A 288358-nucleotide genomic window follows, 5' to 3' on the forward strand; every position below is an offset into this window, starting at 1 on the left:
CTGTAATTTGATAATATCAGGGACAAATATTTAATAAAATGCAGAAATTCTATGTGAATTGCTACACAATGTTTGCTGCACATACTTTCTACGTCATAGCCTTATATTTTCACATTAACCTTCTCCCTAGTAAGAAATAGGGTCTCAGTAGAGTTACCCTATTTGGCATTCTCTTTTGCATGTTGGGAAGAAGCCTTAAACAATTTCCAGAATCTCAGTCCTTAGATTTAGTCAGTGAGAGACATTTAATCAAATTTTGGAAAGTGGAAGAAAAATAAAAGCCAATATTCTGGGATGGCAAATGAAGACAGACAGCTTAGAATTTCAGTTGCAGCTTTCCTTGTTTTTGGAGTCCTACTGAGAAACACCTGTTGCAGGCAGACACTTGAAATCACAACTACTGTGAGCAGGCAGTTCAGAACACCTCTTGGATTCCAGGGCTTTTCATGAAAATTACTGACTTTGCTGCTGTACACATCTGGGTTTATTGGCGGTAGAAACTAGATACTCTCACTTTGGTAATATCTGAAAGCAGTTTGCTGTTCTTTTCTTTCTAATTCTTCCTCAGTTTATGTAAATCTCTAATTTCCTAGAATAAATCATTATTTATTTTAAAAGATTTTATTTTTCCTGACTAAACTCTGACTGAATAAGTTGTAGTCATTTCCTAATTGTGAAATAAAATTGACTTCCCGGGCTGAATCTCTTCTCTAATCTTCCCAGAATTTAATATAATTGACAAAATCATTCTCTTGAACCTCCCTATGTTCTCCCATTTTATTCTATGACCACTTACACTTCTGATAGCCTACCTCTCTTTCAAATAGTCTTTATCACTTACCACCATATTTCTAATAGGATCAGTGAAATATCTATTCCTATACTATTAATGTATGTTTCCTAAAAACAGCACTGTGTTTTGACTCCCTTCCTTCTATAATAAAGTATGGGATTACTAGCAATTTAGGTTAAAGTCTGTTTTCAAATGTTTCAGTTGGGTGATCTTATACACAGTTTAATAAAAAATAGGCTTTAGATACAAATATGTATAGATTCTAGCCATAAATTTTGTAGCTATATGAACTTTTAGAGAAATTACAGCATCTTTATTGAAAATACAAATTGGGAATACTACTACTTACTTCATAAGCTTGTTAAATAATTAAATAAAAAGTAGTATGTTTACATTACTTCTAAATTGTCTGGCATGTACTGTTTTTAATAAAATGAACCTCTTCTATTTAGATTTAGAAGCATTAAAATAACCTTCTCCTTATAATTTTGTGAATATTTATATTTAAATTAAGAAAGAACAAATTGTGCTTTTGTAAAATACCATTTTATAAATGTCTTTCTTTTTTATATTGAAATCTTTAAAAGTCTTCCTATGCCTATTGATTTACCATCCATAGAGAAATGTGACACACATATGTACTAGTAGCTCTGTAGCTGTAATCCTAAAGTTAAAGTTAAATAGGCATTTGCAATAGACTTTAATTAACTGTTTATAATTTCTTGTGAAACTTTCAAAGATATATCATAGAAATATCATATTTTTCACTGTAACAATTTATAAATTTAGCAAAAGTCTTTAAAAGCAGTTTTTCTCTGAATTTCAGAAATTTTAATAAACCTTTCTATTATATTTAGGGGATTTCTAAATTGGATTTGGAGCTATAAATCACATGGGGACATGTGACTCTAAGGTGCATCACTTCTGGTTTGGCCCTCAAAAACAGTTAATGCCTCCTTCATCATTCTCTTTTTTGATTTTCTCCCATCATACAATGAATGTGGATGCTTCAAGCTTAGATAATATTAAAAAATGGAGACAGCATGGATCCTAAGTGACAGGATACAGAGCCTCTACTGACCCACATTGAAAGTTCAGAAAATATGAAATAAATGTCTATTGTTTTAAGTCTCTGATAGTTTTGCATTTTGTGGCAATAAGTGCATATTTTCCTCAATATATACAATTAAAATGAGGTATAAATACATACCTATTAATACAATCCAGACCATATATTTATAAAAATATATCAAAAGTTTTCTTACTAACTTGAAGCTCTTAAGAAGCTGAAACCAGTCTGAAGCAAAAATAGTCATAATATTAACATAAACATTCAGCAGCGTTTGTTGGCCAAATACAGCATGTGCTGCTTGTGTTACATTTAGATCTAGTGTGTCTTTGTTTGTTTTAGATATAATGAAGGGGAAATTATCTCAACTGAAAGTTCTTTCAGAAATGTGGGCATACTGACATTAGGCTTTAATTGTTATAAATATTCCTGAAAAACAAAAGAAGAGGTAGAATTTTTGAAGTGGCATCCCATATAATTATAGAAGCAGTTTCAGTTTTATTTGTACTCTACTACTTTAATGAAAAAAAAACTATATAAAGTTGTTAGGTCTAGTCTAGCACACACATTATATATTAGTACTCAAATTAAAGAAAATAAAAAGACTATAGTGTGAGTAGAATCCTATGAAGTTTTACAATGTGGCCTGCATAGTGATCATATATATATATAGATAAGTATATATATATATGTATATATACATACATAAGTATATATACACATATATATACATAAGTATATATGTATATGTAAGTATATATGTATATATATGTGTATATATGTATATATATGTGTATATATATATATTTTTTTTTAACTCGAAGTTCCTAGCAGTAGTGCTACTGAAGAAAATCTGTCTGCTTAGTGGAAATCATTAGGCCAATGATTTAATTGGTCTAATTCTCTTATCAAAACAGGATTAATGTCCCCAGAGTTTCTATAACTTCATTCTTTTACTTTATTATCTGGGTGAATCCATTCTCATCTATAACTTTAGCGACTATGCTAATGACTTAAAAGCCTCTATGATAAACTAGATGTGTCTGTAAACTCTAATTTTTCCAAATGCATTCTGGATAGTTCCAGTAGATTGTACTATTCGACATAAAACTCACACTTAAACACTCAGCCAGTACGATCTATATCATCAGCATAAAGCTCTTGCCAATGGCATAAGTTATTAGCTTCCATTAGTCAGTTGGTTATGGAATAGTTTCAAAATAATTCTCACATACCACTTAGCCATTTAGCCAAGGTCTTCTGCTCTATCATCCTCTAATACAAAGACTTTAAATAAATGTTTCTAGCCTCTTAGCAGATATCAGCAAAGAGTTTATAAGCAAGGTCTAAGTTTCAAGGATGGACGCTCTCAAAAAGCATCACTTTAACAGTAATTAAAATTTTTATTTGACTACAAAAACAATTATAAGACTTTTAGCTTGGACAGAGACACAGAAATTTGTAAATTACCAATCAACCTAAGAAATACAATGCTTGTGAGTGTGGTTCTAGTAAATTTTCTTTTTAAAAAAAAAACTATGAATCAATAAACGAATGATATATAAAACACAGAATCAGTAAGAGAAAGTAGGCAGATAGTCTATGAATAAGTGGGTATACAGTAAAGCTGGTGTGTTGCCTGAGATGGAGCTAAAGAATATAAACCAAATATGTTGTCTGTTTCAAAAGTATTATTTTAAATTTATTTATTGGTGAAATACCTTTTTCAGCCTGCATCCAACAATGTGATTTTCATTAGTAAGTATATTAAACAAAATTTTATATTTCTGGTTCATTCTATCAAAACGTTATTGGGACTCTTGCTAACATTTCTTTTATCTGTAAAAACCTTATATTTACAAATCATTTTTGAAGTTTATAACATTTACATATTTATCTCAGTTCTTTGAATTTTTATAAAGATAACAATACAACATATAAGAATGCCGCATATTAAATTATAATATACTATTGTTAAATTACAAAATGCTGCTTATTTATATTCTAGCTGTACGTATTTTAGAAATCTTAATAATAAGGGTTGGGTGCAGTGGCTCATGCCTGTAATCCCAACAGTTTGGGAGGCCAAGGTAGGCAGATCACTTGAGGTCAGGAGTTCGAGACCAGCCTGGCTAACATGATGAAACCCTGTCTCTACTAAAAATTCAAAAAACAGCTGGGCGTGGTGGCACATGTCTGTAATCCCAGCTACTCGGGAAGCTGAGGAGGGAGGATCACTTGAATTCTGGGAGGTGGAGATTGCAGTGAGTCGAGATTGTGCCACTGCACTCCAGCCTGGGCAAAAAGGATAGACTTTGTCAAAAAAAAGAAAGAAAGAGAGAAAGAGAAAGAAAAGAATAGAAAAGAAAAGAAAAAAGAAAAGGAAGGAAGGAAGGAAGGCAGAAAACTTTGTCTGGAAAGGACTGTTAGTCTTTTCTCACTGTTACATCCCTAGCACCTAGAAAAGTATCTGTCATTTAGTTAAAGTGTTTAATGAACAATTTATAAATGTGTGAGAAACAAATAATTTTTTTCAATGTAAAACTTTTATCTCTTATTTTAAAGAAGAAATTGTATTAAACTTTCAAAAGAAAATATAAACTCCTATAATTGTGACAGATGATTGTGCATATAATTAGAAAATAAACAATAGTTGTCTCTTACACTGTTTTCAGTAAACCAAATAAAAAACAACACTGGTACTTATTTGAACCATCTTGTTGGATAAATCAAGTACAAAAACCATAAAGAGGAGATCATTTGAGGGCTGCACTTCACTCAGAGGGAAAGATGTTTTTTCAAGAAAATTAATATGTTTTCGTTTTATTCAGGCTGCTTTTTGGTGAAAAACACTTGCAGGAAGACTTACACAATATCCATTGCAACTACTTCTTCACTTATCTTCCTTTACCAGAACTTAGAAACAGAATACTGAAATTTTCAGTCTGCCTGCAGCTGGGTTGGCCATATGACTCCGCTGTGGCTAAATGTATGAAGGCAGTAATCAGTTGAATTCATCTATTCCCCTTCTTGCTTCTTGCAACATGAATTTAACATTAAGACACATAATGGTGGATATATATACATGCAGATAGATAGATAGATAATACACACACATATACATACATAAACACACACGTATATATACATATATATATATATATAAAATTTATGACCATGGATACAAACACCACATGCTGTGGTGCTGATAGAGCAGAAAGGTAGAAGAAGTATTATTTTGATGACTTCAGAAGCTACATCATCATTATGCCTCCTGACTTCAGACTTACTAAATAAAAATAATAATATCTATATAACAACTGTCATATTTTCCATAATTTTCAGCTTAATGGTAACCTAAATAATTGATTATCTTTTCCACACTGAACATAACGTGCATTTTTTAACATTTATTTTTATTAGAATATAATCGCAAAGTACTAAATGTGTATTATATTATAGACAATATATTTGTATCAGGAATTTATGAAATTTCTGAGTACTGTCTAACCTAACTACATGTAAGCAGTATTTGAACAAAGATATCATTCTTAGCCCTAATGATTGACTTTTTTCCTCAGTTTTCCACTTATAAAATAATATCCATGAAATAGGAAGTATTCAATAGTATGCAATACAACAAAAAGGACCCAACATTACAGTGTGAAACTTTGATAAGGTTAACAGGCAACGGTGCACTCATGAGCTTCATGAGAAACAATAATAACGTACTGCTATGTACAATACATGAGCAGATTCCCCTTACTAAGTAAATGGATGTCTTGTTTATTCCCAGACGTTTTGGGATAAAACTTAAACCTGTGATCTGGCCCCGGAGCTGACAGAAAGGCAATCCGTTTATCCTTCTTCCCTGCTCATAACCAGCAGTTGCTCCACGAATAGGGAAAATGTGCAGAAGGCTACATGCCAACCCACTGATATAAGTTAACTTAAAGGCATAAAATTGTTTTTCCGTGTGTTGAAAAAGTAGAAAAATAAATTTTTGATTAAACAAATAGTAATTTCCCCAATGGCCACAGGCTGCCAAGGCAGAAATGGAGAAAAAATTGATTTTTCTTTTGTTTCAGATTATTCTTTATATGACACAGAAAAACTAGATTCTTTAAACTGCCTACCTCACCCAAAAAATCATGCAACCACTTTAAACATATTCCTTCACAATTTTTCTGGGTTTAAAACCTGATAAGCATCCTAAGTATTGGCCCTAATAATCAGGTACTGATAGTGTAGCACGGGAATTTTCTCTAATAAGAACGAGCAAATGTTTATTGAAATGATCAAATAGTTGTTTTCTTCCACTCTGTAAATGTCATGTATTGTATTTAATGATTTATAAATATATGTTAAATTATCCTTATATTCCTGAAGTGAATCCCACTTGATAATGGCAAATAATTTTTTTGATGTACTGTTGAATTTGGTTTGTTAGTATTTTCTGAGAATATTTGCATCTATGTTCATCAGTAATATTGGACTAATTTTCATTTGTTGTAATGTTCTTGTCTGGATTTATAATCTTTCTTGAAAAATGCTAAGAGAGTGCATGTAAAGTGCTCTCACCACAAAAAAATAACTATGTCAGGTAATGCATATGTTAATAAGCTAGTTTTAGTCATTTCACAATGTATCTGAAATTCAAAACATCATGTACAGATTTATTGTACACAATAAATACACGCATTTTTATTCTGTTGATTAAAAAATGATAAAAAAGAAAATGATTATTAGACATAGGCAAATATCAAACAGGCCTTAATTTGGAAAAAAAATTCAATAGAAGGCAAATCAAAGCCCTTCTGGTTTCATACAAGATCCCCAAATTGTCATATTGCAAATAAATTTGCTTGCTGACTACCAGATAGAATTCTCTCTCTGGTGAGATTAAGAAAAAGCAAATGGATGCCTAAAATTTTCAAAATTCACTAATCTAGAAACAGATTCCTCAATAACTGCCAGATTTTTTTCCTAAATCCTAGAAAACAAATGATAGATTTTACTCTAAGGGCTATATGGTTGCTATGTCTCAAGTATAATTACACAGCTGTGGATTATATGATGGTGATGGTGATGATGATGATGATGACAATAGAAACATTACATGTCAGTGACTCAGCCTATATATTTGTCATATATAGAATTTGATTCCAATTTATTCTGAAATCAAGGCTTCTGTTGTTTATCACTACAGCATTATGCCTCCTGTCTTTTCAACTCTAGGAATCAGTTTTGAACTTTTTCATATAATAGTCAGATAGCTGTAGGTTTATCTTCTCCATCATTTTACTAAACACTAATATGTAATTTTTAATACAGAAAGAGAAAATAATTTAAAAATGAAATGTGTAATTGTAAAATATGAGTGCCTCTATGTTTAAGCAAAGTAAACAAATTTGACTTATGAAGGCCACATAGTAACCAGCTATCAAGTATAGAATCTCATACCTCGTTAAATAATTCAGACAAAATTCAAGGCAATGAAACAAAATATCTTCCTTCCCTTCCCAGCATGCCTCCTACCACCACCCTTTTCCCCAGAGAGGGAAGGAAACTTCCTGGGAAATCAGCCTGGATTTCAGGCTCCTACAATCTGTCTTGACAAAATATGTTCAGAAACAAGGTCTTCCATTATTTATAGTTTCTGAAAGAGCCTACTTTTTCCAACTTCTAAATTTCCCTGCATAAGTCTGTGCCAACATCCAGCCCTCCAAGAAAAACTTAAGAATTGTACTGTGTAACTTGAATAGTCTCTGTCTTTGACCTCTAAGTGCTACTGATTTAGAGTAATAGTTAGGAGGAGATTTGTCCCTGTGAACATAAGATTTATTTAAGAATAGCAGGCACCCAGCTCCTAATGTATCAGATAAATCTGTTTGCTGGTGAAATTTTCAGTCTTGAAAGATTCAAACAAAGAAATGTAAAAACTTCTGAGATGTTACAAGATCCAGGTCCTCTATGATCTTGCTTTTGAAGACATCTTATCAATGATGGGAGATGGGATAAGAGCATTACCTCTTTTTCTTGTGTTTTTCTTTTCTCATCACACTGATTTCTCAAACAGTCTAAATACATACAATCTCTGAGAAACTTTCAAATAATATGCATTCTTAAAAAACCCAGGAATTGGATACTTTATGGAGAATTTGAAGAATCTATAAGTCATATAAAGCTGCAAGTTGATTTGATTAACAGATGTGGAAAATCACTGTCTTATAAATTCTAAGGTTCTGATTTATACTGTCCCAAGTGTAGCCCACCACCTTCCTACCCAACCAAGGAGAGAACTCTTCTTAGATTCAAATAGTTATAACCAATTGGGAAACAATAAACTTTTCCATGGCTTCATCTTAGAAGATTTTTTACCTGAAGTTTTCCAGAAAATGGTATCAAAGAAGGGAAGCAAAAGAAAAGAGACAAAGATCATTATAACTTGTTACAAAGTGCAGGTTTTGGTTCATACAAAGTACCTCTCCCTCTGTCTCAGGCCTCTGAGCTCCTTTACAATTTATCATTCTGTTTGAACTTTTATATTCTGTTTACAAGAAGACTAATCTCAATAGCTATAACCTTGTTAGGAATATTCTCTTACTGACCATAGAATTTGGTTCTCTGGACATTTGACTCTAGAGTCAATGCCTGGAGTAAGCTGGGGCTTTACTTAGATCATCAATCTTATTCTTAATTTTCTCTTAAAGGAACAGATGCTAGTGTGTTCTGTTTTACTTTGAGAAATATGTAAAATAACTTATCGAATGGTTTCAGCCTCAAGGAGAGACATTGTCTGCCTTGAAATTTCTTGCCCCTTAGAAATAGAAACTTATTTCAAATATGTTATCCAAACTTATGTTTCAGATTTACTATCTAAGCTATTAATGCTGTTTTGAAAGATTTATCAAAAAAATAGAAAATACAGAAATAACTGAAAATATAATGTGAAAATTTTAATATTAATATAATAAATAATTATTTGGGAACTTTGCAGTAATAGAATAAGAGATAATTTTTAGGTAGCTGTTTAATTCACAAACATTTAGAAAATATGATGACAAATTTCATTCAATATAATAATGAAAAATTAAGATACATAACAAAAAATTAGAGAATGTTTAAGACTTATGACTATAATGAAACGACATAGAAGTTCAAAAGATATCTTGAATAAATGAAAATACATAAAATGTTCGTATATGAGAAGTTGCATTACAAAATGTAAATTCAACCCAGCTGGATGGATAGTATAGCAAAAATCCAAACACAATTCTAAAAATAATAAATGATTCTAACATTATCTAAATGGATAAAAAAACTCAGAGTAACTATAAATATTCCAAAAAAGAGTAATGAGAAAAAATTTTGTCTTATCAAACAGTAAGATTTACTATAATTTCATTTTAAGTTTATAAATATTGTGCTGACTCAGTAATATATAAAAATGCATTATTTATAAATATTGCATCTTAGAATATTGGAAAAATTTGGACTTGGATAGAAAATTAAAGTCATCTTTCTAGCTTCCTGAACACAAAAGTAAATTTAACTCACAAAGACCAAAAAAAAGAATACCATCACTACCAATTACAACTATAGTAAAATTAGAATCAAATGAAAATGATGGATTACAAGTGTGAAATAAATTCATCTACATCATCTGTAATAGACAGTATTTAGTTTATGAAATAATTTAAAATATTAATTAGGACAACTATATTGAAACATGACACAAAGATATAGGCAAGCAGCTTATGAAAGCATTCAAATTAGAATAAAAAAGGAATTAAAATTTTAAGTAAAATAAAAAAGAGAAAGAGATAATACATGGTGTTAATGCCAATGTGGAGAAACAATTACTTTCATAAGCCTAGTGGTACAACTAATTTAAGGGGCAATTTCATAATGGTGCTTTGCAGAAATATTTTTTATCATAGTCTTATTTTAAAAAGAAATGACAGAAAATAATTTAAATATCCTCCAACTGGATAAATACATTACAACAGAAACCATCATTATGCTGATATTCTTTAATCACTATGAATTGGTTCACAATATAGTAAGTTTACAAAGAACACTTCAAAGTATAATATAGTTAATAGTATAATCCCTTTTATATTTTTGGTAAGGAATGGGAGAGAATTAGAGATACAGAGAAAGCAATCAATTGTTTATCTACTTATCTATCTATGAATCTGGACGATACAAAGTCAAATTTTTTAAAGTATTCTGTGTGATGAGGTAACCAAAATATGTTATTGTTCTCCACTCTTTATTTCCTAAATTTTACATAATGAACACACTCTTATTACATAAATTCAATACATTTAATTCTATTTTTAAAGGAAATTATTTTATATGCATCTGTGAATGCTACAGATTTTTGTAACCCAAATGAAATTAAAGGTTGTACAACAAAACTAAAGTTTCATTTAAGGACTTTTGCCCAATGAGAAAAAAATGATAAAATTTATACATAAATATTGATCCATCTAGCTTGTTTTCAATACATTTTTTAAGTGAATGAGGGAAATGGAAAGAGATACCAGTCTTTATACCTTAAATAAATGTAAAAAACTATTTTATTTTTTGTTCCTTCTTCTCATTTTATATTCTTCTCCTTTTCTTATTTGAGAAAACATAATTGTCACATGAACATATTCTTTAATATAACGTCTTTTGTGAGATGGGAATATTAATTTATTTGTGCTCATAGAGTTCAAATATAATTTTAGGTAAATGATGTCAGGTAATCAAACTGTCTAAAATATTATAGATTACAAATTAATTTATATATTTGGTGCTTCTACCATTGCATATTGTTACTACAATTATTACTATATGATCTGGATATTTATCAGCTTAAAAACTTTATGTTAGGTAAACCTTAAAAAAATACACAAGTAGCATGTTGGGTAAGTTAGGTCTATGTTTATCTAAAGGTAACAAAATATGTCAATACAAATGACTTAAATCAGGAAAAAAGTATATTTTTTAATGTAACAAAAGAGATCTTCAGGTATACTATTCAAATCTGATCCAATCACCAGCTTAAAAACTTTATATTAGGTAAACCTTAAAAAAACACACAAGTAGCATGTTGGGTAAGTTAGGTCTATGTTTATCTAAAGGTAACAAAATATGTCAATACAAATGACTTAAACCATTTAAAAAATGTATTTTTAAATACAAATTAAAAAATATTTTTTAATGTAACAAAATAGATCTTCAGGGATACTATTCAAATCTGATCCAATAGAGTTCTTAGATACAATAAAAACCCTGGCTGTTACAATCTTTCTACACTAGGGACATTAGCACTTGGCTTTTATTCAGGGTCAAACCTGTTGCAGAACATGAAGGAAACAGAACAGTTTACACAGAGTACATTGTGAATGCTCTCCCAGGGATTGCCCAGATCAAGGATCCAACTTTCTTCATCCTTATGGTCATAGGGGTGTTACTGCATTTGCAGGCATAATACTAACATTCCAGGCAAGAAAATAGGAAAGGAGCTATTTTTTTTGTAAGGTTTCATTGGAGAGAAGAAACCTTCACCACATAATTTAATGTATGTCTCAATGTACAGAACTATGTCATCTATGAGACACAGTTAGCTACAGCTTTATAAGAAGCTTATAATAGAACTATTTTACTTCCAAACTTAATACTGAGGGAAAGCAATAGAGAGGAAGTGTGAAACGCTATTGAGTGAGCCAATGTTCATTCATCATTGTCTACACATGGATGACTGATATTCCCAAAGCACATTTTAACAATTAAATTCACTTTTGTTCTCCATAAAAATATTCTTTCCCAAAATGGCCTACATGAATTTTCATTCCTTAATGTGCCATGGTCTTTCTTTTTGTTGTTGCTACTAATTGGAATATATAAAAGAAACAAACATTACAGAATATATCTTTCTAGAGCTTACTTTTTCATTTAACAATAAAGCTTGAGAATCATTCAATTTTAGTATTAATACATTTTTACAAAACTTACAACGTTCTGTGCTTACTGCCACCACAACCATTGCTTCCAGGGCTCAAGCACATTCTTCTTAAAGCTTGAGAGCCACCTCTTTGGGGAAGCTGCCACTGACAGCTACTCCACCTCCCAGAAGCAGGACCACCACACATTTTCCCAAACCTGAGGACAGGCTCTTCTGACCTTCTGCTGGGGCATAAAATACACATTCCTCAGAGTCTAACAGCTGCCTACCCTAGGCTGTTGCTATTGGTAGCAAACCTCCACACCAGCAGCACGGATGCTACACACTCTCACATGCTCTGAAAACGGGTTCCCCCAACTGCTTCCACTATGACTGTTATTGCTGCCACTACCACTGCCACCAATGCTGGAGGCCAAAGCTCATGCTTCCCAAAGTCTGAGAACTGCCTTCCTTGTGCTGCTGCAACCAACTCCAGGGTTTCAAAGGACTTGAATGCACCCTGAGATAGGCCTTTCCTGTCCACCACTGATGACACTGTCACCACCACTCAAAATGTCACCAAGAGCCTGAAGATCACCCATTTGTCCCTCTCCTCAGCAAACCCTCACCACAGTTTCCACTAACAAACACAGCATCAGCCACTGAGTAAATCACAGACACCACTGACTCTTTACAGTTGAAACAAAAAACAATGTGAAAGCTACGCTACTGCATGTACCCAAAATCAAAGCTAAAGTACCCTACCCAAACTACTCCATAAATACACCTTCAGTAGAAGGTCTTCCCCGATGAAAGCTATTCAAAAAAAAGTGGAAGAAGCAACTGTCACCAGGTGGGAGATATGATTATATCTCCATAAAGTGTCATTTATGTGTCATTTATGACCATAAAGACACAAGAAACATGACAAACAAGAAAATTTAATACCTCATAAGGAAGACAATAATTTTCCAGCAACAGATTTCTGTTTAAAAAATTATGAAATGCCTGATAGCAAATTCAAACTTATAATATTAAGTAAGCTCAGTGAGATAGAAGAGAACACAGATGAATAATACGAAAAAAGGTAAGTAAACAATTCAGGATATAGATAAGAAACTCATCAAATAAATATATATCATAAAAAAGAACCAAGTAGAAATCTTGGATTTGCAGAATTCAATGGATGAAAACAAAAAACAACAAAAACAAAAAAACAAGAACTTCAACAATAAACTAGGTCAAGCAGAAGAAAAAACATCAGGACTTGAAAATGTTTCTTTTGAAATAATGCCATAAGAGAAAACAAAATAAGACAAATCATAATTTTTAAAAGCTTATGTGATATATGTGACACAATAAAGTGACCAAAAATCTGAATTTTGTCTCTTCCAGAAGGTAAAGAGAAGATAAATGGCTAAAAAACCTATTTAACAAAATAATAGCTAGAAATATGCCAACTATTTTGCCTAACAGGAGGTTTAGATATCCAGATACTGGAAGTCAGTTATACCAAGACACAAATCACAAAATTCTTTTCCAAGGCACATTATAGTCAACCTGTCATATGGCAAAAATAAAGAGAGAATTCTAAAAACAGCAAAAGTGTCTAGCCACATATAAGGGAAACCTTATCAGAATAACAAAACAATTCTCAGTAGAAACCTTACAGACCAGGAGAGAATGGGACGATATATTCAAAGTACTGAGAGAAAAACAAACAAACAAACAAAAACAAAGAAAACTATCAGCTAAAAATACTTTTCCCAATAAAGTTATTATCACCACTAGACCTACCCTACAAGAAGTGTTTAAGGGAGTTTTACAGCTAGAAGCAAAAGAATGCTATCTACCATGATAAAAACAAGTGAAAATATAAAACTCATTGGTAGAGCAAACACACAAATGAGGAAGAAAAAGGACTCAAATATTACCACTGCAGAAAACCACCAGAACACAATAATAAACAATAAGAGAGAGAGAAAGGAATAAAAGATATATAAAACAACCAGAAAAACAATTAACAAAATGGCAAGAATAAGTCTTCATATATCAATAATTACATTCAATGTCAATAAATTAAATTTTCTACTTAAAAGAGTTAGACTCAATGAATTAATAAAACATGATCAAAATTCTGCCTACAAGAAAATAGTTTCAACTGTAAAGACATATAGACATTTAAAAAAAGGGTAAAAAAAAAATCCCATATAAATAGAAGTCACAGTGAGCAGGAGTAGCTATGCTTATTTCAGATAAAATATATTTTAAGTCAAAAACAGTAAAAAAAGACAAAGAAGATCGTTAAATAAAGGGATTAACTCAGCAAAAGGATATGGCAATTCCAAATATATATGCTCCCAATACCACAGTGCCCAGATATATAAAGCAAATACCATTAGATCTAAAGGTAGTGATGACTCTCATAAAATAATTGTTGGGGATTTTACACCCACTCTTAGCTTTAGATAGATCATCTTGACCGAAAATCAAAAAAAGAAACCTTAGATGTAAACTGAACTTTAGACCAAATGAACCTAACAGACATTAACAGAACTTTCTATCCAGCAGCTGCAGAATACACATCATTCTCATCAGCCCATGAAAAATTCTCCAAGATAGACCATATGTAAAAACACAAAACAAATCTCAACACATTTTTAAAAATCAAAACCATATCAAATATATTCTCAGACTGCAGTGGAATAAAACTAAAAATCAAAAGCAAGAGGAGCTTTTGAAACTATACATACATATGGAAATTAAACAACATGCCCCTGAATAATATTTTGTTCAATGAAGAAATTGAGAAAAAAATAAAAATTATTTTAATAAAAATGAAAGTGGAAACAGCAAACCAAATCTATAATATACACCAAAAGCAGTTCTAAGAAGGAAACTTATAGCAACAAATGCCTACAACAAAAAAGTAGAAAGGCTTCAAGAAAGCAACTAAATGAACCTCAAGGAATTAGAAAACAAGAACAAACTAATCCCAAAATTAGTAGAAACACAGAAGAAAAAAGTGGAAATAGTGACTGAATGGAATGAAAGAGAGACTGAAAGAACAATACCAAGGATCAGTGAAACAAAAAGTTGCTTTTTCAAAAATACAAACAACATTGATAAATGACTAGCTTAACTAACCAAGAAGAAAGAGAGATAATCCAAATATATGCAATTAAAAATGAAAAAGGAGACATTACAACTGATTCCACAAAACTCCAAAATATCATCAGAGAATATAATGAACAGTAACAACCTGAAAAACCTAGAAGAAATGGAGAAATTTCAGGAAATATACAACTACTGAGATTGAATCAAGATAAATAGAAAACTTCCATGGACTAGTAATAAATAACAAGATTTAATTAATAGTAAAAGTCTTCCAGTAAACAAAAACCAAAATCAGATGGCTTCACTGCTGAATTCTACCAAACTTATACGTATATCTATAAGCTTATGTAAATGTTTATAGAAATATATGTGTTTTTATATATAAATATTTATATATATTTAGACACATATATATAAGTTTATATATCTCATATATATATATATATATGTACATGATCAGGCATGACCCAGGGAAGCAGACAGGGACAAGGGCCTAAACAAGCAAGACTGGGCACAAGGCCCCAAACTCAGCTACTTTTCTGCTTTTCCTCCTGTCAATCTGATTATATATGTATATATATGAATCTTTCAATCTTGGCTGCTCTTGAATTCTTTCCTGAGTGAAGCCAAAATCTCTCCAGAGCTGAGCCCCAACTTGGGGGTTCACCTGCATCATTTCTATACAACAATTTCTATAAAACATTTGTATACAACAATATATATTGTGAGGTATATATATATATACCTCAAACATATATATATATACGTTTATATATTGTATTTGTTTTCATACTGCTGATAAATATATATGCAAGACTTCACAATTTATAAAGAAAAAGAGGTTTAATGGACTCACAGTTCCACGTGGCTGAAGAGGCCTCATAATCATGGTGGAAGGCAAAAGGCACATCTTACATGGCAGCAGACAGAACAGAATGAGAGCTAAGTGAAAGGGGAAACCCCTTATAAAATCATCAGATCTCCTGAGATTTATTCACTACCATTAGAACAGCATGGGGGAAACCACTGCCATGATTCAATTATCTCCCACTGGTTCCCTCCCACAACACGTGGGAATTATAGGAGCTACAATTCAAGATGAAATTTGGGTGGTGACACAGCCAAGTCATATTTTATATACATATATATTTATATAGATAAGTTTTATATTTATATATAAGTATATATATTTATAGATTGACTTACTATGTAAACTTATATATATTTACTTGTAATATAATATATATTTATGTATATATTTATATATATCTATATATATACACACATACATAAAACTAACACCAATCTCAAATTATTAAAATATTGAAGAGGAGGAAATTCTCCCTAACTCATTCTATAAGGCCAGCACTGTGTTGATACCAAACCTGGAAAAGATGCAACAACAGCAACAACAATAAACTATAAGCCAATAATTCTATAAGCATAGATACAAAAATTCTCAACATAATGCTAGCTAATAGAATCCAACAATATATCCAAAAGATACTCCCCCACAATTAAGTGGAATTTCTTCCAGGGATGCAAGGATAGTTCAACATAAGCAATTGAATAAACATGACACATTGTAGCAACAGAACAAATGACAAAAACAATGTGATCATCTCAATAGATACCTGAAAAGCATTTGAAAAATTCAACATCCCTTCATGATAAAAACTCACAATAAGCTAGACATAGAAGGAACATACCTAGATATAATAAAGATCATATATGACAAACCCACAGCTAATAACATACTGAGCAGGGAAAAGCTAAAAGCCTTTAATCTAACATCTGGAACAAGATAAAGATTTCCACTTTCAAATTCCTACTCAGTGTAGTAGTGGAAGCCCTAGTTAGGACAATCAGGCAAGAGAAAAATTAAAAGGCCTACAGATTGGAAAAGAAGAAGCCAAATTTTTCCTCTTTGCAGATGACACGATGCTATATTTAGAAAAACCTAAAGACTCCACATAAACCTCTTAAATCTCATAAACAATTTAGCGGTTGCAGGATACAAAATCATCATAAAAAGATCAATAGTGTTTGAGATAGGAGATCAGCAGGACTTGTTTCCACCACACTGCTGATCAAAACAAGATGTAGCAAAGAAACCGGCCAAAACCAGTTAGGGCTAGGAATTAATGCATTTACATGAGACACTCCAACCAATGCCATGACAGTTTAGAAATGCTATGGCAGCAATCTGGAATTTACTTTATTTGGTTCCAGGAACTCCCTTCCCTGTTTCCAGAAAGTTTGTAAATAATTTGACTCCCCCACCTTTTTTTTAGCATATCATTAGGATTAGATATAAATATAGCTAGTTGGCAATCCACAGGGCTTCCTCTGGGATAGCCCAGCACCATAGGAACTACTCTCCCTATGGAATAGCCCTGTTGTGTCTAAGGAGCAGCCATATTGCTGTACACTTTTACTCAAAAAAAAAAAAAAATTGCTTTCTTTCACTGCCGGCTTGCTCTTGAATTCTTTCCTGAGTGAAGCCAAAATCTCTCCAGAGTTGGGTCCCAATTTTGGGGTTCACCTGCATCATTCCTATACAACAATAATGAACTAGCTAAAAAATAAATCAAGAATATTTACATATTTGCAAAAAAAAAAACAAAAAACATGGAGTAAATATAACCAAAGAGATGGAAGAACTTTACAAAGAAAGCTACTACTGATGAAAGAAGTTAACGAGGGCACAAACAAATGGAAAGACAGCACAAGTTCATGGACTGGAAGAATTAATATCATTTCAAAGCAATATACAGATTCAATGCAATCCCTTATCAAAATACTAATGACATTTTTTTCACAGAAATAGGAAAAACAATTAGAAAATTTGTATGGAACCAGAAAATAACCTGAATAGCCAATGCAATAAAAAAAAAAAGCTGAAGGCATCATATTATCTGACTTCAAAATATTTGACAAAGCTATAGTAATCAAAATAGGATGGTATTGGTATTGGCATAAAAACAGATACATAAACCAATGGAACAGAATAGAGAACCCAGAAATAAATCCACATTTGTATAGTCAACTGATTTTTGACATGGCACCAAGAATATACATTGAAGAATGGACTCCTTATTCAATAAATAGTAATGAAAAAACTGGATATTCACATGCAAAAGTATGATAATAGACTCTTGTCTCTCATTGTATATATATATTAAAAATCAACTCAAAGTGGATTAAATAATTAAATTTAAGACCCCAAACTATAAAACAACTAGAAAAGAATATAGGAAAGCACTCCAGGGCATTGTTCTAGGCAAAGATTGTATAGTTAAGACTTCAAAAACATAAGCAACAAAAGAAAAAATTTTCAAAAATGAATTATATTCAACTAAAAGAATCTACACAGTAAAAGGAACAATTAGCAGAGTGAAGAGAGAACCTGGTAAACAGAAGAAAACATTTGTTAGCTATTAATTTCACATGGATCTAATATCCAGAATATACAAGGAATTTAATGAAATGGCATGAAAAGAAATAATAACAAAAATTGGGAAAAGTGTCTAAATAGCCATTTATCATAAGAAGGTATAAAAATGGCCAGCAGAAGTATAAATAAATGCTCAACCCCATGAGCTATCATCTTACTCCAGTTAGAATGACTATTATTTAAAAAGACAAAAAAAATTAACATATGCTGGCAAGTCTGTGAAGAGAGAACTTTTTTACACTCCTGGTGGGAATGTAAATCAGTAGAGCCATTATGAAAAATAGTATAGATGGTTTTTCAAAAAACTAAAAATAGTACTGCCATATGTTCCAGCAATTCCACTACTGGGTCTTTATTCAAAAGAAAAAATAAGTACGTCAAAGAGATACCTGCACTTACATGTTTATTGCAGGACTATTCACAATAGCAAGGATATAGAACCAGACTAAGTGTCCTACATTGGATGACTGGATAATGAAAATGTGGGATATTTACACAATTGAATACTACTTAGCCATAAAAAATTCAAATCCTGTCACTTGCAGCAATATAGATGGAGCTGGAGGTCCTTATGTTAAATGAAGTAAGCCAAATCCGTAAAGACAAATACCACAATTTCTCAGTCATATGCAGGAGTTAAAAAATCTAATCTCATGAAAGTAAAAAGTAGGATGATAGTTACTAGAGACTAGGAAGGCTGTGGGGTGAGTTGGGGAAAGGGTGAAGAAAGATTGGTTAATACATGCAAACACACAGCTAGCTAGAAAGAATAAGTGTTAATATTTGTTAAGAGATTAGGATGAGTATAGTTAACAGTAATATATTGTGTATTTGAATATAGCTAGAATAAAGATATTCAAATCTTCCTAACACATAAAATGATACATGTTAAGATGATGGATATCTTAAATACCCTGATTGATTCATTACACATTCTATGCTTGTAACAAAATATCACATGTACCTCATAAATATGCATAAAATCAAGTATCGATAATAAAACAAACACATATGTTTACATATACACATACACACAAATTGTAATATTATGGCATTTTATATTTCATTAGAGTAGTTGATTGCAATTGCTATATTGAGAGTAAACAGCAAGAGGAAGTATGAAGAAAAATAATGACTCATGAAACACTAAAACGTTATTAATTTGTGGTTCTGGTATATACACAGAATGCAAAAAGTAATTTTTCATGACTTTAATGTTGTCGTATTTAGGGGCATGACCTTTAGGATGATATTCTTGGAAAGCATTTTTTCCTTATTTGTGAAAACCTTAAGTATGATATTTTGTACACATACAATGAAGGATGAGATCCATTGATCTATTTATCAATATCTTCATTGATTCATTGCTCAATAGAATCATTAGTTTACTCATGCGTAATAAAGAAAAATCTTGTTACTTTTGGCAGCCAGGATAAGCAAAATGAAATTAAACAAAAAATCTAACTTTCATATCAAACATTATATCGATTATAAATTTTTTATATCTTGTGGTATGGTAACTTCTTCACAGAGCTCACCCATCTCTCTTGGAAGACTCATAAATACAGCCATATTTAAGCATATGATATGCTTAATGAACAAATCTGCTAGGTAGCAACAGTTACAACTGTTGACATGAAACATTTTAGATGTAATTTCTATTCTCCTATTTACTCAACAAAGAATGTATGGTGAGCCTGTATGTATAATGTTAATAAATTTTTGTAATGAATTTGTAGTAAGTGAAGTGTGTTATTAAATATATAATCATTAGTAAAATGTAAACAATTATTGCTATCTTACAAGTTATTCATTCCTACTAAATTAAATTAGGTAAAAAATATATTCCATAGAATATCTGACTATCCAGTTATGGAAATTAGTCCTTTACACCTCTGTATTTAACTTAGGCAAGTCAGATAATATTTTTGCCATTTTTGCTGTTTCTGCTGTTTCTTAATTTACAAAAGAGTGAATAAGCCTTTCTGAGTTTTAGTATTTCCCAAGTTATCTTGTAATGTGCAGAAACACAATTGTAGCTGATTATTTTAAATACCAATCTAGTCTAGTTTCCTCTTAATTCCAATAACTTAAGAGAAAGAAAGAATTTTTTCAATAATACTACGTTTTAGCTTTACACTTAGTAATTTGACATTAAATAAATATACATAAGGTTCTTTATCTATCTATCTATCTATATGTAAATGTATTTTTTCTTAGTTATTTTATTCTTCTCAGAAAAATAAACTTTGGACTTATTCTATAGCTTTGGTTCATTCTGCTTTTGTTAGCATGTAGCCCTGGTTTAATTTCAATTCTAATCATCTCCTTCTCAGTGAAATGAGATACCTTTTATCACTGCTATGATTTTTGAGTGTTCCACCCCCCCAGATATTTGTACTTTCATATAAATGGAAAGCAGTTTTCAATATAATAATGTAAATAACACCACACACACAAAGGAACATTGATCTGTTAGTCATTCATCAAAGAGTAACTTGTCTGGCTGATGACATTTTTGTTATAAGGTCCTTAATAATTTCTAACAAACACACAGAAATAATGTATAATAAAAACTCATAAAATTATGATATACTAAGTATTCATTTATTCATTTAATATATGTATTGAACTCTTGTATATGTCAGGCACTCTGCTTGAGGATGGAGAGACACAAAGGAAAACACAAGAACCCTGCATTAAGAAAGTCACAGAAATAAAGAAGAAGGCATCGAATTCTGCCAAGCTGTATTAAAATAACAAAATAGCTATTTCATACAATTCATAAAATAATAATTAGGAGCAACTAAATCTTAATGGCTCCAAATTAGTTTATGTTAACTAAATAATTTTTTTAAATGTTAATTGGAAAATGATTCAACTGATTATGGTGTAAGTTGACATAAGCGAGGCCTGAATTGCAAAATTTTAATCAGAATATAAGGAGTATAGTTATTTGTCAAGAGAAAATTACATTAGGTATTTTTAAGAGTTAACAAAATAATGTTTAGATATTAAAAACCATCTATATCTTAGAGTTAAATTTTGCCATGATCGTCTTGCAGATTGGCAGACAGTAACAAAGTAAATATAGCACTTGATTCAGAGTATAAACTACAAGTAAAATTATTTTCTAAAATTATAGTTTTATTAGCTTCAAAGTACATGTTGAGAACATAATAAAACTGGTCTGTAACATGTTTACACAAGTTTTAAAAGTTAGAGTTTATGAGGTCAGTTGTTAAATATACCATAGCATTAAAGTACATCGTTCTTAATTAGAATGGTTATTCTCTTAAAGCCCTAGAACTTATTTTTCACTATTAAATATTTACTTATAAGTTTACAAATAAAACAGAATAAATGTATTTGGGTAGACGTTGTATTTAAATTTTCCTTTTCCAGTGATTTTCTTATTTGGATTTTCAAAACATATGATATTACCTTTATATAAGCATATCAGTAATAAATTGAACTTTCCATGTTACTTGAACACAAAGTAATAATTATAAACTTTTATATTTGATAGATGCCGATACATAAAACTGGAGTATTTAAATTTTTTCCAAAAAAAGATCAAATAATTGACCCTTAATCAAATAACTGATATTATATCTTGGTTTTCTTCTATTTAAAAAAATTCATGTGAGCACTATGCAATGTAGACATATTTTTAACTAAATAATACTTATTTTATTTACTAGTTCTTTTTAAAATATTTTAAATTTTTATTGGTTACCAAGTAGATTGGTATAATTAATTTTACAGTAACGGAGCCTCACTTAACATTATTTCAATCATGTTAAACACTGAAAAAGGAAGATTTAAATACAATGACTACCCAAATACATTTCAATCATGAGATAATGTTGATAATTTAGTATCATCTGTAATTATTTCATACAATATTTATGATTCCTTGGCTTCCTTATGATGGAAAATCAACTCAAACTGGTTTAAGGAAAAATGTGATATTATAGCCTTATGAAACAAAAAATTTCATGTTCAGTTTGGCATTTTCATTTGGGTTAAACCAGAGGCCCAAATAACACCATCAATTGAATCTCTCATACATCTCCTGCTTTATAATTCCTCTGAATGGATTCATTGTCATGTAAGTCTTTTTACCCAATAGCCCTCAGCAATTCCAAATATATATTACTTTTATAGTTACCAGTTCCAAAGGAAATAAAGATTTTCTGTCACAATGATTCCAGCCAAATTCTTTTATTAAGTCTTTTTCATTTATCTTGGGTCAAGTAATTACCCCTCAACCAACAAAAGCGAGCAAGGGCTTATAAATCTCTGAATGTCTGTGATAGCCAAGAAGGGTATTGGTATCCACTTCTGTAGCTGCGGGACAGACTCAATTGCACTCAAAACACTTGAGTCACAAATGATATTAGATTATATTTTTAGCTACATGTGGTCAATAGAGGTCAGCACTAACACAGAACTCTACGCCTGTATCAATGAATGTAGGAAATAAGAAGAAAGGAGTGGAGGCTTGGTAGTGCCATAAAGAAAAATTGGAATTACCAAAGAATGAATGACTGTAGTCAGGGCACAACATGTCCACCCAAGCAGGGATAAATATTTTGTATGACACTGATAGGGAGGGACAGGAGACAGGGAAATAACTGGGTAGAAGAGGGCGGTTCCCCGGCAAAGTCTCCTCCCTCAAGCCTGAAAACCTGTGGCCCTAAATGAGGACAGGTATTTCTGTTTTCATGCCCAAAAAGTTGCCTTTTGGCCCACCACGTCACCTATCCTGTCCCCAAATAAACCTGAGACCTGACCGGGTGCGGTGGCTCACGCCTGTAATCCCAGCACTTTGGCAGGCCGGGGCGGGCGGATTACAAGGTTAAGAGATCAAGATAATCCTGACCAACATGGTGAAACCCCGTCTCTACTAAAAATACAAAAATTAGCTGAGCGTGGTGGCGCATGCCTGTAATCCCAGCTACTCGGGAGCCTGAGGGAGGAGAATCACTTGAACCCAGAAGGCGGAGGTTGCAGTGAGCCGAGATCGCGCCACTGCACTCCAGCCTGGTGACAAAGCGCGAATCCACCTCAAAATAAATAAATAAATAAATAAATAAAATCATAAAATAAAAACTGGGACCTCAGCGGGCACACACACAAGCAGCTGAACGTTGGGACCAGCTGACCAGTGACAGTGAAACAATGCTGCAGAGAAACAGAGAAGAGGAGGGACATCTGCATGAGATGAGTTCAGCCGGGCTAGGTAGGGGAAAAGTCCAGCCGCTGGGCCGCCGGACTCCAGCGGATTACCACCTTCCCACTCCATTCCCCACTCCCAGCTCCCCATTCATTTCACTGAGAGTCACCTCCACTACAATAAAAACTTGCACTGATCCTTCCAGCCCACGTGTGATCTAACTCTTCCGGTACACTGGGCAAGGTCTAGGTTTACAGAAGGCTGTCATACTGGCCCCCTGCCTTTGCAATAAGGCAGAGGGTCTACTGAGCTGATTAACACACACGCTGTCTGCAGACAGCAGATCTGACAGTTTGGTAACACACACCCACTTGGGCTTCCGGAGTAGCAGACACCCACCCCTAGATGCTGCTGTGGGGCGAGAGCCTCAAAGCGCTCACGGCAGCCTCTGCACCTGCCTGTCTGCTGGCTCCCCGCTAGGAGTTTGAGCCACTAGGGGACCAAGTAGGTCACACCTGTTGCACATCTTGTGAGGGGAATCAAGGAACTCTCCCATTTCGACACCTAACCATATGCGTGAATTATATATGAACTAGGACTTGGCAGGAATGGAGTAATGGTGTCCCTACTTTTCTGGCTAAGTATTTCTGCCAACTCATTTTCCAGATTCAGAGTCCCTTTTCCATCCCTACACTTTTTAATTAATATGAATTTCCCTGATCATCATGTTTTGCATCTTTCTTTTTAACTTTTAATGTTTAAAGATTAAATTGCTGAAATTAAAAATAGAGTTATTACTCATTAAATGGGCACAGAAGAAACAGAGATGTGTGAGCAGACACTTAAGCTTTAATATCAGAGAGACATGAAACAGATAACCTAGAAGTAGGACCTAGCTACCAGCATGAATTGAAACACTGAGTGGTGGGGGATGGAGTGCAAATGTACTGTCTTTTGATCGACTTCCTCATGTGCCTCACGTTCATGTTTCCATGATGTTCATCATCTTTTAAATCTCATTTTATTATTAATTTGTTACCTTAAACACATTTTGAAACTGCTGTCCTCTCCCACTTTGGGCAAATAAATTTAAATGTAGCAGAGTGACTAATTCTCCTCTCACTCCACACTCTTCACCAAAACAGCTTGTCTGGAACTAAATTTTTCCCATCTTCAAAAAGTTGAATAAAAACCAAAATTGATAATTCCCAGTGTGTTTTCAGATTTGGTCTATGTACTCTCCACCATATAATAAACTGAATTAAATTCTCAAGTTCAATAAAACAAAAAAAAACACTATTAAATCACTAATTGGACTATTGATAATTATTCTGTTCAATTTATGACCTTCATGTATGCTTATATATTGAAAGTGCCATAATAACATTGCCTTATTGACAAGTTTTATGTTTAGATACAGAATAGCAATATTTTACATTAGATGTAAGCAGACACACCTTTTCTTCTCAGTGAAGAAAGGATGTGTGTGCGTTGGGAATTGATCAAATGAGGTTCTTGTTTTTGTCATTTCAATAATGCCCCTATTTCACTTTTTCCCTGGCAGCGAATAAGCATACAGAGAAAAGGTCTGTGTCTCTTTAATTTGATATGATTAATTCCCCAAAACTGAATTGTTCAAATTATTTTCTCAAAAAATCCAGCTCCTTAGTGCAATAATAAAAGGCAGGTGGGAATTTTGCCTCCTTGAAACATCAAGAACTTATCTTAAGTGTTTTATATATTGACTCACTATTTTATTCTCATCATTCATTCTGGATTCACTACTGCTAAAGGATAGCAGTGTTCCTTAGAGGAGAAAATATTGATCCAGTTTCTAGAGCAACAAAGAAACTCAAGGGAACTTGATAGAGTCCTAAGACCATGCAGGATATTAAGTCAAGCTGTAATGTATACAAGCTTTCTCTGAAACGTATTTCTTTTAATTCAATTTAATTTTATTATTATTATACTTTAAGTTTTAGGGTATATGTGCACAATGTGCAGTTTAGTTACATATGTATACATGTGCCATGCTGGTGTGCTGCCCCCATTAACTCGTCATTTAGCATTAGGTATATCTCCTAAAGCTATCCCTCCCCCCTTCCTCCACCCCACAACAGTCCCCAGAGTGTGATGTTCCCCTTCCTGTGTCCATGTGTTCTCATTGTTCAATTCCCACCTATGAGTGAGAATATGCGGTGTTTGGTTTTTTGTTCTTGCGATAGTTTACTGAGAATGATGATTTCCAATTTCATCCATGTCCCTACAAAGGACATGAACTCATCATTTTTTATGGCTGCCTAGTATTCCATGGTGTATATGTGCCACATTTTCTTAATCCAGTCTATCGTTGTTGGACATTTGGGTTGGTTCCAAGTCTTTGCTATTGTGAATAGTGCCGCAACAAACATACATGGGCATGTGTCTTTATAGCAGCATGATTTATAGTCCTTTGGGTATATACCCAGTAATGGGATGGCTGAGTCAAATGGTATTTCTAGTTCGAGATCCCTGAGGAATCGCCACACTGACTTCCACAATGGTTGAACTAGTTTACAGTCCCACCAACAGTGTAAAAGTGTTCCTATTTCTCCACATCCCCTCCAGCACCTGTTGTTTCCTGACTTTTTAATGATTGCCATTCTAACTGGTGTGAGAAATGTATTCTATAAAATAATATCCTATTTATATTCATAATCTCCTTTCAGTAAAATGAACTTAAACAATCCTAGCTTCAAGCCTATGTAAATTTCACTATGTTTCTACTAAATTATAATTTTTCCTAAAAAAAGATATATTTTACTGAAAGCATGATCATATTATCTTGAATGTGTGACTTCAAGATTAATATTAATTTTAAATATATTTAATTTTTTCCAATATTCATTTGTATACATTAAGATACAAATATATCAATAATATATAATAACACTCATATAAGAACAGCCTTGACAATGATTAATAATCATTAATAATGATTTTTAATAATCAATAATAATGCTCATTTTTGTTCCCAATGAGATAATATTTTCATATGTGTTTGTTGATGAGATTGAACATCATTCCCATGTAGCAGTCAGGTGCACTGGGTGTTCTTGCTCTCCTTTTCCTGTTCCTGTGCTGACAAAGGCTAAAGATTTTCTTGGGGTTTGGGGTGGAAATCAGATTATTATCCCTGACAAGTCAGAATTCTGCCAAGTGGACCAGGAAGCTGGGGACCTAAGGAACAGCTGATGTTGCATGTTTGGTCTGATGGAAGTATGGAGACAGAATTCCTTCTTACACATAAGACCTCAGTTTTACTTTGTTTTTGTTTCTTAAGGCATTCAACTAATTGGATTTAGTCCACCCCCATTACACACAATAATCTGCTATTCTCAAAATTTACTGATTTAAATTTTAATTTCATCTAAACACACACACACATACACACACCCCTTCTAGTGACCTCTCTACTGGTATTTGACCAAACATTTTAATATTGTGGCTTACCAAGTTGATATATAAATTAATCATATGACACCCAAGATTTTTTAAAATCATTGCTATAGCTTCTATCTTATATTTTTGTTGATCATATCAATGAAATTTAGAGAAGGAAATAAAATGAAAGTATTCACAACATTCTATAATTTTTAAAATGAAAGCTATCACTTCCTACATGTTTGACTATTCATTTGCATTGTTTTCAGTTAATTGATTCTATAAGAAAAATAGAATCCCTTGTTATTTTTAAAATATGAAGATATTTTATTATTCACATACTATTGATTAAACATTTTAGTTATTTATGAATTATAGTTTGAATGAAATTGAAGTATGGTAACATGATTGATGAGTTTGCAGAGGCACCCTTTGAATCCAATCAGTAATGAATTTTTCTTTCTCACACTGCCTGTTCAAACTCCCTCTGCAGGGGCTATTTATTTTTAGCCACTGAATTCCATAATTTTGGGGGGCAGATTCCATAATTGTGAGTTCAAGCTTAGATAATATGTCATCTTTGTTCATGTCAAAATTATAATTAATATATCAATTCAGTATAAAAATTAAAACTATAAAATAGATTATTAATAGTATGCCCTTTCTTTTCCTAGACAACATCTGTATTTCCCCAGACTGACCTGGGGACAGACAGAAGTAAGGGAAATGAAAGATATTACCTTTACAAATACGATTGTTCATACTTCCCTTTGGTTGTGACAGATGTCTAAAATATCTTTCTTTCATGTGTTCATGGACATTTTCCTGGCTAGTCTTCTGACCATACCTCTCTTGAGATGGGCAGTACATATGTGTGCTAACATACCTTATGACACATGTATAGATTTTGCATCCAGAATATTAATATTGACACCTATTCTCAAACCCAGTATGTATAAGAAACAACTCATAATCACGGTGGCTTAAATTTACAATTATTTATTATTTATTATTGCTTACAGTCTGTGGGTAGGCTGTAATTCAGCTGATATTGGTTTAATTTGACTGGGTACCTCTTCCTGAAGTTCCAGTGGGTAGGGTGGCTCTGCCTATAAGTAACATATCTACAGATTGGTGAGGGCATTTCACCATACACATTATTCCCCTGCTATTGGACTAGTGGGCTAAATGGGACAAGAAAGGAGCATAAAGGTGAGAAGAGATATGTGAGGAGGCCTCTGAAAGGTAAGATTTAGAACTGACACACTGTTGCTTCTGCCACATGCCATTGGCCAAACTCTAGAGTAAAGTTTAGCAGAAAGGCAAAAGATGGAGATTGGAATCATTCGTGCCCTAGATAAGGCCAAGACAATAGATGTGAATAAATTATGAGGGCTGAAGAATTCAGAGCAACAAGTCATTCTAAGAGAGGTACATCTCCAGGCTTTTTCTACTTAGATGACCTAGGTTTCTTGGGTAGAGTACTTTTAAAACAATCCAGATATACATCTTTCAAGTAGAATGTAGAAGATAAGTTCACACTATCACATGCTATAACAATTTAGAAATCAAAAAGCAATGTATTTTCAATATCATGGAGATCTTAAAAACACTGAAGACACTAAGAAAGAGAGAGAAGTTTTCCCTAGGTGAGGACGGATTGCAGGTTACTTTCTTCCCTGGTTGTCTTGATCAAATATGACAATAAGTAAACATTTTTAGGGTGAGAAAAACTTAGGAGAGCTGATAAGAGCTATGAGGAATGGTATAATAAATTAGAATCTGTAGGCAACTCCAACATACAGGTTATTCTCTCTGTCATCTAATTTTCATTTGATGGGTTATTGGTAAGTTCAGAGCTGTGATGAACAGTGTTTGCATGACTGGAAGCTTGGATGGGATAGAGAGAGAGAGATTGCATACTCAAGTTACTTAGTGTCAAAAGTCCTTATAGAAGAAGGAGCCTGTTATACAGACAGGATTGATTCAACACATAAACCATGTGAAATTAAAAAATAATTGAAATTGATAAAATATGTAATCCAGCCCTGATTTTGCTTTACCTGTGGTTGGATCAAAGTGATCGGCTTTTCAGTCTCAGTGGTTGACAGGAAAAGCATGCCCATCTGTGGAAAATTATATTTATATGTCTTCTTTTTTATTTTTAAAAACACAATGCCCTGCTTTTACTGACTAATATGAGACACATATGGAAACAGAAAAATGTGTTTCATATTTAAGAGAGAAAATAGTATACAAAACCACATATGCTCCAGATGTGAAATAACAAGAAGAACTGTATGTACATGTTAAAAAACAGAAAGTATGGAGAAATTTGATTTTAAAATAGATAATTTAACAAAATGACAGGCTCACTGAAAAAAGAAAAACATTGGTATTCTAGAACAAAAAAGAAACATCTAAATTAAGAATATAACAGATGGACTTACCAGCACATGGACACATCAGGAGAAATGATTTAAAAACCATAAGTTATGTCAATTAAAAAATACATAAACTGAAAAATTAGTTTAAAAAGTTAACATGAGCAGAATATGAGATACATATGGGACAATATTAAATTGATTACCATTTCTAATTCAGTCTTAACAGAAAAGTAGTAAATGGGACAGGAGAATAATCTGACCCACCAGATCTGAATAGTGATATGAATTTAAAATATCAATGCTCATTATCTCACCTGTCAGAAATATAAACAATGCTAAGCTAGATATATGGTACCTCCTCCTCAAAGAGGACAGCCACTCCAGCGCTTGGTGGCAAGATGGTTATATTGGACCAATTCCATCTGCAAAGAGAAAAAATAAATCCTAAATAGGATTAAAACATTTTTGCAAGTATAGATTTATATTTCCTGGCCACAGTCTTCACTAATATATAAAGATTTAGATAGTATTTTCTCTACTAATATGAAATCTCATGTAATATAACTTTGGACCAAATAACCAACTTTACAGCAAAGGTGGTGTCAGAGTAGACACATGACCAGTATAGGAAATGAAGATAATGTGCCATCATAAATTATTTTCACCATAAATCTTATGAAGTTTAAAGAATAATACAGTTGGGAAGATAAAATTTTAAAATTCATGCTTTTGGGGGCATGATTGAGACATCTGAAATGCATGGTTTTTTTTTAAATGGAATAATCCAAATCTCTGGTTACCTAAATTGTTAAGATTAAGTAACACATGAGAAAACTGAAGAGAAGTTAAACATATGGCTGTTAACCCAGTAGGAAATGTACTCCTTCCTGCTGGGAAGAAAGTGGGCTACCATAAACCTATATTCCTTACAAGTTTGCAAGAACTGCAGTCAGGCAGAGGAAAATAGTCATTTAGAAGCAGTGACAGTCATAACTTACAAATTTTCTCAATGTCATTATTTAATTGGAAGGCCTGTGAAGGGCAGACTTGGAGTGCATACCAGCAGACAGATTATATCTTAATACTTTACATATAACATTTCCAACACGTACCCAGATTTTATCTTTTAACAGTCAAAAATTTAGTATTAAAAAGTGTATATGTAAAATAGATATGTATCATATATATGTAATATATATGTATTATATATTATACATATGTATTATATTATAATATGCATTATGTATGTATTACATATAATACATATGTGTGTATATATACACAGTTACATGTATATATACACATACACTTGTATGTATGTATACATTAGTAGCTATAATTCATACTTCTTGTAAGTACAAGGTATAATTACAAATATGTTTTAGAACATTCCTGAGAGTCAGGATAAATTATTTTATGCTTCTTGGCACAAGAATGAGAACCAAACTCTCTTAAAGAGGGCTCAGGAAGCTACTGTTTTATATGACTGTCATTTGGTTGAATGCCCATTTTGTTACTGAAGTACAATTATTTGTTGGTGCTATCAATAATTATTTCATGGGAAAACAATGGGTCTTCTTTGCAGCTGTATATAACAAAACTATGGATCAACCATAATTTCTGCATTTTGTTGTATTTCCTAAATTAGCTTAAGGATGAGTTGTTGGAACAGTTGGATAGAAGATCCCAGATTGCTTTCTTCTAGGAGGCTATGCATTAGCTTAATACTAGGTTCTCTCATTGTCAGTTGCATCGACGGGCTAATAAAGTAAGCATTATTATCCTGGAATCAGAAGGAAATATTTGTGAGACCCATTAGTTTTTAGTGAGGAAATAGTAGACATTTGGGTAACTACTAATTCCACAATTTTACAAGTTAAAAATATTTCTTAGTTTTAGCTTGAAAGTTTTGGAGGTTGTTATTTGCATTCCTGAGGTATAATGTCAAACATATTATTTTTACTTTTTTATTTTTAATTTTTGTGAGTACATAGTAGGCACATATATTTATAGGTTACATGAGATATTTTGATACAGCCATGCAAGGTATAAAAATCATGGTAAATGGGTTATCCAGCCCCTCACACATTTATCCTTTGTGTTTCAAAAAGTTGATTATCCTCTTTTAGTAAATGTACATAAAATTAAATTAATTTTTTTACTATTACTATTGTTATCCCGTTGTGGTAGCAAATACTAGCTCTTATTTATTCTTTATAGTATTCTTTCGTACTCATTAACCAGCCCCACTTTCCCCTCACCTCCCACTACTCTTCTCAGCCTCTGTTAACCATCCTTCTAGTCTCTATCTCCATGAGTTTAATTGTTTTAATATTTAGCTCCCATATATAAGTGAGAACACATGAAGTTTTGTCTTTCTGTGCTTGACTTATTTCACTTAACATAATGACTTCCAGTTCCACATACGTTGTTGCAAATGATAGGATGTCATTCTCTTTTACGGCTGAATAGTATTACATTTTGTGTACATACCACATTTTCTTTATCTATTCATCTGTTGTTGTACAATTAGGTTGCTTCCAAATATTGGCTATTGTGAACAATGCTGCAATTAGCATTTTTTGTACTTACCATCGCCAGTGAATTTTGTACTTTCAGATGTCTTTCTGATTGACAGACTCCCTTTAGTATTTCTTGTAGGACAGGCCTGGTGTTGAGAAGATTTTCAGCTTCTGTTTTCCGGGAAAGCATTAATTTCTTCCTCATGTTTGAAGGATAATTTAGCCACATATACTATTTTTTGGTGAGTTTCTTCCTTCAGGGTTTTAAATATGTCATGCCATTCTCTTCTGTCCTGTATGTTTTCTACTGAAAATCCTACTGCCAGACATATTGGAGCTCTGTTGTAATTTTTTTTTTTTTGTCTTTTCTCTTGCTGATTTTAGGATCCTTTCTTTTTTTTCTTCTCCTGTGGGAGTTTGATGATTGAATGCCTTGAAGTAGTCTTCTTCAAGTTAAATTAGCTTGTTGTTCTATAACATTGATATTAATACCTTTCTTTAGGTTTGATATGTTCTATGTGATTATTACTTTAAATAATCTTTCTACTGCTACCTCTTTTTCTATCTCCTCTTTAAGGTCAATAACTCTTAAATTGCCCCTTTTAAGATTATTTTCAAGAACTTGCAGGTGTGCTTCATTATTGTTTATTCTTTTTTTTCTTTTGCCTTTTCTGACTATGTATTTTCAAATATCCTGTCTTCAAGCTCACTAATTCTTCCCTTTGCTTGATCAACTCTGTCATTAAAGAATTCTGATGTGTTCTTCAGTATGCCAATTTTATTTTTTTCTATTTATTTATTTATTTTTACCATTATACTTTAGGTTTTAGGGTACATGTGCACAATGTGCAGGTTAGTTACATATGTATACATGTGCCATGCTGGTGCGCTGCACCCACTAACTCGTCATCTAGCATTAGGTATATCTCCCAATGCTATCCCTCCCCCCTTCCCCCACCCCACAACAGTCCTCAGAGTGTGATGTTCCCTTTCCTGTGTCCATGTATTCCATTGTTCAATTCCCACCTATGAGTGAGAATATGTGGTGTTTGGTTTTTTGTTCTTGTGATAGTTTACTGAGAATGATGATTTCCAGTTTCATCCATGTCCCTACAAAGGACATGAACTCATCATTTTTTATGGCTACATAGTATTCCATGGTGTATATGTGCCACATTTTCTTAATCCAGTCTATCATTGTTGGACATTTGGGTTGGTTCCAAGTCTTTGCTATTGTGAATAGTGCCGCAATAAACATACGTGTGCATGTGTCTTTATAGCAGCATGATTTATAGTCCCTTGGGTATATACCCAGTAATGGGATGGCTGGGTCAAATGGAATTTCTAGTTCTAGATCCCTGAGGAATCGCCATACCGACTTCCACAAGGGTTGAACTAGTTTACAGTCCCACCAACAGTGAAAAAGTGTTCCTATTTCTCCACATCCTCTCCAGCACCTGTTGTTTCCTGATTTTTTAATGATTGCCATTCTAACTGGTGTGAGATGGTATCTCCTTGTGGTTTTGATTTGCATTTCTCTGATGGCCAGTGATGGTGAGCATTTTTTCATGTGTTTTTTGGCTGCATAAATGTCTTCTTTTGAGAAGTGTCTGTTCATGTCCTTCACCCACTTTTTGATGGGGTTGTTTGTTTTTTTCTTGTAAATTTTTTTGAGTTCATTGTAGATTCTGGATATTAGCCCTTTATCAGATGAGTAGGTTGTGAAAATTTTCTCCCATTTTGTAGGTTGCCTGTTCACTCTGATGGTAGTTTCTTTTGCTGTGCAGAAGCTCTTTAGTTTAATTAGATCCCATTTGTCAATTTTGGCTTTTGTTGCCATTGCTTTTGGTGTTTTAGACATGAAGTCCTTGCCCATGCCTATGTCCTGAATGGTAATGCCTAGGTTTTCTTCTAGGGTTTTTATGGTTTTAGGTCTAACGTTTAAGTCATTAATCCATCTTGAATTGATTTTTGTATAAGGTGTAAGGAAGGGATCCAGTTTCAGCTTTCTACATATGGCTAGCCAGTTTTCCCTGCACCATTTATTAAATAGGGAATCCTTTCCCCATTGCTTGTTTTTCTCAGGTTTGTCAAAGATCAGATAGTTGTAGATATGCGGCGTTATTTCTGAGGGCTCTGTTCTGTTCCATTGATCTATATCTTTGTTTTGGTACCAGTACCATGCTGTTTTGGTTACTGTAGCCTTGTAGTATAGTTTGAAGTCAGGTAGTGTGATGCCTCCAGCTTTGTTCTTTTGGCTTAGGATTGACTTGGCGATGCGGGCTCTTTTTTGGTTCCATATGAACTTTAAAGTAGTTTTTTCCAATTCTGTGAAGAAAGTCATTGGTAGCTTCATGGGGATGGCATTGAATCTGTAAATTACCTTGGGCAGTATGGCCATTTTCACGATACTGATTATTCCTACCCATGAGCATGGAATGTTCTTCCATTTGTTTGTATCCTCTTTTATTTCATTGAGCAGTGGTTTGTAGTTCTCCTTGAAGAGGTCCTTCACATTCCTTGTAAGTTGGATTCCTAGGTATTTTATTCTGTTTGAAGCAATTGTGAATGGGAGTTCACTCATGATTTGGCTCTCTGTTTGACCGTTATTGGTGTATAAGAATGCTTGTGATTTTTGCACATTGATTTTGTATCCTGAGACTTTGCTGAAGTTGCTTATCAGCTTAAGGAGATTTTGAGCTGAGACAATGGGGTTTTCTAGATATACAATCATGTCGTCTGCAAACAGGGACAATTTGACTTCCTCTTTTCCTAATTGAATACCCTTCATTTCCTTCTCCTGCCTGATTGCCCTGGCCAGAACTTCCAACACTATGTTGAATAGGAGTCGTGAGAGACGGCATCCCTGTCTTGTGCCTGTTTCCAAAGGGAATGCTTCCAGTTTTTGCCCATTCAGTACGATATTGGCTATGGGTTTGTCATAGATAGCTCTTATTATTTTGAGATACATCCCATCAATACCTAATTTATTGAGAGTTTTTAGCATGAAGGGTTGTTGAATTTTGTCAAAGGCCTTTTCTGTATCTATTGAGATAATCATGTGGTTTTTATCTTTGGTTCTGTTTATATGCTGAATTACATGTATTGATTTGCGTATATTGAACCAGTCTTGCATCCCAGGGATGAAGCCCACTTGATCATGGTGGATAAGCTTTTTGATGTGCTGCTGGATTCTGTTTGCCAGTATTTTATTGAGGATTTTTGCATCAATGTTCATCAAGGATATTGGTCTAAAATTCTCTTTTTTGGTTGTGTCTCTGCCCGGGTTTGGTATCAGGATGATGCTGGCCTCATAAAATGAGTTAGGGAGGATTCCCTCTTTTTCTATTGATTGGAATAGTTTCTGAAGGAATGGTACCAGTTCCTCCTTGTACCTCTGGTAGAATTCGGCTGTGAACCCATCTGGTCCTGGACTTTTTTTGGTTGGTAAGCTATTGATTATTGCCACAATTTCAGCTCCTGTTATTCGTCTATTCAGAGATTCAACTTCTTCCTGGTTTAGGCTTGGGAAAGTGTATGTGTTGAGGAATTTATCCATTTCTTCTAGATTTTCTAGTTTATTTGCGTAGAGGTGTTTGTAGTATTCTCTGATGGTAGTTTGTATTTCTGTGGGATCAGTAGTGATATCCCCTTTATCATTTTTTATTGCATCTATTTGATTCTTCTGTCTTTTTTTCTTTATTAATCTTGCTAGCGGTCTATCAGTTTTGTTGATCCTTTCAAAAAACCAGCTCCTGGATTCATTAATTTTTTGAAGGGTTTTTTGTGTCTCTATTTCTTTCATTTCTGCTCTGATTTTAGTTATTTCTTGCCTTCTGCTACCTTTCCAATGTGTTTGCTCTTGCTTTTCTAGTTCTTTGAATTGTGATGTTAGGGTGTCAATTTTGGATCTTTCCTGCTTTCTCTTGTGGGCATTTAGTGCCCTAAATTTCCCTCTACACACTGCTTTGAATGCATCCCAGAGATTCTGGTATATTTTCTCTTGTTTCTCGTTGGTTTCAAAGAACATCTTTATTTCTGCCTTCATTTCGTTATGTACCCAGTAGTCATTCAGGAGCAGGTTGTTCAGTTTCCATGTAGTTGAGCGGTTTTGAGTGAGACTCTTAATCCTGAGTTCTAGCTTGATTGCACTGTGACCTGAGAGATAGTTTGTTATAATTTCTGTTCTTTTACATTTACTAAGGAGAGCTTTACTTCCAAGTATGTGGTCAATTTTGGAATAGGTGTGGTGTGGTGCTGAAAAAAATGTATATTCTGTTGATTTGGGTTGGAGAGTTCTGTAGATGTCTATTAGGTCCGCTTGGTGCAGAGCTGAGTTCAATTCCTGGGTATCCTTGTTGACTTTCTGTCTCGTTGATCTGTCTAATGTTGACAGTGGGGTGTTAAAGTCTCTCATTATTAATGTGTGGGAGTCTAAGTCTCTTTGTAGGTCACTCAGGACTTGCTTTATGAATCTGGGTGCTCCTGTATTGGGTGCATATATATTTAGGATAGTTAGCTCTTCTTGTTGAATTGATCCCTTTACCATTATGTAATGGCCTTCTTTGTCTCTTTTGATCTTTGTTGGTTTAAAGTCTGTTTTATCAGAGACTAGGATTGCAACCCCTGCCTTTTTTTGTTTTCCATTTGCTTGGTAGATCTTCCTCCATCCTTTTATTTTGAGCCTATGTGTGTCTCTGCACGTGAGATGGGTTTCCTGAATACAGCACACTGATGGGTCTTGAGTCTTTATCCAATTTGCCAGTCTGTGTCTTTTAATTGGAGCATTTAGTCCATTTACATTTAACGTTAATATTGTTATGTGTGAATTTGATCCTGTCATTATGATTTTAGCTGGCGATTTTGTTCGTTAGTTGATGCTGTCTCTTCCTAGTCTCGATGGTCTTTACATTTTGGCATGATTTTGCAGTGGCTGGTACCGATTGTGCCTTTCCATGTTTAGCACTTCCTTCAGGAGCTCTTTTAGGGCAGGCCTGGTGGTGACAAAATGTCTCAGCATTTGCTTGTCTGTAAAGTATTTTATTTCTCCTTCACTTATGAAGCTTAGTTTGGCTGGATATGAAATTCTGGGTTGAAAATTCTTGTCTTTAAGAATGTTGAATATTGGCCCCCACTCTCTTCTGGCTTGTAGAGTTTCTGCCGAGAGATCTACTGTTAGTCTGATGGGCTTCCCTTTGAGGGTAACCCAACCTTTCTCTCTGGCTGCCCTTAACATTTTTTCCTTCATTTCAACTTTGGTGAATCTGACAACTATGTGTCTTGGAGTTGCTCTTCTTGAGGAGTATCTTTGTGGCGTTCTCTGTATTTCCTGAATCTGAATGTTGGCCTGCCTTGCTAGATTGGGGAAGTTCTCCTGGATAATATCCTGCAGAGTGTTTTCCAACTTGGTTCCATTCTCCCCGTCACTTTCAGGTACACCAATCAGACGTAGATTTTGTCTTTTCACATAGTCCCATATTTCTTGGAGGCTTTGCTCATTTCTTTTTATTCTTTTTTCTGTAAACTTCCCTTCTCGCTTCATTTCATTCATTTCATCTTCCATCGCTGATACCCTTTCTTCCATTTGATCACATCGGCTCCTGAGGCTTCTGCATTCTTCACGTAGTTCTCGAGCCTTGGTTTTCAGCTCCATCAGCTCCTTTAAGCACTTCTCTGTATTGGTTATTCTAGTTATACATTCTTCTAAATTTTTTTCAAAGTTTTCAACTTCTTTGCCTTTGGTTTGAATATCCTCCCGTAGCTCGGAGTAATTTGATCGTCTGAAGCCTCCTTCTCTCAGCTCGTCAAAGTCATTCTCCGTCCAGCTTTGTTCCGTTGCTGGTGAGGAACTGCGTTCCTTTGGAGGAGGAGAGGCACTCTGCTTTTTAGAGTTTCCAGTTTTTCTGCTCTGTTTTTTCCCCCATCTTTGTGGTTTTATCTACTTTTGGTCTTTGATGATGGTGATGTACAGATGGGTTTTTGGTGTGGATGTCCTTTCTGTTTGTTAGTTTTCCTTCTAACAGACAGGACCCTGAGCTGCAGGTCTGTTGGAATACCTGGCCGGCCGTGTGAGATGTCAGTCTGCCCCTGCTGGGGGGTGCCTCCCAGTTAGGCTGCTCGGTGGTCAGGGGTCAGGGACCCACTTGAGGAGGCAGTCTGCCTGTTCTCAGATCTCCAGCTGTGTGCTGGGAGAACCACTGCTCTCTTCAAAGCTGTCAGACAGGGACATTTAAGTCTGCAGAGGTTACTGCTTTCTTTTTGTTTGTCTGTGCCATGCCCCCAGAGGTGGAGCCTACAGAGGCAGGCAGACCTCCTTGAGCTGTGGTGGGCTCCACCCAGTTGGAGCTTCCGGGCTGCTTTGTTTACCTAAGCGAGCCTGGGCAATGGTGGGCGCCCCTCCCCAGCCTTGCTGCCACCTTGCAGTTTGATCTCAGACTGCTGTGCTAGCAATCAGCGAGACTCCGTGGGCGTAGGACCCTCTGAGCCAGGTGCGGGATATTAATCTCCTGGTGCGCCGTTTTTTAAGCCCGTCGGAAAAGCGCAGTATTTGGGTGGGAGTGACCTGATTTTCCAGGTGCCCTCTGTCACCCCTTTCTTTGACTAGGAAAGGGAACTCCCTGACCCCTTGCGCTTCCCGAGTGAGACAATGCCTCGCCCTTCTTCAGCTCGCGCACGGTGTGCGCACCCACTGACCTGCGCCCACTGTCTGGCACTCCCTAGTGAGATGAACCTGGTACCTCAGATGGAAATGCAGAAATCACTCGTCTTCTGCGTCGCTTATGCTGGGAGCTGTAGACCAGAGCTGTTCCTATTCCGCCATCTTCGCCAATTTTATTTTTTAACTCCAGAATTTCTGCTTCGTTCTTTTTAATTATTTCAATCTCCTTGTTAAATTTACCTCATAGAATTATGAATTCCTTTTCTGTGTTATCTTGAAATTCTTTGAGTTTCCTCAACACGGCTATTTTGAATTCTCTGTCTTACTGGTCACAAATCTCTGTTTCTCTAGGATTGTTCCCTAGTGCCTTATGTAGCTTGTTTGGTGAGGTTATATTTTCCTGTATGCTGTTGATACTTGTAGGTGTTTGTCCATGCCTCAGCATTTAAGAGCGAGGTAATTATTGTAGTCCACAGTCTGGGCTTATTTGTACCCATCCTTCTTGGGAAGGCTTTTCAGGTATTTGAAAGGACTTGAGTGTTGCAGTCCAAGGCATATGTGGATTAGGGGGCATCCCAAGCACAGTAACACTGTGGTTCGTGCAGTCTCATAGAGATGCTATACTGGTGGTTTTGGATAAGAGCGAGAAGAATTCTCAGGATTATCAGACAGAGACTCATTCTCTTCCCTTACTTTCTTCCAAATAAATAGAGTCTCTCTGTCTGTGCTGAGCTACCTGGAGCTGGGGATGGGTTAACAGAAACATTTTTATGCCCATCACCACTGGGACTGTGCTAGGTGAGATCTGAAGCCAGCACAGCATTGGGTCTCGCGCAAGGCCCACAGTAACCATTACCTGGCTACCACCTATGTTTTCTCAAGGCCCTGGGGTGGGGCTGTACAATCATCAGTGGTGAAGCCAGATAGGCTTGTGGCCTTCCCTTCCAGGTCATGAGTTCCGCCGGGCCCCTGGTGGATCCAGAGACACTGTCCACGAGCCAGGGGCTGGAGTACAATCCTTAGAAATCTACCTGGTGTCCTGTGAATTGGTGCTGAGCTGGCTCTCAAACCATTTAATACAATCCTTCCTACTTTTTTCTCTTCTTCCACAGGCAGAGGAGTCTCATCTCATGGCCACCACCACCACAGGCGCATCGGGAGTACTGCCAGGTGTTCACCAATGTCCACTTAATGCCCAAGGGCTCTTCGGTCAGCTTGTGGTAAAGGTTGCCAGGCCTGGGACTCACAATTCAGGATAGTAGGCTCCCCTGCGGCCCAGGTAATGTTCAGTAATGCTGTCTAAAAGCTAAGTCCCAAAATTAGTGACCTCAATAGCTTCCAAGTCCCAAAATTAGCGACCTCAATAGCTTGTTTGCTATTCTATCATCCTATAGCCAAGACAGTGTCTAAGGTGCAAGACAAAGTCCCCTTTACTTCTCCCCCTGCTTTTCTCAAGAAGATAAATTCTCTCACCTTAGCCACCACACCTGGAAATATGCTGTGTCTCACCTGCAGTTGGCACGTTTCAGAGTCTCACCTAAGGACCATGACCTACTACCTGGGTATTGCTGCTGGTTATTTGGGGTCCAAAGGCTCTTTAGTCAGCAGGTGATATGTCCTGCCAGGAGCGGGTCCTTCACTTCAAGGCAACAGTTTCCTTTCTGGTCCAATCCAGTATGTGTCTAGAAAGGTTATCCAGGAGCTAGGGCCTAGAATGGGGACCTCACAACTCTGCCCAGTACCCTATTTACTGGGGCTAAGCTGCTATCCAAGATGCAAGACACAATCTTATTTGTTTTTTTCTTCTCTTCAAGCAGAAGGATGGGATCTCTTTTGGAGCCACAAGTTCTGCAGCCAAGTGTTGGGGAAAGGGTGGCCCAAGCACTCCCTTATGTGTTCCTGCTGGTGTCTCAGTAGGCTGCATGCTCCCCTAGTCCACTGACTCTGAGCCCAGATCAACATTAGTACTCATCTAAGAGTTGAAATTCTTGTGGCCCAGACTGTGTTTCAGTTTATTCAAAGCACCAGAGCACTGCAGCCCACAGTGGAAAGGCTTGCTGAACTCAAATTCTGACCACTGGGATGGGCAATTCTCATCTGTCCAGGGTCAGTTCAAATGCTTCCTCTGTGGGCAAGCGTCGCTAAGTACAGCCTGGTTTTGCTTTACACTGTAATAGTGCAGCATGGAGTTAAATGCGAAGTCTCACAATTACTGAGCTCTTTCTCCCTCAGTGCACAGATTCTCCACACCACACAGCCCTTTCTGGGGGATGGCGGAGGAGTGGCATTAGCAATTCAAGACTGTTTTTATTACCCTTTTCAGTGCCTTTCAGTAATATGGAGTTAAAACCAAGTACTGGCCAGGCGCAGTGGCTCACGCCTGTAATCCTAGCATTTTGGGAGGCCGAGGTGGGCGGATCACCTGAGGTCAGGAGTTCATGACCAGCCTGGCCAACATGGTGAAAACCCGTCTCTACTAAAAATACAAAAAAATTAGCTGGGTGTGGTGGCAGGCACCTGTAATCCAAGCTACTCGGGAAGCTGAGGCAGGAGAATTGCTTAAACCAGGGAGGCTGAGGTTGCAGCAAGCCGAGATCACACCATTGCACTCCAGCCTGGGCAACAACAGTGAAACTCCATCTCAAAAAATAAAAATAAAAATAAAAAATAAAATAAAACCAAGTACTGTGAGTGCTCATCTATTTTTTTAAATTATTTTTATGAAGGTGTATTATTTTGTGTGTAGATAACTGTTAAATTTATTGTTCCTGAAGCGGGGACTGATCAGTGCAATCTTCTATTCTGCCACCCTGCTCCACCCTCTCAAACATATTTTTATGGAAGTTATTCACTCTGGTCAATTGCTCTGCCTGAGTTGTTCTCCAAGTTATTCTCATAACTGACCTTTTGTCATTCAAGTCTTAGTTCAGTAACAATTCGCCAGAAAGACTTTTCATCTACTCTGCAACTGATTAATAGCGATTGGACTTAGCAGAAGAAATAAAATATTAAACTTGAATAAACAGCAATAGGAATTATCCAAAATGAAATACTGAGAGGAAAAAAAGACTCAAAAAAAAAAAAAAAAAAAGAATAGCACCGGTAATCTTCAAAGGGTGACTAGAATTACCAAATAAAAGGTGAGAAATAGCTTGGTGGGTAGGAAGAAAAATATATAAATGAAAATGGTTTAATTTCTCTCACATTTAATTTAAAAACTAAATCCACAGATATAAGTTTCTCAACAAGCCTCAAGTATAACACAAAGACACATCATTATGATAGTCCCTCAAACTAGTGACAAAAAATTCTTAGATACAATAACAGTAAAAGACACTTTTTTTAGATGGAGAGTTGGAGACAAACATTACAGAAGATTTCCTGAGACCATGAAATCTTGAAAGTGAAAAGATAATTAAACAGCACCCTTAAAAATACTAAAAACAAAACAAAAAACCACTTGACAACCTGGGATTTATATCTAGAAAAATTATCTTTCATAAATAACAGTAAAATAAAGACTTTTGCAAACACACAAAAGTTGAGAGAATTCATCAACAGCAGATCTGAATGACAATAAAAAATAAGTTTTGTTAAGAAAGAAAGTGATACCTTGTACCCTCGGCTATTATTACCACAGGTCACATATCAATAAATGTTTGATAAACGATTCACTTGATTAAATAATTAATTAGGTACATAAGTTATCAAAGTATCATTCACATAATATATAAAAAAGAGAGATTTAATTCTGAATTCTAATTTAATCTGATTTGTCTCTCCAGAATAACCTAAAGCCTTTCTTAAAACTTTCTAGTTGCACTAGTTCCTGAAGACACAAGTTTAAGGACAGCTCTTTAGAGTCAGGGTCACTATTATATAGAATTTCACTGTGGATGTTGGAAATAAAAGCATTTTATTCAAATTTGTCAAAGTTCTTTATATATATATATTCTTCATATATATATTCTTCATATATATATATATAGTTTCAAGTAAAATTTCAATCTCAATCTTTCCCAAAGTAGCAGAGAATGATCATATTTACCTTTCTTAGCATAAAAAGGGCATTGATTAAATTTAAAATTTTATAAGTCTAATTATTAAGACAATATCAAGTAGCTTTTTCAGTTAAGATGGAAAAAAATCATCTTCTACAAGTATTAGTAATTCACAAATAAAAGCATTTATGATAGTAGAAACTTGTGATTTTTCTCTTGTATTATTAACAGCACATACATAAATAAAAATGCCATCAAATATAATAATAGTGAGCTTCTCTTCTCATTAGGAATTGAAAAGTCACAATAGGCATTACTCTTTCTTAATAACCAAAGCCAGCCAGATAAGATTAACAAATGGTAGTTTTCAAAACTCTCCAGGTTGTGATTTGCAATGAATACTGATTAAACTGAATTTCAGAAGAGTGACAAGAGATTATGAAGAAAGAAGATAACATGGCTGCTTTCACCTCTGGATCAGTGTCAGGTAAGAAATAAATTCCCAATTGATGCAGTTAAGAAGAAACCAACCAACTTTTAATAGTTGTCTGTGGCATGTGTATGAAATTATTGACATATCTCAGACACTGAAGATGTTTGAGCCACTCTCCAAAGCATTCTACTGAAACTTTACAAGTGCATGGGGATACCAGGTTTAAGGGTAGGGAAGGAAATAATTGCACAAAGATATTCCTTCTGAAGCATCCAAGGCCTTCTCTGGTAGCATGGTAACAGTTTTCAATGGATAGATGCAGGACAGGAGAGCGGAGAGAAATATTCTAGGTTCTCTGGGTCTTCACTATTTGTATTGTTTCTGCTTTCTAAATTTGGGGCCCGGGAAGTATAGCAGAGAGAGATTTTCTTATTGCAAAAAATTGGAGGACGAGAGTGAAAAAAAATGAGAAATCTGTAGCAACACACAAAGGTGGTATCCAGACTACACCGCAGATATAAATATCTTATTCCAAAAGCTAGCAGCTGTTTGGTAGGTCTCCACGAATCTTTAGCTCTTTACTTGTGCTCATATATCAAACTCTTCTGAACAGTCCTGATGTTACACTTAAAGCATGTACTGAAGTGAACCTAATTAAAGTTACAGCATAGCCCATACTGTGCTCAACTGAAAATTTCATTAACTCAAATTTTCATACAAGTGGCCTAAAAGAATAAATGTGTTGCTCTTTACTTAGTGTCAATATTATTTACTCCACTCTCTGGTTATTTCTCAGAGAGTATTTTGCCTGCAAGTAAGACATATGAGTGTAAGACTCATATTTTATAGAAAACAGAAAATCAAACTTAAAATGGCTCATATGTTTGCATAGTCAAATGAGAAATCTAAAATAACTAATAAAACCTTGTTAAAGGGTCTTTTCAGAGACATGAATAACATTTATGAATATATGAGAAATTTCAACAGAAAGACAATCAACTAGATCGAAAATTTAGAAATTGAAACAAAAAAATTATATAAAATTTATATTTATTTCATAAGCTAAAGAGAAGGCTAAATATAACAAGAAAAAAAAAGGATGGATTTGAAACAGATCAGACTAATAGCAATTAAATTTTGATATAAAGAGGAAAAGAAATTTGAAACAAATACAGAACTTCAAATGTTTTAGAAAAATAAACATTACAATTGGAATCCCAGGAGAGAAAAGAGAAAATGGTCTAAAAGAAGTGATGAGATAATGACTGAGAATTTTTTAAAATTATTTTGTTAAGAACACAATGACTAACTTACATTCCTACCAGCTGGGTATAAGCATTCTCTTTCCTCCACAAACTTGCCAATATCTGTTATGTTTTGACTTTTTAATAATAGCCATTCTGACTGGTATGAGATGATATCTCACTCTAGTTTTGATTTACATTTCTCTAATGATCAATGATGTTAAGGCTTTTTTCCTATATTCATTGACCACATGTATGTCTTCTTTGGGGAAGTGTCTGTTTATATCATGTACCCATCAGCCACTGTGGAAATCATTTTGGAGATTTCTCAAAGAATTTAAAACAAAACTACCATTCAACCCAGCAATTCCTTTACTAGTTACATATTCAAAGGAAAATAAATCATTCTACCAGAAAGACACATGCACTTGTATGTTCACTGCAGCTCTATTCTCAATAGCAAAGACATGAAATCAACCTAGATGTCCATCAATGGTGGACTTGATAAACAAAATATAATACACATACATCGTGGAATGTTATGCAGTCATAGAAAAGAATGAAATCACGTCCTTTGAAGCAAGATAGAGCTAGAGGCCATCATTCTAGGGGAATTTACATGAGAACAACAACAACAACAACAACAAAAAATTTCACAGGTTCTCTCACATCTTATGTAAGAGTTAAACATTGAGTACACATGCACACAAAGATGAGAGCAATAGGAACTGAGGACTACTAGAATGGGAGGGTGGGAGGAGGGTGAGGGTTAAAAAACTACTTATCAATATGATGCTCACTACCCTGGTGGCAGGATCGTGCATAAACCAAACCCCAGTGACATGCAATTTACCCATATAACAAACCTGTGCATCTATCTTCTGAATCTAAAATAAAAGTAAAATGCAAACACACACACACACACACACACACACACACACACACACGACACCAAACAGGATGAATACAAAGAAACTGAAATTAGGCACATCATTGTTGTACTGGTGAAAATCAAAGAAAAAGAGGAAAGGTTAACATCCGCTAGAAAAGATAATGATACATTGTATTTGGGGAACTGAAAAATAAAAATGGATAATTTCTAATCAGAAATAACAAAACATCTTAGAAACAATGTCAAGTCAGCTCTGATATTTGGAAGCCAGACTCACTAATATATATACTTTTATGTTGATAGGAACTGCCTAGTTCCCACAGGTATGTTGGCATTCTTACATTAAACACAAACAATCTTTCAGAACTACATTAAATAATCATCCTGTGATTATGGCAAACTGACAAAAGAGAACTACTTAGTAATTATTTCTGAACACAGATAAAAATGAAGTCCCTGTGAAAGACACAAAGATGAACAACCTGTTTGATATGGTGTGGATCTGTATCCCCATCCAAATCTCACGTTAAATTGTAACCCCCAGTGTTGCAGGTGAGGTCTGCTGAGTGGTGATTGAATCATGGAGCCAGAGCACTCATGAATGGCTTAGTACCATCCCCCTTGGTACTGTATAGTGAGTGCATTCTCATGAGATCTAGTTTTTTAAAAGTGCATAGCACTTTCTCTCTGCTCTCTTATTCTCTGACCATGTAAGATGTCCCTGCATTCCCTTTGCCTTCTGCCATAATTGAAAGTTTCCTCATGTCTTTTCAGCCATGCTTTCTGTATAGCCTGTGGAATCATGAGCCAATTGAAGCTCTTTCCTTAGTAAATTACCCAATATCAGGTATTTCTTTATAGCAATGCAAGAACAAATAAATCTTCACTCTACTGATATTTTCTTTACCAATAGCAGCTTTAGGTTACAGCTATGTTGTTACAATTTTCTCGATGAGATTTACTACTAACTAGATTACTCTCTTTACTGATAGCACCAAAACTGAACCACTTTTTCTCCTTGAATCTTTCACAAAATTATTTAGCACAAGTTCAAATTCTATAATGCCTTATTCTTTACACCTTCTAAAAGAGTCTTCATGTTTCCTCCTGGGACGCCTTTTTCATATAGTAAATATTGATTACAAGTGTGTTTTTGGATATATTTAACTGATAACTATTACATCTTGAAACCATTGAAAAGAAAATAGCCTATAAGTTAATATCCAAATAAATTGCTATTCAAATATGAAAACAAAGTAAAGGTATATGCTCTCAAAAAGGAATATAATTTGTCTCTAGAACAGCTCCAGTGCAAGATGTGCAAAAATCATTTTGTATGAAATGCAAAGAACTGAAAAGCAAAAGCATTCCTGAAGAAAAAAATAAAATCAGAATATTTATACTATATGATTTTAAGACTTACTTAAAGCTAAAGTAATTAAGACAGTGCAGTAAAGTTTAAGCATAAAAAGTGAATCACTGGAGCAGAATTGATTGTCCAGAAGTAGACTCAATTATTTGCTTTTTATTGATATTTGATCAATATAGACATCCATTCAATATGAAAAAAGACTGGAATATAGATTTAGAAAGATGATGTATGAATGGTTAGCAAACACATTAATAAGATGATGAAAATTGTCATTAGGAAAATGTAAATTAAAATGAAAATAAAGTATTTTCTTGAAAACATTAAAATAGCTAATATAGAAAAGATCAATAATATCAAATGTTTTAAATATGGAGAAAACAAAAAACAGTCATTCATTTTTGGTGTCTTGTGGGTAGCAAAAATTATACAACCAACTTGAAGAACCATTTAACAGTTTCTGACAAAGTTACATATACACCTATACTATGACCCAGCAATTCAATATCTTGCCATTTACTCAAGATAAATGAAAATATATGTATGCTACACACATACACACATTCATACACACAAACACACATATACACATGCAGAGATACAGAGAGAAAAACTAGTTTAAGAATGTTCCAAGGGAGCAAGATAGTGGCCTAGGACTCTACAGAGGTTGTCCCCTGTAACAACATCAGTTTGAACAACTATTCGCACATCAAAATACTTTTACATTAGCTGTGCAAATCAGTTGAGAGATTAAATCACCTGGATGTAACACAAAAATAAAAACAAATGCATTAAAGGGGTAGAAAGTATAGTTTTATGTTACCTATATCACCCCTAGGCAAGAAGGTGTTGACAAAGATACCCTCCTTGTGGAGGAAGGAAAGGGAAGTGAGCACAGAACTTTGCCTTGGACTTCAAAACCAGACTTGCTACAGCAAAATCCAGCACTGAGCAGGCCACTATGACCACCCCACCTCTATGCTGATGCCCACAGACTGATCCTCCTCCAGGCTTGCCCAGGTGCTAGGCTGGACCTCATAGACCTAGGCTCCAGGAATGCAAGGCAGACTCTATCTTTAGTCTGCCCCACTACAATGTCAAACTCAGTGACCCCACACCCTGATCTACACTCAAAACCAGGCCACCCCTAGTGGCACTCAGCTTCAACTTACTCCAATGCCAAGCTGCCCAAGCAGCATTGAGCTTTGGGCCTGCCTCAGCATGAGGCTGTCCTCAGCAGCTTCTGGGTTTATGTCTACCCTGCCATTAAGTCAGCCCCTGTGGCCCCAGGCTTTGGGCTGGTGGCTGGGGATACAGGCTCAATGCCTACCAGAGCAGACTCAATTATCTTGCCTTCCTCAGTGGATGCAGGCCCTAAGCTGTTCTAGCAAAGCTCTATCAGTTATTGTAGTTTTATATTATATATTGTATATCATATGAAACTCAAAACCTAGAAGCTTATTAACTCAATTAAGTATATCATATAAAACACAAAACCTGGAAGTCATTTATATTTATGTCTTATCTTCTATTTATTTTGTATGTTTATAAAAATACATTGAGTGCCCCCCCTCAAAAAAAATTGTATGAGCTAGTTGGACTTGAGTTTTCCTAAGGATTAAATAAGAAAAATACAAACAAACAAAATAATCAATAGAAAATCCTACTACCTGAAATAGACTGAGCTGTGAATAAGCATTGAATTTTATTCTGCCTGTATCCATGGGCCACTTTGTTAGTTACTATTAGTAACATAGATCTCTTCTTTTTAGGAATAATTGGAATAATTAAAGGGGCAAGAGTCATGTCATATAACCTAGTTGTTTAATTGCACTAGGGATTATTATAATTTCACTCTTCACTACTTTTTTCTAGGATATTTTTTCTAATTCTTATCTCTAGATGTAAATCATTGCCCAATCAAGCTGCTCATACTATAATTGAGTAAAAAAAAGTCTTATCTGGTTGAGCACTTGAGCACTGTTTCATGGGTGCTTTATGTTGTTGGTCCTGTCTGTTCCTACTTGCCTGCTCCTATCCATTTTTCTTCTTTGAATACCCAACGTCATATTGCTTCTTAAAATTTCATTGTAAAATCTCATTGTGCAACCCCAACTCTTTAACTTTTCATTTAATTTTTTAAATTCCTACATTGTGGAGAGCTTTGTGAAGACCTTCAGGAACAAATTAAATCTTTTAAATTTCAATTTATTTATGAGTTCCATAAAAATACATAGGAGGTTTAGCAAATGGTTAGAGAATTATTTCCCCAAGGAATAGAGAATATTGCAGGAATTCTACTCATCATTCAAAAGTTGGTGGTTTTTGAGCCCTTAACAGCCTGATTATATGCTAGAGAGCTTTATCAATTTGTTAAATATACCCAAGCACTTTGAGTAGCTCCTCTCTCCATCATCACCCTGAATGAGAAAGTAAACCTGCAATAAGGGCCAAAAGAGCCAGCCTGAATTCATTCTTTTAGAAATTTCTAAGGCTAATTAATCAACAGAAAGAGAAACAGAGTAGTTTCCACTTAAATGCAGGGAATATGTTTCCAAGACCCCCAGTAAATGTCTGAAACCACGCATAGTACCAAACTGTGTGTGTGTATGTGTGTGTGTGTGTGTGTATTTATTTATGTATAGTGTGTGTATATACATACACACATTATATCCGTATAATGTGTATATATGTATATATACATGTGTATATATATAATGTATATTATATATTTAATGCTTTTTCAATACGCACATATTTATAAAACAATTTAGTTTATAAATTAGGCACAGAAAGGGGTTGGCAACAATAACCAATAATAAAATAGAACAATTACAGCAATGTATTAGCATCACTACTTTTGCACTTTGAGACCATTATTAAATATAATAAGATGTGCTTTTTTTTTTTTTTAATTTGAACACAAGCACTGAGGTACTGCAACAGTTGACCTAATAGCTGGGATGGCTACTCAGTGACTAACAGGCAGTTAGCATAGATGCTGTGGATAGTCTGGACAAAGGGATAATTCATGTCCCAGATGGGTCAAATAAGGACAGAGAAATTGCAGATAAGGAGGAACTATTGCCTCTGCTAGGAGAATCAGACAAAAGATAATTGGCCCAGATGAAAGGCAGTCAATGTTGGGCAGCTCTATGCCAGTGTGAGAAGCTGCTTTTCCTGAAAGAAAGGAGAAAGTGGAGGAGCTGTGAGGTTATATGCCTGCATAAAATCCACAAATACTGAAGCAGCTTCAGAGCTGATGCCTTCTTATTTGTTTCCCTCTGAAAATATCCCTTCTAAAGAATTGAGTCCCCGTACTACATGTAATATGTAGCCAGAATGTAAAACACTTGTAATAGGAACAGAGCCACACTTTTATTAAAGAGATTTTCTCTTCCCCACTCTCTCACATTTCGTTTTTAATTCACTTCACTGCCTATGGGAACCAAGGGAATGAAGAGTAAAATAAAATATCCTCCATTTTTCATTTGCTTATTTTACAAAAGCCCTGGGGCCTAGCAAATGAAACCCCATGTAAGGAACTGTGAAGGAAAAACCATGGAAGCAATTAATCTTTCCCTGGGCTGGTAGGCAGACTTGTCTAAGGCAAATCACACTGTGGCTCATGGCCTAGCCCCACCTTAACCCTTAACACTAACAACGCTAACGTGGCTGGGATCAGCAATATCTGACAGTCCCAAGGCTGTTCTTTGCAACACAATTTGAGAATGAGGGAGACTTTGACTATGAACTATAACTAAGTGTAAATAGTTTGAAAGAAAAATTGAGATAATGGGTCCTCTAAAGAATAAGCTTTGGTATTAGAACTGCAAATTTATTCATACTAACCATTTATTATGTTCATTAAACTGTACGATAAAAATTATCTAACTCAGTACTGATTTTCATCACAAGCTTACCATCTATCTATGTAGCTGAATGTATGGACTTAACATGTGAGCTTTAAGTTTGTGAATTCCTTCTTGGGTTTAAAAATCCTTTCTCTGAGTTTCTCTCTCTCTTTTTTCAATTATCAGTGTTTTCTATTTCCTTATCTTCTTCTTCCATCTTTTGTTCTTTATATAGTCTGGGATTAGAGGAGGCGTATAAGACCTTATGGCAGGGGACACAACACAAAAAGATCACGAGATCCTTCCTGAGGATCCTTCCTCTCTCTTATTTTGCTTATTTTTACTGTATTTGTACTATGTCCACTTTTTATTTTTCATATTATTTATGAATATTATTTTATTTCTTTGTATTATTTATGGATATTATTTATTCTTCATATTCTTCATATTTATATTTTGTCTTCATCAGTATAGACAGAAGTATGCCTATTTTATTAAATATTACAAAGTAACTAGGATATTGTTGATATCCTTTGTTACTTTTTAATTGTATGCTTCATTTATGTCATTTTTATAATGTCCTTCCTTTATTTTTATAGTTTAATTCTTTATATTCTAATTTTTCACTGGTGCTACTTAACTCACTAATTGGCAGCTCGCATAACTTTTAGTAATAAGAGTTTAGTATGATAATTAAATAGATCCTATTTAAATCTATAAATGTCTCTTAAAAACAACTTAAATGAATACATACAATACATTTTCTTAAAATAGAAGCTCTCAAAGTATGACTTGGAAACACTGGTTGTCTCTGAGATCTTTTAAAAGGGTTATGAGTTTAAAACTATTTCAAAATAATACTTACATATTATTCACTATTTTCACTCTCCTGCTCTCATGAAGCAAGGTGGAATTTTCCAGAGGCTAGGTAATATGACATAATTGTTCTTATGACTAATCAAATTTGTGCTTGTGCAATATTGTATTTTAAAATTTTTTCTGCTTTATTTTCTAATATGGAAAATATTGAATGTTACTTCCTACATGCACAAGATCTGTAAGGTACTTCAATAATGCCTAATATTTGAACAGAGTCCCGAGAACAAAAGTTTGAGAAATTCTTCTTTAAAGCTCCAATGTAACTGATTATAGAAATTTGTTATTGATGAGTTCTAAGTATCATTTCCCATATAATGTTTTTCTTAATCCATTGCTTATTTAAATTTTTGTTTCAAAACATAATTTGAGAATATCTTTTATTATTGATGTGTAACTAGGATGATAATGTAATTTAACATACAAATAAAGGTGCTTTTAATGGTATCCTTTTATATGTCTTTCCATGGATATGGGCTATTGGACATAAAAATAGACTCTCCCGGCTTAAACCAATGTCTATGCTTATTGCATTTTTAACAAGATTGTATTGTGTTTAGAAACCTAATAGGTACAATTCTTTCATATTTTTGACTTTTGCTTTATGGTTTTGTGTGTTCCATTTAAAAAGTAACTTTCATGTATGCTTATAAAGAACATATATATTCTTTGTTATAGTCAGTGTGTATATACATATACATATGTGTATATATATATATCCTCATTAGACAAGATGAATTTGTTCTTCCCAAATATTCTACACCTGAACTATTGTTTGTTTTTGTCTGCAGAATTCTTATTTTATGGAAGAGATGTGTAAATAATAATTAAATTTAAATTTATGTGTTTGCAGCTATATTAGGCTGATGGGTCTTGGAAATTGTATTATGAATGGAATATTTCATATGTATGAATTTCTCTCACTATATCTAAACAATGCTCCTAAAATGACATCTATTTTTATATTATTGTAGATATGCCAACTATGTGTATTCTTTTTCTTTTGTCTTTCAACTTTTTTTTGTATTTTTATTTTTTCCAAGATTTCTGTACTGAATGGCGAATAGGAATATGAGATTTCTTTCTTTTCTTTCCACTGGACTATTTGAAAGCACATCAAGTTTATCATGTCACAAACCAAATACATGATCTTACCTCCCAAACCCTGCTGTTTCTTCTTTTTAATACCAAGTATAAATTTCTACTTCCTCAGAAGTCATCTGAAATTTATTTCTCTGGCACAGCACAGTTAATTTTCAGCATATAGTATTGACTTTACCTTCCAAATAGATTGAACCACTTCTTACCACTTCATTAGTACTCTAGTCCAAACTACCATTCTCTCTCTCCTGAATTATTTATTTATGTATTTATTAAGAACACTGTTATCTGAAATCTAAAAACCTACAAAGACATGCACAAATCTTGAGGCCACATATTTTATCTGTAGCAACTAACCGGATCACAAATATTTCACTACTAGCATTCCAAAGGTGCCCCCTTTTGCCCTCTCCCAGTCACTAACTACACAGAAGTTATAACTACTGTAAAGTCTATCATCATAGATTAGATATACTTGTGTGAAAAATTTATAAACTTCAAATAACCATTATTAACTAATTTGTGTCTAACTATTGTTAAACTTAAGGTTTTTGAAATTCAAATGTTGTACATGTGCAATGGTTCCTTTATTTTTATTGCTTCATAGTATTCAAATGTGTAAATAGTCCACAATTAATTGATTTATTACTATGGACAACTGGATTGTTTCTAATTTGGGCCAAATTAAGTTGCCATGAATGTTTGTAAGTATAAAGTTTGCTACATATATGCATGTATTTTTTGTTGGGTACATATCTAAGAGTGAAATTGTTAGGTCACAAGATACATATATGTTACATATAAGCAGATCATGTCAATCAATTTTTCTACTATTGCAACAAATCTCCACTTCGCAGTCAGTACATGAGAGATCTAGTTACTCCATAGTTTTCCAAATGCTTGGTATTGTGTGTGTGTGTGTTTATTTTAGACATTCTAACGGATATGTATTGCCATTCAATTATTATTTTAAATTAAAGTGCAACATCTTCCTATGTCCAGAGGCCATTTATATATCCTCTATTGTGAAGTACTTATTCTTGTTTTATTTTTCTTCCTTTTGCTGCTGGGTTGTCTGCCTATTCCCTATCAATTTCTAAGAGTTCATTTATTCTCAATATCAGTGTTATTGTTGGGTATATTTACTGAAAACATCTCATCTCATTCAGTCACTAACCTATACCTATCTTACTGTTTGATGAATAAAAGTTATTCATTTTAAAAATGTCATGCTACTCATTTTATTTATGATTAGCACACATTTTGTCATTTTCAATAAATCTTTGCTTGTTTGAAGGTTGTGAAGACACTACTCTGAATTTTTTTCTAGAATTGTGATTTTTTTTATATATAACTGCAGTCCATCCAGATTTTACTTTTGTGTATAACATGAGATGAAATCAACAATATTTTGTTTGTGTTTTTATTAAATGTATACCTATTATATGACTTTGGAAGAATTCTTGTGAGGTGACCTGTTACTAATTTTATTTAGTGCCTATCAGACTGCTATTAGCATCATTTGTTGCAGTAATTTTCTTCTTTAAGATTCTTTGTTGGCAGCAAACTTAGGGGTACAAAAGTGAAAAAAATGTGAATATTGTTTGTGATGTCAACTGAGATCTTCTTCAGGGCACCCAGAAATTCAAGTTGAAATTTTGCAGAACTATACAGATTTTGCTATATCAGAGTCAGCAGAAAAATTAAAATATAATCTTTAGTTGTTTGTGTGGCATTTAGCCATTCCAATAGGTGTATAGAGATATTGAATTATTATTTTATATTGTGTTTTTATGATGACTAATAAAATGCAATGTTTTCATGTCCAGGGACCATTTAGATATGCCCTTTTGTGAAGTTCTTGGTGTGTTCAGAGAAAATATAATTACTTAAGGCAAAAATTTAAAAAACTAGAGTTAACAAAATAATGATTATCCACATACTGAAGCTATTTATAAAGATGCTGGATCTCCATAGGAGAGTCTCTGTGTTTGAAAGAAAAAAAAAATACATGTCCACTAAAACACTTTCAGCTTTTTTAAACATACACACCATTGATAATTCCTGAACTAATGATTTGAATATGATAGATGTTAGTACACATTTGTTGAATTAAAAAGTAGCTTACTCTATAAAAGACAAGACATTGCTGCAAGCCTATTGTTGGGAACAGGCCCCCAAATCTGGCCATAAACTGGCCCCCAAACTGGCCATAAACAAAATCTCTGCAGCGCTGTGACATGCTCATAATGGCCATGACGCCCACGCTGAAGGTTGTTGGTTTACCAGAATGAGGGCAAGGAACACCTGGCCCACCCAGGGCAGAAAACCGCTTAAAGGAGTTCCTAAACCACAAACAACACCATGAGCAATCCGTGCCTTAAGGACATGTTCCTGCTGCAGATAACTAGCCAGAGCCCATCCCTTTGTTTCCCATAAGGAATACTTTTAGTTAATCTATAATCTATAGAAATAATGTTTATCACTGGCTTGCTGTCAATAAATCTGTGGGTCAAACTCTATTCAGGGCTCTCAGCTCTGAAGTCTATGAGTCCCCTGATTTCCCACTCCACAGTCTATATTTCTGTGTGTGTATCTTTAATTCCTCTAGTGCCACTGTGTTACAGTCTCCACAACAGAGCTGGTTTTGGCAATCTATATTTCACAAAGATTTACATCCAAAATTAGTTGAATCGACAATAACCTAAAGACACATTAGCTTAATAAAACATTGCACACCAGGGGAAGTAAAAATATGTCAATTATAGGTTCTGTCTACAGGAGAAGCAATTCAAAATGGAACATACTGAGACAGAACAACATTTGATTTGACTTATGCCAAAGGATCTGAAGAGTTTTTCTCTGAAGAAATGGGAAAATTTATTTCTGATGCCTGATTAATGAAAAAGTCACTATAGAGACAAAAACCCCTTAGTTTGAGAAATTTAATAAATAGATACATAAAATATGAGAAAAATGATACACACACACATATGTAGGTCTGTATATATATGTGTGTGTACATATATGTACATGTGTATATGTGTGTGTGTATATATATATAATATAACCTTCAATTTACCTTTAATTCCAAAAATATAATGAAACACATGATTGAAATTAGACCATGAAGTCAGCCACTTTCTGGGCTAGACTGACTCTGAACAATTTATTCAAGTTACAAGCATGATTTTTTAAAAATACTTTCCTTTCCCCAGTGAATTGCCTTGCCAAAAATTTGTTGATCATATATAGGTAGATCTAGGTATGGAGTCTATTATATTTGTCTACCCTCACACAAATACAAAACTTTCTTGACCTCTGTAGCTATTTGGTGAGCCTTGAAATCAGATAGTGTGCATCTTCTGTTCTTTTCTGTGTAATATATTTTCCATGTATATCCTGTTTTTTATATATTCTATTCATCCTTTAAAATAAATAATACTGGGTTTGTCAGTTTTCATTATTTTATTCTCTTTCATTGATGTTTCTTTTTACTATGTAACCCATACTTCCTCCTACTTATTTTGGATTTAATTTCTTGTTTATTTTCCAGCATCTTAAGGTCAGAACTTAGATTATGAATGTTACATAGGTTAGAACTGTATTACAGCTTGATTGGAACAGCTTTAAGCTTATCTCCAGCAGTACCTGGATACCTGGTTTAGACTGTCAAGGCTATATACTAACTAACCAACTAACTAATCAACTATGATGTGCTGGGTAAAGTTCAAAACTTTCCTGTTGATACCCAGAGTCAATTTGGTGCTGACTTTCATACGGTCTAACTGCTTTGTAAGCCTGGCTTGACTACATAGCTAGAGAGGCATAAAAGGCCCCTTTGGGAAAGTCTGATTGAACTCTCCCCAAACCAATATTCATCACAGACATTTTGGCAGTTTAATCTAGAGATTAAATACCTCGTGTTTTTATTAAATACAGTTATATACTTCTGCAAATGTTGCCACATCACATATGATCACTGGATATATAGACTCTCATTCTTCTTTTGATTTTTGTTTTCTTCATTTTAATTTTCTTCATTTTTACTGACAAACGATTTAAAAAATATTTGCATACATTTCTTGCTTTGAAAAAAAAGAGGGCTTTACCATCTAACTTTTTGTGTATTTGTATATCCTATAGATTTTCTGTCTCAAAATAATTTGTCAAATTTAAATATGCTGAAGTTTGATCCTAAAAATGTTTTAAATAATAAGTAATACTATGAATAAATTTAGTAACTTTCTTCTAAATTTTATGACAAATTGATTTTCTATCTTGTAAAATATATCAATTCCAAAGCTGAGCTGAGATTCTTTTCCCCAGCAAATTATTATATTAATAGTAAAATAAGTATGAATTAATCAGGTTTCAAATATTGATGGATTTAGTCATACTCCAAATATCAGCAGCACACAATATACCTCTGTAAGAAACCTGCACATGTACCCTCTGATTCAAAAATAAAAATTGAAAAGTAAAACAAATCCAACATATTTGAAAATATTAAAAATATTTTTATCCCAAGGTTATGGGCACTCTAAACTTTTACTAAAGTATACTTCTGTTTCTTTTGTAGATGAATGGACTAAAGAAAGTTAAAAATGACAGTCTCCACTATATTTCAGCTCCAAACCTTTTAGAGTTGCTCTTCTCTCTTTTTGAACCTCATGAACAGGTAAGACAATGAACACTCCTTCATTCTAATCTGAAAGAAGAAATAGGTGTTGTTTCCAATGTGTACTTCAAGTATAGGCCTTTGAAGTCTTTACAGGTACTCTTCTAAGGACCTGACCTCAGGATCAAAAGATTAAAGGAAAAAATAAAGCAAAGAAACTCTGTTCCCCCCATATTTTGTAGAAATGGCATTGCCTGTTTGAGGTCAAAATGTCTTATTTTTTTCTTCTTTGCTTTTGTCTTTTTTTCCATCAATTATTGTGTGTTCTATTCTGTACAGATCAACATATGAAATATTTACATGTGATTTTTTTTTGTCAGGGACATGTTTTATGCTTGGGATACAAAAGTGTATAAAACAGGATAGTCAATTTTATTCTTCAAGGGTAATGTGTTTACCATTTGGGAGGTTATATATAAATAGGGATAGTTAAACACATATTCTTGGAATAAGGCAAAACCAGGTTTGATCTAAGTTTTATCTTAGACTTATTTACTTATTAATAAAGTATCTGTGATACTTTAAGCATTTACATATTGGAGCATAATTTTTTGTCTATTTTAAGGGACAAAATAATCTTCTATTAAAAGATCATGCTAAATTTATATTATATTACATTATATTATATTATATTATATTATATAGAAAAGGTAGATACATTTTTTTTTGTCAAATGCCTGGCATATAATCAGTGGTCAGTAATTGTGTGTGTGTGTGTGTGTGTGTGTGTGTATATATAGTATATATAGTAATCATATATATTGTATAGTATATAGTATATAATTTGATTACCTTAGCAGAATAAGTACAGGTATTATATTCACTGGGAGAATAATTTAAATGAATATCAAGCCCTCTGCCTGAAAAGACCTAAGGTAGTAGGTCACAGGTTCTCTATAAGCACATGATCTAGCTTCAGCACTCAAAAAACTAGCATTGTCTTCAAGCAAATTCAAGCTATTTATGGAGAAACAGGGCAGAAGTATATGCACACATGACATGGTGCAGACTGTCTGCCATACAAAGGAAGTAATGGTGTCTTTCAAATTCATAAATGTATATTTAAGGTTGGAACTCATTCTTGATAGCACTATTTTGAGCTAATCTGTAAAGTCAAGCTTGTACCATTCCTTTCAGCTTTTTCTAAACACTTTAAATTGATTTTTTAAAGAGGGATGCATTTTAAATGCATTTTAAGACTATTATTTTTTATTGTAGTATAATTTACATACTATGAAATGTTTAAATATTAATGTAACATTTAATCAGATTTGATGACAGAATATCGAGAGAGTATCTTTCCATCACCATGCAGTGTTCCCATGGGCACTTTTCCAGTCAAGGTAGACGAGGGCCCTATGAAAAAGGAACCCTTAAAATCTCACTTCCCTTTGTTTGAGAGTTCTGGTTGCTCCACATATTCTAGAAATAGTGTTGTCAATTTTTTTTTATTTTTTCCATTATAGTGGGTATTCAGTAGTATCTCATTTTGGTTTAATTTGCTTATCTGTGATAACTCATGGGGTGAGTTCAGGTTACTGAGCTTGAGTTTATGGTTTCCACATTTCTATGAATTTTTTTATTTGTTTTATTTACCGTTGAGAGAGGCATCTTAATGTCTTCAAATACAATTTGGAGATTTGTCTCTAGTTCCCAATAGTTTTGTTAAAACCTTTTTCTATATGTGGGAACTTTGTTATAGGGTACATATACATTTGGCATTATGTTTTCTTCATTATCAAACTATTCCTTAATTGCAGAATGGTGGGCTTTTTAGCTCTGATAATACTCTTTACCTTGAACTTTATTTTGTCTGTTATTAGCAGGTCACACTAGCTTCCTGCTGCTTAGTGTTCATATTGTAATTTTCTTCCATCCTTTTATTTTCAACTTATTTGTACCTTAGAAACACATAATTAATCTTGTTTTTTTTAATTTCATTATTATTATATTTTAAGTTTTAGGGTACATGTGCACAACGTGCAGGTTTGTTACATATGTATACATGTGCCATGTTGGTGTGCTGCACTCATTATCTCCTAATATATCTACTATTATGCTATCCCACTTAGTTGGAGCCTTTGATGCATTTATTTTAATTATTGATATGTTTGGATTTTTTATAATTTATTTCTTTATCTAATTGACAAGTAAAAATTGCATATATTTATCATGTACAGCATGATGTTTTAAAATATATGTACATGGTAAAATGGCTAAATTGAGCTAATTATGAGTTACCTCATCATTAACATTTTTTGTAGTAAGAACACTTAAAATCTATTCTCTTACCATTTTTAAGATTACAACACATTCTTATTAACAATAGTCATTTTATTTATAATACATCTCTTGAAGTTTTTTCTATCTACCTAAAATTTCATTTCCTTTGATCAACATTTTTCTAAATTTTCTCACGCTCCCCTTCCCACACTAGTCTCTAGTAACCATCATTTTAGGCTCTATCTCTACAAGTTAAAGTCTACTCTCTTGATGTTTAATTTCTACACTTCTTATATACTCTTTTTCCTCAGTTCCTAATTTTGTGTCTTATTTTTGACAAGTTACTTATGTTTCATATCCTTTTATTTTTTTCATACATTTTAAACTATTATTTCTTCTTTTTTTATTGGTTTCTTTGGTATTTACAAAATAAAATTTTAACTATCATAGTCTACATCTAAAATTATCAAAATTCACAAATAATTTGAAACTTCATTATAAGGCATTTCCAATTTATGAACTTCATAACAATGAAGTGATGATCTGCTCATTCATTATGTTCTTATTTCTATAGGTTTTTCTTCTAGAAAAGCTATAAATTTGTTTGTATTCTTTATACTTTAAGCAGCTAATAGTCTCTACAGAAAATGTTGTCATTCTTTGGATTTCAGTTTACTGGGTTACCTTGTGACCTCAGTTCTCTCATAGGCTCAAAAAATCTAATTTTATAATTTATCCACCTTGATATTACTGCTAGATTGGAAGCAAAATTCTTTTGTGGCTTTTGTATAAGTGGCATATACTAAAGATCTACTTAATTCCTCCAATTTTTAAAAATTAAAAAAAAAATTTTAAATTTTTTGCACTTATATTGTGGGTGAGGCATTGTGCTGAGGAAAAAGATACAGGAGTAAGACAGAGCCCTGTCCTAAAAAAAAAAGTATATTCTCATGTGAAAGGCAAATGTGACTACAAATAACAGAAGAAGATTAGAATGGTATTGGCTCTTCTCATGATCTTCTTTGAAGATTGACTTAGTGCTTTCAGAAAAAAATTACTGGTAATTGTTTTACATATAAAACATTTATATTGTACTTGTAATAGTATGTGCTGCTTGAGAATGTATTTCAACATACATGATCTCACAAAATTTACTGCACTCTTCTCCAAAAATTGCATAATTTGCTTATTTAGTGCTTCAATGTTTTCGTACTAAGTCCCTATATAGTACCCCAGCTGATTCTCCAAAAACTTTGTGAAGTCACGTTCAAAGTAACTTGGTAGAATAATAAAAGAGAAAATTTTTTAAATAGGAGAGGGATGGATACAACTTGATATATATAGTTTTTTGAGATGGCAAAGTGGCCATTAGGTATATGTCAGTATGAGAAAAGCATGCTGTGCTTTACAATCTAAGTGCCTTAAAATTTTGGGAAAGAGGCCAACCATTCTAGGGTAGAAAAAAAACTTTAGTTGATGAGTAGAATTCTTTTCAGAGTGTCTCAGTCTTTGCCTGCATTAAAACTGTTATGGATAAAGGTAGCTTGTGTTAAGAGAAAAACTTCAGCCAAATTAAATTTACACGCGTTTTATTGAGCAAAGAACAATTTGCAAATCAGGCAACTTCCCAAGCCAGAGTAGGCTCAGACACTCCAGCGCAGTCACATGTTGGAAAAGGATTTATGGAGAGAAAAACGAAAGTGACCTACAGAAAATGAAAAGTGAGTTCCAGAAACAGCCGGATAGGTTACAGCTTGGTATTTGTCTTAATTGAACACGGTTAACATTTGGCCACATTTGACTGGCCAAAACTCAGTGATCGGCATAAGAATAGATTACAGTCTGTTTACACTTCCATTTATGCTATAGTTCATGATGTACAGAGAAACATTTAGGCCAAACTTAAAAAATGTAAGTAGGCAGCTTTAGGATAAACTTGACTTAACGACTCCCTCCTTTTTGTCATCTTGTCAATTTTGAGAGATTTTCCAAAACTTTAGTCATTGATGGCATTATCACCATTGTAAATATATTTATTTGCTCTTGAATATCATAAAATTCATAAGGAACCAAAAAAAGCTTGAATCCCCAAAACAATCCTAAGCCAAAAGAACAAAGCCTGAGGCATTATACTACCCAACTTTAAACTATACAACAAGGCCATAGCAACCAAAACAGCATGGTACTGATACAAAAATGTACACATAGACGAATGGAACAGGATAGAGACCCCAGAAATAAAGCCACATGCCTACAGTCACCTGATTTCTGACCAAAACAATATCAAACAGTATGAGGAAGGACTACCTAGTCAATAATTGTTGCTGGGATAAGTGGCTAGCAATATGTAGAAGATGAATATTGGGCTCTTTTCTTTCACCTTATACAATAATTTACTCAAGATGGATTTAACATTTAAATGTAAAACCTAAAACAATAAAAATCCCTGGGAGAAAATCAAGTAAATGCCATCCTAAACATTGGCCATGGCAAAGAATTTATGACTACGTCCACCAAATCAATTGTACAACAGAAATAGACAAATAGGACCTAATTAAATTCAAGAGCTTCTGAACAACAATGAAAAAAAACTGTTAACAGAGTGAACAGAAAACCTACAGAATGGGAGAAAATATCCATAAACTAATTATCTAACAAAGATCTAATATCCAGGATCTTTAAGAAATTTAAAGTATTCATGAAACAAAAAACAACCCTATTAAAAATAGGGAAAATAACATAAACAGAACTTTTTCAAAAAAATACATACATGTAGCCAACAAATATATTTAAAAATGCCCATCATCACTGATCATTAGAGAAATGCAAATCAAAACAATACTGAGATACCATATCACACCTGTCAGAATGACTATTAATAAAAAATCAAAAACCAACAGATGCTGGCAAAGTTGTGAAGAAACAGGAACATTTATACATTGCTAGTGTGAATGTAAATTAGTTCATCCACCATAGAAAGCAGTGCAGAAATTTCTCCAAATACTTAAAACTGCCATTTGATTCAGCAATCCCACTACTGGATATATACCCAAAGGAAAATAAATTGTTTTACCAAAAAGATACATGCACACTCATGTTCATTGCAGTGCTGTTCACAATAGCAAAGACATAGATTCAACCAAGATGCCCACAAATTGTGGAATGGGAAAGAAAATGTGGTACATAGACACTGTGAAATACTACACAGCCATAAAAAAAGAATAAAATTTTGTCCTTTATAGCAACATGAATGCAGCTGGAGGCCATTATCCCAAGCAAACTAATACAGAAACAGAGAACCAAATATCACATGATCTCACTTAAAAGTGGGAGCTAAACATTAAATACACACGGAAACCAAGATGAGAACATTAGACATTGGGGACTGCTTGAGAGGGTAGAGTGTGAGAAGCAGCTGTGTTGGAAGGCTACCTATTGGGTACTATGTTCACTACCTGGGTGACTGGATCACTGGTACACCAAGCTTCAGCAACACACAATTTATCTATGTAATAAACCTGCACCTGTACCCAAGGAAATAAAAAGTAGAAGAAAAAAAATCACATTGTATATTAAAAAAACTCTGAGAAGTGCTATAAAAGATTATTATTGTTATTATTATTATTGAGACAGAGTCTCGCTCTGTCGCCAGGCTGGAGTGCAATGGCGTGATCTCGGCTCATTGCAACCTCTGCCTCTCGGATTCAAGCGATTCTCCTGCTTCAGCCTCTTGAGTAGCTGGGATTACAGGTGTCCACCACCACGCCTGGCTAATTTTTTTGTATTTTTAGTAGAGGCAAGGTTTCACCATGTTGTCTAGGCTGGTCTCAAACTTCTGAGCTCAGGCAGTACACCTGCCTCAGCCTCCCAAAGTGCTAGGATTACAGGCGTGAGCCACTGCGCCCAGCCTATAAAAGATCATTTAATAAAAATGCCATCTTATGTACCAGAGGTGGATGGAGAAACTCCTTGAGGATACTCAGTGTTAAATGACGGCACCATTAACAACTGCTCGGACTTTAAATCACATGTATGTTACTGTAAAATGTTAACATATAATAATTTCATATTCTCTCCCTCTCTCTCTCTGTGTCTCCTTGTCTACCTTCTGCATATACACATTCACATTCAATAATACCAGAAGAGTAATTTCTAACTTTCTATACAAGTTCTGATGATTCAATTTTTAAATATAAATTAGCATTTCTGTGGCGGTACATAGCTACATTTCTTTAACTATAGAAAATAGAAATACATTCATCAATTACAAATATTTTACTATGCTTTAAATTACTGCTTTACATGCTGTCCTACAATGCTTTAAACTAAAAAATAATCGTCAGCATGATTGTTCTCATAGTTCACAAACTACAGATTCTAAAAACTATTATCCTATCTACATAATACATTATTAGTAATTCCAAGCACTCATCAATCTACTTAATATTCTCTATGACTTTTTTCTCACCTGAGCATAGCAAAATCCATTGAATTTTTCTTCTAGAATCAGCAACACTGAGCTTTTCATCCAAATATTTTGCATGAGATTGTGTATTTAAATAATTCACCACTCATATTTTGTCTTATTTCAGAGAAATTTTTAACAATTAATATAATGCTTATTTTTCTTTATAATGACTATTCTATGAGACTAAGTTTTTAAATGAATCGTGAAAACCTTCATGATAATAAAGCCATGTAAACTAAATGTAAACTAAATTAACCTAGATGATGATCATCAGAAAAAATGGACTTCTAATGGGGTAATATAATGTTGTTCCTTAAGCCCTTCCTGTTTAATTTTTATCTGAGTAATTTAGAATAATTTGTTAATTAAACTCATACATTCTTCGCTATTGTGAACACTAGGAAGCCATCTATCTATAATAATCCTTTAGTACTATTTTTCAGTGAAGACTCCAATAATCTGCTAAAGCTTTTATTCATTTACAGTTATTTAGGCTATCTAAATTGTATTTTCATCAGTCTTACACTTAAGCATTTAAATCAATATTTTTAGAAATTCAAACTATTATACATTGTAAATATTATGAGAGCGAGATTGTTTTAACACATATTTTCTTGTGCCTATCAGGATGTAGGGAAGCTCAAAAGTATGTGGACAATGCTATGGTATATTGCTTTAGGCAGTAAGGGGGATTACAAGTCCTACACATTAGAGATGAATATCAAAAAAAGATTTCTTCATGACAGTTCGGTGCACAGATATGCTAGATTACATAAGTAGATACATTTTACCTCAAAAAATCTTATCTGAATTATACAAAATTCTCTTCACATCTGAAAAAGCTATGAGATTTAGAACCAACATTCTACACATAAAAAAATCTACTATGATTTGAATGTGAATGTGTCAATAGAATTTCATGTGTTGGAATCGTTAATTCCCAGATTTATAGGTTGATTAGAGGTAGGGCTTTTGGAAGTGATATGGTTTAGATTTGTGTTCTCTCTCAAATCTCATGTCCAGTTGTAATCCTCAGCTTTAGAGGAGGGGCCTGGTGGAAGGTGATTGGATCATGGGGGCAGATTTCTCCCTTGCCGTTCTCATTGTAGTGAGTGAGTTCTCACAACAACTGGCTGTTTAAAAGTGTATGGCACTCTTCCCTTCTCTCTCTACCTCCTGCCATGGCTATTTAAGAAATGCCTGCTTTCCCTTCGACTTCTGCCATAATTGGAAGCTTCCTGAGGCCTCCGCAGCCATGTTTCCTGTACAATCTGTGAAATCGTGAGCTAATTAAACATTTTTTCTTTATAAATTATCCAGTTTCAGGCATTTATTCACAGCAGTGCAATAATGGACTAACACAGAAAAATGTACTGCATGAGCTCATATGCGGAATCTAAAAAATATGTAACTCTTAGAAGCAGAGTGGAATGGCGGTTACCAGTGGCTGAAGGAAGGGTATAGGGAGATGTTGATCAAAGGATAGAAGGTTTCAGTTACTCAAGATGATTAAGTTCTTAAATATTATATAGTGTAGTGATTATATTAAATAATAATACATTTTATACTTGAAAATTGCTAACAGAGAATAACTTTCAAATTCTCCCCACAAAAATTGATAAGTTTGTGAGGTGATAGGTGAATTACCTTGCTTTTGAACATTTCATAATCTATAAATGTATGAAAACATGTTATATACCTTAAATATATAAATTTTTTATTTTATATATATGCCTTAATAAACTGAAAAAAGAAACTAAGACTATAGTTTGAGAGCAGATTGTTAAAATAGCACTAATGAGAGCTTAACAATTAGATTCATCCCTATTTCCACATAATTTCTAGAGAAAAGGAAATACATCACAGCTGTCTTTGATGATAACATTGCTCCCTCTCAGTTCTATGGCATTAGAAACTTTGGAGCTACTTTTTGAGAAGATGAAAACTGCTCAGACTTGTCATCCTCCACACTCTGTTAACTTTATCATTTTGAGAAGTGTTAACAAAATAAGATTCATTTTGTTTATTTCCTACTTTTGGGGAAAAATCAGCATTTCTAGAAATCATCTTATTACACAATTTCCTTGTTTTCAATTATCTTATTTCAGTTTAATTTAAAAATACTGATGATTGAATATATAACAGATACCTAAGATGAAGCAAAGGATATAAGCAAACAAACACCAACAATAATACACAAAGAACACACACACACACACACAATTCACTTTAGATATAATACTTTAAGTTTTAGATATAACATTTCACAATAATTTGCATTGCTATGGAATAGGGGCAGTAAAAATATGTTATATCTTCAATGCATAATTAATGCAAAATAGTAAGAGTTATATCCCTTTCACAGACAGGTGAGCCACATAAAGTATTAAAAGGGGAGGTTCAGAGTATTTGGACTACTATCGGTAATTGAATTCTGGCTCTCAATTTCAACAACTTTCTACACTATATCTAAATTTGACTAAGACATGTATGTAAAGGCTGTATGATTAATAGTAAAATAATACAATCTGCTCCTGGGCATAAAGTTTGTGTGATAAAGGATGGCTTGTAGGATTTTTTTCGTAATTAAATTTTATGTGAATACTGGAATTCTCAAAGTAATGTTGTGCTCTTAATATCTTGAAAAGGGATTTTATCCATTTTAGAGAGACAGAGTTTATCTGCTTCAAAGGGTCATTTTTTATTTTCAGACAATATTGTTCCAAGAAATATTTGATAATGGGATTTCTCTTGATGAGTATTTAAAGATATTACTAGTGTTTTTATTTTATTTTATTTTATTTTATTTTATTATTATTATACTTTAAGTTTTAGGGTACATGTGCACAAATGTGCAGGTTAGTTACATATGTATACGTGTGCCATGCTGGTGTGCTGCACCCATTAACTCGTCATTTAGCATTAGGTATATCTCCTAAAGCTATCCCTCTCCCCTCCCCTCACCCCACAACAGTCGCCAGAGTGTGATGTTCCCCTTCCTGTGTCCATGTGTTCTCATTGTTCAATTCCCACCTATGCCATCCCCATCAAGCTACCAATGACTTTCTTCACAGAATTGGAAAAAACTACTTTAAAGTTCATATGGCACCAAAAAAGAGCCCGCATCACCAAGTCAATCCTAAGCCAAAAGAACAAAGCTGGAGGCATCAGGCTACCTGACTTCAAACTATACTACAAGGCTACAGTACTAATGTTTTTTGAAAGTTTTTTTAAACACTGGTATTTTTGTTAGAGTTATTAGACGTTTTTGTGTATTTTCTTTCATTTATCAGTTGTAGAGTAGACACAGTTGAACCTCTTAGACATTATATGTCAAAATATCCCCTTTAGAATGAAGTTCCACTACTGGTTCTTCATTTTATGTAGTTTGCTAATATATATCTTCTAAGATCTGCTCATTTAAGTGAGAGGTCATCAATTAGAAGCATGCAGTGGTGAAGCCAGGCTTGGGGGACTGTCAGAGAAGAGAAATGTCACTATCAGCTTGGTATTTATTATTTAAATTGCTTTGCCAGGGCCCCTGACAAGCTCATTCTGAATCTCCAGGTATGTGGATATAATAAAGAAGCAAAACATCATTATCTTCAATAGGCATCAGCAAACTTTTTTTTCAAAGTCCAGATAGTAAATATTTCAGGCTTGTGGTCCATATAGTCTCTTGCAATTACTCTACTCTGCTACTATAACACAAAGGTATTTGTAGTTGGCACATAAATGAATGAGCAATGTGGGTTGTGTTTCTTAAACCATGTCTTACTTATCTTTTCTATCTTCAGCTGGCAGTATCTGATACGTGATTTGTGTTTAATCAACATTTATTGGATTAAATTGGATGCAATGTAATTGCATTGAACTGGAATACAAAATGTTTCATGTAAAATAATCTACTTAAATCACTTTATTTTTCAAATATAGAAATGAAAGCCTAAATAAGTGAATTACTTGTATTCAAATACTGTGTGAAAGAAACTATTATAATTTGCAACAAAAAGGTTTTATTTCATCCTAGTATATTTGACTTATCAGAAAACTATCTCAGGATATTACTGGACAAATAATACAATTTCTTGAAAGGACTTGAACTGTTTGTTAAATGATGCTTCCTTTTTTATTTATTGACATTAGAGTTGACCCTTGAACAATCTGAAAGTTAGAGGTCCAGAAGGTTAAACAGTCAAAAATCCCATATAACTTTTGATTCCCCAAAACTTAACTATTAATAGCCTATTGTTGACTGGAAGCCTTACTGATAACATAGTAAATTAACACATATTTTGTTTGTTATATGTATTCCATACTGCATCCTTACAATAAAGTAAGCTAGAGATCAGAAAATATTATTCAGATAATCATAAGAAAGAGAAAATACATTTACTATTCATTAAGTGGAAATGAACCATCATAAATGTCATTATCTTCATTGTCTTCACATTGAATAAGCTGAGGAGGATGAAGGAGAGGAGGGCTTGGCAGGAGCAGAACAGGTGGAGGAGGTGGCACGGGAGGCAGGAGAGGCAGGTGCATTCTATGCAACTTGTATCGAAAAAAATCCACATATAAGCAGACCCAGGCAGCTCAAATTTGTGTTGTTCAAGGGTCAACTGTATATCTATATAATTCTCATTGTATGTGAGAACACCATATGCTGAGGAAAGCAGATTTGAAATTAAATGTAAAGGAATAAACCTAATTGAAAAGGCATGGTGAAGGAAATGCTAAAATTTACTATTTCAATATAAATTTTAGTAATCATTCTAAAATACACAAAAGTTGGAAAACTAAGAAATATCTGTGTATACATTTAATTAATTCATCCATTTATTTGTTGGTGTCCATTAAGCAAATCTATTTGTGTCTATTATGCTTGGTGTCATATTTCAAGCATCATGGTTATAATTGTGAGTAAAAGAGGTGCAGGCCTTTGTTGTCACAGAATTAATAGTTTACTGCTAAAAAAATACAAAGTTACTATTTGGTTGCTTGTTATGTGCTAATTTGATAAACATTTGAATGCCACCTTTTTATTTGTATTGATAACATAATGAGTTTTATAATAATATTGAACATTAAATAATTTAAAGCATAGAATAAAGAGCACGGGCATGCACACATATAAATTTGCGCTTTATAAAATGATTATTATAAGGATTTGATATATAGGGTTCCATGCCTAACATGTTGATGTTTTTAATATAAATTATTATGCATACTATTTTATTTGCTTTTAAATTTATATAATCAAGTATTTGAAGCATGAAAAATAAAATAAATAGAAAATGTTTCTATTTATTTCTCTAACTATGAATCTTTCTGTTACCTGGCTGCTTTGATAGTAGTAAACAAAATGATTTATGTTTTCATGTTTATTTTGTATAATCTCAAGATGCATATTTACCAATTTCCTTTTAGAAATTTATTGTGATGAGTCTGTGGTATCTTGTCTACTAAGAGTTTGACCCTTAATTTCACATCATCTGCAAAACATAGCTGCAGAACTTGCGTTTTTCATTAAGAAATTGGAGAAATTAAATCCTTTGTTGAAACATTTGTATAATGTTTGATATTGGTCTATAAATTTCTTGGCATGGCAACTGACACATAGTGACAGAAAAATAAATTTATTTGTACTTGTCCTTATATTATTAAAAACAGAATTTAACACATAATGATTTGCTAATTAAATGGGATCATTTATGCCCACACTCACATAGCACCCTAAGTACTGAATAAATGAAGTTTCCCTTGTTTGTTTATTCATAAAATCTCTATGTAATGTACTATGCTGCATTTGAGTCTTCTTCAGTGTTTAACAAGTTATTTCTAGCTATTTCTCTAATATTTTAATGGAAAGTTTTATATTTAGTGCACTTACCAGATAAAATGAGAGCTTTTCCCTTCAAAATAGGTCATTCCATTCCTCACCTCTCCTATTGATATTATTTCTGGTTGTGTAGTTTCTCAAACACTGTTTAATTTCTACACAGTTTTTTTGGATCAGACCAACTTCTAAAAAGGAAGCTCAGCTTCTCATAAGGAAGTTCATGACTATAGGAAAATTCAATCTACACACACAATTAGGAGTTTTAAATTCTCCAATCATGTGAGTTTTCAGAATTTGACTACCTTAATTTTGAATTAAACATTGAAAATATTTCACATAATATTTCTTGACACATAGTAGGTTTAAATCTAGTGAACTTTATTATATTCCCTGAGAGTTACACATTATTTTGACAGAGAGATATAATTTAATTATTATAATATTTTATCTTGTGTACTATATACATGATACATATTAAACAAATTTTCATTTAATCAAATATTAATTTTTTATTCATACCATATATTGTGACTTTGTGGAACATAAAAGATAAGTATGCCCCATAAAGAGTTCCATAGTTTTACAATAATGCATGGATTTCAACATACAATAAAATGGTTATAGTGAAGTAATTTTTGGCAGCTATATAGTGACTAGCTCTGTGCCATCTATCGATCTATTCTTTCAAGGATCCGTTTTTTTTGGTGGTCCCATAGAGGATGGGACTGACCTTTACCCAAATTTTGTTTGATGTTGAGATGGACACATGCCAAGATGTTATAAAAAGATGTGTTACTCACATATTGAGGCTTTTTGATAGCAGAGAAGACTCCTATGTTAGTGAAAAAATGACTTCAACAAAGGAGAAAGAGCAAGTGGCTTGTGTGTGTGTGTGTAACAGATAGTGGGCCCTCAGTCAGAGTTGCGACACACTGGTTGGGTTTGTCTTGCTTGAATGTCCTTGTTGGTTTCAAGGGAGTGAGTATCTGGCCTTTCTTAACAACTTGTCCAGATGTGAGACAAAAGGGAAATAACAGGATATAAAATTTATTGGGAGTCAAACATCCAAAATTCAGTTACATTATTTTCTACCCTTGATGTTTAAATTTGAACTTATTTAAGTAAGGCATTGAAGCACACAGCTTGAAACCAGTAAGAAAGGTTAATGTTCTGTTGAATGCCACATAATGGAGTCAATCATTTGGCATTTTGTGAAGGGGAATGTTTGTCTTGGTCACTGTAAATGATGTCTTGAACTTTGAAGGGCATAAAGAGTTTCTTGTCAATGACTTGTGTTGTGGCTTTAGAATGTGCAGAGATGTGTGTGGCTTTAATTTAATTTTTTGGCTATCTGTTAGGGCAAGAAATTACCAGAGTTCTTTACCCTAAAGGAGCAACTTGAATAAAGAATTGTTGCCATTGGCTGGACCAGAACTCAGGCTATTAGCAATGGCCCAAGAGTCTATAAAATGTGTTGATGGAGCCTATTGTTGGCCAGGGAATCCTCTAACACTAAGGCGACCGCCTGAAATTTAGCCAATATTTCTGACCCTTAATGAGAGATATCCTGGTTAGGAGATGGAAGGCAGCAGCTCTCCAATGGCTTTCATCATGCACGATGATATCATTGTCATACATACAGTATGCAGGACTCCATTTTCTGTCCACTTAGTTTATCCCGAGTTGTTCTCCAGTTGAATGACGGGCCTGAAAGAGGGGTAGACTTCTATTGTTTCATTGCATCTAGCAAGGGAAGCAATTTCTAGTTCTAGGTGCGATGAATATGCCAGAGGTCCTAGATTCTAGTCTATCATTTAAAGTACCACTTTCTCTTCCATAGCACATGAAAATCTTTCATGCTTTGGCATATTATGGGATTAAATTCAGAAAGCTTTTTTTTTTAATCTGCCTCAGTTGCTGCCTCCATGACTCAGTCATAGTGGGCAGCCAGGTATGGAAAGTCATAGTCTCAAGGCATGTAATAGCATCCATTCCCAGAAGAACCCAGCAAGCAGCTATCAGATAATGCTCTAATGGTATGTAGTGCAGGGCCAAGAAGGTCAGTTTTTGTATCAGAAGTCCATTGTTGGACCAGACATTCCAGCAGACATGAAAGGAGATCACTAAAGCCTCTACAAGAAAAAAACTCTGAGGTACAGAGGAAGTCTAACAGGAATGTCTGTTGTATTGCAATTTGGACAGATTCTGGAGTTTTCTTTTTAGTAGCAGTCTCATTTTAAAATGACTGAGTTAGAAATATTAGCATAAATAGGCTTAAATGTAATTTCTAAATGGGGACTAGGTTGTCTCCAGAAAGCAAATGACTTACATAATATTGGGCTTGTTTAAATGTTGTGAGTTCTAAGGGGGTAAATAATTATTTCTCACGTATTTCTTTCTTTCTTTTTTTTTTTTTTTGTTGGTTTTGGCCAAACTTTTTATTTAGTATTCTGTAGTTGTTTAACACACACTTAAATGGTCTTATTAGGGGAGGGGAAAGGGGAGGTTCTTGCAGATTCCCAAGGAAATGTCAGAAAGGCAAAATGGCCAGCATTATCTATTTGCTTTTTTGGGTTTACTGGGTGAATAGCACTTTCCTTACATAGGCATGGGATTTCAGGTTTTTCATACTGAGAACATTGAGATTTCAGTTGGAAGACACCCTGAAATCTTATGAGTAGCATACCCCAACCACCCTCTCTAACAGCTGGCTTGTTTGTATAGTAGAATGATTCATCTCTCCATTTTAGATGGCTAGATGTTTTGTGGAAGATCTTAGAATTGCCTCCCTCATTTACTGGGAAAAATCAGATAGGAAGTGGCCTTTAGGGATACTTTTACTTGGAAAGTTACAACACTAGTACAAGTCTTAACACATTTAACATTTGCTTGTTGAAAAGCAATGCAAAAGTCAAAATAAAATAAAACATGTTTTACTTTTTTCCTCACAAGAACATAAAAATTATGGAGGGGAACCTAACAGGGAATTTAAAAAAAGTAACACAATTTTTCCTTTTAGTAGTCCTTGGGTAGTTATGATAGAATAGTTTCCACTTTTTGTTTCTTTGAACTGGGATTTTGGTCCAAAGTTTTGTTTCTAGTATCTGCTTCTGCCTCCCCCTCTATCAGATCCGCTTCCTCCTCGGCCACCACCTCTTGGTGCTCCGCGGCTTGAACTGCTGTAGGAATCACGTGGAGGAGGGTACCCTCTTTCCATAGGAGGGGGAAACCCTCTTTCTTGTCTGCCAACCCGATCACGACCACTTGAGTAGAGATCACTTCGGCTGCTTGAGTAACTGTCTCGACTTCCACCATAGCCGTCACGTGAGCTGCTGTAATCATCATAGCGACTGCTTCCGCCGTAAGATGGTGGGGGCCCTCATGTAGGTGGAGCACTACGTGAGTTACCATAACGCTCATATGAATCTCTGTAGGAACCTCCACTTGGATGATCTGAATAGTCACAATCACGACCATATCCATCTCTATCGCTATAGCCTCTTGATGGATAGTCATCATGTGAACTGGAATGACCATAATCACGGTAAGTATAATCTCGTGGTGGTAATGCATAAGCTCTAGTACCAAGAGAACTTGGTTAATCTCTGCTTGAATAGCTGTCTTTAGTAGAATACCCATCATCTCTTGGGGACAAATAAACATCTCTACGAGAGGGCGGTGGTTTCCTTCGAGGTGGACCTCCATAACTATCTCTTCCACGTGATATAGGAGCTCTTCCTCCCGTTCCACTGCTACTGCGAACTGGTCCTGAAGGTGCAGATCTCTTAGGAAGAGGACCCCCACTTCTTGGTGGTGGCCTTCTTTTACTGGGAGTGGTCCTCTGGAAGAACTCATGTTAAAATTCATGGAATATCCACCATCATCCATATGTCCTCTCCGTGAGGGAGGTCCCCTTGTTCCTCCACTTCCTCCTCTTCCACCTCTAAGACCTCTTGGAAGGCCTCTAGTTCTTGGAGGTGGAGGCGGTCCACGTCTACCACTTTCAAATGATGGTTTGGTGGCTTGTTCCACCTTGATGGCTTTTCCATCTAATGACTTTCCATTCATGTCTCTGGCTGCATCCTTAGCATCTGGTGGGCTTTCAAAGGTGACAAAAGCAAATCCTCTTGATTTGTTGGTTTCATGGTCTTTCATCAAGAGTACTTCTACTATTCGTTCATATTTGCCAAATACTGCTTCAAGAGCTTTCTCATTTGTTTCCCTGTTAAGCCCACCAATGAAGAGCTTTCCTGGGCGATCTGCTTCAACCATTTTATTTTTGCCGGTGAGTCGGAGGGATGACAATGGGTTCAAGCACCAACGAGCTCGCTGACTGGGGCTTCCTAACAGCTCAGCACCAGTGGCGGCTGCCGGGTCCGAGGACCGAACTGCAAAGCCACTAGCACTACTGCGCAAAGAGGTCTCACATATTTCTTAAAAGTGTCAAGAAATAATTAGAACAAATAAAGCCTAGAAATGTTTATTGAGGTGGCAGGACCATTTACTTTGGGTCAATGGTTCATCAGGTTTTCTTGTTTTGTGTGTGTGTGAGGGAGAGAGAGCTCCTTTTTGAGTATTTTTATGTCCTGAAAAAGTGCATAAAATGCATCATATATTTATAAGAGTCTTCCTTCAGAAATTTCCAAATCTGTATCATCATAGTTACAGGCCTTTCCAGTGGCAAATGTTGCTTTATTGGGTTTATGAACTGAGCATAAATTAGCTCCCTGGCATGTTTAGGAGCCATGACACTCAAGGGGATTGGTGCCCCTATAAAAGATACTTGAGGGAACTTCCTTGCCCCTTTTTTGCCCTTTCACCATGTGAGGACACAGCAACAAGGTGCCATCTTGGAAGCAGAAAGCAAGACCTCACCAGAAACCAAATCTGCTGGATCCTTGATCTTAGACTTCCCAACTTCTAGAACTGTAAGCAAAAAAAAATCAGTAGTTTATTAATCACCCAGTCTAAGACATTTGTTATGGCAACCTAAATGGACTAAGGCAGCATGTAAGGCAACACAATAACAGGTTTGATATGTTACATTTATAGTCCCAATTTTTAATCATACTGCATTAAACTCTAAGTCAGCCATAACTGCAAAAGGCACACGAGTATGACATTGAATAATTCTTCAGTTCGTTCAGAAAAAAATAATTGAGATTGAAATTTATGTGAATTGACCAGGAAGTTGCATCAAAATTATCAAACCAATAAAAAATCTTAATTACTAGAGTCTTTATAGCTCAAAAAATGTTTTTTCAATTAAAAATATTTCAGAATTTCAAAGTTAATGCCAACTTTGGCATTCTGCAGCTATTATTCCTTCATTCCAAGTATTCCAATTTTTTTCTGTAGTTTTTACTGCTTAAAAGTGTGAGTTATCAAATATTTTAATTCCGCCCCCAAAATTCTGATAATTACTAAATGTTCTTCCCATTGACATAATTTATGTCTGTCTCTCTTGATTACGGGCCTCTGTGAATTCATAATTGATAGAACATGGTCAAAGTAGGTTATTTCAATTTCTCAGTATCTTCTATTTCTGATATATAGGTACAATAACTGTTGAAGCTATTAATTACAATGTAAGTAGTCTTAATCCCCTTGGAGTATCATGCTGTGGGGGAAAGTTAAGCTAGCTACATGGACAAGTCATGTGGAGAGATGCTTGTCCAGCACTCAACCATTGTGTCATGTCAGCTAAGACATGAAAGCATATGTAAGTGTCTCTATAGTTTCCCTTCCATATTCTAAGTAACAGATTCTGGCTTAAATAAATATTTACTGTTGTTTTAAGTCACCACGTGTTTTGTCTGTTATAAAACAATCAATACTGGAACCAAATTTGGTGCTTGCAATTGGTGTAGTACCGTAAAAAATTCTAAAACACTGGCTTCAGACAATTTATTTTATTTCCAGCTTTGGGCTATCATGAATAAAGTGGTGTAGGAAGTAGGATTCTAAAATGCCTCCCTGTACAATATCCCCACCCATATTTCAGGGACTGTGATTATGATGAGATATTATCCTCAAGGTTTTGTAAGACTACATAGTAAAAGGAATTCAACAGATATAATTAAAGTTACTAATCAGTTGATCTGGAGTTAACTAAAAGGAAGATTGTCTGGCTTTGCCTTATGTAGTCACATGCTCCCCCGCCTTTTTTTCTTTAAGTTCTGGGATACATGTGCTGAACTTGCAGGTTTGTTACATAGGTATACATGTGCCATGGTGGTTTGCTACACCTATCAATCAGTCATCTAGGTTTTAAGCCCCACATGCACTAGGTATTGGTTCTAATGCTCTCATTACCCTTCTCCCAACCCCCTGACAGTCCTCAGTGTGTGATATTCCCCTCCCTGTGTCCATATGTTCTCACTGTTCAACTCCCACTTATGAATGAGAACGTGCTGTGTTTGGTTTTCTGTTCTTGTATTAGTTAGCTGAGGATGATGGTTTCTAGCTTCATCCATGTCCTTGCAAAGGACATGAACTCATTCTTTTTTATGGCTGCATAGTATTCCATGGTGCATATGTGCCACATTTTCTTTATCCAGTCTATCATTGATGGGCATTCGGGTTGGTGCCAAGTCTTTGCTATTGTAAGTACTGCTGCAATAAACATATGTGCGCGTTTGCATGTGTCTTTTTTTTTTCTTTTTTTGAGATAGTCTCACTTTGTCACCCAGGCTGGGATGCAGTGGCAAGATCTCGGCTCACTGCAAGCTCCACCTCTCGGGTTCATGCCATTCTCCTTCCTCAGCCTCCCGAGTAGCTGGGATTACAGTTGCCCACCACCACGCCCAGCTAATTTTTTCTTTTAATTTTTAATAGATACGGGGTTCATCATGTTAGCCAGGTTGGTCTTGATCTCCTGACCTCGTGATCTGCCCGCCTTGGCCTTCCAAACTGCCGGGATTACAACCATGAGCCACTGTACCCGGCTGCATGTGTCTTTATAGTAGAATGATTTATAATCCTTTGGGTATATACCCAGTAGTGAGATTGTGGGGTCAAATGGTATTTCTGCTTCTAGATCATCACTGGACACTAGAGAAATGCAAATCAAAACCACAATGAGATACCATCTCATGCCAGTTAGAATGGTGATCATTAAAAAGTCTGGAAACAACAGATATTAGTGAGGATGTGGATAAATAGGAATGCTTTTACACTGTTGGTGTGAGTGTAAATTACTTCAACCATTGTGGAAGACGTGTGGCGATTCCTCGAGGCCCCTTTAAATTATAGAGTTTCCTCTATCTGATAGCAGAGGAGAAAGTCACAGAGTTTCAATGGACTGGAAGGATTTGTCACACTATTAAGGCTTGAAGATGGACAGTTTTATATGCAGAGTGAAGAACAATCTCTAGATGAAAGACTCTGAGATAATAGCCAGCAAGAAAACTGAGGAGGGTGTGCCTCTCTCTTATAACCACACAGAAATGAAGACTACCAACAACCTGAATGAAACTGGAAGTAGATTTTTTTCCTAGATATTTCACAAAGTAAACTATTATGGAATAGACTTTGATTTAAGCCTTGTGAGACACTAAGGAGAAAACATAATCAAACCTATTTGGACTTCTGACTTACCGAACTGTGAGATAATTCATGGGTGTTGTTTTAAGCTGCTCATTTTGAGATGATTTTTTTTTCACAGCAAGAGAAAACTAATATAAATTGTGTGCAAATTATTGGATATGTCTGTTTGTAAAAATATGTTTTCTTTTCTCTTGGGTAAATAACTAGGAGTAGAACGACTATATGATTAGCTAGGATTATGTTTAGCTTCATGAAACAATGCCAAAATGTCTTCCGAAGTTATTGAATCATTTTACGTTTCTACTACAAATGTGAGAATGAGTTAGAGCTCCACATTCTTGACAAAACTTTGAATTATATATATTTTTTAGCCATTCTAGCTGGTAAGCAAGTTATCTCATTCCTACTTTAGTTTGAATGTCTCTGATAACTAATAATGTTAAGAATCTTTCTATGCGTTTATTGGTTATATATTCTTTTGTAAATATATGTTCAAAATATTTTGTCCATTTTTAGTTGATTTTTTTTTCTGTATTGATTTTTTGAGTTATTTATACCATCATATATTCTGGAAAAAATGTCATGGTAAGATATGTGTGTGTGTGTATGTGTGTGTGTATGTGTGTGTATGTGTGATTCCCATCAAACATACATATGTTTGTGTATGTAAATGTGTGTGTGTTTCCCCATCAGGTAGCTTACATCTTCATTTGTTTAAATATGCTTTTGAAAATCAAAAGTTTTAATTTTTATAAAGGCTTGTTTATAATTTTTTAAATTTTTGTGCATGTTTGCTGTGTCTTCACTATAAATTTTTTCCCACTTATATTCCCTGAAGGCATTATTTGAGAAGAACTTTTAATAACCGTTTTGCAGCCATATTGTTATACCCCTTTTACTTCACATGGCTTTGAATCTACAAGGTCATATTTTGGAGGAAAGTCATGATTGAAGAACAAGATGTTAGTATTTAACATATTTAAGTAATCAGTATATTATTTCAAATAGTTATTTTCTTATTTCTAATTAAATGTAACCTTTTCAAAGTAGAAAATTATTGCTGAGATAATATTCTCTGAATCTAATTAAAGTAAACTAAAATTAGCTTGCAAAATAATCACAATTTCAAGATCGTAGTGACATACTAGTAAAAAATAAGATAATTTTATCTTATTTTTGATCAATATCCTTATTTTTATTTTAAAAAGTGTTGAATAATTAGGGTTGAGAATTGTTCAATTTCACTTTTATTCTTTTCACTGTAACTTACCTCAAACCACATTGGTTATGCAATTTATACACTCCTCCACCCAAAAAACCCTCAAACACCTCTGATTGCCAATATAAAGGGAACTAAACGTGCTCATTTGAGACTCACTTAAATGATGTTATCATTGTAGCTGCCAGGTTCAGGATCACTAGGTTATAGATTTAAACTTTGGCTACCCTCTAAAACATTTTAACTCACATTGGACTACCTGTATTCCTTGCATTGGCCATTGTGGATAGAAGAAGCCAAATGACTACGCTTCAGGCTAATTTACCCTTGCTTAAGATACATTAAATAATCTTCCATGTTTAATTTTTTAATAATTGCAGCTGTTCCTTATTTTCTTTTTAGTCTTCCCCTCTTTCTCTGCCTTCTCTAGTTTTAACGGAGCATTTTATTCATGATTTCATTTTCTCTTCTCTTTCATCATATCAATTATACATTTTAAAAATTTAGTAATTGCCCCAGATTTACTAAATTGCTTCAGTAATATACAGTTTGAATTAACCTAAGTCCACTTTCAAATAACACCATACGTGCATTCAGAACACACACATGCATTCAGAAGTAATGCAGGTAACTTATAACAGTATATTCTTGATTTTTCTTCTCACTTGTGATGACATTATTGCCATTCATTTCACTTATCCATGTGCTATAATTACTCAATATATTCTGAGTAGTATTAATTTAAAAATCTTTTATGTATTAGTTGATAATACAGGTATGTCTACTAGAGTCAATGTCCCTCAGATTTTGTTTTCTGAGGGTCTTTCTTCTCCACTTTTATAAATAATTTTGCTGGATGCAGAATTCTAAGTTGATGTTTTCTTTCTTTCAATGCTTTAAATATTTCACTCCATTCTCTTCACGCTTTCATGGTTTCTGACAATAAATCCAGTGGAATTCTCAGCCTTGGTACTCTATAGATTGGTGTTTTCCTCCCCTGTTGGCCCTATTCAAGATTTTTTCTTTAAATTTGGTTTTCTGCAGTTGAATATGATCAATCTGGTTGTGGATGTTTTCAGTTCTGTTGTGCAGCTCTCTCTAAACTTCCTGAATTTATTATTTGGTACCTCTATTAATATTTTAAAAATATTTGCCATGGTTACATCAAATATGTTGTCTGCCTATTTTTCCCTTACTTGTCATTCTGGCATTCCCATTACATGAGGATAATTAGGCTTTTAGTGTGAGTTTTCCTCTTAATATGACTAGGAGTTGTTTCACATTGGGAAATAGAACCCTTACAATGAAGTCCTAAGGGTGGGTTTCAACTCAATATGGCTGGTGTCTTTGTAATAAAAGGTTAGAACACAGACAGGCATAACAGGAAAACCATGTGAAGAAATTGGAAGATGGTCATCGAGAAGCCAAGGAGACACTCAGAAGAAAGCAGTTCTGTGGATACCTTGACACCTAGTCTCCAGACCTGTGAGAAATATATTTCTGCTTTTTTACATCCCCTGCTTGGTGATACTTTTTAATAGAAACTTTGGTAAACTAATACAGTAACTATTTTAAAATACACCCAGAATATTCTCCGTAAACTGACCGGCCTTCTATAGGAAATTATGTTACCAGAGCTGTAAAAATAAAATACAAAAATAAAAATGCAAGCAGAATTTACACGCACACACACAAACACAAACACACACACAAACTATGAAAGCTCTATAGCAAACACATTCTGGAATAATTAGAGCCTCCTCCTGAGAGAGAAGTAGGTTGACTGGCCCCCAGATGTAGATCTTCTTTCTTCATATAATCCTTGTAAGTCTCTAAAGTCCAGTGTCATTTTGATATCATCACGTGGCTTGCTGGAGTATGTTCTAAAAAGAGCAGCCAAATCGAATTTGTGTGTGTGCATGTGCTTAATCAGCCCATTTGCTTTGCTGCTGTTTGAGCATCTATAGAATGCCCCATCTTGAAAAGTTTCCCTTGTCCCTTTAATTTTTTTTTGTCCTTGACCTTTCAGCTATAAAGCATTCAAATTCATGGAGGGTTTGTTTGCTTCTTTTTGCGTTTGTTTGTTTTTCCTTCAGGGATAGAACTGTGGAAAGGCCTGGTCTCTTGTTCTCTGCATGCTAGCAGCATGGCAAGCTGGGAATTTCCTATTGCAGTAATTCGCCTCTCTTTTAAATTACCTATTTGTTGTAGACCTTTGTTGGCTGATATACACCTTTGCTGACACCATCTTAGTATCTGGAACAGACTTCTTTGAGGTGCCCTCACTATTGTGGCCAAGTAATGCTTGTGGCCACCCACTCAGGGAAAAGAAAACACAATGACAATTTTAACCTATTTTACTTGACAGTCTTGATGTAACTTATTTTATTTTATTATTTTTATTTTTTAATTTTTTTATTATTATACTTTAAGTTCTAGGGTACATATACACAACGTGCAGGTTTGTTACATATGTATACATGTGCCATGTTGGTGTGCTGCACCCATTAACTCGTCATTTACATTAGGTATATCTCCTAATGCTATCCCTTCCCCCTCCCCCAACCCGTGACAGGCCCCGGTGTGTGATGTTCCCCTTCCTGTGTCCAAGTGTTCTCATTGTTCAATTCCCACCTATGAGTGAGAACATGCGGTGTTTGGATTTTTGTCCTTGCGATAGTTTGCTGAGAATGATGGTTTCCAGCTTCATCCATGTCCCTACAAAGGACATGAACTCATCCTTTTTTATGGGTGCATAGTATTCCATGGTATGCATGTGCCACATTTTCTTTTTTTTTTTGACTTATTGATTTTAATAAGAAAGAATATCAACATTTACACAGTCAAATAAATAGTACATGCCTCTGTAAATTATGTAGCCTGAACAATTATTTTAACAATACTACCATTGCTTGAAACTCAGAGTCACTTCTTAGAATTTCTTTTCTTTTTTTTAAAATTTGTTTATTTATTTATTTATTGTTATTATACTTTAGGTTTTAGGGTACATGTGTGCAATGTGCAGGTTAGTTACATATGTATACATGTGCCATGCTGTTGTGCTGCACCCATTAACTCGTCATTTAGCATTAGGTATATCTCCTAAAGCTATCCCTCCCCCCTTCCCCCACCCCACAACAGTCCCCAGAGTGTGATATTCCCCTTCCTGTGTCCATGTGTTCTCATTGTTCAATTCCCACCTATGAGTGAGAATATGCGGTGTTTGGTTTTTTGTTCTTGCGATAGTTTACTGAGAATGATGATTTCCAATTTCATCCATGTCCCTACAAAGGACATGAACTCATCATTTTTTATGGCTGCATAGTATTCCATGGTGTATATGTGCCACATTTTCTTAATCCAGTCTATCATTGTTGGACATTTGGGTTGGTTCCAAGTCTTTGCTATTGTGAATAGTGCCACAATAAACATACGTGTGCATGTGTCTTTATAGCAGCATGATTTATAATCTTTTGGGTATATACCCAGTAATGGGATGGCTGGTTCAAATGGTATTTCTAGTTCTAGATCCCTGAGGAATCACCACACTGTCTTTCACAATGGTTGAACAACTTTACAGTCCCACTAACAGTGTAAAAGTGTTCCTATTTCTCTACATCCTCTCCAGCACCTGTTGTTTTCTGACTTTTTAATGATTGCCATTCTAACTGGTTTGAGACGGTATCTCATTGTGGTTTTGATTTGCATTTCTCTGATGGCCAGTGATGATGAGCATGTTTTCATGTGTCTTTTGGCTGCATAAATGTCTTCTTTTAAGAAGTGTCTGTTCATATCCTTCACCCACTTTTTGATGGAGTTGTTTGTTTTTTTCTTGTAAATGTGTTTTGAGTTCTTTGTAGATTCTGGATATTAGCCCTTTGTCAGATGAGTAGATTGCAAAAATTTTCTCCCATTCTGTAGGTTGCCTGTTCACTCTGATGGTAGTTTCTTTTGCTGTGCAGAAGCTCTTTAGTTTAATTAGATCCCATTTCTCAATTTTGGCTTTTGTTGCCATTGCTTTTGGTGTTTTAGACATGAAGTCCTTGCCCATGCCTATGTCCTGAATCGTACTGTCCAGGTTTTCTTCTAGGGTTTTTATGGTTTTAGGTCTAACATAAGCAGAACCAAAGACAAAAGCACACAGTTATCTCAATAGATGCAGAAAAGGCCTTTGACAAAATTCAACAGCCCTTCATGCTAAAAACTCTCAATAAATTAGGTATTGATGGGATGTATCTCAAAATAATAAGAGCTATCTATGAAAAACCCACAGCCAATATCATACTGAATGGGCAAAAACTGGAAGCATTCCCTTTGAAAACTGGCACAAGACAGGGATGCCCTCTCTCACCACTCCTATTCAACACAGTGTTGGAAGTTCTGGCCAGGGCAGTCAGGCAGGAGAAAGAAATAAAGGGCATTCAATTAGGAAAAGAAGAAGTCAAATTGTCCCTGTTTGCAGATGACATGATTGTATATTTAGAAAACCCCATCTTCTCAGCCCAAAATCTCCTTAAGCTGATAAGCAACTTCAGCAAAGTCTCAGGATACAAAATCAATGTACAAAAATCACAAGCATTCTTATACACCAATAACAGACAAACAGAGAGCCAAATCACGAGTGAACTCCCATTCACAATTGCTTCAAAGAAAATAAAATACCTAGGAATCCAACTTACAAGGGATGTGAAGGACCTCTTCAAGGAGAACTACAAACCACTGCTCAACGAAATAAAAGAGGACACAAACAAATGGAAGAACATTCCATGCTCATGGATAGGAAGAATCAATATTGTGACAATGGCCATACTGTCCAAGGTAATTTATAGATTCAATGCCATCCCTATCAAGCTACCAATGACTTTCTTCACAGAATTGGAAAAAACTACTTTAAAGTTCATATGGGACCAAAAAAGAGCCCTCATTGCCAAGTCAATCCTGAGCCAAAAGAACAAAGCTGGAGGCATCACGCTACCTGACTTCAAACTATACTACCTGACTTCAAACTATACTACCTGACTTCAAACTATACTACAAGGCTACAGTAACCAAACCAGCATGGTACTGGTACCAAAACAGAGATATAGACCAATGGAACAGAACAGAGCCCTGAGAAATAATAGCACACATCTACCACCATCTGATCTTTGACAAACCTGACAAAAACAAGCAATGGGGAAAGGATTCCCTATTTAATAAATGGTGCTGGGGAAACTGGCTAGCCATATGTAGAAAGCTAAAACTGGATCCCTTCCTTACACCTTATACAAAAATTAATTCAAGATGGATTAAAGACTTAAATGTTAGATGTAACTTATTTTAAAAGAAAAAAAGAAAAATTTTAAACAAAAGTTTGGTTAGAATTTCTTCAGGTAACTGAGGGGCACCATGATGGTAGACAAATGTAAATGCCTTAGGAAATATATCAAAAAGGGCATCATGCACAATATTGTTGACGTAATTTGAAAAATCATGAAAATATTTGCATGAGATGTGAAAGCACTAGGTGTATTCAACAACAACAACAACAACAACATCAAAATTAAGGCACATAGCCAGTCACAAAATCTCAATAAACCAATGCATTGTCTTTTTAGTCAGCTATTTATAGGCTATTTACAGCCATGCTTCCATCTACTTTGGCTTACTTTCTAGGCACAGAAATTAGTAGGGCAATGAAGGAAACCTGACGAAGAACATTGTATGTGTCTTTTTTTTTCCACAAGGAAGATGAAACTTCTGTTTTTTAAGCCTCAGCTAATGGATGGGTAGTTCATTTTATGCCTGGTTTGACTTCAGTAGATTTGTGGATAATTTATATGACTTCAATGAATGGACTGACGTTTCATATTACTTAGATCAAGGAGGTAAGACCTACATGAAATTGGATACTGACCTTGCCTTGGGTGGTTACATGCCCACACTTCTCTGTTTCTGATGAAAAAATAATAAAAATAAATCTTGGTAATCCTGTGGAAGAATTGTTTGGAGAAAACAAACAGCATTATGGTTTATCCCAGTTTAGAGTGGCAGACCTTAATTTATTGCAAATCAATGCATATAACTCTAATAGATTAGTATAGGGCCGAAAGGGTTTGAATCACTTTTTTAATATTCTATGATATGTATTGACAAAATGCTCCCCATCTATGTCAACAAATGTCTTGCGATGATGTTGCAGACTTTACTTTCCATATGGCCCAACTAGATGGGTCAATTTTTGCATGTCCCATCTAGAGATATCACTGGAAAACTACGATCTAACATTAGTCAGAGCCACTGGATATATTTAATGAATGCCCAAGGACCAAAGGTGGACTGAATAAGGTCTGGAGTCTCATTAACTGCAGTTTTAGTAACTTAGGAGATCTAACTGCAAATCTGAGTTAGCACAAGGGAAACAGAGGCTGATAACAATCATTAGGTGCTAAAACCTTGCTCATTTGACAAAGCCAGTTACCAGATGAAGAAGTTTATATTGCTACATAGCTGCTGTGTGATGACAATATTAATGGCCTCAATTTTTACCCTTCCCTGTGTAGATATTCTTTATCATTATAGATAAATTTCCAGAGTTCTGTTTTTCTGACTTTGTACTGAAGCATGTAACTCTCTTTGTACAAAGGGATAATTGTAAATATTATACTATAAGAAACTTTTTCACCTGTCCATTCGCTCTTCCTGAATTTTTCCATCTCTAAAAGAAGATGATGTCCAAACTAGGCTGATGAAAGAAGAGAAATGTGTGGTTTAATTACCTCTATTGTCCTAGACAACAACAAGTAAAATGACATTTTGGTAGGGGAATACAACAATGACTAGAAAAGTTACCCAGCCGAACGAAGATAAATTGTCTACCTGCAGCTTCATGAGCTAAACAAAAGCATATAATTTTAAGCCACTGAAATGGGAGTGGTTTCTTATGCAACATTATGTGCAGAGTATTAAATGTGTGGGTTCCCTCTCAATTGAAATATTGGTCACTGTGCATGCAGACTATCTATATCTAACTTAAAGTGTGTTACATTGGGAACTTTGGACATTATACTTCTTTCAACTACTCTACGTTTAAGTTTGCTCCTAAAAAACTTTATTTGTATCTGCAATTTTTGTGGCATTTCCCTCTACTTGAGATATAACCATACCCCTATTTGATATCATTTGATTTTGTGTGGGAGAGAGATTATAAATAATAATCAGTGACTTTATAGAAGATTAGAACAATAACAAAGAATTTTTGGGACAATAAACCATAAATTTACTTACAATCTCACCAACCCGAAAATAAATGTATTGTTATTCTGTTGTTTAATCTTTGTATTTTTATGCAGAGATAAAGATATATTAATGATAAATTTTATTAATTTTTCTTAAAACATTTATTTATTCAAGAAATCTATACTGAGGACCTACTATGTACCAGACATTGCTAGATATACTGAATTCAAATGAAACCGTCTAAACAACTGTATAACAGACTTTACTTAGATTAGATTTTTGTCTAATGTGATTTCATAGAGAGTTTTTCATTTTTAGAAACATCTTATTCATATACAATTTTCAGGTTTACATTATTTATCTATATGTGTATATATCATACTTTCTAACCAAACATTAATCGCGAATGACATATTTGTACATCATTTATATATTTAATTTCTATAAATAAAAATCTAAAACATTCCTATATCTTAAGCTATTAGTACTCACAATTTCTCAGTCAGAACTACTTCACTGCTGGTGGACCTGACCAAATTGATCATTAACAGAGTTGGGTGTAAGGGGCATGAGTTAATTCAATGGTTTAACCCAAAGCGACCAAGATTGAGTTCAAGCTGAAATACCTGAGAAGTATTCAGGGTTAATGAAGTGGACTGAAGGATGATTCTCAAGCCCAAAGAACTTCAAAGAGCAAGTCTGAACATTAGAACCCAAAGGGATCAAGATTGAGGTCCAAATAGTGGTGTTGTACTAGAGATTCCATCCAGATATTTAGGGCCTTTTTCTATTTCTGCATTGATCAGAATCAAGTCTCAGACGTGTATACCCAACAAAGAAAATCACCCATATACTAGAGTTCTCCCTTTTCTCTGTTAAAACCACTATAGAATTTAACTAGGTTGTTTTCCATTTCTATCTTGGTGACTGTTTCATTGATAAATCTTATCTAAGATTGTTATGACTTTTTATAGCATTAACAATCAAACAGGACCTCTTTAATATAATATTACTTGAACTAAAAATGTTAATGTGTACTGATTGAGTTTTCTGGCTAAGGGAAGCAAATGCAACAAAAGTCAACCCTAAAATGACGACTGGCACTAATGACTAGTTTTCCTACTCGGATGCAGAATATTTTGATTGACATTACAGTCAATTCAATCACAAAATAGCTGCCAGGTGTTTTATGTTCCTGCTCATTCATGTAACCTGTGATATTTCATTTCCCTGTGGTAATTATAGCAAACAGAGTTCTTAAGCATTTGGTTCCTTATAATCACTGAGAATATTACAATTGGATTTTTGTAATCAGTGGTTAACAAAACCTGTTACAAAACAATTTAAAACATACTTTGCTTGTTTTTGTGCATTAAGATTACCACTTCCTTTTGTGTTTTCATTTAAAAGGGATTGAAGGAAAAGCTAATGATATATTTCTCATAGTTTACCTCTATTGACATTACAAATCCTGCTGTCAGTTTGACAGTAATCCTCCTTACCATGAATGATGCAAGGAACTGTGTATAACAGTAATATATTGCAGTAAGACTTTAAACTCAAACATTAGCCTAAAATCTTTGTTTTTCTGGATGAGTAGGGAAGTTTTAAAAGATGAAAATTAATGTGCTGAGGTCTGAGGTGAAACATAAGGGGTAAGTATGGCCCATAATATTGTGAGAAAGAACAAGGTCAGCCATGTGAATTAACAAGGCAGAGATGTATGATGAGACATTAAACTTGGCAGGGAAATAGACTACCTGAAATCTGTGATGGTCAAAGGCAGCACTAGTAGAGACTGTTTTGTGACTGAAGGTCTTAGTAACTGAATTATTGAATCTAAATCAATTCTGAAAATCCCAATGTGTCATACTGTGAAATTACTTTTCTAAAGTTATTGCAAGCAAGTTTCTGCTCTGTTAAAATTTAAACTTAGCTTCCAGAAAAAGAAATCAGAAACATATATGTGTGTGTATATATATATATCTCCCAAGTTTAATTCTTTGCCTAAGACACAGCTGGAAATTATAATTCTGGTAGGTTAGGGCCCATTGATACTAAATGCAAATAGTTTATGTTATTCCAAGAAATTGCAGAATAGTAAAAGCCTATTAACTCCACTTAATTATATATCATTGACAATATTTGTAAATTAACCAATAATGAAATTATTGAGCTGAATGAAAAATAAAGTATTCAATATTTAATTAATAACTTAGAGAGAAGGAAAATAAAGTGATATATAAAAGTTAGAGAAAAAATAAATTGATTCATAAATGTGTTTCAAGAGTGGAGATACAGAAAGTGAGCTGTCATGCTTAATAGTACAAGCACCCTACATTTTTACTGGAAGATAGTACAAGCAATTAATGTCAAGCCCCTTGAATCGGCAAACTGCAACAGCTAGTAAAATTCCACTACAGTTAAATTTGAGACTCTGAGAATAAATTTCAAATTATGCACATTCAGAAATCCTAACTTATGCTTATGACACTATATTTATTATATCAATTATAATGTGTGCATAATACGCTGCACAATCAACACCGTGACAATCTCCAGTCTACTGTCTTCTCCTGTAATCATAAGCTTATACATAAAAACTTAAGAATATTATCAGTAATCCCTTCTATCATCCAAACCCAACCAGTTATATGACCTTCGGATTTGCTATCATGAGGCAAACATATTATAATCTTCTAAATGACACTTCATTGACAGCAAAGCACTCATACCTTCGAGAACTTTGGCTTCGCTGTTGCTCCATTAAAATTCAAAGCTATCTTTCAAAAAGATTACTACTTCTCTCATTTCTCGTAGAATATAAAAAGCATTTATCATTTGTGTACCTTGAATCCAAGAGAATTCTCCAGTTAATCTTTGATTCTATCTGTTCCTCCTTGCCCTCTCTCCAATGTTTCTATTGGGAAATTTTTATTGCCATTTTACTGAATTATTTGTATAGTATATATCAAGGATATTGATCAATTTTCCACCCTACATTTGCAATTTAAAAAAAATTTTCCATTTTAATTCTGCTTACAATAATTTTGGTTTCTTTAAAATATTAAGACATCATTTTAAATGTTTGTCATGTCTATTTATACATATTTTTTCATTAATTTTACGCCTTAACATCCTTCACCAAAGATTAAATATTCTCATTCTTTTACATTTTGTATATATGCAATGACATATATTTTCACTGAATTGTGGTGCCTCCTTTTATATTATTTAAAGATTGCCCCATATCAAGCACAGTTACTTAAATACAATAAATGGTTAACAAAATTCTTTCATATTGAAATAAATTGGCTTGCCATTAAAGGTAACAGGAACTGAAAAACATACAATTGTTTCTATGAATAATATGCACAAATTGCTCTTATATTAAATTTGGGTTATGTTAGCCAACATTCTTTCAGTATGACAGGTTAAATATAATAGTAAAAATTAAATAAAATACAAAAGAAAATAATTTTTCCATTTATTAAAAGCTTTAAGTATTCCACTGTATGACAATCATAATTTCTTATATTTTCTTAGAAAAAACCATTTTACTCTCTTGGTTGAAAGTGGAAATAGCTACATATTATGAATATAGAAATAAGAAATAAAAATAATCCAAAATTATATTAACTAGACTAAAAATGGGTTGTGAATCCTCATATTTGCAAACCTGCATTATCTTGGCATTTTGTTCTGTACAGCATACCATTGGTTTCCTCTGCATTCCATAGTTATTTAAATCAGAATATATGAGATTGAAAAAAAGTTTATTGAAATCGACTGATCTTACATGATGAAATAATACTTGTCAAATAGTGCAAGACATTTATATCTGTGCTGGAGAGACCACCTGACTCTCATAAGTAATATTTGGTTATTTTCAATGAGCAGAAGAAAAATAATTACCCCTTTGATGTGTATTCTAAAAAAGACTTTCTGACCATTTTTTCTGTAGGCTATAAATACATTAATACATTGGTCAGACAAATATGCAGCTGAAACTCTCAGCTATCTCAGCAAATAAAAAATTGAGATTTCACAGACATCATTTCATCTAACTTTCTAAGGGAATCAGTCCTTATGTACCCAGGGATCACCATGCAAATGATCCATAGAAATGATATTTCTAATACCTTAGAAGTCTGCTACTATAAGGCTTTTTCTCCCTTTTAGTCATCTTATTGTCACCACGTCCTAGACGTTTATATTGCCATTAAACTACCACCTCTCCATAATCAATTTCAAACATTCTATTTCCCAAATATCACCTTCTATATTTCCAGCTCACTCTCTCTAGTCTCCCAGTTCCAAAAATAGTTTAACCGTTTAGGGACATTGACCCATGGATCCGACTATCTTTCACCCAATCATATCTTCACTCAATCAATCATATGTTTACTCTTTTACTATTTTTTACCCCATCACATCTTCACTTTTCTCCTTCCTCAGTCTGAATTTCATGATCAGTCATTATCACTGCCATTCATACTATCCCAATACCCTAGTTTCTCAATCGCTTTATGTTAGGCTTTTAATACAGCCTTATTTAAATGCAACATTCTACTTATATCTTGTCTGCCTCTATGCAAGTGAAAGTGGCTGGAATGATACATTAACTCTATATATCCACAACAATGCTGACTGGTTGGTTTCACTTTAAATGTATGATTCACTAACCACAAGTGGACCCACAATACTTCATTCTATATTTCCCTTGTCTATGTACCCTCCCGGTCTCCTACTAGAATACTGCTTTATCCTCTCTACAAAGTCAAGTAAATGGAAATAGAAAAGAACTTGTCTAGGTTTTCACTACCATCTCCACCAACAACTTTCACCTAATAGTATCTACTACCTTCTCGTTCACTGCTATAGATACTCAGTGCCTTTAGATACGAACAACCCCTAATCATATGCAATTAAGCTAATATCTCCTGAAAACTCAAGAATATCGTGTAGCAATTCTCCTCTGTCTCTTTTATGTACAATTGATTTTTCCTTCTCTATTGAAATATTCCCCAAAGTATGTAATTTTACCCCATTTAAAAATATATATAATGTGTGTGTGTATATGTATATATATATATATCTGCTATATTTGTGTGTTTTTGTTGTTGTTGTTGTTTGAGACAGGATCTCAGTCTGTCACCCAGGCTGGAGGGCAATGGTGCAATCATGGCTCACTGTAGCCTCAACCTCATGGGTTCCAGCAATGCTCCCACCTCAGAAGGATACCAGTCCTCCAGGAAGACATCAGGCCCCAGGTGGATACTGGACTCAAGGTTTACACCAGGCCCCAAATTGATAACCAGCCCCAGAGGTACACCAAAGCCCTAGGTGTACAACAGGCCCATGCTGAACTCCAGAGTCATGTGGACATCAGGCTGCAGGTAGACACCATGCCTTAAATAGATACGTAGGCTTCAGGTGGATATTAGACCCAAGGTACACACCCAGTCCCCATGTGATTGTCAGGCCCAGGTGAAAACTAAGGCCTTAGGTGAACATCAGGCCTTAATGGACACCCAGGTTGATACCCAGATCCCAGGTGATCACCAGGTCCCTGGTGGACACCAGGCCTTAGGTTAACAATGGGACCCAATAGGCCATCAGTCCACAGCTGGATACCAGTCCCCAGGGACACAAGGCCCCAAGTGAAACATAGGCCCAAGGTGGACACCAGGCCCCAGGTGGACACTCAGGCCTGAGGAGGACATCCAGCCCCTGGTGAACATCAGGCACAGGTGTCCAAGCAGGCTCTGGGTGGACATAACTGTGTACAGGTATGGAATTGACCTGTGGGGAGGGTGAGCAGTCAGTAGCCCAGTAGGGTCCTTAGTAAGTCTTATGGTGGGAAGGGGCTGAGAGGACAGAACCTTTAAGACGCACCCTCACTTCCTTGATGACAGACCCACACAAAACTTAGAACTCTGGTAACCAGGTGCCCATATCCTAGAGCTAGCCCCGTAGCCAGCTCACTTGGTGGGAGATGTTGAGGAGAGTAAGATGTTCTCGACCCACATTTCAAGTGTCCTGCTTCAGGAATGGAAGGAGTGACAGCCTTTTCCAATGATGCCAATGTAGGCTTATTGCTCACCCCAGACGCCTCTGGCCATTTAGCCAAAGGCACCCCCAGGTATTACAGGGCAGCCCAGGGCAGGCCCTAACAGGCCAGGTTTTACCAGAGATCCTATCTGGGCCACATCTGCACATTGTCCCTGTCTGGCTGGAGATTCTGGAGCCCATCGAGGCACAGGCATATGATGAAGTGGCCTGCAGTCTGGAAGACTTTGTTGGGGTGTTGTTTTGGGGCTGGAATTCCTTGAAATTCAGTGAGGTTGTTTCCACGTTTGGAAATTCCAGTGGAAAGTGACTGATATTGATGACTCTTTCTCCTTTTTCAGCTCCTGCTCCATATGCAGCAATACAGGAAATTCCAGTGCCAGCTGTTGAGCCAGTGCCAGCACCAGGGGAAGAGCCCCTCCAGGGACAGCGCTGGAACTAGAGGCAGCTCCAGAGTCTTCCTGCCCCTGCCCTGGTACAGCCAAGGACCAGCCCAGGGAGGAGCTGCCTGACATCATGGAACCTGCTGTGGCCACTGGCATTAGCCCTGGAGCTGAAAGCGTGGGTGGAGCTAGAGGTGACAGAGTTGGGGTGGTCAGCGGAGCCCCAGCCAGCAGCTCCCAAGCTGCTCCCAGTCCTGGGCACAGTGGGAGCCATGGAGGCAGAGACCAGGGTGTGTAGCCTGGGCTTCTCTACCTCGCTGGAGGGAGGCTTCTCTCATTCAGCAGAGCCGCAGCCCTGTTGCTGCAGGACCTGTTCATTCTGCTGGTGCTGGGGGTGTATACATGCTGGCAGGAGGTGATTGAGAGCAGGAAAAGGAGCCCGCGAGGAGGGGTTCCAGCAGCTCCTCCTGCTCCCAGAGGCGGCCTCTTCCTCCAGGCATGGAGGTCTGCCTGCAACCGGGCATCTGGGCTGTTTGCCCCTAATCTGCTGCCGGGGACCGGCTCTTCTTAACAGGCGGGCAGGGGTTGAGGGGACCAGGGGGCGGCTCCAAAGTGTACAGGAACCAAAGCTTCCAAACTCAGCACTTGTGCCCCGGGGGTCTCTATGCTGCCACCTGCCTTAGGATTTGTTCACAGTATTAGAATTACAAGTTTATAGCCTGGCGTGGTGGCGGGAGCCTGTAGCCCCAGCTACTCGGGAGGCTGAGGCAGGAGAGTGGCTTAAACCCGGGAAGCGGAGCTTGCAGTGAGCTGAGATCGCGCCACTACACACCAGCCTGGGCGAAAGAGTGAGACTGCGTCTCAAAAAAAAAAGAATTACAAGTTTATACAATGATGTTTAAACAAAGTTTGAGTTTTTGAAACTTCATGTTTTCTTTAACTCCTTAGTGTTAGATGGTGTTTTTGAGGCTATCCTGAAAATCTCTGATAGTTGTGTCTTTTTGTTGTGGTTGTTTATGTGATTGAATTACCATCAAATCAACTGTTACTGGAAACCTTTCAGGTATGGGTTTTAGAAAACCCTGACCTACTTTTGCCAGCTTTGACTCTCCGGTTTATTGTGGAAAGAGGGATCATGTAGGCTCACTTCTCCGGCAGATCAATCACCTTTTGCCATCAAGGATTTGGCATCAGCGTTTCCTAAAACTATGTGTACAAGCTGATATGCTGGTACTTTAGCTAATCCGGGTGCAAAAAACAGAATGCCAAAAACAGGTAGCATATAAAATTTATTTCTCATAGTTCTGGAGATGGTAAAATCCAAGGTGAAATGGTCAGCAGATTCTGTGTCTGCTGAGGGGTGGCTTCCTGGTTCCTAGACAGACATGTTTTTACTGTGTCCTCACATGAGAGAAGAAACGAGGGAGCTCTTTGTGGTCCCTTTGATAGGAACACTAATCTCATTCATGAGGTCCCTAAACATTTTTAAAAAGCTTCAACTTGATCCCTCTTCTCTCTAGAGCCACAAAAACTTTTCTCTTTTTTTCTTCTTAGCAAAACTCCTTCAAATGGATTATATTTGTTACTCATGGTGTCAAATGTTTCTCCTCTTATGTTTTCTTCTGTGTATAGTGTTTCTAATGATTTACCAATAACTTCAAATTGTTAAATCCAATGACATTGTTTTGTCTCTCATATCCCTTGACCTATAAATAGTTTTTGTTAGGGCCAATTACTTTTTTCCCCTTTGACAAACCTTTGCTTCTAGGGCAAGGTCTTGCTCAATTTTCAGTGGCCTCTCTGGCTTCCTATGTATTCCTTACTTTTGAATATTATGATGTTCCAGAACTCAGCCTTCTAGCTCTTCTTTGCTTTATGGCTGTGAGTATGATAATGATCATCAAATTTATTTATCTACTTATATATATCTAGACTTATATACCCAACTGTCAATGTAACATGTCCCTTGTATATTTAATAAACATTTCAAACTTAACTATATAAAAACTAAACTCCAGATATTTTTCTCAACATGTGCTTTTCTCACAGCCTTCTCCATTGTGATATAGGTAACTTCATTTTTTCCAGTTGCTGAGGCCAATGGTCTAGAGTCAATCTTGCAACCTCCTTTGTAATATATTCATATTTGTTATGTCAGTAAATCTTGTTACTGTACATTTAGATTACATCTAGAATTTGAGCACTTTCCACTCCCAGACTGATACAAATTTGAACCAAGCTGCTATAGATTTTTGATTGTTTAATTGTTATAGCTTACTGATTGGACAACCTGTTTCTATTTTACTCCTCCGCAAGCCTACTCTTAAAGTTGCAACTGGATAAATATGTATAATTTTAATTCAGATAATACCACTTGTATAATTCAGCATCCACCTAGAAGGCATAAACTGCATCGTAATTTAAATAAAAATAGTTTAAAATAAGTAATTATTTACTGTATCAGAAAGTTAGAGTAATGAAGAATTGGCAAATAAGAAGTACAAATAATTACGTACAGGAATAACAGATATAAAGACCAGCCACTGTTCCTACATCTGAGATAAAACATTCAGTGAAGATTGTGCCCCTCTCACCCCAGAACTGGGATCCAATTGATTGGAAAGGGCGTGTCCACGTCTAACTAGATGACGGAGAGTTGCTGAGAGTGGAATGTTAAGTGAGGGTAGAAACAATGGTAAAACAGCAATATAATGTAAAATTCCTAAACAGTGCCATTGGAGATAGTGAATAAGTGTGCAGATCTCTACTGTGATACTTCATTTCTTAGAAGGACAAGGTAATGTGGAAACAACTGTTCAGTAATGTTTCATGACACCAAATTGCAGTTCTTTGTTTAACAGTGTTAACTGAGCTGGTGTTAATTTCACTAAAATGATTTATTTTATGAAACTGCTCAACTGAGTAAATATATTGTTTATTAATGTCTTGTTTTGAAGACTCTGTCTAAATCTTTCCTGCTATTTTTGTTGGTTTTCATGAGTTTGTGATTTTTTTATTTCCTGAAGAAAAATCAATAGGTAAATTGTGCTATTAGCAAAGATCCATGCAAAAGACAAAAAATACAAATAAATATGTGTGATTCAATAAAATATAAATATGTGTGTGTGTGTATACATCTGTATATAGACACATATCTGTGTGAATATATAGGTTGGTGCAAAAGTAATTGTGGTTTTTGTCATTAAAAGTAATGGAACTATGCATATACAAAAATATAGAACTATGCATACATACAAATTATGTATATGTGTATGTATAGAAATGTGTATGTGTGTATATGTATGTGTATATATATATATATATATATATGGCCTGCTTTTATAATATTGGTAATTTTAATAATACATAGCATAATAAAACTCAGTAGTCTTACTTAAATTTACAATTTAGCACAGATTTACATGGTAGCTTTTCCACTCAGTTTCTACCAATAAAAGTGCTGTGTACAACTGCATAATATAAATAAAACAAATGCACGTATTATGACATTCAAATGTAGCAATAGATTCAAAGTAGCATCATGATACGATTTATTTATATTGGGCAAAAAAGAAATATGCTACTTTCAAAGCTATTTGCAAAACAATTGTTTGTAACAAACAGTTCAATTTTAAGCACCAAATTCACTTTTTAAATTGTGAAAAAGCTCATTTATGGAAAACTACTTATTACTGAAGTTTACGACTATGAAAATAAACAACCAAAATCAAGTTTGTGTATTTTTCAGGTGATTGTCAGCATATAATATCTAATCCTTGAAATAAAAAAGTCATAACTGCATATAATATATCCTTGTATTGTATATATTAATATCTGTTTTACATAAAGGTTCTGTCAAATAGGTTGTATATATATATTTGTGTAATGTAGATTTTAAAACAATCCAAGATTTTGAGAATGGGTAAGATTCTAAATGTAAGCAATATTATCAGCCTGTAGAAAACAAAAGCCTAAAATATAATTCAAAAATAGCTAATTTATAACATTTAATTGATATCACAAACAAGAAGTGTTATTTCAAAATATGTCATAGATTGAAAATATTTTTTAAATATTTGAAGATAAAATTTAAAGAAATAATGGGGAATGAAAGACATATTATAAAATCCCGCATATAGTGGTTACTTATTTCCCCAAATTTATGGTAAGCTATGACATTTTCTTCCAATTTTGCTTATAATTTTCTGTAGTTGCTCGCAATTCTCATCTAATTGTGTTTTGATAGATTTAGACAATTCAATGTTATCTTTTAAAGAAGTAAAGTTGATACAGTTCAAATCTCAGATTTTCAATTTTCTAGCTCCTGCTTTTGGGATATCTCTTTTTCTTTCTGAAACCAATTTTTCTCAGCTCACAAAGAGAACATAGGTAGTAATATATCCTTTGCAGAGCTTTATAAAGGTAATAAAGGTAAAGGTAATAAATTCACTTGTTGCATGATAAGCAATTGTGCCTATTACTAATTTTGAAGTTAATTTCAATATGTAACATTTATATCTTTGTGTAATGCATTTTATTTGAAACATAAAATTCAAGTTTGCAATTATTCTTGCTCAGAAATCTAAAGTAGTGAAAATCATGTACTCAAAATGCATCATATTGTTATAAAAACATGAAAAAAGACTTGAATCTTGAAACATTAAGGTATATTTTCCCTTGGGTCATCAATCAGTAAGCTAATTAATAAATTCAAATTATTACCTTAACACTTACTGAAATCAGCCGCAAAGCTAAACTATTCTAGTAACTATCAGGCAATAGAATATTATAAGCTGTACCCAGGAGATGAGCTGCATAAAAGTATGCAGTGTGTGCATATTTTTTGTGATTTGTGAGAATACTTTTGTGAAATAAAATTTGTTTATATCTATATGAAGACAGTATTAACTAGATAAAACAATAAAATTTGGACATGTTATACTTTTATCTTTATAAACTCACAAACCAAACACATATAGCAATCCAATAGCTGACGCCTGTAGAATACTTAATATGAACCAAGTCCTATTTTAAATTCCTTACCTACATAAACTCACATACATTTTACCACAGACCAATGAGTTAGGTGTATTAGCATGAGTATTTTGTAAATGAGAAAATTGAGTCGATGAGAGTCTTAAGCAAATGGCCAAAGCTCACATAGCAGGTAAGCAGTACACACAGTGTCACACCAACGACGACACTTACACCCACCATCATTATCTATAACACAAGCAAAACGGTAAGTCCTGAAAGAAGTCCTATAATAAAATTTCCTCCTCATTTTCTATTACTTCCACTTCTTCTTTTTTTAAATTACTTTAATTCCTCAGGTTTTCAATTAAAGTCATGTCTAACGAGTTGACATTCAAATACTCTTATGTAACTCAATGTTAAATGAAAAAGCAGACACAATTACAATATTAAGTGATATCTTTAATGAATATATTTAAAAAGCAGTTTCATAATTCTATTAAGTTTAGTAATTATCTCTGACAATACCCTTTATTCATTGTATGTTGTACCAGGGAGCAAAACCTGATAAACAGACAAATAAAATAAGGGTCTTATGGAAAACACTTCAGTACAACTTTCCAGTGAACCTGAAAAAATCTTTTAGACTTATCATATTTCAATTTTCCCAACCACCACACTTCAAAGTCTTTTTAAATTAATATATTATTCAATATAAGTATTAGTTATAATTCTGCAGAGTGTGGCCACTGCTTCTCCCATCCTCCTTTCCCAAGGACGGTGGGGATTGCTATAGGGCTGGTAGGTAGTTTACCGTCCCTTCTATAGGCATACATTTGGCACTGACATCACAGCTTCATAACCCCCACCACCGCCAGCTTCCCCTGCCTCTTATCCTAGATCCAGTCTGTTCTTGTTCATTGAGAATCCTGTGTTCCCACTTCAGTGACACCTGAATTTTTTTTTTATTGTCTTCAAGGAGGTAAGGCCCCATTAAAGGGTGAACTTGTAATAAACTGGAATTTTAAATAAACCTCATGTACTTGTGTTTATAAAGAAAAAATATTAGTTATAATTTAAATTATATATCATTTGGTCTATCATATTTAAATTGGAGGCAACTTGCTATAACATATGGAGTGTTACTTAAATACTGGGTTAAAATATTGCCTCTTTCCATTATTAGCTGTAAAACTGGGTGAGTCACAAGCTCTCTAAATCTCAATTTCCTAAGCTGTAAAATTCAGATAATAGTAGTTCAATGTCATGAGATTATTGGATATAAAGTATAGGTAAGTGCTTTGTAATCTTTAAAATATGTAGATATTTATTATTATCTTATTGATCTAATAATGTCTTGAATTCTATGCTGGGGATTACCTAACCAGTAAGAATATCTCATAATGAAAGGTTTTATGTTATTTATGGAGTTAGCTTGTGGAGTCACCTTCAATTTCTAGTTATAGATCTCTGTTATCTAGTGCATTGTACTGTATTATATGCTTTATATAGATTGTGTGCCTTTTATTGTAATCATAAAAAATAAGAGGACTATGTTCCAGAATGAAGTATTAATAACTGCTGTTTGCAACAAACTTTTCAAAAAATTGAATTTCTTTTTCTTCGAAAGTGATCCTCTCCAAAAAGTAATTCTGAAGAACTTTATTCTTTAATTTGGAGGGAACTTGTAGGGATAATTGTAGAAAACACACTCTACCCTGCCTAAATGTTGTAACTACTTAAATATTAACTTCTGAATGAGAGTTAATATATAAAATCAAGTCAATTTATCAAAAATCAGAATTTTGCATTTGTGTGTACATAAAAGCAGGTTTTAATCATAAAGCTTCTCACAATATGTTTTTATTATCATGCTCACTACAGAGATACACATTAAATATCAACCATCAGCTACAAATATAAATTATCCAATTGCTTTGGAAGCCTTCAAGTAAATTACAATTTTGTCATTCAATATTTCTCTTTAGATTGTAATAAATGTTAATAATAATAAGGCTTAAGTAGGAAAACAAGTATCACACAGAGCTCATGTCCCTGGAGAAAATGATGGAGCATTCCTGTGCACTAGTGATAGAAATTTTATGTGTGGGGATGCTCATTTGACAAGTCTGAAGAAGAAACTATTGCCTCAATATTTATATCTCTATTTTTCCACGTCTAATTTAATGACTCATTTAACATGCTTATAATTCCTGAGATAATATTAGAAATGTGTTTCATAATTATGTCTCAGTTCTTACATGGTATTTAAATTCTAGGGCATTACATATTAGTGATCTACTGAGGTAATAACTTGAGACTTAACTCCTTATTGATTAAGATTAACTAATGCTGAAGGTTTAGGTAGCTTATTAAAGTGAAATTTTTTCATTTGGTCAAAGTGTGAAGTTGTCAGTGAATGATCTCTGTGCTGTGTAAAAATGGTCATAAAAATACCAATAAACGCTAGAGACACAGAATTGCCTCTGAATTTAAGTCCTTTTCTAGAACACATTTTTATTAGATAACTACATTTCACAATTCTCTTCAGATATCACTTATACTTTTTTAATCTGAGCTAGCATTACCTCCTTGACCCAGAAGCCCATCAAAAGGCAGTCTTGGTTGTAATGATATCATCCTCATTTCATATTTGCCTTTGGAAGGCAAGAGTCTATTAAACTTCCTCATTGCTCTAAGAAGTATCAGATTTGGCAGCGGTATTACTTATACTCTAGAAAAATACAAGGAGGTATTATTATTTGCCATCCAATATTGATACAATTTTTTAAATTATAAATGTGTTATCAATAAAATACTTTTATAAAATTACAGTTCTATTCATGAATCTCTGTTTGATCTTTCTTCAAAACATGAATTTCACACAATCCACTAGGGCCTATCTTAGAATTAAAAATGTTTACTTTAGAAGGGCTGCTTTAAAATGGTCCTCTAAAACCAGGCTTTAATATTATTCAACAATAATGAGTTTACCTAAATCTACATTGAAAATTTTAGCAGAGCCTGCTTCCATGTATTTACACATTTCTTTTTTATCAGAAAATAAAAATCTGAATTAATTAAGCTGTAATGAATGACAAAGTATTATAGTACAGAAAACCACAAAGCAGACACTGATTCCTTTGGGGGACAAGACTCAGAAAGGGATAAATTGGCCATGATATCTATTAATGGTCTCATAAAACATAGCCTGAAATGTTTTGTGTTTTTTGGAGGATTAAGGTCTTTTGGTTTATTATACTCATGGTCAAGCTTTCTCAAAAATTATTCATCTTTTGAATTGTGTTATTTCTGTTAAGAAGGGTAAATGTTGAGCGTGAAAATAAGGAGAAAAAAGGCCAATAGTATCCAGGAATCTTCTCTTTTGTCAATTATTCTACTTGCTATCTTTTCTCTCTTTCTTTCATTATGCATTACATTGCTACTTCTTTGAAATCTCTTAATCTTTTCTATACAAGTTTAATGATGTAGTTATCCTATGTCGACTAAAATTTTCCTTTGGATTTCAATACTGAAAGCCATTTTGTGTTTTTACAACTTATATCCTTCAAAAAAAAAAGAAGCAGATTTCAGCTGCCACAGAGACAGTCTGAGGGCAAGATCAAGCTGGGCATTGCTAAGGAGGAGGCTGTGCAAAGACCTTGAGATATCTCTATTTGGGTATTTCAAATAGAATATCATTTTTACCCATACATTTTTTGTTTACAATGAGTTTCATAACTACTCATCCAACCCTGGGTTATCTCTGAGAAGACAGTGCAGGATGATATCTCCTTTAGAATTGGAAAGTTGCTGTGAGAGATTTCACATACTGGGGAGGGTTACTTTCCCATTGTATCAATGTGGAAAGGACATTCAGTGGAAGGGTGGGGAGTAGAAACTTCTTTGAAAACTTAATGTTTCAGTTGAGTTACGGTCATGGTTTATAAGGACTTCCTTTATTTACAAAGAGATAGAGACATATATACATTATGAAGAACTGGCTCAAAGAATTATGAAGACTGAGACACTCCCTGCTTTATTGTTTGAAAAACTGAAGACCCAGGAAAGCTATTGGTGTTATTCTGTCACATCTGAAGGCTTGAAAACTAGGGGAGCTGATGTTGTAAATCCTACCTAGTCTAAGAGCAGAAGAAGAGGAGATAAGTTGTCCCAGTATATCAGTGAAGCAGGAAAAACAGAAGGGCAAATTTCTTCTTCCCCAACTTTTGTTCCATCCTGGCCCTTGATGAATTGGAAGGTGTCCATCCACATTCAGAAAGGCAACCTGCTTCACTGAGTTCACTGATTCAAATGCTAATCTCATCTAGAAACACCCTCACACCGAGGGTGTGACCAACACGACCAGTCATGTTGACACATAAAATTACCCATCACATGCTTTTAGTATTGTGATTGAAAATTAGAACATTTAAACGGCTGGATTTTAAGTAGGTAGGTTGATAATATGGGTAAGCAGGTGGCTACAATGTAGGTAATGGGGATAAAAGCAGAAAGAAAGATTTATGTAGCCCACAGGCCACAAATATTCAATTGAAGAATTGTTCTGAGAGAAGAAAATGTTGCAACACATATTTGTGGCTAAAATTAAAGCCTTGAAATAATGCCAAACCAAAGCATTTTTTCACTTAATTTGTATATTATCATTGCAGTTTTGAATTTTAAAAATAAGGAGAGATGTGAGGAGAAAAAGCTGTAGGGAGCAAAACCCTTGTGCAGGGCTGGTCCCTGGGTTTGTGACCTAAGCAGCCATGGTGCTCCCTTCTTAGGAGGGCTTTGTGCCTGGCTTAATGATCTGCTACCTCCATCTTGAAATTTTTAATAATATTTGAACAAAAGTACACATTTTTCATTTTGCACTGGGCCTCTAAAACTATGTAGCTGGTCCTCCACTTATGCTATGTTCATATAGTTGCATTTTTGTTAGAGCTTGGGATGACCTTGGTGAGATTGGAGGGGTCTTCACATGTAGCCTGAGATATGCCTCACTCTTACTACACAAGTATTTGTTCTTCTGCTTGAAAGTAAGTGTGTTTAACATATTATGAGCATTTTTCATAATTTTGAGCAAGGTAATTTCTTGAGGCATCATGATTTTTCCACATAAAGGGAATGAGAATTATTTGAAAAATAATTGTGCTTTATCTGAAGATTCTTCATCTAAACGTTGTTAGAAAATTATATCTGCTGGGTATTTTAAAAAATTGTGTCAATGCTTATAAATGACTGACTTGATTTAAAATTCATTAAAGAGCAATTAACCAGTTTAAATCATTAAGGGGCAACTTGTACACCAAACAATGATTAGTTGAAATTATTTATGTATAATTCATACACTAAGAAGAAATTTTATATTTGGCTACTTAAACATCCAAATTTTATTAAATCAGGGAAAATTATCTAGATAATGGGGATCAACTGTGTACATAATTTTAATGCATATATAGTTTTTAAAAGGGTGCATGCTAGTCTTTATTGATTACAAAGTTAATTTGTCTAATAGAAAATACATATTTGAAATATATCTTAAACATCTTGAGAGTCATCTTTGCTATATTATGAGATAAATATTATTTTCTTCTCTTTGCACATATTTAAAATATTATATTAGAGTACACTATGCATATAAAAATGTACAAAATATAAGTATACGTACCAACAGATTTTTCAAAAAATGAACATACACAGAAAGAAAAAATATTATTGCTAACCTAGAAAGTTCCCCTGTTGCTCCTTCCAGTCATCAATACCCAAGAAAGGCTAACCGCTATCCTGACTTATAATAATGTCATCTGTCCATTTTGAAACTTATTTAATCCAAAGCATAGAGTATACAATCTTTTGTGACTGGACTTCTTTGCTCAATATTATGCTTGTGGTATTTATCCACATTGCCGTAAATTGCAATGGTTCATCTTATTTTTATTGCTCAATAATATTTCACCTTATGATTCTAAAATTGGCTTTGCTTATCATAATGTTGTCGATGAAAAATTTAGTTTTTCCATTTGAACTAGTATTAATATTTTTGCTTGTATATACTTACTTTTCAAATTAATGAAAAAGATAATTTGAACTGCACTTTAAATGGAAAGGATTGTCTTATGGAGACATTTATCGTAAGAAGCTTATTTTCATGTAAGTTGAGTTTCTTTTACGCTATTTTCAAGACAAGAGCTATCACAGTTCCACAGTACTTTACCATTTATAAGAATGCTGTCTAGATTTCTCCTTAGAACAATGTCTATTATTACTAGAATATGGATTTTATAACTTTCCACAGTTGATATGTTCACTAGAATAAGGCAGGTCAACATTTTTACTGTTTTCCAGCACCATCACTTAATGCATTTAAATGCATTTTGATATAAATATAGTATCAAGACAAACATCCTGATGTGAAACTCTGCTCCAAATATTTTTAAACTGTTTTATTTAAGCATAAATCCTTTCTTATATAAAGTAAGACACCCAGGGTTTTGACACAGCTCTTAGTGCTTTTACAATAATTACTATTTTATAGTTATTCAGAAAAATCAATATTTCATTGAAAGTTTCAAACTGTGACTATCACATAATGAATTTAATAACATATGAAATGAAACAATGATATTGTCTCAAGTATTTTATTTTACTAATTCTTTTATAAATAGATGAGCAGGGTAGGTAAATAGCATAATAGGAAAAATTCAATTCCTTCGTCATTATTTCTCAAACCAGTATTTTATATTCTTCTTTTATTATATGCTAAAGGATCTCTTAGTAGAAATAAATCATGACAATCTTCTCCAAGGTTTCCCATACCATACTTTAATTTGTCTTCTGATGGAGACTCTCATTTATTGATTGATTGATTAGGTTATTCATTTATTATTTTACATTTATTTACAAATAATTTCTGATGTCACACTCTGTGACAGTCTCCATTCTAGGCACTAGAAATGCAGAAATTCTCTTAAGGATTTATTCATTAATATAATTAATATCTATTGAAAGTCTAAAATTAGATTAAATTAGTGATGGTTCATCTAGAGCACCAGGCGATTCATACAAAATCAGACTCTCAGTGTAGGGATTTGACTTTACTCAATGGAGCAGCCTGGTTAAAAGGGCAATGCCAGCTGGGCTATGTTTCTTTGTCTAGTTCTGAGCAGACTGCTGGGAGCAGAAATTGGATGCAAATTAGGGAAGAAAGAACAAACCAGAATTGGCTAGGCTGTTCTGAAAACTGTAAGGACAGTTGGAACTTATGATGGTATTTCACCTCTTTCAATCCTCCAACTTCAGTGCTCCAGGTGTCCTGCAGGAGAAGCTGAAGTCTTACATGATGCTAGGCCCAAAAGTCAGAGAATCTTAAGCTGAAGATCTGGTCAGAGTGGTAGGAGTTGTAGATCCTGTTGCTCTCCTTTGAGCCAGCAGAAATGGCACACAAATGACAATGACCTTCTGCTTTTCATTGACTTTCTGTGTGTAAAAAGATGGCTGCAGCTTCACTCACCCTTCCAAATGAAGACCACAACATCTCTTGTAGTCTATATGAATCTAAAATTATGTAAGAAAGGGGACACTGGGCAATTTGTTCTACCTTTGCTAGGTTGACATAATTAAACCTGCCACACAGTTATTTTATGAGCTGTGATTGCAGTGATTAACAAGGAAGATACAGTGTCAGCCCTCATGAAATTTAATATTATTGGGCACCTTTCTCAGAGAAGGAGATATTTAAAAGCTCTTAAAGATGGAAATAGCACTGAGAGTGTGGGAAAGATCTATCTGGATTTTCCTTAATGTCCTTGAGGATAGATTGCCCATAACTCACTCTTTCTCTAAGTATCAGCTCCTCAAACACTTTGGAAAAATTCTAAAATTTTTCTGAAAAGATATATTTTTATATATTCTATTTCCCCATCTATAGGAATATAGTTTCTTTATTATGATGATGTTCATCTTTTATTTTTTTACTTCATACATTTTTTATTATTCTCATATTCTGGACTATACTTTCTGGTTTTATGCCATTGTTATAAATATTATTAATAAAATTATTATCTGTGTTTTTATGGCAGTGTAGTTGGAAAGAAAAGGTAAATATCTTCTGTTAGTGGGACACAGATGTTAAATATTAAATATCTTAAATGTGTTTGTATTACTGTTACCCAATAACAGTAATCTTTGCTTAACAAAAATAAGGATTGTTAATGTTTCTGATAGTGTGGTTTTCAGGGAAGTGAATAGAATCAGTACAGAATGATTATCTTAGAATTTTGAGGTAATGTGGTATTTATGTACATTTTTATTTTAATTTACACTGGTTCTTGGCATGATGTCAAAAATTCTCATGATGTCATTATTTTTTCAAGTGATTCTGTAAAAGTGCTACCTTGAAGGAAATGCAGATTAGGGATCAAATTTTATATTTCTACATTAGTGCATTTTAATTGTCTTTGCCTCCTATAAAAGACAAGTAGTATGAGTGCATGTGTATTCATACATATATACAAATGTGAATGTTTACATATGTAGATTTACACACATATATATCATATCTTAATAATATAAAGGTTTAATAATTGAATCCACCTTTCAAAACTGATGTTTTTTCTTAAGGAGGAAAAAGTGATTTTTAGCTGAATATTCATAATTATACTGAGAAATGAATAAAGTAGAGCAATTTCCAGTGAAAGATTACACATAAGCAAACAAGATTTTTGTAACCTTGATGGAAAAAAAATATTTTTTCATTGATTTAAGTAATGTCATGTACCAGCCATATTATATTTATCTCCTCATATAGTATTTCATTTACATAAAAGAGTGGGTTTTATTATTAGTTAAAACTATACATATACATTATAAATACATTTTTGCTTGTATGGGGAATTTCAGAATAGCATCCTTAACCTATTCCATTATTTTTTCTTCTGAACATAGTACTTACCACCTTCTACCACATACTTATTGTATTTATTGTTTTTTTTACTCTCTTCCCCCAATAGAATGTAAACTCCTCAAAGGCATAAATATTTCTCTATTTTGTTCCCTGATAAAATTCAGAAAACATATCTGGTATTTAAATTTTTTTTTCACTTTTTTACTTCTCACTTTTGTTAAAATTTTACTCTAAGTTCTGGGATACATGTGCTGAACATACAGGTTTGTTACAAAATCTGTATATTGATAACTGCGTTCATTCAGTTCTGATGTTAATGCTCCCTACATTCTCAACCTAAAGCACAACTAAACATTTGCTTTATGCTGTCCTGACCAATTGTTCATAAAGAACCAAATCAGATTTTTTTCTTATTTTTTAAATTATTTTCTTAATGATAATGATAAGCTGTATTTTTATATTCCCAAAACTTTGCTACTAAACACAAATACAGAGGTAGAAGCCAAAATGGCACCCATAAGTATAAATTTCAAACTTAAACAACTTTATAAGCTTTTTAATGGTTGAAAGAAGATATGTCTTTTTCTCTTTTCTCATCAAGATAAAAAGACAGGGTTTATATAACCTAAGATATTTATTTTTCTCCTCACACAAAATGATATTCAATTCTGAATATTTAGCAAACTTTATTGAGAATTTAGTTAATACCTAGGTATACTTACGTAAAAGTTTTTCTTAGGTAATTTTGAAAATATCACACAAATTTTTATCTAACTGATATTTTAATTTTATCTAACTGAGAAAAAAGATGTCTGAATCATTTATGGGAAAATAGTCTGATTTAATTTCTAAATTTACATGGGTAAAATATTAAATGGAGATTTTATTTAAAAAGAATGCAATATCTACTTCCAAATTAAAATCGCAATAGTTTTTGAAATTCTATTAAATTTAATGAATTGAAAAAAATGAATTTGATTTTAGTTCTTTGTCTCATGGCATTGTCAAACTTGTTAAATTTCTAGCAGTGTTGTCTACTCCATGCTTTCGAACTATCTTTTAAATGTCATTACAAATTTTCTTATTCTCATGAATTTAAACATATAAAAATTCCATATTCTCACCCTTCTGTTAATATTAAAGCAAATATACATATAAATGCAATAATTCACAAACCTCCCATTGATCACATTCATACCTTCTAAATGAGAAAAGATATATAAATTTATTGCATATATACACATCAAAAATCCCAGTGATTCTGAGTACTGTAAAGTAACTAATGGAAATAAAGCCTTTAAATGGTTAGAGACATTTAGGCATTGGTGAGGAATGCAAGATTTTGCTCTAACTATGTTTTATTAATTACAAGTGGTAACTGCTGCTGAAAATTTATGACTTTGGTTTTTCTTTTTTTTTGTAAGAGTTTCTGTTTTTGCCTTTTTAATAATTAATGGAGAGAAGGTCTTTCATTTCTGAGCAAGAATAATTTTTATTCTGCCACTGCCTTGTGGGCTAACACTAAGTATTACAAATATTTAGTTAAGAAAACTAAGTATACCTAGATATATCTTTTATGCATTATTTGAGTTTATCAATTTATGTAATTAGAACATTACATTATCATGTAAGCTGCTCAGTGATTTTCTCTGAATTCTAGAAATAAATTGGGAAATGGCTATAGTTCAAATAGCAGTTTTAATGTTGAATTTATGTATTTATCTTTTTGACATAACCAAAAAGCTTAATAATTGGTAGATTTCAAGATGTCTTTATGATATAGTAGAATGTTATAGATTATGTCAACAAATTTCATGAATAATTTTACTTGCAAATCAGAAATATGTAGGGGAGAATGCCACTGGGAAACATTATTGTGGAAACTAGAGATTTAGAAAACAACACTAGTTACCTATCATTCTTTCTTAAATTTCAGTAGATAGCCAGGGGTAATTAAACAATTGAACAGATTCACAGACATAAAAGTTGAAAATCAAAATAACAAATAAAAAATGAAATTTAATAGACAGGAAAGAGAAGGGAAAATTAAACGGTAACATTTCTAATTAATGCACTCAAGTTTAAGGAGAATACTAAGCACAAAAAATAAAGGACAGATAACATCAGAAAAAAAATTGAAGTCTTAAGTTACTAAATTAAAAGGAACAAAGACATAGCTGATAAATCAATTAAGGAGTGTGTGTGTGTGTGTGTGTGTGTGTGTGTGTGTGTGTGTTGGCCAAAAGAAGAAAGAAAATATGAGAAAGTAAGACAAACAAAATTATACATTGCCAGTTAAGGAAATACAATATTCAACTATTAGTAAGTCCCACAAAGTTAGGAAAGATAAAACAGGTTAAAAATATAATCAAGTTAAGAGACATTATAAGCCAAAAGCCTCTCAAAATCGTTATATATTTACAGGCCTCATCTGGTTGTGTACCTAGTCAAATCCCCATGATATCTCAGTAGAAGACAGACGGAGGATCTTAAAACTTCAGGGAAGAAATAATTTCTTCAAAGAAGACGATATAAGGTTGACACCAGAACTCTCACGAGAAAACTGTAAACCAGAAGACAATAACTTCACAACTTATCCATAATTATTTCTAATCTAGATTTCTATACTCAGAAACTTTGTAATGCTGTCTTTAGCTAAATGAGATAAAGAACTTGTACTTCCATCAAACTATTATCTTAGGAAGTTACTCGAAGAAGTTTTCCATCAAACTGAAATAGAAAACCAAGAGAACAGAAGACATGGGCTCCAGAAAACAGTAGCTCCAATGTGAAAGATCAATACAGTTCACTATCAGGATGCAATCAGCTCATCCAGCCAAAAAATCACATAGACCATATTTAGTGCAGGAAATTCAGAAACTGCTGGAGGGGAATTTCAAGCAAAAGGAAAGGAAAGTATGTAATGAATTGGATTGGATAATATATGGAGATGTTGGAAACAATAATATATTAAAGGCTATAAATACAAGAAGATCAATTAAACAATGATAATGGAATCGTGAGGTGGAAAAGGAAAGGCTGCAATACCTGAACTTAAAAGTAGCAATTTAATATGAAGCAAAGGGAAGATTACATGGTAGTGAGCAACTAATGTAGTGTAACTAGAGAATCTATTTGACCTGGGTATCAGAAACATTTCCCTTAAGGGGCTAAAGATTATTAAGTAACTCTACAAAGTGCACATGACCCTAAAACACTAAGTAATCTGTCATTGAAAAATAAAGTATACATTTATTTTTATTCACTTTAGAGTTAACCAGTGACTAAAGCATAGGAACATTGGTTGGGGCCAAAAGGGAAAAGTGTGAATTCTGACAGCTTTAATCATAATTTTAAAAATGATTCAATAACTAATAGAAAGTAGAATATAAAAGGCTGAGTGTGATAAAGAAGGTGAGGTTAAGGGTAGTGGAAGTTATATTTCTGTTACAAAATGGGGAATTAGACATATTTTCAGACAGTCAGATTATTAAAAATACAAAGCAATCCAACAGTAAAACAGAAATTCAAATTCAGAGGAGAAAAGATAGGTGTAGTTAGCTTCAGTAATGTAAATCCTCATCTTTCATATTGAAAATTAAACAGACATGGTCTAAAGTTGGTTATTAAAATGGTGTTGTAAACCTACTGTGTAGCATTATGGAGATATTCCCATAAATAATAAAATACAAATTTGAGAAATATAATTACATTTACAAAGGTAAGAATTTGGAAATATTTGCTTTCCTTTAATAGCTATTCTGTAGTAGATAATTTACTGCTATTTGTATGCCTTATTTTGATAAGAATTATATATGAATCATATATGCATTATTTATAGCTCATATACGTATTCTACATATAGTTCACGTATAGTTTACATATATATGAGAAACATAAATGTTTATCTTATATGTGCTCTTATTAGAAGAGCATGCCAAAGAGAAAATAAGGCCCTGAACTTGAGCACGCCTTTAAAATGGAGAAAAAGGAACAAATTTCTATTTAATTAGGAAGTAGAATAGCTGCATATGGAGATTAATAATTAGAGTATAAGGAAAAAGCAAAACAAGATGTCCTGAATTTTTCATTTGTTCTGGATTCAGTGACCATTTTACACTGATTATTTGACATAGGGCACAGAATTAGAATTGGCTTGCAGTGAAATAGTTTAAAAGGCATAGTTTTGAATAGGGTAGAGATTTGAATTTAAATAATGATATGTTTTGGGGCATAATTTAAGAAGGATTTTGACAAGATTGGAATTGCAATGCAAAAATTTTTCCAATGTTTTTCGCATGAGAAATGGAGGGAATTAAGAAAAAAAAATGCGTATTTAGTGTTACTTTTAGTATTATTTATGTGACAATAATTTACGTAATTCATCTGGTTTAACTAAAAAAAGTTAATTTACAATTGGTTAGAAGTAAGTTGCAGAACTGAAATTTGAATCTATGTCTCACCGATACCTTAGGTCATGTATTTTCTTTCATACACATAACTTGGGTTTATGACCCCTTAAAAGAATGGTTATATAAACCTGCTTGCATATGTAATTTTATATCAGAAGCAGCTTTGCATTTGCGGGAGGGGAGAAGAGGAGGGGAAACATGAGAGCTCTGAGCATAGTAACTATTTACCAAAGAGGTGGGCAGGTACAACCAAGAAAATGTTACTAAAAGGTAAATAAATATGCACAAGCTATTATGACAAATTTTATGGAAAGCTGTGCTGGGAATTAGATAACATATTTTCTATGTATAATTTTTTATTAGCATGTGATATATTGTGTTTGTTTTGGATCTCTCAGGTACTATACTATGCTAATATGTAAAAGAGTAAAAATAAGATTGGCAGCTGCGGGGAGATGCGGGCAAAAGAGCATCAGTGAGAGGTAAGCAAGTCTTAAATTTATGATGTGATCAATTCAGAAAAAAATATAAAAATAACATGAGATACGGCTTTAAAATGTCTTTTTAAATAACATACTTTTTATAATCCCACCCTACATTAGACAACTGATTTGATCGCATTATTATGAAAGAAAAAGAAACACAGCAATTCAAAAGTTGTTATTAGGCTGAGCAGTTTGATGAATGATATGAAATCCAATGGGGGACAGAAAAAAAAACATGAAGTCTTATGACAAAAGCTCAGAATATCATAGTAAATAAAAATCATCCAGATTTTATTGGAATCTTCTTAAAATTTAGAGGCATCTTACATCAACATTTGCATCATATATGTTTTTCATTGAGCCAAGATGTATGCCTTTTCAGTAGCTGAACTAATTCACCAAACGTCTAGCAGAGGGTCAACCGAAAGAACGAACATATTCCTGCCTCAAACCTTTTCCATATATTGTTCCATCTTCCTAGATTAGAGCACAAGGCCTTTATAACGTTAATATGACAGACTTCTTAACATTCACGTCTAAAGCCAAATATAGCAACTCCAGCAGAGACTGTTTCTGATGGCTCCTTTTCTATCTGGTTTCTTCAAGTGAATTAAACCCTCTTGCTCTAAGATATTCATTGTTTTTATTGAATTATTTTCTTTCAAATGCACCTAGACTATGGCTAGTGATGAACCCTCTTGGGATTACTTGGAAAACAATCACTAATATCATTTTCTATGCCCTGTGGTATAGATGAGGAATGCTTTTTGATAAAGGACATGTCTTCTGCCTTTTTTCTCCCATTTAGGTGATAATCCAATTTCCATACCATTAATTTTCTTTAACATACTTATTAATGCCTGAATTCATCTTATCACTTTGTTAAGATGGTCACTTATTACCGGATCTCAGTGTAAACTCCAGAAAGAAGGAGCAAGATGTGTTTTTTATAGTGCTAACACCCCAGGGGCAATTAGTAAGCACACAGCTCAGTACACAATAATTGAATGATTCACAAATATTAATCAATATTTTCTCACTGGTTACCACAGTGACCATTTGAAAGCTCAACCTGGTGACAAGTCATTCTATTACTATGTTTCTCCAAAAGTGAGAAACAGAGTTTAGTAAATCCTCTTATACACACCGGTTTAACTATGAGAAATTGCAAAGAAGTTTCCTTTGAATATTTGCCTAAATCACAGACTGGTTGCTTCTCCAATTTCTTCCATCACATAATTTCCTTAATTACAATATTGTCACATATGTCTTCTAGCATAGCAGCTTGGAGGGGTACAATGATTGCTATCATTTGGACATTTTCTACAGCATGGGACTAATATGCCAAAGAGTTGCAATATTGCTGCTGTCATTGCTATTATAGTAGTGTTACAAGAATTCATTGCAGTTAGGGAAATAATGACAGACATAGTTCATCTTTTTTACTGTAAGAAACGGTAGGAAGACAAATTCACACAAATGTATCCAAAAGCAGTTACTTCTGTGTGTATAAGTATATATGTGTAGAAACTTTTGCCACGAGAAGTACTAAACTTTATATGGCAATGTTATTAAAATAAAATATCAACACCACTGACTAAAATTAGATCTCAATTAACAGAAAATACAAATAATACTTTGACAGTTTGGAAAGAATAAGTGGTAAAATTCAGAAATATTAAAATTACATAAGAATTTTTGTTGGGGTTTTTTTTTTCAAGAAAAGAAGAGGTGCTTTGATATGTTATTCACATTCTCAGAAGTATTAGTTTATGCCATGTATTATACATTTCAAAACTGCCACAACAGATTTTGAAAGTTAACCAAGCAAAGAAATGAAAGGTTTTGAGGTGAGGAACGTGCTGACTACCTTGATTTAACAAGGATCAATGTATACATATACTGAAACACCACACTGTACCCCATAAATATGTGGACTTATTATGTGTCAATTGTAAACAAAATAAAAACCAAAAAGAGTAGAAGCCCTTAGATGAGAGAGTGAGTTTGCATCGTGTCTATTCTTTTTACTTACAATGCAGACAAAGCACCCTTAATTTATGTATGTCCACCCTTAAAATAGACATAGTATTAGTATATTCTTCATAGTTAAATAGGATGAAATAATTGAGGCGATGAATGCAAAATTCTTATCAAAGTGTCTAGCATTCTGTAAATACTCATATAAGGTGTTTTTGACTCTTGATCTTCATCTCCAATCATTAATAGTGACCATTCTTTGGTTGGTCATTCTTTCTTGTGCCTAAATAAGGAAACTTTTTTTTTCTTTTTGCTATAAGGAACTAGCTGAAAAGTAATAATGATCTAATTATTATTGTCTGAAACCTAATTTGTAGTATAACTCAAGCAAAGTTCTGTCAGGGGAAAAAATAGAATGTCTTATTTAATTAATTAGTTTTGCACATCATGTATCTTGGCACATGAAGAATGCCAACTAGATCTGTTAATATATATGTAAATTTCACAGAGGCACACAATCTGCCAGGGTTTTATTTGGTTGTGGTGGAGATAGTTGTGATTACTGTAATGTGATTTATTTGATTAGAGAGACATGTATTTTCCTCAGAAGACTAGAAACATTTTACAAAAACTTGAATTTTCTATAAAAATTTAGTATTGTTATTATGAAATTTCATGTATCTACAAAGTATATCTCTTCCAAAGTTATGATAATTTTGATGTCCCTAGGAAATATATAGGTATAAATAAAACCTATTTTGAGTTAAATGTGAATAACCCAATTTATTTCTAAAAAATTAGATTTTGAAATCAGTTCATTCTTAAACATTAGCCAGGCATTTTAGGGAAAAAAATTAAGCGTTAACAGAGTTTATAGCCTTGTCTTGCTCTTTCTATGGGAAACATTTTCTCTACCAGGTATACTATGATTTGAAAACAGAACAAAAAATACCATGCAGATTTACTTACTGAATTTCATGTTCCATCACCTATTAAAATTTACCTTGAAACTTAAAAATAGGCTTAAATTTATTTAAAGAAAAAAATAAGACTGAGGTAGAACTTTGTACCATACTAAGTAAACCAAGTAAACTTTTCCTCAAAACAAAAATTTGATGACTCTTAAAGTAAGGCATGAATTATAATTAACAAATCACAAAGTACTATTTAATGACAGAAATTTTCTTACTATTATCATACCTACATAATAAGGCATGAATAATGCATGGCCTTTTGGAGTATGCTTCTTAACTCAGATTTAGTGAACTGATAAAAATATTCAAGTCTGATCTTAAAAGAAATGGGGAAGAGACAAAGACAGTAAAAATTAAGAAAGAGATAATTCCACTAACTTAAAATGATTTAATCAAAACTATGAAAATTTAACGCCTACTATGTATAAGACACTCTCTGAGGTGCTGGTAATAAAGATAAATAAAATATTCTCAAGGAATCTGAGATATAGAAGTCAACACACACATTTATACACATAGCTAATATCTAATGAGAGCAAATAATTAATATATGGACCTCACCAAATGGAAAAGACATAACTACAATTCTGTAAAAATTAAATAATGATTTACAAAACTCATAAGTTACAAGTATATTAAGTTTGGCAATGCATATTTACAGTGTCCAAAAATAATCCACAGTATTTCAGACATTTATCTCATCTAAAAATATTTCTTAGATTAGCTTTGAAATAAAATTGGAAGATATTTTAATTGTCATGGTTGCCTATTCTGCTGATACTGCTTAAATTAACTTATTTTCTTTCAATCACACGGAGTAGATAGAACACATTTTTTTCTAAAATTGCATTCATTTATTTCCAGGTATAATTTGGGAGAGTGAGCCCTCAGGATCCAGAGAGGAAATTGTTAATATTATTTATTATATCCTTAGGGCCATATATACACAGGGCAGAAGAGAACTAATTATGCCAAAGAAAGGTTCTTCCCTATGGACTTGACACAATAATGGAGCCTCTAATTTCTTTCAAAAAGTAACAAGCTGAAGAGGTTTAGTAGAAGCCATTTTTATTAGAAGGTTTGAAAGAATTACAGTGTTTTGGACAAGGAACACAAAGAAAATTGAAACTAAGTTTTATATATTTCAATTTAAAGTCTGCTTTAACAGGTAAAGTAGTGGAAATTTGATAATATGCAAAAATGTTTCTATATATTTGCAGAAAAAAACCTGGAGAAATTGTAATAGGATGTAAAAGTATGTATATAATTTAGAATTAACAGAAAAAAACTCAGTGCCTTAAAGAAGGAGCTGATTTCATTTACATCACGTAGGATAAACTAATAGAATTTTAATATTAATACCTTCAGTACAGTGAATTAATCTCAGGATAACCATTTAAATGTTTAGCTAGTTCATTTTAAAATAGAAGGTGTAGTATTTTACTTACTATATAGCTTAGAGATTGCACATAAAGATGAAGGATTATGATATTAAATCCAGAAACACATGTCTTTATGTTTGGGGGCAACCTAAGTGTATATGTATAAGTTGACAATGTGTGTATGACTATGACTATTTATTAACCATCACTATGAAAATGTAAAATGTAGTGAAAGTATTTTTATAACTTAACTGAACCACTATGAGTTTTTTGTTTTATTTCGTTTTTTTGAGACATGCTCTTCCTGTGTCATCCAGGCTGGAGTGCAGTGGTGCAATCACGGCTCACTGCAGCCTTGAACTCCCAGGTTCAAGTGATCCTCCCACCTTAGCCTCCTGAGTAGCTAGGACTACAGGCTTGCATCACCATGCCCCATGCCACCACACCCCATGCCACCACGGTTACCACACCTTTTGTATTTTTTGTAGAGACAGGATTTTGTTAGGCGCACCCAGGCTGATCTGGAACTCTTGGGCTGAAGCCCACATCCTCTTATAGTGCTGGGATTACAGGTGTGACCCACTGTGCCTGACCACCTCTATGAATTCTTAAATATACTATATGACTTATGCTATTTTCCTTTGTCTGTATTCACAAGTGACATTCACCTGATGATTTATATATTTTATGTATATTTTATTTTCTTTGTTCACAAAGAATATAGAAATGACAATATGTATTAAGTAGATCCTATTTCTTCATTCCATTGTGTTTGATTTTTTAGTATCATTGGTAACATTTTTTTTTTTGTCAGAACATTCTTGTCTATACAAGAGTCGATCATTTAAAGCTACTTTCATTATAATCTTCTAAAGTACTCTTAGGAAATAATCAGAAAAAAACATACAGATAAATATATGGATACGTTGAGGGAACTCAGGGATTCCAAACGGAGGGACCTGCTGAAGCCGTGACAGAATAATATAAATTGTGAAGATTTCATGGACATTTATTCATTCCCCAAATTAATACTTTTATAATTTCTTACGCCTGTCTTTACTACAATCTCTGAACATAAATTGTGAAGATTTCATGGACATTTATCAATTCCCCAATCAATACTCTTGTGATTCCCTATGCCTGTCTTTACTTTAATCTATTAATCCCATCAACTTCATAAGCTGAGGATGTATGTTGCCTCAGGACCCTGTGATGATTGTGTTAAGTGCACAAATTGTTCATAAAGCATGTGTATTTAAACAATATGAAATCTGGGCACCTTGAAAAAAGAACAGGATAACAGCGATGTTCAGGGAACAAGGGAGATAACCATTGGGCCTGACTGCCTGAGATGCCAGGCAGAACAGAGTCATATTTTTCTTCTTACAAAAGCGAACAGGAGAAATATCGCTGAATTCTTTTTCTCAGCAAGGAACAGCCCTGAGAAAGAGAATGCATTCCTAGGGGATGGTCTCTAAAATGGCCGCTCTAGGAATGCCTGTCTTATACAGTTGTAGACAAGGGATGAAATAAGCCCCAGTCTCCCATAGCGCCCCCAGGCCTATTAGGATGAGGAAATTCCTGCCTAGAAAATTTTAGTCAGACCGGTTGTCTGCTCTCAAACCCTGTCTCCTGATAAGATGTTATCAATGACAATGCGTGCCCAGTGGGACATGAAAGTGAATTAGCAATTTTAATTTCACCCTGGTCCCATGATCTCGCTCTGCCCCCATTTGCCTTGTGATATTTTATTGCCTTGTGAAGCATACAACCTCTGTGACCCACACCCTATTCATACACTCCCTCCTTTTGAAATCCATAATAAAAACTTGCTGGTTTTGCGGGTTGAGGGGCATCAAGGAACCTGCTGACATGTGATGTCTCCCCTGGACACCCAGCTTTAAAATTTCTCTCTTTTGTACTCTTTCCCTTTATTTCTCAGACCGATCAACACTTAGGGAAAATAGAAAAGAACCCACGTTGAAATATCAGGGGCTGGTTCCCCCGATATAGATATACTTTTAAAATCGAAGAGACATTATGTTTTCTTATTGTATCTCTTATTGAATGGGACTTTCCTTTCTTTCTTTCTTTCTCTCTCCCTCTCTCTGTCTCTCCTTCTTCCTTCCTTCCTAGCTTCTTTCTTTCCTTGCTTCCTTTCTTTTTTTTCTTCCTTCTTTGGATATTGCTGTGAACACAGTGTATAGACAAAGTAAAATCCTCTCTGCTCAAATCATGTGCTTATGCACATAATAGGCTAACACTATGGATATGCAATCTACCATTTGAAAATAGTTCATTCCAGACTAATCTCACTTTACTCATGATTGTTATATCTTGACATTATGTCCCCCCCAAAACTTCATATGTTGAATTGTATTCCAAAATGTCAGACTTTGACTGTCTTTGGACATAGGGCCTTTAAAGAGGTAATTAATTTAAAATGTCTTTAGAATAGACCCTAATCCAATATGATTTATTAGAAGAGGCAATTAGGATACAGACAACACAGTGGGTCAACCTATGTGAGGGCACAACTAGAAGGTGGCCATCCTCAAGCCAAGGAAAGGGGCCGCAGAAGAACTTAACTTGCCAATGCCAACACCTTGATCTTAAACTTCCAGGCTTCCGTAATTGTGAGGAAGTATTTTTATGTTGTTTAAACTACCCAATCTGTGGTATTTTGTTACGGCAGACCTAGTAAACTAAAACAACAACTTAGATGCTTGTGCATTTAAAGGTTGTAACTTTAACATGCTTTCTTTTTGTTCATTCACTCTCATGTATGTGTCTGCATTCTCTTAGGTTAACTTTTTCACATGTATGACTTTGAGTACAATCTTATTGCTGCTGATACCGACCAAACCTTAGCCTCTAATAATTTAGACTCATATAAAACTGATTAGTGGATATATAATTTATTGTTCCATGGGTTTCACAAACTCAGGATGTCCCAAATGAATTCTTCATTTTTTCTACAATTCTGTTCATGTGCTCACATACTTTCTATAGCAGTAAGTGGTGGGATATTCCAGTAAGTAGACCAAATATGGGGATCTATAATTTCTGTGGCAAGTGCATAGTCTGTTAATTACTATAATGTGATCTTGTCCAGTTGGACAAGTCTCCCAATTATAATTGTCTCCCATTATTTTATAGTTAGTCTTGAAATTTAACTTATAAATAAAAGAATTAGTTTTTCAAATTTAATATAAACAAAAAACCAATACCAAACTAAACAAGCACCAAACAAATAAAAACAATTATAATATTTATTAGGATTGCCTGGAATGTAAACATAAATATGAGTATAGTTAATATCTAAATGATACTGAGACTTCATAGCCATGAAATTTTTATATATTTTAAATTATTCAGGTGTTATTTTCTTTCAGTATAGTTTTATATTTCTCTGGATACTTTTCTTAAATTTATTATTGAATTTATGCCTATGCATTTTATATTTTTATTAAAATTATAAGTGACATCCTCTATTAAAGAATATTTTCTAAATGACTATTGCTGGTTTATATAAATGCAATTTATTTTTGCATTTAATTTATATTTAATGTAGGTATTTTGAGTTTTCTTTGTAGGAGATAATATAAACTGCCAATATTCACGCTTTTTTTATTAAACACTTTATACCCATTATCGATTTTTCATTATGTACTCCACAATATCTTTTATTACAAAGTTGTTGTTATCTTTTCTATTGTTCAGGTTTTAATGAAATTCTTAGTATTTTACTGTGATGTTTACTGAAGGCTTTTGTAAATACCCTTCATTACGTTAAGTAAGTTTTCTTCTTTGATATATTGTAACAATTTTCATTATGAAAGTATTTTAATTTTTTCAAAGCTATTTTCTGCTTCTATCAACATGACATTATACTATTACTTTTCCTTAATTATTAACATGGTGAATATATTTTATTAATTCTGTAATATCAAACTTTACATCCTTATAAGTAATGTAAAACAGGATGTTTGATTTATTGATATTAGGTTAACTGCTTTTTTTAATCTGATAATTTAAGTACTTTTAAAATCATTTGTTAAACCTCAAGAGAAATGTATCAAGATTACATTGTTCTCATAGTTATTTAAAGATTAGTAGCCCTCTTAAGTTCTCTGGAAAATTACTATACAATTCTAGTATATATTTGTGAAACTGCTTCTCATCTTACTCACATACATTGTTGTTTTGAGACTAAAATAAACATGTACTATAATAGTGTATTTTATAACTTTACATAAATAAATGAAATGCTATTGTTACATATAATTATTATTGTGTGTAATTAAGTTCTTGTGTATTTCAGTTAAAACTACTAAATTAACATTTAAAAATGAGGATAGACTTTTCTAATGATATTACTCTTTTATCATCTTTTCCATTTAAATAGGCATATATTAGAAATATTAATTTTCAGAAACTAGACAATCATGGAAAAAATTATACTCTGTGTGTATATGTATAATATTTGTATGTTCTTAGAACTGTGGACTAATTAAAGCTTTTGTAGTTATATGGATTTTCTTACTAGATGATTAATTTCTTAATGTTCTTTAAAATTTTCTTTCTCTTGTAACAAACATTATATATACATTTAAAAATATTATTATGGTGTCATGTCACGAATGATAGTAAACAGTGGAACAATCTCATTTGATATTAAAAAATTAGGTTTCTGAACCAATAATTAATTTCACAAAATTACAACAATAAATTTCATAAGTCTGTATATTCATGAACTCCAGAATAAAATATGAAACTACACAAGGAAAACATTAACTGAAAGCAAAGTAGCAAGATGTTATCAACGTTTTTTGCTCATATCTACCTCACCACATTGCCAATACAAATACAATTTTTAAAGTAAGACCTTTATAGAAATTGATCCAAATACTTTTTGCAAGTACACAGTGTATTCCTAAATAAATACAGCAGAAGCTTCTCCATTCCTTGAAATGATAAGTTAAAAGAAAAATCACCTCGGCCGGGTGCGGTGGCTCAAGCCTGTAATCCCAGACTTTGGGAGGCCGAGGCGGGCGGATCACGAAGCGTCAGGAGATCTAGACCATCCTGGCTAACACTGTGAAACTCTGTCTCTACTAAAAAATACAAAAAATTAGCCAGGTGTGGTGGCAGGTGCCTGTAGTCCCAGCTACTCGGGGGAGGCTGAGGCAGGAGAATGGTGTGAACCTTGCAGGCGGAGCTTGCAGTAAGCCGAGATGGCATCACTGCACTCCAGCCTGGGTGACAGAGCAAGACTCTGTCTCAAAAAAAGAAAAAAGAAAAAGAAAAATCACCTCATATTTTTTGTCGCCCGGGGCTAAACCGGCCTATCACAAGGTATATAACCATTTCTGACAACCCAAATTTTTAATTTTTTTCTATGTAGGAAAACACAAGAAAAATGATATTTAATAAACCTCCAACATTTTATGCTCACTATTGCACCCAAACCAAAAATGTGTAACCCAAAACCTGAAACTTAAATACAAAATAAATTTGCAATGAAAATGAAAATATAGTCTTAATTTTATTTCTAGGGCTATGACTTTAATTCAGTACATAAAGCATTTACTGAGCAATTCTACATATGGTATTTTAGGAACTAGAAATAAAAATGTGAAAAAAAATCTGTCAGATAGGTAAATAAAATGCATGGTTACACAAAAATAATAGAACTATGTACTGGACAGTAGTACTGAGAAAGACCAGGTCCATCCTGGTGAAAGATGTCTTGCAGAAGAGGTAAGGATTAAAAATTAGGGCAGCCATGTGATTTACTATTCAAATCAGGATGGCTTTTTGTTTTTTAGGGTAGATGAACATTAAAATAATTACAGTTATATTAATTTATAAACATATGTTTAAACACCAATAAATTAACTCTATTAAGCAAAATGGTGCATTTCAAAAACTGTTTCCACACAAGAAATTTGGTCATAAAATAACATATTTATACACGTTATTATATATTCATGTATATATATGTACCTTATGGATAATTAAAATAATATTAATATTGATTTTTCTGAATATTAAGAGTAACATAAGAAGGTAGTTATTCTTGGTACATATTCACACATTTGTTTTCAGCTTCTTAGACAAATTTCTTCCTAAAATCATTTTTATATTTTATACTGGCATTATCATAAAATGTGTATTTTTCATTCAATACTGGTTTATAATTTTGTTGTTTCCATAACCTCACCTCAATGTTCTTCTAAGTTGCATTGCATGATTAATTTAAATTGTTTTCATTTTCAACTTTAATTTATTCATGGACCATTATAGCTTTGAGAAAATACTTTTTGTCTCTTAGGTGTTCAGGTACTGATAAATTCAGAAAAATTTCTACTAGATGGAGGATACTCTCAATTCTAATTATTATATAGAAGTGTATAATTACTTTGGCCTAAATATTTAAATCGTTACTGAGTTTTTCATTTGTTTGATGAAACATATTGTATGAGCATTTTGTATGAACTATGAGTATGAAACATATTGTATGAGCATTTGTTTGATGAAACATATTGTAAGTTAAAACTCATCACATAAGTTGTCTTTATTTATCATTTTTTGAATGTTTACCAAAAGTAAATGCTATAAAATTACAGGTCCTTTCAATTTCATTTCATTGTTTTATAGAATATAAATTTCCAATTAAAAATAGAAACTTCATTAAAAGATTAATTCCATGTTTAGTTGTAGCTGTTTATATTAAATATTTTATGTCTTTGGAATCTCATATTTTAATGGCTTGTAGTTACCAGCTTGCTGTTATAAGGAAAAATTATGAAGACCTCATATTGGCAAACTTTGCTTTCAATAATAAAAGTTCATAAAAAGCTTTCAAGTCTGAAGTATTTTTGTGCTCTATCCATTCAATAACTTGAGGGATTTCCAGCAGATTTTTAGCAAGATCTAACCAAAATGTAAACACAATTACTTTACATTTTAAATACAGTTGCAGGTAAAGTTGCTAGATTTAGAAGGAAAAATAATGCACCCAGTTAAATTTCAGCTTCTTATAAAATGATTTTTTTTTTTTTTTACTAACAGTATGACCTGTGTAATATTCGGGTTGTAAGTAGTGTAAAAAGTATTTTTTAATCTAAAATTGAGATTTAACCATGCTTCCTATATTTTATTTGGTAACCCCAATGTAGGACACATTTGTTGATTCAAATATTAATTCTTTAAATTAGAAATCCATTCTAAGATAGAAAATATAGTGCATATTGCCACGCTAAATTATTTCTTAAAATATATTTAATACCAGCTTCATCACAGAAATTTTGTATTTTCATTTCTTCAAATTAGGAATCCAAAAAAGTAGACCTACATACCAAATCTGGCCCACCACCTGTTTTAGCGCAGCCCATGAGCTAAAAATGGTTTTTACATTTTAAAATAATTTGAAATGGAAAAAAATATTTTGTGACATTTACAAGTATATAAAGTTTAAAATCAGTGTATGCAAATACGTTTTTATTGAAATATATCCATGCTCATTCATTTATGTATTTTTGCTTTCTACAGAAAAAGTTGGCCAACTCTGCTCTAAAATATATATCTGTGTGTGTGTGGTGCACATATGCATGTGTGGATTTTGAAAACCACAGTTTCTATTTCAGATGACAGGATATCTCACCTTACTATTAAGCTATCTTGTTTCTTATTAGATTTTTATTTACCACAACGTGATTTCCTGCCAAATTTTACCAGTATATCATCACTTTAACCCAAATGTCCTTTCTTTCAAATTAAACTTTACTGAATTTGAAACAACCATAAAATTAATGTCAAACATTTTCTTTGATTTAGAAAAGCCAAAACTTCCTACCACTCTACTTAAATTGATGTTTTGAATGAAAAAGATTAATGGAATTAACAAATACTGTTTGTGAGTCATGTAATTATAGTGATATAAAAGTAGAGATATTAAATTATTTGTGAAATTCTGCTTTAAACAGAATCAAAACATGAAAGATGAGCAGCACCTCTTAGCATGTGCCTGGTAAATCAGGATATAAAATATGAGTATAATCTATTTCAAAGTCTTTTTTTTTTTTTTTTTAGACAGAGTCTTGCTCTGTTGCCCAGGCTGGAGTGTAGTGGCATGATCTTGGCTCACTGCAAGCTCCGCCTCCCAGGTTCACGCCATTCTCCTGCCTCAGCCTCCTGAGTAGCTGGGACTACAGGCGCCCGCCACCATGCCCGGATAATTTTTTTGTACTTTTGTTAGAGACGGGGTTTCACCGTGTTAGTCAGGATGGTCTCGATCTCCTGACCTCATGATCCGTTCATCTCGGCCTCCCAAAGTGCTGGAATTACAGGCGCGAGCCACCGTGTCTGGCCCAAAGTATCCTTTTTTAAAAAAGTCTTATGTCAGTGAATAATACATTATTACACCATGGGCTGCATATATTTTTGTCATTGGTACAATTATATTGTCAAATAAAAATAAATTCGGATTACATAATGTGGCACTTTATACAGAAAGAAGATTCCCATAAGAAGAACACTTCTAACTCAGGAACTGTAAGTATCTCAGAATCAAACCGGCAAAGGTTTTCCTGTAACAGGGAAGGGTAAGTAGTGAGAAAGAGGATGCTAGGAAGATGATGGTGTGTATGCAGACTGAACAACTGGCAACCTTCAGCAAGAATGTGTTCTACTCTGGTTAGTAGATTCTGGGGATGAGCTAAGATGGCACACTCCTTATTTTATTGCTTGCTCAGGCTTGGGGCAACCTGAAGTTCAAGGATCTATGAGCAGGAAAGAAGCCTACTAAAGTTTGGTCAAGATAAAGTAAACAATTGCGATCATTTGATAAACATCAAACTTGAATAAATAATTTTAAAATAAATGCTAATAGTTCATCAGTAGATTGGTAATCACCGCTTTTCATTGTGATGAGATATTTCACACCAATGGTTGATGGCAAATTTTGACATGGTTTCTGAGAAAATTATTTATTCTTCATCAATTTTCTTCAGACATGATTTCCATAAATGTTGGAAAAGAAATATTAAAACTGTCCAAATACTGATAACCTAATTATTATGTAGACATATTAAAATAATCTACTCACAAAATATGTATTTCTTTTCTTTTGTAAAAGAATTCTCAAAGATTAGCCCTTAGCCAGAAACTAAACCTGGATTCTTAGATTCTAGATCAATGATAGAAAGATGAAAATATAAGACAAACCACTTAGATAATTTTAAATATCTTATACCCATATTAACTGTAGGATGCAATATTGCTAAGGTATTAACATTTCTCCAGTTTGATCTATAGATATCAAGACACTTACAATCAAAATCTTAGCAATATTTTTACAGATATTAACAAGCAGGGTTTAACATTTATATGAAAAGTCACTAGAATAACCAAGATAATTTTCAGTTTGAAGAACAAAGTTGAAGGATTCACATAAATCAATTTTAAAATTATCATAATGATATAGTAATAAAAATAGTGTGGTATTGGCAAAAGGACAAAAATATTAATGGAAAGAAAGGAAAGTTTAATAGATACTGAGGGTTACTAGAGGGGACAAGTTGGGGAGGCAAGGGTTGAAAAACAATGTAGTGGGTATTATGCTCACTACCTGGGTGACAGGATCGATTTTACCCCAAACCTCAGCATCACACCATATACCCATATAACCAACTTGCATATGTGCTCCCTGAATCTAAAATAAAAGTTGAAAAAGAAACAACCAAAAGGAGAACTCAAAAATAGACATGAAGATATAGGCAACTGATTTTTGATAAAAGTTCAAAGTCAGTTTCATGAAGAAAGGATTGTCTTTGCAATAAATTTTGTTGGAACAATTGGATGTCCGTATGCAAAAACTATCAATCTCAACATATATCTCACAACTTGTATAAAACTTGTTTGCATAGAGTATATGTGTTTGCTGAGGTTGCCTCAACCAAATACTGTGGGTTAGATGGCTTCAACAACAGAAATTTATTTTCTTACATTTCTGGAATTCCACAATTAAAGTGTCAACAGACCTGATTTCTTCTGAGTCTCCTTCCTTTACTTGCAGATAGACCCCCTCTAGCCGCCTTCTCACATGATTGTGCCACTGTGCATGCACATCCCTGGTGTCTCTTGTGTGTCCAAATTTCTATTTCCCATATGGATGCCAGCCAGATTAGATTAGGACCCACCCTAAGGGCCTCATTTTAACCAATTAGTTGTTTAAAGTCCTTATCTCCAAATACATTCCATTCTGATGTACTGGGGATTAGGGCTTCAACATATGATTCTTGGGGGACACAGTTCATTCATAACAATACATAACATATATCTTAGATCTACATGCAGAATATACAACGTTTGTATTTCTAGAAGAAAATAAACATAACAATATACATGACATTGGCTTTAGTGATGAGTTTCTATATATGACACTAAAAGTACCACCAAGAGAGAGAGAAAAAAAAATCGGATGAATTGGAATATATTGTGAAAGAACTTCAAAGACAAGCCTCAGATGGGAAGAAAACATTTGCAAGTCCCATGGCTGATAAAAAATTTGTATCCAGAATTTATAGAGAGCTCTTAAATACATCCATAAGACATATAACAACCCAATTAATAAATGGAAAAAAAAAAGATGTGAACAGGCAGTTAGTAAAAGAAGTCATATGGATGGCAAATAAGCATGTGAAAAGATGATAAAGATTATTAGTCACTAGAGAAATGCAAATTAAAACACATGAGACACCACTATACAAATACCAAAATCATTGGGATAGAAAATATATCTGTATCTGTCAGGAGTTGGAGAAGGGTCAAGGAATTCACTGCCAGGGGCTGTACAGGTGAATTTTTACAGTGATTGAATGTTTCTGTGTAGTGCTGCGAGGGTGGTAGTGTAAGCATTTACCAAAACCCATAAATCTCTATAACACAAGTAATGAATTTAATTCTTTGCAAATTTTTTTAAAAATCTGCCAGTATTTTGGAGTATCTCAAGGTGAAATGAAGACCATAACAAATGAATCTAACTATAGTACAAATGTGGTTGAAAAGTGGTTCCCAGGAGTTAGGATAAAAGATGCTACACTCAGTAACTCTGGGAAACAGGGTTTTCATTGGATGCTCTAGGGCTAATTTATTTGTAATTATACATAAACAGAGATGTCTTTGGATAGTAACATTTTAGTAATGCGGCCTTCTTGTTTACTAATTACCTCACCTTCTTTGTCTTCATTTTGTATTACTTATCTCTTGCTGTCTATATGGTAAGATGAATCTGGTGCAAAATTTACTTGAAAAGCAAAGATATCTTCTTTTGGATGGCCAAGATCAAAGTAAAATAGAACCCAAAGGAAAACAGAAGGCAAAAGAGGCTCATTCGTCCCCAGCCCAAAATAGTTTTCAGGTTAAGTGAATATTCAGGAAATGTGGTACCAAAGCTGAAAATACAAATCATGATTTTATTTAGATAAACACATATGTTTTTTTATTTGTATATGTAAGTACAGATTATGACAATATTTAGATATGTCTTTCTACACATTTTGATAATTTACTATTACATATTTGTAAATTTAAAAATGATTGTACTTACAAATGACATATAAATACATCCTTCAGTATCCTTTTGGCATATATTTATATTGAATCATAATCTACTGGTTTATGAGGATTTAGAGTTTTTAATCATGTTGAGAGATGACAGAGAGGGAATGTCAAGTTAAATCATGAGGTAGTTTTTGACTTCCTAATTTTGCCATGGACTTGCATTCATTTAGCCCTCAGCTTTCAGTAATAGTCCCAAACAAAGACTCTAGTTCTATTGCAATTTTGTCACCAAGATAGATTTCTTGAAAATATTTCAACCAGAAAGAACAGTAATACTCCTTTTAGATGTGGCTTCTATTTCTGTGACAGCTGAAATCAATATTTTGGGTAAATTTTGCTTCCGTTGTATTTGCTTCATGGTGATACAATGTCAGATAATTAAAATTGACTAGGAAAGTAAGATAGTTACTTATAAGTTCGATCAAAAAATAAAACTGCTCCAAAAATCACATTATGGCAGTATTTAGGGCATATAGACTCAGCTCACTACAGCAAGTTATAAAGAATATAGCAGCAATCCCTAACTTGTAGGTTGATGATTGTATTAGAATTCCTCCAGGCAGAGAAAAAAATAAGTGCTTTTGAAAGAACGATGCACAATTTGTCATGAACTGATACAGAAAAGGGACTTTGGAGAGTAAATGACTACACATTTAATTGGATTTTGTGATAGTACATAGGTAGCTTACAATAAACCATCAATACATGTAACCTGGCATGAAAGTAACTTAAGGAAGTATTAATAGCAGCATTAAAGGGGAAGGCAGAATACATGAAAAATCGATGAATCAAAGGCAAATCAGAATTAAGGCCGGGGAAAGCAATTCCACTCTGTATCAGTAGGGCATAAGAAAAAAAAAAAAAAGATTATTCAGGAGATTCACAGAAAAAGCAAACAAAACAGATATCACGGAGCAGCTGAGGACTAGAGAACAAGTACTGAAATTTATTTCATTCAATTTAACGGGATAAATTTTGTTTTATATTATATGTTTGCTTTTATAAAAATAGAATTGAAACAAAAAGTGGGTATGTTACAAAAAATCCTTACAAGTGTTTAAAAAAGTGGTTAGCCAGTAACCAATAGTTTGATGATTTTTTACCTTTAATAAGGAAAATTCCAGAGAAAATAAGGTAAAAATCACTAAAATTAATGTATAATGCATACAGTTCTGACTTATAAAGTGCTTAAAAGCCTTAAAAACATCTACAATTTTACAATCTTTAAAAACGTTTTCCTTCAAATAACTCTTTAGAGTACCAGACCATTGAAGAAGTGAATATTTTCCAAACATGAAAGTCTTTTCTGTACCAATCAAATTTCAACAATATTAAATTATTGAGCATAATTTATTTAAAAAGTTACAGGTAAAAATGAAGTCACTCTCAGTTCATGCTATGATTGATACAAAAAAGAAAAATAGCTTAAAATGTGTATTCATTTTCTTAAAAGACTGAAATACATAGAAGGATATATTTAAAAGAAATAGGCATCAGGAACCAAACTAAACTCTATGATAGATAATATTTAGTAAGACATCACTCTGTTACAAGCATTGCGACAATAATTTTATATATAATATCATGTTTAAACCACAATAATATTATTAGAGATATAAAATTATTGCTGAAAATACATACCTAAGGAGATCAAACAACAGAACTGTGGAGTAATTGTTCCAGTCCTGGAGTTTCTAAATGCAATGCTTGGACACAAACTTAACTCATCTGTTTCTATAGTCTGTTCTTAGCTAATATAATCTATTCCCATTTTTAATACACAATGTTTTTTGAAATCTTGTATTCTATACATATGTAGAAATACACAAATTATACATATATGATATATATCTATTTCTATCAAAATGCTCATAATATTCACTAAAAATAGTTTTGAAGTAGGTAAAAGTGACTTTAATAGATTAATTTATCCTAAATTAAGTATATCTTATAACAAAAATCATTGTAACATCTGAAAATAATATTGACTTATGCATGTATAATCAAATAAAAATGCTGAGAATAAACATAAATATCTTCCTTCTATTGTTTAAAATGTCCTTGCTGAAATATTAGAATTTTGACATGAACTCCCAAGGAAAGGCAGAGCTAAGATTCACATTATTTAATGTTCAACTCGATGCATAAAGTCAAGGAATGCACTCTCGGACATAGCTCCAAGTTCTCATTAAAAAGAAAGAGGGGGCGGGTTGCTCTTAATATTGTACTTGATATAAGATGATGTGAATTTACTAATTAAATGCTTACAAAAAGTTAAATCTCAATAGTTTCATTTTTTTGGTGGCATTGTGACTATTTCATGAAAGATCTTCTTCCTTTATTAGATAGAAAGATTTAGAGTCATATCACATTTTGTTGTCATTAAAATTAAAGTTACCTCAAGAGCTGATTTATAAAATATAACAAATTTGCTAAGCTCTGGAGGTTTATCTATTGCTTTAAGAAGCCTACTGGATTCCTTCTATTCCAAGAACATCTTTTGACTGTTGAACACAGAAAACAAAAATGCAACATCTTTTCATGGAGATTTTACTTGTAGCAAATGTTTTATAGAATATTTTAAAACAGTAGTAACTTTAAAAATAAATCTAGAAGTTTACTGAGGAAGAAAAGGTGTTTCTTCTTCATGATACCATACTTAAGTTCTAGGAATCATGTCAAAATCTGGGTAGTTGACATTCAAAAAGAAAGATGGCAAATCTAAAGCAATGTTAAAGGGAAATGTCTTTGGTGTCAGAGAGCTTTGATACAGTTTTGTTGTGGCAGTTTGGGAGCAGACTAAATCAAATCCAGAAATACATTTTGATCCAATTTGGAAAGGAAAATATATGGCTGGTCAAATACCTAAAACTTCTGCCAAACACAATAAAACAGCACGTTTCTTCTTTGTATTTGTACATTTGTTTTAAGGCTTTGGTTTTGCAGAAGAATTTCCTGCTATAAGGCATCATACCTTCTAAAATTACATAATTCTGAAGAACTCAGAATGTCTAATCCCATCCTACAGAGTCCTTGTTATAAGAAATAACAGGGATTATTTTTTAAAAACAGGCCTATGCCTTCAACTGGCAGAATTATCTAATATTCTTCTGAAACTTCTAGCTAAATAAATAAAACACTAAATTATGAAGTGTTTTATTGTTCTTGGAAAGGCAGAGAACAAGGCACTGATATATAATTTAAAGAAAATACTGAAAAATATCATTACACTAAAAAAGACAACAAAAACTTGATCTAAGAAAAGAGTAGGAATAACCAAAATTTTCCCTTTAAAATATTTTTATTTAAAGAAGTCTTTGTGCACAAAAATATTGATCACATTGCTATATTACTACTACTAATAGCAAAGGAAACAATGTTAAGTAAGCATGTTAATCAAGGAGTGGTCCACTGAATCATGGCACATATACAGAATGGACTTATACAACCACTAAATTATTTTTATGACAATGGATATTACTCTAAAATTTTCTGCAACATTTCTGCCCTATTGTTAAGCCTGAAGTGCCTTTTGTCTAAGGTCCTGAAGTTTCCTCTTAGTTATGTGATTTGTCTGCTTGTTTTAGGTTCCGTAATTCTTTCTGTTGTTTTTTATTCACTATGGCATACTGGAGCAAATGGAGTATATTATGATTCTCTAAACAGTGAGACCACTGTCCAGGTACATTATGCAGTATATTTACTAAAGAATGAGGATAAAAGCATTCGTTTTACTCATATCATGTTCAGTGATTTGAATATCACAGCTCAAAAGTCCTGTTAAGGAAAGCAAACACAGTCTGCATTATGATATGTACGTGGTATATATTTTCACAAAGAATAACGTTATTTTGTGTGTGCTCAAAATGAAAATTCATGTATTGATTTCAGTTTTTATTGAATTCAATAATAATACTTTATTCTACTACTATTAAAAATAACCATAACAGCTACGGAGCGTCAGATTTCTTAGTGTTAAGCAACTGACATGTAATCAGGTGAATGTACAATGACATAAGACGTTTTTGCAGCTTGAAGAAGTAGTTGAATTCTAGACAGCTCTAAATGGACAAAAAGAAAGGAAGGCTAAGAGGCAGGGAACACAGGAAATACCCATTTGGTATTCTATAGAGCACTGTCTCCACTGAGTGCTTGCCTCTGATGGATTCTCAATTGTATTGCTACAGGTGGAATCTCAGTGCTCCCACTGAGATTAATTAATCAACTATCCCTGAGGCTTTGTTTCATGACCTCCAGATAGAAAGCTATTTGCATATTGTGTACCTGAAACATTGATTATCTCTCCTATGCAAACAGCTATACTCAGGTGTCCAATAACCAGAAATATCTTTTATTACACAATTAGTCTTCTGAAAATGTTCCAAGCATACATACGGTAATTATGCCTCATACAACTAATTATGTCTCATATACATTTGTCTTTCGCAGAGGAAATAACTTTAATTCCATCAATTATAGCTTTAAATCCTATATCTCTGGATGACATCCTTTCCATCTCAAGTTTTATAGTTAATCATAAGACATTTTGAGATTAAACCACAGATATAACCAGCACAATGATACCCTATGTTAAATAGTAGAGAAAATAGAAATGAAGTTATATTTTTTATTAGTAAATAAAATTAGTATTTCCTTTTTTTATTTGTCAGGTCTTTTTGAGAAAATTCTTTTCTCTGAAATTCATTCTTTGTTCCTTTTGATTTTTACCATCACCACAGCTGGCCAGGGTTCTTGATCTGATAAGCATATGCAGCCCATCACCCCCAAAGGATTTCACTCCTTGGTAACCTGCCTATTGAATTGCAACTTCTTCATCTGGTTTTTGTCAGCAGGCATATTAGTGTGAAGATATGTCCAGAGAAACTCCTGTTTTTCATTTTACTCTTCTGTGCCCCTGTTGTGTAAAAACAACTCCCTTTCCATCCGAGTGTCAGGAACCCTCACACTGGCCACTCTTTTACACATTGTAAAATGCCTTTGTAAAGTATTTGTTTTCTGCTTACTTAGCCATCTCTTAAAAAGCCCAAAATATGTGAATGGCTATTTCAGATCCCAAAGAAGTGGAATGTTGACTCTGTCTCCTACAGATGCATTTTTTCCTTTAGCACTAAATCATACAAGATATTAAGGACTATAGTCATTGATAGAGGAGGGAAAACCACAGCTAATTAAAAATTTTAAGAGGTTCTATTTTTAGGACCAACAGGTATATATATGCCTGCTTTTCATTAACAGACTAATACACTGAGACAGCATGGTTTGTATTAGAAAAAGTTTGATGATCACAGGGTGTGGAGCAAGGAGATGAAAGAAAACCCTCAAATCCATGTTCCAAAGGAGTCCTGGGCTTGGATTTTTAAGAATGTCATAGAGTACAAGGGCCTGGAAAATTGGAGTAATGGATTGGTCAGGGAAAAGGGGATAAAATCATCAGAATGTGGAAACTGCATTCTTTGGTGAGTCAGCTCCTTCTGGGATCCTTCAGACCAGCTGGTGTCAATGGGTCTTTCAGAGCTGTTGGCATCAGTAGTTCCATTGGTGTGCAGGATCTGCTTTAAAGAATATCTCAAAGGGAAAACTTAATGTTTCATAATATTCAGATTGTTGTCTATAGAGCAGTTAAGGGGAATGATAATCTTGTAACAGGGACTATGTGATTCTGAGGCAATAGACAAACAACTATGAGGAAGAGGTCACAGGGTAACATAATGATTAATTGAGAGTGCTACCAGCTTGGTTTATTTTTGTTTCTCTCCCTGCCTGCTCTCTGATTAATTATATAAAGTTTATAGGGATACCATCAGTTCCACTCAATTCCAGCCTTTTTTTTTTTACCTTAACCTGAGGATTCTGAGAATGGGAATAATGAAACCATTTATATCTCACTGCCTGTACACATACAATTCATCCCACAGAAAACCATGTGCTTGCAGCGTGTCCTTCCAATGCTTGAGCTGTAGCCTATACTTCACATATTGCACCATTTATTAGCCCACTTGTTTGAACTGTCACAACCACTTGGATCACTACACTAATGAATTCGTTTGATTAAAAGAATATTACCAGAATCCCAAAAGTAGTCTTTTACCCACACCCAACACTAATCTAAATATTTTAAATAAATGTCATTATTTCAGCACATTTTTCAACTCCCTTTCTGTATACTTACCCAATGTCTTTCTATCATTTTGAAGCAAAGGCCTGCATGCCTCTGCAATAATACTTAATTCCTTCTCTGGCTTTACTTTGAACTAGATATATTTTATAAAATTTCCTGCTTTTGGGATCCTTATGATTATTTTGATAATGTTCCTTTGTTATTGACATTTTTTAACTGAACAAAACCTAGAGAAGGAAGAAAATAAATAGGAATGCTCAAATGCATATTTGTTCATAAATGGCACCAGTTTTTAAATGTTTAACATTTGTTTGTTTTTGCGTGTGCAAATGTATGGGATCATGAGAAATTTTGTTACATGTATCCAATTTGTAGTGACCAAGCCAGGATATTCAGTGTCCATCACCTGGGTACAATACAATTTCGTGAAGTATAGTTATCCTACTCTACTATCAAACATTGAATTTATTCCTTCTATCTTATTTATGTATATTCCATTTAAAATGTATTTTGCTTTTCTCTTTTAAGTTGTGTTAAAGTAGTGCATTTTTCTTTTTATTTTTCACTTTCTATTTGTTCATATTTGCATTTTTGTTCATATATTTTTTCTCTTATTCAATCTGATATGAAAAAGTGACTAATGAGTATAGTAAGTTATTTTTCATTCTGTTTTTAGAGTGGTATAATACTGCTGGTTTTGTAATCCAAACAAGAGCACACTCAAGGGTTTCTTATTCTAAATATTTACATTAAATGGTTTCTAGATTGCTCATATATTACACATGGTTGGTATTGACGATGTATAGCAATGAATATCTTGAAGAAATATAAAATATATTTGTTATTATTTAAATGTTTTAAGAGATTATGAAATAAAATGATTATGTATTAATATGCCATTACACTGTCTTTGTTCCTTTCAAAGGTATAAATAATTAGAATATATACAGCATTAATTAATAGAAATAAGAGACATGAATATTAGCATATTTAAAAACTTAAAATAAGACTATTTGTGAAATTTTAATTTTTATCTTGTGAAATTCAAGAAAATCTAACATAAAAGAGTAGTGATTAACTACATAGCAACTGATTTCTTTTATATAAAAGGTGTACTAAATTCCAAAATTAACATGCTACTATATTAAAAATATTTAGGAGCATTGTAGTGAGAAGACAGTAAGAGGTGTTGAAACAAGCAGGCACTCTGGGTCTGAGATGCACTCAGGTTTATATGATTACCAGGAAAGCAACTCAGCAATCCTTGAAACTATCAGTGAGGGGAACTGTAGGAAAAGCAGCAAAGTCAATTATAACAATAGAGTATTGAAGTATTTCCTTTTTACAGAATTATTTAGATATTATACTAATTACTTCTTATATCTCATTCTTAAATATTTTGCTTAATAAACTTTGAGTTCTTATACCATGTTATTTTTCTATTTTATTTTAAACACTGAGACATTAGAAAAGAATTTCTGACACATTGAAAATTAGCACAATTTTTGAGTTTTCTCTTTCTTTCTTTTTTTTTTTTTGAGACAGAGTCTCGCTCTGTTGCCCAGGCTGAAGTGCAGTGGCGCGATCTCGGCTCACTGCAAGCTCCACCTCCCAGGTTCACGCCATTCTCCTGCCTCAGCCTCCTGAGTAGCTGGGACTACAGGTGCCCACCACCATGCCTGGCTAATTTTTTTGTATTTTTAGTAAAGATGGGGTTTCACTGTGTTCGCCACGATGGTCTTGATCTCCTGACCTCGTGATCCTCCTGCCTCAGCCTCCCAAAGTGCTGGGATTACAGGCATGAGCCACCATGCCTGGCAAATTTTTGAGTTTTTTCATTTGAACTAGATGAACTCTAAGGTCATCCTTTGCAATAATTTTCTTCTTGATTGGCTTTTTCTACATTCAGAATTTCACTTGTACTTATTATACATATTAAAAATGACTCGTTTCAAATATTTATTCCTTGAGTCTAATCATAAACTCAAAAAAATACAGGAAGAGTGTAATAAAACAGTCATTTTTGTTTTGGTTTGGTTTGATTTGTTTTGTTTTTATTTTGTCCAGTTATAAGTATTTTTTTCTATCACTTCTCCACATTTTTCATACCAGTGAAACTGAGGCTTATTTTTCACTCACAAGTATGATTCAGTCATGATATTGTTATTTATCACAATAATCTAAAAATTTGAGGACAGGCACGGTGGCTCACGTCTGTAATCCCAGCACTTTGGGAGGCCAAGGTGGGCAGATCACTTGAGGTCAGGAGTTCGAGACCAGTCTGGCCAACATGGTGAAACCCTGTCTCTACCAAAAATACAAAAATTAGCTGGGAACGGTGGTGGTCACCTACAAACCCATCTACTGGAAAGGCTGAGGCAGGAAAATCACTTGAACCCAGGAGGTGGAGTTTGTAGTGAGCAGAGATTGCTGCCACTTTACTCCAGTCTGGGAGACAAAGTGAGACTCCGTCTCAAAAAATAAACACATAAATTTGAAATTAACACAATATTGTGATTCTTCCCTCTTATATCTACATAAAACAACAAGATTCACTAAGGAAAGTTATTTAGAAAAGTTATTGTTTAACTATCTCTGGGGATAGATACTCTATGGCTTTAAGTTAAAGAATTCACATTGTCTACATAAGTAATACATTTAGAAATTGCATGAACCATATATTATAGAAGTTATTGATTGATCCATATCAATATTTTAAAAACAAAACAAATCTTGATTTACATTTACTTTTTTGATGGACTTTCAGTTTTCCAGTCATACAAAATATTGGCATTTCAATTTACTGCATAATTAGTGCTAGCCCAGCAAATATTTATTCTATAAATTCCATATTTTAACACATTTTATTTCCTTCTGTATTAGTTTAAGTATTTCCCCCCTTTTTCATTACACAAATAATATTTTCTCTCAGTAGGGGAAGAGAAAACTAAAGAAAATAAATCAAATCCTATTAAGATTTTGGAGTTTAACATATTTTTTCTATATGCACTTTCATGTCGTTGTACAAATAAATGATAAGCACATTTATAGCCTAAATTATTTTCAGTAAATATTAAAACATAATAATTTTCTATTAATTTCTCTCCTAAATTGTTGGCTGCTCATTCTTTACTGATTATTCCTTTTCTTCTCAATGACTAAATGTTGGAGAACCCCAGTTTCATTTTCTCTTTTCTAAATACACATACTTTTATTGTCTCCTGTAGTCTCAAAGATTTCAATTCCAATTGTAAGCTCCTGGCTATCATCTCTTCCCTGAGTTCTTTTTAACATATCCAACTAAATATATAACAGCCAGCTCTACATTGCTTCCTTTCCATTCTTCCCCACTTCTTTAAATAACACCACTCTGCTGTTCAGGCCAAAAACAGATCCTCAAATTGCTTACTTTTTCTCATTTCTCATATTCTGTTTTTCAATAACGTTTACAGGATCTATGTTCAAAATACTTTGTTCTTACACTTCTCAAAACTTCAAAGCCTCAATAACTTCTGAACTAGTCTCATCAAACTCCTGCCCCACTACCCACCATCTATTCCCCATAGAACATTTTATATTACAATCTATTATATATCTCATTGAATCCTAATGAAAACCACATGAGGTTTATACTATTGTATTATTCCCATTAGACAGATGAGGAGATTGAAGCATCTAGATTAAGCAATTTGTCTGGAGCTACACAGCTAGTGAAGAACAAATCTCAGATTTGGATCCATGTAGTATGGCTCCATACTTCACACTTTTAAAAATATTTTAGTTTTAGTCAACAAATAATAATTGTATATATTTATGGGGTATAATTTGAAGTTATTTATACATTGTAGGATGATTAAATAAGACTAATTAGCATATCCATCACTTCCCATACTTATTATTTTGTGATGAGAACATTTAAACTCTACACTTCTTAGAAATTTTAAAATATACAGTAATTATTATTAACTATCATTACATTCTGTGTATAGATCAGTAGGACTTAATCTTCCTACTTAACCAAACTTTGTATCATTTGACTAATATCCCCTTTACCCTGTTTACCACCCCAACCACAAAGGAAAACCTATAGTAGATGCACAGAAAATAAAAACCTACAGTATATACATTGACAATGAAAATCTATAGTAGGTACACAAAAGATAAAAACGAAAGATTCAAAGCATGGCACTACAGAGTCCACAGACTTATTCACTTCATGATGCTACTTTTCTAAGAAACTAATATCATGAGAGTCAGATCATGTTACTTCCCCAGTAAAGGTCCTCCAATAACTTTATATCCCCCTTCTAATAAAATCCAAACTCCTATTATAGCCTATTGAGATCTTGCATGACTTGACCCTTGTTTGCTTCTCCAAAATTACCTCTCATTTTGCTTTCAATAATTTGATTATCTTGTAATTGTGCTGCTAAAAATATTTTACCCTTCATTTAGAATTATTCATTTGGTACATTCTCTTAAAACCACTGAATACTGTATGGCTTTGGAAAAAAATTGGCAATAAGATTTTCAGTGGATACTCCTACTATCTAAGAAAGATAAAGTCTCAACTTACATTTTTATAGTGGTTAAATAATATAGAAATAATTTTAATAGATAGTCAAAAGAACACAATCAGTAATATGAGCCTAGAATAAAATCCCACACATTTATATTTGTCATTATTTATTCCAATTGTAATCCTATGCATATGCATTCATTGGAGTAATATATACTATTCATATAATATATAGAACATTCTTAAAGTAAAAAAGAAGATACCGTGAATAATCGTACAACTGCAATGAATAGAGCTAAACTTACTTTTATACTTTTTATTTTTTAAATTTTTGATAATAATATTAAAATGTTTCTTTTTTAACTTGATAATTTTCTATTAGTAGTGATATTAAATGTTATTTTATGTATAATTACATATGTTTCTACAATGCATATATTTATTACACATATCTGTATATTTTACTGATTTTGAATTGTGCATTTATACCCTTTTCATTTTTAGCTTATGTGCTCAAAGTATATATTTTCACTCTGACGTAAATTATTTTATATTTAGTACATATTTAAACGTTGGTATACCCGCAAAAATTTTTGTTCTGTCTGTTATTTTAACTTTCATTATAACACGTACAGAATTGTTTGCTTTTTTTATAAAACATTTATTCAAGTATTTATTTGTGATTTTCATCTTTATTAATATTTTTCTATAAAAACTAGTAAATTCTTCCCTTTTCTGTCTTTTGGATAATATTAGTGTTTTAATTTTGCAATTTTACTCTCAAATAGGTGGCTAATAGAATTCTAACTTAGTTTTAATTTGTATTTGTTTTGTTATTAACAATATACATATTCATTTTTCATGTATTTAATGGTTGCTTATCGTTTTTGCTTTAAATTTTCATGTAATTTATACATTTTTCTATTGGAATGCTGTTTTTACATATTTTAGTTAGTGTACATAGCTTATGTTGTTCTTCTTTTGTAATACGAAATCTATAAAAACACAACTGGGCCAAGATGGGTTACGATCACTCTCTCTTCACACCACAATGCTCCTTGTCTTCTCCCATTCATTAATAGAAAAGAAGATAAGGCCAACCTGACATTTTTCTATCACAGGCAAATTTTGATTTTATCTTTCTTGGACATTTCTGGGATTATTTCTTTACTAATACATTTTAAAATTTCACCAGAATAAATCTAGAGGTAAATCACTTCATCAATTTTGCATGACATCTTTGGTCATGGAATTTCTGGATCAACATATTTTTGTTTAGGATTTATTCTCCAAGTTCTATTGCTTTTTCTCCATCTACTTTATTATTTTATATAAAAATATATATTATTCATTGATTTTCTCTATGTCCTCATATATACATACTTCTTGCTCATTGATTCCATATTTTTATGAATTATTCTCTCATTCATTATTAGAGGCTTTCTTTTTCCTTACCTATTAATTAAGCACTGGTCCTAGAGATCTGCCAGAACAGACTATTCAAAGACCATATTCCCTTTACTGTTGTCCTAAACTTATGCTTTCAGACACTGTTAACATTTCCATTTCATCATTTTATATTAACCTTATTCAGAATCCACTGAAATTCAAATTAGATCACTAGTTCTCTCATTGCCGCAGGCGATTGATTCATCTCTTAAAAACTTATTAGGCGACTTTTCCTTTATTTTCCTTTGATCTCCCTTGATATTGAATCATGCTTGGTTTCATTTCCAGATCTACAGTCCTGGTACTGTATCCTGCTATATTTTTATGTATATAATTTAGGTACATATTTTCACTTATTTCATTATTTTTCTTTTTTGAATATATTTCTGAATATTTTTGCATTTGATTATGGAACTGAAACATTATTCTCACATTATTATCTGATTTTTATGCAAATATTTTCACCAGTGAATGTACAATATAAAATTAATAAAAAGAAAATTAACAATAAAGTCTAACATATAAAGTTAAAAGTAAATGATTTCATTTTTTATTTTGTATATTAATCTTTGCTTCTTTTATTTTTTCACTTAATCTACTTCAAATCAATATTTGTCAAAAGTCTTGCTGGGAAGGCAGTCCTTTGAGAGATTGGCTTTTGTAAGCTAGTGGAAAATTATAAATATGAGTGCTTATAAAGAATATGACAATAACAGGAAACTACGAAATAGTGAAATTCAGATTAAGTCCCAACGACCTGATAAAAACAATACATTATGACATTAAACATTGTGATATTTAAAAGGACATAGCTAGTGCGAAATAAGGTAGGAGGTAAACATTGTATGAGACAATAGTGAAATACTGATGAAAGCTGAAAACCTCACTCCTATAAATTTTTTGTTCATACTTTCAAGCAAAATAAGGTTTGAACTTAAAGTGCTATAAAAGAGATCATAAGACATTTTCAAATACCACACTGGATAAGCAGCTTTTAAGATATTTCTTTAAATACATACATGTTCCTTTCCTGGGAAAATTCGGTACAAATTCATGGGGGAAAGTTACCGATAATATAAAAGAATTACTAGTTATCTAAGAATAACTGGCAAGAGGAAAATTATATAAGCATGCCTGTACATACACATGCACATGTGCATAGTCACACACATATATAACCTATGATAGAACAGCATGAGGTGTCCAGGAACAGAAGAAAATGTTAATAACTAAAAGAATTTCCTCATAGTTTTTGTTCATGTAAATACATTACATTGCATTAATATTGCAAAACAAGAACTGTCAGAACCAAGTTGGTGAGAACTGTGGCAAACAGTCAAATGTTTATAGCCACCCACAGAACACCAAAACAAGAAAAAGGCAACTTCAAATAAGTAGGACATTTTTATAGTGTTTTTACTTGCCTTTATCTCACCCTCTCGGCGGGGTCTTGAAAATGGAAGTTGGTGTTTCCTGTATGGAACCCTAGTCCCTGGTTCTGGAGTGCAGCAGAGCTTAAGCAGAAATTATTGCATCTGCCTTTTTTAACCTGCCTAGTTGCTACAGGAAGGACTGGTATAAGGTGGTAGTCTTTGTCCCACTTAATTTGAAACTCGCTCAAGACAGAAAAGTGGTAAGCATTGTTCAAAAACATTGAGAAGTAAACAAAGCTTCACAGCTGCATGTAGCAAAATATTACTTACATTTGTACTATATACAATACTCTCATTAATAAAGCGTATATGAAATTATATAAATAAAAATATGGTATCAACAAACTAAAATAAAAGACAAAAGAAAATAGAAAGTGTAAAATTAGAACATAATATAATACTAATTCAGTACAAGAGTGATTTTGCAAAGTATTATTCAGTCAATTGTATTGGAACACATATTTAATATTAGAAACAATTTATAAATGACTCTTGTGTCTGTTACTTTTGCTAGAATTATTAAAATTCATGTCGCTTATCTGTTTGCTTGCAAAGTTCTAAAATATTTTAAAATCTAGAATTAATACATCTTCATTATATTCTGCTGTAAGCATTTCTTGTCGCTGATCCATAAATGACTAAGCTGCATTTCAGCAATCCCCCTCCCACTACCACCAATACAGATTATAGAATCTCTCAATAATAATTTCCTTCCACCCATAAGACCAGCAGTTGACACCAGATTGCTCTGAGTTATCTTTTTTTGCCATGATAAGCAAAATGTGAGGTGATTAATTTGACTACTTGAGGAACATCTTATAAGTGAAATTGTGCAGTATGTGTCTTTATATTACCAGACTCCTTGGCATAAGGTTCTCAAGGTTAATCCATGTTATAGTATCTGTTTGAATTTCCTTCCTTTTTAAAGCTTAATAATATTTTATTGTATCTATATACCACATTTTTTTTATCCATTCATCGGTTGATGCATACTTTGGTTGCTTCTACCTCCTGATTACTGTGAATAATGCAACTATAAACAAGAGTGTGTGTAATAGCTAATTCTCATGCTGCTAGTAAAGACAAACCTGAGACTGGGTAACTTATATAGAAAAACAGATTTAATGGACTCAAAGTTCAACATGGCTGGGGAGGCCTCACAATTACTGTGGAAGGTGAAGGAGAAGCAAAGTCATGACTTACATGGCAGCAACAGGCAAGACAGCTTGTGCAGGGGAACACTCATTTTTAAAGTCATCAGATCTCATGAGACTTGTTCAGTACCATGAGAACAACAGCATGGGGGTAACCACCCCCATGATTCAATGACCCCCCACCAGGTCCCTCCCAAGACATGTGAGGATTATGGAAACTACAATTCTAAATGAGATTTGGGTGGGGACACAGCCAAACCATATCAGTTTGCAAATATCTCTTGGAATCTCCAAAATAGAATTGCTGGATCATATGATAATTCTATTTTTACTTTTTTGAGGAACTGCTGCACTGCTTTCCAAAGCAGTTTCATCATTTTACTTGACCACCAACAGTGCGGAAGTGTTCTATTTTCCCCATATTCTCACCAACACTTTGCTATTTTCTGTTATTTTGGTAGAGGCCATTGTAATGTGAGATGATATCTCTTTTGTGACTTTCATTTGTGTTTTCCTTAACGAATAGTGAGACAGAGCATATTTTCATTTGCTTTCTGTCAATCTGAATATCATCTTTGGAGAAATGTCTACTTAAGTTGTTTCCATGTTTTTAATTGAATCGCTTTTTTGTTTTTGTTGTTCTTGAGTTGTAGGAGTTATTTGTATATTCTGGATGTTAACTCCTTTTCAGATACATGATTTGCAAACATTTCCTCCTGTTTAGTAGGGTGCATTTTTACTCTGTTGATAGAACCTCATGAATAATAGAAAAATAAGTTGAAAACACTTGAAATTTATAGATTATTAAAAAATTCCTTTCAAAATAGAAACCAAAACTCAAACCATTAAGGACTATTTCAGAAATATCCACAGAACATTGCATATATAATGGTGAATTATTGATGCCCTTTTCCTAAAGATAAGAAACAGTCAAAAAATGGCTACTACTACCATTTCAACTAAATATCGGACTGGATGCAATAGAATTTAAAAATACTAGAAAAAAACAAATTATTTTATGAATATTATAAAAGGTGAAAGAATGAGAAAATATTATTTTTGAATGTATTCTTTTTTTTTTTTTTTTTTTTGAGACAGAGTCTCACTCTGTTGCCCAGGTTGGAGTGCAGTGGTGCGGTCTCGGCTCACTGCAAGCTCCGCCTCCCGTGTTCACGCCATTCTCCTGCCTCAGCCTCCCATGTAGCTGGGACTACAGGCGTCCGCCACCATGCTCGGCTAATTTTTTGTATTTTTAGTAGAGATGGGGTTTCACCGCGTTAGCCAGGATGGTCTCGATCTCCTGACCTCGTGATCCTCCTGCCTTGGCCTCCCAATGTGCTGGGATTACAGGCATGAGCCACCGCACCTGGCCTGAATATATTATTCTTTACATAGTAAAAACAAAAGAACATCAAATTTTAGAATTAATAAGTAAACGTAACAAGATTGCTGGATGCCATGTCAAAATTCATAACACTATATACATTTATACTATCAACAAATGAACAAAAGTAAATTTAAGAAGAATACTATTTATACTTGCTTCAAAACTCAAATATCACCAAGAGAATGATTTGAAGAATGTTGCCCAACCTTCTACACTGCAAACTGTACAGTATTATGAAAAAAGTCATGTAATAATCAGTTAACTATATCCTCCTTTATGATTGGCAGATTCATATTTAGAAAATTATTCTTCCCAAGTTGATGTATAGACAGATTTCAATCCTAGTTCTAACTCCATAAATGTATTCGATATTGACACGCAGAATCATTGTAGAAGTTGATAAGATAACGTTAGTCCATTCTCAGGTTGCTATGAATAAATACCTGAGACTGGGTAATTTATGAAGAAAAGAGGTTTAATTGACTCACAGTTGCAGATGGCTGGGGAGGCCTCAGGAAACTTACAATCATTGCGGAAGGTACCTCCTCACAGGGTGGTGGAGAGAATGAGTGCAAAACGAAGCGGGAAGCCACGTGCGTGTGGGCGCGCGTGTGTGCATGTGTGTAACGGAGTTTCACACTTGTTGCCCAGGCTGGAGTGCAATGGTGCGATCTCAGCTCACCACAACCTCTGCCTCCTGGGTTCAAGTGATTCTCCTCCATCAGCCTCCTGAGTAATGGGGATTACAGGCATGCACCACCACATCCAGCTAACTTTGTATTTTTAGTAGAGATGGGATTTCTCCCTGTTGGTGAGGCTGGTCTCAAACTCCCGAACTCAGGTGATCCGCCCACTTTGGCCTCCCAAAGAAAGTGCTGGGATTACAGGCATAAGCCACTGTGCCAGGCTGGAAAGCCACTTTTGAAATCATCAGATCTTGTAAGAACTCACTCACTATAATGAGAACAGCATGGGGGAAACTGCCCCCATGATTCAATAATCTTCACCTAGTCCTGCCCTTGACACGTGGGGATTATTACAATTCAAGATGAGATTTGGGTGGGGACACAGAGCCAAACCATATCAGATAATTATAAAATTTATATGGAAAAGCAAATTGTCCAAAATAGTCAAAGTAAATTTAAGGAGAAGAAAATGATCTAAAAGATCTACACTATTAGAAATTAAGATATTATACATTTAAAATAATACTACGTGAAGATAATAGTTTAGAAACTTGCATGCAAGTATATTGTCTAAATAGTTTTCTAATCAAAGTGACACTGTAGTGCCTTAGGGGGAAAAACTCTCTTTCTAGTAATTGGTTCAGGGTCAATTGGATATTAAGATAGAATAATATATTTAACTATTTTTCACATAAAATTTACATTGTAAAATGCTATATAAAATCATAAGCCTGTTTGACAAAGGTAGACACCTTTATATCTTTGATGTAGACAACAGTTTTTTAAAGAAAATGCAAAAACAGTATCCATAAGTAAAAAAATCAATTAGAGAACATTAAAATTAGGACTGTTAATTCCTAAAAGATAGGTGAAACTCAAGCTGTAGAAGGAGACTATATTTGCCACACAGGTATGTAAGACATGTTTCGTATACAACCAGTTTTACAAATAAATATGTGGAAAACTACAATAAAATATTTTGAAGATACTAAATATATTAATGGCAGCATAACCTCTCCTGATAAGCTGCTCTTATAAAAATAGTAGCATGTATTTATGGTAATAATTGATAATGCCTTCCTAATAACAGACTGGCTTTACTTTGCTCCCTTCCTATACAACATGCTTGTGTATCAATCAAATATTCTTGATTTTATTATATTCACATTAAGACTGAGTATTTTTCCATAGAATCCCTAACATTTTCATTATACTCTATCATCATTAAAAAGTTTGAAATGAAACAATTTCAGTTTTGATAATTACTGGACTCATTTACAAAAGTTTTATATACGAAAACAATGAAATACTTGAATTTTGGATACACTATATTTGTGGTTGTAACAACTATTTCCAATTTTAGTGAGATAGATTCATCAGAAAAATCTAGATTGTTTGCTTAGACCTTGAAAATTCCTCCAGAAGTTTCCAAATATATTCAACATGGTATATTAGTTTGGGAAAACCCAAATTTACACCAACATATTACCATGATTTTATTTACTAATCCAAGTATACTATTCAATTTGTTCACCCATATCTATAAACAAACTTGCAAAAAGTGAAGATGCATATGAACATTAATGGAACATGAACATATAGCTAAAACACAATATAAACAATAAAAAATAAAATGCAAAACTGCTCTGATTATTAAGGCTTTTCAAGGTCCCCTTAAAACAAAACCAAACTATAAATCACATTAAAAATCAGTATCTACTACTTTTTCCCCACAGACAATTTGGAATACAAAGATGTCTCCCACTTCTCTTTTGTCAGCTCAATTTAAACTTAATGCATTAGAGTGTCTCAGAAGAGTCAGTTAGCTTTTAACAGGAACAGACCTTTTATTAAAATTAGGCATAACTCCTTTAACACCTATACACCTGCAGTTAATACCTGCGGTTTTTGTGTGATTTTTCTGGTAAAATAAGTCACATTTCATGTATGTCTTTTGGCACTTCCAATAAGAAAACCACTTATGCTTTCCTAATTTTTAAAATTATAATTTGTGTAGATACATCATAGTTGTACAAATTTATGGGGTACATGTGATATAACTACACAAGCATATAATGTGCAATGATCAAATCTGGGTAATTGGGATAACCATCATCTCAAATATTTATCATTTCACTATGTTGGGAACATTCCAAATCTAGTCTTTGAGTTAGTTTGAAATATACAGTAAATTATTAACTATAGTCACTCTATTTTGCTATTGAATACTAAATCTTACTCTTTCTATCTAACTGTATTTGTGTACCCATTAAACAACCCTTTTGTTCCCCCTCCGCATTACCCTTTCCAGCCTCTAGAAACTACCATTGTATTCACTACCTCCATGAGATGAATTATTTTAGCTTTGACATATGTGAGACAAGTGACGTTTGTCTTTCTCTTCCTGCTTATTTCACCCAATATAATGTCCTTCATTTTCATCCATAATATTGTGAATGGCAGTCCTTAATTATTTTTTATACTTAACAAATATACTAGTTTATAATAATGTAATAATATATTTCTTATTTTTCGTCTTTTTTACAACAGTCATTATAACTTGGGTGAGATGACATCTCATTGTGGTTTTGATGTTCATTTCCCTGGTTATTAATGGTATTGAGCAAATTTATATTACACCTATTGGTTATTTGTATGCCTTATTTTGAGAAATGTCTAATCAAATCATTTGCCCATTTTAAATCAAACTTTTTTGCTATTGACTTGCATTCCTTGTATATTCTTGCTGTTAATCACTTGTCATTTAAATAGCTGGCAAATATTTTTTCCTGTTCTGTAGGTTATCTCTTCACTTTGTGTATGGATCTGCATCCATTTTATAGAAGCCTGTAGCTACTAGGGCCTCACAGTTCTCTTCTGCATGGAGGAAGTCCATTAACACTTGGAGAAGCAAGCTAATACAGACAGAATGCAGTGCAGTGAGAAAGAGATGGAAAAATATTGACAAATTCCTAAATCTAATTCCTTCCTTCCACGTTGTTAAAACAATAAAATACATTTTTTTCTTAATCTATTTACTGCTAAATTTCTATCACTTTACACAGAATGCTAAATAATTATTAATTTCAATGTTTGATTAATTGAAATGCAAGTATCACCTTTATTCAAATGACAAGTGAGTGAATAATACACAAGAATATTATATCCCCAATTCCACATCCCAACAATTTAGCATTTAGGAAAGATAAAACAATTTTGGGAAAAAATAGTCAGCAGAAGAACTTATAACATAGACATTGGATTCTTTATTTTTAGATCCATATGAATACTGAATAAGATTATCAGGAATCTAGAAAACTAGAGGAGAAACTGTGTGTGTTGAGGGAGAGAAGTAAATAGGTTTTTGATATTGGCTCATATTATTTAGGTTAGGTTAGATTGTGCTGCAACAATTATATACAGAAAAATATCAATAATTTTACTCTCTAAATATTACAGTTTTTGCTCATTTCTTACATAAATTGGCAGTAACCAAAATTGGAAATCTGCTCCATCAGTCAGCAAAAATACAAGCTACAGATACATCACCTGGTACAAGTTGTTCCAGGTCACCAGAGCAGGGAAGCAAATCTAAAGGGTCTTAAATTCAACGTACTAAAAGTGACAAATACCATTTCTGTTCACTGATCAAACTAGAAATAATTACATCTCTAATTGCAAGATAATTAGGAAACATAGAAGAGGGTATGAATATTCACAGACTGTCATTATATATAAATAAAATGCAAATATATTTTTTAAGTCATAAATGGAAAGACTTTTTGTATGCTTTAGGGATCAATAATATTCTAGTACTTAAGCAAAAATGAATCCATGAGAAGAAATCCTGTGTTTATGTAATTCAAAGACATTATACAATTATGTAATTATTATAATAAATTTAATTATATAATTAGCACAATAACTTACATAACTAGCATAATATAATAATTATGTAATTATCTTAATTCATCAGTAACAGTTATTGTCCACATCAAAATATATCTTATGCATGTTCCCTTTTCACTAGAGTATGAAATATTTTCATTTTTTCCCATGGTTACATAAAATCACTTCTCTATCCTTTTTGTAAATACCATGTGAGAAGTTTATCACTCCTTTTTAAATATTAAAGGAGAAATTAGATAAATTGATTATGACAAGAATGTAAGTAGTTAAAGGTAATTATTTTCAGTGATTTCTGATTAACAAATGTAGCTCTCACATTAATATAATTGTTTATTTTATATAATTCATAGATCTAAGATTTTATTATATAAAACTTTCAGTACTTCAGAATTTGAAATTTAAATGTTAATCATCTAAACTGTTACTTTCAGCAAGTGGGAAAACTGCAACAGATTAATTGTTCCAGAAATGTTACTCTTAAAATATGGTGGAAGAAGTATAAGGCAATTTACAGAAATCTGACAAATCACATTATAGTTAACAATATCAACATGACAAATAATTTCTTCCCTATAAAATTATATTGCAGGCTGAGTATAGGAAAATGCATTTTAAATTGTAGATTTGGTTAGCTTATTATTTTTGACTCTCATTTATATTATTAATTTTAATGATAAAAACACGTTTAAAGAGAAAATTAATTAGTAAATAAGATGTTAATTCACTAAATTTATTATCTACTTAAATAATCTGAATTTTTAAATTTTTTCTGTACCTGGAAAATTGAAAAAATAAAAGTATATGCTATCTGCATGATCATATGTAATGATTAAAAACAAAATAGAGACTTTTTTCTTGAAAACTAAAAAAAGTAATTATAGATTTAAAATGAGAACTTCTAGTGCTGAATTACAGACTTTATAGAAGATTTTCTAACTTGTCAAAATTATTTTAACAGAGGAGGACACGAAGAACCACAGAAAGGTACTGGTCTGACATTATTTGATGAGTATATTCAAAGAATATAGCATAAATTAGTACTGCTCCTCCTACTCTTGGACAGGGATACTCACTAAAATGTAGTGTTTTTGTCTGCATTTTATAAATATTAGAAAGTAACTGTTGTTTCATTTCCTACCTTTGTAAGTGGAACAAAATAACTGCTCCAAAATAGGCAGCTTCAAATTCCATCAGCAATCTAAATCTGTATAAAAGTTAATTTCACCATGCCACTATTATTTACTGGGAATGCTTACAGAAATGAAAATTCACTGAATTTATTTGTGAGGGGGGTGCACATTTGGTATTCCAAAAATTATAGTTATGTAGATATAAATAATTTTGTCATATAAAATGATATAGTTGATTATATTTTTGTCCCTTGGTATTATTTTTAAATGCAGTACTAACAAAAGTCAAATTATAAGTATCTAAAAAAGCTGAAGAACTACATATCTATATAAAACTGGTTACCAGCTATTTCAGGGTTTCAGCATCGCATTATATGCTCTACTAGAATGTAAACTAGCGTACGGAAATGACTATTTAATATTTATTATAATATAATTCAAATTAACATTTCAAAAGCAACATTATTTTCTAGAATAAATTCTTATCATCCTCTAGACCAGAAAAATTTGTTTTTGATAAACTAAATATATCGTTTTGATATTTTTTTTCTTATACTTTAAGTTCTGGGTTACATATGCAGAACATGCAGGTTTGTTACATAGGTATATACATGCCCTGGTGGTTTGCTGCACCCATCAACCCATGACCTACATTAGGTATTTCTCCTAATGCTATCCCTCCCCTAGACCCCCAACCCCCAACAGGCCCTAGTGTGTGATGTTCCCCTCCCTGTGTCCATGTGTTGTCATTGTACAACTCCCATTTGTGAGTGAGAACATGTGGTGTTAATATATACTTTTAAAATGCTCTGACTGGATTATTTTTTCTCAAAGATCCTAATTTTTTCTTCACTTTTCTTCTTTTTTTCCCTCTGCTTTATTTGTTCTCTTTTTCCTTTATTTCCTCCTTCTTCCCTTCTTTTATCCAGTCCTCCACTCACTATTCAAAAATTTACTATGGATTCATTATGTACCAAGTTCTGTGTTAGCTGTCAGGAAAAAAAATTAAAGAAAAGATAACAATCTATAAGGAACTTTCAAAGTGGTTGAATACATGAATTTCCTTGTAAACTGACTTGATTTTGCCAAAGCAAAACCAGCCATGAGTCAGCAGAGGTTTTTAATTTTCATAATTCCCAAGTGGCCTTTATAAAACTGAAAGTCAGACACATTGTCTTTTAGGTGTTCTTCAAGACGTTTTATAATTTTTAGTTTTACATTTGGTCTATGGTTCATTTTGAGAATATTTTTATGTAAAATGTGAGGTATGTTTTATGATTTACTATTTTGGCATATAGAAATCAAATTGTTCTAGCACCATTTGTGGAAAAGGCAATCATTTCTCTAGTGTATTACCTTTGCCACTTTATGAAAAATTAATTGACATGTTTAGTTGGGTTTATTTACATGTTCTCTATTTTGTTCTGTTAATCTAAGTATCTCTCATTTTTTCAAAACCATATTTCCTTGATTACTGTAGCTTTATTGGTAGTGTTGAAATTGGATAGTATCAACTCTCCAACATTGCTTTTCATTTTCATAATTGTCGGGTTATTTTAGTTTCCTTGCTTTTTCATATAACATTTGGAATTTGATGATTTATGTCTACCAAAATCACTTGCTGGAATATTTACTAAGTTTCTATTGAATCTATAAGTCATCTAACAGAGAACTGTCATCTTAATAGTATTTATATTTCAATCCATGAACACTGTTTATCTTCCCATTTATTCACATCTTAAGTGTTTATAGTTTTTTGTAGTTTTCAGCATACAGAGACTGCACATATTTTCACCTATTTATACAAAAATATTTTTATTTTGGAGTGCTATTACAAAAGGTAATTTATTTTAAATTTTTAAATTGCATTTGATATGTATCTTTTTGTTAAAGTTAAGACTACATTACTTTTTTCTGGACAAGAGTTAGTTTGCTTATGCCTCCTCCTCCTCCCCTTTACCTTTTCTGAGTAGTTTTCAAGATTTTTTAATGGATTTTTATCAGAATATCTTTTATTTTAATGCTAATTTTGTCCAACACTGAGACTTTTCTGTGGTTTCTACTTAATTCACTGATGTTCAAGTTCTGCCTAGTCTGGTTAGTCAGACCTTGGACTGTCTCCAACTCTAGATGAAATATTATGTTTTAGTTTAAGGTATCAATAACATTTTTATTTACCTCTTAGGCATTCTTTTAACAGTTTTGTGAAGCCCCACTACATATAAATATAGATATGCATATGTATACCTTTAAATATTGATGCTGAAAATTGTATTGGTTAATGACAGTTTTCTTTCTTGACAATTTTATTTCTTTACACAGTCATTGTCATAGTCCATTTTCACACTGCAATAAAGAAAAACTCGAGACTGGGTAATTTATAAAGGAAAGAAGTTTAATTGACTCACAGTTCCACATGGCTGGGGAAGCCTAAGGAAACTTACAATCATGGAGGAAAGTGAAGGGAAAGCAAGCATGCTTTTCTCATGGCGGCAGGAGAGAGAAGAGTAAGCAGGGAAATGACACACACTTATAAAACCATCATATTTTGTGAGAGCTCACTCACTATCACAGGAGTAGCATGGGGGAAACCACCCCCATAATCCAATCACCTCCCACCCTCAACAAATGGGGATTGCAGCTTTCTCCTTCAACCCATGAGGATTACAACTGGAGATGAGATTTAGGTGGGGAAACAGAGCCAAACCTTATGAGTCATCTGCTTATCATTTTGTCACATCATTTCTCTCTACATATAGTACTAAAACTTAGCATAATTTCTAATTTTTCCATACACTCAATTGTTATTACTTTCTCTGATCACCACTTCTATTTGCTTTCCCAAGCATAAAACAGGTTCTCTCTCTCTCTTTTTTTTGTAAGTCAGAGAGATGCCATTTTAAGGAGTTTTTCAGCATTTCCAAGAATTGATATTACAAACTTATTTCTGCTATGCTACACATTTCATTTTAGAAGGCATCTTAGTAGAAATGAAGAGTCTGTTTTATGTAGCATTTAATATTAACTAATTGTACCTGTCTTGAGCATTATGTTAGAAAGTATTTCTGAGGCATATGGAAACTAAAGGACAGAGTGCCATAGCACTGGTAATATCTGGTATAACTGTGCCAATAAGCATGGCTACGTTTGCCAGTCCTACATTAAGTGAGAAATACCCTTTTGCTAACTGGTACATCTTTGTGACTTTATGTTAGTACTTAGAACTGAACTATTTAATGTTACAGTCAGTAGCCACATAGTTCTACTAAAGGTTAAATTTTAATTAATCATTAATAAATACAATAAAAAATTCAGTTACTGAGTTTCAGTAAACCCATTTCAAGTGCTCAATAGCCATATCTGACTAGTAGATACTTTACTGGACAACACAGAAATAGACAACATATCTACCCTTACAAAAAGTTTTGGAGGAGCCAAGATGGCCCAATAGGAACAGCTCCAGTCTACAGCTCCCAGCGTGAGTGATGCAGAAGATGGGTGATTTCTGCATTTCCATCTGAGGTACCGGGTTCATCTCACTAGGGAGTGCCAGACAGTGGGCACAGGTCAGTGGGTGCGGGCACCGTGCACGAGCCGAAGAAGGGCGAGGCATTGCCTCACTCGGGAAGCACAAGGGGTCAGGGAGTTCCCTTTCCTAGTCAAAGAAACGGGTGACAGATGGCACCTGGAAAATCGGGTCACTCCCACCCGAACACTACGCTTTTCCGGGCTTAAAAAACGGCGCACCAGGAGATTCTATCCCGCACCTGGCTCAGAGGGTCCTACGCCCACGGAGTCTCGCTGATTGCTAGCACAGCAGTCTGAGATCAAACTGCAAGGTTGCAGCGAGGCTGGGGGAGGGGCGCCCGCCATTGCCCAGGCTTGCTTAGGTAAACAAAGCAGCTGGGAAGCTCGAACTGGGTGGAGCCCACCACAGTCAAGGAGGCCTGCCTGCCTCTGTAGGCTCCACCTCTGTGGGCAGGGCACAGACAAACAAAAAGACAGCAGTAACCTCTGCAGACTTAAATGTCCCTGTCTGACAGCTTTGAACAGAGCAGTGGTTCTCCCAGCACGCAGCTGGAGATCTGAGAACGGGCAGACTGCCTCCTCAAGTGGCAGGGGTCCCTGACCCCTGACCCCCGAGCAGCCTAACTGGGAGGCACCCCCCAGCAGGGGCAGACTGACACCTCACATGGCCGGCCGGGTACTCCAACAGACCTGCAGCTGAGGGTCCTGTCTGTTAGAAGGAAAACTAACAAACAGAAAGGACATCCACACCAAAAACCCATCTGTACATCACCATCATCAAAGACCAAAAGTAGATAAAACCACAAAGATGGGGAAAAAACAGAGCAGAAAAACTGGAAACTCTAAAAACCAGAGTACCTCTCCTCCTCCAAAGGAACGCAGTTGCTCACCAGCAACGGAACAAAGCTGGACGGAGAATGACTTCGATGAGCTGACAGAAGAAGGCTTCAGACGATCAAATTACTCCAAGCAACGGGAGGATATTCAAACCAAAGGCAAAGAAGTTGAAAACTTTGAAAAAAATTTAGAAGAATGTATAACTAGAATAACCAATACAGAGAAGTGCTTAAAGGAGCTGATGGAGCTGAAAACCAAGGCTCGAGAACTACGTGAAGAATGCAGAAGCCTCAGGAGCCGATGCGATCAAATGGAAGAAAGGGTATCAGTGATGGAAGATGAAATGAATGAAATGAAGCGAGAAGGGAAGTTTAGAGAAAAAAGAACAACAAGAAACGAGCAAAGCCTCCAAGAAATATGGGACTATGTGAAAAGACCAAATCTACGTCTGATTGGTGTACCTGAAAGTGACGGGGAGAATGGAACCAAGTTGGAAAACACTCTGCAGGATATTATCCAGGAGAAATTCCCCAATCTAGCAAGGCAGGCCAACATTCAGATTCAGGAAATACAGAGAATGCCACAAAGATACTCCTCGAGAACAGTAACTCCAAGACACATAATTGTTAGATTCACCAAAGTTGAAATGAAGGAAAAAATGTTAAGGGCAGCCAGAGAGAAAGGTCGGGTTATCATCAAAGGGAAGCCCATCAGACTAACAGCGGATCTCTCGGCAGAAACTCTACAAGCCAGAAGAGAGTGGGGGCCAATATTCAACATTCTTAAAGAAAAGAATTTTCAACCCAGAATTTCATATCCTGCCAAACTAAGCTTCATAAGTGAAGGAGAAATAAAATACTTTACAGACAAGCAAATGCTGAGAGATTTTGTCACCACCAGGCCTGCCCTAAAAGAGCTCCTGAAGGAAGCGCTAAACATGGAAAGGCACAACCAGTACCAGCCGCTGCAAAATCATGCCAAAATGTAAAGACCATCGAGACTAGGAAGAGACTGCATCAACTAACGAGCAAAATAACCAGCTAACGTCATAATGATAGGATCAAATTCACACATAACAATATTAACTTTAAATGTAAATGGACTAAATGCTCCAATTAAAAGACACAGACTGGCAAATTGGATAAAGAGTCAAGACCCATCAGTGTGCTGTATTCAGGAAACCCATCTCACATGCAGAGACACACATAGGCTCAAAATAAAAGGCTGGAGGAAGATCTACCAAGCAAATGGAAAACAAAAAAAGGCAGGGGTTGCAATCCTAGTCTCTGATAAAACAGACTTTAAACCAACAAAGATCAAAAGAGACAAAGAAGGCCATTACATAATGGTAAAGGGATCAATTCAACAAGAAGAGCTAACTATCCTAAATATATATGCACCCAATACAGGAGCACCCAGATTCATAAAGCAAGGCCTGAGTGACCTACAAAGAGACATAGACTCCCACACATTAATAATGGGAGACTTTAACACCCCACTGTCAACATTAGACAGATCAACGAGACAGAAAGTCAACAAGGATACCCAGGAATTGAACTCAGCTCTGCACCAAGCGGACCTAATAGACATCTACAGAAATCTCCACCCCAAATCAACAGAATATACATTTTTTTCAGCACCACACCACACCTATTCCAAAATTGACCACATACTTGGAAGTAAAGCTCTCCTCAGTAAATGTACAAGAACAGAAATTATAACAAACTATCTCTCAGATCACAGTGCAATCAAGCTAGAAATCAGGATTAAGAATCTCACTCAAAACCGCTCAACTACATGGAAACTGAACAACCTGCTCCTGAATGACTACTGGGTACATAACGAAATGAAGGCAGAAATAAAGATGTTCTTTGAAACCAACGAGAAACAAGACACAATATACCAGAATCTCTGGGATGCATTCAAAGCAGTGTGTAGAGGGAAATTTATAGCACTAAATGCCCACAAGAGAAAGCAGGAAAGATCCAAAATTGACACCCTAACATCACAATTAAAAGAACTAGAGAAGCAAGAGCAAACACATTCAAAAGCTAGCAGAAGGCAAGAAATAACTAAAACCAGAGCAGAACTGAAGGAAATAGAGACACAGAAAAACCCTTCAAAAAATTAATGAATCCAGGAGCTGGTTTTTTGAAAAGATCAACAAAATTGATAGACCGCTAGCAAGATTAATAAAGAAAAAAAGAGAGAAGAGTCAAATAGATGCAATAAAAAATGATAAAGGGGATATCACCACTGATCCCACAGAAATACAAACTACCATCAGAGAATACTATAAACACCTCTACACAAATAAACTAGAAAATCTAGAAGAAATGGATAAATTCCTCAACACATACACTTTCCCAAGACTAAACCAGGAAGAAGTTGAATCTCTGAATAGACCAATAACAGGAGCTGAAATTGTGGCAATAATCAATAGCTTACCAACCAAAAAAAGTCCAGGACCAGATGGATTCACAGCCGAATTCTACCAGAGGTGCAAGGAGGAACTGGTACCATTCCTTCTGAAATTATTCCAATCAATAGAAAAAGAGGGAATCCTCCCTAACTCATTTTATGAGGGCAGCATCATCCTGATACCAAAGCCGAGCAGGGACACAACCAAAAAAGAGAATTTTAGACCAATACCCTTGATGAACATTGATGCAAATATCCTCAATAAAACACTGGCAAACCGAATCCAGCAGCACATCAAAAAGCTTATCCACCATGATCAAGTGGGCTTCATCCCTGGGATGCAAGGCTGGTTCAATATATGCAAATCAATACATGTGATCCAGCATATAAACAGAACCAAAGACAAAAACCACATGATTATCTCAATAGATGCAGAAAAGGCCTTTGACAAAATTCAACAACACTTCATGCTAAAAACTCTCAATAAGGTATTGATGGGACGTATCTCAAAATAATAAGAGCTATCTATGACAAACCCACAGCCAATATCATACTGAATGGGCAAAAACTGGAAGCATTCCCTTTGAAAACTGGCACAAGACAGGGATGCCCTCTCTCACCACTCCTATTCAACATAGTGTTGGAAGTTCTGGCCAGGGCAATCAGGCAGGAGAAGGAAATAAAGGGTATTCAATTAGGAAAAGAGGAAGTCAAATTGTCCCTGTTTGCAGATGACATGATTGTATATCTAGAAAACCCCACTGTCTCAGCCCAAAATCTCCTTAAGCTGATAAGCAACTTCAGCAAAGTCTCAGGATACAAAATCAATGTACAAAAATCACAAGCATTCTTATACACCAACAACAGACAAACAGAGAGCCAAATCATGAGTGAACTCCCATTCACAATTGCTTCAATGAGAATAAAATACCTAGGAATCCAACTTACAAGGGACGTGAAGGACCTCTTCAAGGAGCACTACAAACCACTGCTCAAGGAAATAAAAGAGGATACAAACAAATGGAAGAACATTCCATGCTCATGGGTAGGAAGAATCAATATCGTGAAAATGGCCATACTGCCCAAGGTAATTTACAGATTCAATGCCATCCCCATCAAGCTACCAATGACTTTCTTCACAGAATTGGAAAAAACTACTTTAAAGTTCATATGGAACCAAAAAAGAGCCCGCATCGCCAAGTCAATCCTAAGCCAAAAGAACAAAGCTGGAGGCATCACACTACCTGACTTCAAACTATACTACAAGGCTACAGTAACCAAAACAGCATGGTACTGGTGCAAAAACAGAGATATAGATCAATGGAACAGAACAGAGCCCTCAGAAATAACGCCACATATCTACAACTATCTGATCTTTGACAAACCTGAGAAAAACAAGAAATGGGGAAAGGATTCCCTATTTAATAAATGGTGCTGGGAAAACTGGCTAGCCATATGTAGAAAGCTGAAACTGGATCCCTTCCTTACACCTTATACAAAAATCAATTCAAGATGGATTAAAGACTTAAACGTTAGACCTAAAACCATAAAAACCCTAGAAGAAAACCTAGGCATTACCATTCAGGACACAGGCATGCGCAAGGACTTCATGTCTAAAACACCAAAAGCAATGGCAACAAAAGCCAAAACTGACAAATGGGATCTAATTAAACTCAAGAGCTTCTGCACAGCAAAAGAAACTACCATCAGAGTGAACAGGCAACCTACAAAATGGAAGAAAATTTTTGCAACCTACTCATCTGACAAAGGGCTAATATCCAGAATCTACAAGGAACTCCAACAAATTTACAAGAAAAAAACAAACAACCCCATCAAAAAGTGGGCAAAGGACATCAACAGACACTTCTCAAAAGAAGACATTTATGCAGCCAAAAAACGCATGAAAAAATGCTCACCATCACTGGCCATCAGAGAAATGCAAATCAAAACCACAATGAGATACCATCTCACACCAGTTAGAATGGCAATCATTAAAAAGTCAGAAAACAACATGTGCTAGAGACGATGTGGAGAAATAGGAACACTTTTACACTGTTGGGACTGTAAACTAGTTCAACCCTTGTGGAAGTCAGTGTGGCGATTCCTCAGGGATCTAGAACTAGAAATTCCATTTGACCCAGCCATCCCATTACTGGGTATATACCCAAAGGACTATAAATCATGCTGCTATAAAGACACATGCACACGTATGTTTATTGAGGCATTATTCACAATAGCAAAGACTTGGAACCAACCCAAATGTCCAACAATGATAGACTGGATTAAGAAAATGTGGTACATATACATCATGGAATACTATGTAGCCATAAAAAATGATGAGTTCATGTCCTTTGTAGGGACATGGATGAAATTGGAAATCATCATTCTCAGTAAACTATCGCAAGAACAAAAAACCAAACACCGCATATTCTCACTCATAGGTGGGAATTGAACAATGAGAACACATGGACACAGGAAGGGGAACATCATACTCTGGGGACTGTTGTGGGGTGTGGGGAGTGGGGAGGGATAGCATTGGGAGATATACCTAATGCTAGATGACGAGTTAGTGGGTGCAGCGCACCAGCATGGCACATGTATGCATATGTAACTAACCTGCACATTGCGCACATGTACCCTAAAACCTAAAGTATAATAATAATAAATTAATTAATTCATTAATTAAAAAAAAAAGCAAGAGTGGCTCAATCCTATGATTGTACAATGAGAGACACTTAAATCCTATGAAAGTGAAGGTGAGGATGATCCTAGCCTGGCTTATTATTGATTTAAAAATAGTCTCAGCTGCAGGAAAAAAACAAAAGAAGGAGTGTAAAAGAAGGTCACCCTGAAACATATGCAATAAAACAAATAGTTAACACTTCAGTAAAGTAATCCAGAAAGAAAATTAGATACATGCTGCCAGTGATGGATGCAGGTGTGAAGTAGAAAGACATTGGAAAGGTTCACATTAAAAAATGATCTGTACAGATGAGTATACAGAAAAAGAATTAGAAAGTATTTGAGAACCAATTACACTATGGCTCTGAAACACAAAACTTGAGACAATTGTGAAGAAGCCTCAACTGACTCTTCTACTCTTCTACCTTTATTTATATCAAACCAGTGAAGTAGCTCAGTATCTCATTTCTCTCCAAACCTCCTCTCCCAGCTTCACTCTGTCATAAAAAAAGTATTTCTTAGCCATTAATTGGATTTAATTATTCTCAAAAATATAAATGATTAATATATCAAAAAAAAGAAAAAAAGTTTCAAAAGACAGCAAAGTCACAGAAAATTAATTTATACTTTAGTTTCATTGATATGTAATTTGCTCCTTAGTTTAAAATAATATTTTGAACCCAAAATGTTAGAGTAAATAGTACATATTCTTATTTCTCATTTGCTACAAAAATCTTATTTTATTCTCCCCTATCAAAGTGACAAGATTTATGATAGACTTCTCTGCTTAATGTAGATATTGACTAAATATGTGAAAATTTATCAGATGTTTTGAAGAAGAAAATGCCAGCAGAATTCCATGTCATAATCATCACAATGCCCTAACTGGCTTAAAAGCTGTGTTCTGTGCTATGGTCTAAAAAGGAGAAACTGCATTTGTACATGGATTCAGCTATTCAGACTACATGATTAGGAACTTATTCCATTATATATAAATATGATTCTGAACAATAAAATCGTTAAAGAGCCTCAGGGTATATAAAGACTAATCTGACAAAAACATTCTAAAAGTGTTTTATGACTTGAAAATACAGCCTGTAAAATAATATAGTATGTCACAGAAATGCAATTGGTAAATTAAACTTGATCTGCATCGTTTTATTGAAAAATATTAAATATTTACATTTTAATATTTTCCTTTTAAATGTGATAAGTATTTTACAAGTATTCCTTATTTTAGATTCTGGAGAATCATTTGTGATGAGCCAGGAAATAGTTTTGCAGTTACATTTTAATAGTTTTCTCTCTGAGTTGCTCCATTCTGATATTGTGTGAAAAATTCATTTTTAACTCCCAAGATTCAATTTAAATAAATTATCTTGAGATATTTCCCGTATCACTCTTTTATATGTAAGAGATGACAAAAGAATAGAAAGGAAAAAAAAAATCTAATGTCAGTTAACACTTGGTCTTCCAGTTACGGACTCACTATTTCTCCGTCTTGTTGGATTTAGTTACCTAGAATTTATAAATGTATTAGCTTATTCCAATATATTCAATAGGCATATTCCCTGTCAATTCTCTACCTACAGTTATTTCATTGTCCTAGATTAATTTGTTTTCTAAAAGTTTTCAAATATATTGTTGAACTAAACATATAATTCTTACTTATTAACATGCTGTTTTAATGCAATGAAAATGTATGTATTGCATTGCAGTATATAAAAAGAGATAGGAGGTTGTTTTTTGACTTTGTAGTAATGGCCATTCTGGCTGGTGTAATTGGGTGTCACAATGTGGTTTTAATTTGCATTTCCCTGATGATTCGTGATGTTGAGTATTTTTTCATCTTTGGTCATTTGTGTATCATATTTTAAGAAATGTATGTTCATGTTGTTTGTCACACATGTGGTGAAAAGGGAACACTTATGCACAGATTGTAAGAATGTAAATTAGTGAAACTGCTATGGAAAACAGTATGGAAATTTCTCAAAGAACAAAAAGTAGATCTACCATTCTATCCACCAATACAACCACTGGGTATCTACCCAGAGGAAAAGAAGTAATTATATCAAAAAGACATATGCAATCCCATGTTTATCACAGCACAATTCACAATTGCAAAGATATAAAATCAACCTAAGTGCCCATCAAATGTTGAGTAAATGAAGAAAATCTTTTTTTTTTTTTTTTTTTTAAGACAGAGTCTCGCTTTGTTGCCCAGGCTGGAGTGCAGTGGTGCAATCTCGGCTCACTGCAAGCTCTGCCCGCTCCCGGGTTCACGCCATTCTCCTGCCTCAGCCTCCCCAGTAGCTTGGACTATAGGCGCCCGCCACCACGCCCGGCTAATTTTTTGTATTTTTAGTAGAGACGGGGTTTCACCGTGTTAGCCAGGATGGTCTTGATCTTCTGACCTCGTGATCCACCTGCCTTGGCTTCCCAAAGTGCTGGGATTACAGGCATGAGCCACTGCGCCCTGCCGAAAATCTTAAATATCTATATGTATATCTATATACACACACACACACACACACATACACACCATGGAATACTACACAGCCACAGAAAATAATGAAAATAATGTTTTTTGCAGCATCTTGGAAGAAATTGGAGGCCATTATTCTAAGTGAAGCAGCTCAAAAACAGAAAAACGAATTGTATGTTCTGCATTGCAAGTGGGAGGTAAGCTATGGGTATCCAAAAGTGTACAGAGTGGTATAATAGACACTGGAGACTGGGAAGCAGGGAGGGGAATGAGTGATAATAAATTACCTAATAGGTACAATATACACTATTTGGCTGATAGGTACACTAAAATCTCTGATATCACTACTATAAAATTCACCCATGTAACCAAACAACATTTGTGCCCCTAAAGCTATAGTTTTTGTTTGTTTGTTTTTGTAAAATAAAGAAATGAATAGGAGAACTTTTCCATTCTTCTTGAGGAATATAGTAGAAAAATTAACATTTCAATTAGATGGAAACTAGTCACAAGTGAATTTGCATTTTCAAAATAAGGATACTTTCAAAACTGAGCTTCTAATGAAAAAGTTTGATAAAACAGTAAGTGGTTCCCACACCTACATTATGCTGTCTCCTAACAAAGTTAGCCAGGTGGGAAATTACTACAAAGAGGAGTGTGAATTATTTGGGTCTTAAAATACTTAAAAATAGACTTTATTTGTTATTTTTGTCAAAAACCCAACTTTGATATCAGAAAGTGTGTTACTCTGTTTTCATGCTGATGATAAAGACATACCTGAGACTGGGCAATTTACAAAACAAACAGGTTTAATGAAATTACAGTTCCACATGGCTGGAGAGGCCTCACAATAATGGTGGAAGGTGAAAGGCACATCTCACATGGCAGTAGACAGAAGAGATCTTGTGCAGGGATATTCCCCTTTTATAAGCCATCAGATCTCATGAGACTTATTCTCATGAGAAAGAGAACAGCATGAGAAAGACCTGCCCACATGCTTCAATTATCTCTCACCAGGGCCCTCCCACAACACTTGGAAATTCAAGATGAGATTTGGGTGGGGACATAGCAAAACCATATCAGGAAGTTACTCATCATTCTTTTTCGTAAAGTAGGCATTTATTATGATTGCTTGCTATACATCCTGCTCTGCAATCTGTCATGCAGAAAAAGTGCTCCCAGTCTTCAGTGCACTGTTATTGCTGGATAAACCTGGCCAATGGGAGGCGTTTGCGGAAGAGAAAAACCTCCAGTTCTCTGTTACCTGTGTCCATCTACCGTGACATATTAGGTGATGGTCACAGACACTCATTTCATGGCTCCAGGTTTTATAAGATGACTCTACTTTTGTGTTCTAGTTACTTCTGCTGTTTTTCCAATAGTAAGTATGACAGGATCTTCCTGCTGTTGCTGATGTCTGGGTTCTCTTTAAAGTCCTTCCATCACATGAAATGTATCCCCTGTATTAAGTTTCCCTATAATAAAAAACTTAGAATATTTTCTGCCTGCTTACCTGAACCATCAGTGATACACTTGAAAAATATGTCACAATGTATTTAATTTAAATGTGGGGAAAGACTTTTTTTGGTCAGCATTTACATTAGTACTTAAGTAACAATGGTATCTAAATAACATATTTTTAAAATCATTTAAACTATACATAAATGTATTTGTTTTTGATACCTTTATTTCTATTTAACTAAATAAAAGATACTAATAAGGTATTTATTAAATAATATTGACTACATGTTTCATTTATATAACACACTTTTAAATATGAATCATGATTTTTTTCAAACACTACTTCATAATATTTACTTGTTGGCTTTATGTTAACTTATTCAGAGTAATACTGTGAATTAACTGTGTCACTCATGAGAAAGGGTTTTTCAACTATAATCTTGCCAAATGTAAGTAAGCATATCTATTAATATCATCTTTGGTCAACTCTTAACTAGTACCAATTATAGTGTAAAAATGAACATGATTTTTCCTACTAAAAATATTGGAATTGTTTTGAGAGAACACAATTTAAAATTATTGACAGATAAAATGTAAAATTTGTTAGATTAAAAATTTTAAATGCATTTAAAATTGTTTCATAAAGAGAATATTTAACTATCCAATCTGGTTTGCACTGATAGGCTATTTTATTTTGGGTAAGAGCTAGACTAAGAGGAAAGTAGAATATTGATAAATGTCTAGGTTTACAAGCTGACAAGTAGCAATCAATGGATTACAACTGATGGATTCAATTCAATTCATAAATGCTTTAAACATTATGTGTAATTGCCTAGCTAGAATAAAAATAAATAAAAGGCATCCAAATGGTAAAGGAAGAGGAGAGATTGTCTTGCTTGCTGAAAATATGATCTTAACGTAGAGAAAACCTTAAAGATCCCACTGAAAAACTGATAGAGTTGGTAAACAAATTCAATAAATTTACAAATTAAAAATCAACATACAAATATTATTATTGTTTCCATACAGTAATGAAAAACTATCTGAAAGATAAATAAAGCAATTTCATTTATAATAGCATCAAAAATAAAGATTTAGAAGTAAATTTAATCAAGGATGTGAAAGATTTGTACACTGAAAACTATAATTCATTGATGTAATATATTGAAAATGACATAAATAAATAAATAAATCCCATATACTTATATTGGAAAAATTAATACTGTTAAAATGTTAATACTATCCAAAGCAACCTACAGATTCAGTGTCACTACTATCAAAATCCCAATGTCATTCTTGACAAAAATAGAAAAATCAATTATAAAATATGAATGAAACCACAAAAGATCCCAAATAATCATAGCAATCTTAAGCAAAAAGAACCAAGCTAGAGGCATCACACTATGTAACTTCAAACTATATTACAAAATTATAGTAATTAAAATAGCATAGCACTGGTATAAAACACAGATACATTGAGCAGTGTGCTGGGATACAGAACCCAGAAATAAACCTATGCATACTTCTATGAGCAATTGATTCTTGACACAGGGGCAAAGAACATACAATAGGAAAGAAACATCACTTCAATAAATGATGTAGGGAAAACTGGCTATCCATATATAGAAGAATATAATTGGATGCTTATGTCATTCCTTATACACAAATAAAAAAAATGGATTAAAGACTGAATGTAAAACCTGAAACTAAATCTACTAGAAGATAAGATAAAATAAATTAATATTGTTAAACTAATATTGTTAAACTATCAATACTACCCAAAGCAATTTACAAATTCAGTGCCACCGCTATCAAAATTCCATTGTCATTCCTCACAGAAATAGAAAAATCAATTCTAAAATTTTTATGAAACCACAAAAGATTCCAAATAATCAAAGCAATCTTGAGCAAAAAGAACAAAGCTAGAGGCATCGCACTACCTGACTTCAAAAATAATACAACATTGTTTTTGGCTACAATTTCCTGCCTAAAACACCAAAAGCGTAGGCAACAAAAGCCAAACAGACAAATGGAATTGCAACAGACTAAAATGTTTCTGCAAAACAAAAGAAACAATAATAGAGTGAAGAGACAACCCACAGATAGGGAGAGAATATTTTCAAGCTATCCATCACATAAGGGGCTTATCAACAAAATATAAGGAACTCAAACTTCTCAAAAACAAGAAAACAAGCAAGTTTACTAAAAAATAGGCAAAAAACATGAGTAGCCGTTTCTTAAAACAAGACATACAAAAGGTTAACAGGTGTATTGAAAAGATCTTCAATATCACTAATTATCAGGGAAATGCAAGTAAAACCACTATCAGATATCACCTCACACATGTTAGTATGGCTATGAACAAAAATATGGAAGATAAGTGATAAGGTTTGATGCTCTGTTGCCCACCCAAATCTCATTTTATAGCTCCCATAATTTCCATGTGTTGCCGGAGGAACCTGTGAAAGATGATTGAATCATGGTGGCAGGTCTTTCCCATGCTGTTCTTGTGATAGTGAATGGGTAACATGAGATCTGATTGTTTTAAAAATGGGAGTGTCTCTGCACAAGCTCTCTTTCTGCCTGCTGTCACCCATTTAAGATGTGATTTGCTCCTCCTTGCCTTCTGCCATGATTGTGAGGCCTCCCCAGTCACATGAAAATGTAAGTCCAATAAACCTCTTCTTTTGTAAATTGCATAGTCTAGGGTATGCCTTTTTATCAGCAGCATGAAAACAAACTAATACAGTAAATTGGTACCAGTGAGTGGGGCATTGCTGAAAAGATAATAGAAAATGTGGAAGCGACTTTGGAACTGGGTAACAGGCAAAGGTTGGAACAGTTTGGAGGGCTCAGAATAAGACAGGAAAATGTGAAAAACCTTTGAACTTCCTAGAGACTTGATGCATGGCTTTAATAAAAATGCTGATAGTAATGTGAACAATAAGGTCCAGGCTGCAGTGGTCTCAGATGGGGATGAGAAACTTCTTGGGAACTGGAGCAAAGGTGAATCTTGCAATGTTTTAGCAAAGAGACTGGTGGCCTTTTGCCCCTGTCCTCAAGATCTGTGAAACTTTGAACTTGAGAGAGATAATTTAGGGTAACTGACAGAAGAAATTTCTAAGCAGCAAAGCATTCAAGATATGACTTGGGTGTTGTTAAAGGCAATCAGTTTTAAAAGGGAAACAGAGCATAAAAGTTTGGAAAATTTGCAGCCTGACAATGCGATAGAAAAGAAAATTCTATTTTCTGAGAAGAAACTCAAGCCCACTGCAGAAGTTTGCATAAGTAACAAGGAGCTGAATGTTAATCACCAAGACAATGGAGAACATGTCTCCAAGGCACATCAGAGATCTTTGTGGCAGCCCCTTCCATCACAGGCCCAGAGGTTTAGGAAGAAAATGTGGTTTCATGGGCCATGCCCAGGGTCCCTCTGCTCTGTGCAGTCTAGGGACTAGGTGTCCCGTGTCTCAGTCACTCCAGACGTGACTAAAAGGGTCAAGGTGCAGTGCGGACTATTGCTTCAGAGGGTGGAAGCCCCAAGCCTTGGCAGCTTCCACATGGTGTTGAGCCTGTGGGTACACAGAAGTCAAGAATTGGGGTTTGGGAACTTCTGCCTAGATTTCAGAGGATGTATGGAAACGCCTGAATGTCCAGGCAGAAGTTTGCTTCAGGGGCAGGGCCTTCATGGAGAACCTCTGCCAGGGCAGTGCAGAAGGGAAATGTGGGGTTGGAGCCCCCAGACAGAGTCCCCACTGGGGCACCATTTAGTGGAGCTATGAGAAGACAGTTACTGTCCTCCAGACATCAGAACTGTAGATCCACTGACAGCTTGTGCCGTGTGCCTGGAAAATGCACAGACACTCAACACCAGCCTGTGAAAGCAGTTGGGAAGGAGGCTGTATCCTGCAGTCATAGGGGTGGAGATGCCCAAGGTCATGGGAACCCACCCTTACATCACCATGACCAAGATGTGAGACATGGAGTCAAAGGAGATCATTTTGGAGCTTTATGATTTGAATGCTTGCTGGATTTCAGACTTGCATAGGCCCTGTAGCCCCTTTGTTTTGGCCAATATCTCCATTTAAAATGGCTGAATTTACCCAATTTCTGTACCCCCATTGTATCTAGGAAGTAATTAACTTGCTTTTGATTTTACAGTCTCATAGGCGCAAGGGACTTGCCTTGTCTCACATAAAACTTTGGACCGTGGACTTTGAGTTAATGCTGAAATGAGTTGAGACTTTAGGGGACGGTTTAGAATGCATTATTGGTTTTGAAATGTGAAGATATGAGATCTGGGAGGGGCCAGGGGTAGAATGATGTGGTTTGGCTCTGTGTTCCCACCAAAATCTTATCTTTTAGCTTCCAAATTCCAAATTGTGGGAGGGACCTGTGGGAGATGATTGAATCATGAAGATGGGTATTTCTCCTGCTTTTCTCATGATAGTTAATGGGTCTCATGAGATCTGATGGTTTTAAAAACGGGAGTTTCTCTGCACAAGCTATCTCTTTGCCTGCTGCCATCCACATAAGATGTTACTTACTCCTCCTTGCCTTCCACCATGATTGTGAGGTCTTCCCAGCCATGTGGAACTTTAAGTCCAATAAACATCTTTCTTTTGTAAATTGCACAGTCTTGGGTATGTCTCTATCAGCAGCATAAAAATGGACTAATGCAGTAACTGTTGATAAAGATATGGAGAAAAGGAAACCCTTGTACACTGTTGTTAGGAATGAAAATTACAAGCATCTTGAAACACAGTATGAAGATTCCTCACAAACTATAAGAAGAATTACCATATTATCCCAATCCCATTTCTAGATACATGTCCAGAGGAAGTGAAATTAGTACGTCAAAAGGGAGGTCTGCATTGTCGTGTACACTGCAGCATTATTCACAACAGCCAATATTTAGAAACAACCTAAGTGCTCATTAACTGAATAATGAATTTTAAAAATGTAGTTTATATACACAATGAAATACTATTCAGCCTTTTGAAAAAATGAAATTCTGTCATTTACAAGAACATGGATTAATTTAGAGTACACTGTGCTAAGTGGAATAAGCCAGGTACAGAAACACAGATGACTCATGATATCACCTGTGTGGAATCTAAAAATTTGAATTCCTACAAGTAAAGAGTAGAATGGTGGTTTACCAGAGGTGGAGAAGGGCAGGGTGGGTGGGAAAAGGAGAAGTGTTTGACAGGACAAAGCTTTAGTAAGATAGGAGAAAGAAATTCTGGTGATATATTGCACAGCAAAATAACTGTAGTTAATTATAATGTATTGTGCATTTTAAAATTGCTGAGAGTGAATTTTAAATGTTCTCACAACAAAGTAATAAGTATGTCAGGTGATGGATAGGATTATTAACCTGATTTGTTCATTCCACAATATTTACTGTATTGAAGTATTACCTTGTACCTCATAAATATATATATACACAAATATATACAATTGTTACGAAATTAAAAAAATAAAAAAAGATGTGTTTGATCTTTAAAAATTTTCTGAGAGAAATGTGTCTGTTTTTTTCAGAAGAAAGTTACATTTAATAGGCATTATGTTAAGTAAGGAAGATAATTTTGGCCATCAGGTTATATTATTAAATGAACTCTTTTTGCTAATTTTATAAAAGCTATGGATTATTAACAGCAAGTAGGGGATATTTTGTTATGATCAGATAAAGATTTTGCATGATTCTATTTGAGAAAATGAAATTATTTCCCTAAAATTGCAAAGTGTGAATGCCTTTTGTTTCAGAGGTCTGGCCCTAAATGGTTTAGTCAATTACATCAAGCTTTCAGAAATAAATACTAGAACATCTGTGGGGGTAGTACATAAAAGTGTGTTTTTAAAAGATATGTTATATAAAGACACGTGTAAGGTATTTTCAACAACTTTTAAGATTAACAAAGCCAATTTCTTTGACACTTCGCGGAGTTTCCACTTTTGAAAAGTTTTGTCAGGTTTGTTTCTTTCATATTACACAATGCTAAACATGTATCTATCTATTCTACTTCTAATAGAAATGAAAACATAAAAGCCTATGCCATTTAAAGGATTGTACATTAATGTTCATAGCAGCTTTATTTGCAATAGCCAAAAACTGAGAATAGTCTAAATGTTCATTGACAAGTGAATTTACTATTGATAAACATTTTGTGATATATGTCTATAATGAAATAATACTCAATGGTAAGAATAAGATACATGTCTTGCCATGAATAAATCTCAAAATAATTATGCTGAGTGATCAAAAAAGCATAATACTCTATGATTCCGTTTATACGGAAATGTAAACTCATGGATAGTTACTGAAAGTGTATCACTGGTTGCCTGAGAATGGGACAGGGATAGGCAGAAGGAAGTGAATGGAAAAAAAAATGAGGAAACTTTATGGATATGTACATTGTTTTAATGTGTTGATGGTTTCCTAGATATATACAAATGCCAAAAAATACCAAAATGTACAATTGAAGTAGGGGCCGTTTATTGCATTTCAATAAAGCTTTAAGAAATGACTGATACAAATTGACTTACATGACCAGAAAGTTTTTTAAAAATTCTCCTATTTACTCCCCTACTTTTATTCTTGTATGTCATCATAGACAGTGTTAACATACATTTCTCATCCTAATGTTCATTTATGTTCAAATATCTTCAGGTAAACCGCAACTATCAGTATAATTTCTTGTTTCCTCTCTAGTTAATTATTAAGAATGCATTGAAATGTTAAAAATATGCTCATGCATTCAGAATACTATGGTCTCTGATTCAAATAATAAATTATGCTATTGGCAATAATACAGAATATTGCCATTTTGGCATATAACTACAATTAACCCTGATCTTATACTAACTGGACACCTTGAGTTAATCATGACTTTTTAAAAGAGGGAAGCACCATAAAACTAGAAATTACACTAATAAAAAATAATGTAAAATGCTCGCAGTATAAAAAATGATGGCCTTTTTTTTCTTATTAACGTCAACTATTGTGAAATATGGATAGAATCTATTCTTTATGATTAGCCCTGTTCAAAAATGAAAATTTAAAAATACTATCTAAAACTAAATGGACTAAGAGAAATTTGCATAAAAATGATAGAATTGTTGCTATTTCTTCTATTAATTGAGATAATATTTCTATGCCTTTGAAATTAGCTGCAATCGAAAATTGAATTATTTTCAACTACATTATTGGTTTTCATTATGAAACATATTATACTGCTGTTTCTTAAAAGTAGCCTTTAAAATGTTACCAACTTCTTTCAAAGTCTACATGCCAAAATATTAAAATAAACCATTATTCTTGATAAAGTCTATTTATTTAATTACATAGTGCATAATTTCTTCAAGCAATAGATACTATCAAGTTACAGCCAGTGCAGTTAACTGCTGAGAAACATTGTTTACATATGAGCCAAGTCATCTGTCAGTCCTTTAAAGAAGACTTTATGAACCTTATATATTGTAGTCCAATTTGTATCACTGACTTTATATGTTGGATAATTGATACTCCATGTTGTCAGGGAGTCTATTTCACCGCAGCTGAGTGATTTTAATATGTGCTTCTTAGAGTAACATTTCCCCTGTGACCCTTAGTTTAATTCAGATTGACTGAGTTCTGTGTCAGTGGAGTTGCCAAAATTATTTCAGTGTGCTTTGGATCTGGTCTCACTTTTCCAAAAGGCTACACAGATTTAAGATGTTCAGAAATACCTCATGTTTTCCTTCTGGGTCATCTTTTTCATATCCTTCACCACCCTTGTCAGTATCCGAACTGGGCAAATTGCCTAAGATCCCCCTTCTCGTCCTTTTAAAATATGAAAACAAAATCTACTGAGGGCAGCAAGTCAGAAAAGTCTGTTTTTCTTGACCTATGGCCATGGTCAACAGCAGTCCCACATATGTGGCTATGTGTATTCTGACAAAATTCTGAAAAACATAACAGCATGAACTCATTCTTCTTGAGACTAAAAAATTTCCCAACACTTTAAGAGAATAGTACATTAAATATGTTTGATACTAATGTATTAAATGTTAATATGTTAAGCATTTTGTATTAATATGTTAAATATAAACATGAATAAGATGTAAAATAAGTCTTCATATAATCAGAAAACAGCAAAGAAAGGAGCTAAATATATATTTGCAATTCTCACAATAGAAGTAATATTGATTTAATAAAAAATTATAAGTAAACTGCAATTATGCACGTTAGGCTTGAGTTTTCTCTTCAGATGTATGTATAAATAGACGACCTGCTACTTTTAATAAAAAGCACCTTAGCTTTATATGATTCTTTAAATTAGGAAAATAGGTGAAGTTAGTCTCTTTTCTTCATGTTCCTGAGACAAGGAATGTGTGTATATAAAATTAAAACTTAAGGTCTAGATAAATGGGTATATATTTAATATGTTTGACAACTAATAGGTGGGATCCCATAATTAAAACAAACCTTGAAAAATCTATTTGTCTACTACATTAAATTTTCTAGTCTCTGAATGTCTCAGTATTTATGAGCTCAGTGACAAAAAACCAGCTGTGGGTACGCACTTATTTGCCACAGGAACCTAAGGTATTTTGGTCGTAGTTCACACTGTTTAGATGACAAGCTCCTTTATTCTTAATGCATGTAAAAAATGTGTTCTTGTTGTGGCAATGTTCTCCAGGGGTTTAGCAATTGAGAAAGGATGTATTTTGAATTTAAAAATAGTTCAGCAAGAGGCCTGATAGTAGAGGGCAATAGAGGCAACTTGAAGCTGCTAAGGGAGAAAAGCTTAGCTGCTCTTCAGGGAGAAACGGTAGCTGCCCCAATATTGGTGAGCATGCTGAATGATCACTTCTCAACCTTAGTTTAGTGCCCCTGAGAGAGTTCTAGCAGGGCTTTGGAAATAATTTTTTTTAGCAGCTCTTCTCATATTTATTATCCACCGACTTAAAATGCACATATGGCAATTACATTAATACCAGAAGATATTGAGTTTCTGTACTTCACACTAACCACATATTGCAGAGAAAACCCAGTTGAAAGTAGGAAATAGTTCACTATCACTTTGAGAAATGGCATCTGAGAATAAGAAACTGGGAGGACCCTTAAGTTTTTGAACATTCTAGGAGATGTAATGGAGCATGACAGTCATTCTCAAATTTACAAAGAAAGATCTTTGTTATTTTCACATTATCCAAAGGCTTTTTCCTTTAAAAATCCCAGGAGTGTCTCCATAGTAGCACTTTACTTATAATGTAGAAAGCCTGAGAATACACTGAATAAATTCAGATATTAAGCCTGAAGTAAATTCTCACTGAGACGCAGAAGAGAAGCAGATTTTAGAGAATGCCAACAACACTACAATTGAAAGGAAATGTTACTTACCCTGTATGAATGTTCTGGAATGTATGATGCTCAGAATTCTTTTTAATGTTGTTGCTTATCTGAAAAAAAAAGAATTAAAATAAAATTTTTGGTGTAGACTCATTACATTTATATGTATTAAATATCAAAAAAGAAAGAATATATCATTGTTTCCTGAAAACAATAAAGAACTCAAATACTAGTTAAGCAGAAGAAATCTGTTATGTTTACTGGAGGAGGGTCATGCACTTTAACATCAACAAATATTCTAACAAAATTTCCTCTAATTTTTAAATGCTTGTTTTTAATATTAGCCTAAAGACTAATTTAATAAATAATCATTACTAGTGAAAAAGGAAAAATTAGTAATTTCAAAAGATAATTTAGATGACATCAAATTTAAAATTAAATTATCTAGATATATTTATTCCTGTTCTTTAGCAAAATGAGTCTTAGCTATAGTATGACTTACACTGAGTTAAAAATATAGTGCTAAAAATAAGAGTAGTAAGAAAAAGCCTAGTAGGATTTTTTCACAGTAGGATAGTAATGAATGATGATTCTTAAAACAAAAGTGTATCCTAGCTTGATGGAAAAAGAATTAATACAGAGTGTCATAATAATATATGTAATCTGATGGTAATATGAAGTAATAACCAATATACACATTTTTCTCTATCTGTATTTACTTTATCCAATGATATATTCCCTCTTGGGCCACTTGACATAAGACATCCTTTGCCACATAAGTCAGTAATCTCAGCAGAATCAGAAAAAAAAATCATCAAGTATTAGAATTTAGTTTACAAAATAATTTTCTAGATGTAAAACTGCTATATTAAGGATAATAATTATTATTTCATTTGCCCTAATCCCCTTCACTAGAATTTAAGAATAAAATATTTCTCCAGGGTATTAGGGAAAAAGAAAAATTAAAGCCGATAAATAACTGGCTTAATGGCATCAGAATTTTTGGAAAAAGATTGTGTACTTTCTTCCCCGGGAATTAGCATACATAGGAATCATGATAGAACTCCCAAATAAGTTGTGACATCCACAAGTAGACATATTTCTCGATCCCATGTGGTCACCACTCAGTATATATATGATATCTATATTGTATTATATACATACCCCACATACACACATATGTCAAAACTATTAAACAATAATTCTATTTATTGAGTTAAAGAATCATAAGAAAGTGTTGTCTTTGGGTAGAAAATAATGCTTCCCATTTTAGGTAATAAGTATTTGCAGTATGTTTGATATACCTAAGCATAAGCTCTCAGTTACAAAATAAGATTTAGTGCTCAGGAGAGCAAATCATGGAGTTGAGAGTGTACACGGTTGTTCAGATAAAAGTACAGCAAGCACATAGAGCTGAGCACGTTAGGACAAAGTTTTCAGGAATACCAACATTGGAGGATGGGAATATGAAGATAAGCTGATATACGAGACTGAAAGTGGAAAACCAGCAGAGAACAGACAGGAGCCAAGAGATGAGAAAGTTTCAAAGATTCCTGAGAATTTGATTGAATACGAATATTGTCTTCATTGACAATGGTGATTTTGTGACAATAATGTCACTTGATTTGTGGAGGAGAAAGAGATTTGAATATACTGATGATTGAGTATGAGTTGTAGAAATATAGAAAATTTAGAAAAAGTCTATTATATGTAAAAAATACCACATTAATCGTTTTGTGGATTATTCTAATCCTGAAAATTTGAACTCTGAATATCAGATATATTCATCTCCAATGCTTCATGAGATTTCTGTTCTTGTAATCTTTTGAAGAGAATGCATATTTATATTTATAAATTTATGTTCTAGTGTCCCTTTAGGCTTTGTTGGGAGCATGGCTAACATGGGATATTCTAAGGTACTATGATTATGGGATAAATCTCAGAAATCAATTCTGGCAGAAGGTGTGAGTGGTCATAAATTAATAACAATAAGGAAAAATATTTCTGAATGTTTAACTAAAACCACCATTTCTCAAATTTTCCAAGTCTGAGTGGCATGTAATAGTTGAATCTGTATGTAGGAATGATATTAAAAGATTATTTACAATGATATTTTATCTCCTAAGCTTTAAACCATTCAATCATAAGTATCTTCAATTGCCTGTTAAAGCTACCCAAAGGTTCTAAAAAATAATCTTGGGGAAAGAAAATGGAAATAAATTGTGGGGCTAAAACAATTATTGGCATATTATGTCTTCTCTGAACAGAAAAAAAGTAAATGTAATACAAAATAAAATTCACTAGGCCTCTTTTCTGACTTTCATTTCTATTTTGTAGTTTTCTTACTTTTACAATTTATTGACAAACCAATCTCATTGACAGCTGTGTATCATACTAAAACTTCCACCTCTATTTTTAGGAAACCATTAGCTATCTAAGAAACTAGTATTTATTAAATATTTTGCATTAAACATCTTCTTCAATGTTAATATACTTATAAATATGTAATTTTAATTTTAATCGAAATTTTATTTCTTTAATTAATATTACTTTGTGAATGGCAATGAAGAGGGTGAAAATGGCTTCATATGATCCCACTTATTATTGCATATTATTAAAAAGTATTCTCTTTCCTAATTCATTTTTTAGGCATTTTTTCTTTTATTTTAGAATTTTGTGAACTTGGAGAACACTGTTTTTTTTTTTTTTCCCCAACAACCAACAGTCAGAGAACAAATGTTGAGGAGGATGAATGGTACACCTGACCTGGAATGTTTTCTTCAACAGAATGTTTCTTTGGGTGTGTGAGGACTTCACAGCACATTGCAGATTAGCTTCCTGGCATCAACTTGGTAACTATTTCAAGATTCATTTTCACATATCTTTATTTTTTTTTCCTAGAACTAAATCAAATTATAAGAATACGTAAATATGTAGGCCAATGTGAGACCAGTACTGAAGGTGTTTTTAAATTATATTTATTTGTTTTCCTGCCTACTTAACATTTTCTCCCTTATTTTACTAATAACATTTACATCTTCCTTGTGGTAATTGTTCTCCCCGTTTTCCAATCAGTCCTGCTTTTGCTGGATTTATATTCACATCAGCAATATCTAAAGGTCCTTCTTTTTCCACATCCTTACGGATACTTCATCTGGTCAGTCTTGTAAATTTTGGCTTTTGGAATAGGTGAAGTGATATCTCACTGTGGTTTTAATTTGCATTTCTCTGACTAATTATATTGGCATTTCATCATGAACTTTTGCTTTTTCTATATTTCCCTTTTTTATTGAATTTATTTATTTTATGATTGTGTTTTGAGAATTTCATATATATATTTTATTTATTTATTTTATTTTATAAGTTCTGGGATACATGTGCAGGACCTGCAGGTTTGTTACATAGGTATACATTTGCCATGGTGGTTTTCTGCACCTATCAACCCATCACCTAGGTATTAAGCCCAGCATGCATTAGCTATTTATCTTGATGTTCTCCCACCCCTGCCCCCACTCCCAAGAGACTCCAGTTTGTGTTGTCGCCCTCCCTGTGTCCATGTGTTCTCATTATTAAGCTCCCACTTATAAGTGAAAACATGGGGCGTTTTGTTTTCTGTTTCTGTGTTAGTTTGCTGGGGATAATGACTTTCAGCTTTATCTGTGTTCCTGCAAAGGACATGATCTCATTCCTTTTTATGTCTGCATAGTATTCCATGGTGTATGTGTACCACATTTTCTTTATCCAGCCTATAATTGATGGGCATTTGGGTTGCTTCAATGTCTTTGCTATTGTGAATAGTGCTGCAAGGAACATACACATGCATGTATCTTTGTAATGGAATGATTTATATTCCTTTGTGTATATACCTAGTAATGGGATTTCTGGGTCAAATGTTATTTCTGGTTCTAATTCTTTGAGGAATCACCACACTGTCTTCCACAATGGATGAATTAATTTACATTCTGACCAACAGTGGAAAAGTATTTCTATTTCTCCACAGCCTCGCCAGCACCTGTCGTTTCTTAACTTTTTAATAATCTCCATTTTGACTGGTATGAGATGGTATATCACTGTGGTTTTGACTTGCATTTCTCTAATGATCAGTGATGTTGAGCTTTTTTTCATGTGCTTCTTGGCCATCTAAATGTCTTCTATTGAGAAGTGTCTGTTCTTGTCCTTTGCCCACTTTTTAATGGTTTTTTTTTTCTTGTAAATTTGTTTAAGTTCTTTGTAGATTCTGGATATTAGACCTTTGTTAGATGGATAGATTTCAAAAACTTTCTCCCATTCTGTAGGTTGTTTGTTCACTCTGATGATAGTTTCTTTTGCTGTGTGGAAGCTCTTTAGTTTAATTAGATCCCATATGTCAATTTTTTTGCTTTTGTTGCAATTGCTTTTGACGTTTTCATCATGAAATCTTTGTCCATGCCTATGTCCTTGGTGGTATTGCCTAGATTTTCTTCTAGGGTTTTTATAGTTTTGGGTTTCACATTTAAGTTTTTAATCCATCTTGAGTTAATTATTTATAAGGTATAAGGAAGTGGTCCAATTTCAATTTTCTGCATATGGCTAGCCACTTGTCCTAGCACCATTTATTAAATAGGGAATCATTTCCCCATTGCTTGTTTTTTTCATGTTTGTCAAAGATCAAATGGTTGTAGGTGTGCAGTCTTATTTCTGAGATCTCTATTCTGTTTATTTGGTCTATGTTTCTGTTTTTGTACCAATACCATACTGTTTTGTTACTGTGGCATTGTGGTATAGTTTGAAGTTGAGGAGTGTGATACCTCCAGCTTTGTTATTTTCCTTTAGGATTGTCTTGGGTATACAAGCTCTTTTTGGATTCCATATGAATTTTAAAGTAGTTTTTTTCTAATTCTGTGGAGAATGACAATGGTAGTGTAATGGGAATAGCATTGAATTTATAAATTACATTGGAAAGTATGGCCATTTTCATGATATTGATTATTCCTATCTATGAGCATGGAATGTTTTCATTTGTTTGTGTCCTCTCTTATTTCTTTGAGCAGTGGTTTGTAGTTTTCCTAGAAGAGGTTTTTCATTTCCCTTGTTAGAAGCATTCCTAGGTATTTTATTCTCTTTGCAGCAATTGTGATTAGGAATTCATTCATGATTTAGCTCTCTGCTTGCCTATTGTTGATGTATAGAAATGCTTGTGATTTTTTGCACATTGATTTTTTATCCTGAAACTTTGCTGAAGTTGCTTATCTGCTTAAGAAGGTTTTGGGCTGAGACAATGGGGTTTTCTAGATAAACTGCACAAAGAGGCAGTTTGACTTCCTCTCTTTCTATTTGAATAGACTTTATTTCTTTCTCTTGCCTGATAGCCCTGGCCAGAACTTCCAATATTATGTTGAATAGGAGTGATAAGAGAGAGTATCCTTCTCTTTTGCCATTTTTCAAGGGGAATACTTCCAGCTTTTGCCTGTTCAGTATGATGTCGGCCATGGGTTTGCCATAAATGGCTCTTATTATTTTGACATATGTTCCATCAATACCTAGTTTATTGAGAGTTTTTAAAATGAAGGTAGGTTGAATTTTATACAAGGCCTTTTCTGCGTCTATTGAGATAATCATGTGTTTTTGTTTTCCTTAGTTGTGTTTATGTGATAAATCATGCTTATTTATTTGTGTATGTTGAACCAGCCTTACACCCCAGGCATAAAGCCAACTTGATTGTGGTGGATAAGTTTTTTGCAGTTTATCAAATATATGATTTGCAAATATTTCTCCAGTCTGCATCTTGACTTCTTCTTTTAACATTGTCTTTCAAAGAGCAAAATCTATTAATATACATGAACAACAATTTATCAATTTGTGTTTTATAGACTGTGCTATTGATGTCAAATCTAAGAAATTGTTGCTTAACCCAAAGTTCACAAAGATTGTAGTCTCTTTGTTCTTAAAAAAAGTTTTAAAGTTTAAGATTTTATATTCAGATGTCTGATCTACTTGTAGTCATTTTGTGTTTGTGACACAATGACTGAGTTGAAGTCCATTTTTGTAATATTATATTTTTCCTGAAATATTTGTAAAAAATAACATTTATTTTACTACATACATTTTAATGAGCTGTTATTAGGTAAATACATGCTTAGAATTGTTTTGTCTGCTTACTAAATTGATCCCTTAATTATTATAAAGTAGCCTTCTCTATTCTAGTAATAATCCTTAGTCTAAAATGCACTTTGTAAGATATTAACATAGCTACTACAGTCCTCCTTAGACTAGTATTAAAACGGTACGTTTTCCACAATTTTGCATTTAATCTAATTTTGGTTTCCTAATATAAGCAACTCTCTTGTAGTCAGCACATAGTTCTTTCTCTCTTTATCTAGTCTGATAATCTCTGTTGTTTAATTGAAATAGGATTAGGTTTAATTCTACTTGCTCACTTTTTAGTTTGCTATATTTCCCATAAGTTATCTGTTCCCACATTTTGTTGTGATTTTTTAATTAATTATTTTCTTGTAATTCTATTTCATCACCTTTGTTGGCTTATTAACTATAACTTTATTTTTTTTTTTATTTTAGCGGTTGCTTTAAGGTTTATAGTATACAAATTTCACTTAATCTAGTGTACCCATCTTGTGAAAGAATAAGAATTTAGGAAAGAAATCTTTAACAGGTGAAAAAACTGAAAGATGCTACATGATAAAAAATCTGGGAAAGTTAATATACCAGGAAGCTGAGAAGCAAAGAAACTTAGTGTGAATGTGAAATAAAAATAAAATATCGTAGCAAAAAAAAAGAGTTAGAATAATAAAGACAAAGAAATCCAGAAAATTATTGTATATATTGATGATTTTGAAATTCCTGCCTTCATTTAAAATATTATTTAACATTATGAAAGGAAAAAAACACAAATATAAGATAATTGGCAACTTTTTTATGTGACATTTATGCAATTCCATATCTATGTTATGTGCAATCATAAAATTAATTGAAATAACTTCATAGAATAACAGAAAACTTTAATGCTGTACATACCAATTTTAAAATATTATTTGTAATATATTGTCCTAATGTTGGGATGGGATTTTTAAATGCTTATTTTAATAACTAATATTAAAATATTAATATATAATAATAAAACTATATTGAAATGAATTAGTTTGTCATTGTCACTAATTCTCAAAACATGGATATTTAAGATTAACCTTACTTCATATATAACAGCACAAATACTACTTTAAAAATAAAAAACTGGAAGTTCTGTAAAAACAATGGATAAACCACCTTTTATAAATGTTTGTTGTTACTGTAGAGATTTTAATATGTAGTTTAACTAATTATGATAATCTACCATTCATATTAACAAAAATAGAGTGTAAAAGCCTTAAATGTATGTATTTCTCTTTCCTTCTTTCCTTATTCTGTACTACTTATGTCATGCATTATACTCTCAAATATTATGATCTGCACAGCAGGGTCGCCAACCCCCAGGCTACAGACCAGTATAGGTTCCTGGCCTGTTAGGAACCTGGACACACAGCAGGATGTCAGCTGCATGTGAGTGAACATTACCCCTTGAGCTGTGCCTCCTGTCAGATATCCATGGCATAAGATTCGCATAGGAGTGCAAACTCTATTGTGAATGTGCATACGAGGGATCTAGGTTGCACATTCCTTATGAGAATATAATGTCTGATCTGATGTGGAAAAGTTTCATCCTGAAACCCTCCACCCATCCTCTGTGCATGGAAAAATTGTCTTCCATGAAACCAGTCCCTGCTGCCAAGTTTGGGCACCACGGTTCCATAGTATAAAGTTACTTTTTTTTAATTTAGACAATCAATTATCTTTAGAACAATGGAAAATAATTGAGCTTTGCATTCTTATTTTTATCTTTTCCTACCTTCTTCATTTCTTTGCATAGTTTCAATTTCCATCTGGATCTATATTCCTTCTGTCTTAAAAAACCCCTTTTACATTTAGATTAGTGTAATCCTGTCAGCAATGGATGCTTCCACTGCTAATTTTTTTTAAAAATGTTCTCATTTAAATGTTATTAGTTATATATTTAATGGGTATAGGATGATGGGTTGACTTTTTTCAATTCTTTTAAGATTTCATATCAATGGCTTCTGGCCTATAGAAATTCTGACAAACAGTTCACTATAATATTTATTTTTGTTCTTCTTTAGATAATATTTCTATTTTTCTGTGATGAAATTCAATATTTTTTTCTTAATTCTATGGTTTTCAGCAGTTTGACTTGTATGATTATTCTAGGTGTGCTTAAATTTTGGATTAATTTTTCTTGGAGCTCTTTGAGGTTATCTGATTTCTTTAGCTATCTTTTCAAATATTTCTTCTCTCCAATTCTCTTTGTAATTTCCTTCATGGATTTCAATTAATTGTATTTTAATCCATTTTACACTATCACAGAATTCGTGAACTCTCTTGAATTTGTGTTTGTTTGTTTGGTTTTGTTTTTCTTTGTTTGTTTTGCCTCTGTGCTTCCTTTTAATTAATTTATATTGGACCTACTATAAAATGTAGTGCCTCTTTCTTTAGCTCCGACCAGTTCACTAATCAGCTTTCCCATGTGATTCTTCATTCCTGTTATCATATTTTCATTTGTTTCTAGCATTTGTCTTTCATTTTTCCCATCTCTGATGAAATTCCTCATCTGTTCATACAGGGTGTCTTTTTGTTTACTAGATCCTTTAAAATTTTGATCATTATTATTTTAAATTACTTTCATGTGTGTTCCAACATCTATATTCTCTCTAAGTCTGATTCTGTTGATTTCACTACATTTTGACAACATTCTTTCTGTTTTGTTTTTACCTGCTTTTATGTGCCTCCCAATTTATAAAGTAATGCAAATCATCAGGGGTAGAAAAGTAGTAAATCATGAGATCATTATTTATGCTCTGCTTGTTTTATACTTTTGTTTTTTCATGATATTAGTCTGGGCAGGAGCAAGAGCTAAGTCAATATTTTCAAAGTTGACCTGGGTTAGGTTTTGTCCTTGTTGTCAGAACAATCAGTGAACCATATAATTCAAATTCCTCCATCAGTGGGGCTGCTACTATCCTGTGTCCAGTGTGGGGCCTGAGGCTCTGCAGGGCATATGTCAATGCTCCTGTTCCACCATTAGCTTTTAGCAATCCCTACACACCAGTGTAATAGAGATGGTCTCCCTCCACTTTCTTGTTCCTCTTTAACTATAGAACAATATTTCTTTTGACTAGGTACAAAATTCATGTTGTGAGCAGAGGGATGATTCTGGTTATTTTTGAGCCAGCCTGAAAATCAGACACTCAGAGACGGGCTTCCTAACTCTCACTCTAGTAGGAGTCAAACTGTCACTTATCTGTATTAATTTTTTTGAGAAGAAATACTACGTTGCCCTCCTCCCACCTCAGTGGTAGAAAACCTTTGCTTTATATTATTGCATGTCTCCTACACCACAATAGGGACACAATATTTTGTTTCTTCTTCCATAGGATCAATGCACCTTTGGTTTTCCCACTCTTGACCATAGGTGCACATTTCTGCTTTGGTGCAAAATTTGGAGCCCCAAGACAATCCTTGTCCCTCCCCTGGTGCAGAAGTAGTTTTGCTCCACATCTTCCCAAGAAGCAGTAATCCTTTCGCTGGTCCCAGATGGGGATGGAATGGGGTGTAAGAGGTTTATTAAGCTACTCTACAGGCTGATGTGTTTTGCACCTAATGATCTCCCAGAAACTTGTGGAACCAGATAATTTTCTGTCTCGGCCATTTAAGGGTTTTGATTCTTAGGAGAGAAGCCAATGTTCATGTAGTTGCATATATTTTGTTTTCAGTTTCCTTATTTCAGTAGTGATGAGTTGAATTGAATCATTATTTTCAATTTAAGCCTCTTGCAACTCTAATATTAAGTTACTTTTTTCACGAGTCCTAGTTTGACATTTCAGCACTAAATCAAGTGCAGACACTCATCAGTTATGTGAATAAAGTATTTTGATTGAGAACAAAATTGTCGACTTAGACACAAATTGGGATATTAACCTTCTTAGCACCATATGACACTGGTTCAAAATGTAAAATGCTCTCTATGCTTAACAAAGAATGACTCTTGAAACTGTCATTTTTCTGTGACAAAAGAAAGCAACCAATCAAACAAAAAATACTCAATGCTTTTTATCTCATGACTAGATTATTAAGATAATTACATACCTGATCTTCATTTTATAATCTCTTTTCAAAACATTTTCTTAAGAACTACTTTGATTAGTCTCTTTTGAATAACGTTGGACTGTATTTTCCTCAGAAACTCATCAGGGTCAATACTGCATTTAAATTTTTTGTAAATATTTTCAATTTTGTTTCAAGTCTTAGTTGAGCTGAAAGATTTCCAACAAATGCCTTCTATGCCACAAAGCATTATTCCATCTTCCCTGTTCTTCCTTAAGTTCATTTATGAATTTTGTTATTAAGACATTCATGTAAGACTTGTTTTTCTTAAATATGACTATATAGTATTTTCAGTCTGAACACAAAATAGTGACGCAACTTAAATGCAAGTTCTTTTAGAAACAATTAAACGTCCTATATGAGGAGAATCAATAGCATCAACATTATTAAAACCCATTTTTCTGTTTGCACTAAAGCATTAGCAAATATTTATTGAGAAATTACTAGCTGGCAGAAACTATGATGCATTTAATACACATCACATCATAAAAACTGAATACCTAGGTACTATCATTATTACAATTTTAAGAGTGAACATATTGAGTCACAAAGATGTTAATCAATGTGCCCAAACAGCAGAGGGAAAATTGGAATTCTGAAATTCAGAGTATGCTGTACACACAGTGATAGGAAAATCAATGCTTGCCAAATGTAACTATCAAGCTATTGTAAATATTAGGAGGCCTTTGAGTTGCTAGACTGAACACATTTAAGCCGATAATGCTATTACTTAGTTAAATCTATTTCATTAAAGCAAAATTTTGGGTATAACTTATCAAGAATTTTCATAATTGAAACCATTTTATTTCAAGTTTAATATAGCTCTGATTATTGGATAATGAGGGATAAAGTTTTCTGTATCATAATTCAACTTGTACTCTTTATTTAAGGTAACATAAGGATTTGAATTCAACTCAAACATATTTATTAGCAAATTAAATTTCTTATTCGTGATTTCAAATTTTTGTTGAAGATATAAATATTAAATGATATCACCAATTTAAATTAAATTAACAGAGAATAATGCTGAGTTTTAGTAACAATAACAGAATGAACTATATAGTTTCTTCTCTCTCTCTCTCTCACTCCTTTTAAAAACATTTTTATTTTTGTAGATTCTTTAGAATCCCATAGGTACAATCTTGAGAATTAAAAAAAAAAAAAAAAAAAAAACACTCAGAGGAACTGCCTAACTTGAGGTAGAATATATTGTTATTGTGATTTCAGGTTGAAATAGCTAACTAAGGTTTATAGAAATTGTATACTGAAATACAGGCACTGGAAAAGAAAGGGGATTGAATGAAATGTTCTACTATGCCATCAGGAATCTCAGCCACTCACTTTTGAGGGAGCTGCAGGAGCTTTGTCACACACAAGGATTATTAAGAGAGATTATAAAGGTTGTAACCTCAGGAAAGATAATTAAAACTTCAGTGTTTCTCCATTTTCCCCGCAGGTTTTCTCCCACAAGGTTATTACACTTTATAAGAATGCTTCACTTCAGAAAAACAAATACCAAGATCTTATTGCAAATTATTTTTAAGGGCAAAACTATATTTCATGTTTAATTTATTTAGCTTACTCTGTAGCTAATATTTCATGCTGAACACATTTTTTGGAAAAAGATTCTGTAAGGGAGATGATATAATTTATGGAGCATCAGCTGCCTCTTAGGTAGTTTAAAAAGAATTTGAAAAGAAAGGGCCCTAGAAGATACTTCTTGATCTTGTAGAATTCTGTGTCATTGACTCAAGTTTGTATAGCATCTCATTAATTATAAATACAAACAAAAACTTAGATGAGTTATTCGAAACACTAAATTTCCATTATAAAAAAAAAAAAAACTACCAGATGAAGAAATCAGGTCAGTGTTATTGGAATTGCATCCTATTAATTTTTTGTTCTGTGTACTCATGTTTTACTTATAGGGGCTACTTATAACTTCTACTGTTTTCAAAATTATTTTATGCAGTCAGTATGATAATGTAATTTTAGTCTATATGATGCTTTTCCACAATTTGATTATTAGAAATAAGAATACAGTAATATTATTAAACAAAAATGACTGGTTTGATAAAATTTTCCTAGTAAATCTGATTGAAAAAAGAGATGTTTTATGGTTTTCTTACATCTGTATTGGTATGTCCTAGATAACCTTATCTGAAATTAAGGCTTTTGAAAATCTTTTTTTTTTTTTTTTTTTTTTTGAGACAGAGTCTCGCTCTGTTGCCAGGCTGCAGTGCAGTGGTGCGATCTCTGCTAAGGGCAACCTCTGACTCTCTGGTTCAAGCGATTCTCCTGCCTTAGCCTCCCAAGTAGCTGGGATTATAGGCACATGCCATCATGCCCAGCTAATTTTTGTATTTTTAGTAGAGAGTATTTTTACTTTATTTAATAGAATTTACTTTATTTTATTTACTTTATTTATTTACTTTATTTATTACTTTATTTACTTTATTTTATTTTAGTAGAGAGTATTTACTTTATTTAGTAGAGAGTATTTTTGTATTTTTAGTAGAGAGTATTTTTAGTAGAGAGTAGGGTTTCACCATGTTGGCTAGGATGGCCTCGATCTCCTGACCTTGTGATCCGCCCGCCTCAGCCTCCCAAAGTGCTGGGATTACAGGCATGAGCCACTACACCCGGCCGAAATTCTAATTATATGCAAACTTTTAAAATATCATTATGAAACTGTATATAATATACTACATTTCTATGCTTTAATTGCAGGGTGTTTTTATTCTGGAAAGAAATACAGAACATAAAATGTATCTTTTTAATCATTGTAAGTGCATGGCTCTGTGGCATTAAGTATATTTGCACTGTTTTGGAACCATCATCACTATACATCTCCAGAACTTCTCTTCTTTTCCAACCAAAACTCTGTACCCATTAAACATAACTCCCCATTCTTCCCTCCTTCCAGACTCTGGCAATCACCATTTCTACTTTCTGTCTCTACTAATTTGACATCTTCAAGTAACTCCTATAATTGGCATCATACAATATTTTATTTTTGTGACTGGTTTATTTCACTTACCATAATGTCTTTAAGTTTCATCTATCTTGTAGAATTTGTCAGAATTTATTTTTTAAGGCTGAATAATATGTTGTAGTGTACACTACATTTTGTTTATTCACTTATCCATAAATATTCACTGGGGTTGCTACCTCCCTTTGGCTATTGTGAATAATATTGCTAATGAAAATCCTGCACAAATATCTGTTTGAGTCCTTGCTTTAATTTAATTAGATATGTATATGTATTTGTGATACAAAGCAAAAGTTACACAACTTTTTTAAAGTCTCAAAAAGGAGCATAACATTAAGTAAAATATTAGAAAGTAGATTACGGAAAAAACAGGGGAGAAATGAAACCCAAAGTAAATAAACAACATAAGACAGTTCCAAGAGAAGAAAAAAAAAAGAGTAAGAATATAAACGTAAAATTAAAAAGTGGTTTGCCAGGTGCGGTGGCTCACTCCTGTAATCACAGCACTTTGGGAGGCCGAGGCCGGTGGATCACTTAAGGGCAGGAGTTCGACAGCCTGGCCAACAGAGTGAAACCCCATCTCTACTAAAAATACAGAAATCAGCCGGGCATGGTGGTGGGTGCCTGTAATCCCAGCTCCTAGAAAGGCTAAGGCAGGAGAATCGTTTGAACCCGGAGGCAGAGGTTGGAGGTTGCAGTGAGGCGAGATCGCACCACTGCACTCCAGCCTGGGCAACAGAGTGAGACTCTTATCTCAAAAATAAATAAATAAATAAACAAATAAATAAATAAATAAAAAGTGGTTGGATTAGTATTTATATAATTGTCATATGTAGTTATATGTTTGCTTATGAGCCGATTTTGTATTCTTTTAGTATTCCAGTTTTTAAAAAGTGTCACAGGATCCTTGGGTGTCGCTACACCAGCCAGAAACCTCTGTGGCTAGCGGTGCCTTCTGCTTGAGTATTGCTCTTACCTGTTGATCTTGTTCTGCCCACTCAGCCCAGCAGGCTGTACTCAGCTTGGACTACCAGCCCAGATCCCACGCCTGCCAAGGGCAAGCTAGGAGTGGAGCAGCGAGGGCTGTGTGAGTGAGCAAGCAGCTGAGGCAGAAAATTATATGGTTCCACAAATCCAGGCACATCGGCTGCTGCAGCGGGATGGGCAGCTCCAGGTGCCTGCACAGGTACCGGCACCGTGTACTGCAAGAGGCTTCCACTGGGGTCATAAGCGTGGTAATGCCCAAAAGCTCAGAGATGCCAGAAATTGCAGAGCCCGAAAGAGGCGTGTCTCAGCCCTGGTTCGGGGAGCCCTGAGGTCTGTACTCCCAGAAAGGCTGCAGCTCTTCTCTCCTTCTCTTCTTCTGCAGCACAAAGAGGAATTTCGGGGGTGGGGTGTGATTCGGCTCATTTGTGTGACAGCTTTTAGTCCCTCCGCCCTACTCTGGTTCATGGAAACTGGCCCTGGTGCTGCTTCCTGTTACGTGGGGCGGCCACCCGGCATAGATGGAGGGCATTAGTGTCACAGCAGGTCTGGCCCAGGGAATCCCGAGTTCTAGGCCCCCAGGACGGTCGCCACTCTTCACTCCCAGTCAGGGAGCGTTTTACCACCGGCAACCCTGTGAGCCGGCCAGGAGCGTGTTACAGCTCCTTTTGCTCCCGCTGTTTGGCAGGTCCTGAGTTCTCGTCCCCCATCCAGGAAAAATGAGGTCACACTGAGGACAACTGGAGGGTTAGCAAGGTGGAGGGGAGCTTTACTGACAGAACAGCTCTCAGGAGACCCAAAGTGAGTAGCTCCTTTCTGCAGGCAGGTCGTCCCAGTGAGTCTGACTGAAATTAGACTCAGAATGGAGGAAGTGAATGCTGATTGGTCCATGACCAGCCATGGGCGGGCCTGGAAAAAGCACCATCCGGGTAGCGGACTCCACCCGGAACTGGCAGCCTGGCCCCCAGCCTTTGGGTCATCCCTGGCTTGAAGGTGGGGTTTCACTGGGGACCCAGCTCTTCCCGCCCGGAAACCTCTTAGCTTCCCACCGCCATCAATATACCGGCTGCGGTGCCCAGGCTGTCCACGCTAAGGGGTGCCCACAGGCCCATGCCCAGCCACCCTCAGCCCCGCAGCCTCCCTCCCGTTCTCGTTAGTGCCCAGAGTCTGGAGGGGGCTGAGGCGGCTGGAGGCTGGTACGTCAGCAGCCCTATATCACGCACATGCCTGTCTGGGTCGCAACAGTTCCCCGGGCTCAGCCACAACTTTGCTTCACACCAAAGCAAGCCCTGGGAGCAGGGAGAGGCCAAGGAACAGGAGCAAGCACTTCCTAGCCTGCAAGGTCAGAGTGTTTCCCTGGCCCCCAAGAGCACAGGGATGCCCAGGTCCAGAGCCACAGCTGGGCCGCTGCAACTGCACCTGGGAGCATGGTGGGAGCATGGTGCTCGCGCCCCGCCAACTCTGTACGGTGCAGGGTTCTTGCCTGTTTCTGGCCCCGGCTGGCTCTGTGAAGCACGCAGGCCGGACTGCACCTCCCCCACTGCAGCTGGCGCTCTCGCAGTGGCCACTCCAGAGGGGCCACCACTGCCATCAAAAGTAAGTACAATTTGAGAGTTTTGTGATGCTAAATAAACTGAAACATGCCATGTTTTTGGATATATTGTCCTTGAAAACAGGCTGAGTGTTATTAAGTACAATTATAACAAGATATAATAGCACAGCCAGTGTGCAAAATTCAGAAAAAATAAAATGTATATTATATATATATATATATTTGGTTTATATATAATATATATGCGTGTTTGTGTGTATATATAAACTTTTTTCAAAACCCGGTTGTATTACCCAATTAAATTATGATTTAAGACCGTCAATGGAAAGAGAAAAAATTAAAATAACAACATTTACAATAGTATCAAAATGTATAGTACTTAGGGATAATTCTGAAAACAACAGGAAACATCTGTACCCTTGAAACTACAAAATATTGCTGAGATAAATAAAGACCTAAATAAATGGAATGGAATTTCTAAGCTGTAAATCTCAATACTGTTAAGATGTTTACTCCTCCCACATCGATCACCCCAATCAAATCCTAGCTGGATTTCTTCTTTCTGAAATTATCTAGCTGAAATTCTGAAATTTCCTTAGAATGTCAAAGGACCTAGAATGGCAAATCACCTTGATAGGCAACAAATTTGGAAAACTAAAAGTACCTAGTTTCAAGACTGCGTATAAAATTAGAGTAATTAAGACAATGTAGTACTAATAAAGATGTATGCATGTATGATCAGCTAGTTTTTTTAACATAAACATAATATTTTACTATTTTTAATCCAAGTTTGTAGACAAATTTGTTTTATTTTCTTTATTTTAACATTATTAAATTAACATGTCTGTTTTTATACTGCCATCGTATTTACATTATTAAATTGCTACCTTATAAATTTTCATATAATCTAAAGGTTTTAATGTAAAATGTTCATGATGTTAAGATGTACTTACTATACATTGCAGAATTGAGATTTTTTTTTTTAAGTTCTGGGATACATGTGCAAAACGTGCAGGTTTGTTACATAGCAGCATGGTGATTTGCTGCACCTATCAACCTGTCATCTAGGTTTTAAGCCTCACACGCATTAGGTATTTGTCCTAATGCGCTCCTTCCACTTGTCCTCCACCCGTGACAGGCCCTGGTGTGTGATGTTCCCCTCCCTGTGTCCATCTGTTTTCATTGTTCAACTCCCACTTATGAGTGAGAACATGTGGTGTTTGGTTTTCTGTTCCTGTGTTAGTTTGCTGACAATGATGGCTTGCAGCTTCATCCATGTCCCTGCAAAAGGAATGAACTCATTCTTTCTTAGGGCTGCATAGCATTCCATGGTATATATGTGCCACATTTTCTTTATCCAGTTTATTGTTGATGGGCATTTGGGTGGATTCCAAGTCTTTGCTATTGTAAATAGTGCTGCAGTAAACATATGTGTGCATGAGTCTTTATAGTAGAATGATTTATAATCCTTTGGGTATATACCTAGTAATGGGATTGCTGGGTCAAATGGGATTTCTGGTTCTAGATCCTTGAGGAATTGACACACTCTCTTCCACAATGGTTGAAGTAATTTACACTCCCACCAACAGTGTAAAAGCATTCCTATTTCTCCACAGCCTCACCAGCATCTGTTGTTTCCTGACTTTATAATAATCGCCATTCTAACTGGCATGAGATGGTGTCTCATTGTGGTTTTGATTTGCATTTCTTTCGTGACTATTGATGATGAGCTTTATTTTATATGTTTGTTGGCCATATAAATGTCTTCTTTTGAGAAGTGCCCGTTCATATCCTTTGCCCACTTTTTGAGGGGTTGTTTTTTTTCTTGTAAATTTGTTTAAGTTCCTTGTAGATTCTGGATATTAGACATTTGTCAGATGGATAGATTGCAGAAATTTTCTCCCATTCTGTAGGTTGCCTGTTCACTCTGATGACAGTTTCTTTTGCTAACCAGAAGCTCCTTAGTTTACTTTGATCCCATTTGTCAATTTTGGCTTTTGCTACAATTGCTTTTGGTGTTTTAGTCATGAAGTCTTTGCCCATGCCTATGTCCTGAATGATATTGCCTAGATTTTCTTCAAGGGTTTTTTATGGTTTTAGCTTTTACATTTAAGTCTTTAATCCATCTCGAGTTAATTTTTGTATAAGACGTAAGGAAGGGGTCCGGTTTCTGTTTTCTGCCTAAGGCTAGCCAGTTTTCCCAGCATGAATTATTAAATAGGGAATCCTTTCCCTATTGCTTGTTTTTGTCAAGTTTGTCGAAGATCAGGTGGTTGTTGATGTGTAGCATTATTTCTGAGATCTCTGTTCTGTTCCATTTGTCTATATATCTGTTTTGGTACCAGCACCATGCTGTTTTGGTTACTGTAGACTTGTAGTATAGTTTGAAATCAGGTAGTGTGATGCCTCCAGCTTTGCTGTTTTTGCTTAGGGTTGTCTTGGCTACATGGGCTCTTTTTTGGTTCCATATAAAATTTAAATTAGCTTTTTCTAGTTCTGCAAAGAAAGTCAATGGTAGCTTGATGGGAATAGCATTGAATCTATAAATTACTTTGGGCAGTATGGCCATTTTCACGAAATTAATTCTTCCTATCCATGACCATGGATTTTTTTTCCATTTATTTGTGTCTTCTCTTATTTCCTTGAACAGTGGTTTGTACTTCTCCTTGAAGAGGTCCTTCACTTTCCTTGTAAGTTGTATTCCTAAGTATTTTATTCTCTTCACAGTAATTGTGAATGGGAGTTCACTCATGGTTTGGCTCTCTACTTGTCTATTATTGGTGTATAGTAATGCTTGTGATTTTTGCTCATTGATTTTATATCCTGAGACTTTGCTGAAGTTGCTTATCAGCATAAGGAGTTTTTGGGCTGAGACGATGCGGTTTTCTAAATATACAATCGTGTTATCTGCAAACAGAGACAATTTGACTTCCTCTCTTTCTATTTGAATACCCTTTATTTCTTTCTCTTGCCTGATTGCCCTGGCTAGAACTTCCAATAGTATGTTGAATATTAGTGATGAAAGAGGGCACCCTTATCTTGTGCTTCTTTTCAAAGGGAATGCTTCCAGCTTTTGCCCATTCAGTATGACATTGGCTATGGGTTTGTCATAAATAGCTCTTATTATTTTGAGATTTGTTCTATCAATACCTAGTTTATTGAGAGTTTTTAGCATGAAGGGATGTTGAATTTTATTGAAGGTACTTTTCTGCATCTATTGAGAAAATCAAGTGGTTTTTGTCCTTGGTTCTGTTTATGTGATGGATTACGTTTATTGATTTGCGTATATTGAACCAGCCTTGCATCCCAGGGATGAAGTGACTTGGTCGTGGTGGATAAGCTTTCTGATGTGTTGCTGGATTCGTTTTGCCAGTATTATATTGAGGATTTTTGCATCGATGTTCAACAGGGATATTGGCCTGAAATTTTCTTCTTTTGTTGTGTCTTTGTCAGTTTTTGGCATCAGGGTGATGATGGCTTCATAAAATGAGTTAGGGAGGAGTCCCTCTTTTTCTATTGTTTGGAATAGTTTTAGAAGGAATAGTACCAGCTCTTCTTTGTACCTCATGATACAATTCGGCTGTGATTCTGTCTGGTCCTGGGCTTTTTGGTTTGTAGGCTATTAATTACTGCCTTAATTTTAGAACTTGTTATTGGTCTATTTAGGGATTCGGCTTCTTCCTGGTGTAGTCTTGGGAGGGTGTATATGTCCAGGAATTTATCCATTTCTTCTAGATTTTCTAGTTTATTTGGGTAGATGTGTTTATAGTATTCTCTGATGGTAATTTGTATTTTGTGGGATCAGTGGTGATATCTCATTTATCATTTTGTGTGTGTGTGTGTGTCTATTTGATTCTTTGCTCTTTTTTTCTTTATTAGTCTGGCTAGTGGTCTATCTATTTTGTTAATCTTTTCAAAAAAACAGTTCCTGGATTCATTGATTTTTTAAGGCATTTTTCATGTCTACATCTTCTTCATTTCTTCTCTGATCTTAGTTATTTCTTGTCTTCTGCTAGCATTTGAATTTGTTTGCTCTTGCTTCTCTAGCTCTTTTAATCGTGATGTTAGTGTGTCGATTTCAGATCTTTCCTACTTTCTGTTATGGGCACTTAGTGCTATAAATTTCCCTCTTAACACTGCCTTTGCTGTGTCCCAGAGATTCTGGTATATTGAGTCTTTGTTCTCAGTGGTTTCAAAGAACTTCTTGGTTTCTGCCTTAATTTCGTTATTTACCCAGTAGTCACTCAGAAGCAGGTTGTTCAGTTTTAGTGCAGTTTTGAGTGAGTTTCTTCATCCTGAGTTCTAATTTGATTGTACTGTGTTCTGAGAGAATGTTTGTTAGCTAATTTTTAAAAAAGCTTTTAGACAATTCATGGGCATAAGGATAACATTTTGAACAAATGCTGCTGAAACAATTAGATATCCAAGTGTGTATGCATGTTTGTCTGTTTGTGTATTTAGGTACTTCACACCTGAGAGGTATGAGTGTGCATTACAAAGTTCACTAGGAAGTTTTGGGACTTTTGGACATGTTTATTATCTTGTTTATGATGATTATTTAATGGGCACATGCATATGTCAAAATCATGTCATTTACACTTTGAATATGTGCAATGTGTTGTATTTTAATTAAACATAAATAGATGTAAAAATGTTATTAATACATATACTTGCTGTGCTTTTATTCATTTTACTGTATATACGTATAAATCTTCAGATAGAAAACACAATGAAAAGATATATTTTATAAAGTAAAAAAGAAAAATATAGGTAAGAGATTACTAAGATTTTTTTTTTAGTGCAATGCTGGGTTTGTCTTACTATTGAGAGGCATTTTTATGTGCAGAAATAGTAGAAAAGATGAAAAATTCTCTCCAGTAGAAGAGAAATTTATTTCTGTCCAATGAAACAGATAACTAGTAAAGATTATGGCTTCTGGCTATGTTGGATACTAACCAATGTTGGAACTAACTAATAATCTTACCTCAACATTGGCTATAAAGCAATTTTAATGTTCCTTGTAATGATGTTAATATGTTACTGGAACTTGAATCACTTAATGAGTTGAATAACATCTTTGATACAAGTTTATTTTATATTTGCATTAGAGTCATAATTTTACCTGTTAGAAAATTATACTTTAATAAATAAGGTAATTAAACAACACATGAAATTGTATGTTTTTTAATGTTGCAACTGTGGTGTGACTCCTTATGCATATTTAAACCCTTATTGGATTAAGGATAGCAAATACAGAATAAAGTACTGTAGTAGAAGTGTAAACAGAACTGTTGAAAGGTTTTAAAAACTGAGCTGGAGCTAGGGACCCATGCTGCCTTTTTTATGTCTAAAATATCTGATTGAATGAAAGTTTCTTTGAACATTGTTTGAACCTGTGGCATAATAAATAGTATATTATGCTTTAGAAGCAAGTACATCTTTAAAATCATTGTAACAAAAATTCACATATGTATAGATCTATTAGTTTGTCTGAATTTTGATCAGCATGAAAAACAATAATACTTTTATATTTTTCTGGTATACTGCCAAATTGCAATGAAACAGCATTCACTTTACACTTTTGAGAAACCAATTTTAAATTTCCAGCTTCCAGCAGGTTTTCTGTTATGACTCGAACTACAATATCTTTCCAAACACCACAGTCCTTACAACTTATAAGCTATATATATAGGCAACTTGTTTCAAGTGCAGATAAACTCTGCTTCCTCATATTTTGCAGGAACCTACAGCTGTTTGCATTTGCTACTCAAAGGCAAGGGTTAAATTGAATTAAACTACTCTCAAATGTCAAATGAGGGAAAAAACTTTTTTCTCCTTTATTCCAGCACTTATAATTTTTATTCGGGAGTTAATTTATTCAAGCTACCATAATGTGGTGGTTAAGCACATAAATGGTAAGTAAACTGTATACTCAAATAATTACTAACAAATATCGTAACATTTTAATAAAATAATGTATGATTTAGTCAATTTCCATTTTTAAGTTTCTATAGACTATAATAATAATACCTATCAAATAAATTATGAAAATTAAATTTAAAAATATTTGTTGTAGTAGTATGGCTAACTAGATAACTTGCAAACAATCCTAAATAAAATAAACATGCACAAAATATTAAGTAAAATTAAATATACATATATATTCCCATAAATATATATGCCTGCCCATTATCATCATTGTCTGAAGTTTGTTTCCTCCCTTAATTTGTGCATTGAAACCCAGTCTCCAATGTAACAGTACTAAAAGATAGGTTTTTGTGGGAGGTGACTAAGTCATGAGGACAAAACCCTCATGGATGAGATTAGTACTCTTACCAAAAGAGGCCCAAGGGAGTTTTTTGTCCCTTATACAATGGGAAGTCTCAGCAAGAAGGCACTATCTATGAGAAAACCGGCCTTCGCCAGACAAGAAATTTGCATGTCCATTATCTTGGACGTCCCAGTCCCGAAAACTGTAAGAAATAAATTTTTGTTCTTTATAAGCCACTCAGTTTATGATATTTTTGTTATAGCAGCCCTAAGACAAGAGTATATGTGTATCTACTTGTATGTATGAATCTATGAATGTATATGTATGTGTATATATGGATATATACATGTATGTATACACATGCACATGTATTCATGTATATATGTCTTGTATATAATATATATGCATGTACAGGTATGTACAACATGTACAAACATGTACATATATGTATATATACACTATAGTGTGTGTGTATCCAATAACACATTGGGAAGCCAGTGTCAAAGAATCCACAGAAGCACAATCCAAAGTTATAGATATCTTGGAGGTAACGAACTCTTTATGTGCCTTTTTTTTTTTCAAAAAAAAAAAAAAGGTAATCTTGATCCTGGTAGCTTAGAAATTTGAGAACAGAGTAGTTATGATTTTCCTCAAATGAGTTGTTTAATACACATAAAGCTTAGACCATTAAAAGGATACATTTTCATGGGAACGTAAATGAGAAATTTACACAAATCATAGGAGAATATGGAAAAAATATATCTCTACTTTGGAACTGAGTAGGGAAAAATAAATTACTTCTGAAATTTCTAAACATAAGAGATACCACATCTGAGATTTTTTGTGCAGGTTTATGCTACCTGGTCTGAAAGTCTCCAGCAGAAAAATACAATTTACAGTGGTTGCAGTTTGGTAGTGCTTCTGGAAGGTTAGTAGCAGCAGTCTTAAATTGTTGTGGAGCTCAGCTTCATCAGTTCTCAAGGAAAGACCCATGTATAAACTTTTAAAGATAAACCACCATTCACGTTAAAACAACAATAACAGTAAAAACAACTATGATAATTCAACATGAAAGGTCAGAGGACAAACAGTAACAAGAGATATCAAGAAACGATCCACAAAGACATCATGAGAGTTGATAAACACTACATGTAAACAAAGTGTCTATATATTCAAAATTAACAGAAAAACTTGAAAATATAAGAAGGTTCAAAAATCCATAAAAAATAACGAAGATTTGAAAGTAAAAAAATTCAAGATTCTTGACATAAAAATGTAATTATTGTAATTAAAAGCATAATGCAGAATTCTGTTTCTAAGTAAGACATAGTATATCATGGTGTGCCATGAACTAAAAAAGGAGCAAGATAAATTTATAAAAATCATATTATCGTATTACAGTTCATGAAGGGCTATGAGAGCAAGAAAAACTAAATAATTTTAAAATTTTAGAGAGGATAAACTTTTGTAAAATGAACAAGTATTTTCATGTATTTTTTCCCTGTGGACATTTGCTAATTTCAGGCATCATCTGAAATTTGGGCTTGGTTTGGAAAGACCTCTGATGGGGTTAAGGGAAATCAGTACATCTGGTAGTAGTTGTAAGGAACTGGAATGTAAACTATAAAAGTAAAAGTGCCACAACTGAAAACTCACTAGTTTCTTTATGGGCTATTTGTTGATTTGTGAATCTGCATCAGAGACGGGAAAGCTAGGCTAAATGTAAATGAAAGGCAGAATGAAATCTCCTGTAGTCTTTTGACGACTAGATAAGAAAACAACAATCTGATGGAAGAGGACTTCCTCAAGCACGGGCTGGTTTTTCACTTAAAAATGTGTCAGATTTTGAAATTTAGTGGTCAGAAACCTGGAGAATTGGGATGAACAGATGAAGAACAAAATTATATTTCTCATAGTGTTTTATGGCTGAAGGGAAGTAAACCTGTGAACTTTTAATTAAAAACTGAGAATCACATATTAGGAAATGTGTGAACCAAACATACATTAGTCTTCCTAAAACTGCAAACAAAATATTACAAAAGTTAAAATAAACCTGACCTTTTTGAGATTATCAATTCCTTGCTTCTCTAACATATGAATGAACAAATCTTCCCTGGTGCATGACAATATAATGGGGGCATATTTTATATATGTAATTTCACCATACATAATAATTTAACTAGATATATGAAGAAGCAAGAACCTATTAACAATAAGAGAGAATATAAACAATAGAACTAGACCCACAAATGACTCAGAGGACTTCTTTAGCAGAAAAATACTTTAAAGTAACTATGATTAATATGTTCTAACAATACAGAATGATAAACTAAACAAACATTGATCAAAGATAATTATAGTAAAATAATAAAAAAGATAATCTTGAAAAAGAGAAAACTGAATTTGATTGCAATGGTTTAACTAGTATTAGACTTGACCTTCTCTAAACAACATGAAAATTTGAGAAAACATGTTTTCAAACTTTAGACAGCCAGAAGGCTAGGAGAGGGATCTCCTAGTTTTCTGCCTAGAAGCACTTTCTGGACTTCAGAACAAGGAGGAAGAATACAAGCAGAACAGGGCAATCACATTGAGTTTAAGAGTCAGAGTTTGCAGTTTAAAAAGCCTGAGCTAGCTGGATTTCCAGGAAAGACTAAAAAATAACTGAGAAGTGTATATAAATGAAAGACTAGAAATCTGTATAGATTTCCCTGAGAATGCTGCTAAATACCAGGGTGTAATTAACAGGAAGAATCATCATGCAGATCCACCAAGCACTATCAGAAAGCCGCAAAATGAAGAATTTGTGAATTATTCATAGAACTGAGACATTTTAAACATTTAAAATATTATATTACTAAGAACGACAATATTCAAAAATATTCATTATTTAGGACATGCTTAATGGACTGCAAATAATAAAATATTGTAGAGAAATTACAAAAGATACTTTAACACAAAGTCCAATTTACCTCCCCATTAGAATGCATGGTCTCTATAAACAGAAACCTTGTTGAATCATCAATAACTTTAATATTACATTGTGCATAGCAATTACTTAAAAATTTTTCTGTTGCATGAAACACTAATAACTATGTTGTTCTATTTTATAGAATATATGTATATAATTATGTTCAGTAATACTATGGACTATCATTTTTAGTTACCACTGCCAGATTCCTTATGGGATTCTCAACTTTCTAAAAAGCATTCTTATAACAATTAATTGACTTACCTGGGTCACACACATGAATAGAAAATCAACATTCAAACTATAGAAACATGATTCAATAGAAACTTTTTAGTACATTGAACATCCATAGTAGATTACAATATATATACCCTACATTTATCAAGAAGTGTAATCCAAATAATTAGTTTATTTAAAAAATACATCCAAGTAACAATGGTAGTTTTCAACCTATCAGTATGGTAAGTTGGAGCACCCGAAAAGCTTTCTTGAAATTAGGCATATGAGTACATTGGTTAAAACTCGTTTTATCCTAAAATAATATATATCCTATAGTAGATAAACTTCTAATTTACTTTTCAACTTGCCTATATAAGTGTGTATATTCCATCACTGAGTTAGTAAAACTTGTTTGATAATGTTTTACATGATAGACACCTTTCTGTTTTAAATAATAAGTAATGTTGGCAATATCCTCAATTTATGACATAAGCTAAAAGTATGTTTTATTCTATAAAAAATTTCACATATGATAAATTTAATTTTCAAAATTACAAAATATATATGTAAACTTTGTTCACAAAATTATTACAAATGCTGTTTTCTGGTATACCATAATAAATGGAATTTTTAATTTTTATTAGTAAATGAATTCAAATGTTAAGAACTACATATACTATTTTAAAAAGAGAAATTGGAAACTAAATATCTAAAATTTTGATGAGTTTAAACAAATTGTATAATCATAATTGAGAGTAAACATACATATAATTTCAAAACTAAGGAATATACACCATTAAACTAGGAGATCAGCTTGAACACAGCTGAGATAACAGCTTTCTGAGTAATGTAGTCAGCTCAACATCAAAAGTAGTGGTTGTAGGCACTCATATTGCCTTTCCACGATGGCAGTCTCTCCAGTTTTCTTCCCAAATAGGACTCAAGATGTTCTTTTGTCTCCACTATTCTGTTGTCTACATTTAGGATCTCTATATTGCTCAACTGGATTATTGCAATAAGCTCCAACTATATATCTATCTATATGTAAATCTATATATCTATCTGCCTCTACTGTTTGTTTGCATAATTTATTATTTGCATAACCACCATAGTTAGCTTCTTAAAACATAGTGTTGTTCTGTTGCACACATCTTTCAACAGCCTCCAATTTCCTGTAGATAGGATGTCCAGGCTTCTGAGCCAGGCAAACTAGATGCATCAAATGTTATTTCAGTTGGCCTTTCTAATAGTCTTTGTTTATTGTATTTATTTTATCCTTCCTCTGCAGTTTTCCTGAATTTCTTAGAATGTGTCATTTTATCCCTCAATGGGTAATTTTCAGGTGGCCATGAAAACTAGAGTGACTTGAGATGCTTCTCTAGATTGCTCTTTTCTCTCCTGCACTGAGTTTTCAAGATTAAGAAGACATGTCGTTTATCTTTTCCAAAAAAAATGTGTTTAATGGACAGTCTATAATAATTATTCAGTGAATTTTTTTTACAATTAAATAATTGTCTGAATATATGTATGTATGTGTGTGTGTATAAGTGTGTGTGTACGTATACAACACATGTTTGAATGATCCACATAACATACATGGTCTAAATTGGTTTTTATACTTTTTTTTAAAAAAAAAAAAAGCACATAGAGAAAAGTTAAAGATGAATACAATTACCAAAGTAAATCTTTTTGTTTTAATCCGTGAGTTAGTGAATTACTTTATAGGACATTGAACTAAAACAACAGCAATTTTTCAAGTTATCTCACTAATTTACAAGGTCACTAAGTACTGAAAAACCAAGAAAATAATATCCTTAGGCAATATTGATTTTTCAGTTTTTTAAAAAATAATTAAGTATTGTAAAGTCTTCACTATATCTACCAGCATTTTCAACCAGCATTTGATTCTAAATCAAAATTCAGAATTCTTCTTAGCCCATCATATTCTTAAACCATAAATGTGCCACCAATTATGCATATAATATGGAGTAAAGAAAGCTCATTTTCTTGCATCTCAACAAGTTATTCAGCAAAGGACTGATTATTCCAAGCAATTTCAAGGCTGTAACCAGCCATAATGTCCTAAAAATGAAGTAACTGGAAATTCAACAACACTTAATTTAGGGATAAGACAATTTAACTTAGAATTTCCTGATTTCTGCCTTTAAAATATCAACAGTTTCAACAGCTAATTAACACACTTTGTTTTCTAACAAAGGATAATAATGAAAAAAAGAAAAAATATCAAGAACAATTTGATAGAATCAACTTTTAATCACATATTTCTCTTTTGATGAGACTCTACAATGTACTATTTTCCTGCTTACTAAAAGGTTTTAAATGCTTAATTAAAATTACATAACCCTATTACATAGTTGCCCTTTAAAAGGTTTTTCTGTCTCACAGTATATGTTTTTGAAAATTATATAAATATTTAAATTTTAAATATAAATGTCTCTGTGAATCTCTCCTATAATTTTATTTTACAGATTTTTAAATATTTAATCAAATTTATTTTAGAAAAGTGTTATATTTGCAGAAATTTCAGAAAGGTTGTTCAGAAATTTTCCATATCCTGACCCAGTTTTCCCTGTTGCTAACGTGTTACATTATTATGGTACATTTGTCACAACTAATAAGACTTCATTGACATGGAGTCACTGGAAAGTGATATGAAATTTAAGACTCTGGCAAGAATTTCAGGGTAAAACTCACTTCCTAAAATGGCTTTTAAAATTCTGAAAGTGATGCCCTGTGCTGAAGATGTATAAATGCCTGAGTTGCCATGGCATATGATAGATGATGGGGAAAAAAGTCTGAGAGAACTGGGCATACTGGAATGCAGAGATTATGTAATGCCGAAGGATTTATCAGAGGTAAATCCATGGTAGAGCCCAGAAGACACACTTTCCAACAAGACCATCAATGAATGTAACAATGAAAGGTCTGAGAAGACCACTAAGTCCAATGTTGGTTCTTCTCTTTAGAGCAGGTCTGATGGTTGGAGAAGTAGTCACAGAGCTTGGCTTAATAGCAATTAATTGTTGGCACTCATTGCACTCGTTGTTAACAGCAATGAGTATGACAGATCTCCAGGTGGCAGCTCTTAATTGCCAGGTCCATACTGCTACAATTATAATAGCAAATGACATGTTGGTGGGACTGCTATGGGGCTGCACCTTCAAAGAGTTCTGGAGATGATTAATAGAACATGGTATTCTATCTGAGGGAAAAAAATGTGAAGCAAATGAAGGTGCTGCTTAACATCTGTAAGCAGAAGAAAGGGCAAATAAAGGAACAAGAAGCTGAGAACTGTTGTCCTGATGACAAGTCACATCACTTTTTCAGTTCTTGCTCTCCCACCAATTTTCGGATATGAAATTAGTTGATTATGTGGCCAGTTTTTAAATCAAATAGCTGTACAACACTAAAGCAATTTTATCTTGTAATGATTACTCAACTTTTGCCCCAAAGAGACGTATAGCCATTTATTCAGTTGAATTTTTTCTGGCGAAAGAAAAATACTAAGACATTTCAAGGACTATCAAACAAAGGGTCTGAGTTGACATTAATAAAGAGAGATCTAAAGTGTTCCCTGTTAGAGTTAGGGTCTACACAGGTCAAGCAATAAATGGATGCCCAGATAAAGCACACCGTTTCAACAACTTACCCAGTTGTAATTTCCCCGACTAGCAAATATATAAACCTCACTTTGAGTTTTTGGCACCTGAGATAAGACCTCTCCTAGTGTAGAAAGCCAAGTGGAAGTCTCTGAATATATTCCTCCCACCAGCCAAGATAATAAGTAAAAATAATGTTGCATTCCAGAATCTAAGGGAATGAGGAGAATGGGCATAGGTAACACCTTTAAAGATCTAAATGATGTGAAGATGGTTGTCCTTGTAATAGTTGCATGTAGTTAACCAGTGAGGCTTCTGGTTCTGTCTTATCTAGCAGATCTTCTTCTAACCAGATAGATTAAAAAAAGATGACTTCTCAAACAACTGGCATTCCAAATCACAACTACTCTAAAGAGCATGATATTTTGCCCAAGTACCTGATATAAGGTCATTTATCTGACAAATGTATTGTTTTATATTTCAATTAATGAAGAGAATTTATTCAATTAATAAATTAGAATTAGAGGACGGGCGCAGTGGCTCACGCCTGTAATCCCAGCACTTTGGGAGGCTGAGGCGGGCGGATCACGAGGTCAGGAGATCAAGACCATCCTGGCTAACACAGTGAAACCCCGTCTCTACTAAAAAATACAAAAAAAAAAAAAAAAAAACTTAGCCGGGTGTGATGGCGGGAGCCTGTAGTCCCAGCTACTCGGGAGGCTGCAGCAGGAGAATGGCGCGAACCTGGGAGGCAGAGGTTGCAGTGAGCAGAGTTTGCGCCACTGCACTCCAGCCTGGGTAACAGAGTGAAACTCCATCTCAAAAACAATAAATAAATAAAAGAATAAAAAAGATAATAAGAAAATTAGAATTAGAGATTGGATTCATTCACAGTTTTGAACCAGGACTATACAAACTCTGTTGTCATACCTTTCAGTCATAATATAGTCACAACACTTCTGGACCATTTCCATATTATGAAGATTTCACTAATCTAATGTATCAATTATATGACACTTATTAGCTGGAATAAGCATGTTAGAGTCACTGGTGAGACATCTGAACACAAGATGGTGGGTGATAAGTCCTGCAAAATTTCAGATTCAAGCCACTGCTGCAAACATTTTAGGGAGCTGATGGTTAGAGCCATTATAGGATAATCACTCCAAGGAAAATACAAATTGCTGCATCTTCCAGATCCTACCATCAAGAAGCAAATATGGTGCCTGATACCCTTCTTCAGGTTCATGAAAGAGCTCATTACACTTCCAGCCCCATACTGTGTAAGATGGTAATGACTAAGATAGAAAAGATCCAGGCTATGGTGAAACAGTTTCCTGCTGCTTTTTAAAAATCTGATAGTACTTAAATTGGTACCAGTAAAGTGGGGAGCTGCTGAAAAGATACCCGAAAATGTGGAAGTGACTTCGGAACTGGGTAACAGGCAGAGGTTGGAACAGTTTGGAAGGCTCAGAAGAGACAGGAAAATGTGGAAAAATTTGAAAGTCCATAGAGACTTATTGGATGGCTTTCACCAAAATGCTGATAATAATATGGAAAATAAAATCCAGGCTGAGGTAGTCTCAGATGGAGATGAGGAACTTGTTGGGAACTGTAGCAAAGGTGACGCTTGTTGTGTTTTATCTAAGAGACTGGTGGCATTTTGCCCTTGCCCTAGAGGTCTGTGGGACTTTGAACTTGAGAGAGATGATTTAGAGTATCTGGCGGAAGAAATTTCTAAGCAGCAAAGCATTCAAAAGACGACTTGGGTGCTGTTAAAGGCATTCAGTTTTATAAGAGAAGCAGAGCATAAGAGTTCATAAAATTTGCAGCCTGACAATGCGAAAGACCCTAAAACTTAAAGTATAATAATAATAAAAATAAATAAATAAATAAATAAGAAAAGACAATCTTATTTTCTGAGGAGAAATACAAGCCAGTTGCAGAAATTTGGATAAGTAATGAGGAGCCAAATGTTAATCCCCAAGACAATGGGGAAAATGTCTCCAGGGCATGTCAAAGACCTTTGTGGCAGCCCCTCGCTTCACAGGCCTGGAGGCCTAGGAGGGAAAATTCGTTTAGTGGGCTGGGCCCAGGGTCCCTGTGCTGTGTGCAGCCTACGGACTTGGTGCCCTGCGTCCCAGCTGCTCCAGCCGTGGCTGAAAGGGGCCAACGCAGAGCTTGGGCTGTGGGTTCAGAGGGTGCAAGCCTCAAGCCTTGGCAGCTTCCACATGGTGTTGAGCCTGCTAAGCCTTATCTTTGACATCAATATCTTCCTTTCTGTGAATAGAGTGTGAAGTAGAGAGAAACGCAAACCACATCAAACCACAAAAATAATGTTTCCTATCCCAAGGGTAGATTGTAGCTTTGAGATATTTCTTTAATATTCTACATATTTTCTGCGTGGTTCTACTTCAGAAACTTGGAGTGATGTTCTTCTCTGGACAGAGTCAAACTCCATACTCTTACAACCTGCAATGTTCCTTATCCTGGGCCTGTTTTCTTTGCATGATTGCTCCTTTCTCCCGATGTCTTCCAATTATTTTGTAATCTACAAGAATGTTGTTTTCTAAACTTCCTCTCATAAACTTGTTTCTTAGAAATTTAACCAAATGTGTATGTTAATTAGCTTAATTTAGCCATTCCACAATATGTAACTATGTAATCCACAGGGGAGACGTTCCAAGACCCCCAGTGGATGTCTGAAACCACAGATAGTACCAAACCCTATGCATTAATTTCTTTTATCTTCTTCATGATTTCATGGATAGATGATTCATTTTTACCACAAGAGCTTAGCAACCTCAGTGGGCAATGTTTTTCTTTCCTTATTAAGTTCCAAATGCTCACCATTTCCCCTAAAGGAAGAATGATTCTCCTTCTCTTTGGTATATCTGAATTGTCACCATCATTACTCTTGTGCTTTGGAGCTGTTATTAAATAAAATAAAAGTTACTTGAACATAAGCCCTGCTATGAGGTGACAGTTAATTTGAATATCCCAGAAGGATACTAAGTAGCAGGTAGTGTGTTCAGCATGGATACACTGGATAAAGAAATAATTCACCTTTCAGGCAGGAAAGAGTAAAATGGCCCAAGATTTCATGATACTACTCAGAATTTAAAACCTATAAATTATTTATTTCTAGAAATTTCCATTTAATATTTTTGGACAATTGTGGGTAACTGAAGCTGTGGAAATGAAACAGGGTAAGAGGGTGACTACTGTATCTCAGAGCAACACATTGCGTATGAAAAAATATACTATTTTTATTTTTCAATTTAAAAAAATATTTAAAATAAATAAAAGCATAATGCAGAGATTATTATAGAAATTGATTATAGCGTAAAATTGAGAGCTATGATAAGGCAGAATGAATGTAACCTGAGGACACATGGGCATGACATAGAATTACTAATACAGATTTGATATGTCTAACAAGTGCTGCATTCAGTGAAAACTATACTAACATTCTAAGGTCAATATGTTCTTTTTTTTTTTTTTTTTTTTTTTGAGATGGAGTCCCTCTCTGTCACCTAGACTGGAGTGCAGTGGCATGATCTTGCCCTCCCAGGTTCAAGCAGTTCTCCTGCCCCACCTCCTGAGAGGCTAAGATTATAGGCGTGCACCACTGCACCTGGCTATTTTTTGTATATTTAGTAGTGAGAAGGTTTTGCCATGTCGGCCAGGCTGGTCTCGAACTCCTGACCTCAGGTTATCCACCTGTCTCGGTCTCCGAAAGTGCTGGAATTACAATCATGAGCCACCGCACCCAGCCAATATGTTCTTTTTTTTTTTTCTTTTTATTATTACTATTATTATTATTATTATTATTATTATTATTATACTTTAGGCTCTATGGTACATGTGCGCAACATGCAGGTAAGTTACATATGTATACATGTGCCATGCTGGTGTGCTGCACCCACCAACTCGTCATCTAGCATTAGGTATATCTCCCAATGCTATCCCTCCCCCCACCTCACAACAGTCCCCAGAGTATGATGTTCCCCTTCCTGTGTCCATGTGTTCTCATTGTTCAATTCCCACCTATGAGTGAGAATATGCGGTGTTTGGTTTTTTGTTCTTGCGATAGTTTACTGAGAATGATGATTTCCACTTTCATCCATGTCCCTACAAAGGACAAGAACTCATCATTTTTTATGGCTGCATAGTATTCCATGGTGTATATGTGCCACATTTTCTTAATCCAGTCTATGATTGTTGGACATTTGGGTTGGTTCCAAGTCTTTGCTATTGTGAATAATGCCGCAATAAACATACGTGTGCATGTGTCTTTATAGCAGCATGATTTATAGTCCTTTGGGTATATACCCAGTCATGGGATGGCTGGGTCAAATGGAATTTCTAGTTCTAGATCCCTGAGGAATCGCCACACTGACTTCCACAAGGGTTGAACTAGTTTACAGTCCCACCAACAGTGTAAAAGTGTTCCTATTTCTCCACATCCTCTCCAGCACCTGTTGTTTCCTGACTTTTTAATGATTGCCATTCTAACTGGTGTGAGATGGTATCTCATTGTGGTTTTGATTTGCATTTCTCTGATGGCCAGTGATGGTGAGCATTTTTTCATGTGTTTTTTGGCTGCATAAATGTCTTCTTTTGAGAAGTGTCTGTTCATGTCCTTCACCCACTTTTTGATGGGGTTGTTTGTTTTTTTCTTGTAAATTTGTTGGAGTTCATTGTAGATTCTGGATATTAGCCCTTTGTCAGATAAGTAGGTTGCGAAAATTTTCTCCCATTTTGTAGGTTGCCTGTTCACTCTGATGGTAGTTTCCTTTGGTGTGCAGAAGCTCTTGAGTTTAATTAGATCCCATTTGTCAATTTTGGCTTTTGTTGCCATTGCTTTTGGTGTTTTAGACATGAAGTCCTTGCCCATGCCTATGTCCTGAATGGTAATGCCTAGGTTTTCTTCTAGGGTTTTTATGGTTTTAGGTCTAACATTTAAGTCTTTAATCCATCTTGAATTGATTTTTGTATAAGGTGTAAGGAAGGGATCCAGTTTCAGCTTTCTACATATGGCTAGCCAGTTTTCCCAGCACCATTTATTAAATAGGGAATCCTTTCCCCATTTCTTGTTTTTGTCAGGTTTGTCAAAGATCAGATAGTTGTAGATATGTGGCATTATTTCTGAGGGCTCTGTTCTGTTCCATTGATCTATATCTCTGTTTTGGTACCAGTACCATGCTGTTTTGGTTACTGTAGCCTTGTAGTATAGTTTGAAGTCAGGTAGCATGATGCCTCCAGCTTTGTTCTTTTGGCTTAGGATTGACTTGGCGATGCGGGCTCTTTTTTGGTTCCATATGAACTTTAAAGTAGTTTTTTCCAATTCTGTGAAGAAAGTCATTGGTAACTTGATGGGGATGGCATTGAATCTGTAAATTACCTTGGGAAGGATGGCCATTTTCATGATACTGATTCTTCCTACCCATAAGCATGGAATGTTCTTCCATTTGTTTGTATCCTCTTTTATTTCCTTGAGCAGTGGTTTGTAGTTCTCCTTGAAGAGGTCCTTCACATCCCTTGTAAGTTGGATTCCTAGGTATTTTATTCTCTTTGAAGCAATTGTGAATGGGAGTTCACTCATGATTTGGCTCTCTGTTTGTCTGTTATTGATGTATAAGAATGCTTGTGATTTTTGTACATTGATTTTGTATCCTGAGATTTTGCTGAAGTTGCTTATCAGCTTAAGGAGATTTTGGGCTGAGACAGTGGGGTTTTCTAGATATACTATCATGTCATCTGCAAACAGGGACAATTTGACTTCCTCTTTTCCTAATTGAATACCCTTGATTTCCTTCTCTTGCCTAATTGCCCTGGCCAGAACTTCCAACACTATGTTGAATAGAAGTGGTGAGAGAGGGCATCCCTGTCTTGTGCCCGTTTTCAAAGGCAATGCTTCCAGTTTTTGCCCATTCAGTATGATATTGGCTGTGGGTTTGTCATAAATAGCTCTTATTATTTTGAGATACGTCCCATCAATACCGAATTTATTGAGAGTTTTTAGCATGAAGGGTTGTTGAATTTTGTCAAAGGCCTTTTCTGCATCTATTGAGATAATCATGTGGTTTTTGTCTTTGGTTCTGTTTATATGCTGGATTACATTTATTGATTTGCGTATATTGAACCAGCCTTACATCCCAGGGATGAAGCCCCCTTGATCATGGTGGATAAGCTTTTTGATGTGCTGCTGGATTCGGTTTGCCAGTATTTTATTGAGGATTTTTGCATCAATGTTCATCAAGGATATTGGTCTAAAATTCTCTTTTTTTGTTGTGTCTCTGCCAGGCTTTGGTACCAGGATGATGCTGGCCTCATAAAATGAGTTAGGGAGGATTCCCTCTTTTTCTATTGATTGGAATAGTTTCAGAAGGAATGGTACCAGCTCCTCCTTGTACCTCTGGTAGAATTCGGCTGTGAACCCATCTGGTCCTGGACTTTTTTTGGTTGGTAAGCTATTGATTATTGCCACAATTTCAGCTCCTGTTATTGGTCTATTCAGAGATTCAACTTCTTCCTGGTTTAGTCTTGGGAGGGTGTATGTGTTGAGGAATTTATCCATTTCTTCTCGATTTTCTAGTTTATTTGCGTAGAGGTGTTTGTAATATTCTCTGATGGTAGTTTGTATTTCTGTGGGATCGGTGGTGATATCCCCTTTATCATTTTTTATTGCATCTATTTGATTCTTCTCTCTTTTTTTCTTTATTAATCTTGCTAGCGGTCTATCAATTTTGTTGATCCTTTCAAAAAACCAGCTCCTGGATTCATTTATTTTTTGAAGGGTTTTTTGTGTCTCTATTTCCTTCAGTTCTGCTCTGATTTTAGTTATTTCTTGCCTTCTGCTAGCTTTTGCATGTGTTTGCTCTTGCTTTTCTAGTTCTTTTAATTGTGATGTTAGGGTGTCAATTTTGGATCTTTCCTGCTTTCTCTTGTGGGCATTTAGTGCTATAAATTTCCCTCTACACACTGCTTTGAATGCATCCCAGAGATTCTGGTATGTTGTGTCTTGGTTCTTGTTGGTTTCCAAGAACATCTTTATTTCTGCCTTCATTTCGTTGTGTATCCAGTAGTCATTCAGGAGCAGGTTGTTCAGTTTCCACGTAGTTGAGCGGTTTTGAGTGAGATTCTTAATCCTGAGTTCTAGCTTGATTGCACTGTGATCTGAGAGATAGTTTGTTATAATTTCTGTTCTTTTACATTTATTGAGGAGAGCTTTACTTCCAAGTATATGGTCAATTTTGGAATAGGTGTGGTGTGGTGCTGAAAAAAATGTATATTCTGTTGATTTGGGGTGGAGAGTTCTGTAGATGTCTATTAGGTCCACTTGTTGCAGAGCTGAGTTCAATTCCTGGGTATCCTTGTTGACTTTCTGTCTCGTTGATCTGTCTAATGTTGACAGTGGGGTGTTAAAGTCTCCCATTATTAATGTGTGGGAGTCTAAGTCTCTTTGTAGGTCACTCAGGACTTGCTTTATGAATCTGGGTGCTCCTGTATTGGGTGCATATATATTTAGGATAGTTAGCTCTTCTTGTTGAATTAATCCCTCTACCATTATGTAATGGCCTTCTTTGTCTCTTTTGATCTTTGTTGGTTTAAAGTCTGTTTTATCAGAGACTAGGATTGCAACCCCTGCCTTTTTTTGTTTTCCATTTGCTTGGTAGATCTTCCTCCATCCTTTTATTCTGAGCCTATGTGTGTCTCTGCACGTGAGATGGGTTTCCTGAATACAGCACACTGATGGGTCTTGAGTCTTTATCCAATTTGGCAGTCTGTGTCTTTTAATTGGAGCATTTAGTCCATTTACATTTAAAGTTAATATTGTTATGTGTGAATCTGATCCTGTCATTATGATGTTAGCTGGTTATTTTGCTCGTTAGTTGATGCAGTCTCTTCCTAGTCTCGATGGTCTTTACATTTCAGTATGATTTTGCAGTGGCTGGTACCGGTTGTGCCTTTCCATGTTTAGCGCTTCCTTCAGGAGCTCTTTTAGGGCAGGCCTGGTGGTGACAAAATGTCTCAGCATTTGCTTGTCTGTAAAGTATTTTATTTCTCCTTCACTTATGAAGCTTAGTTTGGCAGGATATGAAATTCTGGGTTGAAAATTCTTTTCTTTAAGAATGTTGAATATTGGCCCCCACTCTCTTCTGGCTTGTAGGGTTTCTGCCGAGAGATCCGCTATTAGTCTGATGGGCTTCCCTTTGATGGTAACCCGACCTTTCTCTCTGGCTGCCCTTAACATTTTTTCCTTCATTTCAACTTTGGTGAATCTGACAACTATGTGTCTTGGAGTTGCTCTTCTCGAGGAGTATCTTTGTGGCGTTCTCTGTATTTCCTGAATCTGAATGTTGGCCTGCCTTGCTAGATTGGGGAAGTTCTCCTGGATAATATCCTGCAGAGTGTTTTCCAACTTGGTTCCATTCTCCCCGTCACTTTCAGGTACACCAATCAGACATAGATTTGGTCTTTTCACATAGTCCCACATTTCTTGGAGGCTTTGCTCGTTTCTTTTTATTCTTTTTTCTCTAAACTTCCCTTCTCGCTTCATTTCATTCATTTCATCTTCCAGGGCTGATACCCTTTCTTCCATTTGATCGCATCGGCTCCTGAGGCTTCTGCATTCTTCACGTAGTTCTCGAGCCTTGGTTTTCAGCTCCATCAGCTCCTTTAAGCACTTCTCTGTATTGGTTATTCTAGTTATACATTCTTCTAAATTTTTTTCAAAGTTTTCAACTTCTTTGCCTTTGGTTTGAATATCCTCCCATAGCTTGGAGTAATTTGATCGTCTGAAGCCTTCTTCTCTCAGCTCGTCAAAATCATTCTCTGTCCAGCTTTGTTCCGTTGCTGGTGAGGAACTGCGTTCCTTTGGAGGAGGAGAGGTACTCTGCTTTTTAGAGTTTCCAGTTTTTCTGCTCTGTTTTTTCCCCATCTTTGTGGTTTTATCTACTTTGGGTCTTTGATGATGGTGATGTACAGATGAGTTTTTGGTGTGGATGTCCTTTCTGTTAGTTTTCCTTCTAACAGACAGGACCCTCAGCTGCAGGTCTGTTGGAGTACCTGGCCGGCCATGTGAGGTGTCAGTCTGCCCCTGCTGGGTTGTGCCTCCCAGTTAAGCTGCTCGGGGGTCAGGGGTCTGGGACCCACTTGAGGAGGCAGTCAGCCCATTCTCAGATCTCCAGCTGAGTGCTGGGAGAACCACTGCTCTCCTCAAAGCTGTCAGACAAGGACATTTAAGTCTGCAGAGGTTACTGCTGTCTTTTTGTTTGTCTGTGCCCTGCCCCCAGAGGTGGAGCCTACAGAGGCAGGCAGGCCTCCTTGAGCTGTGGTGGGCTCCACCCAGTTCAGGCTTCCAGGCTGCTTTGTTTACCTAAGGGAGCCTGGGCAATGGTGGGCGCCCCTCCCCCAGCCTCGCTGCCGACTTGCTGTTTGATCTCAGACTGCTGTGCTAGCAATCAGCGAGACTCCGTGGGCGTAGGACCCTCTGAGCCAGGTGCGGGCTACACTCTCCTGTGGCACCGTTTCCTAAGCCCGTCGGAAAAGCACAGTATTCGGGTGGGAGTGGCCCGATTTTCCAGGTGCCGTCTGTCACCCCTGGAAAGGGAACTCCCTGACCCCTTGCGCTTCCCGAGTGAGGCAATGCCTCGCCCCTGGTTCAGCTGGCGCACGGTGCACTGACCCACTGACCTGCGCCCACTGTCTGGCACTCCCTAGTGAGATGAACAGGGTACCTCAGATGGAAATGCAGAAATCACCCGTCTTCTGTGTCGCTCGCGCTGGGAGCTGTAGACCAGAGCTGTTCCTATTCGGCCATCTTCGCCAATATGTTCTTAATGCTTTATTTACTCACTAGTGGTCTTATAGTTGATGGCGAAAGAATTCACATTGACTTAAATCCACAGCTTAACAAGCCTGGAAGTCAAACAGGCAAATCCTCACTCATTTTCCTTGTTCCTATTAGTTTCTTGGCAATTCTTGTTCCTTTACACTTCTGTAAAAATTTTAGAAGTATGTGAACTTCAAAAAGGAACTTAGATTGCAGTTTTATAGAACCTATAAAATAATTGAGGAAGAGTATCTTTCTGATATCTTTATGTAATCGTCTTCTTGTCCATGAGGATGGGATATCTCTTCATGTATTTGTCAATATCTTCATTAATTTTAGATAAATTTTCAAGCTTTCTGCTCATATAATGGACACATTTTTGTTAGATTTATTCTGAGAAATTTATTTTGTTGCTATTGTAAATATTATTTTTAAATTATATTTTTAGTTGTAGTATATGGAAATTTGGTTAACTTTTTAATATTGAATTTTATCCAAATGTGTTTTGTAAAGATTTATTTTTTTCTGGTAACATAAATAGACATTTCTAAACATGTTCTATTTGGATAATTACTTGCAAATGGGGGTGATTTTATAGTCTCCTTTCTTTTTACAATTATTTTTCTTTTATCTTAAAACAAAGGTTAGATTAGCCATGCTAATCTGACAGAAATCTTGGCAGTCAGTACCTTTGTTATTGTCCTCATTTCAAGGCAGTGCTTTTAATGTTTATTAACAATAAAATTTGTTGTTATTTTTCCTTCTTAAATATAATTTATCAGATTGCGGAAGGTTTCTTATACTCTTGGTAGTAATATTTATTATTATAAATGATAGCTGAATTGTATTAAATATAGTTTTTTGTATCTATTGAAAGATAAAAAGATGTTCCTGTATTATTATATTTTTGAAATTTATATTTGCATTTACAGACTTAAAAAAATATTAAACTATCATTCTAAAGACATAGTAAATTTGCTTATGACATATTTCTTATTAGAGTGTTAAATTTATTTAGTTTGATTACATCTATATTTATCAGAAATATTTGTCTACTTTCCTAGTCTGATTTTGTATCAAAATTATTTTGTATCAAAAAATGTCCATATTACAATCTCTTTGCATTTATATAAATTCAAAATAATCTATTTTAAGAAAATTTTGCAAAATTTCCCTCCTATCATGAATACTTAGCTGGGCAAAGGATTTTTATTTGTTGAAGATTTTTTATGTTTAATTATTATTAATGAGCATAAAATGGTTCATGCACTCCAGTTCTTCTTGAGACAGGTTTGAGAAGATATGTTCTAGAATTGCCTTCAGAGATTCACACTAAATTAGAGTTACTAAATGAACAGTGTACACAGGTACAAATCAAATAGAAATGTCTGAACTCAAAAGGATTTTTAAAAAGAAAAATAATCTAAAATGTTAGAGCAAAGTAATTAGAATTTAAGAAATGGAATTTGGAAAGATTAATTTTACCATAGTACATATAGTGTTGAGTATAAGGAGAAAATAATTGTGAGGAATAAAATTAAAGGTACTAGAATATTTCTGACATTATGTCTTAGTCAGTTTGGGCTGCTATAACAAAGTACCATTGACGGGGGCTTTATAAACAACAGAAAATTGTTTATCACAGTTATAAGACTGGAATTCTGAGTCCAGGTGACAGCATGTTCAGACTCTTGTGAGGGCCCGCGTCTAGGTTGCAGACTACTGACTTGACTTTTCCTTTTATCTTCACATGGCTGAAAGGAAGCTAGCTAGCTCTCTGGCCTTCCCCTAATCCCATTTATGAAGACTACAACCTGGTGACCTAATTATCTCCTGAAGTCTCTATGGGTATTAGGGTTTCAACTTATGAATTTAAGGAAGACACAACATTCATTGTATGCCAAACAGTTTCCCCAAATGTACTTTACCCAAAATATAAACTTTTAGTGTAGACTATATTTTTTTCCAAAAGTAGGACCACAGATATCCTTTACGGTTTACAATCTTCTCATTTTGGCTATTCATCATATTTCTCTGCACTGCACAGTAAACAATGGTATATAATAAAGCACTGGAAAATATCATTGACACACTTATTTCACATTAACAATATTTTTAGAATACATGGCATATGCATCATATTCTGCTAGGGATTGAGAGGCTGCACAGTCACTGCTGTAGGTAAAATGCAAGGAAAGGGGCACACAATTGAATCCTGATATATAATGGAGTGCTTCCTGATGATGATAGCCTTTAAGTTAAAACCTAAATGATAAGTTGAAATTGTTCAGTTAATCGGGAAAAAGAGTAAGGTCCCCTATCCTTGCTTTTACTATGTAAATATACAAGTTCATTATCGATTCACCTATTAAATTAATGTTGGATTTATTTATAGTTTAGGGCTGTTATGAATAAAGCTTCTTGTCAATTATTTTTGTCAATTATTTTTGCAGAGGTGTATTTTCATTTGTCTTAGGCAACTGTCAAGATGTGAAATTGATGGGTCTTAGAAAAGGAATATGCTTTATTTTAAGAACACAAAATGCCAGAATGATTCCCACTATTTGTAAAATATGAAATAACTACCAGCAATGTGTGGGGACTCTGTCCCACATCCTTGCCAGAATTTGTTTTTGTTGTTATTTATAAAATTAACTACCATGAAACATTTGTAGCAGAACTTCTTGAATTTTTGAATTGTGTTTCCAAATGAGCAATAATGTTGAGTTTTAGTTTATATTAATAATGATTATTTGATGGCATCATAAACTGCCTGTTAAAATCTTTCCCCGTTTTCAAAAGTTTGTTCTTTTCTTATTGATTTTTAGGAGTTATTAAATATTCTAGATTTAAGTACTTTGTTAAATAAAGCAAATATTCCTTCCAAACTGTGACATACTAGCTTATTGTTTTTAAGTAGGTAAATCTGAATTTGTCACAATTTTATGTTTATCTTTAGTGCTGCCTGGGACCCATCTAAGAAATCTTTGTGTACCCAAGGTTTTAAAGATATACTACATTTCCAGAATCTTTAGATAGCCTAAGTGGATAAATATAAAATACTTGTTATTGTTCCTTAATATTTTAATGGATTGATTAGGATAAAAGCCATACAAATGTATTGTGAGCTTTCTAAGGCATATAAAAGTTAATCGTATGATAATCTTACTTTAGGTATAAAAGAATAAAAAAATGGACAGTGTACTCTTTCATATTTAGTAGAATGTATGAAAAGGGGCATTTGAAGGACACACTGCAAAAGTTAAATATGCAGATTTGTGAACCAGTGAAAAATAAACCAAGGAGTATAGCTGATAAGATAATAAACTAGGTAAAATGCTATAAAATGAAGCCATAAAGAAAAAAATGTAAGAACAAGACACAGATGAGACAAATTGAAAATGCTTAACAAGGTGGTTGATATGAATCTAGCTATATTAAATATAAATAAACTAAACATATTAAATATAAATAAATTATATAGTACAATAAAGAAAGGAAACAGGCTGATTAAAATGGAAAGACTCTTCACCACATCTGTGCCAACATCTACTGATTTTTGACTCTTAAATTATGGCCATTCTTGCAGGAATACGGTGGTAACTCATTGTGGTTTTAATTAGCATTTCTTTGATAATTAGTGATGTTGAGCAGTGTTTCATATGTTTGTTGGCTGTTTGTATATCATTTTTTGAGAATTGTCTATTCATGTCCTTTGCTCACTTTTTAAAAAAATTACTTTTATTTTATTTTATTTTAAGTTCCAAAATACATGTGCGGGACGTGCATGTTTGTTACATAGATAAATGTGTGCTGCTGGTGGAAACGTAAACTAGTACAACTACCATGGGAAAGTGGTATTAATATTCCTTAAAGAACTAGAAGTAGAACTACCATTCTATCCAGCAATCCCACTACTGGGTGTCTACCCGGAGCAAAATATGTCATTATATGAAAAAGACACACATGTGCATGCATGTTCATAGCAGCCCAATTCACAATTGCAAAGACATGGAACCAACCTAAGTGCCTGTCAACCAACGGGTGAATAAAGAAAATGTGGTATATATACACCATGGAATACTATTCAGCCATGAAAAGGAATGACATAATGCCTTTTGCAGAAACTTGGATGGAGCTGGAGGCCATCATTCTAGGTGAAGTAACTCAGGAAGGGAAAATCAAATATATGTTCGCACTTTTATGTGGGAGCTAAGCTATGAAGACACAACAGCATAGAATGACATAATGGACTTTGGGGAAAGGAGGCAGGGGTGTGAGGGATAAAAGAGTACACATTGGGTACAGTGTACACTACTTGGGTGACAGGAACACCAAAACCTCAGAAATCACCACTAAAACCCTTATCCATGTAACCAAAAGCCCCCTGTACTCTCAAAGCTATTGAAATAAAAATAGAAATTATTTTTTAATGGAAAGACTCAAATACATATTGTCTATAAGAAACCCACATGAAAAACAAATGCAGTCTTTGTTCCAGAAAAAAAAAGAGCTAATTCATGGAAAGAATTCTATGATCTTTCTGGTGACCAGCCTTCATCCAGTAGCCCACCAAGGATGGTCTCATTATTAACAGTAGGTGATCATTTTACCCAGGAAGTTCCAAGGTATTAAGACCTCTCTGTCAGGAACTGGGGTCCAAGACCAAATATTAGGAGAAAATTTGCACCTAGCATCCCCATTGCTCAGAAAATAGTGTAAGAATTAGGTGTTCTCTGTAAGGAAACAGGAATAGAGACCAATAATATATTTTTATTATGTCACAGAATCTGACAGTTTTTCGTCAGGAAGAGAATGTACAGAATATAAGGCTCATGGTGACTACTTTTTTTTTATATAGAAGCCCTCTCCCATCACTCAAGACTTGACAGCATGGCAGGCACACATGGAGCTGGTTCTAATATGCTGCTTGGATAGATATTTGAAGCTTGAGCATAATAACCTACAGTAAAGTAGTTGGAAATGTTAAGAGAGCTTTAACAGAGTAGCAAAGGGAAGATTCAGAAAGCTCAAGAAAATGGATGTACATGTTAGAATGGTTTTATCATGTGAGATCAAAGAAGAAACCACCTGGCTCAATTTCCCAGGAGAGCACAGAACATATTCCCTTTACTAAAGAAAGGAGGAATGCAAAAGTAGAATGACACTGGTATCTCCAAAGGTTTCATGAGCCAAGGCAAAAGTCAATAAAGCAGTTTCAAACTTATCTGTTATTCGAGAATCAGAAATTATGCCGATAGAACTGATTGAAGTGAAGCAGGCAGTAATATTAGACAAATAACCAGCCAGAAGGCAGGGAATATGACGAAGTCAGCCATCCAAAATTAAATAGAATATAAGTGCTACCTAAATGAGTTAGAATAGAAGACATGGGAGAGAGCTTAAGGAAAGGCACAGCTGTCTGTGATAACCAACTATCTTGTTCCAGAAAGAATGACTATTTTTTTTTTGACATTTTCACCTTAGGACATGTGAATCAAAGACTAGAGTAGATTAAAAAGATATCACACATATGTTTTCACAATAGTCTGAACTTTCCAGGAAAATTAGATAGAAAAGAGAAGCTGGAGGTAAGAAAGTAAACTGCCTACAGCAATGACCTAGATGTGAGGTCTCCTCAAATGCTCTTCTAAGATAAGACAGAAAGGTTGAGAGTAAAAGACGTTTAGGTGTATTAATATCACTTAGGTACTAATTTTGTACTCGGAGTGAGTGGGGGTAAGTAAAAGACAAAGAGGGCTCATTGTTTCTTTGTTTTTTGAGACAGAGTCTCACTGTTGCCCAGGCTGGACTGCAGTGGCACAATCTCAGCTCACTAGAACCTCTGCCTCCTGGGTTCAAGCAATCCTCCTGCCTCAGCCTTCCCAGTAGCTGGGATTACAGGCGTGTGCCATCATGCTCAGCTAATTTTTGTATTTTTAGTAGAGACGGGGTTTCACCATGTTGGTCAGGCTGGTCTCGAACTCCTTACCTCAGGTGATCCGCCCGTCTCAGCCTCCCAGAGTCCTGGGATTACAGGTGTGAGCCACCGCGCCCAGCCAAGGTCTTTTTGCTTCAGTGAAAAAGCTGCAGCTAAAATAAAATAAGTGAATTGATTAAGGTCGTATGGAAAGTTTAGGGAAATGCTAGAATCACAATCATTCTCCAATTTATCTTGAATTATGAGTTTATATAGTTACCTCAATCCAGACATACGTTTGTGTTTCCCTTTATTATATTGTCAGCATGCCTAGGTAGCAGGACACACATTATTCATCTTTGAAATTTCTCCTTGGGTATAAGCATGGTGTTCAGATTCTTAGAGGAGGGAGAACGGCTCTAAGATTTCTTGAATATACGTTATTACTTGCTAGGAATGTAGAAAACACCTGGAACATGTTGCTTTATTTAAATTGCCTAGAAATGTTAAAAGATACTAGTATTATTCCAATATCTACAAATGTAAAAATTTGGAAATAAAGGAAGCATAGTGGTTTGCAAGGGCTGTAAAGACTGGGTGGCTTAAACAACAGAAATTTATTTTCTCGCAATTCTGAAGGCTGGAAGTCTGAGATCAAGGTGTTAGCAATGTTTGTTTCTTCTGAAACTTCTCTCTTTGGCTTGTAAGTGGCCATCTTCTCCCCTGTCTTCTTCACATGGCCTTCCCCCAAGCATATCTATATCCTAATCTCTTTTTCTTTTAGGGATTCCAATAAGATTGGCTTAGGAACCATTCTGACTTCATTTTATCTATTTAAGGATTTTCTCCAAATACAGTCATAATGTGATCTTAAGGGATAGGAATTCAACATATGAACTGGAAGGAGGGTATATTTCAAGTCATAGAGGAGGTCAAATATATTCAAGAAACTTGAAAAGACAGAAAATGATAGATATAGGATGAGTCATAGTTCCTTGCAATACTGCCTTTTAGTTGTAATTAACATATAGACTGGAAGTTGTTGGATGAAAAGAAGGGTCAGATATCAATTATTTTCTAATACATACACACTGGGGATATTTATATCAATTAATTAATAACAAATTTTACTTTAGCATATACAGTGTATAATTTTCAACAAAAATGGCTAAAACAAATGCCTTGCATTTTTGCTTTTATGAATCTATCCAAATCAAACAATTCTTCACATAACTTGTTCTTCCAGTACCCTAGACCTATAAAATTTCAGCTCTGATATAGTAATTCAGATAACTACACAGATCCAATCAGTTTGCCATTCAGCTAATGGAATATTTATTTTTACTATAACATGCCCATCCAATTTTAACTAAATTTTAAAACTTTATATTTTGATTACAAATTGTAGAAGAATTACAACCACCATATGCATTTTTTTTTGCAAATCTGTTGCCATTTTGTGTGTATTTTAACACAAATCTCTAAGTTACCCTCCTTTAGTAACCACTAAGTAATACAGGAAATTGTATATGGATAGTTTCAAGAATTGTGGAGGGTATAAACTTTCACCTTATTTTCAAGCTTATATGTTAGTTTGACAGTTTCATGACTGCTGACAAGAAACATGAGACACCCGGGTCAGAGAAAAAGGTTGTATTATTCATTGCACAGCAAGCTGCAGAAGCTTCATGTTCACTGTTCATCATTTCTCTTAAATTCCATAGAGAAGACACAAAGGGAACTACATGGGTATTATGCACACAATGTATTTGTATCATACCTGAAGTAATGAAAACTTAGAACCCTTAAAAATAGACTGCAGGATGTTCAAAAATGAAAGAAACCACAGAAAATTGCCTCCAAATATAAAGAAGCTTAAATTAATAAGAAAATGTACCTTATATCTGCTCATCAAAAGTAATACATCTACTATAATATTATTTACCTATTCTTAGTATACATTTTGATTAAATTGCTTATCTTTCAATAAATGTTTATTTTCAAACTAGTTCTGAATGATTTAAAAACAAAGCTAAACACTACTGGTGCCCACACATGCTACCCTTTGGCCCTGACATGCCACTTATGGACCCAAGGATCAGCCCACTCAGAACTTACTGCCACCACCATTAATTCTCATGCCAGCTGCCCAGGGACCCAAAGACTGGTCTTCCCAGGGCCTGCTGCCACCACAGCTGTTGCCCCAGCCTGCCACCCATGGGCCTGAGGACTGACTTACCCAGTGCCCCAATTCCCAGAAAATACTCACTACAGCCTCCACAAACAACTACAGCTTAAGCCACTGAAGAACTTACAGATATCATTGATATTGATTATGGCTAAAAAAAAATTATAATATAAAGACTACACTAAGGTACCCACCCAGAACCTTAGCCAAAGTACCCTATTAAATTGACACTGTAGATTTATCTATAGGAAAAAAGCCTTTCCCTGTTAAAGCTACTACATAATATTGGAAGATATAACTGTTATATCAGTTGTGCAGACATCAATGTAAGAACAAAAGAAATATTAAAAAGCAAGGAAACTGAACACTTCAAAAAGAATATAATAATTCTCTAGTTACAGACCCCCTCCCCAAAAAAGAAAACCTATGAAATACCAAAAATGGAACTCAAAATAATGCTTTTAAGAATACTCAGAGATACAAGAGGACACAGATACACAATACAAAGAAATCAGAAAAACAATGTATAATGTAAATGAGACATTCAACAAAGAGATAGATATTATTTTAAAAAGAACCCAATAGAAATCCTGGAACTGAGTAATTCAATAGATAAAATTTTAAAAATACAACACAGTGCTTCAATAATAGATTAAATCAGGCAGAATAAATAATTTCTAAAATTGAAGGCAAGTCTTTTGAAAAAAAACAGACAAAGAAATAACAAAAAGAATGAAGAAAGCCTATGTGAAATATGAGATATCATCAAGGGAACAAATATTGGAATTTTGGAATATACAGAAGTAGAAAAAATAGGAAAAGGCATAGCAAACCTGTTTAATAAAATAATAGCTGAAATTTTCACAAGTATTGGAAGAGATATAGACTTCAAAATATAGGGAACTCAAATAAAACAAATACATTCAACTCAAAAAGACCTCTTTTAGGCACCTTATGGTTAAACTGTCAAAAGCCAAAGACAAATACAAAATTGTAAGAATAGCAAAAGAACAAGCACCAAGTCATATAAAAGCTATTCCCCAAAAGACTAACAGAAGATATTTTGCAAACCTCTTATGGGCTAAAAGACAATGGGATAATATATTCAAAGTGCTGTGGGAAAAAAAAAAATCTGCTAGCCAAGAATATTATATCCAGCAGAGCTGTCATTCGGAAATGAAAAGGCAAATCACATATTTTACACACATGCAAAACCCGAGGCCATTCATCACCACTAGAGAAGCCCTACAAGGAAGGCTAAAGGACATTCTACATCTGGAAGTGAAAGGACAATATCTACCATCATGAAAACACACCAAAGTAGCAAAATATTGGGTAAACCATATACACAATGAGAAACGTAAAGAAATAAAATATTATTAATAGAGAAAATCACCATATTGCAAAATTAAACAATAAAAGAGGAAGTAAGAAACATGGATACACAAAACAATCACCTATCAATGACAACTTTGAATGTATATTGTTTAAATTCCCTTGTTAGAAATATATACACTTACTGGAAAAAAAAAAAAAGCAAAATCCAACTATATATTGCCTATAAGGAGCACATTTCAACTGTAAGGACACACTTGGACTGATAGGGAAGGGATGGGAAAAAAGACTTTAAGTGAAAAACATAAAAAGAGATAAAGAAGGTCATTATATAAAGATAAGGGAATCAAATTATCAGGAGGTTATAGGAATTGTAAATATGCATGCATCCAAGAGCAGAGTACTCTGATATATAATAGAAATGTTATTAGAGCTAAAAGAAAGGAATAGAGTGCAGAAAAAGTATAGTTTAGGGCTTTAACACCCCAGTTTTATCATAGAACAGGGCATCCAGACAGAAAAAATATCAGACAAAAGAAATATCAGACTTATACTGCACTGTAGACCAAATGGACATAACAGACATTTAAAGAAGATTTATTCAAAAGTTTCAAGAATGTATGTTCTTCTTATCAGCACATGAAACATTCTTCATCATAGACTATAGATCAGGCCACAAAACAGAGCTCACCAAATATAAAAGAATAAAAATTATGTCAAACATATTGTCAGACCATAATAACATAAAACTAAAAATTAATAAGATGAACTCTGAAAATCATATAAATACATGGCCATTAAGTAACATGCTCTTTAACAACCATTGGATCTATGAAGTAATTAAGAAGTAAATATGAAAGCATTTTTAAACAAATGAATATGGAAACAGAATATACCTTAATCTATGAGATACATCAAAAGCAGTACTAACAGGAAAGTTAGTAAAATCCAATGTCAAAAAGTCCAAAGATTCCAACAATCTAATGATGTGCCTAAAGAAATTAGAAAAACAAAAACAAACTACACCCAAAATTAGTAGAAAAAAAGAATAGAGCAGAACTAGATGAAATAGAGACTTAAAAAATAAAAGAAGATCAACAAAATAAAAAGTTGTTTTTTTGCAAAGATAAATAAAATCAACAAACCTTTACCTAAACTAAGGAAAAAGAGAAAATACCCAAAGAAATAAAATTAACAATAAAAAAGGAGACAGTACAACTGACACTGCAGAAATACAAGAATCTGCTATGAACGACTATGCTTGCTATGAACATCTACATGCCAACAAATTAGAAAATCTAGAGGAAATGGATAAATACCTGGACACATATAACCCACCAAGATTGAACCTGGAAAAATTAGAAACCCAGAACAGATCAATCACAGGGAGGTTCAATCAGTAATAATGTCTATCAACAAAGAAAAGCCCAGAACTGGATGGCCTTACTACTGAATTCTAGAAAGTTTACAAAGAACTAACACAAATTCTTCTCAAACTATTCCAAAAATTTTAAAAATAGGAAATACTTTTTAACTCATTCTACAAGCCAGCATTATTCTGATACCAAAGCCTGTCAAGGACATAATGAAAGAACATTACAGACCAATATCTTCAATAAATATAGATGCAAAAGTGGTAAAAAAAAATATAAGCAAACCAAATATAACAACACATCGAAAAGATAATGCACCATAATCAAGTAGCATTTGTTCCAGGAATGAAAGAAAGCCTCAAATTAATAAATGCAATTCATCACATCCATAGAATGAAAGAAAAAAAAAATGATCATTACAATAGATGCAGAAAAAAATTATAAAATTCAACATTTATTTATGATAACTCCTAACAAATCAGGTATATAAACAACATCCCTCAACTTAATGAAGTTCATATCTGATTAAACCACAGCTAATATTATGCTGACTGCAAAAAAGCCAGATTTTCCTCTAAGAGGTCAGACGAGAAAAAAAATGCTAATTTCCATCCATTTTATTCAGCCTAGTACTGAAAGTCCTAGCCAAAGCAATTAGGCAAGAGGAAAAAAAGGAGGCGGGGAGGGGGGCTCCATATCAAAATAAAAGGAAGTTAACTTGCCCTCTTTCAAGATGACATGATCTTACATATATTTAAAAACCTAAATACTCTACCACAAAGTTTCATAACTGATACATGAATTCAGTAACTTATAAAGTACAAAATCAACATCAATAACTAACTAACTGAAAAAGAAATGAAGAAAACAATGCCATTTATAATACTAAAAAACCAAATTAAATATACATTTAACCAAAGATGTGAAAGACTTCTACAACAAAAATTTTAAAACACCAATGAATGAAGTTGAATAAACAAATGGCAAGACATCCCATGATCATGAACTTGGGTCATTAAAATTGCTTAAATGACTACACTATCCAATGCAATTTACAGAATCAGTATCTCTAGCAAAATGCCAATAACATTTTAAATAGAAATAGACAAGGCAATCCTAACATTTGTATGAACCACAAAAGACCTCAGATATCTAAAGCAATGCTAAGCAAAAAGCACAAAGCTGGAGCATCACTTTACCTGACTTCAAAATATATTCCAAAGCCGTAGTAACCAAGGCAGCATAGTAGTGATATAAAAACAGACCCAAAGACCAATGGAATAGAGAACCCAGAAATAAATACACTTATCTACAGCCAACTGATTTTTGAAAAAGATACCAATAAAACACAATGGGGAGAGAACACCCTCTTCAATAAATGAATCTAACAAAACTGGTTGTTTATATGCAGAAAAATGAAATTAGACCCCTATATTTCACCATATGCAAAAATAAATTCAAAATGGATTTAAGACTTAAATGTAAGATCTGAAGCTGTATAAAATTACTGCAAGAAAACATAAGGGAAATGCTTCAGGACATTCATTGGTCTAGGCAGATTTCATGGGAAAGCCTTCAAAAGCACAAACTACCAAAACAAAAATGGCAAGTGGGAATATATGTAAAAACCTTCTGCAAAGCAAACAATACAGAGTGAAGAGACAACATGTGAAATGGGAGAAAATATTTGCAAACTATTCATCTGACAAGGAACTAATATCCAGAATATACAAGTAACTGAAACAGCAACAGAAAAAAAAAAAAACCTGATTAAAATTTGGCATAGAATCTAAATAGATATTTCTCTGAAAAAAGACCTATAAATGGATCACACATATATGAAAAAGTATTCAACATCACTCATCATCAGGAAAATGTAAATCAAAACAACAATGAGATATCATTTCACTCTCGTTAGAATGGCTCACATCAAAAAGAGAAAATATAACAAATGTTGGTGCAAATGCAGAGAAAAGGGAACTCTTATATACTGTCAGTGGAAAAGTAATTAGTACAGTCATTATGGAAAACATAATGTAGGTTTTTCAATTAATTATAAAATAGTATTACTATATGATCCAGCAATTCTGCTACTGTATATGTATATAAAGGATAGGAAAGCTGTAGTCAAAATACCCAAGATATGAAATCAACCAAAATGTCCATCAAAAGATTGAGATATAATGAAAATGTGACATATGTACACAATGGTATATTATTTAGACACACCCACAAACACACACACACACACGGACACACACACAAATAAAATTCTGTCATCTGTGGCAACATGAATAAGCCTAGAGGACATGAGTTTAAGTAAAATAAGCCAGGCATAGAAAGATGAATATTGTATATTCTCACTCTAGAAAGATAAATATTGTATATTCTCACTCATAAGTGGAAGCTAAGAAACAAAAACTGAGCTTATAGATGTAGGAGCAAAATTGTGATTATAAGAAGATAAGAGTTGTATTAGTTTGTTTTCACACTGCTGATAAAGACACACCCAAGACTGGGAAGAAAAAGAAGTTTAATGGACTTCAATTCCACATGCTGGAAAGGCCTCACAATCATGGCAGAAGGCTAGCAGGAGCAAGTCATATCTTACATGGATGGCAGCAGGCAAAGAGAGAGCTTGTGAAGGGAAACTCCTGTTTTTAAAACCATCAGATTTCATGAGACTTATTTAGTATCACAAAAACAGCATGGGAAAGACCCACTCCTCTGATTCAGTTATCTCCCACTGGGTCCCTCTCAACACGTGGGATTTCAAGATGAGAGTTGGGCAGGGACAGAACCAAGCCATATCATTCCACACCTGGCCCCTCACAAATCTCCTGTCCTCCCATTTCAAAATGAATCATGCTTTCCCAACAGTCCCCGCAAAGTCTTAACTCATTTCAGCATTAACTCAAAAGTCCACAGTCCAAAGTCTCATCTGAGACAAGGCAAGTTTCTTCCACCTATGAGCCTGTAAAATCAAAAACAAGTTAGTTACTTCTCAGATACAATGGGGGTACAGGCATTGGGTAAATAGGAGAAATTGGCCAAAATAAAGAGGATAAATGCAAGTCCAAAATCCAGTGTGGGAGTCAAATCTTAAAGTTCCAGAATGATCTTTTGTGACCCATGTCTCACATCAAGGTCAAGCTGATGCAAGAGGTGGGTTCTCCTGGCCTTGAGCAGCTCCCCACTCTGTGGCTTTGCAGGGTGTGGCCTTACTCCCAGGTGCTTTCAAGGGCTGACATTGAGTGTCTGTGGCTTTTCCAGGCTCACAGTGCAAGCTGTCAGTGGATCTACCATTCTAGGGTCTGTAGAATGGTGGCTCTCTTCTCACAGGTCCATTAGGTGGTGCCCCAGTAGGGACTCTGTGTGGGTACTCTGACCCCACATTTGCCTTCTGCACTGCCCTAGCAGAGGTTCTCCATGAGGACCTGCCCCTGCAGCAAACTTATGTCTGGGAATCCAGGCATTTCCATACATCTTCTAAAATCTAGGTGGAGGTCCCAAAACACCAATTCTTGACTTCTGTGCACTTGTAGGCTCAACACCGCAAAGAAGCTGCCAAGTCTTGGGACTTGCACCCTCTAAAGCCATGGTCCAAGCTCTATATTGATCCCTTTCAGACACAGGTGGAGCAACTGGGATGCAGGGGACCAAGTTCCTAGGCTGCACACAGCATGGGGATCCTGGGCCCAGCCCATGAAACCATTTTTTCCTCCTAGGCCTCCAGGCTTGTGATGGGAGGCTCTACCACAAAGGTCTCTGACATGCCATGCAGACATTTTCCCCATTGTCTTGGGGATTAACATTTGGCTCCTGGTTACTTATGCAAATTCCTGCAATTGGCTTGAATTTTTCCTCAGATCATAGGATTTTCTTTTCTATCAAATTGTCAGGCTGCAAATTTTCTGAACTTTTATTCTCTGCTTCCCTTATAAAACTGAATGCCTATAACAACACACAAGTCAGCACTTGAACTCTTTGCTGCTTAGAAATTTCTTCTGCCAGATACACTGAATCATCCCTATCAAGTTCAAAGTTCTGCAAATCTTTAGGGCAGGGGCAAAATGCTGCCAATCTTTTTGCTTAAACATGACAAGAGTCACCTTTGGTCCAGTTCCCAACAAGTTCCTCTTCTCCATCTTAGACCGCTCTTTCCTGGATTTCATTGTTCATATCATTATCAGTGTTTTGGTCAGAACCATTCAACAAAGAAATGAAAGAAAAAGAAAGGGAAGGGAAGGGGAGGAGAGGGGAAGGGAGGGGATGGGAGGGGAGGGCGGGGAGGGGATGGAAGGGAAGGGAAGGGAAGGGGAGGAAAGGGAAGGGAAGGGAAGGGCACCTCTAACTTGCCTCTAACCTAAACCTCTAGTAAATAAATGAATAAAAATGTAAAACACATTTTCAATATTCATCCAAAAAAGAGTAATATGTTCCAATTTTAGTAATCGTTAAAAATACTACATTTTATTAATGCACACTCCTTTAGAAAAAAGTAAACAGGAGTTTTTCTATATTTCAAAGTTTATGTGTACAGTTAACGTATCATTTACTTCAACTATTCAGCTTAAAGGTTATATTTGTGTAAGATCACGGGTAAATTTTTTTTCAAATACTGTTCTCACATTGTAGTTAGAGCATAATATCAAAGCTTTATTAAATAAGTGCATCCCTTATTTTGTTTATTTAGCAATAAACTTTAATTTTAAGTAATTAGATATTTGGGAAAGAAAACTAGTATTTTCCATATTTCTGGGTACACATACTGTAATTCCCTATTGTTTCATAATATGGTGTGTGTAACCCACTCAATTAGATGCTCTCAGCATTTTTGTTCTTTACTTGAAGGTGGTGAGGTCAGCAATGTAATTGCTGTAATTTGGTTACCAAAGGATACAACTAATTGAAGGATAATGAATAAAACAATTTCCTGTTATTGGATAAAATTACTTGAGGCTGGAAATGTTGTTTTACTGGTTTTGTTTTTCAGATGTTTATTTTGTTATTTTTTTAGGGTCCCTATAAAGCTCTGTTATATTAACAAGAGAAATTTGTTACTAAGGTTTCTACTTCTGGTAACACCTGTTTTACACCGTTAATTTTTTTAAAGTAACATTTTTAAGTTCAGAAAAGATTTTCAACTGGTTATATTTAATAGGCCTTTTTTATTTGCCTCCATTTTAAATAGAAGTTATTATTATGTGATGAAGGAGCTATATGTCAATATGTTGCATGGCCAACCACATTTTGTTCTAAAGTGAAAGTAGTTCAATCTGGATGTCATCATGCTGTCTAAAGGTAACTCTTCTGTGGACAGTTTCAGACACTCCCTTTCAGTTCCTGTTACTTTACACAGCAATTTACAAACTGTGGAAATGTTTTATCATTAATATGTCCTTCCAAATGGATTATACATTAATAAATTATAAGTAATTTTGCTTTCTTAAATCTAAATCTTATGCAGAGGAAAATAAATACTTCTAAATCTCTCAATTCACTGAAAAATTTAATTTTTCTTAAATTATTGAGACTCAATCTGATGCCATAACTTTGATCTAAATCTAATGGATTACCAGAAGCAGAAATGTTACAAAGTTTATGTGCTTTATCACATAGATTTTATCACTTTACTATGATAATGGGTCATTCTCCAGTCAACCACTGGCAAAGCATGACATTTTTACAATCCCCATTACCTCTGTAGTACACTTAAATTTGATTTATAGGCACTGTTTTATGGCATGTTTGTCCTTAGGATGCACTGAGCAATGAAATAAAGAATATTAATGTGATTGGCTTTCAGAATAAGAGAATATCTTAGTTGTCACAGACTGTAGATGCAATGCTGACTGCAACAACAAAACGTCAAATTGTAAAGCGAGAGAAAATTAGCATTTTACTTATTCAGAAATGTAGCGGGAAAAGGCTAGCAGAAAATAATAGAACAAGATGAATGAGTTCGAAGTAGTTTTTTAAGAATTAAAGTAAAATATATAGAAATAGTTATATAAGACAAAATGTCACATAAAAATTCATGCAACATATAACTAACAACACTTTAGTCAACATGTACCACATATTCCATGATGGTTCTATTAGATTATAATACTGTATTTTTACTGTACCTTTTCTATGTTTAGATATGTTTAGATATACAAATCCTTTTCATTGTGTTATAACTGCCTACAGTACTCAGTACAGTAATGTGCTGTACAAAGTTGTAATCCAGGAACAATAGACTATACTATATAACCTAGATTTGTAGTATGTTATGCCAACTAGGTTTGTGTAAGTATACTCTATGATGTTCACAAAATAACAAAATCACCTAACCATGCATTTCTCAGAGCCATCGCCAACATTAAATGACATATGACTGTATAAATGATATGTGAGTATATGACAGAAATCAGGAAATCTGATTTTAAAATAGAGTTTAGAACAATTTTGAGTGGAAATTTCAGGGAAATTGAAGATAAGAACAACTCAGCCGGAATAAATAAACCATGTTTTTTAAGCCATTTTTTGGACCACAGTACTCTTCCTGTTTTATATTTCCATAATTAGTAGTCATTTCTATGGCTAATTACATATTGAATTTTTAACTTTATATTGCGTGTTGCCTTACTTAAAGATAACCTATATATCATTGTCTAATACTTAAATGAAATAGCCATGGTTTGGGCATGAATTTCTCCCATATTATATTCTGTATATAAGCTCCATGTATCCTGTAGTGGACTGTTAAGGGCTATTTTTTTATTCATTTAACTTGACTTATAATTTTTTTACTTCAACATACCAATGCATATATTTAGGTACCTAATATTTCCTTATGAAGGATATTTAATGCTACTAGGAGAGTAGGGATTTAGCATTCTGAGTGTTCATGATGTCATGACGACTCACAAATCTGATCAATGGTGAATAAGAAATAAAAGTCAAAAAAATAAATTGGATTACAATGAACTAATAAACAATTTTGTTTTGCTTTCCATTTTGGCATTGGTTTGAAAATGTTTTTAATTTGGTCTTGTCATATAGTAAAGAAAAGACATGGAATATATCTGAGTATCTTTTTGCTAATTTAAATTATAATTTATGGCAAGCCTCCTATTTCTTCAAAAGATATATATATTATACACACACACACAGACATATACACACACAAACATAAATATACATATACACATGTATAAAGGGAGAGAAGTATATAGATAGACATATTTATTCCCAACCCCCATATAAGTTTTAATTTTGATAATTTTTTATCTCTGTGATTATATAATTAATTTCTGTCTTCCAAATATTACTAACTCCATAAATATAATAAACATGCCTCATTTTCCCAATACTTTATCTCAGTGGTTAAGATGTTGCCTCAGATCTGCTGACATTCAATGAACATATGTTAACAAGAAGTTGAGATGAATAAATGTCTACATGTATGATCGAGAGTATATGAAACCAATTTAGAAAACAAAGAGATGGAACATTGTCCACTACAGCTTTTACTGTCTCTAAATGGAATCATTAAGTAAAAATAAATTTTAGATATTACACATTATTTTTATAAAATGTTTCATTTCTCTTTAACAAAGTGTGTGTGAATAAGTGTGTACATGTGTGCATAAATATGTTTATATCTGTGTGGCTGATTGTGTAACCCTAAAGCATATATGTATACCCACAGATGCATACGTGTGTGTGTGTGTGTATATATATATATATATGTGTATGTGTGTGTGTTTCTTTGTTTGTTTCTTCAGGGCTACAGAAACAGCTGACCATGTCTTCTTTGTCTTCTTTTGTATTTTGTTGCCAAGAAGCTCAAAGGAAATTCAGGATCAAAATATAAAAATACCATTAGGATTTATTACTTAAGTCTGTGTGATGCTTTGCCTCTCTGATTCTTTTGTTTGTTTGTTTGTTTGTTTGACATGAGTCTTGCTCTGTCACCCAGGCTAGAGTGCAGAGGCACGATCTCTGCTCCCTGCAACCTCTGCCTCCCAGGTTCAAGAGATTCTCCTGCCTCAGCCTCCTGAGTAGCTGGGATTACAGGTACATGCAACCATGCCCAGCTAATTTTTGTATTTTTAGTAGAGATGGGGTTTCACCATGTTGGTCAGGCTGGTCTCGAACCCCTGACCTTGTGATCTGCCTGCCTCGGTCTCCCAAAGTGCTGGGATTACAGGTGTGAGCCACCGCGCCTGGCCTGCCTCTCTGATTCTTACCCCCATTCTACCTTTACTTTTCTATATGCTTAAAGTTTAAAATTGTGTTTCTATATGTGAGTGTTTGTGGGGGGTTGTTATTGTAAGTGGCTTAAAATTATCTTTAGAATTGGGTCCACCATACATAAATAATGGTTCAGTAATCTAGCCCAAACAGGTAAATGCTCTCTTGTTACAGTTATATTTGACCAATGGTAAGAGTGGAAATCACCAAGGTACAGGTTACAGAATATAGACTGTTAGATTATTCCATCTACTGTGAATCTAACTCCTACTGTCAATAATTTATAAAACAAAGTAACTATTAAGTACTTCTATATCAATGGTTTATGTTTTAATTTAAAAATTTCCTGGCATTCCTTTCTTTGATAAAAAAATAAACTACACTTATTTTTTTATATCATTGAGGGGCTCTACTTGGAAAATGTTATGAGGAAAAAAAAAACAAAACATCCAAAACAAAACAAAACTTATAACTAGAATGTGCACAAAAAACTCTTTTTTGATTTCTTGCCACCAACTGCTTCCTATTACTGTCAAATTGATACCAACAGGGGGCAGAGAAATTCTAGGCAGAAAAGGGAAGGTCCCCTGTGAAAACTGTCCCTCAAGCCCAAAATCCTGAAACCATGATCCAAAGTGAGAACTTATATCCCTGTTTTCCTACTTGAATGTTGCCTTTTCCTAAACCACCGATGGCCCCCTCCTACCTCATCCTGTGCCTATAAAAGCCCCAGACTCAGCCAGTAGACAGGACTACAGCCTGACATTGGAGAGAAGTGGCTTGACTTCAGAGGGACAACTTGGTGACCTAACTTTGCAGAAGAATCTGGCCGGAGATAGCTGGACTTCAGGGGAGGATTACCTACCTGTCCCATCTGCTTTTCAGCTCCCTTTCCCACTAACAGCCACTTTCATCAGCAATAAAATCCCCCACATTTACTATTCTTCAATTCTTTTGTGTGATCTCTTTTTTCCTGGATGCTGGACAAGAGTTCAGGAGCCCTGAGTGTGGATACAAAAGGCTGGCACACTGGCCCTTTGCACTCGCTGACAGAGGGCAACCACCTCATGCAAAAAGACAAGGGGCCAACTGAGCTGTTAACACTTAAGTCATCTACTGATGCAGTGCTAAAAGAGCACTGCAGCATGCTCTCTGGGGCTTTAGCAGTTGCAGGCACCCCCACCTGGATGCTGCCATAGGGCACGCACAGAGTTCACTCCTGCTGGTGCTAAAGCATCCGGCCAGTCTCTGCACCCACTCACCTGTGTGCTCCCTCCAGCACAGAGTGGAATACAGTGGGTCCGAGTGAGTGGAGTTTGATCCTGCTGGTGCCAAAGTGGCCAGCCTGTTCCAGAGCTCCTTCACTCCAGTTCTTGCACTCTTTTGCTTCGGTGCTACCTCCAGCAAGGAGTTGAGAATGGCAAGCTGAGTAAATGAGGCACCCATGTCTCAAGTCACATAAAGGGTCAGGAAAATATCCTGCTTCCAAATGTTTTCTGTTTTACATAATAAATTTTATGGTCACATATTTATAACAGGCAGTATTTATTTTTTATCCCAAATGTTTTAGCCCCCTTTCATTTTCCTTACTAACATATCCAGCATTTGTAGCAAATAAGTACAAAAACAAGAAAAATTTCTCCTTTTAAGACTACTTTTTCTTAAAGACATATTTATATCTAATCACACAAGTAAATTTTACTTCTAGGAATATATATCTATGTCCACACTTCAGGGATTGTGAGGTTAGTAGGTAGCCATTGATAGAGCTCTGGCTTTTACTGGTCCCTCGGGTTGTATTAGTATCAAAAATAATGTTACAATTTTAACTAAAAGTATTTAAAACACATTTATATAAGATTTAAAATTAAATATAATAATATAAATACACAAAAATTTAACTTTCTTTGGTCACAGAAAATGTATCAAGTTTTGTTAACTTTTTTTAATTTAGAAAACTACAGAAAATAATTTAATGAATTACAGAGTATCAATTACTCAAAATTAATAAAGATTGACTTTATTCAACTAGTCTTCATATAAATATATTAAATATCACACACAAAATTTAACTTTTTTCCATTTGTTTATGTTATTAAATAAATTTTTATAAGATATTATTCCAATTTCTAGATATGTAGAGTTCCTGTTAAAAAGTCTGCTCTGTTATTTTTGTCAATGCAGTCTGCCATATGGGCCAGAATTGCTCATCATTTCTTTAGTTTTCACAGTGGCACCTGGTATACTTAATACTTTCTTGACCAAATGATCAACTCAATCATTTGAGCAGATGGAATGATTATATTGAACACTAATAGGTTACAATCATAGAACAGACACATCTAATATGAGAAGTGAAGGAAAGTAATGAACCCATACAACTTGTCACAGTGAAAGCTGAATGGCTAAATAGCATTAGAACAGCATCTAATAGAATAACACTTATTTAGCATCTAAATAGCAATGGAAGAATTATATGCAAAAGCAAAACTGGAACCTGAAATTTACATATAACTCAAAGTCACCTGCATGCATGCATGCAGACTGTAAGAAACAAGAAGGCAGTAGCAAGAACAAAAGCTGGAGCTAAGGAGACTTAAAGCATTAAGTTATTAATAATCCCTCCAAAAGATGTAATATTCCCAGTTCTAGCACCTAACAAAATACTGGGAAATAATAAAATTATCATTACATTAAATGTTGGATATATGGAAATCAAATGAGATGAAGGAGATGTTTTATCTACAAGATCACATGTTTTTGCTAGGTTAACCAAATATCTCATATCAACTGGTCAAGTTATTGCAAATAAAACCTGCCAGTGTTTTATCCAGTGTTATCCAAATGCTGCCTATGATAACATCAAGGGAACGTGACACAACTAATAGTAGGTATCTTTTTCACTTTCAATAGCACTTCTGTACTGAATTTCCTGACATATTTCACATTAAACTATAAAATCCTGAGTTAAGTAAAGTATAAGCTCTGTGAGGGAAAACACTATACCATGTCCAGCCTGTCCCTTTATCCCAGTGATCACAGTTCTGTGCCTGAGACAAAGTACATATTTAATGTATGTCTCTTTAAATTAATTGAACCCAGGTTGTTTCTTTTCTCCTCAGCACCTCAGTGCTCTCTGGAAAGGAAAGAATACTGAAAATGCAAGTACTAATAAGGAATAAATGAAGTTGTGGAAAAATGTGTTAATAATTGTAAAGAAGGCCGGGCACAGTGGCTCATGCTTGTGATCCTAACATTTTGGGAGGCCAAGGCAGGCAGATCACCTGAAGTCAAGAGTTCGAGACCAGCCTGGCCAACATGGTGAAACCTCATCTCTACTAAAAATACAAACATTAGCCGGGTGTGGTGGTGGGTGCCTGTAATTCCAGCTACTTGGGAGGCTGAGGCAGGAGAATTGCTTGAATCCAGGAGGAGCAGGTGGCAGTGGGCGGAGATTGTGCCACTGCACTCCAGCCTGGGGAATGGAGCAAAAACTCCATCTCAAATAATAATAATAATAATTGTAAAGGAAAATAGTGCCTCTCTCTTTGTCTCTCTCTCTCTCTCTCTCATACACTGTGTGTGTGTTTATGAATAACACTAGATATATGCACACATATATACATGTACACACACACACAAGCACACACAGTCTGCCATATATACATGAAGAATATCTTGAGATGAAACAGGAAGCCCTCTTATGGACCACCTGAGCTCCCCCACATCAGCATGGAGATACAGGAAAAATTTTTAGTCCCTACAAGGGAGACTCCAGGCACCTAGTTAGGGCTGCAACCAGAAATTAAGGGTGTAAATAAATAAACCTCTGAGAAAGATAGTAATTGTGACTTAAACAATAGCTCCCCAAACAAGCCAGAGTCACAGGGTGTTACTTTCCCTATGTAAATTAATAACATCTTGACATATCTCCTTGAGTTGTATTGCAGAAACCAAGACCCTCATCCAGATGGAAGATACCAACCATTGTCACATAGACCTCAGATAATGGGGAAATGTGGACTAAATTCTGATGGCCATTTTTGTTCTAAATGTCTTCCTGAGGAGCTAAAGAGATTCATGTCCACAGAACAAACCTTAATGTTCCTTGCTGCTAACCCCAAGTTTTTAGACAAAGCCTTGTTTTGTTAGCCAGTTGCAAATCAATGAATCTCTGAATCCATATATCACCTGTAAGCCCCCATCAAGATATTTCACCTTTTTAGACCAAATCAACTTATAACCTCCGTGTATTGATTTACAATTTTGCCTGTAACTTCAGCTTGCTTGCAGCATAGCCCTGCCTTTAAAAACACTTGCTTGCAAGCTATCAGGTAGTACAGGTCTAGTATTAGCTGTCTGATTCTCCTTGCTCGGCACCCTGCAATAAAGCCTTCTTTCTCTTACCACAAACGTCAGTGTTAGTGTTCAGCTTTGCTGTGCCTGGCAGACGGTCTGAGGTTCAGTTCAGTAACACTTTCAACCACTGGCAGAATTTAAATTAATAAACTTCTCACTGAATCTTTCTCCATGTGCTATTTCTATTCCTTCTTATATCTCCAGCTCAACTTTACCCCTGGTTTCAGATCCCTTTGCCCCTGGAATAGATCCCTTTTAAACATTTGTTGAAACTTTGTTACCTGCCTAGGGCAATGGATTTTAAGTCCCATGCTAAATCTAATTATGATCATAAAACTATTACTTCCAAAGCACTTTAAATTTCTATTTCAGTAATGTTCTATTTTCATGATTTCAAGCAATATTTCCTGCTCATTTTCTGTCATTCAACCCTATGTCATTTTTGCCTGTGATTCTGACTCTTTTCCCAAATACCACGCTGTTTGATGTTTCCATGCTTCCTCTTTGTCTAACTGATGAATGACTACTTATCTCCATTGAGCATTAAACCCCATGACATCTCATCTATAAAGCTTGTCCCCTCTTGTCCCCTCTTTCTCAAGCCGTTATTTGGTGCTATTTCCCTATTGACATTACAAATTCTACATGCCAATGTATAAACACCATGGAAGAGAAGTGTCATAGAAAAGAGATTTGGGTATCAAACTGCAAAAGTATTAAACATAATAAAAGGTTTCCACTTTCTCTTGTCTTCAATGTTGACCTCCTTTTCCTGTTTCTCATGTCTGTCCCCTGCCTGTTTCTTTTTTAGCATCTCCTTGCTGCCTCTAAGCTATGATAAACCACAACCCTTGCTCTATCTCCCATCATTAAAAAAAGAAGAAAAAAAGGTCTCAAAAAGACTGTCCTGTAAATTATCAGATTGGGAATATGCCAGTGACACCAACCAAGAATCATGGAAAACTGAATTAATATCCATTATCAAAATATTTTTCCAGCAGGTAAAGACGAAAACTGTTAACTGAATCATATCACTAGAACAAGTACTCCTTTCTCCTCCTCTCTTCATTACAGTCCAATACTGTTTTTACCAGAACACCTCGTATTCAGGTCTCCCTCATGTACATCAACTGAATAAAGTCTTTAAGTTATTGTTTGAATCAATTAAATTATTTACTTTTGACAAGAGAGAATGCTATAATTTAATTCCAAGATTTCAATTTAATAGTTGATTCAATTAGGGAAAATTACCCACATTGGCAAGTTTTTATGTCTACTGGTATAAAAATACAAATTAAAAATTAAATGAGATATTATTTGTAAAATACCCAATAGGTAACTCCCCTTATCCTTTATTTTACCATTGATTTTTATAGTATCACAATTATTTGAACATAAATTTTTTCTCTTACTGGATTTTGAGTTATTAGGATAGAGAAGATAATGTATTCATTCACTTTTTATAACAACCACTGATCCCATGTATGGCATAAAGAATAAACCATAAACATTATAATATTTTCTTAATAAATGCATGAGTTTTGGGACATTAATCTCTGCCCCCTTACATAATACTAATAACACATACAGAAAAAAATCCAACTCCCCACTCCCGTCCTAACACACACCGATTCTCTTCCATTATAATTCATTAGAAATGTACCAGATGCTAATTCCTACATTCATTACTACATGGGCAAGTACATGGCCATCAAGAAGAGAGCAGGATTATCCAAACACAACTTGGAAGAAGGCAGGATTGAAAAAAGGAAGAGAGAATCAAAAATGTTGCTGCCAAACTCTTCTGTGTTTCACTTGTTGCCTGTTTTTCTATATTATCAATGACTATCTATTTCTCTATCAATCATCTACCTTTTCAGATGATTTTAAAACTTATTTTTCTAGTGTCCACAAACCTTTTGAATTACTGTTGTCTATTTATGATTTGCACATATTCTTAGTGCAACCAAGGGCATTGAATCAAGAAACATCAAACTTAGTATGTCCAAAAATGAACTCATGTTTTTATTTCAAATGTATTTTTTTCTGGAATTTGCTCTTTGTTAAGGAAGTTATTCTAGGCACTCAGCTAAAATAGGATCATCATAGTTCCCTCTTCATTGTCTCTAAACTATCAACCAATCATTAATGTCATCTACATATTCTGCTTCATCCATTTACCTAGAATCTGCCTTCTTTACACATGCCCACTACTTGGTTTCAGACCTTCGTAATTTCTTACCTGATATTTTACAATAATCCCTTAACCACTTTTCTACTTAAATATGAAGATATTTTTAACTAGATGTCATTTCTCATTTACTATAGTAATAAGAAATAGCACTTCCTCCTCCCTCTATATCTTTTGGACATAGCCAAAATCCATTAGAATTCCCTGAATGTCTTGTGCCCTTCAACAAAGTATGCCTTTATGCAATGTTCCCACTGCTTAGCTTACTTCACATTCATGTTCTCTGCTGGGAAGATTTCTAATTACCCTTTAGGACTCAGCATTAACATCGCCCTTCTCTGATGTTTTCCCTAGTACCCTTGGAAAGATTAGTTTTCCTCCCTCTGAGAGTAATTTCTACATATACCTACCATGGAACCTATCAAAATGCATAATCATGGCTTGTTTATGCTTCTTTCTCCTTCTCCCTGCTTGACAATTCTGCTATTCTTTGAGAATCTGGCATACATGGACTGTGTATTGTTAAACTTTTTCTCCCCAGGGAAAAGCAGGTAGTAGCTTCAGATGCAGTAAGTTCTAAATTAATGTTTGAAATGTTTCTTAAATCCATGAACACATTCCTGTTCTGCTGTTCCAAATATATTTTGGTGCAGACAAACAGTAGAGAAAAGCTGCACAAATTTTAAAAATAAGAATGTTTTACTATACTATGCTATTGTCAAATATTACTTATCTGAGGGAATTATTCTCCCTATATGCATAATAAATTATAATTTTCAGACATAATTATATTAATATCAGCTTTCTCTGTTATTTTTTCAGTTATTCAGACTTCTATATTAATCAATTTCTGTATTAACATATGATATATTTTATGAACTTTTTTCATACTCACAATTTTCATATTGTGTCTTATTAATATTACACTGAAATAAATAAAATTTCACTGGAGAAAAACAGTTTGTTGTAGTTTGACATATAAAATTATATGCTTATCTGCTGAGTTAGACTCTATTCCACTGACGAATAGCCCAGAGTAGTTCGCAGACACACAGGAGGCAACTTATATTCTACCACAAATGAAACTATTCTTCTACTTGGACAAGATCCACTTTGCTGAGCACTCATGTCTGATTGTCCCTGAAACATCTGCTGTGGACTCCTGCTGCTGTTCATGGATATTACTGTTTTTGACGGGCAGCATCACCTCCTGTGCCCTGGTTGATCCTGCAGCTAGATGGCATTACATCCACAAGGTATCACCAATCTCAGGAAGACTGACCATTTCATTGGTTATGGAGATGGTCTTCCAACCTTTTTGCAGAGCAATGATGCCTCTTATGAAGCATTGTATTTTCCTGGGTGCCATTGCAACTGCTAGCTACCAGTGTTTGTCCTTTCCTTCATGCACTAACACTTCTGCTAAGGACCAATAAATGGCCTGCTGGGCGTGACTGCATCTGGGTCCACATGCACCCTCTTCAGTATCCAACTGTATATTGAACAAAGACACCAATGCTATTGGGTGCTACCAGCTTTCACTAGGCATTCCACTGCAGTACTAATTTTTTAGGTGCTAAGGACATAATACTCTCTGGAGTCTTCACTGTTCTGAAGTGGAGCTGTATTTCATAGGAAGTGCTAAACTTAGCAACATAGGGCCAAGCAGTGTTAGTACTATTGCTTATGCTGCAACGTCAAATGACTCTAGGAACAGTCTGTTATCTTCTCCTGCTCTTCTCTCACTGCTTCTTTCTCTCATAATCTGTACTTTAATGTAAGTTTTTATAAGATTGAGGCAAGAGACGTATTTAATTTTGAAACATCACACAATAAGGCTCATTGCATCCTCTATTGATCAGGACAGTATTTGCTAAATTTTCTGTCATATATTCTCAACCACATGAATTAGGGAAAATATGGCATATTTAAGCATTATCATGAACATTCACTATACCAAACACACACACAAACTCATGCTATAAGAACCTCTGTAAAATGTTGCAATGAGGGAATAAGACATTTCTTTGTTTGATCCATTTTATTTTATGCTTATTTTATCACAGGATGATGTATATCTGTGTGTGTTTGTGTGTGCATGTGTGTTTGTGTTACCTAACTATATTGCGAGATTTGGTGTTCTGTGGAACCATCAAACAGAACTCTACTATGAACCCTAGTTGTCTTGTTGCTGACAATTTACTAAGACAAATCTCTCACAGGAATATAATCAATCTTTCATGGAGAAAGCCTTTTGAAAGTTCTATCCCACAATGTCATTACAAGTTTTTACCCATGCATGGTTAAAACTTAAAAACTTAAAACAAACTGGTATTTTTCTCCATAAAATTTTTTGGTATATTGTCTCTCTCTCTATGTACACACATACACATGTGTATATGTATGCATGTATATATGTTTATATGTACACACATGCACATATGTGTGTATATGTGTTCATATGATTGTATTCATATATATACAAACATACATACATGTCTGTACTCACAGAAAATGTGTTTAAATACTCACATAGAACTTTACTCTTTGGGGAAATAAAATGATAAAAGTCACATTTTCTGCAGTTAATTATTACTTTGAATTTATACACCAACTAATGGCCAAACAAAATCACTATTCAAATAGGAGGGTTTTTTTGTTTGTTTCTTAAAATCATAATGTTAAGAGGTTGTAATTTGGTCCTTGTAATATCTCCACCTTCGATGTAGTCTGTCTTTTTGTTGTGAAGTAGGTATTAGGTATCACCTCTTTGGTTAGGTTGTACTTCCCATAATCAAGGCAGAAGAATGGTCCCTTTGATTCCAGGCCAGCCTGGAAGGTCTGGAGTATAGTCTTTCCACAGATGTCCATTTATAAGATGCATCTGTCCTCGCATCATATTCTGCCAGCTGGCCTGGAGTAAGTTAGCTGGCAGTGTGCACAGTCTCAGGCTGCTGGCCAGCAGGCTGTAGCCCCATTGCATTGGCTTCTAAGCCTCAGGGCTCATGTCCCTGAGGGCACTAGAGGAACTTGGGAACATTATAGAAATATTGGTTCCAGGGAAGTCGTTTCACATTATTCGAGTACCAAGAAATATTGCAAGTTCAACATGAATACAAGCATGTACATAGGAAACTATTTAATATGTTAATTCAGACTAATTGTTATAAGGTAGCTGTGCATGTATAACACCTTATTGTAGACCATATCTTGCCATGACTTTGAGGAAAATGTCAAATGCACATGATGAACAAGTAAGGAAGAGATATAACAAGCTTCCAGTACAATTCAGACATGGACAGGTGATGTTTCTCCAGGGAAATTTCAGAGTAAGCCTCATGGAATGTTTGGCTCAGCATTCTGAATTTTGATCCCTGCCTCATCTTCTGTTTTGCCGAAGAGCTAGAAACTATTGAACTAGAATAAACTCCAAGGTTACCTTGACCACTCCATTGGCAGAGGCATTCTATAAACTACTTTAGGCAGATGGATGTTTATGTTACACCTTAGGTTTCCAAGTGGAATATGTTCTTTTTCTTTACTCTTATTTGCCAAGATTGCCTGAGACAGTGTTTGAGAAACTTCATCTGTCTCTGAATTTCATAGGCATACGTATGCAATTTTTCAATGAAGTCTGGTTTTATTTTATTCCTTCACTTCTTTTGGATATAAAAGGGACTACTTCATTCCAGGTGGTGGCAGGAGAAGCTGAATACAGAAGCTAAACAGCAAATTTCAAAATCTAAGGCCTGTTACCACTCTAAATTTTCTGACCCATTTTCAAACACCATACTAGTGTAATCTTAGTTTAGGATTGGCAATTGTCATTTGAAGCATTAATACATTTAATATGCAGATAACAAACATAAGCAGAGCCATAGCTTTGGCACAGCGATATCTCTTTTTGACACGGACACAGATGTCCTTTAATCCTCTGTGTTCTGTCATCTGGCTCACATATCCCTCACTGCTTAAGCTTTCCTATGGCAAAGAGGTGTTGTTGTTGTTGTTTTTCTCTCCAGTTAGCAGGGGCTTTTAACTTCAGTGGACAAATTTATGTTTTTGCATAACGGAATATGTTATGCATATTCAGTTGCAGCTTAGTTTTTTTTTTTGAGACGGAGTCTCACTCTGTCGCCCAGGCTGGAGTGCAGTGGTGCAATCTCTGCTCACTGCAAGCTCTGCCTCCTGGGTTCACGCCATTCTCCTGCCTCAGCCTCCCGAGTAGCTGGGACTACAGGCGCCCGCCACCATGCCTGGCTAATTTTTTGTATTTTTAGTAGAGACAGGGTTTCACCGTGTTAGTCAGGATGATCTTGATCTCCTGGCCTCGGGATCCAACTGCCTTGGCCTCCCGATCGAACTGCCTTGGCCTCCCAAAGTGCTGAGATTACAGGTGTGAGCCACCATGCCTGGCTTGCAGCTTAGTTTTCTATTGTCACTGAGATGAGATAAGACAGATGTACCTATTATTATTAGGCATTGACAATAGCTAATAATGTCATTGTGCAAACTCCAGAGATAAACTTGAGCACATCTAAAGGCTTAGATGATAGAAAATTGCAACTGAAATACTTTTAAATATCATCTAAACTTTGAAATTAGAGTTTTCTGCATTTCTTTAGGTGGCCATACTTGGATTGAAATATTCACTCACCTTATTGGGTCTATGTAATGATGATAGGGAAATGCGTTGTAAAGCATTTTTAAATAGCATAATTTGCTGTATATCACAGAGGGATGTATTTTATTTTACATAAGAGGCCTCCAGGAGAAAACTATTCTATGCTTAGTGTTTTCACTCTTTTGAATATGACTCATATTCTAGGCAAGCACATCTTTCTTTGTTAAAAAAAAATTACATGTCGTTGAACATTAATGGAGGACTCTCAGTCTTGAAAAGTTTGTGTAGATATGTTTTCCCTGCTCTTCTCCACATCTACTTCGTAAGCACAACTATAGTGAACCAAAGGAGAACTCTGAAGATGGTAAAAACAAAAACTGATGTTTTTTACCCCAGGACTGCAAGAACAATAGAACACCAGGCTGTCATATATACTCACATCCAACAGAAGGCTGAATACGTTTATTGTTTCTTGACCCAGGACATAGGAAACAAAAGGCCTAGAGAGGCTCATTCCTCTCCTGGATGAAGCAGGATTCCTTTGACAACATTAGATATGCTAACATGATCTGAAGAGAGGATTAATGGAGAGATTTGCCAAAAAGAAGTGGCTGAAAGAAGAACTCTTTTCATAACCTGGCCTGAGGATCCCCTTTTCTGCTGAGAGACACAGAAGTAGGTGAATAGACCAAGTGAGAGGTGCTCAGCCACAGCAATTGGCTCAGCCCAGCAAATGTGGCCCTAAGAATTTCCTCTCACACCCAGAAACAGTTGGATGGATGGGCTGAAGCAGCAAGACAGACCCAGGATGAAAACAAGCAGCCAATTCTAGAAAGTCTCTTAGACATCAGTCCTCAGATTACCCTCCAACACTGAGTGACATCTACATCTGATGACCCAGCCTGTGGGAACCCCTTCTACCCCATAAGCAAAACCAGCAGAGGTTAGTCGCAAACCTAGCATTGTCAGATAAACCAAGGAGAGCAAAATAATATCACAACAACTCTGTAAATTAAACTGTCTTGGAACCATAACTGTGGGAAAACAGCCTGTTTCATGGCAAGAATGATGTCATCTTGAGGTGAAATCGCCATAATGACTGATGGTTGACTCATGCCTAACAAGATGTTCTCATAGCATAGATAACCCCTCTTAAAGAAGCAATGCCTATAGAATAGATAATGCCTCATAAAGACGCTCATCTAACTTCTCTAATGGTCATGAGTTTTTCAAGAAAGTCCGAGGCATGACTAGCTACACATGTTTTAGCAAAGAACTTATTATATAAAAGACATTTTTGGAACTGGGAAGGGGGTGTGGGTGTAGGGATGAATTATATCACAACTGCCTGAGACATCTTTTATGTTTGTAAGTCACTTATCAAATGTTTCTTTCTGAAGAACCAAGTTTGGCAGCCTCTTTCTTCAACCTTTCAGCTCCCTCAGCCTTTGGGGGTAGGTCTGAATATACCTGCTCAGCACAGAGCAATAGCATACAAAACTAGGCCACAGCCTGTCTGCTAAAATTAAACAGGATGACTGCTTCCTAAAATACCATATTTAAATTGGGCCCAATGTCTTCTAACAGAAAAATATGTTGAGTATACATAGAAAAGCATCCATCATGCCAAGAACCAAAAAAATGACAACTGCCATGAAACAAGCCAATTATCTGACACAAATGCTGAGATGAATCAGTTGAAATTGTCTGATAAAGATTTTAATGAAATCTTCATAGAAATGTTTTAAAAATCAATTACAAATTGTCTTGAATCAAATTGAAAAATATAGAAAATCCTAGCAAAGAAACAGAAGGTATATAAAATAAGCAAATAAAATTTACAGAACTAAAACATTTAATAGAAATTAAAAAAAAAACAAAAACAAAACCTTTCTAGTGGAGTGAAGATGACAGAGAATAGAATCAGTGAACTTGAAAACAGATCCATAAAACTGAGCCAATCAGCACAACAGAGAGAAAATAGGCTGTAAAAAATAGTGAATAGAGACTTAGGAACCTATGTAATAACAAAATATTATATGTTATTTTAATCAGGATCCAAGAGGCTAGGAGAAAGAGCATGAGATTGAAAGAGTGTTCAAAGAAATAATGGCTGAAAACTTCCCAAATAGAATAGAATATACAAATCTACAGATTCAAGGAGCTCAGTGATCCCAACATGATAAATCTAAATAAATGAATGCCAGGACATATTATAATTAAACTTGATTAATAAAGAAAAAGAAATGGTCTTAAAAGCAACTTAGGAGAAAGAATGAATAGCCTGTAAGACAATACCAATTCACTCAGAGATAATAGATTATAAGTGAAAAGAGAACTCCAATTCAAATGTCAGTGAGTTTCTTATCTGAAACAATGGAGGCCAGAGGAACTTAAATGATATTTTTCAAGTTGTGCAAGAAAGAGAACTATCAACTGTGATTCTACGTCCAGGAAAACTATTCTTCAAGAGTGAAGAAGAAAGCAAAGGAAAATAAAATAAATTTGTCACTGGTAGAACTATCCTTAAAACTGACTGAAGAGACTTCTTTAAGAAAAAAAGTAAATGATAAAACAATCTTGTATTATCAGAAAGTAATAATAAACAATGGAAAAGCAGAGATATTTGTATATAAAATGGATTATTTTTTGTCCTCATGAATTTTATATCTTATATACTATTGATTAAAACAAAATGAAAGCATCATCTGATACCAAAGACAATAATATTTGAAAGTGGGTAAGTTAAAGAGACCTCACTTCCATTTAGATAAAGGTCTCTCTACCTTACCAACCTTTAAATATTTTTGCCTTATTCTTTCACTTGAAATAATAAACTGTCAGTAGACTGTGATGAATCACATATGTACATTGTAATACCCAGAGAAACTAAACAAACACTAAACAAATAGATACATTCAAAAACTCTGTTAAGTAAATCAAGGTAAAATCTGGGGCAAAGGTTTTTAAGTAACCCACAGGAAGGCAAGGAAGGAGAAACACGAGAAAAATAACAAAAGGAAACAAATAGAAGGCAATACAAGATCAGACTTAAGCACTAACATATGAATCATTACCCTAAGTGCAAATGATCTATATGATCCAATCCAAAGACAGAAAATGGAAAAGCAGATGAACCTACCTGGAGTCTAAGTTAGTCATGGTAGACTTAACAGGGTTTAGAATTCAACCCTGTATTGACATCTGCTGCACAACCTTTAGCTTCTGTGTCTTCCTTCTCCAGGAGATAACTGTCCCTTGGTATTTTGCCAGAGAGGTTCTCTGAATTCTGCACTTCAACTTCATTTGGTAATCATCTTTAGTCTTTCTTTGCCTGTTTTTGATGCATTGATTGTACGCAGCAGATCCCACTAAATTCTACTCTTAATTTCTTTAAAGGTGTGGAGGTCCTTGACTTTCTTAATAGAGGACCAATGTGGTAGGCAAATTCATTACAGCATTATAAATTCTTGTTGTATTGTGAACTATTATTTTATAAATACATAGTTGTATTAAAATTATTTTAAAATAAAATAATTTTTAAAATTTGTACAACCTATAGTGTTTAAGAAAGCAGAATGAGTCTTTGAAGTATATGTCTCTTGAAATATTATGAGGCAGTACCAAGAAGAAAATTTTATCATAGTCTCAATGGTCCTCAAATTTGATAATAAAGTTATTATTTCCTTTCTACTTTGGTCAGTGCAAGTGATATGCAGATAATTCACAATCTTAAATGTTTAGTTCAAAATGTGTCCTAAAATAGCAAAATATATTTGGGATTCCATATTCAAGAGCAAAATGGATGAGAATTGTATTACTTAATTATTAATGCACTACAATTCAATTGCAGGTCTAAAATGTCACATCTTTATTTTAAGTGCTTATTAAATTCTTTATTAATTCATGCTAATCACTAAATTACAAGAACACTTTCTGTAATTTATACTGTTGAAAACAGAAAATACTCTGAAGCATTAAAAAAGTTGTTCACAGCTTTTCATTAAGTCTCAATTGTTTCATTACCCTACCATCACCTTTATCACTGAATAAAATAATATATTAAAAGCTCTTTTGGAGAAAAGAAACAAAACTATGCATATTGTATTTTTAAATGAGATAGTTTTAATTTACTTTAGATTTCTATTGAAGAGTGAATTGAGTTTCATAAATGTGAACTTTTAAGAAATGTTTCAAAGTAGACAATTATGGCCTCTTCCACCAGAGGCAAAAGTAATTAACAATCTACGGCCTTATTTAACAACACATTCACAAAGGTCTCACTGCATCTTTAACAGCATCTCCAACAAATCAGCACATTAATTCTATGGAAAAGGTATGATAATAATTCTAATTTTTAGCTTTAAACATGAGGCCTTTTCTTCTTTCTACAAAGTGCAATAAAATTTCTAATAGTTGAATGAAAGATAAAAACAAGAGGTAAAATAATCATATCTATACATAATATTTCATTTTTATTATAATACCAGATATATCTTAATATGCTTTCATAGGTTTATTTTGCATTGTGAAAGGAAAATAAAATCTTGGGACCACAGACACACTACATTTTGCCAAAGGGAAAAGTTCAGCTTGGAAACAGTCATGCAAAAACAGCCTTTCTTTTATTCCCAAGCAGATAGCTATAATTTCACATGCTTACTTTATCTTATGTAAAATGTAGTTTTACTGAGTGCAAGAGAGATGCGTAACTGACCCTCCACTCCTTTTCACGTGTAAAATGTAGATTCACTGGGTGCTAATCAGAGCTCCACAAGAAAGTAACCACTTGCCCCATTGCCTACCAACTTACCGCCCCCCAATTTTTCTTCCCCTCCCACTTGCTCTTCAATTTTTAATTATTAAATTTCCCACAACATTCTTTGCAACAAGCACAAGACATAGATCCTAGTAGCTTGTGTTTTCCCCCAACCAGGTGTATCCTCAACCTTGGCAAAATAAACCTCTAAATTGATTGAGATCTTCCCCAGTCACTTTTTAGTTTACAGATTAGTTACGTCTATGGAAAATGGAGCTATTGTCTTAAATTGGAATTATGTTAGTACATTTCTGTGTTGCTATAAAGGAATACCTGAGTCTGGGTAATTTGTAAGGAACAGAAGTTTAATTGGCTCACAGTTCAGCAGGCTGCACAGGAAGCATGGTACAAAGTGCAGCATCTGCTTCTTGTGAGGGCCTGAGGAAGCTTATAATCATGGCCAAAGGCAAACATGTCATCATGCCACATGGTGAAAACAGAGGCAAGAGAGAGAAAGGCAAGGTCCTAGACTCTTTTAAACAAGCCGATCTTGCATAAACTTAGAGTGAAGACTTTCTCATTACCACAAGGATGGCACCTAACCATTCATGAGAGATCTGACCCCATGATCAAAACACCTCCCACGAGGCACCACCTTCAACACTGGAGATTACATTTCAATGTGAGAGATTTGGAAGGGACAAAACATCCAATATGTATCATTCTGCCCCTGGCTTCCCAAATTTTATGTTCTTCTCACGGTGCAAAACACAATCATCCCTTCCCAATAGTCTCCCAAAGTCTTAACTAATTTCAGCATCAACTCAAAAAGTCCAATCTCATTTGAGACTCAAGGCAGGTTCCTTTTACTTGTGAGCACGTAAGATCAAAAACAGGTTATTTATTTCCAAGATACAATAGTGTCACAGGCATTGGGTAACATTCCCATTCCGAAGGAATAAATCAGCCAAATGAAATAGGCAATAGGCCTCACAGAAGTTCAAATTCCAGCAGGGTGGATATTAAATCCTAAAGCTCCAAAGTAATCCTTGACTCCCTGTTCTATAGTCAGGGCACCCTGGTGCAAGAGATGGGCTCCCAAGGATTTAGGCAGCTCTGCTCCATGACTTTGCAGGGTGCAGCTCCCATGGCTGTTCTCAAGTGTTGGTGTCCTGTGCCTGTGGCTTTTCCATTCTGATGTTGCAAGCTGCTAGTGGCTGTAACATGCTGGGATCTAAGAGGTAGTGGCCTTGTTCCTACAGATTCACTAGACAGTAGTCTAGTGGGAACTCCATGTGAGGGTTCCAACCTCACATTTCCCCTCAGCATTGCCCTAGTAGCAGCTATTAGGAGGGTCTCCATCCCTGCAGCAGGCTTCTGCCTGGCCACAGAGGCTTTTCCATATAGCCTGTGAATTCTTAGTGGAAGCTATCAAGCCTTCTTCACTCTTGCATTTTATGTATCTGCAGGCTTAACATCGTATGGAAACTTCCAAGGCTCATTGCTTGTGCCCTATGGAGTGGTGGCCCAAGACATATCTGGGCTCCTTTGAGCAAAGGCTGGAGATGGAGTGGTCAGTGTGCAGAGAACAGTGTACTGAGGATGCGCAGAGAAGTGGAGCTCTGGAGTGGCTCCCAAAATCATTTAGTGCTTCTAGTCCTCTGAGCCTGTGATGAGAAGGGCTGCCTCAAAGATTTCTAAAATGCCTTTGAGGTATTTTTCCCATTGTCTTGGATATTAGCACTTGACTTCTTTTTAGTCATGCAAATAACTCTAGCAAGTTGTTGCTCCACAGTCCATTTGTGTTCCTGTCCTAAATATACTTGTTCCTTCTCTACCACACAGCTAGGTTACAAATTTTCCAAACCTTTATGCAATGCTTTTCTTTTAAATATAAATTTCAAATTTAAGTCATTCCTTTGCTCTCATATCTGATCATAGGCTGTTAGAAGCTGTCATGTTTCTTGCATGCTTTGCTGCTTAGAATTTCTTTTCTTTGTTTTTTTTTTTTTTGAGATGGAGTTTCACTCTTGTTGCCCATGTTGGAGTGCAATGGCGCAATCTCACCTCACGGCAACCTCCGCCTCCTGGTTTCAAGCAATTCTCTTGCCTTAGCCTCCCGAGTAGCTGGGATTATAGGCATGCACCACCACACCCGGCTAATTTTTTGTATTTTTAGTAGAGATGGGGTTTCTCCATGTTGGTCAGTCTGGTCTCAAACTCCCAACCTCAGGTGATTCTCCCACCTTGGCCTCCCAAAGTGCTGGGATTACAGGCTTAAGCCACTGCACCTGGCTAACTGCTTAGAATTTCTTCTGCCATGTACCCTACGTAATAATTCTTAACTTCAACCTCTCACAGATCTCTGATATATTAGTCCGTTATTGCATTGCTATAAAAAAATACCTGAGACTGCGTAATTTATAAAGGAAAGAGTTAATTGACTCCTGGTTATGCAGGCTGAAAGGAAGGCATGGAGGTATCTGCTCCTCTTCTGTAGATGCCTCACAAAGCTGAGTGGGGAGCCAGGTGTCTTACATGATGGAGAAGGAGCAAAAGAGAGATAAACACCTAGGCAACCAGACCTTGTGAGAACTCTATCACAAGAACAACACTAGAAGGACAGTGCTAAACCATTAGAAACTGCCTCCATGTTCTAATTACCCTCCATCAGGCCCTACCTCCAACACTGGGGATTAAAATTTGCCATGAGATTGTGGCAAGGACAGAGATCCAAACCATATTGGCTGGGATGTGGACAGAATACAGTCAAACTTTGCTAGGTCATAACACATACGACCTTTATTTCAGTTCCCATTAACTTCCTCATTTCCATCAGAGACCTTGCCAGCCTGGACTTCACTGTTTCTCTCTCAGAATTTTGGTCACAACCATTTAATAAGTCTCTAAGAAGTTTAAAAGTTTCCCTCATCTTCATGTCTTCTGAGCCCTCTAAACTCTTCCAGCCTCTTCTCATTACCCAGTTCCAAAGCTGCTTCCACATTTTCAGATACCTTAAACACCCCACTCTGGGTACCAGTTTTCTGTGTTGGTAAGCTTTTGTTATAGCTATAAAGGAATAACATCTGCTCTTTGTGTGCTTGTGATTATGGCAGAAGGTGAGCGGGGAGCAAGTATGTCGCCTGGCAAAAGCAGGAGCAAGAGAGAGAGTAGAGGGAGGTCCCAGACTCTTTTAAGCAAGCATATCTTGCATTAACTCAGAGTGGGAACTCCCTTATTACCACAAGGATGGCAACAAGCCATTTGTGAGGTATCCATTCCCATGATCAAAACAGCTCCCACCAGGCCCCACCTTTAACATTGGGGATTACATTTCAGGATGAGATCTGAAGGCGACAAAACATCCAAACCATATCAGGGCTGAAGCTTTTGTTGTTATTTTGTTTAGACATTTTTTGAAAAAGTAGTAAAATATTATCTTTGAACAGTAGGATCTATATTCTGATATTTTACATAAATAGCTCAAGGAAAATGGATTATACCAGCTTCTTATCTGAGTGGAACATATTATAATATCACATTTCCTTAAAGATTTGAAGGATAGGTGAATGTAAAAGACTTCTACTTAAGATTTGTTGAGATCAGCAAGGAGTGTTATTTCTCCACCACAAAGCTCCTTAAGAAAATATTACTACTTGTTAAACATACAGACAAGAAATAAATGCTTTTTACCACTTAATTTCATTATTCCTTCTTTTAACTTTATGCATTATACTAACAATTATTGCAGAAATGATTAAATATACAGGTCACCTATGTGCTTGTTAAATGGTAGGTATTTTTAAAAATAAAATAGATAAAATATTTTTAAGGAAATCAATAGCAGATTCATTTGTTAAGCAACATTTTTGAACCCTAGCACAAGATTTGAAACAATGAGTAAAAGAAAAAAGGATGGAATGTTTGTGTTAATATAAGAAAAACCTCAATCACTTTCAAGATGGAGTTGTGTATTCATAAGGATTTTTGAGTCATTGCCACTTCAATTATTTAAGTATAGTTGGAATTGTATGTATAGTCCAAGGGCTTAAATATCTGTGGAACAAATTCCATATAAGTACTTAGACAACCTTTCATAATATTAATTTTGTATACAGCTTGAAAGTAACTTGTAAATCAGAGCTAAAGCTAGGGTAAGACAAAGATATAACAAGTTTATTATATTCGTTACTGGTTTTAAATACACAAATAAATTGCTTATATTGAATAGAATTGATTTGATTTCTATAGCAGAATTTCTTGTGCTTTTTAAAGATTATGTTTTGTATATCAATCTGGTTATTAATAGTGTTTTGTTTATTAAAAAAGTTTAAATACCCCAAGAAAGTCTAAATTCTGTTCTCCAAGTTTATTGCCATTTTCAATTACATGTTTTGCACTGCTATCAGAGTGGCCTTTACAAAATGCAAACATAAACATATCACTCTCCAGCTAAATTTTCTCCAGCAGCTCCCGATGGTCTTTCAGATAAGTCAAAATTCCACAGTTTTGCCACAAAATAGTTTATCATGCAGCCCTTTATATCTGACCTTTACTACCTTAACAACCACTAGTGGCAAATTATGAAACCTCCCATGGTATTTTTGGCATTTAACCTATGCATTTCTCATTTTTTCCTCGACTGTTCTTATCCCAGCATCATCTCTATCCCATAAGCTTGCCCTGACTCCCAACTTGATTCTGATTCTGTCTTTTAATCTTTAGAATTTTTAATGCATTCTTCAGGATTTTGCTATTCTTTGTTTTGGCTTACATTTCACTCCTTTTATTTTTACATAGCTGACTACCTCAGTCCAATGCTTCACTCTTGGTTTTTGCCTTGGGACCCTACTTATGACATTCACTTACAAGTATCATTTAGATGTTGTCTCTTTGGCTCCAGCTTCTTTCTGCTTACACTCCAAGCTCAAATTTCACAACAAATATTACGACTTCTTGAATTTTAAATTCTTCTTTTCACATTTATGTTTCAATTTTTCTTAATTTCAGTGTCTTGAAGACTTTTTTTTTCCCTCTCTGTACAGGGGAACCTGATTGCTACATACAACAACTTTCTTAAGCAGACACCCATTTTGTTCATTACATCAATAAAAATTTATTGAGCATCTATATTTCATATACCTTTTCGGGGGACACTGCAGAGAGAAAAATCAATCAAACCCTAAGCAAGTGAAAGTTGTATTCCAGTAATGTGTCAGATTTGTCATACCTCTGAATTAACTACATATGTTCTTATATGGATTTATGAAGATACAGGCCAATATCGGATTGCAGAGTCTGAATACCTCTGTCTTATTCCTTATTAATCTACTTATGAGTAAAAATAACTTTCTAGTATAGTATAAGTGATATGTGTTATATTTCTCTGTTAATATTGTAATATCAATATATATTTTACAATTGCAATTGGAATTTGAAATTAAGCTAAATATGATTAGACTTCATATAAAACCTTTGCCAATGATATAATCCTTAGTACTAAAGAAACTAGGTTAGAATTTGCAAGTGCAAATGATGAAATAAATGCTACTTTCCATGCAAAAACCTGTACATTGTAAATATAAAAAGATAGTGATAGTGTTTAAAAATCAGAAATTTCACATGAAAAGCTAATGTCTTAAATTCAATATTTTATTTTTAAATATATTCGTATTTATTTAAAATCATAAACAACAGTCACAAAATTGTACGTTGCAGCAACACAGTTTTGAGATAAAGTAAAAAACAAGAAACAGAATAAGAAATTAACAAATATATAGTTTCTTCTCTCATATCAGACATGATAGAGGAACCAAATACAAACAAACAAAATAAAATATGTACTTTTACTTGTAGTATGCTTTCAAGATAATTTGCAAATTCTGTTTTGAAAAACCAGATAGTCCATGTGGTTCTCAAATTCTCCTTTAAGATAAATTTATTTGGGTTAAGATATTTTTTAAATCAAGAAGTACATACTTATTGATAGCTATTATGTTGCCTTACATTACCAAGAAATTAACATAAATAAATTTATACAGTTTGTCAATATGAAATTTAGAAGAATCCATGCTCATTTAAAATAATAGAAATGTAAAGAGACAGTGATTATCTATTTTGAGTAATTCAGTATGCACAGCCTATTTCAGCTTAGATAGACACCATGCAGGGAGGTGGCCTGATATCAACTCTGTTACAAAAGCATGATCAGTATGCCAATATCTAATGCTCAAGAAAAGAAGGTACTAAAGGTAGAAATATAGAAGGTGGATTGAGTCAGACAGACCAAGTTTCAATCCTATTATATACAACTTAAAAATCTGTGCACATTTGGCAAGTTGGTTATCTTTCCAATTCATTCATTCATGCAGCAGACAGCAACACTTAAATTGTTAGGACCTGTCCAATTGAAGTTCATAGTCCAGCAGAAAACAGAGTTTTGAATGACTTGGTAGAATTATTATGAGTATTAGAGTAATGCATGATATTCTCATTAAAAATAAAAAGGAAACTAGCAAAATCAGTGTCATCATCTCTAAAATGTGTTTAATAGATGCAGTATACTTACTTTATAGGGCTGTATGAGGGTTTAAGTAATGTACGTAATGCAGAATATTTTAGCAACTTTCACTTGGTAGGTACTTAAAATTTTTCTAAATATAAAACAGATAAGTTATCAGAAATATGCAAATAAGATTTAGGTAGCCAACATGAAACCATCATTTAGTGACTAACAGTTATGATTTGGAGTTATGATACACAACAAACAGTTATGAATTACTAAGTACATATTTACACTCTTCATGCAGACTTAAGGCACCCTCGCCATTAGTGAAGTTCCTTCATCCTTAAAAGTGGAGGTTTTTTATTAGGGTATTTAACACTAGACACATCTTGTACTTAGTATTCATAGATAAATTACTTAATTAAGGAACATGAGAATGCTAGATCCATGAAGGAAAAGTTGAGAAGAAAGAATACATAACCATGACTGTAACTCACAACAGCTTGGGTTTCGCTATAATAAAATACAATCAAAATCTCAGGGACTTAAAACAATAAAAATTTAATCAGGCTACATATCTATTAAGAGTTGGAATGTTGCAAAGAGCAAATTAATCAAAACCCAACCCAATGAAGTCTGTAGTCCAATAATTTGTCAAACTTCTCATACTTGTAATTTAAATATATACATTATTAGATGTGTTTATGAAGACACAGTCCAGTAGCCAATTACAGAATCTGAATGCCTGTTTTATTTCTTATTAATCCACTTGTAAGTAAAATAATTTTATAATGTAACATATGGTACATGTTTATCTACATTAATACATGTTTTAAGCTGCTCCACATATTCTTTAATTTGGGACACAAACTGAGAAGAAAAACAAATTTAATTCTGAAGCTTGTATGCCCAGGGATAGCAAACATCATTTACCTTCGTATTCCATTAGCTAAAGAAACCATATGGTCAAGTCTTTTGTCAGTTAGAATATAAAATTATCACCAAAAGAGAAGATAATAAGAATATTAGTCTGCCATGAAGTTATAAATGTTTCAGTATGCAAACTAATCAAATCCACTCATTTCATGAAGTACAGAATGTGCTTTAATATTATTTCATTATAATTTAGTCCATTAAATACTTCTTTGTGATTTCAAAATAGTTCAGATAATATGAAATGAAACAGAAATCTCAGGTTGTTCAGGAGTCAGAGTCCATATGGCGTATGATTCTTGCATTCGGGATATCAATAATTGACATTAGGCATGATATGTTCATATGGCCTTGGGAAAATATTGTATTTGTAGAAGGTATGAGGTTTTTTCCCATTGATTCGCTTTTATTATCTCTTCAAACAATGCTAAATTATAACCATATTTTTTATATTATTATAATTATATATGTGTGTGTGTGTGTGTGTGTGTATATATATAACAGTCCTATAATGGTCTCTAAGTGTTCAAGTGAAAGGAAGAATTGCATGTCTCTCACTTGAAATAAAAAACTAGAAAGGATTAAGTTTTGTGAGGAAGGCATGTTGAAAGCCAAGACAGGCCAAAATTCAACTGCTTGTGCCAAAAAGCCAAGTTATGAAAGCAAAGGAAAAGTTCTTGAAGGAAATTAAGTGCCACTCCAGTGAACACACTAATGATAAGAAAGTGAAATAGCCTTATTGCTGACATAAAGTAAGTTTTAGGAGTTGGACAGAATATGAAGCCAACTATAGCATTCCCTTAAATCAAATAATAATCCAGAACAAGGCCTAACTCTTCAATGCTAGGAAGACTGAGAGAGGTGAGGAAGCTGCAGAAGTAAAGTTGGAAGCTAGCAGAGGTTGCCTCATGAGGTTTATGGAAAGAAATCATCTCTGTATTACAAAAGTGCAAGGTGAGGCAACAAATGCTAATGTAGAAGCTGCAGCAAGTTATCTAGTCGATCTGGCTAAGATCATTGATGAAGGGAGCTACACTAAACAACAGATTTTCAATGTAGGCAAAAAAGCCTTATATTAGAAGAAGTTATTGTCTAGGTCTTTCATAGCTGGAGAGAAGTCAATGCCTGGCTTCAAAGCTTCAAAAGACACACTGATTGTATTGTTAGTGGCTAATGCAGCTGGTGATTTTCAGTTGAAGCCAATGCTTATTTATCATTCTGAAAATTTTAGAGCCCTTAAGAATTATGCTACATCTACTCTGCCTGGGTTTTACAAATAGAACACTAAGCCTGGATTATAGTATATCTGATTATAGTATGGTTTACTGAATACTTCAAGCTCGCTGTTGAAAACTTCTGCTCATAAAGAAAGATTCCTTTCCAAATACAACTTTTAATTGACAATAAACCTGGTCACCCAAGAGCTCTGATGAAGATACATGTGGAATTTAATCTTTGTTTTATGACTGGTAACACAACATCCATTCTGTAACCCATGAATCAAAAAGTAATATTTACTTTCACATCTTACTGTTTAAGAAAATAGATTTCATAAATATATAGCTGCCATTGATAGTGATTCATCTGATGGATCTTAGAAAAATAAGTTGAAAACCTCCTGGAAAGGATTCATCATTATAGATGCCATTAAGAATATTCGTGATTCATAGGTAAAGACCAAAATATTACTTTTAAGAGGAGTTTGAAAGAAGTTGATTTCAACCCTTATGGGTGGTTCAGACTTCAGTGAAAGAAGTAACTGCAGATATACTGGAAATAGTAAGAAAACCAGAATTAGAAGTGGGGACTGAAGATGTGAATGAATTGCTGCAATCTCATGATAAAATTTGAACAGATGAGGAGTTGCTTCTTATGGATGAGCAAAAAAAGTGGTTTCTTGGCATAGAATCTACAGGTGATGAAGATTCTGTAAACACTGTTGAAATGACAACAAAGGATTTAGAATATTCTGTAAACTTAATTTACAAAGCAATAGTAATTTGAGAGGATTGATTCATATTTTGAAAAAAGCTGTACTGTGGGTTAAATGATATTAAATAGCAGAGAAACCTTTTGTGACACAGTTAATCAATGCTGCAAGCTTCTTTGTCGTTTGAGAAATTGACACAACCACTCCATCTTTTGACAACCACCACACTGATCAGTCAGCAGCCATCAACATCAAGGCAAAACCCTCCACCAGCAAAAAAGATTGCAAAAAATAAGGCTCAGATGATTCATTAGCATTTTTAAACAATAAAATATTATTTAAGTTAAGGTCTGTAATCCTGTTTTAAGACATAATGCTATTGCATACTTAATAGGCTACAGTATAGTATAAACATAACTTTGTATGCACTGGGAAACCCAAAAATTTGTGTGACCCCCCTTTATTACAATATTAATTTTATTGCAATTATTTGAAAGCAAACCCACAATATCTCAAGGAATTCCTGCAAAAGTAAAAAGGATAGGAAGATAAATAGGCATGGTTATTATCTTATATTAATATTATATATTAAAAAACACATATATATAGAACAAAATAATATCTGACCTTAAAATGTGTACAAATATTTCCAAATTAATTGACTTAAATATCAATTACAAAATACTTGGAAGAGTGATTGTTTTTGTTAGAATCATCAACCTCTAAAGAATCTGGTGAATGCTCTGATACTCTCTCAAGAAAAATGTACATACAAAATTTTCATGTAATTTAAAAACATCCACAAATATGGAGCCATGGTTTCAGTTTATGAGTCAAGCATTAAGATCTTCAGAAGTAAAGGACTACATAAGTAGAGATCTGATACTGGAGTGGCAAGAATAAAAACATTGACATGTATTTCGTTAAGAAGTACAGACATCTGGCTATACATAACATTTTATATTATTTAGGTACATCCATGTGTCCAGTGAGAAAAGTGATAAGAATCAACTTAGTAACAAGGAAAACATGATCAACCCCCTTTCCCTTTCCACAAACTGCCCTCCCCTGTATTTGGATATTGTGAAGATATTAGTCATAGTGTTTTAGGTCACTTTTAATATTTCAGAAATACCAGGCATTGTATTACTCATATTAAATAGTCACCTAAAGGATACTTGCTATTAAATAATACCTAATATTAAGAAAATAAAATATATTTGATCTGCAGTGCATAGTATGCATATAATATCTAGAATGTATTTGAAATTTCCACTCAATTTTCTAAGAAGTAAAGCATTGATCCTAAATGTATTCTCTATTTCAATAAATAAGTAGGAACTATTTAGTTTTCCATTTATAAACTAAAAAGAATAATGTCTCTAAGTTAATTCTTAGTTCTCTCCTTCAAATAATTCTTCATATAATAAAACTCATTTTTGTACTCTCTCCTATAACTAATAAACATAAAAGAAAGTAAATATTTCACCCAAGCCTATCACATTATATTCAGTTTATTTAATAGAGTCTCATATATCTAGAAAGAAAACTTAATGTGTAAATGTAACCAAACAAAATGAACATCTTTTTCTATTGACTTTATTGCTTAAATCCAATGATATAATATGGCTTAATCTACCTCTCAGAATACACTTAACACATACAGAAGCAATTTAGCATTTTCCCAATTCACATCTAGTGCAATATTTAAGAAGATTTTATCTAATTGAACACATGGTGGAGCAAATTTAATAAGAGTATTATTGTAAATGCTTCAATGGCTAGATGGGAGACAAGCGAGGCAGACAGCAATGTGAATATCATCCTGGTAGGGCTCTCCAGGCTAAGAAGTCATTTGCAAGATGTTTTGACTGCTGAGAATGTCAGCTATAATCAGTCTCAGAGATAGAAGGAGGCTGTAAATGGGTGAGGTAATGTTCAAATACATTGAAATGTGATTAGTCATAATAAAAGGTAATGGATATGGCTGCATTGCTTTGAATAAGCTCAGAGAATATTTTGGTTCATAAGTGGTATATTTCTGCCTTATTAAAAAAATGTATTCAATGTAGTTATGTCATGCACTCATTGTCTTCCAGATCCTTATATCTAACTTACTTTCCTTGTCTTTGGGGGAGAGCACATATTTGATAGAAGCTAACTTTAATACAAGCTTTTTTTTGAAAATACAAAACTGGTTGATAATATGTATGCAGAGTTTCTTCTTATCTATCTTTTTTAAACAATAAGGGTATATTTCTCCTTTAATGTTTAACTTGTTTAGTTACTGGAAAGGGGTCCCAATGCAGACCCCAAGAGAGGATTTGTGGATCTCACGCAAGAAAGAATTTGGGGCGAATCCACAGAGTAAAGTGAAAGTGAATTTATTAGAGAATTAAAGACACAAAATAATGGTTACTCCATAGACAGAGCAGCGGCATGGGCTGCTTGACTTAGCATATTTATGGTTACTTCTTAATTATATGTTAAACAAGAAGTGGATTATTTATGAGTTTCCTGGGAAAGGGGTGGGGAGTTCCCAGAACTGAAGCTTATTCCCCTTTTTAGACCATATAGGGTAACTTATGGATGTTGCCATAGCATGTATAAACTGTTATGGTGCTGGTGGGAGTGCCCTTTAGCATGTCAGTGCATTGTAATTAGCACACAGTGAGCAGTGAGGGCAACGGGAGGTCGTTTTCCTGGCCATCTTGGTTTTGGTGGGTTTTAGCCAGCTTCTTTACCACATTCTGATTTATCAGTAGGGTCTCTGTGACCTGTATCTCATTATACCAGTCCTGCTAACCTCCTGTGAATGCCTAACCTCATGGAAAGCAGCCCAGTGTATCTCAGCCTCATTTTACCCAGCCCCTATTCAAGATGGAGTAGGTCTGGTTCAAACATCTTTGACAGTTACATTAGATAATTCCTCAGACATTATAAAATTGTTTTCCTTCCTTCCTTCCTTCCTTTCTTTTTTTTTTGATGGAGTCTCACTCTTGTCGCCCAGGCTGGAGTGCAATGGCATGATCTCGGATCACTGGAACCTGTGCCTCCCAGGTTCAAGCGATTCTCCTCCCTCAGCCTCCTGAGTAGCTGGGATTACAGGCGCCTGCCACCATACCCAGCTAACTTTTATATTTTTAGTAGAGACAGGGTTTCACCATGTTGGCCACGCTGGTCTCGAACTCCTGACCTCAGGTGATCCATCTGCCTTGGCCTCCCAAAGTGCTGGGATTACAGGCGTGAGCCACTGCACCAGGACTTGTCGACTTTTTGAAGATAAATGAGGGCAAAAACAATAGAGTCTGCTTGCTTCACTAATAAAGATAGTACGAAGGCCATTCAAATTTAAATAAGTAGGTGAAATATTTGGTTTTATTAAGTTCAAGCATTTTAAACCCACAAATCTGGACTTAAATAAAGATGTTTCACAAAACAGCAATACTTTTAGAATATTATAAAGTTTTGTTTTATGAAGAAAATGTTTTGTTTTTATTTAACAATATATTTTATCAATCATTTTAAAGGTTTGGTCTGCAAATATTTTCCCCTAATTTATAGAGAGCGTTTCACCTAACATTCACTGTTATTTTAATCCACGCATAACTACTTGGTGAAAAATAGTGTATTAGGAATTGAAGGTACAAAGAAACATCTAATCCTTGTCAATAAGCAGATCAGAGCACAGCTGTGGAGGAACATTTCAGCTCTCATCAGCAGTCTGAGTGGTGGATCTCAAATTAATCATGTTCTAACTATAAAAAAGTGTTCCTGGTAGGGCACTGACTGGAACCCTCCAGGTAGTTTCCATTCTGTTAGGCACTGACAAAAACACTTGAAGCTTGAAAGAGTGGAATAGTGGAGGATGGGAATAGAGAGGAAAGGAAATAAATGATGCAATATCTTTCTTTTTCCTTTTTCTCCTATATACTTTAAAAATCACAGTCTCAAGTCACTTTATCTATAGCACTTTTTGCCTACATATGAAGAGAGGACCATTGTAAGGAAAAGACAAAACTACACAGTAATAAAAGCTATTCTGGGAAATGATAGAGGTCTTTTTCATCATTCTATCTTGTCCTAAAATATTATATGTTAAAGAAAATCACAAGTAAACATTTAAGTTTGATAAATTCAATGTTAATTATCCTATTTTGTAATGGTAAAATGAATTCAATAATACTCCTTATATGCATTACAAATGAAACTTGCTTGATATCTAACTATGTCCAAATTAGACGATAATTAGTGCATTATCTTTGCTGCTTAACAGCAATAAAATCCCTAGACTTTTTTTGTTTTTTATTAAAGCAGACTTGAAAATTGACCTACAATGATTCACTTTAACCTGATGTCATTGAATGCAAACATTCCTCAAAATTTTTGGCACTCCTAGTTTCCAAAACTAATGAAAGGTTGGTTTTCTATCAACTTGTATTTCTTTTTCATTTTAAGGAGGGCTTCTTTTCTTCATTTTGTTTTATTTCGTTTAGATTTTTCTTTTGGTAGGAAGACACTGTGTCTATAAGTCCATATTATATAGAAATTGCTATCTGGGAGACTGGAAGGAATTCAACTAAGTATCTTAGTCTAAGCATTCAAATTCTTATTTGTAAAATAGTCTAGAAATCTAAAATTCATGGTTAATTGAAAAGAACTTTGAAAACTATACAGTGTAAAATTATACTTACCTCTTTTGTCTACTGACTTCATCGATTTCAGAGGGAATAAAATATAATTAAGAAAAATGCTCATCACCACTGGCCATCAGAGAAATGCAAATCAAAACCACAATGAGATACCATCTCACACCAGTTGGAATGGCGATCATTAAAAAGTCAGGAAACAACAGGTGCTGGAGAGGATGTGGAGAAATAGGAACACTTTTACACTGTTGGTGGGACTGTAAACTAGTTCAACCATTGTGGAAGTCAGTGTGGCGATTCCTTAGGGATCTAGAACTAGAAATACCATTTGACCCAGCCATCCCATTACTGGGTATATACCCAAAGGATTATAAATCATGCTGCTATAAAGACACAGGCACACGTATGTTTATTGCGGCACTATTCACAATAGCAAAGACTTGGAACCAACCCAAATGCCCAACAATGACAGACTGGATTGAGAAAATGTGGCACATATACACCATGGAATACTATGCAGCCATAAAAATGATGAGTTCATGTCCTTTGTAGGGACATGGATGAAGCTGGAAACCATCATTCTCAGCAAACTATCGCAGGGACAAAAAACCAAACACCGCATGTTCTCACTCATAGGTGGGAATTGAACAATGAGAACACCTGGACACAGGGAGGGGAACATCACACAGCGGGGCCTGTTGTGGGGTGGGGAGAGGCGGGAGGGATAGCATTAGGACCTATACCTAATGCTAAATGACGAGTTGGTGGGTGCAGCACACCAACATGGCACATATATACATATGTAACAAACCTGCACGTTGTGCACATGTATCCTAAAACTTAAAGTATTAAAAAAAAAAAAAAAAGTCTGAGCTTACCATGTAGTCAAATACACTGCTTTGTGAAACAAATGTAGAAAACAATCTCTAGGGCACCAAGGTACAACAAAAAGAACCTGAATTATAATGTTATGAAGACCTGTTTTTGAGTTATATTTTCATCATTAAACATTGTGTTTTTTTAAATAATACAATTAATTCAGTAAACTTCAACTCCCAGTTTATTCATTTGTAAAACTAGAATAATAAACTTCATAAGTTTTTGAAATTAAATTAGCCAATGTTCGAAGTACCTAGACCACAATAGATTTTAATTTCATGAGCACAACTTAGTTGTTTCAATTAGCAGTATGAGCACGATATTTTAAATAATGAGTTAAAAAGCATTGAGGTGGTTATGCAGGGAATTTAGATGCAGTACAATAATTTAGCAACCAATTTTGGTTTTAATTCCTGCCTTAAAATTTAAACAAGAACAAAAAGTTCATATTAAATAGCAGGCATATCACAGGAAATCTCTCAATAATTGAATTCATATTTACTAGAAAAAAATGTATGCGTATTTAATCAGAAATTCTACTCCAAATTTTTTACTTCAACTTTCACCCATTTTAAGGTTTAGCAACATATCAATTCAAATTCCATATTAATGTTGACAACCACATTTTTACAAATAGAATATTTTTATCCAAAGAGAAAAGAGAGAAAAGTTTATTTTAGAATTTCATTATTGCTGTGGGACACAGAAATACATTTCTATGGCTATGGGATTCCATGACAAATCCTTGCGAGACTTGATTGAAACATAATATGTGAATATACTGAGCAGGATGAGTGATTCTAGGAAAAACAGTATTAAATTGATCTCCTACATGACCTAAATACTTCACTTCAGAACTATATTATAAATATTTCAAAGGTATTAATGGACAAAAAGTAATGAGATATTTTATGATAAAATTCAAGGCAAAGAGTTCATTTTTAATATAAATACTTTTATTCAGGGCTCAATATGAAAAATGAACATTAATGTGAAAATTCAATTAATCTTTTAGACCAGTTATTTTGGCCTGAGCTTTTTCACATTGCAAGTTAACAAAAGCTATACTTCTTTCCTATTCCTGCAGGTAACAGAATAAATACATACTTTGGTCATTACTAACACTGTTTGTGAAAAATAGTTATGCATGAATTATTAGTAAAACAGGTGATAAAAGTGCCCTGTCAAAAACCAAATAATTTGCATTTCCCTAAGGAATGTTTTCTAATTTTTAAAAGATATTTTGATATAGGCATATAATAGGTAATGATCAAATCAAGATATTTAGAATATCCATTACCTTGAATACTTATCATTTATTTGTGTTGGGGACATTTCAAATATTCTCTTCTAGCTATTTTAAACCATACATTAAGTAATTTTTCACTATAGTCACCCTGCTGTGCTATCAAACACTAGAATTTGTTTCTTCTCTCTAATTTTATGTTTGCAACCATTAACCAACTGCTCTTCAATCTCCCATGCCTCCCTTCTCAGCCTGTTGTAACCATCATTCTACTCTCTACCGCCATGAAATCAATTTTTAAACTACCTCATATGAGTGAAAACACGCAGTATTTGTCTTTCTGTGTCTGGGTTATTTCACTGAACATAATAATGACCTCCAGCTCCATCCATGTTGCTGCAAAAGACAGAATTGTATTATTTTTAATGGCTGAATAGTATTCCACTGTGTATGTATACCACATTGTCTTTATGGATTTATCTGTTGATGGACACTTGTTGATTATATGTCTGGTGATTGTGTATAGTGTATTGTGTAAGTTTGAGGGTCTAGGTATTCCTTGGATATACTTATTTCCTTTCCTTTGGATAAATATTCAGTGGTGAGATTGCTAGATCATATGGTAGTTCTATTTTTAGTTTTTTAGAAGAAACATCCATACTGTTTTTCATAATGACTGTACCAATTTGTATCACCACCATCAGTATCTGCATCTTTTGTATCCACATGCTCCCAACATTTATTACAGTTTTTCTTTTTTGATAATAGTCATTCTAACTGGGGTAGATGATATTACATTGTGGTTTTGATATACATTTCCGTGATGATTGGTGATACTGAGTATGTTTTATAAGGCCATTAGTATATACTATTTTGAGAAATGTCTATGCAGATACTTTTCCGACTTTTTAGTGGAAGTTTTTTTTTTATTTTTTGTTTGTGTGCTTGTTTCAGTACCTTATATTCTTGCATATCTGGATGTTAGTCACTTGTCAGATAGTTTGTAAAGATTTTCTCCCATTCTAAAGGTTGCCTCTTTATGCTATTGATTGTTTTCTTTGCTGTGCAGAAGCTTTTAAATTTAATTTAACCCCATTTTTTTCATTCTTGTTTTGGTTACCTTGCTTTATAGGTCTTACCCATAAAATATTTGCTGACAACAATGTCTTAAAGCATTCCCACCACATATTCTTCTAGTAATTTTATAGTTTTAGGTCTTAAATGTAAGGATTTAATCCATAGTGTGCTATTTTTTTGTATGTGGTGAAATATAGGGGTTTCATTTCATTCTTCTAAATACGGATATTCAGTTTTCCCATTACCATTTATTGAAGATGTTTTTTTCACTAATGTGTGTTCTTTCTTTAATGTATGTTCTTAGTGTCTTTGTCAAAAATTAATGGGCTATAAATATGTATATTTATTTCTGGGTTCTTTATTCAATTAGTCAATTTCTCTGTTTTTATGCAAGGACAATGCTGTTTTGGTTACTATGGCTTTTAGTATATTTTGAGTAAGATAGTGTGATGCTTCCAACCTTGTTCTTTTTTGCTCAGCATTGCTTTAGGTATTCAGGATTTTTGTTATTTCATACAAATTTCTATGAAGAGTTTCACTGGTATATTGATAGAGACCACATTGAATCTGTAGATTACTGTAAGTTGTATGGTCATTTAAATTTTCCCCTGAGCAGCCACTGCCACCCTTGTGAATAGGCACAGTTGGTACACAGAGTCCTCTGCCCACAAATGATCCATTAACACTATCACTGGTACAAATGCATACACATTTGCTGGAGGGGGCCCCCTGCCTCCCCTGAGCTGTGCTGATACCCCCACTGCTGTGAATGCCAACAGAGGCCAGCACCCTGGCACCTGCTAGCATGCTGCTGCAGCACCCTGTGGTGCTGCTTCTGCTGCTACTGGTGCTGGAATGTGTGAATAAGGAAAGACCCCATCTCCACTGGTCTAGGAAGCACATTGGCTGGCACCACCCATCAGAATGTTGTAACCAATGGTCCAGGAACACCCTTGGTCCTTCCAGCCCAGCAAGTTCCTGACCTCAAAGAGTAAAAAAAAACAAAGCCAAGCCCAATACCCTCGCTAGTCTCCCAGAGTTAGACCACACAGTCGAGGAGTCCTGAGCTGAGCCTTGACTCCTAAAAAGCTTCCAGAAACAAAACCTGTTGACCAAACCCACCTTATATCACAATCAAACCCTCAAGTCAATCAAATAGGATAAAATAATTTAAAAAATCCATAGGACAACCATTTCAAAGACTGAAGAAATATCACCCCACAAGTATGAGAAAAAAAGTGCAAGAACTCTGACCACTCAAAAAGCCAGAATGCATTCTTTCTTCCAAATGACTGCACTAGGTCTCCTGCAAGTGTTCTTAACCAGTCTGAGAGGACTGAAATGACAGAAATAGAATTCAGAATATAGATAGGAATGAAGATCATTGAGATCCAGGAGAATGTTGAAACCCAATCCAAGGAAGCTAAGAATGACAATAAAATGACACAGGAGCTGACAGACAAAATAGCCATTATAGCAAAGAACATAACTGAATTAATAGAGCTATAGGAAATACTACAAGGATTTTATAATGCAATCACAAGTATTAACAGCAGAATAAACCAAGCTGAGTAAACAATCTCAGAGCTTGATGACTGGCTTTCTGACACAAGACAGTAAGAAAGAAATAAGGAATAAAAAAGTATGAAAAAGAATAAACACAACTTCCAAGAAATATGGGACTATATAAAGAGACCAGATTATGATTCACTGGCATCCCTGAAAGAGTTGAGGAGAATGGAAGCAGCTTGGAAAACGTATTTCAGGATATCACCCATGAGAACTTCTCTAACCTAGCTAAAGAAGCCCACATTCAAATTCAGAAAATTCAGAGAATCCTCACAAGATACCTTTACAAAAAGATAATCCTCAAGGCACATAATCATCAATTTCTCCAAAATCGATATGAAAGAAAAAGTGTTAAATGCAGCTAGAGAGAAAGGACAGATCACCTACAAATGGAAGCTCATCAGACTTACAGGAAATCTTTCAGCAGTTCATCCTACTTGAAGATGGAGGTTGGGAAGACGGAGAAGATCAGAAAAAATTACTATTGTGTACTAGGCTTAGTACCTAGAGGATGAAATATTCTGTACAACAATTCTATGACATGAATTTACCTATATAACAAACTTGAACATATACCCCGAACCTAAAATAAAAGTTAAATTTTTTTTTTTCTGATTCACGAGCATGTGATGTCTTTCCATTTGTTTGCATCCACTTCAGTTTATTTCATCAGAGTTTTTTTGTTTTCATTGTCAACGTCTTTTCTTTCCTTGGTCATATTTATTCCTATATATTTTTTTAATCTCCTGTAAATGGCATTGCTTTCTTTCATATTGTTCACTGTTGCCATATATAAATGCTACTAAGTTTTGTGTGGTGATTTTGTATGCTGCGACTTTACTAAATTTGTTTATCATTTCCAACAGTTTTTTTGGTGGAGTCTTTAGTGTTTTTAAAATAGTGGATCATGTTGCCTGTGCACAAGGCTAATTTGACATCTTCTTTTCTAATGTGGATGTTCTTTATTTTTTTGTCTTGACTAATTGCTCAGACCAGGACTTCCAGTACTGTGCTGAATAGTAGTGGAAAAAGTGGGCATGCTTGTCTCGTTCCAGATCCCAGTGGAAAGGTCTTCAATTTTTTTCTCATTGAGTTTGATTTTAGCTGTGAGTTTTTCATCTATGGTTGTTATTATGTTGAGGTTGGTTCCCTATAAATCCAGTTTGTTTGGGGCATTTAATCATAAATGTATGTGGAATTTTATTAAATTTCAATAAATTTTAAATACAGTCAACATTTATTGTGTGTATCTTAAATATATTCAATATTTTCTTGCATGTATTTCAATGATCATAAAGCTTTTGTTCTTGGTTTGTTAATATGATGTACTATGTTTATTGATTTGAGTATGTTGAACCCTCCTTACATTCCTGGGATGAATCCCACTTGATTATGGTGAATGATCTTTATAATGTGTTGTTAACTTTCGTTTGTCAGTATTTGTTGAGGAACTTTGCATTTATGTTTATCAGTGATATTGGCCTGTGGTTTTTGTTGTTGTTATTGTTGTGTCTTGTTTAGTTTTGGCGTCAGATAATCTTGGCCTTATAAGAATAAATTTGGAAATATCATGTTCTCAATTGTTTTAAACAGTTTCAGTAGATTGGTGGTGCTTTTTAAAATATTTTGTAGAATTCCGTAGTGAAGCCATCATATTCTGGGCTTTCCTTTGATGGAAACTTTTTATTTCAACTTCCATCTTGTTACTCATTATTAGCTTATTGAGGTTTTCTATTTCTTTATGTTTCAATCCCAGCAGACTGTATGTTTCCATAAATTTATGGATTTCTTCTAAGTTTTCAATTTGTTGGCATATAGTTGTTTGTAATAGTTTTTAATGATTATTCAAATTTTTGAGGTCTCAATTGTTACATCTCCTTTCTCATTCCTGATTTCATTTATTTGTGTCTACTCTCATTTCTTCTTAGTCTAGCTAAAGGTGTGTTGATTTTATCTTTTTAAAAAATCAACCTTTGTGGTGTTTATTTTTTGTATTTTTTGACTTAATTCAATTTATTTCTGCCCAGATCTTTATTATTTCATTTCTTCTACTAGTTTTACATTTTGTTTCTCTTGCTTTTCTAGTTCTTGAGGTGCATCATTAGAGTTTTCTTTGAAGTCTTTCTACTTTTTTGATATAGGCATTTATTACTGTAAACTTCCCTCTTAATACTGCTTTTGCTGTATCCCATAGATTCAATATGTTGCATTTCCATTTTCATTTATTTCAACAATATTTTAAATTTCCTTATTACTTTGTCATTCAGGAGAATGTTGTTTAATTTTCATGTGTTTGGGTATCTTCCAAGGTTACTCTTGTTATTGATTTCTAGTTTTATTTCATTGTTGTCTGAAAAGATAACTTATAAGATTTCTACTTTTTGAATTTGTTGAGACTTCTCTTATGGCCTAAAATATGGTCTATTCTGGAGAATGTTTAAAATTTCCAGATTTAAAAATTTAAAAAAAATGTGTATTCTGTCATACTTGGCTGTAATGTTCTGTAAATGTCAGGCCTATTTGGTTTAGTATGTAGCTTAATTCCCATGTTTCTTCATTGATTTTCTAACTGGATGATCTGTTTATTACTGAGAGTGGGGTGTTGAAGTCTCCTGCTATTATTGTATTGCAGTCTATCTTTCCCTTTGGATCTATTCATGTTTGCTTTTTATACCTGGGAGCTTCATTTGAATGCATAGGTATTTATTATTGTTATATCCTCTTGCTTAACTGACCCCTTTATCAACATATAGTGACCTCATTTGTTTCATTTTACAGTATTTGATCTGTAATTTATTTTATGTGTTGTAAGTATAGCTACTCTTGCTCTTTTTTGGTTTTCAGGTGAATGGAATAACTTTCTGCACCCCTTTACTTTCAGTCTGTGTGTGTCTTTATGGACAAAGTGGTTTTCTTATAGGCAGCATATGATAGGGTCTTGCTTCTTTATATATTCAGCAACTCTGCCTCTCAACTGGAGAACTGAGTCCATTTACATTCAGTGTTATTATTGATAAGAAAGGACATACTGCCATTTTGTTGCTGATTTTCTAGTTCTTTTGTAATTTGTCTCTTTTTCTCCTTTTCTTACTGTCTTCCTTTGTGGGTAAGTGATTTTCTCTAGTAGTACATTTTAATTTATTGCTTTTTATTTTTAGTGAATCTATTATATGTTTTTTGCATTTTGATTACCATAAAGCTTACAAAACCATTGTGTGTATATATATATATACACACTTGTTTTATATATATACATATTATTTATATATTATATATACAAATTGTTTTTTATATTTATATTTTATATATACAAAAAAGTTATTTTAAAGAAATGAAAAATTATCTTTGATAACAAAGAAATAATAGGAACAAATAAACAATGAAATGAAAAGTAAAAATTATACCCTTAAACTTCATTACCTCAAATATTGTCTCAATTTATATATTTTTTATCACCTATCTCTTAACAGGTTTCTATAAATGTTAGTTTTAGATAGATTTGTCTTAATGGCTTTATAATATACTTATGAGTGGATTGAACACCAAAATCACAACAGTAATTCTGTGTTTAATTTTGTACTTCATTTTACCAGTGGATTTTATACCTAGAATTGTTTACTTTTTGCATGTTAGTGTCTTTTTCTTTTTTTTTTCACTTTGTACATATTTATTTTATTATTATTATTATTATACTTTAAGTTTTAGGGTACATGTGCACAACGTGCAGGTTTGTTACATATGTATACATGTGCCATGTTGGTATGCTGCACCCATTAACTCGTCATTTAGCATTAGGTATATCTCCTAATGCTATCCCTCCCCCCTCCCCCAACCCCACAACAGTCCCTGGTGTTTGATGTTCCCCTTCCTGTGTCCATGTTTTCTCATTGTTCAATTCCCACCTATGAGTGAGAACATGCGGTGTTTGGTTTTTTATCCTTGCGATAGTTTGCTGAGAATGATGGTTTCCAGCTTCATCCATGTCCCTACAAAGGACACGAACTCATCATTTTTTATGGCTGCATAGTATTCCATAGTGTATATGTGCCACATTTTCTTAATCCAGTCTATCATTGTTGGACATTTGAGTTGGTTCCAAGTCTTTGCTATTGTGAATAGTGCCGCAATAAACATACGTGTGCCTGTGTCTTTATAGCAGCATGATTTATAATCCTTTGGGTATATACCCAGTAATGGGATGGCTAGGTCAAATGGTATTTCTAGTTCTAGATCCCTGAGGAATCACCACACCGACTTCCACAATGGTTGAACTAGTTTACAGTCCCAACAACATAGTTTTTCAGTATGAGTAATTATATATTCCGGAGACAAAGTTGAAAACATTTTAAGACAGAGTTTTGCCATTATATTCATTACTACTTTAAAAGTGTTGTTGACTCCAGAAATATAAACATGTGTTATGCTATGTAGCTTTCTCAGTTCAATGATGTTAAGGTTCTAAAAATGAAGAGTCTTAGTAGTATTTAAACATTTGTAAACTTATATTTTTGTGTCAAAAATTAAGAAATAAAAACTTCAAGAAAAAATAATTAACTTGAAAGCATATAGTCAAAGTAACAATCAATAAGTGAAAATTCTCTTATGTATTGGGTTAAGTATAAAATGTTAACTACTTGATATTTGAGAATAATGATTACTAGTAAAAATACATTTTATTTCTGATAAAATCTGAGAATTCTCTGAATCTAGTACAGAAAATATGGGTTATTTTTTTCTGGGCAAATAATCACTTTATATAAAAATTACTAGGTGGGAAATTTTTCTTTAAACTTTTTAATTCTTTTAAGCATATTTTTCTTATTAATGAGTCTATTTTTTTCTTAATTCTCACATTATATATATGACTCATAGTATAACTGAAAACAAGTTGCCCTTACATTTTTGTGCAATGCATATTACACAATACTTTATCAGTATATAGTATTTGAATAATAATATTTAGATAATTTTGGTATACTTATATTTTGCTCTTTCTATCAAATATATTATCACATTTCAATAATCACACATAATTCTATGGTCCTGGAACAAACTCCTATATAGACAAGAAAAAAAAACAAAAATCTATAACTGATCATTAGAAACTTACAGCACAGTATCACTGATCTCTTTTCTTAACATGATAAGACATATCATAATGAAAAAATTGAGAAAAGTGAAAAAATTAGATTTTCTGCAATGAAACTTGTATGTAGTAATAGAACCTTTATTTGCTTACTTTTCTTGATGTCCCAAATGCTCTACACAGACACCACTGTAGTTAAGAAAAGACTTTGGGTAAACTAATTTTGTTATGTAGTATATGAAAATACTGTTAGTTTTATTTCAAAAATTATCCAAAAACAAATAAATATGAATTATGACTTGAGGTACAAGCAATCAAGTATTTTCTCCTCTGTACATGTGCAATGTTTTATTTATAATTTTAAAATAGCACTTTATTTGTTTCATTGTGGATCGATTAGTTAACATATCTCCTTTGCTAGGTTGTATATAACTCCAGCACATACTCAATTTAAAAAATTATTTTTGTCTTTTTATACAAAACATTGATTCATTAAATGTGAATTTATGAAACATACCATAATTTTGGTAATCTCACTTTGTCATTTTTAAAATGTCCAAATCTAAGAAGACTCTCCAATATTATTTTCTTTTTACACATTTAAATATTTAAGATAATTATTATTGCAATATTTTCAATTATACATTCTCAATACTTCATAGTTTTTCATGCAAATCAAGCAAATTAAGATCAATTATAGGAGCTTCTATCTAATAGTAGGCTATAAAAATGAGATGCATTAACAATTTTTTTAAATGAAATGTACTCATGATTTAATGCCATGAAAAGTTTAATTACATAACTCTTATTAACTTTCACAAAACACTGTTCATTTTACACATGATCAACAGTTATGTTTTGCCTTCACACTGTTCAGAGGCAATTCTAAATAGAGTGCTGCACTCCATGTATTAACTTTTTTTTAAAACTACCTATTCAAATAAGTTTTTGTGTCTGCCTGCTGTATTGATCTCCTGTCATTGTTTTGAATTGAAAGAGAAAGGGAACTTTTTATTAGTGATAAGGGTATATTCACTAATCTCTCAGTGATCCTATCTCTGTATATCATTCTATCTAGGTAAATCCTAGAGATGATACAAGACTTAAATCCCTAATTCAGGTGAGAAGACTAGGACCAATACCCTGTGTGTCTCCTGTCTTTTTTGTACCTGCCTCTTTACCTTCTTCAGTATGACTAAAGAGAGAGATAAACTATACTCCGATTATCTAGGACATAAACAGAGAAGAGCACTTTTCTAGGTAGCCTCTGTTCCCCAGACCATAAGAACCATAATTCGTTGAAACTTTGGAAACAACACACGTATGTTTTTGGGACCAATAGGTGAGGAAAGAATCCAGACCTCTGGAGTGTTCCTAGTTTGATCTCTTTATTACCGCCTGCCCACACCACCACACAGAATTTATTTATAAAGTCTGGGATATAATCCTAAGCAAATAACACAGACACAGAAATCAAATACCGTGTGTTCTCACTTATAAGTGGAAGCTAAACATTGAGCACACGTGTATATAAACATGGGGACAATAGATAATCTGTACTACTGGAGTGGAGAGGGAAGGAGGGGGACATGGGTTGAAAAGCTACCTATTGAGTAATTAATTTTTTCTCCATTAACAGTCTAAATATGTTATTTTGTTTATTTTTAACTCCTCTAATAGAAGGTAAACTTCAGGAAATTAGAGACTTTTGCATTTTGTGTTTACAACTTTGTCTAGAGCAAGGCTTTACAGATAGTAGATTACAAATAAGTGATTATTAATGAACAATTAATTAATTGAAGGGTACATTTTATATCAGAAGCTGATATCCTCATTTCTGATTAAAACAATGTGTATTTTTATACCTTTTTTTTTTTTTTTTCTATTCTCACTCCTCTCTGATTTCTTAGAGACTTACAGGCCCCTAAAGCCTTCCAATTTTCACTCAGGCTCTAATACCTACTTTGCTATCTTTAATTCTATCTACTTGTTCATTCTGTTGTCAGCATTTTCAGTTGCTTTATACCTATACACACTTCCTGTACCTGCCCTGCAAATTTCAAGTTCAGGATTCATCCTTCAATTTACCCTAAATGACTTTAGAATTGGATCTGTAAATCTGAGGGACCAAAACCCAAATCATTTCAGTACACAAATTATGACCCAAAATCAGGCATGAACAATGGCACAAGGGACTATTGGACAGGACCCCAATACTACACACAGACATGCACATACAACTCAACTTCATGAGGATTGAGTTTGATGACTGAAAATGGTGTCTGTTAAGGGCATGATAAAAAGACTAAGACACAGAAAGTTAGCTATATTCCTCACCCTATCATTCTAATATGTTCTTGGGGATGGATGAAGGTGATGCATTTAATCTGTCACTTTCCATTGCCCAGTGTTCCATTTCTGGTCTGCCTTTGAATAACTTTGATTAAATCAAACTTTGGGATTTGAAGCTTAATAAAAGAGGATGGCAATAGTTAAAATTCCTTGGCTCAGAAAAGACCTTGGAGCACTATCTGAAAGGGTCACTAAAACATGCTCTATTTTCCCTACTGTGAGCAGCTTACACCCTTGCAGATAAACTCCACAAAAAACGAAAGATTTGTACAGATAAAAATATACTAAATGATATATTTATATCCAAAATAGAGAAGTTGTATAAATGTAAAAGATTTTTTATTTTTTCTTACCGTATTTATCCTCATTATGTAGAACTCAGTCATGAATAATCAGATTAATTACAATTCTTGATGAATTCCACACTTTTATATTTATGTAATTTTATTTAAATAATATGATAATGTTTATTTGACAAGAATTCCTAAGATGCTTACATTCCATGAGGCAAAATTCCAAGTGTTTTACAAATAACATGTCATTAAACCCTCAAAATAATACCAGAGGAAGATACTGCTATTATCCACATTTTTTTAGAAAGGAAACCCAAGTTAGATGAATGAACTTCCTGGGAATGTAGAGTTAGCATAAACATAGGGTGTAAACCTTGGTAGTGAGGTTCCTGAGTATAATTTTTAAATTAACATGTTGTTTCTAAAAGATGATATATTAAATGCTTTCTTACCTAATAACTAAGATATTATAAATAACTTATCAGGTGCTCCTTTATTTTCCCCATATCCTTGTCTCTTCCCAGGACAAACTGCTATCCATAATTTGGTATTTATTATAAACTTCTTTTTAAAACACATATATGCACACACATTCACACCGTGATCTCAGGTTTCTGGCCCCCAGAACTTTTAGACATGAATGTTCTGTATTTTAAGGCACTTAGTTTGTAGTGCCTTATCATGAAACCCTAGCAAACTAATATAGAAATGAGGTAATAATAAACATCTGTTGGTCTTGTTTCTATGTCCATTTGCATCTATCTTTCTAATCTGTCAAATTGTAATTCCCCGATTTCTCTGTTGATTTTATAATGATTTGAATCTATTAAACCCTAGCGTTCTTCTATCAACCTTGGGGATTTGACAATTATAGTGTACTACTTGTTTTTGTTAAACTATTTCTTTTGCAAATCAAACTGAACATGAGCTTTTAGAAGCTGCATTATTCTGTTATTTTTAATACTCATTTTCTACTCTTAGATACATTCAATTTTTTCCTTTGCTCATAGATCATATCTGCTTAATCATTTGGAAGTATTTTCTCTCATATGACCAGTAATTTTAAACATCGATTACTATAATTTAAATTGTTAAATGTGTAGTAACCTGCCATTTGATTACAGCATTTACAAATGGAGCAGGTCTTGTCATTTGGGGAAACCGGAGTTAATTCTTCCTGTAACAGACTTTATTAAGTCAGACTACTTGTAATACTTGGGAGAAATAAAGGGAGATAAATGCTAGGTCTGTTCAGAACTATTGATGCAAATTCCTACACCAAGATATAGTTATTTCTTATTTAATATCATCTACCTTTTTCATTCTTTTAGTCAGCCAATAATGGTTTGTACACAGAACCAAAACGGGGCTGTGAATATAATTGTTTGGGGCCTAGATTCTGAATCAAATACAATAGAGTGGACCCTTGGTTCCAATGTTCATTTGTTTAGAAGCCTAGGGCAAATTATTAACTTCTCTAAACCTCAGTTTCTTCAAAAATAAAATGAGGATTATGATGAAAACTACCACCTATCTCATGTAGTAAGTACTACAAATTTAAATCTTCCTATGTATGTAGCACTTAAAATAGTGTCTGGAACATGATAAGCACTATATAAATGCTCTCTAGCATTCTAAATACACTGGAATTTGGAAAATGTATTGATTTTCTAGTTCTTTATGATTCCACTGCCTTCCCCATGCAAAATAACCTCTACAGCTATGATACATTTATAAAAGCCCAACCTTATTGCTGAGGTCTTCAAAGAAACCTTCATTTCTGGAACTATAGATTCGGTTTAAATCTTACCTCCAAGTGGTGACCTAGAATGTTTATTAAAATAGTTACCTATATTCAGTGCCTGTATTTATTTATGACCATGCACTAAAGCTTGCTTTCCAAGCCTATTATTCTTCTGATTCCAAGCCTATTATTCTTCTGATACTAATCTCATGAAGGCCATCAAAGTTTCCTCTTAAGTGCTCCATATTGTTGATCATTCACCCTCAGAACACATTCTTCTCTTCCACTGGCTTCTATAATACTACTCTTGTGAGTTGTGTTCTACCTATCTGGATGCTAATGTGTGTTTTTAGCCACACCTTAAATAGTGGTATTTCTGAGGATTCTATTTTAGTCAATTTAAGGATTAATCTATATGCTCTCTTTGGGTTATTTAATGCGCTTACCTGTTTATAACTTTATATCTTCTTCCCAATCCATTATCTCTCTCTCATGAGCAGTACCTTGAAATCCAGTTGCTTAATGGATATATTTATGAACCACAGACTTCTTAAATTGAACGTATTCAAAGCTGAACTCATAAAATTTCCCCATAGACTTGAACTTTTTCATGCAATCCTATTTCAGTAAATGAAAATAATATGTCTAGCTGTGTATAGCAGAATCCTAGAAATGACCTTAAATTCCTCACATCATATTCTCTTCTTCTATATCACTAATGATTAATATTAGAAGAAAATAATTTTTAAGTTTTTATAAATGTGAATTCTCTATATATTTCTATATTTGTCAATGCATAAATGACAATAAAAATGTCAGAATCATATGTGTTTCCCTAACTATTAAGATTTATATATAAAGAGTATACAAAGATAGATGAAATTAAATATAATTAGGTAATATAATTATGTTACCTTTATGTATCATAATTTTGGTGAGTAATTTATCCCTTATTACAAACATAAATACAAAGTTATGTCATTAAAAATAATATTCTATAATGAACATTCTACAGGTTTTTTTCTAAAAAAATTAGCAATATTTAATATTAACAAGTAAGCTTATATGGGTAAAACTCAACCTGAAAAAGAAAAATACTGACTATGAAATAAACAAAACAAAACCTGTAGAAATGTGAAAAACACAGAATAATAATAGTACTAACGATAATGTGAATAATTACTGGAGATTAAAAAATATGTAGTTAGGTTAAGTCAGTTTATCAAAAACTAAGTAGTTCTCTATCCAAAGAGTAGGTTCGTGAAGACAGAATAAAAAGAATTAACATTCAGTAAGTCAGAACAGAAGCTGTTCTTCAAAATATGAAGAGAAGGCAGTACATTAAATGTAAAAATTATGAAATATTTATAAATGCTTACATCATTTGAGGCTGTTTGTGGAATCTAACAAACAATATGCAAACAGAACATTTCCCATGACCTTTACAATCTGGAGATATGTAAGTGGCCACCTACATGATATTCAGTTTCTAAGTATATCTTCAGCTTCCAGGTACCCAATACTGGTCAAAGTACATAATAATTGCACTTAAAAATATATATTCTATGCCATCAAACTTTTAAAGTGAAATTTATAAGAAATAAAAGGCTGGTTTTTTTCTTTAGATATGTGATAAAAATAGATTCAAAGGACCAATGTTTAAATCTATATAAAAATAGAGAACAAATGATGGTGGAAGAAGACAAAGTAGAGTAAAGAGGAACATCAACAAATGGAAAGATTGCAAAGGGCATTAAATATGGTGGTGGGAAGAAGAAAATGTAGCAGGGCAGCTTTAATCAATCAGGCCAAATTTTAATGAAAAAATTAATATTAAGGAATGTCTTTAATTTTAGTTCTAAGTGTTGCTTATGACAAAAGAGAAAATAGTATTGATAAATATTTATGCGAGTATAAAACATCTATGAAAATGTTATTTTCTCTACTTCATTGACTTTTTCAAAGTGAAGACTGTCATACAGTATATCAGAAATAAAATCTTAGCAGTTATTACAAAACATTTTCTGTATTTCTTGGAGACAATAAAATATATTTTGGAAATTATTACTGAGTTATTTTGGCATAAAATATTTTAAAATTAGACTTTTCTTTGTATAAAATAAAGAAGAAATATAACCTCACAAATTAAAAGGACTTCAAACTCAAGATTTCAAGTTCTCTGTTAAAAAATTTTACTATCAATAACCTGAAAGATAATACCAAGTGAAGTATGCATGTACAATTAACTGACAATTGACAATAGTTCCAAGTATACACTGTAGGGAAAGTCTAATCTACTCAAGAAATGGCGTCAAGAAAACAGGATAGCCACTTGCCAAAATGTTTATTAGATTTCTACTTTACAGCATACACAAAAATCAACACAAAATGGATTTAAAACCTAAATGTGAGACCTGAAACTGTAAAACACCTAGGAAACAAAAAAACAAAACAAAACTTCATGACATTACTCTTGGCAATGATTTCTTGGAGATGTCACCCAAAGCACAGGAAACAAAAGCGAAAATAGACAAATGAGAATTCACCAAACTAAAAAGCTTCCGCACAGCAAAGGAAATGATTAACAGAGTGATCACGAAACCTACAGAATAGCAATAAATATTTGCAAAACATGTATTTTATAAAGGGTTAATTTCCAAAATATATAAGGAAGTTTTATAAATTAGTATTTAGAAAAAGAAATAATCTTTACAACAAACTCCCATGACACAAGTTTATATAATAAACCTGCACATGTAAACCTGAAACTAAAATAAAAGTTTAAGAAAAAAAAAATAGGCAAAAAACTTGAATAGATGGTTTTTTCAAAGACAGTATACAAATGGCTACATAGTATTTCATGGTGTATATGTGCCATTTTTTTTATGCAGTCCACCACTGATGAACATTTAGGTTGATTCCATGTCTTTGCTATTGTCAATAGGGCTGCAATAAACATATGCCTGCGTGTGTCTTTATGATAGAATGACTTTTATTTCTTTGGGTATATACCCTAATGGGATTGCTGAATCAAATGGTAGTTCTGTTTTTAGCTCTTTTAGAAATAGCTATACTGTTTTCCGCAATGGCTGAACTAATCTCCACTATCGCCAACAGTGTATAAACATTCCTTTTGCTCCCCAAGCTCGCCAGCATCTATTATTGTTTGACGTTTTAATAGCAGCCCATTCTGACTGGTGTGATATTGTATGTCAATTTGTCTTTGATTTGCATTTCTCTAATGATCAGTGTTGACCATTTTTTTAATATGTTTGTTGCTTGCAAGTATGTCTTTTTGAAGACATACTTGTGGCCAACAAAACTCAATAGCCACTTGCTAAAATGCCAATTGGATTTCTACCTTGCAACATACACAAAAAACAACACAAAATGGATTCAAGACCTAAATGTGAGACTTGAAACTGGAAAACATCTAGGAAAAAGAAACGTAGAGAAAAAAACTTCATGACATTGGTCTTGGCAATGATTTCTTGGAGAAGACACCCAAAGCACATGAAACAAAAGCAAAAAAAGACAAAGGAGGTTTGCTGTGCAGATTATTTCCTTTTCTAAATATTGGCTGTGGAAGTTCCTTATTTATTTTGGAAATTAACCCTTTATGAAATATGTTTTTCAAATATTTCTTGTTATTTCAAAAGAAGACATACTTGTGACCAACAAACGTGAAAGAAATGGTCAACAACACTGATCTGTTCATGTCCTTTGCCCACGTTTTAATGAAGTTACTTGTTTTTTTCTTGTAAATTTGATTAAATTTCTTATAGTTGCTGGATATTAGATCTTTATCAGATGCATAGTTTATAAATATTTTTCCCATTCTTTAAGTCATCTGTTTAGTTTGTTTTTTCTTTTTTGCTATGCAGAAATTCTTTACTTTAATTAGATTTCATTTGTTAATGTTTGCTTTTGGTGCAATTGCTTTTCGTGTTTTCACCATAAAATTTTTGCTCATTTGTATTTCTGGAATGGTATTGCCTAGGTTGTCTTCCAGGGTTTACATAGTTTTGAAGCTTACATTTAAGTATTTCACCCATCTTGAGTTGATTTTTGTTATATGGTATAAGAAAGGGGTCCAGTTTCAATCTTCTGTATATGGCTAGGGAGTACATTCTACATTGCTAGTTTTGTCAAATTTGTCAAAGATCACATGGCTATAGGTCTATGGACTTATTCCTAGATTCTTTATTCTGTTTCACTGGTGTATGTGTCTTTTTATACACCAGTAACATGATGTTTTACTTACTGTAGCCCTGTAGCATAGTATGAAGTCGGGTAGCATGATGCCTCCAGCTTTGTTATTTTTGCTTAGGATTGCCTTAGCTAAATGGGCTCTTACTGGTTCCATATCAATTCTAAAATTGTTTTTTCTAGTTTTGTGAAGAATGTTCTTGATAGTTTGATAGAAATAACATTCAATCTATAAATCGGTTTAGGTAGGATTGCCATTTTAATTATGTTGATTCTTCCTATCCATGAGTATGGAATGTTGTTCTATTTGTTCGTGTCATCTCTTATTTCTTGGAGAAATGTTGGTAGTTCTCCCTCAAGAAATCTTTCACCTCTCTGGTTGACTGTATTCCTAGGTAGTTTATTCTTTTTTGTGGCACTTGTAAATGGAAATGCGCTCCTGATTTGACTTTTGGCTTGACTGTTGTTTGTGTATAGGAATGCCAGTGGTTTTTGTATGTTGATTTTGTAACCTGAGATTGCACTGAAGTTGTTTATCAGACAAAGAAGCTTTTGCGCTGAGACTATTGGGTTTTCTAAATATAGAATCATATCTGCAAACAAGGATATTTTGACTTCTTCTCTTCCTATTTAGATGCCATTTACTTCTTTCTCTTACTTAATTACTCTGGCCAGGAGTTCCAATTGTATGTTGAATAGTACTGGTGAAAGAGAGCATGTTCATCTTGTGCCAGTTATCAGGGGAAATGATTTCAGCTGTTGCTCATTCAGTATATGACTCTTATTATTTTGAACTATATTTCAATATCTAATTTATTGAGAGTTTTTAATATGAAGGTGAGTTAAATTTTATCAAAAGCCTTTTCTGCATTGATTGAGTTAATCATAGTTCTTATCTTTAGTTCTGTTTATATGATGAATCACATTTATTGATATGGGTATGTTGAACCAACCTTGCATCACAGGCATAAAGTCTTATCAATTGTGTTGTATAAGCTTTTTGGTGTTCTGCTGGATTTGGTTTCTTGGTATTTTGTTGAGATTTTTTGCATTGATGTTCATCAAAGATATTGGCCTGAAGTTTTCTCTCTTTGAGTGTGTGTGTTTCTCTGCCACATATTGGTATCAGGATGATGCTGGTCTCACAGGATAAGTTAGGGAGGAAAATCTTCTCAGGTTTTTCGGATAGTTTTGGTAGGAATGGTACCAGCTTGTCTTTGTATATCTGCTAGAATTCGGCTGTGAATCTGTCTGTACTGGGGCTTTTTTTGGTTGGTAGGCTATTTATTAGTGATTCAATTTTAGAGCTCATTATTGGTCCACTTAGGGGTTCATTTTTTTTCTTGATGCAGTCTTAAGAGGGTGTATTTGTCCAGGAATTCATCCATTTTTTCCGGATTTTCTTTTTTGTGTGCACGAAGGTGTTTAAATTATTCTCTGATGGTTGTTTGTATTTCTGTGTTGTCAGTGGTAATGTCCTCTGTCATCTATAATTGTGTTCATTTGGATCTTCTTTCTTTTGTTCTTTATGAGTCTAGCTAGCAGTTTATTAATTTTTTCAAGAACAAACTCCTGGATTCATTGATCTTTTTGATGGTTTTTTTGTGTCTCAATCTCCTTCAGTTAAGCTTTGATTTTGGTTATTTCTTGTCTTCTCCTGGCTTTGGTATTGGTTTGGCTATTGCTTTTCTAGTTCTTTTATTTGTGATTTAGGTTGTTAAATTGAGATTATATCCTTTGCAGGAACATGGATGGAGCTGGAGGCCATTATACTTAGCAAACTAATGCAGAAACAGAAAATTAAACACTGCATGTTCTTACTTATAAGTGGGAGCTACATGATGAGAACACATGGACACATAGAGGGGAACTGTAGACACTGAGACCTAATGGAGAGTGGAGGTTGGGAGGAGAGAGAGAATCAGGAAAAATCATCAATGGTTACTGTACTTAATACTTGGGTGATGAAATAATCTGTACAACAAGCCCTCATGACACAAGTTTACCTATATAACAAACCTGCATATGCACCCCTCAACTTATAATAAAAGATAAAAATTAAACAAAAAAAACCCCAAAATACACTAATTGCCAAAAAGTATATGAAAAGGTGTTCAACATCACTAATTATCAAGAAAATGCAAATCAAAACCAAAGTTATATATGACCTCATGCCTTTAAGGATGGCTATTATATATGTATATAACAAAAACAAACAACAATATGTGTTGGCAAGGATGTGGAGAAGTAGAAACTCTTGTATGCTGATAGGAATATAAAAATATGCCTGGTATATTTCCATTATGGAAAACCATATAGAGATTCAAAAAAAAAAAAAAACAACTTCCAGATGATACAGCAATCCTATATATGAGTACTTGTCCAAAATAATTAAAATTAAGATCTCATGTATTTTTTTATCTTGTTTGACTTTCTTATTGTGATGGAGACTCTATTTGAGCAGCTTCTTAAGAGAGAGGCTATATAAGAGCAGTTAATTCTTCAGAACTCAAATGTTTGATAACTTCTTTAATCTACTCTGACAATTGATTGGATGTTTGTCCGGGTATAGAGTTCTAGGTTAGAAAACATATTTCATGATAACTTTTAAGGCATTGGTCCAGTGACTGCTATCTTCTAATTCATTGTTACTAAGGATTTTAATGTTAAGGATGGGCACGGTGGCTCACACTGTAATCCCAGCACTTTGGGAGGCCAAGGTGGGCAGATCACAAGGTCAGGAGTTCGAGATCAGCCTGGCCAATATGGTGAAACCCCGTCTCTACTAAAAATACAAAAATTAGCCGGACGTGGTGGCAGGTGCCTGTAGTCCCAGCTACTTGGGAGGCTGAGGCAGAAGAATGGCTTGAACCTGGGAGGCCGAGATTGCAGTGAGCCGAGATTGTGCCACTGCACTCTAATCTGGGCGACAGAGAGAGAGACTTCACCTCAAAAAAAAATAATAATAATAATGTTAAAATCATTCACCACCTCACACTCTTTACCACTCTCCTCCCTCAGTCAGTTGTACAAACATCTCACTGATCTTCTCTTTCTCTATTCCTAGTATTTTAAAATGATAACCAAAAGGTTCTCTTTAATCAATGAACTGGACACAAGGAAGATTTTTTCATCTGGTAACATTAGTTCTACTTTCAATTTTGGAAAGTTATCTAGAATTATTTTGTTGGTAATTTTCTGTTTTTTTTTTTTCTTTCTATTCTTATTTCTGGAACACTGAGCTTTTGAGGAATTCTTTCATGAAAATAGGCTTGAGTCTCCTTTGCCCCTGAGCTGCTTAGGGGTGTGCTTAATTGGGTGTGCTAGATTAGTTATTGATGTTATTGATCTATTTCACCTTCCAGTTTTCAAAAGAATACTTCTGCAGCATCCTCTCTTTTCCCAGCTCCCCCAATTCAAAAAAATTTATTCTTTTCTTTTCTTTTAAGACGTTATAACTGTAGTTTTAATCTTATATGTGATGTTCACACCAACACTTTATCAGGAATAAGAAATGTACGTCAAAATTTTTTAATTGAACTGCTGGAAATAGTGTTTTAGATATTTCTTTGCATTATAATTTTCAATTAGTTTGGTTTTCTTTTTTTTTTTTTTTTTGTTTTGTTTTGTTTTTTTGAGACGGAGTCTTGCTCTGTCTCCTACGCTGGAATGCAGTTGCACGATTTCGGCTCACTGCAACCTCCGCCTCCTGGGTTCAAGCGGTTCTCCTGCCTCAGCCGTCAGAGTAGCTGGGATTACAAGTGTGCAGCACCACACCTGGCTAATTTTTGTATTTTTTAGTAGAGATGGGGTTTTGCCATTTTGGCCAGGCTGGTCTCAAACTCTTGACCTCAAGTGATCCGCCTGTCTCGGACTCCCAAAGTGCTGGCATTACAAGCGTGAGCCACTGCTCCCGGCTCCAGTTAGATAATTTGCACTCATTTTTATGTATGACACAGGAAACTATTTGTGTTAAAGGAAGGATTATTCTTCCTATAAATTAAGTACCCATTTTCTAATATCATGTGACATTACATTCAGCAAACATTTAAAATAATAAATAAATGCAAGGTTTTTTCTTTTGTAGGGTTAGGGTTAGGGTTAGGGTTAGGGCTAGGGCTAGGGCATTCATTCATCTTTAACTTATTTTTTTCCTGAAATTTATGTCATAAAAAATGTAACAACCATATGGTATGTTTAGTTTTGGAAACCAAATCTTTTATTTGTGTTGAAAAACTATCAAAAAGTAAAATAAAATAAATACAACTATCTTGATAGAAAGCAAACTTTTCCAGGCTGAAAGACACAGATTTGGAAACATGGTTGGAAAACATACAGTTAGATCACGTGACTTATCAAAACTGACTCAGGTGGTTGCAAAGATCCTGTGATAGAAAACTATCTAACACAGAGCCACATCCTCACAGTTACATGTATTTCATTTTATTCTGAACTTCATATTTCTTACATTCTGGAAGACTTAGATGTCTACAGCTTGTGGTCATATAAGATAAACTTTTATTTTAGCTTGGTATTTCTCAGTCCTCAGTAACTGGTCAAGATTGAAAAATTAATATAGAACTTGTTGAAATCAATGTTATTGATTTTTAATAATTCTGAATCAGGACTTACTATAAAAGCAACTATTATAACTTAAGGAGGTAAAATAAATATTTTATGAAAGAATAACATCATAATTAATATTTTTTAAATTTATATCAAGAAATAAGTGATAGATGTAACTGGACACCTGCATGAAGAAATTTTCTTATTTCTTATAAATGCATGAAGATTTTCTTATTTCAATGAGGAAACTCGATATTCCTAAGGTATAACATGTATTCTGGAGCAAAGGATCATCTTCACTTAAACAACATTAGTGTGGTACATATTAAAAATGAAAATAATATACTATTTGAAAATTGCTTATTATTTTGAAATCATATTTTAAAATTAGTTTTCTCACATAAATTATAAAATAATTCTGTAGGCAAAGTAGGTTAGTCTATCTCCACATTAGGAGAATGTAAGACTGGGGAAAGCTGAGTAATTTGGCCATTAACATAAGTAATAATCACCAGGGCCTGGACCCAAAAACAGGTACTGTAATTTAAATTTTTTATGCCTTATAGTAGTCGCTTTGGGAGTAAAATTTTTAGAAATTATTTATAAGTAAAATCATAATGTGTATATAATGGAATAAATTCATTTCAACTAAAAAATAAGTGGAGGTACTCTTTTCTGCCTTTATGCTAGTTCTATATGTGATTAACATGACTAGACATTTCAAATTTTAGAAGCAGTAACCTCTTAAAGAGGTTGCAGTTTGTTTCTCTCAGTAGGTTATATTTCAAATATGGATATTGAATTAGTCCATTCCAGTGATCATCCTAGCTTCTGCATCACATATAGTTGTGAAAATTTATCTTGGTACTGATTATTCAAACCTGGCATAATTTTGAGGCCATGATATCTGTTATTTCTCTGGAGCCTGAAATCATTTTTTGGAGGGATTACAATGTATTGCTATAAAAAAGAAAATAAGGGCCGGACGCGGTGGCTCACGCCTGTAATCCCAGCACTTTGGGAGGCCGAGGCGGGTGGATCACGACAAGGTCAGGAGATCGAGCCCATCCTGGCTAACATGGTAAAACCCCGTCTCTACTAAAAATACAAAAAAAAATTAGCCGGGCGTGGTGGCGGGCGCCTGTATACCCAGCTATTCGGGAGGCTGCTGCAGGAGAATGGCGTGAACCCAGGAGGCGGAACTTGCAGTGAGCTGAGATCGCACCACTGCACTCCAGCCTGGGCTACAGAGCGAGACTCCCTCTCAAAAAATAAAAAAAATTAAAAAAAATAAAAGACAGTTTGTCCATGGACCAGGGGGTGGGGAACTGGTTTCAGGATGATTCAAGTGCCTTACATTTATTGTGCACTTTATTACTATTATCATTACATTGTAACACATAATGAAATAATTATGCAAGTCACCATAATGTAGAATCAGTGGGAGCCCGGAGGTTATTTTCTTGCATCTGGGTGTGATGGGAAACAGTGACAGATCATCAGGCATTAGATTCTCATAAGGAGCAAGGAACCTGTATCTCTCACATGTGCAGTTCATGCTGCTGTGAGAATCTAATGCCTCTGCCGATCTGACAGAAGATGGAGCTCAGGCAGTAATGCTAGCGATGGGGAGCAGCTGTAAATACAGATGAAGCTTTGCTTCCTGCTCACTTGCTGTCCTGTGGCCTGGTTCCTGAAAGACCAAGGTACTAGTCCATGGTCTGCGGTTTGGGGAAACCTTGGCCTAGATGATAGCTAGTTGGTATTGATTTTCTCTCCAGAGAACTGCTTTTCCATGTGTCTTTTTATTTTGTAGCCCTAAGAAAAGTTACAAAACTAAAGCTCTTGTTTCTAAACCTGGCTTTCCACATAACCAGTCTTAATCATAAATTGTTTTATCTGTAAGTGAAGTTAATATTATTTACTTATAATTAATTTTGAACTCATCAGAAGGTTGAAATATTCTACACAAATATAAAATACAGGCCTTAAAATCCTCTAAAACCAAAAACAATAATAGTAGAGTTTTTTAACTATCTCAATAGTTTTCTGTAGGCATCTAAAATTTTTATATAGGCCTAAAGAAAACAAGGCTTTAAAATAAATATAATAGCATTTTTTCCATACACAACAGAGGCAGAAGCCCTAGAGTTTGTCCTAAAGTAAATGAAGTAAATGTCTGCTGATTATAGAGTAAGAAAGAGCATTCTCACTGAATCCCAAGCACTTTACTACTTTTCTTTAAATCTACTTTTCTACATTTACTTAATGGGTTTTTCATAAATGTTCTTTTAAGATTATGTTGTTTAGAGATATATTTAACATTGTGTCTTGGATACTAAAGGATAAATTTTAAAAAATAGAAAAGTCTTAAAAATGCACCACAGAAACTATTTGACAAAGGATATGTACTGTGCATATCACTGTGGTTTATGAGAACTTTGTTGAATTTCTTTTACAGTAACTAGTTTTTGTCTTCTATTTAAATATTGTCCCACTGTAATTTCAGAACTTTCCCTTCAAAACTTTACAGTAAATGTTTTTACTTTTTTTCTATAAAATAACCGAGTAATAATACATTGGAAGTACACAGCTTTTATTTTATTCTTCTTAATAATAGTAATTTCCAAATATTATGAAAAATGCTCTTGTGATTAAAGATTTAAAATGTGTGATAGTTTAATAAGAAAGAAATTTTTCTGCGTCATCTGAGATAATGTATGTAGCAATTACACTGAAAATACAAAAATGTTATACCATATTAGATGTAATTTATTACTTGATTGATCAGATACTATTTTGGTTATCTTTATGTAATATAAGTATTTGCCTAGGATACATTCTAAATAATTTATGAATTTTATACTTAAGCATTTTTTTAGCTTTGATGCCTCACCTATGACTTCCATTAAAGCTCAGCATTAGATAAGTGGAGACATTCAGTTAGTCTTTAGAAGTCATCCTTGGACAGGGGATTGAGGACAAAGAAATACAAGAAGGAAAACAATTGTTCTTCACAATGATGGAAAATAAGTCTTGATTATTTCATAACATTACAAGAAGCAATTTTGGATGCAGCTTACAATTTTCTGCCCAGATAATGAAATAGTACAACTTGGATTCAAAGGCAATAGTTGCCCCTTAGCAGAGCTAATTGCTTTGCATCTCCAGGTTGCACTTTTCTAAGTGCAAGCGGATTGTTCCATGTATCCTAAGCCTTTGAATCAGAAAAGCTCTAGAAAAATTCAGATATAATGATGGGTAAGGTGCTTTCATGTTGCATCTATAAATTACTGTGGTTGGAGTAAAAGGTGGAGAAAGATGGGAGGCAGACTCCAAGGTATGTATTATACAAAGGATGCATTGTGATGAAAGTCATAGATATGCTGTTAGATGATAGGTTTCTAAGGGATATGAGACCTGTTTTATAAGCTTTGTGACCTAGCAAAGAATTTGCTGCATACATGTGAATTGTTTCCCAGGCTCTACTCCCTGTGCTCCTTCTGATTTATGTTTCTGTAGCAGCATTCAGGTTCCCTACTGAGAGACCTTATGTCTGTCTATTTACTTTAAAACAAGATAAAAGTTACTCTCTGTACCCTGACATTCAACTTGAAAATGTGGTCCTAATCTAGTTTTCCAGTCTATTTCCAACTCCTTCTAAGACATCTACCTCCCTTTACTTTTTACTTTTACTATCCTTTACTTTTTCTATGTATTCCAGAAGACCCAACTGAAATCTCACATCCTCCCTTAAATTGACCTATTGCTTATATGTAAAAATAAAAGGCATTACATAAATGACTTGGATATTTAATTTTGGTATCCTCCTTATGGTGAGTGAGTGATATTTTGGGTTATTTTAATAAGTGCGGAAGAGAAAGGGGAAAATATCATTTCTTTTATCCTACTTCATTATTTCCCCTTCCTAATAGACTCATTACTTTTACTAACTTTCCCCAGATATTTGTAATGTAGATAATGCTTGTCACTTTCATAATTATTTTTATTCAAAAGAAATTTCAACACATTTTTATTTAAAACCAAAACACATTAATTATATGTAAAATATGCAATACAACAGGGATCTGCAATAATACTTTAGTACCTTTGGTTGAAAAGCATAGCTTTCCATATGCAATTTAGAGAGCCAACATTTTGTGTAGGCTGTTTGGTCCTAAATTATGATATATTTCAATGTTATAAATAAAAAAATAAGGTCATAATCTAGCCTGCACCACTATTTAAGGACTTCAGAGTGTTTGATCCACTGACACGGTCTTACACATAATATTGCATTGGATAAAGAGAAAAATATTTATAAAAGAGTTGCAGAATAATTGAATAACCATAAGATCCACTGTTCCTAGCATATGGCATATTATTCAGAAGCTAATAGTCTAATAAAGATACAGAACAGCTCTTTTAAGATGCAATTGAGGTGTCAGCCTGTGAGATAAATACCCTGTAGGAATTGGGCATTATCTTCTAGGAGTTAATATACACATTAAAGCAATAATATTATATGCTAGTTTTACCTTAGTAGGTTAAATGCATAGGTCCAGGAGCCAAGAAAATAAAAATAAAATAAAATAAAAAACAATGTTGCATAGTTTACCATCACTGCCATTAAAAAAATATTGAATTGTGCTTCCCATCCATGCAAATATAGGCACTACTAACTCCGGGTCTTGGTTTCAGAGAAAGAATGCTTTCATTAGGGGACTATGAAGGGTTCCATTTAATTTTAATCATGGCTGCCTCCTCATATTTTCAGATTCCTTGTTGCAGCAAGAGAAAAGCAGTCAAATAAAGGAGTCACCATCTCCTGGATATAGTAACTGACCTGATGACTAGGGAGAGGTGGGATTAAAGGAATAATGTTTGGTATCACAGTGATCCACTAGGGTCATTCTTGTTACTCACCTACTCAATTTGAACATTAAATGTATAAGGTCAGCAGTCACAAATGTAGAAGGGCAAGATGACAGTTCCAAGAGTGTGTGTCTGGATCTGAGTCACGCAACCAGTTAAGCCATCTAGTTTCATCTAATCTAACATAGGTGCTAACCTAGGGTGAAGGGAATTTAGAATGAAGAAGATCTAGAATTACGTAGAAAAATGACTGATAATCAGTTGAGAGACCAAGACCAGGCACAGGGCTAGGAGCTGTAATTTGTCCTCCCATCCTTCCTTTTCTATGTTTACTGAGAAAAACAGAGCAACTTGAAACCTGGAAAAGAGCTATTCCCTAACGGATTATTTTATTACGTGCAGCAAATGGATCCTATAAAAGAAATGAGTGAAATATCAGAGATGCTATAATTTTCTATGTAGAACCCAGGTAGAAGACTGAGGCACTTCTCCCAGCTGTCAAAAATGTTTTTCGTTTTTGATTCACAGCTAAGTCTTTCCCGTGGAACTGCTTTTTATAGCCTCACTGAAAGTTAAGTCCTCTCCTCCTTCCCCTGGGACAGGCCACACCCAACAACTAGTCAACTCAACAGTTGTACAAAGACTTCTTTGTTTCAACTGCAGACAATTCTAAAAGATCATCCCAGATCCAGAATTCCCTATGGATTGGTTGATGCATTTTCTACAATTGCATTTTCCGATAATCTTCATCCTTTGTCCAATTGTGCTTTCTTACTCTCTTATAGGCGTTGTTACCAAGGGCATTCTAAGGAAACTCTCTTCAGGCAACAGGCTAATGACTCAGTCTGAGTCTGTTTCCCAGGAGCACAAATTGAGACCCAAGACAAACTTCTTTCTAAAAAATGCTTGTACATATTCATACTTAACATATATTTATCTCAGAGAAAAACATAATTCTCTCTCTGACACACACACACACATACACACACACGCAAATACACCCCTAAAATATTCCATACACATCTTCATGACTAGGGTTCAAATAACCTCTCAACAGCAAAAGCTTCCCTTGATAGTTAGAGCCTCATTCTCTCAGAAATATGGAATGGCTTGAATGTTCCATACTGTTTTCTGTATCTACAATCTTTCATATGCTTTCATCTCTCCTCTTTTGTCTACTCCTTACTTATTTCACTGATTTATACTTATTATAAAATATCCCCTCAAGTGTCACTTCCATTACATGTCATTTTCTCTTTTCCTAAATTTTATTCTTACTTAGATACACTGTATATGCTTAAATATCGTGATTATCACTGTACTAGTATTTTAAAAGCTATGTAATTCCAGATATAGTTGTTGCCTTAGTATGATGTAAGCTCCTAAGGCCAGGGACCAAATCAGAGAGATAGGAAGAGTAATGATATGCATGTGGATTTGAAGTTCACCTGCCTCCACTTTGTTGTGAGAAATAGAGACTTAATAGTGTAACTTTAGGCCGGACGCAGTGGCTCACGC

At 34.2% G+C, this 288358-nt stretch overlaps 2 pseudogenes; one reads left to right on the forward strand and one right to left on the reverse strand.

The window, feature by feature from the left end:
* Window positions 1-72629: 72629 nt before the first annotated feature.
* Window positions 72630-73819, reverse strand: LOC100448577 (RNA-binding motif protein, X chromosome-like; annotated as a pseudogene).
* Window positions 73820-91043: 17224 nt separating this feature from the next.
* LOC100448931 (uncharacterized protein C2orf27A-like) lies at window positions 91044-92515 on the forward strand (annotated as a pseudogene).
* Window positions 92516-288358: the final 195843 nt, after the last annotated feature.

This window comes from Pongo abelii, chromosome 13, assembly GCF_028885655.2.
Source record: "Pongo abelii isolate AG06213 chromosome 13, NHGRI_mPonAbe1-v2.0_pri, whole genome shotgun sequence".
NCBI lineage: Eukaryota > Metazoa > Chordata > Mammalia > Primates > Hominidae > Pongo > Pongo abelii.